Source organism: Hibiscus syriacus, unplaced genomic scaffold (genome assembly GCF_006381635.1).
Source record: "Hibiscus syriacus cultivar Baekdansim isolate YM2019G1 unplaced genomic scaffold, ASM638163v2 tig00110597_pilon, whole genome shotgun sequence".
Classification (NCBI taxonomy): domain Eukaryota; kingdom Viridiplantae; phylum Streptophyta; class Magnoliopsida; order Malvales; family Malvaceae; genus Hibiscus; species Hibiscus syriacus.
The window spans coordinates 4513476-4799701 of NW_024062795.1; the positions used below are offsets into that span (position 1 = coordinate 4513476).

At 34.3% G+C, this 286226-nt stretch overlaps 27 protein-coding genes, 1 long non-coding RNA gene, 1 other non-coding gene and 10 pseudogenes across 41 annotated transcripts; 21 read left to right on the top strand and 18 right to left on the bottom strand.

Annotated features, from left to right (window-relative positions):
• Nucleotides 1–2951: 2951 nt before the first annotated feature.
• Nucleotides 2952–4067, top strand: LOC120133899 (expansin-like A2). Its single transcript, XM_039150396.1, has 3 exons — nucleotides 2952–3089; nucleotides 3252–3361; nucleotides 3442–4067. Exons 1-3 carry the CDS (start codon nucleotides 2972–2974, stop codon nucleotides 3991–3993), a joined length of 780 nt encoding a protein of 259 aa, XP_039006327.1. The 5' UTR covers nucleotides 2952–2971; the 3' UTR covers nucleotides 3994–4067.
• Nucleotides 4068–8742: 4675 nt separating this feature from the next.
• LOC120134100 (cytokinin riboside 5'-monophosphate phosphoribohydrolase LOG5-like) lies at nucleotides 8743–10156 on the top strand. Its single transcript, XM_039150578.1, has 7 exons — nucleotides 8743–8892; nucleotides 8996–9093; nucleotides 9174–9204; nucleotides 9303–9402; nucleotides 9503–9573; nucleotides 9670–9813; nucleotides 10016–10156. The coding sequence occupies exons 1-7, from the start codon at nucleotides 8773–8775 to the stop codon at nucleotides 10133–10135; spliced, it is 684 nt and encodes a 227-aa protein (XP_039006509.1). The 5' UTR covers nucleotides 8743–8772; the 3' UTR covers nucleotides 10136–10156.
• An 8503-nt stretch (nucleotides 10157–18659) lies between these two features.
• On the bottom strand, nucleotides 18660–19801 carry LOC120134752 (annotated as a pseudogene).
• Nucleotides 19802–28238: 8437 nt separating this feature from the next.
• Nucleotides 28239–29120, bottom strand: LOC120134239. The gene has a single exon (XM_039150709.1). The coding sequence runs from the start codon at nucleotides 29118–29120 to the stop codon at nucleotides 28239–28241; it is 882 nt and encodes a 293-aa protein (XP_039006640.1).
• A 2694-nt stretch (nucleotides 29121–31814) lies between these two features.
• LOC120134241 lies at nucleotides 31815–32213 on the bottom strand. The gene has a single exon (XM_039150710.1). The coding sequence runs from the start codon at nucleotides 32211–32213 to the stop codon at nucleotides 31815–31817; it is 399 nt and encodes a 132-aa protein (XP_039006641.1).
• A 1531-nt stretch (nucleotides 32214–33744) lies between these two features.
• LOC120134242 lies at nucleotides 33745–34764 on the bottom strand. Its single transcript, XM_039150711.1, has one exon. It carries the CDS (start codon nucleotides 34762–34764, stop codon nucleotides 33745–33747), a length of 1020 nt encoding a protein of 339 aa, XP_039006642.1.
• Nucleotides 34765–36399: 1635 nt separating this feature from the next.
• LOC120134701 (serine/threonine-protein kinase BSK1-like) lies at nucleotides 36400–40883 on the bottom strand. Of its 2 annotated transcripts, none has more exons than XM_039151141.1 (9): nucleotides 40306–40883; nucleotides 40096–40231; nucleotides 39549–39682; nucleotides 39332–39437; nucleotides 38659–38744; nucleotides 38165–38353; nucleotides 37459–37623; nucleotides 37256–37369; nucleotides 36400–36806 (listed from the first exon to the last, which is right to left on the bottom strand). In XM_039151141.1, exons 1-9 carry the CDS (start codon nucleotides 40633–40635, stop codon nucleotides 36552–36554), a joined length of 1515 nt encoding a protein of 504 aa, XP_039007072.1. In that variant the 5' UTR covers nucleotides 40636–40883; the 3' UTR covers nucleotides 36400–36551. The 2 variants fall into 2 exon arrangements, with proteins under 2 accessions (XP_039007072.1, XP_039007073.1); XM_039151142.1 differs by lacking the exon at nucleotides 36400–36806 and adding an exon at nucleotides 36844–36930 and having other exon boundaries at nucleotides 40306–40880.
• Nucleotides 40884–46292: 5409 nt separating this feature from the next.
• Nucleotides 46293–63613, bottom strand: LOC120134561 (annotated as a pseudogene).
• LOC120134562 lies at nucleotides 63595–64501 on the bottom strand. The gene has a single exon (XM_039151001.1). The coding sequence runs from the start codon at nucleotides 64199–64201 to the stop codon at nucleotides 63620–63622; it is 582 nt and encodes a 193-aa protein (XP_039006932.1). The 5' UTR covers nucleotides 64202–64501; the 3' UTR covers nucleotides 63595–63619.
• A 4602-nt stretch (nucleotides 64502–69103) lies between these two features.
• LOC120134337 (protein ROOT HAIR SPECIFIC 17-like) lies at nucleotides 69104–72496 on the bottom strand. The gene is made up of 12 exons (XM_039150770.1): nucleotides 72193–72496; nucleotides 71854–71910; nucleotides 71679–71769; nucleotides 71475–71551; nucleotides 71129–71217; nucleotides 70816–70999; nucleotides 70403–70584; nucleotides 70202–70304; nucleotides 69787–70118; nucleotides 69476–69700; nucleotides 69234–69442; nucleotides 69104–69200 (listed from the first exon to the last, which is right to left on the bottom strand). Exons 1-11 carry the CDS (start codon nucleotides 72454–72456, stop codon nucleotides 69253–69255), a joined length of 1794 nt encoding a protein of 597 aa, XP_039006701.1. The 5' UTR covers nucleotides 72457–72496; the 3' UTR covers nucleotides 69104–69200; nucleotides 69234–69252.
• A 2316-nt stretch (nucleotides 72497–74812) lies between these two features.
• LOC120133968 lies at nucleotides 74813–80663 on the top strand (annotated as a pseudogene).
• A 4344-nt stretch (nucleotides 80664–85007) lies between these two features.
• LOC120134333 (protein LAZ1-like) lies at nucleotides 85008–89321 on the top strand. 2 transcript variants are annotated; one of them, XM_039150767.1, is made up of 8 exons: nucleotides 85008–85326; nucleotides 85421–85477; nucleotides 86210–86318; nucleotides 87165–87349; nucleotides 87445–87533; nucleotides 87846–88107; nucleotides 88302–88553; nucleotides 88662–89321. In XM_039150767.1, the coding sequence occupies exons 1-8, from the start codon at nucleotides 85189–85191 to the stop codon at nucleotides 89010–89012; spliced, it is 1443 nt and encodes a 480-aa protein (XP_039006698.1). In that variant the 5' UTR covers nucleotides 85008–85188; the 3' UTR covers nucleotides 89013–89321. The 2 variants fall into 2 exon arrangements, with proteins under 2 accessions (XP_039006698.1, XP_039006699.1); XM_039150768.1 differs by lacking the exon at nucleotides 88662–89321 and having other exon boundaries at nucleotides 88297–88503.
• A 938-nt stretch (nucleotides 89322–90259) lies between these two features.
• LOC120134622 lies at nucleotides 90260–92799 on the top strand (annotated as a pseudogene).
• Nucleotides 92800–93758: 959 nt separating this feature from the next.
• LOC120134243 lies at nucleotides 93759–95237 on the bottom strand. Its single transcript, XM_039150712.1, has 3 exons — nucleotides 94840–95237; nucleotides 94698–94796; nucleotides 93759–94317 (listed from the first exon to the last, which is right to left on the bottom strand). The coding sequence occupies exons 1-3, from the start codon at nucleotides 95235–95237 to the stop codon at nucleotides 93759–93761; spliced, it is 1056 nt and encodes a 351-aa protein (XP_039006643.1).
• Nucleotides 95238–95852: 615 nt separating this feature from the next.
• LOC120134244 lies at nucleotides 95853–96959 on the bottom strand (annotated as a pseudogene).
• Nucleotides 96960–111898: 14939 nt separating this feature from the next.
• Nucleotides 111899–114743, top strand: LOC120133897 (U-box domain-containing protein 15-like). The gene is made up of 4 exons (XM_039150393.1): nucleotides 111899–112266; nucleotides 112372–112488; nucleotides 112974–113396; nucleotides 113534–114743. The coding sequence occupies exons 1-4, from the start codon at nucleotides 111967–111969 to the stop codon at nucleotides 114587–114589; spliced, it is 1896 nt and encodes a 631-aa protein (XP_039006324.1). The 5' UTR covers nucleotides 111899–111966; the 3' UTR covers nucleotides 114590–114743.
• A 955-nt stretch (nucleotides 114744–115698) lies between these two features.
• On the top strand, nucleotides 115699–120462 carry LOC120134574 (ubiquitin domain-containing protein DSK2a-like). 2 transcript variants are annotated; one of them, XM_039151015.1, is made up of 8 exons: nucleotides 115699–116084; nucleotides 117281–118039; nucleotides 118836–119038; nucleotides 119120–119233; nucleotides 119454–119512; nucleotides 119750–119778; nucleotides 119953–120042; nucleotides 120139–120462. In XM_039151015.1, exons 1-8 carry the CDS (start codon nucleotides 115844–115846, stop codon nucleotides 120285–120287), a joined length of 1644 nt encoding a protein of 547 aa, XP_039006946.1. In that variant the 5' UTR covers nucleotides 115699–115843; the 3' UTR covers nucleotides 120288–120462. The 2 variants fall into 2 exon arrangements, with proteins under 2 accessions (XP_039006946.1, XP_039006947.1); XM_039151016.1 differs by lacking the exon at nucleotides 119953–120042.
• Nucleotides 120463–123279: 2817 nt separating this feature from the next.
• LOC120134197 lies at nucleotides 123280–124232 on the top strand. Its single transcript, XM_039150677.1, has 3 exons — nucleotides 123280–123620; nucleotides 123750–123833; nucleotides 124120–124232. The coding sequence occupies exons 1-3, from the start codon at nucleotides 123296–123298 to the stop codon at nucleotides 124215–124217; spliced, it is 507 nt and encodes a 168-aa protein (XP_039006608.1). The 5' UTR covers nucleotides 123280–123295; the 3' UTR covers nucleotides 124218–124232.
• Nucleotides 124233–125301: 1069 nt separating this feature from the next.
• On the top strand, nucleotides 125302–126407 carry LOC120134214 (zinc finger protein ZAT3-like). Its single transcript, XM_039150689.1, has one exon. It carries the CDS (start codon nucleotides 125481–125483, stop codon nucleotides 126405–126407), a length of 927 nt encoding a protein of 308 aa, XP_039006620.1. The 5' UTR covers nucleotides 125302–125480.
• Nucleotides 126408–140214: 13807 nt separating this feature from the next.
• Nucleotides 140215–144762, top strand: LOC120134606 (protein NLP2-like). Of its 2 annotated transcripts, none has more exons than XM_039151044.1 (5): nucleotides 140215–140356; nucleotides 140776–141810; nucleotides 142093–142140; nucleotides 142235–143252; nucleotides 143666–144762. In XM_039151044.1, exons 2-5 carry the CDS (start codon nucleotides 140929–140931, stop codon nucleotides 144553–144555), a joined length of 2838 nt encoding a protein of 945 aa, XP_039006975.1. In that variant the 5' UTR covers nucleotides 140215–140356; nucleotides 140776–140928; the 3' UTR covers nucleotides 144556–144762. The 2 variants fall into 2 exon arrangements, with proteins under 2 accessions (XP_039006975.1, XP_039006974.1); XM_039151043.1 differs by having other exon boundaries at nucleotides 140219–140356; nucleotides 140724–141810.
• A 387-nt stretch (nucleotides 144763–145149) lies between these two features.
• LOC120134605 (NPC intracellular cholesterol transporter 1-like) lies at nucleotides 145150–165697 on the bottom strand. Of its 2 annotated transcripts, none has more exons than XM_039151041.1 (39): nucleotides 165462–165697; nucleotides 164939–165015; nucleotides 164547–164646; nucleotides 164225–164332; nucleotides 163827–163943; nucleotides 163479–163629; nucleotides 162441–162688; nucleotides 162085–162273; nucleotides 161614–161690; nucleotides 161383–161500; nucleotides 160839–160922; nucleotides 159860–159955; nucleotides 159615–159716; nucleotides 159402–159470; nucleotides 158777–158872; nucleotides 158016–158123; nucleotides 157308–157421; nucleotides 157086–157169; nucleotides 156373–156501; nucleotides 155588–155786; nucleotides 155347–155490; nucleotides 154770–154813; nucleotides 154574–154657; nucleotides 154426–154494; nucleotides 154258–154334; nucleotides 150610–150679; nucleotides 150224–150373; nucleotides 149933–149998; nucleotides 149605–149749; nucleotides 149437–149501; nucleotides 149261–149326; nucleotides 148676–148769; nucleotides 148229–148265; nucleotides 148049–148106; nucleotides 147765–147875; nucleotides 146929–146996; nucleotides 146459–146525; nucleotides 146288–146356; nucleotides 145150–145409 (listed from the first exon to the last, which is right to left on the bottom strand). In XM_039151041.1, the coding sequence occupies exons 1-39, from the start codon at nucleotides 165501–165503 to the stop codon at nucleotides 145365–145367; spliced, it is 3837 nt and encodes a 1278-aa protein (XP_039006972.1). In that variant the 5' UTR covers nucleotides 165504–165697; the 3' UTR covers nucleotides 145150–145364. The 2 variants fall into 2 exon arrangements, with proteins under 2 accessions (XP_039006972.1, XP_039006973.1); XM_039151042.1 differs by having other exon boundaries at nucleotides 146929–146992; nucleotides 147761–147875.
• A 3065-nt stretch (nucleotides 165698–168762) lies between these two features.
• LOC120134607 (cysteine--tRNA ligase 2, cytoplasmic-like) lies at nucleotides 168763–173518 on the bottom strand. Of its 3 annotated transcripts, none has more exons than XM_039151046.1 (10): nucleotides 173462–173518; nucleotides 173093–173324; nucleotides 172931–172994; nucleotides 172335–172496; nucleotides 171406–171576; nucleotides 170406–170687; nucleotides 170180–170305; nucleotides 169506–169724; nucleotides 169274–169390; nucleotides 168763–169185 (listed from the first exon to the last, which is right to left on the bottom strand). In XM_039151046.1, the coding sequence occupies exons 2-10, from the start codon at nucleotides 173320–173322 to the stop codon at nucleotides 168958–168960; spliced, it is 1599 nt and encodes a 532-aa protein (XP_039006977.1). In that variant the 5' UTR covers nucleotides 173323–173324; nucleotides 173462–173518; the 3' UTR covers nucleotides 168763–168957. The 3 variants fall into 3 exon arrangements, with proteins under 3 accessions (XP_039006977.1, XP_039006978.1, XP_039006976.1); XM_039151047.1 differs by having other exon boundaries at nucleotides 173093–173328; nucleotides 173462–173514; XM_039151045.1 differs by lacking the exon at nucleotides 173462–173518 and having other exon boundaries at nucleotides 173093–173387.
• Nucleotides 173519–175472: 1954 nt separating this feature from the next.
• LOC120134608 (actin-100-like) lies at nucleotides 175473–178166 on the top strand. The gene is made up of 5 exons (XM_039151048.1): nucleotides 175473–175531; nucleotides 176303–176370; nucleotides 176620–177013; nucleotides 177215–177828; nucleotides 177945–178166. The coding sequence occupies exons 2-5, from the start codon at nucleotides 176314–176316 to the stop codon at nucleotides 178008–178010; spliced, it is 1131 nt and encodes a 376-aa protein (XP_039006979.1). The 5' UTR covers nucleotides 175473–175531; nucleotides 176303–176313; the 3' UTR covers nucleotides 178011–178166.
• A 9031-nt stretch (nucleotides 178167–187197) lies between these two features.
• LOC120134609 (G-box-binding factor 4-like) lies at nucleotides 187198–196744 on the bottom strand. Of its 3 annotated transcripts, XM_039151050.1 has the most exons (6): nucleotides 195989–196740; nucleotides 195766–195837; nucleotides 195238–195267; nucleotides 194909–195013; nucleotides 190527–190530; nucleotides 187198–187213 (listed from the first exon to the last, which is right to left on the bottom strand). In XM_039151050.1, exons 1-4 carry the CDS (start codon nucleotides 196652–196654, stop codon nucleotides 194930–194932), a joined length of 852 nt encoding a protein of 283 aa, XP_039006981.1. In that variant the 5' UTR covers nucleotides 196655–196740; the 3' UTR covers nucleotides 187198–187213; nucleotides 190527–190530; nucleotides 194909–194929. The 3 variants fall into 3 exon arrangements, with proteins under 3 accessions (XP_039006981.1, XP_039006980.1, XP_039006982.1); XM_039151049.1 differs by lacking the exons at nucleotides 187198–187213; nucleotides 190527–190530 and having other exon boundaries at nucleotides 194622–195013; XM_039151051.1 differs by lacking the exons at nucleotides 187198–187213; nucleotides 190527–190530; nucleotides 195238–195267 and having other exon boundaries at nucleotides 194622–195013; nucleotides 195989–196744.
• On the top strand, nucleotides 190580–191763 carry LOC120134245 (WAT1-related protein At1g68170-like). Its single transcript, XM_039150713.1, has 2 exons — nucleotides 190580–190725; nucleotides 191526–191763. Exons 1-2 carry the CDS (start codon nucleotides 190580–190582, stop codon nucleotides 191761–191763), a joined length of 384 nt encoding a protein of 127 aa, XP_039006644.1.
• Nucleotides 196745–201800: 5056 nt separating the features above from the next.
• On the top strand, nucleotides 201801–202253 carry LOC120134246. The gene has a single exon (XM_039150714.1). It carries the CDS (start codon nucleotides 201801–201803, stop codon nucleotides 202251–202253), a length of 453 nt encoding a protein of 150 aa, XP_039006645.1.
• Nucleotides 202254–204399: 2146 nt separating this feature from the next.
• Nucleotides 204400–204473, top strand: TRNAV-AAC. Its single transcript has one exon. It is a non-coding gene; the product is annotated as a tRNA-Val (tRNA).
• Nucleotides 204474–209432: 4959 nt separating this feature from the next.
• Nucleotides 209433–213305, bottom strand: LOC120133854. 2 transcript variants are annotated; one of them, XM_039150357.1, is made up of 6 exons: nucleotides 213032–213061; nucleotides 212378–212440; nucleotides 211593–212289; nucleotides 211411–211503; nucleotides 210304–211077; nucleotides 209433–210184 (listed from the first exon to the last, which is right to left on the bottom strand). In XM_039150357.1, exons 3-5 carry the CDS (start codon nucleotides 212166–212168, stop codon nucleotides 210541–210543), a joined length of 1206 nt encoding a protein of 401 aa, XP_039006288.1. In that variant the 5' UTR covers nucleotides 212169–212289; nucleotides 212378–212440; nucleotides 213032–213061; the 3' UTR covers nucleotides 209433–210184; nucleotides 210304–210540. The 2 variants fall into 2 exon arrangements, with proteins under 2 accessions (XP_039006288.1, XP_039006287.1); XM_039150356.1 differs by having other exon boundaries at nucleotides 209865–210184; nucleotides 211593–212275; nucleotides 213032–213305.
• A 2917-nt stretch (nucleotides 213306–216222) lies between these two features.
• Nucleotides 216223–218564, top strand: LOC120134027. Its single transcript, XR_005517144.1, has 2 exons — nucleotides 216223–216512; nucleotides 217838–218564. It is a non-coding gene; the product is annotated as an uncharacterized LOC120134027 (long non-coding RNA).
• A 3754-nt stretch (nucleotides 218565–222318) lies between these two features.
• LOC120134247 lies at nucleotides 222319–233661 on the top strand (annotated as a pseudogene).
• A 1274-nt stretch (nucleotides 233662–234935) lies between these two features.
• On the bottom strand, nucleotides 234936–237230 carry LOC120134016. Of its 2 annotated transcripts, none has more exons than XM_039150494.1 (2): nucleotides 237078–237230; nucleotides 234936–236183 (listed from the first exon to the last, which is right to left on the bottom strand). In XM_039150494.1, the coding sequence occupies exon 2, from the start codon at nucleotides 236174–236176 to the stop codon at nucleotides 235115–235117; it is 1062 nt and encodes a 353-aa protein (XP_039006425.1). In that variant the 5' UTR covers nucleotides 236177–236183; nucleotides 237078–237230; the 3' UTR covers nucleotides 234936–235114. The 2 variants fall into 2 exon arrangements, with proteins under 2 accessions (XP_039006425.1, XP_039006426.1); XM_039150495.1 differs by having other exon boundaries at nucleotides 237063–237230.
• Nucleotides 237231–238538: 1308 nt separating this feature from the next.
• LOC120134673 (mRNA turnover protein 4 homolog) lies at nucleotides 238539–240376 on the top strand. The gene is made up of 8 exons (XM_039151115.1): nucleotides 238539–238667; nucleotides 238767–238932; nucleotides 239014–239104; nucleotides 239221–239279; nucleotides 239427–239487; nucleotides 239586–239676; nucleotides 239770–239846; nucleotides 240009–240376. The coding sequence occupies exons 1-8, from the start codon at nucleotides 238640–238642 to the stop codon at nucleotides 240123–240125; spliced, it is 690 nt and encodes a 229-aa protein (XP_039007046.1). The 5' UTR covers nucleotides 238539–238639; the 3' UTR covers nucleotides 240126–240376.
• A 513-nt stretch (nucleotides 240377–240889) lies between these two features.
• Nucleotides 240890–243422, bottom strand: LOC120134248 (annotated as a pseudogene).
• A 1512-nt stretch (nucleotides 243423–244934) lies between these two features.
• LOC120134748 (transmembrane protein 87A-like) lies at nucleotides 244935–251436 on the bottom strand. The gene is made up of 5 exons (XM_039151185.1): nucleotides 251131–251436; nucleotides 246207–247143; nucleotides 245950–246045; nucleotides 245617–245753; nucleotides 244935–245389 (listed from the first exon to the last, which is right to left on the bottom strand). Exons 1-5 carry the CDS (start codon nucleotides 251325–251327, stop codon nucleotides 245221–245223), a joined length of 1536 nt encoding a protein of 511 aa, XP_039007116.1. The 5' UTR covers nucleotides 251328–251436; the 3' UTR covers nucleotides 244935–245220.
• Nucleotides 251437–253750: 2314 nt separating this feature from the next.
• Nucleotides 253751–255239, top strand: LOC120134249 (annotated as a pseudogene).
• Nucleotides 255240–257677: 2438 nt separating this feature from the next.
• Nucleotides 257678–259558, bottom strand: LOC120134076 (peroxidase 43-like). The gene is made up of 4 exons (XM_039150552.1): nucleotides 259163–259558; nucleotides 258887–259069; nucleotides 258622–258784; nucleotides 257678–258215 (listed from the first exon to the last, which is right to left on the bottom strand). Exons 1-4 carry the CDS (start codon nucleotides 259367–259369, stop codon nucleotides 257794–257796), a joined length of 975 nt encoding a protein of 324 aa, XP_039006483.1. The 5' UTR covers nucleotides 259370–259558; the 3' UTR covers nucleotides 257678–257793.
• Nucleotides 259559–276020: 16462 nt separating this feature from the next.
• On the top strand, nucleotides 276021–280426 carry LOC120134710 (protein SUPPRESSOR OF GENE SILENCING 3-like). Of its 2 annotated transcripts, none has more exons than XM_039151152.1 (6): nucleotides 276021–276070; nucleotides 276845–277813; nucleotides 277977–278271; nucleotides 278949–279193; nucleotides 279565–279659; nucleotides 279914–280426. In XM_039151152.1, exons 2-6 carry the CDS (start codon nucleotides 276908–276910, stop codon nucleotides 280176–280178), a joined length of 1806 nt encoding a protein of 601 aa, XP_039007083.1. In that variant the 5' UTR covers nucleotides 276021–276070; nucleotides 276845–276907; the 3' UTR covers nucleotides 280179–280426. The 2 variants fall into 2 exon arrangements, with proteins under 2 accessions (XP_039007083.1, XP_039007082.1); XM_039151151.1 differs by having other exon boundaries at nucleotides 279505–279659; nucleotides 279914–280423.
• A 391-nt stretch (nucleotides 280427–280817) lies between these two features.
• On the top strand, nucleotides 280818–281921 carry LOC120134711 (annotated as a pseudogene).
• A 2183-nt stretch (nucleotides 281922–284104) lies between these two features.
• LOC120134251 lies at nucleotides 284105–284593 on the top strand (annotated as a pseudogene).
• The last annotated feature ends 1633 nt before the right edge of the window (nucleotides 284594–286226 follow it).

The following is a 286226-nucleotide window of genomic DNA, read 5'->3' on the forward strand; positions in this document are numbered from 1 at the left end:
CAATTCAGTCTCTATGCTTCACCACCCAATTGACCTCTTTTTTTCCTCGTCTGTTTATGTTATGCATATTACCTAGATTCGTAGGTGCTCCAGAAATATATAGTGTACAACAAAACTGATAAAGCACACGATCAATCAGATGTTACTCAACAATAACATAACATATAAAAGGCACAGCTGACATCCATACATCTAATGGCCTACTCAAGTGAGGTGAGATGCAAACCTTTATTTCATCGCTCTCATACGGTATCCATTGAAACTAAAACATAAATATATATTTCTTATCAAAATAATATTCTAATTTTATAAAGCAAATTAAATAAAATTATTCAAATTTAAAGACGTACCTCTGACCCAATTTTTGATCAATAACTAAACGGATATTTTCTAGTTCACTAGGGATATCTCTATGGTTATTTCTTGTTACCAACCACCTATTTAATATAAACATTATTTCATTATTTACTTAAAAATATTTAAATCAAAATTTAGTATTGAAATTACCTTAATAATAGCAGAATACATATGGTTCACGCACGATCGGGCATAAGAAAATCATGCGGAACCACGCCCATGATTGGAGAAGAAGAAGACAACCATCGATAACAATTTTACTATAATTTGTTGCACAGTACATTTCTCTAAAGAGAAATTCCAAAACTACAAAGCCCCAACTGTACGTGTCTGCTTCATCAAAATCAATGAGGTGACGTAACCACATACAATGAACTTGATTGCAAGATTTGTCGGGCATTAATATTCCTCCAATTTTTCATAGTATATATGCCCAAGCACATGTCTTTGCTTCATCCTTAGAAGCATTTTCATTTAAATATTCAAAATTGGCTTTTAGCCATGATAACGATATTCGACCACCATTGAACTCTGTCGGAGAAGCTCCAAGATATTCCATGCATAATGAATGTCAATCACCATCGGCCAGACCACACATAACATTTCCATCAACCGGGAGCCCCAAATACATTGACACATCCTTTAGGGTAATGATGCACTCTCCGCATGGAAGATTGAATATGTGTGTCTCCGTCTCCACCTCTCAATCAATGCAGAAATTAGGGTGGTTTCGAGTTTGCAACCTCCAATTATTTTCACATTATAACCAAATCCGGCAACAGACAGATACTGTCAAATAAGTCATGTGTTGCCATCTTCGTGTTTCGAATAAATAGTTCCAATATACGACCATTTTTCTAATTAATCCATTTAATGAATTCAAATTTAAAATAATATAAAATAAATTTTAATTGATAAATTATTAAACATTTACATAAATATGAATAAAATATTATCATATTGGTAAAATGTCTTGAGATTTGGTTAGCATCCAATCGCAACAACATCTCGCTTTCCATTATAACTGTAGAAAAAAATCAATTATCACAAATAATTAATAAAATTATAATTATATAAAAATAATATAATATAATATAATAAAATATTATCATTAATAAAAATTTAAATATATTCTAATAATTTAAAATATAATATAATATACTAATTAATAAAATATAATATTTTTTAATAAACATATTTAATAAAATATTAAATTATTTACAATACAATACTTAATAAAAAAAAGGGCTTAAAATACATTTTATAATAAAATATATTAATTAATAAAAAATTTTATTACCAACTAATAAAAGAGAATTAGTTCAAATAAGATATATATATTTGAATTATATTAGAGAGAAGGAAGAGATTTTGGAGTGAGGATGAAGGGGATGATAAAGGTTTATATAGGGGGAGGGGAGGGGAAGGGAGAGTGTTTGGGTGGGGGAATTTCGAGCAGGTGCGTTGGGCGGGAAAGAAAGGCACGCCCCCAGAAACGCGTCTTATGGCGTGAGATTTCCCCCCGCGAAGATATGTCCCCTGCAACGCGCCTTTGACACCGTCTCGCCAGCTCAACAAAATCCCTGGAAGGCGTTCTCCCTAAAACGCGCCTTTCCCACCGTGGCGCCCAGTCAGCAAAAACCCTGCGAAAGCGCCCCCGAAACACACTTTCACTCTATCATGTCAGAAAGGATGTTATTAAGAAATAATGAGAAACATGAGTTAGATTGGGCATATTTGAATTTTAGGGTGTTTTTTTTAGTAAAATTGCCTTAATCATCATCCCTATTAAAAAATAATTTAACAATTTTTAAAATATTAACAGTTAAATTTGATGTAAAATTAAATTAAAATTAATATGAATAAAAGATATAGCATTATATATTAAATTTAACATTATGGTTAAAAATAATCATTGCACAACTAAAGCAAGGTCTCTTTCGGCCATAGGCCACACCATAGCTATTCAAGTTTTGGAAATATGCTTTGCTTAGAATCTGTTCTTATCCTTCCACTAATTAACACGCAATCATCATCATCATCATGTTTTAATTTTCTGTAAAAAAACAATCTTATGCCAGTTAAGCCACTATTACAGTGTTAAACAAAATGTGTATGATTTAATTAGTACAAAATTATTGAGGTTAACTTTTATTATAAATGTCATAGTTGACCATCTTCTTCAAATTTATTTTATATTTTTATTTATCTATATTATATTGAAATTGATTTTATTTATTTTCATCTAATCAAGACAAAATCTAAAAAAATGCAAAGACATGTGGGAAATGGGAAACTGAGATGAACCTTCTCCTAAAAGTGCGAAAACTTTGCATCCTAAACCCTACTTTCACTTGCAAATTCATCAGTCCCACTGTAAAAGAACACCCAAAATGAAAAGCTACTCTGTTTAGAAACAAAAAAAGTCTTATTGTTCTCATTTCTTACATGCACAGCTGTTGGGTCGGTGACAGTTTTCTTTACCTTTTGTTTTTGTCTCTCCGCGTTTGAGCAGCTTGCCTGTCTCTTTCCTATACTGTGTGGTACCACACTATAAATAAATTGATGATCAAACGCTTTGCTTGTCACTTACATTTCTCTCAACTCCACACAAATGGCTATCTTTCTTAGCTTCTTCTTTCTTCTCCTTTCTTCTGCTTCTGCTTCTGCTTGTGATAGCTGCCTGCATCAGTCCAAGGCTACTCACATCTCCAAAGCCTCTGCTCTTTCAGGTTCAGCTGCAATGTTATTGTTTTCTTCCCCCCCCCCCTACCAATTTGATTAATAGCCGGAGTTGTTTTCTTGCTTTAAAAATGAAATTGACAAAGACCCAGAATATATTTATGTGAGAAATTTAGTGGATGACCTTTGTTTTTTGGGTTTGGTATTTGCAGCTGGTGCTTGTGGATATGGTTCCTTGGCATTAGGCTTAAGTGGAGGACACCTTGCAGCTGGTGTTCCCCCTCTTTACAAAGATGGAGCGGGTTGCGGTGCTTGCTTTCAGGTTGGTATAATTTATATATACAACAGTTTAGTTTCCATTTTTGCAACATTTGAGTTTTATTTTCAAAGTGCTTTTGGCAGATAAGGTGCAAGAATCCAACTCTGTGCAGCAGTGCGGGGACTAGGGTCACACTAACCGATCTGAATCACAATAACAAAACGGACTTTGTTCTTAGCAGCAGAGCTTTCATGGCTATGGCAAACAAGGGCATGGGCCGAAACATTTTGAAACTTGGGATTGTGGACGTGGAATATAAAAGGATACCTTGTGAATACAAAAACCAGAACTTAGCAGTTAGAGTAGAAGAATCAAGCAAAAAGCCAAATTACTTGGCGATTAAATTGCTGTACCAGGGTGGTCAGACGGAAGTAGTAGCCATGGACGTGGCTCAGGTGGGGTCTTCGAACTGGAATTTCATGAGCAGGAAGCATGGGGCAGTGTGGGAAACAAGCAGAGTCCCGAATGGTGCACTGCAATTCAGATTCGTAGTGACGGCTGGGTTCGATGGCAAGTGGATTTGGGCAAAATCTGTGCTCCCCGCTGACTGGAAAACTGGGGTTGTTTATGATTCTGGACTTCAAATCACTGACATTGCAAAAGAAGGTTGCTCTACTTGTGATGAAACCCAATGAAGATGACACCTTAATTGCCGATTATACATATTTTGATTTTGTTCTTTTCAACGTACAAGTGAATTTGAATGGTTTAGAAGATTCAAGAAGATGAATAGATTATGAGGCAATATTTGTTTAATTTTTTCAATTGATTGATAACGTACATATTTATAGATATGATTATTCAAATTTAAAATATTTAAAAAGCATATTATAGCTTACTTTGTATGTTGTATTCACCTTATAATCATTACTAAATTAGGTATAATTATTACTTTGTACTTTGGTTATAATTATTATTATAGCTTTCATATTAATTAATATTTGGATTAATTATGTTTTAATCCCTCTTTTTATGCTGAAATTTTAGTTTGATTCTTTATTTTATTTTAATATAATTTATTCTTCTTCTTGTTAGAAAAACAATCTTCAATAATATATAAATTTATTATTAATTGATCATGAGTGATTGAAATTTTGTATAGTCATATTTACATGACCGAGTATAATTACAAATAATAGGCTCGTTACTTTAACAACCACTAAATGATGTTCTTTATTTGAATTTACTGATAATATTATAAAAATAGATAAATCAAATTATGTGAAATTAAATTATGAGATCAAATATCAACTTTAAACCTAATAAAGAGTTTAAAATCGTATTTCTTAGTAGTATGTAGTAATTATAAAATAATATTTCTTTGATTATTTTTAAATCGTGACGATACATACTTTGTAGACGTAAATGCTTGAATCTAAAATTTTAAAAAACACAACACTCACTTTGACTACTAAGACCACTGAATAAGTTCTCTAAAATCATAATTAAAAATTGTTAATTTAATACATTTTTCATGTGACGTCAAAAAAACATGTATGGGCCTAAAAGTTGTTTTTGAGTGCAAAATCTTATATTGGGTCAAAATTTAGAAATGAGGCCCATTCTAACTTATTGGGAAGCCCAAACGGGAGGTCTTAAATAATGTGTATTTCACTATGATATTCCAAACAACTAAGAGCAACAGCACCTGTAAGAGAAATGGAGAATAATTTGTATAGAACTTTTAAATTGAATCATTATCTATTATGTATTTAATAATTAATGTAAATGCTGTTTAAAACTTTAACATTGGGAGGGTATATTGCAGTTTAAGTCCATAAGCTTTCAAACTAAGCTGACAATTAATAGAGAGAATAAATAATGGGACACTGTCAAGAATGACTAATCAACGATACAGTCAGAGTCAAATGCTTTTAGAAATCAAAAAATATATTTTCTTTAAAGAAAATTATTATGTATAAATTAACATAGGGTTGGTCAACTGTTTGTGAATCATTTATATAAAATTCGTTTATTAAGTTAAATAAATGAGTATAAATAAAATTTTTATGTTCATTTAATAAACGAACGAGCACAAACATACGCATGTTCAATCTATTTATATTCATGAATATGCTCATTTTAAGTTTGTTTATCGACTCATTTACAGGCTCGTTTATGCTTCTCCTTTTCCTTTTAGCTTTTTATATTTAAAATATTAGTAAAGATAAAGTCTAAATTGAACATAAGATAAAATTTAAAGTTCAAACTGTTAAGTCTAAAAAATTTAAAGACTAGTGTCATACTTTCATCATTTTTATGTGGCTTGTAAATAAAGAAGTAAGAAAAGAGTGTTGGTTACTAATGTTAAACGAACGTATTTGTTAATATTAAATGAATATGTTCTTAAACGTTAAACGAACATGTTTACGAATATTAAATAAATATGCTCGTAAAACGCTAAATGAACAAATACAAACAATTTTAAAAATAAATAAATAAATTCGAACATGATAATAAAAATTTAAACTATCACAAATCATGAATACTTTCAAAAATAAATAATCGAACATGAATACGACTTTGTTTGCTCAAATTTGGTTTATTTATGCCCTTAAAGAAAATTAAAAATATAATGAAAAAAATTATAATATAAAAAAGTAATTATATGTTTGAATATGACGTTATTTTTAAATTTTTAAATTTATTAATTATTTAATTATATGGTTAATATATATTATAATTAAAATTTTATTTTAGTAATAAAAATTAAAGTATTGAAATCAAATTATTTTGAAATATGAAGATTTTAAATTTAATATTAAATAATTTATACAATATATTTAAAAAATTAAATATTATATTTTTATTTTAGCTTTCTCAAAACATTACAAAAAGAAATTAGATAAAAACATATTTTGTTTCTTGGGATAAAATATAAAAAAATAGAATATTTATTTTGTTAAAAGAAAACTCCATGCATAAACTTTAAATATTTAATTATTAACAAAAAATATTCTAGAGTATACTTAAAAAAACATTGTTTGAAAATATATAATTTGAATTTATTTTTAAAATATATACACATTTAAAAATAAAAATAATTTTTTACTTTTTTAAAAATGACAATATAAATAGGATATTATCTATAAAATGTATATAAATTTTATTTGAATTAGAATGAAACAAATATTATAATAAAATTACAATATAAAAATAATCAATTGATTTAAGTCTTTTACACTAAGTAATTCTGTTGCGCGACAACTTAATTTACAGTAATTTTCAATATAAAATATTATTTTGTTCAACTTAAATCACTTGAGAATTATAACTTACAAATTTGTAGAAGTTTCGGTTACAAATAAATAGTTACATTACGAGAGTTTAAAACTTATAATCTAAAAATTGTATAAATTTATAATAATTTCAATTGTAATTGAAAATATTATATAAATGTAAAATTTTTAGATTTAACATAAAATATTATTCTATTCAATCTAAAAAAATTAATCTGTCTAATTTAAAAAAAAATTAAATTATTGATATTTTTTTTATCATAACTGATTTTTATCATAATTTAACTTTATTTTAACGACTTATATTTTAGTATTTCGCCTCACACCTTAAGCTTTCAAACCACTTTGCATAGCGTTTATTTAGCAAGTGAGAATTGACAGAGGGAATAAATACAAAACCCAGAAACAGAGCATTTAAAATCAACAACCCAAAAGAGTAAATTATAGATATGATATATGCAAAATAGAGACGGCGCAGAACAATCATTGCAATGCCTTTCTTTTCTTCCATAACTGTTTCTGCATTTATAGCTTTCACTGTACAATGGTCAATCCTCTCCTATTTTTATTTCTCCTACTTCAACTTACGCTTTCGTTGCCCCTACATATAATAATATATACTTATAGAAGCAAGTGGAGTTGATCCCCACGATGACACGTGGCTAAAAACAACCCTTAGTTAAGGTTGCAAAAAGTGTCGGACAGCATTAAATAGGAACGTGCTAGATGAGAAAGCAAATTGCTAATGGCCTACATATGCAGGTGCAGGAAGCCTCCTAGACTCTTAGCCTCATTCATCACATATTTCTCCATCAACCTCCATTGGTGAATTCCCCCCCCCACTTGTGTATCAACCATCAACCCTTAGGCAATGCCGTGTGAGTTTCTTCTACCTGCAAGTATTTGAGGCATCTACCCCATCATCTTCTGGGGTTCTTTCAGTTTTACCAATTGCCATGTTCCCAAAGACATGCATGTCTGGTGCAAAACCAGATGGAATGGAACATTTGAACATTTTTAACTCTTTTTTCATGGGTTTATCTTTGTCCCTTTGTTAAGTGTGAATGGTGAAGCTGAGTCGGGAGAAAGGGTGACCAATACTGTGTTGTGGAGTCAAATCCTTTGATTTGTCATACTGATGGTCATTTAAAACCGAAGTGGTAGAAAACTTCATTAACTTGAACTCTTATAAAATAGTATATACCCAAAAGATGTTAAGTGAGACTGAGCATGTCCTTCCATTTCAATTTTCACATTGATCAACGTAGTAAATCATTATGATAATTAAGGAATGATGTAACCTTTACCACCCCAATTTAATGAAGTGAGAGTGTTTATGCTTTACTCTCTGTTGGTGTTTTGAAATCTTTTTATGTTTGAGGACTTCATTTTTGAGTAAGAAGAATTTGTGGACTGTTTATATAACCTTTTTTTATTCTGGAAGGGTGTTTACTTCCAAGATAGAGCAATGGCATTTGCTTTTTGCTTTCGTGTGTAGAGAAAAAAAATTAAATGATGGTTGCAGCGTTGCAGCGCAGAACCGATTTGGCTCTTCTTTGGGAATGAAAATGAAAACCCATAGATGCTGCAGATACAATAAACCTTTTTTCTCTCTGGTGAATAATTTATGATAAAGATGAACTTATCTGAAAACATCATCAGAAACCAATCATCAAACATGTCGATGGCAAATTACGATTATCAATGGCAAATGATATATAGTTTAAGCTCACAACTAATTTACTCAATATTCAACTGGATAAGGATTTTGTTACAGTATTAGAAGAAATTCACTACACGTTTCTGGCATCAAGTTCACAAACGTGGAGTTGATAATGGACAAATTTTCTGTGGTTATTACATGTACATTCACTGCTTCCTATCTGCATCCTGTTAATAGCCCTTTTGTCTTCATCAATATCTATTATCATCATCATTTTTGTAACAGTTTAAGTTGACATCTTAAGTAAAAGTGACCAGCCCTTTTTTAATCTTCGTTGAAAATAAAATATTTATAGAAAAAAAGCAATTTTTACGAGAGTCTATAAATATAAATGGGGGCCTGTTTCGTTTCATATTGCCCAGAGGTAGAAGCAAAGGAGCGTGCTTGCCCCCACACATCTCTCTCTTTCCCTCAGTGCAAACAAGGGAACTTGATCACCAGAATCTCTGGGAATGGAAACGGAAGGGAAAGTTGTGAGATCAAGATTCAAGAGGGTGTGTGTTTTCTGTGGAAGCAGTACTGGCAAGAGGAAATGTTACAGAGATGCCGCTGTTGAATTAGCCCAAGAATTGGTACGTACGTTCAAACATCTACTGCAAAACACTCTCGAACATTAACCTTTCTTTTTTGTGTTAGTTTAAGGGTTTTCTTTTACATTTTTGTTGTTTTTGAAAGGTGGCAAGAAGATTAGACCTTGTTTATGGTGGAGGGAGTATTGGGTTGATGGGTTTGGTTTCACAAGCTGTTCATCATGCCGGAGGGAATGTTCTTGGGTACACTCATCAATCTATGTACTCATTTTTCTGGTTTTTGTGTGTGTTCCATTTATTGACTTATATTGGCTGTTTAACAGGATCATTCCTGTAACTCTAATGAGCAAAGAGGTGCAAATCAAATTCTTTTTTCCTTTTCATATTTCACATTTTTCTAGCCGCTCTAGCTTTTGAATTATGTGTTGAGAATGTTGCATTTGGAGCCACAGATAACTGGTGAAACGGTTGGGGAAGTGAGACCAGTAGCCAACATGCACCAAAGAAAGGCAGAAATGGCCCGCCACTCTGATTGTTTTATTGCCCTACCAGGTCCCATGCATCTCTCTCTTTAAATATATAATATCCATTCCAACACCTACATCATCCCGCATGGAGTGCTCACTTTTGCTTCTCTTTGTTGTTGTTTCAGGTGGATATGGAACCTTGGAGGAGTTACTGGAAGTGATAACATGGGCACAGCTGGGTATCCATGACAAGCCTGTATGCAAATTTTTTGCTTACAATCTTTTGTTTCCATTGATGATTTCTGGTTTCCTTTCTTTTGAAACCCCAACTTTTGTTTCCAAAAATACGCAGGTGGGGTTGCTTAATGTCGATGGATATTATAATTACCTACTGACTTTCATCGACAAAGCCGTGGATGATGGCTTTATCAGGCCATGCCAACGCCACATCATTGTCTCTGCACCAAATGCAAAAGAACTGGTCCAGAAGCTCGAGGTGGGTTATTTATTGCCTACAACTGGTATTCTCTTCAATTGTTATACTTTTGTCATCAAACGTTTGTTTGCTAACAAAATGAGGCTCATATATGGAATACTGTCTGGTTGTTTAGATAAAAAGGAATCTCTCAGATTACTTTCTTGGGTCCTTTTTTCACTTGTTTGCCTGTAAATGGTAGCTCTGGTTTTGTTTTGATTAGGAGTACGTGCCTGTGCATGATGGAACCATAGCCAAGGCAAGTTGGGAGGTTGAGCAGCAGCAAGTGCCGCAACAGGTGGGGTTCAATGCCACTAGTTTGCAGACTCAGATCGCTCTATAGATGACAGACATGAAGGAAATTGAAGAAGAAGAATAAAGTAGGGGGAAAAGGTGTTTTAGGCTCTTAGATTTTTAACTAAGATTTTTGGGTCAAATACCAACCACACCATAATGATATTGGTAAGGTTTGAATGGACAAGATAAAAGAGAGAATAGTGACCAAAAGGGTGTATTTTTGTGGAATGTTAATTGCTAAGCTCATTACGTTGAGTATTTAGGCTAGTATATTGGCATCTAGAATCGTGTACAAATATCATAGCAAGAACAAGCTGCAAAATCCAAAAAACCAGCAGCTTTTTATTGTATGTATCATGTATGTCAATGCACAAAGAGCATGCATTAACTTAGCTGAATGCCCGATTGTTCCAGAACTAATCTTTTTGTTCTGGCAGTTTCTTTTAAGCTACTGGTATGATGAATCATTTATACATTTGCATCATTTTATAAACATTAAAAAGCTGGGGAACTCTGGTTTTAGCCTAGTTGGGGACTTACCCTTTGCTTGAAGCCTCTAGGTTCAGAAGTTTCAGAAGTACATTACTGCTACAATATCAAGCTCATTTGCAAGTACTACAGGAAAATTTTAACTATAGCATAACATTGAAGACTGTATCTTGTCCACAATATTAGGGGAAAAACCTAACTTCTCTCAATAGTATATGTCAAATTGACTTCCCTTTTACCTACACAATAAGTAAAATTTCACAAATCCTGCCTCTGGGGTATAAGAAAAGTTCCATAGCCTTTGGCTTGGATGGGACATTTAGCGGAAAGGTTCATATGTTTTTGTTTCAGATGTGATGGTTTCTATATAATTCCATCAAGCAATATACGGTTGATTTCGCATGAAAACTTCTGGTCAAGCCTAACAAAATAACCTAACTTCGTCCTCGTATCAATTTTGGCTGCCATTGGTTTTTCTTCTCTAATTAACCAGTAAATAATACCAGGAAGTTGTTAAAGTGTAAGGCTCATTTTAGTTAGATTCTTACAAAGTTGTTAAAGCTGCGTGATGAGGTTCGACGTTTGTTCTATCCTAGTGCTAATTGTGTTGAGATTAAAGGAAGTTGGATTTGAAAGAATATTCGCGATGGAAAGGAAAAGGTTAGTCGGCACTGCCTTATTTGGTTCCGGCTCATATTCCTAAGTTTTTCTTATATTCATGGATGTTTATTCTCGATAGATTGCCTATCAAGGATAGGCTTGTTCGGTTTGATATTATTACTGATGATGTCTGTGGCTTGTGTGGCATTGGAGTGGAATTTCAGAACCATCTCTTTTCGGAATATTCCTATACGAGGAAGGTTTGGGGTGCTATTTTGCACTCGTGTGGTTTGAGATATGAGTTGTTTTGCTAGGAGGATTCGCTTCGTTGGGTGATAACAAATCTAAATGGTAAGTCTCTTTTGGTGCATATTCTTAAATTGATTTGGACTGGTTTTGTGTATTTCATTTGGGAAGAGCGTAATCATAGGCAATTTAAAGGGTTGCCTCGATCGACTGATACGATTGTCAATAGAATTAAGGAGGCTTTTAGGATTAAGTTGTATAGATGTTGCATGAACGATTAGATGATATAAATGAGTAATTGTGAATCGAATGGGGTTGATCTAGCTGTTTTGTATTATTAATTGTAGCAACTTGTCTACTCTCTTTTTTAGATTAATATAATTTTACTTATTCAAAAAAAAATACCATAAAGCTAACTTATTGATAATGAATTGGACACTGATATAACTTCTAAAGTAGACAATATTTATTTAAATTATCGAATTTATTATAACTTGAATCGAACAAATGTTGTACTGATAATGTGGTTTTGGGGGTGGCAATGAGACTCTTGTCTGGTCCAAATAGAGTGATTGGTGCCTCGAAGAAGCCTGTTTCATCGGGATCAGGTTCTGGGGCAACGCGACAGCAACAGTTGGGGACCGATTTTAGTGGTGGCCATGGCCGTGGCCGCCTTTAAAATTTTGTCAAAAGTAGACCATGTGATAGCTGTTGTTCATCAACTCCAAGGTAAAGGGGGTTAGTTGTTGCTGCAACCAACGCAAAATCTGAGACAACGGAAGCAAAATTTTATGACAGTGACGAATTTTTAAAAATTGTAAAGATACATGCATAAAATTTTAGAAGATAAAAATAAATTATAAATATAAAATATAAAAAAGATAAAAAATATTTAAAATATATAATTATTTAAAATTGGCAAAGAATGAATGTTCCTCTCTGTTCCACCTTAATTTATGCCTTGCTTAGGGCACCACGCTCCTTGTTCCATACAAAATTAAAACCGTTAGTACTTTTGAATGTCTGAAAATTGCAAAATCCTTGTTTTGTTATATATATTTGGTTTATGTACTAAGGACCATGCTCCTAAGTTAATTTTATTATGGTACAAATAATTTCTTGGACAAGATCAAACGATTGATTGTTACTATTTTTGTCAAAAAAAAATACAAAGACCCAATGATTGAACATAAAAAAGATGGAAGTCCCAGTCAGAAAGCTATAAGGTTTGGTGGGCTGCCTAAACCAAAAGAGATGATGCTCAAATAGTTTGGGGAGCAAATAATAATATTTTAGATGTCAGATTGACTGAAGAATATAGAGCCCATTGCCATGGCTAACGTGAAAGACAATCCTTTCACCGACATGCAGAACCCCCTACGCCTATGATTATACACCGAACCCAACCCACTACTAATACCTTACCTTACCTTACCTTACCTTCTATTGTGTTCCTTTTTTTACTTTTCTATATTCAAACAGTTTATTTAAAGGGTATGTATTATCAATTGGTTAAAAAAATTGTTATTTCTAGAAATTTCAGATTCAAACATCATAGATTGATAATGTATTTAAGCGTTTATTGTCAAATGACTGAAAATCTTTAAAACATATACCATCACTTACAAACACCTTGATTAATAATGTTGACGAAAACGGGTAAAGAAAACGAAAGAACACGAGAATTTTACGAGGTTCGGCAATGTGCTTACGTCCTCGGTGCCTAGGCGGCGCTAGAAGTTTTATTCAATGATATTTTAGGTCTAGGTTACATCTCTATTTATAATAGAAAACCCTGGTACATAATTACAAAATCAACCCTGTACCGTACCGCGGGGGCTGCGCCCCCACACCCCCAACCCACATAATTCGTAACCCCACAACGAGACTTTTTATGAGCCATACATAACAAATCTCCACCTTGGCGAATATCCTGCCCCTTGGAAACTTCAATGTGGGTTGGGTTACCTTGCTTCTTTAACAACTCGAAACATTCAACAAGTCCAAACAATGCTTGAACTTGTCTGTCGTAACTGGCTTGGTGAACATATCAGCGGCATTCTCATCAGTATGTACCTTCTGAAACAAAACCTCTCCAGATGCAACCAACTCTCTGATCTTGTGGAACCTTACATCAATATGTTTAGTTCTAGCACGATACACCTGATTCTTAGCCAAGTGAATAGCACTTTGATTATCACAAAGCAACTGAACTCCACCTTGTTGAACACCCAACTCCTTCACTAAACCAGTAAGCCATAAAGCTTCTTTTGCAGCTTCAGCCGCTGCCATGTATTCAGCTTCAGTTGTAGATAGTGCCACGACAGATTGAACAGTAGACTTCCAGCAAATAGGCCCTCCACCAAGAGTAAACACATACCCTGTCGTAGATCTTCTATTATCCAAGTCACCTGCATAATCTGAATCCACATATCCTACAACCAAAGGATTATCCCGCTGACTCCCAAAAACAATTCCATGTCCCACAGTACCCTTTAAGTACCGAAAGATCCACTTGACTGCATCCCAATGTTGCTTACCAGGTTTAGACATGTACTTACAAACTTGACTAACAGCATGAGCTAAATCAGGACGAGTACATACCATCGCATACATCAAGCAGCCAACATTAGAATACGGAACCTTTGCCATATTTTCAGCTTCCTTATCTGTCTTAGGGCACTGTTCTGATGAGAGCTTAAAGTGATTCGCCAATGGAGTGCTAACTGGTTTCGCGCTGCTCATCGCAAACCTTTCTAGCATTTTCTCAACATAACCCCGTTGAGATAGCCGCAGTTTCCTTGAGTCTCTGTCCCTGCAATTTCCATTCCAAGAATTTTCTTTGCAGCACCTAAATCTTTCATATCAAATTCCTGACTCAATAAAGTTTTCAAACCGATAACATCATCCATGTTCTTCGCAGCAATCAACATATCATCAACATACAGTAATAGAAAAATAAAAGAACCATCATCAAGGCTCTTAACATAGACACAACAATCATACTCACATCGGTTGTAGCCAATCTTGATCATATAGGAGTCAAACCGTTTATACCATTGTCTCGGAGACTGTTTAACCCGTACAAAGATTTCTTCAATCTGCAAACTAAATGCTCGTTTCCAGGTTGAGTGAAACCTTCAGGTTGCCGCATGTAGATCTGCTCCTCTAAATCACCATGCAAAAAGCAGTTTTAACATCCATCTGCTCTAAATGCAAATCCCAACTAGCCACCAATGCAAGTACTGCTCGGATTGAAGTGTGCCTGACCACAGGAGAAAAGATTTCATCATAATCAACTCCTTTCTGCTGTGAAAAACCCTTCGCTACCAAACGAGCCTTGAACTTCTCCCCCTCTTTTTCTGTTACTGCTGGTTTCTTCTTATACACCCATTTGCAACCAATCGGCTTCTTACCCTCAGGAAGGGGAACTAACTCCCATGTGCGATTGTGATTCAAAGACTCCATCTCCTCAACCATGGCTGCCATCCACTTGTCGTTTTCCTGACTAGTAACGGCATCATGAAAAGTAACTGGATCATCACTGCTAACAGTAAGTGCAAAAGATACCAAGTCTTCAAAACCCAATCTGTTCGGAGGCTTTATATTCGTCCGTCTCACCCTGTCTCTGGCGAGACTATAATCCTGCAAATCATCCGTAGTGGAACCACCAGAAGTCGGTTGAGAAGTTTCTGGTTTCTCAACTGGAAACTGCTCGAAATCTACCACTGTCGTGTCTGCTTCTGCTGCAACATAGACTGTTCATCAAAAACGACATCTCTACTAATCACAACTTTCTTCGCAACTGGATCCCAGAACTTGAATCCTTTGACACCTTTCTTGTAACCCAGAAAATGCACTCCTTCGATTTTGCATCAAGTTTGGATCTCTCATCAGCAGGTACATGCACATAAGCAGGACAACCAAAAATCCGTAAGTTATCAAAACTAACATCATGACCAGTCCATACCTCTTCTGCAACTTTCCCAGCCAGCGATGCCCTTGGCGATCTGTTGATAAGGTAACACGCCATGTTAACAGCCTCAGCCCAGAAGTGTTGGGAAGCCCCGCATCAACCGCAAACATCTGGCTCTTTCATTCAACGACCTGTTCATTCGTTCCGCAACACCATTCTGTTGTGGTGTCTTGCGCACTGTAAAATGCCTCTGAATCCCATGCTCCTTACAGAATTGTAGGAACTGTGAATCTGTGTACTCCGTACCATTATCAGACCGCAAACACTTGATTTTTGTCCTGTTTGGTTTTCTACCTCAGCTTTCCACAGCTTGAACTTCTCAAAAACTTCAGATTTCTGTTTCAAAAAATACACCCAAACTTTCCGTGAAAAATCATCAATAAAAGTAACATAGTACCTAGATCCACCCAAAGACGATGTCGTGGAAGGCCTCCATACATCAGAATGCACATAATCAAGAATCCCTTGAGTTGTGTGCTTCGCAGTCTTGAAACGGACTTTAGTCTGTTTACCAAGAACACAATACTTGCAAAAATCGAGCTTACAGCTTTTGACACCATGCAACAAGTTTCTCTTGTGTAATTCTGCCATACCACGTTCACTAAGATGAGCAAGGCGCATATGCCACAATTTTGTCGTATCATCACATGACTCAACAGAGTGAACTCCACCTGCAACGGTACTCCCTAACAATCTGTAGATATTCCCTGCAGTCATCTTGCCTTTCATCACAGTCAATGCTCCTTTAACAATCCGAATGGTTTCCCTATCCTCGTCAGCCTTAGGGATAAAACCATTCTTGTGCAAAGTGCCCAAAGAAATCAAATTCTTCTTCAAGTCTGGGATATGTCGAACACCACTCAACGTCCGAACGGAGCCATCGTGCATCTTAATTCTGACATCACCAATACCAACAATATTGCAACATCGATCATCACCCAAATAAACCGAACCAGAATTAACCGGCCTGTATGTCGAAAACCATTCCCTATTTGGCGTAATGTGATAAGAACATCCAGAATCAAGAATCCAAGCATCCGTCAATTGTGTCGTTGAAATAGAAAGCATATCACCCTCACTGCAATCAGAAGTATCATCCTCGACCACGTTCACAGACTTGGATGAGCCATCACGCTTCTCATCGGTCTGCTTTTTCAACTTCGGACAGTCTCGCTTCATATGTCCCGCCTCCTTGCACTTGTAACAGTGAATCGTCTTCTTATCCCTGGATTTGGATCTGGAATTCCGCTTCCCGGACCCTGCCTTCTCTGGCTTCCGTCCACGATCTCGATTACCCTTGACATATAAGCTATCGGCTTGAGAGCTTTCCCCTGCATTCTGCTTCCGCTAGTTGTGAGCCAACAAGGCTGCAGTAATCTCCTCAACGTTGATAGTCTCTTTCCCATATGTAAGAGTAGTCACCATGTGTTCGTAAGAGGAAGGCAACGAACACAACAGAATCATCGCTCTGTCTTCATCCTCAATTTTCACATCAAGCCGAGCCAGATCAGAAACGATTTGATTGAAGACATTCACGTGTTGCGCCAAATCGTGATCGTCCTGCATCTTCAGCCCATACAGCCGCTGCTTCAGATACAGTTTTGTCGTTAAGGATTTGGACATAAACTGACTTTCCAACTTCCTCCAAATTTCGTCTGGAGACGATAGATGCATGACGTGATACATGACCTCGTCCGCCAAGCATAATCGTATGGTTCCTGCCGCTCGCTGCTGCAATTCTTCCCAATCTTCCTCATCCATCGACGCCGGCTTTGTAGGTCGCAAAGCCTTCAAGATCCCTTGCTGCGCCAATAGATCCTTCACCCTCGTTTGCCATAATCCGAAGTTACCCTGACCATCGAATTTCGCGACTTCGAATTTTGCTCCTGACATCTGATACCAATTGTTGACGAAAACGGGTAAAGAAAACGAAAGAACACGAGAATTTTACGAGGTTCGGCAATGTGCTTACGTCCTCAGTGCCTAGGCGGCGCTAGAAGTTTTATTCAATGATATTTTAGGTCTAGGTTACATCTCTATTTATAATAGAAAACTCTGGTACATAATTACAAAATCAACCCTGTACCGTACCGCGGGAGCTGCGCCCCCACACCCCCAACCCACATAATTCGTAACCCCACAACGAGACTTTTTATGAGCCATACATAACAAATAAAAAATGAATTCAATATAACACCTTTGAAATATGAATCTTTGCTATGGAAGAGATGGAAGAGTTATGTGGGTAAAGGAAATAAAGAAAAATAAGTTTTTACCTTTATTTCTTTTATTCCGATGACAAATCAAATCAATGAAATTCAGCCTTATTACCTAATGGTCTAATTACTCATTTGGTCCCTCCACATTTACTCTCCGCTTTAAAATTTCCTTTTTATGGCCATTTGGGCCCAATTCACATTCAATTAGGCTTGAAGCCCAACAATTATAATCACATATTCACATCGGTTCATAGACCTCTCGGAGCAACTCACTCGAAAGTTCAAAATGTTACAATGCAATCACTTAACGATGATCAATGAATGGAAGGCAACAACGAAATCATTAAAGGGAACAATGAATCTAGTATCATATGAGAATGAGGTCATCAACGGTCGATAATAATGAACGATGGTGAATGTGTAAGAGAAATGTGATGAACGGCTAGGGCTTAAGGACTAACCAAAAAAAGCAAAGAAAGGAAATATATTGAACTAGTATTTTAGTGATTGGATTATAATTACATGACGGAAATGATCAAAATCATCTGTTTATAACTAAAAAATTGATTATTAGACGCAACTAGCTACTGGACTTCAACAGCTAGCCCAACAGACTTCTAATAGCCTATAACAAAAATTCAACAGAATTACATCATCTAACATATATAGTGGGATTGTAGGTGAACGATAAAATTATTAACATTTTTCGTTCACAGTCGTAGCTGTAGGGACCAAGATTTTTGTACGATAATAGGCACTTTAATTTCAATTTACCATGTCAAATGTTATTTTAATTTACGGAATTTCAAATGTCATTAAGTACGTGAGAAACCATTCTCTTTTACTATTCTTTCAAAGACCAAATAAAGGAACAGCGCCATAGCAAGCCAACAAAAGTTGGATCAGTTCACTGTTTAAAATACACTAAGAAGATCAAACATGTAAGTTTATTTTTTAGATTCCAATGGGAACTCGAATTTCACGTCGATGAAGCCCGAATCATCCCCACCGGTGTAGCTTGCACGTTTATTGATTTCACTAGTTTGAGACAAAAGCTACATCGAGTCCACGACCACGCCATTCCCGAAAGGCCTTTGGTTGTAGCAGTCGAGATTGTTGCCATAGCTAACTCCGAGTACGTCACAGTACCTTTTATAGAAACCGATCCGGTCCTCCACTTGTGCATTCCGACCCCTACCGCATTCAAGCCCTCCATTGATAATATTCGTGATCACACCGTACCCTGGAACCCGACCTGCTGCCTGATCGCTACCGGAGGGTGACCACGCTCCCACGATCACATTGTGGCAAGAAGGCTTCGGCGGTTGTGCGGTCATCCAAAACCAAAACGCTGATTTAAAGGAAATTGTAGCATCAGTTGCTAGTAGGTCAGGGTTTTTTAACAAGTCCACCCGTATGGCCCTACCACACTGCCCATAGTTGTAGTTCCTGAAACACAGAAGTTGATCAGTCATTACAACAATGTGTCAATGTCAACATATCACCATAAATATATAGAGAAGAAACGAACCAAGAAAGTTGCATGGGACCTCGGCCAAAATATTGTCTACCAGAGGCACAAGGGTAGGTTGGATTCGGTTGGCAGTAACTTGAAGGTGGGTTCTGTTCCCTATTGTAGCAGTATCCCCATGAATAGGGACCATCCGGTGCAGTCGGCCACCAACCTGTAACATCGATAAATCGATTTAAACTCATCGAAAGTACGATCAACGTCGAGTAATCAACTTTCGAGATGGGACTAATTACCAGTAGTTTCATGGGAAGTTTGGGCCAAGAAAGCAGCTATTTCCCTCTTGCGAGTATCTTGGTTACCGTTTGAGGCGAAGGCAGGGTAAGATCTAGCGGCAGAAATGAAAGCATCGTAGGTATAGAAGTTACGGGCAGGACAGGCCCCATCGTTTCTATGCAAAAGCATGCGATTGAACAAATCTCTAGATATAAGACTGGTTAGTCCACCGGGAGGGTTTGGGCCAACTTTGCACTGACTTTGGCAGCCATCTTTGCAGTAGGAATCGGTGTTGCCGCACCAACCGAATTGGCTACAACATAGGCCACCGGGGCAAAGAGCACCACCTGCTTGCCTCCCGCACTGCTCGACCGAACCTATGACTACGTAGGACTAGAACAAAAGGCAAACACAGAAGGCATGGAGAAACCTCATTCTGAATTTGGTTTTGTGGATGTGGGATGAAGCAGGTTTGGTTGGAAGGATGTACATATATAGTGGGAGTAGTGGGAGTGAGGTGACGATGGATTATTATACTTGACTTTTCAAATTGCAATGTCAGATTTAGTTTCTCATCTTATCTTTGCCAACTAAAAGTTGGAAATTAAGAATAGGCAAGAGGGCGGCTAATGAATCATGTTAACTTCTTGCACATAAATTCTTACATGGGGACATTAATTAATACCGTCGCTTGGCTTTCTGTGCGTGACAAACCAACAATGGTTTTCTACATTGATTCTTTTCTAAAAAGAATTGGAAAGATAAAATGAAAATTATAGGTTGAGACTCAAATTTTAAAATATATTATATTTTTCAAATTTTAAATAAATCAATATTGATTCAATTTTCTTTAATTTAGTTAAATTATTATTTATTATTTATTAAATTAATATCATAAAATAATCGAATTATAAAAAATTAAAAAAAATATATTTTTTTATCATTTTATAGGTAAATATTTATTGAATACATTTTTATATGTCATGTTTACCCTACATAAGACATCGAATTAACTAGCTTCATAGGTGATAGGTGTTAGTGTTAGGGCGTATTTCCCGCGTACCAACAAAGCTCAGTCCTGAAGATATTTTGGCAATGTTGCCAACCATGCATGCACCTAGAGTCACGGGCTACTTTTGGCCGCAAGATCAGGATCGACCAGGGGTGGGCAAATATAATCTCTTACTTAAATTTTCATATATTTTAAAAAAATTATATATATTTTTATTATAGATTTATTTTTTTCATTCTAAAATTTTATAAATTTATCTCATACTTAAAATTTTTATATTTTTTTCTAATATAAAATTCTATATTCGTCCACACATAAGTTATAATGTATTTTCTTTAACGTCTTAAATTATTCGTATCTAATTTTATTATTATCGAGTTTAAAACACTGAAAAATAAATAAATCAATCTGTGTTAAATTCATAGCCAATAGATTCTAAAATTAGGCCATTACAGTGCTGCCTTGCACTTAACAAATATCATCGTCACCTTGTAAATAAATCAACCAATACTCTACCAAATATTTTATTCCAAATTTAGCAAACGAACAGAACACCTTGCACTTAATTTATATTTAATATGTATGACGCGACATTAATTATATTAAAATATAATTTCTTTTTAAATCGATGGAATGGTATCAGTAAATAAATGTTGTTTTTATTTGATATCTTAGATTTGAACAATTCAATATGTAGTATGTATTGTTAATAACTAAAAAAAAATATTAACATATCTAATATTTTTACATGATTAACATATCCAATTTTATAATAACCTCGTACTATTAAAATATGATTTTTTTAAATTATTATATATATGTATAATATAATAAGAAGACTAACTTAATTTTTTAAAATCGAATCGATTCGATCGAATACTCACCTCTAATTGTCTTTATATTTATTATTGGAAGATTGCTTTATAAATAAGAAGACTTTTCCCTTTTTTTTATTTTATACTTTTGATTAGTTTGAGGTAAGTATAAGATAACACATGTTCAAAGATGACTCTCAACCATTTAATATTGAATGCTTGTATTCTTAACATTCATGGTACTCGAACATAAAACTTAAAAAAAAAACAACAACAATTTCTTTATCACCTATATCACTTTATTCTATAAAATTTCTTGTAAATTATTACACATAGGATAATTCATAATTAAACAAGTATAGTATGATTAGCAACTTCAATCTGATTCGTTAGATTGGATCATTTCAAAATTGTTAAAGCAAACATTGTACAATATGGAAGGAGAATGAAATTTCTTCAAGTTAATTTATCTTTTATAAATGACTCCCTTCGTCCCAATTTTTTTAGTCCTATATTAACTAAATATATAATTTTAAAAGATAATTTTTTTTTATGTTTTAAGTTATACAAAATAAGGGAAATGATAGTTATCTCTAAAAAATAATTAATAGATTTAATATATTTATTTTAATAGCTATAAAAGAATAAGACAAATAAGAATAAAAAAAATATAAGTATTATTTTCTAATAACACAGGAAGTGATTCTTATTTTACGATTTATGAATCAGAGTTTCTTATTTATTTTATTTAATACAATCAATAATATAAATTATTGTTATTCATAATTAAATTATACTATGATTTATTTATTATATCATGTTAGTCTAACTAATATTTATGTCATATTAAATATGATATTAATTATACATTTATAATTTTTTATTAATACGTTTATAAATTAGATATACATAATTTTGTGATATATATATATATATATTGTAATATTCGAAACAATTGATTTATTAGGTAGAATATGATATTGTTATGTTTAGTCTTTCCTACTAGTTTTCTTATATTAGTAAATCGTTTCTTTTTTTTTCTTTGTTAATCAACGGTAACGCTAATTTTAATGTTGGTTGTCGACTGCTAATATTTTTTATTATCCTTTTATTTTATCAGATAATATCTTTATTTTTTTCCAATAAGTCTATCGGTATGACACGTTTTCATCTGCCTTATGGTACATTTTTTTTTTACCTTTTGACACGTTTTGTAACATCCCAAAAGTCGGGTCAATGACCAAAATAGAATTTTTGGTAATTTAGTGACCAATCTCATAAAAGATTGAAAGTTTAGGGATTTAAATGAAAAGTATTTATGTTGGATTTAATAACAAAGTTTGAAAGTAATAAGGGTATTATGGTCATTTTCCAGGAAATATTTTTATTTCCCTTTATAAAAGGTAATAAGCACGTGGGAAGGAGATAATTTCTCTAGAGCATTCTTCAGTCTTCTTCTTCCTCCTCTCTACCGTGAAGCCTGGTATAAGGTAAGTGGGTCTTCAGTTGGTTAATTCTTTCGTTTTAAAGCTTGTTTTGATTCTTGGGATATTAAGAAAGATTAAGAAAAGCTTTAGGTGGCTTAAAACTCAAAGATTAACAAGTTATGATAAATTAAGAAAAATGAGTTTTTAAGTGAATTTTTGAAATGTAATGAGTTAATAGATTTTGAAGTTGAATTTGACTTGTCAAGGGTTGAATTAAGAGATGTGAAGTGATAGAATGAATTTTAAAACATGTTGAAAATTTGGTATGATTCTTGAAGTTAATCAAGAGGAGAGGATATTAAGGTTAAAGACAAGATAAATGAATAAAAATGAATTTAAGCATGTATATATAAGTTAGGATTATAAAAGAGGATGAACCATGAAGTTTTGAAGATGAAAGAGTGAATTATTGTGCCTAAAGAGTAATTTCTGGGCAAGGTGTATCGGTACACATTCAAAGTGTACCGATGCACTCTTTAAAGAAGAAACATCAAATGCCAGTAATGTATCAATGCACTATGAGTGTGCACCGATGCACCAAGACAAATTTTGAAGGTGCATCGATGCAGTAAGGGGTGCATCATTGCATCAATAGTTCGAAGCTATTTTGGGTACCAATGCACCTATAGTGCATCGATACACTGCTGAAGGAAAAAAGTGAATATTAGTTTATTAAGTTCGTTTAAGTTGTTAGTATCAGATTACAAGGTGTAGGTATCTGATAATTGACTTAAAATGTATAATTATGTAGATTCAGAGCCTAATCAAGTTCCGGAATCATTGACAAGTAAGATCGATCAAGGGGAAAGATAAGAGATTGGAATTGACTAGCGAGGCCAGGTGAGTGCATAATAGTGACATGTATTGTTTAATGAAAATAGGACTTGCGATGAGTCTATTTCCTAGAATAATATGCATGAAGTCATGAATAAGATTATGTGGTTGTTATTATTATATGTGTTATATGTGATTATATATTTTACATTAATTGTATGTATGCATAACTAAAGATATTGATGTTCTTTGTATATGCTATAGGATTTGTGTAAAACACTAAAATGTAATAATGGAAGAACATGAAATAAATTATATGATAGAGATAAAGAATGACATGAACGAGTGAGCATAAGATAATCAAGTATAAGTCATATTATATGTACATGTGATTATACGAGAAAGGTTAGAAGACTCTATGAGGATAGTATAAATTCGAGGGCATATGCATAAATAAGGATACATAAGTTATATAGGGAAGATTTATATAGTTAAAGGAAACTATGGTTTATGAATTATAAAGTGAAGAGCTACAAAGCTTTATGAAAGAGTATATGTATGAAGTAATGGGAAATTAAACTAATTAAATAGATTAAATTAGTATATATAGATGAATTATGTAAGTGAAAGGGGAAATGAGATAAGATAAGTAGAAATTATTTATAGGATAGAATGAGACTATTTGAACATGTATTATAAACTTTATAAAGGATGACTTAGGTTAAATCATTATATGATATAAATATAGGGCATTATTTTGTAAATTACATTAAAGAGACATGTTTACACGATTACAAGATATGATACAGGACATTAGATATATGAAAGAGAAAGTATATGTGATATGAGAAAGTAAAACAAGTTAAATGATATTGAATCAGGTGAATATAAGAGATTAAAGCATAAATTATACGAAAAGATATAAGTCATAGGATATGACATGTTTATAGGAACACAGGAGAAGTGTTATATACTATGTGATACATGAATACGAAATGATATGAGAATTTACATGAACTACGTGATTAAATGTATATGTGAATGAAGCTACGAGTTTATATGAATATGTGATATGTTTACATGAATATGAAAAAGGATATAAAAGATAATGCCTATGATATGTGTCATGAGAGCTAGGGATATAGTTGACATGCCAAGAGCTAGGGATATAGTTGGCATGCCAAGAGTCGAGAGTCTACGCGGTCCTTCGGGACATATATGTATCCTTTGGAACATCTATGAGGTCTTTTGAGACACATATTTGGTCCTTGGAATATGTAAATGGATCTAAAGGAATTTTCTACGTGGTCCTTAGGGACATCTTATATGGCACTTTGGTGCATTTCTACGCGGCACTTAGGTGCAATTCTACGTGGCACTTCGATGCATTTATACGAGCTGTGGTGACAGCATTAGTGCACAACCTCTATAGACTCACATATCTATAGTTCTCACATGTGTACATGGGCTAATAAAGAAGAAGATATAAAAGAACCTTGTATGATATTATGTGTTTTGTTTGTAATCTTTATGGTGAAATGATATATGTGATATGATGGTGATGTGTATATAGCTTGGTTAAGACGAATAGGTACAAGAACATATGACTAAAAGATAAAAAAGAAAATAAGACTATTAAAGAGATAATGAGAAATTTATTACATACGCTTTATATGTTTTGTGTTAGGAAATATGTTACCAGTATTATATGATGATATGAGTATTTCTTTGTGAAACAATATATATATATATATATATGTTTGGATGCATTTTATGGTTTATCATGATTATATGAAATGTGCATAATAGGAATTAGTTATGATATGCTATAGTCGGTTTGTTTATGTCTCACTAAGTCATAGACTTAGCGTGTGATTGTTTCACACGTAGGTTACAGAAGCGAAGAAGAGCAAAACATGTCAGCATCTCCCTTACAAAATTTCATATCAGAAAATAGATGATTTAAATGTGTTTGGTTATTTTGAATATTGTTGGCATGCACTAATTGATTGAGTTAAATATGTCCTGATCGATTTTGGTTACTGTGGTAAATTTATGTAAATAAACCGCTTTTACTTTAATGAAAGTTTTAAATTTTCTTTGAATTTTGTCAAGAGTCAAAGTTTGAAAAGTCAATGTGACACCTTAGACTCGTATTTGGGTCGGGCACGGGTCTGAGGGTGTTACACGTTTTTCGGTTATTTGGTCGTTGTTTTCACTTAATTTTTTCTAAGGGTTGATTTGAAATCACTACGACTGATTAAGATGGCGCTTATATGTTATATTGTTGATCTTATATGCTTTGTACCATCATATTGGATTTGAATACCCGTTATGTGTTCGTTGATAGCTTTTTACGTCCCCGAGTCTAATTTGCAGTTCGTTTGTGATCTTTTAGTAACTTCAACCCCTTTTGTAGTTCGCTTGTCAATGCGATCAGATCTGTTTGTAACTATCTTTGTTCGACTTTTCTTAGTTAAATTTTAACATTTCCTTGTACGATCCTTATGTGACCTTAAGTTGTTAGTTTTGTTTAAATGATTATAAGAAATTGCTCTAATTATGCACTTAATTTACGATTATGATCGTAAATCTTTATTGTAATTTAAGATATTTTATATTTTAAATAAAATTAATGGTTTATTTAAAAGAAAAAATATATTCGAAACAATTGAACACTATCCTTGACTTGATAGTATTTGTTCAGCTTTCGGTTTTGTTTTATAAAAAACACATATTATAGATTTGCACTTTAAATTTAGGGTAAGTACATAAATGACCCTTGATTATAGAGTGTTGTTTTGTTGAGTTTTCTGACTATTAAAAGTTATAAAATAATCATATGGTTATAGGGCATTGTTTTGTTATATCCCCATATTATCAAAATTTATAAAATGGTCATCCGACTATTCATATGTTCCAAACTTTTCCTTTTTTGTTAAAAAATTGGCAGTCGTCTGAGCTAAACGTTAATCTGGTGACTGTGATATGATAAAATATGGTTTGAGAACCATTTGAGTTGTATTTTGTGGATCTAATTGAGCTAGTGTTTGAAATATTATGTCGTCGAGCTAGTGTTTGAAAGCAACGTTAGTAACAATAGACATAATTAAAATATGATTTATTATATCCAATCAACATGTCAACGTCCATCTCATACGGCCACCAATTCTATTAACGGAAAATGATGAATTTGGAACATAGTAGGGTGATCATTTTATAACTTTTAATAATTGGAGAATTCAACAAAGCAACACCCTATAGTTCAGATACCATTTTGTAAATTTAATATAATATGACCAAGACTTTTATATGATAATATGTCTAGAGAAGGGCACGAGACTCGTACTTGACTAGTTTTAATCTGATTCAACTTTGCCATGTTAGGTTTTTCTTTTAAAAAAATTGAGTTCGGGTCGAGTTAGACTCAAGTTTAGGAGGGAAAAATACTCGACTTGACCTGAGAAAATAATATAATTATACATTATATATTTAGAGATAAGTACAATAATACTTCTCTATTTATATACTTTTTCAATTAGATCCATATTTTATCAAATAAAATTAATATATATATACTCAAGTTTAGGAGGGAAAAATACTCAACTTGAGTTGAGAAAATAATATAGTTATACATTATATATTTAGAGATAAATACAATAACACTTCTCTATTTATATACTTTTTCAATTAGATCCATATTTTATCAAATAAAATTAATATATATATATATATATGTGTGTGTATGTCGGATCGGGTGCAATTTTAATCCCAAAAGGTGAGTTGGGTTTCGAGTTGAGTGAAATCACTCTAAATCCGATTTGAGTCAAGTTTCATGTGCAAATGGTCTTTTTTTTATCGGGTCGGGTCGGCCGAAAATCCAACCCATACAGATCCCTAAATTTGCCCTTTAATTTGAATTTACGGTGTCAAATTTTTCTTTCTCATCTTATTTTTACCAGCTAACATGAAAAAAAAAAGGATTCGCATATGGGGTGCCGGCTGTTGAATCGTCTTAACTTCTTGCATATGAATTATTTATATGGTGCCAAGTCTACATTGAAAAATACCGTCTCCTTGCATGTGGATTATATTATATGAGATCGATAAAATGGTGAGGGTAGACGAGCCGCCTTCACTCATTTTTTCTCTTCATATCAATGCAATAAAGGATTACCAGTGCCAACTCTGCAATTACCATTAGTAAAGGAAAACCTGCTACAACTTTAACAACCCCAAGTGGTAACTGACTGGACACAGCTAAGTAGCCCATCTGTCGCCAAAATCCTAAACTTCTGCTGCCTAAATCACTAATCAATTCTTAATGTAGACGTTGATACTGTTTATAAGCTGATTAGCCTAAGAGGATTACCAACGTTTTCAAAGCTTCATTTGATCTCTTGTACAATGTTAAGCTGAAGTGACTACCATGTGATTGTCCAAAATAATCAATTTTTTTCAATATCTTCATCGGGACAACAGGAATCCTGACAGGAAAGATAATCATAAAAACAAATGACTAAATATCTCCCATGATACCAAATCTAATAATGATTCTCTATAATTCAACTTGTATGTAACTTATGATGGGTAACATTTCGTAAAACTAACTGTAAAGCATGTTACAGTGAGAATGTTGGAAGTAATTTTGCTTTACTTAGGTTGCATTGCAATCATTCTGTAGAGATAAGATAAGAGATCAGATTTTGAGGAAAGAAGGCTGTATAATTTTTATTTTAACAATTGTATACGTGTAAGTTATTTACAATTACATTGCCAAAATTTCAACAGTTGAGGATGTTGAGAACAGTGACTCTAGCTTTGATCAAACACCTGAAGAAGCTTTCAAGACCTTCCTCAACATCTGGGATGCACGTCTCTGAGTTTCGGAGCTCATTTTGCAGATTCTCGATATGCTTCGTGTTTCCAGATTTAACGAAGGAGCGCAATGCAGCTTCAGCATTTGCAATTTCATTTGTTTTTTGTTCTTCTTCCTCACACATTACTCTTTTCTTGTGAATTAACTTTGAAACTATTGACCACCGGCTTGATTTCAATTCAGCCTCTGGTCCTGATATAAAGGACAACAAGGATTCAAGGACGCTGATGGTTACTGCTTCTACTTGTTTTAAGGTGCTAATAACGGCTACGGTTTCACCATCTTTTCTGAAGGAAGAGGAGGTAAGTTTATTCTCCACATGCTTCAAGTTCTTTAAGGCCTTGCAGATTGCCTTTCTTGCTGCCTTCCTGGAGGTGAAGTATTTCCTAACCTCATTTCCAAGGCATTGGGTTCCTTGTCTTCGGCGCAAAATCGATTGAAGTTCTTGTGTCCCTTCCTTTGTTAGAAGCAAGGCATCGTTAGCGGTTCCGCATACATCCAGAAGCAAGAGAGATCCATCCAAAAGTTCATCAACCAATTTCCTTTGCTGCTCTTGAGCTAAAGCTTGTTGAGTGTGGGGCAATTGAAGCAACATATCGACAGAGTCATACAAATCCTGAAGACAATTCAGTTTATCTGCTATTGATGAGGATGTAGAGGCAGTTTGAGATTCCCTCAATCGGTTCAGATTTTCATCGATTTGTGAAGCGATGGGGTGTTGCCTTGAAGGCAAGCTGTTTGAGCGAGCATGGAAAGAAGGCTGGACATTCAAAGGAGAGGCAGCCATTTTCTTTGTTTTAGAGAAGAAAGAAGGCCTTGAAATTGCGTGTTTCAACTCAGTCTAGCTATTTGCTTCCAGTTATCATCCGCTGGATATATATCACAGGTTGAGAGGAGACATGCGGAATCTCATTCTATTAAAAAAAAACAAGTACATGTAACTTGGACTTGATTTGGATCTACACGATTATCGTGAAAAAAAATCATGTTTTGTCTCCTCTCCACCATCGAACCAACTCATTACCCTTCAGCAAATAAAACCAAAATTATTGTACAGGCAATGACCATTTCCTACTTTTTCAATCATTGTTCCTCTTGTATTCTTCCTCTATAATAATGAATAATTGCATTCAACTTGTATGCAGTTTATCGTATTACTTTTGAATTATTTTGCCAAAAGGGAGACAAGATAGGCATACTTGACTTGTATACTACAGTTTTAGCAGGAAAGCATGTGTTTGCTGCAAAATTTTATTTTTTAATGATGGGAAGAAGATAGCACAATTTTTGAAGCTTCAGTTGTCCCCTAACTAAAATACAGCTAAAACAATTTTCTATAATGCAACTCGTGTATGATCCGAATCAACCATGTGAATGACAATTGATTTTCTGTTAGTGTTTAATAAATTGTTCTGGATTGAGACAATAGGAATCTTGACATTGAAGATGATAATTCAGGGATCCGTGTCTAGTCAAGGGTTCGTTCTGGAGACTTATTTTCTCCTTTTTCTTTTAGTTTTAACTAGGTCCGCTATGTCCTTATCTTGTTGAAAGCCATCAATCAATTTTCTATAATGAATATTATATCAGTTCATAGAGACAAAAGGAATCTCAAACACTTCTTATCAGCAATCCAAGATGACTGCTTGAGCCTCCCTTGAGTGGCTAACCATAGAATCAGTCTCATTCATAACAGTGCTTTGTTTATTATCATTATGCTTCAAACTCTTTAGGGCCTTCAAGATTTCCTTTTAAGATGCCTTCTTACAGGTCAAGTATTTTCTAACCTCATTAGCAAAGCTGTTTGTAGCACCTCTCTTTCTGCGAAGACGGATTGAATTTCTAGTGTGCATTCCTTTACTTGGAGTAGGGCATCTTTGGCAGTGATGCACACATCCAAAGGCCTAAGCATAGACATTTTCCCTCTGGTGTTCTTGGGATATGATTTGTCAAGTGAGGGGCAGTTGAAGCAATTTCTCAGTGCACTCATGTAAATCTTGAAGTCTACCGAGTTTTTGGTTAAATGACAATGGTATAGATGCCGACTGAGATGATACCAATCTACTCAACTGCTCATCAACCTCTGAAGTAAGAGGGTGTGATCTTGAGGGATTAGAATGAGTGTGTTAACCGGTTTGGATGCTTGAAGGAACGGAAGCCATTATCTCTCCTGAAAAGAGACTTAGAACTTATGATCTTGATTCAATCTGGAAATCACCTTCTTTCCATCATCCTACCCAACATATATATTCCGTGAATGACAAGACACGAAAAATTTCACCCTTTCAAATTGCAATGTCTCCCTCCTAACCAGTTCTACAACTCATAACATGATTCTTTTAATATGTAATCTCGTGATATATCTTGATTCCAGAAATAAGACTATACTCTATAATGAGCTATCCACGAGTGGTTTAAATATTGCTTCCACACACAGTGGGTAGTTTTATCATGTGCAGCCTCAAATATTTAGAGAAAAGGGACCTGCACCTGAAACTAATTTATGTAATTATTATTTAATCAATTTTCATTAGCATGTACATGAACATGTGTATGAAATTAAAAAGGTTGAATTTATCAAGTTCATGAATGATATCCTGAATTTCTTGTCGTGCAGGAAGCAGGCAAGATCCGCAAGCTCAACTTCAACACATCTTGCCAACTTATAGAAGAATGGATGGAGTTTAAAGATCAATTCAGAGGATTATTAAGCTGTAAGCACAATGTAGAGAGAGTCATCAGAATTTTCGTTAAACGCATGTGAAATTTAAATGTCAGCCTGTTATCTGCATAGTGCATGCTTCCATGTGAATGACATTAAAGTTTTGTAAAGTGATGATTTCTTAGTCTTTAGTCTTGAGACAAAAGGAATCCTAAATGCTTCAAACTTCATTACTTGTTTTCAGAATTGTAGGAAGTTAGAGTTGTGTGACCCAAATTCTTTTTTATCGGGCCCGAGATGGTTAGGAAGAAACTGTAACAGCTATGCTAAACAGACTATGACATAAGAATCTTTTATTTGCTTAAAGCGTGTGAGATTTCTATCTACCAATGATTGTCAAAGTCATCAAATAGTTAGAACGTGACAAAGTGCTTCAATATCTTCAACGGGACAACAAGAATATAGACAACCTAAATGGCTGAAGTTGCATTTGTAACCATTCTGGAAAGATAAGATAAAAGAGAAAATTTGTTGAAAGAAGAAAGTATAATTTTTTTACAATTTTATACATGTAAGCTATATTTTTGTACATTTACAATGCCAAGATTTCAACAGTTGAGGATGTTGAGAACAGTGACTCTAGCTTTGATCAAACGCCTGAAGAAGCTTTCAAGACCTTCCTCTAGATCTTGGATGCACATCTCTGAGTTTTGGAGCTCATTTTGCACATTCTCGACATGCATCGTGTTTCCAGATTTAACGAAGGAGTGCAGTGCAGCTTCAGCATTTGCAATTTCATTTGTTTTTTGTTCTTCTTCCTCACACGTAACTCTTTTCTGCCTTCTGGTGCATTAACTTTGAAACTATTGACCACCGGCTTGATATCAATTCAGCCTCTGGTCCTGAAATAAAGGACAACAAGGATTCTAGGACGCTGACGGTTACTGTTTCTACTTGTTTTAAGGTGCTAATCACGGCTCCGGTCTCACCATCTTTGCTGAAGGAAGAGGAGGTAAGTTTATTCTCCATATGCTTCAAGTTCTTTAAGGCCTTGAAGATTGCCTTTCTCGCTGCCTTCCTGGAGGTGAAGTATTTTCTAACCTCATTTGCAATGCATTCGGTTCCTCGTCTTCGGCGCAAAATCGATTGAAGTTCTTGTGTGCCTTCCTTTGTTAGCAGCAAGGCATCTTTAGCAGTTCCGCATACATCCAGGAGCATGAGAGATCCATCCAATAGTTGTTCAACCAATTTCCTTTGCTACTCTTGAGCTAGATCTTGTTGAGTGAGAGGCAACTGAAGAAACATATCGACAGAGTCATACAAATCCTGAAGACAATTCAGTTTATCTGCTATTGATGAGGATGTAGAGGCAGTTTGAGATTCCCTCAATCGGTTCAGATTTTCATCGATTTGTGAAGCGATGGGGTGTTGCCTTGAAGGCAAGCTGTTTGAGCGAGCATGGAAAGAAGGCTGGGCATTCAAAGGAGAGGCAGCCATTTTCTTTGTTTTAGAGAAGAAATAAGGCCTTGAAATTGTGTGTTTCAACTCAGTCTAGCTATTTTCTGTTTTCCCATTATCATCTGCTGAATATATATCGGTGGTTGACGGGAGACATGAGGAATCTTATCCTATTTAAATATAAATTAAATGTAACATGAATTTGATTTGGATCTACACAATTTTCAAGCAAAATGTTCATTTTTTGTCTCCTCTCGACCGTCAAAACAACTCATTATCCTTTAACAAATACAAAAAACTCATCTTAAATAACATGATATACTAATACAATAATAATATACTAATGCACACGATGGTGCTAAGAAATACAGCAAAAACAATTTTTTAGTAGAACAAAAGCATGCATGATTCTATAGAAAAGTTTAAATTAAACATGTGAATAATGTTTATTTTTTCTGTCAGTTTCAAATGAATAATGCAACCCCGTTTCACCCTCATCAGTTTTCTACGAATACTTTATTGAAGTTCATGCAAAAGTCTTTCGGCCTTCATGGTGGTTAGGCCTTAGAGATCCATCGAACAACTCGCTAACCTATTTCTTGCCCTGGCCTTAACATGATTATAAGGCACGAGTGGGGTTGACTTAGTACCTTGAAAGCCAGCTAGCCTGTCTCCCAAAATGAAGTAAGGTCGCCGTGCCCCTCGCGTGAATATCTTGGCCGAGATATGTTTCAACTTTCAGACGTGTGGCTATGCTTTCATTTCTGTTCAATCATATTTAGGTTTATTTTCTTGTTAAATGTGATTTTTTCATATACTTACTAGATTGCCTTGGTGAGTTTTTTTGGGTGTAAGAAACAAATTAATGTACACGTAGTGGAAGAAAAACGGTAAGGTTGAAGATTTCCATGAAACATGAGTAATCTCCATCTTCAACTCTCATAGAGTCCTCAAACAGTCCTGGTTTGGATTTTAACATTTCAAGGTTGATGATTTCAAAGAAATTGTATCTGTGAGATTATTACACAATTTTTTTTATATTGTTCAGGCCAAAAAGAAACAAGGTACCAGGCTTGTTGCCCCACTCATGCCATCAATACATTACTATACAGGGCAGAGAATAAACAACAAATGTATATGATAAAAAAAGATGTAGATTTGTTCATCAAAATTGTATCCATTTATGATCAGATCATGTATACATGTATTTTTTAACTATATAAGATGATGTACAGAAAAATTGTGAACTTATTCTTTTCCTCTGATGGTATCTGATATCATTTTCTTCAGTCTAATGGCTAAGGATGTTGAGAACAGAAACTCTAGTTTTGATCAAGAGCCTCAGCAAACACTCCACTGCATCTTCAAGACCTTGGATGCTTGACTCCAATTTCTGCAATTCAAGTTGTGCATCGTCAATGCTCATTTTACCAGATTTCCTGGTCTTGTTACCAATGAGAGCGCACAAAACTGCATCCAATTTCTCGAATTCGTTGGTATACATTGCTTCTCCCTCGCATGTTACATGTTTGGAGCTCATCAACTTGGACACCAAAGACCAATTGGTAGATTTTGATTCCATCTTTGTCCCACAGATATAAGAAAAGAGAGATTCAAACACCGTGAAGGTTACTCCTCCTAACTCTCTCAGCATGCTAAAAGTGGCTTCACCGTCGTTTTCTAACTGAGCAAAGCTAAATTTACAAGCTTTCAGAGACTTGTTTATCAACTTCTTTGCTTTCTTCCTTGAAGCCAAATATTGCTTAGCTTCATTTGTGAAACCAGCTTCATCGCCTCTTCTTCTTCTCAAAATCGACTGAAGTTGTTTAGTATCTTCCTTGGCCTGCAATAAAGCACCCTTGGCCTCACCGCACACATCCAAGAGCTTGAGAGACCCATTCAACAACTTGTTAACCTGTTCATCATTGCATCGTTGGGCTAATGATTTTTGTGTGATGGGAAGTTGAAGCAAATTATCAACCAACTTATACAGGTCTGTAAGGCAACTTAGATTTCGGGCCATTGACAGAGATGATGAAGACGCGGATTTGTTGGACTTTAGCCTACACAGATGCTCATTTATTTGAGCAACAAGTGGATGAGGCCTAGAAGGCAAACTGTTTGAACGAGCATGAAAATTGGATTTTTGGTTCAAAGGTGAAGAAGCCATCTTTTTTGTCTTAGAGCAGAAGGCTAAAGTCTTATATGTACAATTCGATAAACTCAATGCACCTTCCCCTTCAACCCTCTGGCTCTGATCATATATTTTGGCAATAGGGGAGACAAAAGGAATCTCATCTGCAACCTCCATGACTCCTAACGTAATCCTCATCCGAATCTCGATAGTTTCGCTGCATGTTTGCTCAATGTCCCCCACCCCACCCCAAAAAATCTGTAAGAAATTTATTTATATAAACATTTGTTTTACAGAAATGAAGCATTAATTATTGTGCACGACTGGCACTGTGCCCCTTGCCTCTTTCCATGTGGAACTGAACATATGTTGTACAAGATTCCAGTGATGTTTGTACTGATCTTTCAATAAATTGTTAATTGAAGAAGATAACTACGGGTACATACAGGATTGCAGGCGAGAAAAAGCGACCATATTGCATGTACGTCGGTAGGCGAGACAGGACTGCAATGCCGGTCGTGCAAATCTGAAATCTGAAAATAAACAACGAAGAAACCTCACCGATTAATTGACACATTATTAAAGAAATTTTGGAAGCAAATGCTTCTTAGCAGTTAGCATGGACACAGAAGCTCAGGAATGCCACTACAACAGGACTCGGAATCTGAAAAAAAAAATTTGGGTAACCTATACCGTTTATCATTTAACTATCTTCTCAATTTAGTTATCAAACTTTTAAATTATTCCTGTTGTAATCACTTTAATTATTTTAATATTATTTTTATTATGAAATTATTTATTTTACTAATATTTAATGTCAAATATGCTTTAAATAATAAAATTCTTTCCTACCCAAATCATAAACCATAATTCAGACCAATTTAAATCCCTAATTCACCCAATCATACCCATTAAAACACTAAAATCAAACTCAAAACTCTAAATAACAAAACCCTCTCAATCTCACCGACCTCGCTCTCACCGGCCTCACCCACTCATCAATGGCCCACAATCACCCACTCGTTCGCCTGATGACTTCTTGTTCTCTAAACCTCGTATGCTCAAATCCCCGTGACAAGTCAAAGGAGAGTCAACGACGACAGAGAGTTCATAACCAACGGGTTAGGAGGTGACAACGACACATATGACAATGACCATCGACCTTGGTGACTTGGTGTGACGGTCTTTGATGAGTCGTTTGGCCATATGGGGGCTTAGCAAGGGAAGAAGTGGTTTGGGGTTGAGGTCGTCAATGGTGAAACTGGATGTAGGGTTGTAATTTGCGGTTGGTCAATGCTGCGATTTGTAGCTGAGGTCATCGCTGAGCCATCGTTTATCGGCGTGAGGGCGAGTTGAGAGTTGTAATTTGAGGTTTAGGATTTGAGTCTAGGATGTGTACGATTTTAAGGTTTAGATAGATGTATGATTTAGGGTTTTATTTATTTTTATTATTATCCTGCATGGTAAAAATATTAATAAAATACGCTACATAATATAAAAATATTAATAAATTCAATAAGAACGATTAAAACATAAGGAATACAGAAATTGAACGATTAAATTGAAAATTTGGAGTTGGTCACCGGACACTATTTGATGACGCTATTAGTATCCTTCTTTTTCAGAAAGAAACATAAAATGCAAATTTATTTAAGGTGATCACCCGGCAAAAGATAATTGCTTTTATAAGAGACAGAATTGCTTCAGAAACTCTATTGTTTTGTGTTACATTACATATGGCTGAAATGGTGGAGCCTCCTTATTAAGCATGTCATATAATTTGCTAGCATGAAGGGCAGGTACACACCACCATAAATGGGGAAAAAAAGATGCACATCCTTTGCTATTTCATACAATTTCAATTTGAAATCCAATTTCGTACTCGGATTTTTACACAAACCTTCGGCAGCCTCAACATGAAAATGGTACAGAAATGTAGAATCAAACAACACTATATTTTGTTCTCACGATCCCTTCACGACTCGTTGCTTCTTTTCTTCAAGTCCGGTAGCCTCGTTCAACATGTCTGCGGCGTCTTTATGCATGTCTAGTTTGGCAAGAGCAACTGATTGCATATAGAAGGCAGTCGGCCACTCTGGATTCACAATCTGTGCCTGCATTGCATCTGCAAGGGCAGCGTCCGGTTGGTCGCTAAATAGATAGCATAGGCTGCGTCGAGCAAAAACAGTTGGGGAAACCATGGTTCCGACATCTATGAACTGCACACAAAGAAAAGGTATCCATAAGGCTTCCATCCCAACTCAAGAAGGTTTAGTACTGGATTTGGTTTAACATTTGTCTCATTAGAGCAGGAGTAATTTTTTCAGATGCTGAAGATTCAACCTGAAAAATATAACCTCAAATTCATATTAAAGTTCATTCTGGTCAAGAATAGCTGCTCGATACTATCATAACCGAATCACGGAAAACAAAAATTTTAAATTTTCAACAAATATATCCGGAGGAGAAAGTTTGCAGTATGAACACTACAAGATAAGAAAGGGATAGATTACAAGCAAATCAACAAACAAAAGATTCCATTTATACAATCCCATTGCCCTAGAGCTATTGAATGGTCAAGTCAATAAATAAGCAAGATGACAATCATGGACAAACTCTCAACCAAAGAACATATAGTTCTTGACGAGTTAAAGTTTCGACATTATACCTGGGAATAACAGTCAATGGCGGTTTTAAAATCTTTATCACGGAATGCATAGTCTCCACGCTTCCTAGCCTCAAGCATATCTCTCATCTGCTGAGTCCACTCTTGGAAAGATAACTAAAGCAATCCATCCACAATTGTATGAACTTCTTAGCATGAGAGTAAAAGAAAATGGATTTAAAGGATTCACTCAAATGAGTCATCACCTCATTCGTCCCTTCATCATCCTTGTAGTGATTCATCACCAATATCTGATGGATGGCTGTAAGGTCAAGTCGTGAACAGGCCTCACCCATTGCAGAAAGTGGACGCTGTGGGGTTGGTGGAGCTTCCTCGTATTTTGATATTCCAAGCATAACATAAGATGGAACCTGATAGCCAAGGGATACAATAATCAGAATCTAAAACGAAAAGCATGCTCCTATAGTCTTCAAAAGCCAAGCCACAAGGTGAGAACTTTAGGTGATTATGTTTTTTGTAATGGTGTTTATCCTCGTTTGAGGGTATTTCGTGTTTTCATATGTAATGAGGCGTTTTATTCAATGAAATATGAGGTACTCTTTTCTTCCTTCCTATGTTCGTTAACATACTTCTTAGTATGTGGACGAATACGAAGGGAGTTTTTAATGAGACCTCCAACTTCTATAAAAAAAAAAAGCCAAGCCACAAGGTCATTAATTCCACATCATTTTTTAGCTTGAGGATGGATCGAGGTAACAATAAGCATGTAAATAAGTACAGATACAGAAGAACTTTAAGTATCTTGGACAACTCCAATACAACTCTCAACATTTTCAACTCTTCACTATAAGGCAATAGATGCAGCCTCCAGGTTCAAAATCTTTGGCTCACCGATGAAGAAAGAATGAACTCTTACGGAATTGAATAGATAAAAGCAGCAATGTTCCTTACATCAGGTTTGGTTTGCAATGGAGCAAGTGTGGCAACAAGATTCTTCACGCTAGGCCGTTCCCTGGGCTCATATTGCAAACACTGAGAGGCAAGTTCAACAACCACGGTCGCCTCCTCTGTAGAAAATTTTCCCTCTAAATGTGAATCCATGAGGACCATGATGTTTTTACCCCGTATCATATCAAGGGCCTGCAAACATGCACAGCAGCAAGTAAAACCAAAGTTTTTGTAACCTTTGAGGTTAATGCTGTCTCACATTAGAACAGGTAAAGATATAATCATATAAGCAGCAGTTTAATCAGGAAAAAAAGTGAATACACCACAGCTGTTAACCTCTTGAACTCGTGATTTGTATAGCTAATTTCCATTTACAAGTATTTCAAGGAACCATGACAGACTCCATGATGCAGAGAGTTTGAAATTGAAAAAAGAAAAATACACATAATATGTTTCGATCCTACTACCAAAAACATAAGCCCCTTAAATCCACTTACATGACTAGGAGGGATGTGCTTCCCACTAAGCAGATCAAGAAGAACAGTGCCAAAACTGTAAATAACGCTTTCTGGGGTGACTCTCCCTACAAGAAGCATAATTTTGACAAAATTCAATAATGAGAATCATGCAATTTGGAAAGAGAAAACAGTTTTCATGCAGCTCAGCACAATGCAATGACAGATAAACAGCTTATCTTATATCCAGAAATGATTTTATACTTGCATAGTTACAGCCAGAACAACTCAACTTATCAAAGAAAACACTGAAAGACAACTAATTACCCATTAACACTGGAATCCATTTTCAAAAAGCCTACCTCGAGTTCCCCTTTGCATGCTATAAAGAAACAAAGATCTCTAGAAGTTGCAACAGTAACTGTCGAAACTACAAGAAGTCTGCTAATGTTGCAATCCTAACATCATTCATAAAGCTTATTCAGACTTTGCTGAAGAAAATCGGATTGAAACACAAAGAAAAGTCTTTTATTGGGAACACAAGAAGTGAAGCAAACAAATTGTGCAGAGCAACGTTAGTAAGGATCAAAGCAAATTTCAGATATGAATAACAAGGTAAATCCATTTAAATTTGGACTGGCAGAAGAACAATGAACAAGTATTTCATGACAGTAAAACCAACTGGCAGAAATAAATCAAACAGCAAAAAGATTACCATTTCTTAGATACTCAGGAGGCGTGTATGCAAGATTAGTGCTATAACTTTTCCCATCCCTGCTATTTTTCATCAGGCCGAAACATGAAAGACGTGGATCACCATCCTACAAATCCATTAAAAAGACATCAACTACTGCTCTAATTGGTAGTTAATGCCAGAATAGAGGGAAAAAACATATACATAATAAGAAGAGTTATATTCAAGAGACCAATACCTCATCAAAAAGAACCCTATAAGCATTTAAATCATGGTATAATGGATGGCCCTCACTACTACAATAATCTAAAGCTTCAGCAATGCAGGTAGCTACTCTTAAGCGCATCGCCCACTCGATGGTTTGATTTTCCCCTGTATAATGTGAACAAAGACCCAAATTTAGGCTGTGATAAACAGAAATGTCCAGATATATTATCAACCTAAAAGCATTTAGCAAACAAAACTGTATATCAAACTTACTAAGTAAATCATCCTGTAATATATTATATATGATTCAATAAGGATTACAGGAACTCAATAAATTAGCAAAAAAAAATTAAAACAAAAAATTCATGGATAAACTGTTTATGGCATGAGCAATGAATCAAGAATAACTGGAAGGGGGGAAAAGGCTAAGCTCGAGTTATATAAGACATTGTTCTTGGAAACAATTAGCAAGAACTAAAAATCAAGCCTGATTAAAAGATGAGCAAGAAATCAAAAAAATTGAACAAGAACAAATGAAAAAAGGATACTTGAAGTTAAAAGGGAATGGAGAAACTGACAATGGAACAAATGCTTAGCAAGTGTGTCATTAATCATGTACTCAGCAACAAGCAGCCTTTCATCACCATCACAGCAATACCCTATCAAATTTGCCAACCTCCTGTGTCTCAACTTCCCTACTCCACATGCTTCATCCTAAAACAAATCCACAAAACCCACATCAAATAATCCCACCAAATATCCAAAAACAGAAAAGACAATAATAATACCACAAACTGTTTAGAATCAGGCCAAGCCGTCTTAGTAAACTTCTTAACAGCGATCCATTTCCTGTTCTGCAAACGACCTTTATAAACAAGGTTAGGAGCTTTTTCCCCACTTTCAGAAACTATGTTATCTGAACTGAAATTATTGGTGGCTGCTTTAAGGTCAGCCAAGGAGAACTCAGTGAAAGAAGGGACTCCATTAGCAACATCTGGGTCGTCGGCTCCAGCACCTGGACCTGCTTGGTTATGATTCCGGGGCTCCTGTTGCTGTTTCCGACTCTGGTCTTTCTCTGGGTGGGTTTCTGTTTGAAAAGATGATTCACAACAGCCCATAATTCACTTCTGATTGAACCTTTCCTCTTCTTTTTGCTTTTCAGCACAGAATCATAAGATAAAAAGAAAAGGGGTTTTGGTTTTGACAAAATTAATAATGGGTTTAGGACTTTGAACGGATCTGGGTTTTGTTTTCGTCGTTTTGAGTTTGTTTATGTTACAGGTTTCTTCTTGTCTTTGCCTGGAACGATGCTCTCCGAGCAAGCTTTTCCTGGGTTCAACTTGTAGATGTAAATAAACTAAAGTAGTTGATCATAGCCAACTTTAAGGCTGATACTTATAGTAGGAATCAATTTTCTGGGAAATTTCTCCTTTATTTTCCTGTTAAACATTCATCATTTACATATGCCAATCCTTCTTTGGTGGTGGAGATTTGTCTTATTTATTACTTGATAAAATTACCAAATCTGAACTATTTTATATCCTTTTTACGCATTAGACTTAGCTCTTTATGTTCAGGGTACTTCTCTTACATGTTTATTTATTGATCGATCGATCAGATCTTACAGGTTTTGTTAAAAAATAAATGTAACTCCCAATGGGCACACGTTCACTGATTAGTAAATAAGAGTACGATAAGTAATAAGGGTATTTTATCTAAATATATTATTTAAAAATTAATTATAAAATATAATTTTATCTCTAATTATTTATTATGATTAGGTTTCATTCTCTTCATGTTTCCTCTCTTTAATTTTAGTCGGGTCTTATGTTTCTGTCTATATGCTGAGATTATTATGCAGGGTTTTATTAATAAGGATTACTTCCCATTATATGACGCGCATATGAAGATTGTATATGAAGACTGTTCAAATATTTATTTACTTATTTATTTATACATGCATTGCATTTTTTTTTCCTGACTGCCGGAGGTCTTCCACGGAAGCTGCTCTTAACCATGCGTTGGGGGCAGCCTACTACTCTACCTCCCTCTTACCCCATTGCATATGGGAATAGGGTTTTGTTGTTGTTGTTGTTGTTGTTTAATCAAAAATTAAAAAACAATATAATTAAGGGTAAAGTATAGTAATGGTCACTGAACATTTCTGAAGCTTGCATTTAGGTCCCCCAACTTTTAAAACTTGCAATACAATCCCCCAACATTTATTCCATTTACAATATGGTCTACCAACTTAAATCACGGTTAGAAAATTAGGGTAAATTATATAAACGGTCATTGAACTTTTCAGGCACTTGAATTTAGGTCCCCAACTTTTAAAACTTGCAAAACAGTCCCCTAATAATTTTATTTTCTTATTAAATATAGATGTATAGAAAATATAAATGATTCAATTTATATTTAAATGTATGAATCATTTATATTTTTGATATATTTTATTTTTCTTGTATAAACTAGTATTTAAAATATGTTTATATTTTAATCAAAATATTTCAATATACGAATAAAAATATATTTATATAAATGTATATTTATATTTAGATGTATAAATAAAAAAATATATTCATATATTAATGTATGAATCATTTATATTTTTTGAATATTTTATTTTTAATAAGAAATTAAAATTATTAATTATATTAGAAATACTCAACTTAAGATTATATATATAATCATGAATTATAAATATGAAAAATATAATTATTAAATTTAGTTTAAAAATATATAAATCTTAAATTTATTCTTTTAAAATATTGTATCAACTAATATTTAAAAAATATATTAAATCTATCAAACAATTTATCAAATATAATATTTTTATTGTAAAAAAATATAATATTTTCCCATCATTTATTGCTTTCAAATTTTTTGCCGAAGTTCAAATCTCATTATTTCCATTTTCCATTATATTCTTTTTTTTCTGGCATTGGTCATACTATTAGTATATGTATTATTGTATATCTCTTAACACAAACGATGGTGTTAGCTTAGTGGCTCCACCCTGTATCTTTCATTTGCGTGACTCAAGTTTGAGTTTGCCCAAGACCCAAATTTTACTTCTTTGTAACTTAATTTTCTTCTAATTAGGTGGTGACATGTGTCACCAATAACATATATCATGATCATGTGTTAACACATGTCAGATCCTGGTTAAATGATTAATTTATTAAATTTTATTTAATTTAGGACCAAATTGATAGCATATATAAATAATTAGGTAGTGACATGTGTCACCAATGACACGTGTCATGATCATGTGCTAACACATGTCATATCCTAATTAAATGATTAATTTATTAAATTCTATTTAATTTAGGACCAAATTGATTATATAAATAATAAAGACTGAATGTATAATAATGTCAATTCCTTTTAACTGCCACTTCATCATTTGTATCAATTGGTAACGACTAGTGGCTTAGTTGAAACAGTTAAATAATCATGTTGTATGATTGATAAATTTAAAAGATCGATGACAAAAGTAAAAAGGGCTAGATAGTTAAGTTGTCAACCTAGTAGTTTACACTTTTATTTATACGTCAAAATAACATTTTATAAATTTAAAATTCGAATTATTTTCAACCTTTTCTATATCCTAACTACTTTTTTTAATTAAAAAATTTATTCAACAGATAAGAATTATACTATTATATTTATATAAAAAATACGTATCACATGAAATAAGATGAAATTAAATAATAATAAATCTGACATAATTAAATTTAATTGAATTATTTTGGAATTTAGGGTTTAGAATGAAATTGAATTATTTTGGAAATTGGGGTTTAGAATGAAATTGATGACTGTTTTGCAAGTTTTAAAAGTTGGGGACCTAAATTCAAGTGCCTGAAAAGTTCAATGACCGTTTATATAATTTACCCTAATTTTCTAACAGTGATTTAAGTTGGGGGACCATATTGCAAACGGAATAAATGTTGGGGGACTGTATTGCAAGTTTTAAAAGTTGAGGGACCTAAATGCAAGCTTCAGAAATATTCAGTGACCATTACTATACTTTACCCTATAATTAAACGCGTTTTCACATACCTGGACTCTCATTTATGTATTTTATTTTTAGGGTAAATTCAGTATTTAGTTACTCACTTATTTTTACGGTTTTGTTTTGATCACTCAACTAGTTTTTTTAAATCATATATAACGTTACGTTTTGATTGTGTTTTGATTATCGATCGTTAAAAAATAAACAGAACTACTGATGTTATATTACTTTATAATAACACATCAATATCACTATTATTTTTTTAATGGCCGGTGATAAAAACTTAACTAAAATATAACATTATATATGATTTAAAAAAATAATTGGATGATTGAAACAAAATTGTGAGACTAGATAGATGACTAAATATATAATTTACCCTTATTTTTATCTTACTTTTATGAGTTGTGTACCAAACAAAAATACTAAATTTATGAAAGAATGTATACTATTTTTCTTTTTCCTCCCTCTAATTTCCTTTTGAATCATTTGTTACCCTCCTTCACTATATCCCTCAAGTAAGATTAGAGATTCAAATCTTAATGTTTGTGAATGTAGTAAATTGAATTGGGATGATCGTTATTTTCTCTGTAATACCCGATCTGAATTAATCAATTAATAAATCAGATAATAATAATTATACCATAATAAATAACTAAAATTCAAAATCTAATGCATGGAAAAGGTTTTGGCAAATGATAAATCATATGAAATGAGTGTATCCAAAAATTCCATCTTATCGATGTATCTCTTTTGTTAGCAAAATTTTTCAATAATTCTAATAAGAAAAAAATATTAAAGCAAAAGGGCTGGAAGATTTCATTGAACCAAAAAGAAACTCCAACAAGTAAACATATATTGAGGTTTATTAGGTACCAACAAATTAGTCCTCTTTTTACAGCTAAACTTGACCCATCAATATTTCAATAGAAGAAAATCTTTTAAAAATAAGCATATAAAAACTTGGGTAAACTATATGTTTAATACCCAACTATCACTTTTATTCTATTTTGGTCACTCAACTATTTTTTTCAAAATCATACCTAACTTTATGTTTTGGTCACCTACTGTTAAAAAATTAACAGAATTACTGACGTTGTAATTTTCATTTTTTTCAATGATGATATAGTCTTATCTTATGATAACACGTTAGCATCACCATTAATTTTTTTAACACAGGTGACCAAAATGAAACCAAAACTAAACATTAAGTATGATTTTGAAAAAAATGTTGGGTGACTAAACTAGAACAAAAGTGATAGTTGGAGCACTAAATGTGTAGTTTGCCATAAAAACGCATGGTGAAAGCATATATTCCTCTAATTAGTTTGTTTGCCACCAAATGATGTTTTGCCCCTGCCACTGCACTGTCACTGTCACTGCCAGCCAGTGCATAGTCGTGAGACTGACAATTTCTTTAAGCAAGGGAAAGAAAAGATCAGGCAACAAAAGGCAGCTTATTTGTAATACAAAACTCAATTATAAAACCAAAATTGCCAAAGTAAAGGGCTTTTTTACAGAATAAATAATACTAATTAAGGTGTCAAAGTTATAGTATTTAAGTATACATACCTCAAGAAAGGGACCAAACCTTAAGTGTTCAAACATGATGGGTCCAGATTTAGTATTTTACTATAACATAAAAGGTTCTCAGAATAAAATAATAATAAAGTATAATCAATGGCTTTACTATGGACATTTAGGAAATATATAAATAAAAGAGGGTGTTAATGGTAGTTGGTTGGCAGCTTCATTTTCTTAAGGTTGAGAATGATATAGTTTTCACATAATGATAAAAAATACTTGTAATATTTGATTAAATAGTTATTTTTATTTTTATTTTTTAGAGTATTTTGGTTCTTAACGTTTCAAAATTTCTATGGTTGAAAATCGTTAGTCAACAAATGAGTAATGCTCCAAAATATGAATTTTTTGTTATAAAATAGAATTTTAGGGGCCAAAATGACTCAGAAAGAAAGAAAATGACAAAAATAACTATTTAATCAAATGCATAGCTTTATGGCCTTAAAATAAAACGTTAGAACTAAAATATTTTAAAAAAATATGAATCAAAATGATTATTTAATCAAATGTTAGTAACGTTATTTTTTTACATTATACCTATATTTTTTAATGATTCATATCTTCAAATGCTAGATTTATGAAAATGATGGTTAGTTCTTTTATAAACATAAAGATTCTGTCTGGCATTCATATCCACCACTAAATAGTTGTATGTGAAAAGTTATGATTTGATTGGAAATTTGGAATTTGAAGTTAGAAAGGGTTGGATTAATAGGTTATTTCATTTTCTTTCTGGGTTTGGAGTCTTGTTGGCAGTAATCATGCAGTAACAGTTGTTGAGACATATTTCAGCTGTACTCACAGTGCTGTCTTCTGTCAAGTTGGGGACAATTATTATTAAAACAAGACATGGCCTCATCAGATGAACCTGGCCATATAATTCAATCCCCAGATATTCATGAATGAATGATAAACTGATAATATAATTTATATGTTCGCTGCAAAATTTTATTTGGTTCTTCATAACAACATTACTTGGTTGATGTTGCCTTCAATCTGCAGTTTGAAACGCTCAAAACTGTTGTCTGTACAAAGGTTAATGTAATTTAATTCAAGATGTTACAGAGAGAATTGCATTGTAGTACAACATATGGTTTGTGGGTATTCCTGTGACTTGTATCACATCTGAAACGCTCACAATTGAAGCTTTGGCTACATTTGTTGCTTTTGTTCGCAGAAGCATACCCCATTTCCTTCAATGAAAGAGGTGGTGCACGATGCCGAATACTATGAATTGCAGTTTTTCGAGTGAGGCACCGCCAATAGGTTTTCATTTCTGCAATACCACGCCACAGAAGAGCAACCAGCCAAGTTTTGCGCTACAGGTTCCATCTAACCACCACTTAAGCTTCATTTATCACACAGCGAGACTGCAGTTGTAGCCGCAAATTCATTTTCTAACCCTATGAAACTCTCTCGTGCCCGTGAGCATTCCTTTCTTCAACACGTTGCAAAAGCCCCTGGTAGGCTTCGGAGGACTCGAAACTGAACCTTTCCATTGCCTCGAAAATGCGTTGCAAGCTACCCTGCAAACTAATGTTGCTAGTTTCACTCTGATACACCACATTTCCGGCTACTGAAAGACCATTACCATCTCCAGAGACCATAACAATTTTTTTATCCAATGCTTGGATCTCTTTCTGCAACTTTTGATCCTTTCTATCCAAGCTCCTAGCCTTTCTCTCTAAATCCTTATTGGCCATCATTCTCCAATGCATTTCTGACTTATCTTGTTCCCAAATCTGGAGCATACTCATCGCAAAAATCCGAATGGAGTCGACCACCTCCCTTTCAGATATTCTACCTATTGATTGTGACCACTGATTACATATCACAAATATGGGGGGTGCACCTACCCTGCTAGGTGAGAAGGGAGCTACTCCATCATCCCTCACTTCAGGTTCATAGTAAAGACATTTGAGAAGCCAATTATTCAAAGCCCGGACATAACCTTTTTGGGCACCGATCCAACTAGTGAATCTTACGGTCCAACTAATAAGTTCATGCTCGAGTTGCAAAGTGGCCTTAAGATGATCATCACTGAGTTTTTTTCCAGATTCAATAGAACCTAAACTCTTGGCTTCTCTAAGCACTTGACACTGACTACGGTGGCATTCAAGCATGCATCTCCACATTCTGTTTAAGCTGGAAAAATAAATTACAAGAAAACAACGTAAAGGCACAAAAAAGATCATTGCAAATTGTAAATACATATTGGTTTGTGGAGTGATGAAAAATTGAAAATTCAGTACAACCAAGGTAATGATAACAATGAAAAACGAAAAAAAAGGGAGTCAAATTAGCAAAAGCAAATTTGACATCAATATCTACAGAAACTTGCTTCACTTCTCCGGAATCATAACCGAAACTTAATAAAATGTCCTTAAACAACAATTAATTGGTAGAAGACGAATATGATTATTAAGTTTTCCCAGTTTACATCTGTGAACACGAACACGATCTCATAGAAGTGCATTTGAACATGTAAATTGCTAAAGTTTTGCATACCTATCTATATGATAATGATATATAGTGATGGAAGGAGCATTTTGAAATACTGCGATGAAAAGTCGCTTCAAACTCACTCAGTCAGTACTATATTGCATCTTTAATAGAGCATAATAAGGCACAGGCTCTTCACAAATTCTATCTAGAGTTCAATGGATATAATCTCAAGCACAATACGGGAAACTCAAATAATAATCTTCTGACACGATAACTACACATTTTAGACCAAACCACCAATTAGTATCTGCCAATGTTTCAAGATTCCACTAAAAGAAGGGGGAGAAGGAAAATAAAATAAAAATACTAATTAAAGATATCAAATGGCAAGGCCAAAAGTAAGATACAATTATGTCAGTTAAGAAAAAAACACTCATTTAAGTTAAAGAGTAAAGAGCAATGCACATAGGGAATACAGAATGAGATGGAAAAAATAAAAGAGTTAAAGAAGAAGAAATAATACCCTTCAATCAGATCATAGAGCAGTGGCCATAGCTCCTCATCCTTGATCTTATTAATTGTCGCAGATATCTTGTCAACAACTTGAATTGTTATTCTTATCTTTGTGGATAGGCTCCTAATTGTATGCCGGGTTGAATCAACTTTGTTAGCTTCAGCACCCCTTTCATCTAGCCGCTTCAACTTACGGCATTTCCTGTCATGAGCCACCCGCATCATTTCCTCAGCCTGCATTGCATCAAAAACTTATCGTTAAGGAGAATCAGGTTATGGAACAACTAAAAAAGAGGCATAAAACTGCTCTTCATCCCGGGAATAACCAAGTCACAGTGAGCATAAAGTATTCCTAAAACGGGTGCAGAGGCAATATAAGTTGAAACATAAACCACAGGATGTTATCCATCATAAAGCACAAAAGTTAACATCATGAATCGTTACAAAGTTAATATCTCGGAGCAGTAACTTTCAGAATATAAATCTAATTAAACTAAAACATCAGCAGGTATTTGACAGTGAGGTATTAACTGAATTGAAAAATCTTAGAGCAGAATTGTGGAAGCTTCACAAGATTCAGGAGCAGATCTGGTTTCAGTATTCGAGAACTAATTGGATTGCTGATGGGGACCGTAATACTAAATACTTCTACACTTGTGCTACGATTAGGAATAAAAGGAATGCTCTACTTGCTTTAAACTTCAAAGGGGAAACAGTTGAAGACCCAACTGCAATTAAGGCCATAGTTAAAGAGTATTTTTTTAAGATCTATAATGAACGAACTACTTTAGAAATTGATGATTTGAATCTGGATTTTCCCAGAATTTTTTTGGAGCAGAAGCAGTTCTTAGAACAGGAGTTTTCTGAGGAGGAAGTGTGGGATGTGGTGAACTCTTGTGGCAGCAACAAAGCTCCGGGTCCTGATGGCTTTAATCTGGGATTTTTCAAGAGGTTTTGGCAGGCCCTCAAGGTAGATATTATGAAATTCTTTCATAATTTTTACTTGGGGAAGGAATGGGAACATGGAGTAAATCACACATTCATCACTCTTATTCCTAAGATCTCAAACAGTGATGGTCTGGACGATTTTAGACCTATAAGCCTTGTTGGTGGATTGTATAAGATACTCTCTAAATGTCTGTCAAGAAGACTTAGGAGCTGCATTTCGGATTTGATCAGTCCAAGTCAATTCGCTTTTATCCCCGGTCGGCAAATCCTGGACTGTTCTCTTATAGCAAATGAAGGGATTGACTATTGGAGGAAGAATGGTTTAAAAGGGTGTGTTTTTAAGGCTGATTTCAAGAAGGCATATGATACTCTTGACTGGCCTATTTTGTTCAGAATAATGAAGGAAATGGGCTTTGGTTCTAGATGGATAGGTTGGATTTCGAAATGTGTCACTTCAGCAACTGTTTCAGTTTTGGTGAACGGAGTTCCTACTGAGGAAATTCCTATGGCGAGGGGTCTTCGGCAGGGCTGTTCCTTGTCTCCATTGTTGTTCAATATAGTTGGGGAACACTTGAATCTATTAATAGTGAAGGCTGTTTCAGGAGGGCTTTTTTCGGGATTGGTCATTAGAAAAGAGGAGAGGAATTTTAATTTAACTCATTTGCAATTTGCTGATGACCTTATTATGTTCTGTGGGGCGTCGAAAAAACAGATCTTGAATGTAAAGAGGGTTCTTCGGGTGTTTGAGATTATCTCTGGTCTCCAGCTGAATTTAAAGAAGTGTAAATTATTTGGGGTGAACTTAAAGGAAGAGGAAATTAAGGATTGGGCAGCTATGATTGGATGTTCAGTGGGCTCTTTTCCCTCAGAATATTTGGGACTCCCTCTAGGTCCACATAGGAACTTCAACATTCTATGGGATCCAGTGGTTCAAAGCTTTAATAAGAGGTTAGCGGGCTGGAAAGGCTCCTCTCTGTCACTGGCAGGCAGGCTAGTTCTAATTAAATCAGTTCTATGCTCACTCCCTATATACTTTTTGTCAATGTTCAAGGTTCCAGCTTCAGTTTACAAGACTCTAAATTCTATCATGTCAAATTTTTTATGGGGTGGTGGTGATGGGAAAAAGAAGATACATTGGGTAAGCTGGTCCGATGTTTGTAAACCAAAAATTGAAGGAGGCTTGGGGGTTCCTAATTTAAAGGTGGTGAATAGGGCACTTTTGGAAAAGTGGGCTTGGAGGTTTGCTATTGAGAGGGAGGCGGTTTGGAGGGAAATGCTCTGTATCAAATATAAATTGGATCCTTCCTTGATGCAGTTTGACAGTAAAGTCTCTCCTAAACTTTCTTGGATGTGGAGAGATATGGTGAGAAATCATTATCAAGCTGATTCGTTGGGCTGTAGTATCAGAGGTAATTATAGCTTTAAAATTGGCAATGGGAGGAACATTCGGTTTTGGCAAGACAATTGGACAATGGATCATCCTTTGATGGTATTGTTCCCTAGAATATTTTCTATTGCAGTGAATAAAGCAGGAAGATTATCTCAGTTTGGGGAGTTCAGTTCAGGGGGTTGGATTTGGAACGTTCAGTTGAGGAGAGAGTTGAATGACTGGGAATTTGAGCAATGGGCAAATTTGATGGTTGTTATCTCTGATTTTTCTATTTCTGCTGATGCCGCTGATGGATTGTATTGGAAGGGGAATGGGGAAGGGGTTTTCACTGTGAAATCATGTGTCAATCTATCTTATTCGGGTTCTCCCGATTCAGAGGAAGCTAAATTTTGGAAGTCTAATGTTTGGAGGGGTCTGTTGCCTCCAAGAGTAGAGACTTTTCTTTGGCAAGTTATCTTAAAGAAGTTGGCGGTCAAGACAGCTCTGGTTAAGAGAGGTGTTCAGGGCATAAATGATACTTTGTGTTCTTTCTGTAATATTGAAGAAGAGTCTTCATCGCATTTATTTTTTTCCTGTTCGGTTGTTTGGCCAATTTGGATGAAATTCTTGGGCTATTGGAATTTTCAGTCGGTTTTTCATGCAGATGCTAAAAGATTCCTATTGGCTTGGAATGACTTGAAGACCAACTCTCTTATCTGGCCATTTATACCTGGAGCTGTTCTATGGACAATTTGGAAGACCAGGAATTTTATAGTGTTTGAAGGAGGGAAGCTTGATCGAGCAGAGATTTTCTTTCTAGCTAGGTGCAGGCTTGCTTCATGGTTTCTAGCTAAGGAAACTCATATTACTATTTCCAAGGATGATATTATTGCTGACCCGTCCATAGTGGATTCCTACTCGTCCCATTCTAATCGGGTTTCAACCGTGTTTCCTTGGTCCCCTCCTCCAAAAGGTTTTATTAAACTTAATGTGGATGCGGCTACCTCGAGTGATTGGAAGAGGAGTGGCTTAGGTGGTATTTTGAAAGACATGTTTGGTTCGATTCTTGGCTCCTTTAAAGAGCCTGCTGGTCCGGGGCCCCCAACTTTAATGGAATTGAAGGCTATCCTAAAGGGTTTAGATTTTTTTGAATCTATTCGTCATAGGTTTAAAGATAGATTGATTATTGAGAGTGATAGTCAGGTGGCAGTTGGCTGGATTAAGGATGTGGTCTCTTGTCCTGTTGTTTATGTTCAAATAGTTAAAGACATTATTCAAAAGCTTAGTGTTTTTGAAGGTTTTATTAGTTGGGTTAGTAGGACAGCCAATATAGAGGCGGATGTCCTAGCTAAGGCGGGTATTGGTTGAATATGCCCTGTTAAGGGCTGTTTCTTTCTGGTTTTGTATCTCTTGAGGGAGATTGGTTTGTATTACTTTGTTATATTTGAGTTTTATGAATCCTAGGGCACTCCTTTCCTCCTTGTGTGGATTAAGGAACTATTGTTAAGTTCCGTTAATCACTAAGGGGGTTTTATTGAGGCCTTTTATTCCTATCAAAAAAAAAAACATCAGCATGTATATAATTTACAGATGATCAAACTGAAATAAAAAGTAATCAAATGTAAAACCAACAATAATATCCATGAATCAAGTAGTTCACACATCATTTTGAGATAATCACGAATCTGATATTCAAAAGAGTAGATGGGTAACGTAAAAGGCAGGGAATGGGGAAGAAACAGATACCAAGTTCAACAGCAGTAATAAAACATCAAGGCACAGTATACCTTTACTTCATTGTAGAGTTTTTCCCCCCAAATATACAACTTTTGCAAGGTAGAGGAAAGGTTTTTCTGTTTCCTGGCTAATTCTTCATTTAGTTCTAGAAAGGCCGGATCAGTATTGTCAGCCGAAGATGAAGACTCATCAGTATTAGAAGTAGATGCATGAGATGATACTAATGATACTGAAGGAGTAACTACATACAACATCTTGGAAACTGTTGCATGAAAATTCCAAAAACCCACAGTTAATATTACTATCAGAGAAAATCTAATCATGCTGCAAACCAAAAACCCATATTTATAGCTGTAGACACTAATTTCCGTCCACATTTTTTATTTTATACATATATACACATATATATTATATAGTTTGCAAATTGTTTTTGAAAATACATATATAATATATAGTTTAAAACATTTTTTGAAAATATGTATATTATATAGTTTTTTGAAAATTATATAATATATAGTTTTTGAAAACGTTTTTAAAATATATATAATATATACTTTTGAAAACGTTATGAAAACATTTATATAATATATAATTTTTAAAAAACCATTTTGAAAATATATTTTTTGAAAATTATATAATATATAGTTTTTGAAAACGTTTTAAAATATATATAATATATACTTTTGAAAACGTTATGAAAACATTTATATAATATATAATTTTTAAAAACCATTTTGAAAATATATATAATATATAGTTTTTTTAAAAACATTTTAAAAATTTATATATTATATGTTTTTGAAAACGTTTATATATATATTATTATTATTTATTTTTACTTTTAATTTATTTATTTCTCATTTATTTTTGTGCAGGGTCCAGATTCAAGAATCAAGTCCAAGTTTGGGCCTGAACTAGCCCAGTAAGAGATCAGGGTTCCCAGTTTTCAGTCACCAAGCAGTCAGGGAGCCAAACGGTCAACAGTGCCAACGGCCGGCCGAGATCCCCGGGACTGACCCATCCCGGGATGACCGGCCATAACAACCACGATCCCGAGATCGTCGGGACTCACAACGGCCAGTGGGGGTTATAAAAACCCACGGGCGACGGGGATCACAGGAACGACATCAACAATAGAACAGAACACACAGTAAACAAATCGAGCCACACAACAAGAGATAGAACCAACGAAAGAGAAACCCATCTCAACAGATCAGAAAAAAACAACAATCAACCATTACCAAGCCACCACAGACCCACAAACGGCCAATAGTAAACCAGAGAGTCATTATCACAAGAAAGTAAATCACGAAACAACAAAGCCAGAAGCCAAACACAGTACAAAAAAACCCAAAAGGCGGAGACTTTCGAATCCTAAGGTAAAAATAACAAAGGCCAAAACTTTGTTGCGTGGAAGGATACCGAAAGCCACCCGGAGCGTCGTCGGAGAAGCGAGCGGTCACCGGAGATGGTAAAAAGCCGAAAGTTTTTTTTTTTAGATCTACGTTTACTGGGGCTTGTTTCGGGGATTTAGAGGTCGGTTCTGGGTTCGCGGTTTTGAGAGGAACGTGTGAGGTGCATTTTATCTTTTCCGGCAGCCAGAGGCGGCGGCCGGAGCGGCGGTTGACCATCGGCGGTGGCGGCCGAACCTTGGCCGGGTTAGAGAGAGTTGAGAGAACAGATGGTTCTCTCTTTGGTTAGAGAATGAAGGAAATGAAATGAAATTAAGCTGGGTGGTATATATATATATAAGGGACCATTATGCAAATAGAAGATTCTTTAATTCTTTCCGCCGTCCCCCAAGGTTTGAAGCGCAATTCGTTTCAGTCACCGTATGCAATTTGGCCACTGAATTTTCAATTGACTCAATTCGGTCCCCATTTATATGTTACATTTTTTGCAATTTGACCCCTGAATTCTTATTTTATTTTATTACCATCATGTTTTTTAATTATCATTATCTATTTTCACTTCGTATCGTTTCCATTTTATTACCTTTAAAATAATTTTTTTTCATTTATTTAATTTTTCTTCATTTTTTTTATTTTTTTTATTTGTTTTTCTATCTAATATTCTTTTGTCTTTTTCAGTAATAATCTCAATCGATCAAAGGTGAGCAATTCGAATCGAGTTTTTAATTTCAATTTAAATTTTCTAATTTTTGCATTTAACGACAACCTAAAAATTAATTGGTACCGAAAGGGCGGTTCAAGGGTGCTAATCCTTCCTTGACCGTAACCGACTCCCGAACCCGACAAATTTCTGGAAAAGCGCAGATCAGGTAAGATGGTGTCCGACCCACCTAAATTCGTTTTAACATGGTCGGTGGCGACTCCAATTCATTTAATACACGTCGAAGCCCAATTCCAGGGCTCAACCGAAAGACGGCTCCGACAGCTTGGCGACTCCGCTGGGGACAGGTAAGTGAGTCAGGCCGAAATTAATTTTCGGTTGTCTTTTTATGCGAAAATGGTAAATTTAAATTTAAATTTATTTATTCGATTCCAGTTATTTACCTTTGATTATTTTGTTTCAAATAAATAGATGTACTGATGTTTTTTAATGATTTCAGATTTTTTTCAAAATTGTCATCTCTAAGCTCTAAACCCGAGCTCCGAACCCTTTTAAGTGGGGGTGAAAGCGACGCATTCGTGTGAATTTATTCACCGCATATGCCTAGCAAGTAGCCTTCGGGATTCATATACCTTATGTCTTCGTGTGAATTTATTCACCGTGCGGGCATTAGGGAATGTGTCCCCTCGAGTTTAACTTAGTCCACACAAGCCTGTGATGGGTTTAGGACTAAGGGTCTGGTAAGCCCAAGGGGGCACCGGCAAGGAGAACTCGAGTACCGTTTTTAGAACCTAAACCGGGAGAGTACAGGGAAGTAGAGCCCACCCCAAAACCTCATTCCAAACCCTAGGATGCTTTGTTTCCTGCTTTATTTTATGTTCAAAGCATGCGAACTAGACAAATATGCGGTTAGGATTTGTTTAAAATTAGCATACGGAATAGAAATCATGTCCGGGTAGGAATTAAAGCATGTGGGGTAGATATCATGTGGGGTAGTATTTTTCATTTTTATTATTGTTTTGATTTACCTCACTAACCCTTTTATTTTTTGTTCTCTTTTATTTTGTGTTCATCGTTTGCATCATTTAAAACGATGTGTTGATCCACCAAAAATGTGTTTGTTAAACATGAATAATATGCATTAATGGACAAATGGGTTATAATACAAAGAGATAAAAAAACTCAGAAGTCCAACCGTGGTCAGAGAATACTCAAAAGCAAAGTTGCAGGGGCAATACGAGGAAAAGGTCACTGACCCGGTCGCTCCTTTCGAAAACTACAAGAACAAGATGGTGAAACACTAGCTGAGTTGGATGCCATTACGGACGAATTCAATAAGCAAGCTTCGGATAGTTTCTCTCGATGGAGGGCTCTAATGACACTTTCGTTAGAAACAAGCTCGGTAGAAAGTGAAAGTCGGAGATGCAGTCCTTCGAGATCTTTTTTGGGGCAAGCATCTCATTATTTGCACATTTTAGCCAAAGGAGCCGGAATGGTTCAACAGGATATTCAACTAGTGAAAAAGACGAATCAACTTGTCAGAAGCTGTACATGATTTGTACCATCAAAAAGAGTTTTTTGTCTCTTCAGACGTAACACTTTTGTCACCAATAAGGGTTATTCAGAATAACAGGCACATTTTTTGGATCAATGCCTCGGACATTTCATGCATCATATATTTAGACGTTTTGCATTTCTTATTTTCTTTGCATTTTGTTATTTTCTTTGCATTCACATTAACTAACATATACATGTCTCATCAAAAGGGAGTAAATACTGGATACACCGTCTCAAGCATTGGACACACCCCATCCGCATAACACTCGTTTGAAGAAGAAGAGGATGGAAGCCAGAATTACACAAATCGAGGAGAATATGTTAAAACTACAGAAGGAGCTAGAAGACAAGATAAACCAGAACAGTCGAAATACTCTGGAAACAATCACAAAGAACCAAGAGTCCTTGGTTGATCAGATCGTTGCCAAGTTAGTTGGCTTACAACAGACCAGTGCGCCTGGGGCAGGTTCATCGGAAGGGGTAACTATACAACCTACCCCACAGGTGGTTATCTCACCTGAAATCTTACCAGAACTTCGAGGGGACTCATCTGCTGCAAAAGCAAAGCCCTCGTCCTCTGTATTCAACCCTAAGAACAATCCGGGTTATTACCATATACCGGATTTGGACGAAGAGGAAAAAGCGAGGAAGATGGAGGAAAAAATCAAACAATTGGAGGACCAAATGAATATAGTCAAAGGAGACCGTGACTACCATGAAATCGATGCAGCGGAACTTAGTCTAGTCCCGGACTTGGTTCTTCCCCCGAAATTTAAGTCCCCGGAGTTCGAGAAGTTTGACGGGAATAGTTGCCCATCCGCTCACATCACTATGTTCTGCCGAAAGATGACAGGATATGGAGGAAACGACCAACTTCTGATCCACTGCTTTCAGGATAATCTGTCGGGCTCAGCCATTCGGTGGTACAACCAGCTAAGCCGATCAAATATCAAGACCTGGAAGGACCTGGCCAAGTCATTTCTGGAACAATACAAGCATAACAATGACATAAGGCCAGATCGAGTTATGCTACAAAACATGGAAAAGAAGCATAACGAGAGTTTCAGGCAGTACGCACAAAAATGGAGGGACTTGGCTGTGCAAGTTCATCCACCGTTAGATGAAAAGGAAACCCGGAAACTTTTCGTACAGACTCTGAAGGCTCCATACTTCGGGCATCTGGTGGCGATCACATCAGGAAGCTTTTCAGACTTGGTTATGGCCGGAGAAATGATTGAGTCAGCCATAAAGCAAGGCAAGATTAAGGATGGGGAAGCCAGTAAGAAGCCTCCTATGAGGGAGAGGGATTGAGAGGTTAATAACATCAAACACTCCAGCAAAGGTGTTACAATCTCCAGCCCAAAATCAACTGCAGCTGTACCGTTAGGTACTTCTAAACAAGATTCCAGAAGGGAAAGGGAACATTTCGACCCAATTCCCATGACCTACAAAGAGCTTTACCAACAACTTCTTGACACCCATGTGGTGTCACCATATCCAGTAGAACCCATGAAGCCCCCATACCCCAAGTGGTATGATGAGAATGCGTATTGTGAATATCACGGCGGAGTCCCAGGGCACACAATTGAGAACTGTTACGCATTCAAGAGGGTGGTACAAAAGATGCGTAACCAGAACTGGATCGACTTCAACAACTTGGGGGCATCCAAGTGAGGAATATCATTTCATCATTTGAGGCATTCTGTTTGACTTTGTTTTTCTTCCATTTTTTTTTCTCAAGTTTTTGTAAAAACATTTTAAGCAAATTTATGTTACTTTAAAGCAATGGATCATATTTGTAAATTTGCAATTCTTTGCATATCATTTGAATTAAGAAACTCTGTAAACGGTTCAAAGTTACGAATCTTTGAGGAAGTAACATGATTTAAAACAAGGACTTTGACCTTATCCAGAATATACCCTCAAACACCATACCCCGTTCTTGGAATTAACCAATTTTCCTTTCATAAGGTACGGACAACATGGGGCATCATTTGCATATGACAATTACTATGTTTTTATTTAAGACGTTCAATGACGATGATGATCTTTACAAATGAAAAAGTCGAGTAGGTGAATCCAGTTTAGGTCAGTTGCTTGAAAATTAAACTCTAAAGATGAGATTCCTTGACTTTCAAAAACACCTAGGCTATAACAGGTTCTTCTTGACAATCTTAGGAAATTAAATCCGTAAAAACTGAGCTATTCCGCTAAGGCAATTGGTTATAGAGGAAACTTGAAAGCCCTGGCCTTATGAGTAGATTACGTTCAAACCATGACATTGCTCGGACACTTGGCAATTCGGTGTTTGCTCCACTGCTCTTGTCAGGCTGAAGACTCTGTGATGAGATGAACCCTTCAGTTAACTTGATAAGAGTGATTATAATGATAAGTTGTCCCTCTAAAGCAATTGGTTAAACGCCCCGGCTTTATGGATTCAGCTAGCCAGATAACGGTAAATTAAATCGAATTTCTCTAAGAATGAAGTTTCAGTAAAATAGACTAAGGGAGTTAAGGAACACCTGTTATAGTTAACTACACACGAGCACTCAAGAATCTCATTTTTAGACCGATATTTTTTGCACTGCCTTTGTTGGAAGAACCTACAAAGCTTGAACAAATGAAAGATTTCAGAGGACTGAGATAAAAGGTCTAGTAATTGATCATGCTAGCTGCGTCATTTTGTCCGCACCCAATTAAAGTGCCAAAGTATGTTGCGATATTTAAAAAATGACATTTTTTACCAAAAAACCTTAGAAAGGAGGCCAACTTAAAGCCGACTCGTCCCTTTGAACATTTGTCAAAGATTTGTAACTCTGAAAGCATTAAAAGAGCTCTTGATTCCTATGATATTTTTTTGAACTCACATTTACAATTTGATTCAATTGCGAACAATACTTTACAACATTTTTATCATTTATCTCTCCTGAAACAAGAAAAAGGAGAAAAACGTTTTCAAACAGAACAATCTCAGATACGAAATGTATGTAAAGCCCAAGCTCGAGAAGCAAATGGGGCACGATCGATTCCATGGACCAGATTGGCAGGCAAAGCACGAGACTCCGTCCAAGAAATAACACATAATTTATTCATGTTGCATGCATCTTAGACATACTTAGGTGCATCACATTTATCATTTTAGCATACATAATTTTGCAGCTTTCAGAGGCAAGCTTCGACTTCAGGATGAAGGTTACTCGACTTGCAAGCACCTTTAAAGAATGATGGTGTAACTCAGCAGTAAGAAGCTACACCTCAACCGACTTTACATAACTACAGATCTCAGAACCAATTTCAGATGGGTTCGAGAACTAGTTCAGATCAAATCTAGTTCGGTTCAAACCCACCAGGAGCAACATGTTTTCAGTTAACACTTTCAAGCCAGATTTCGATTCCACGACGGAAGATATCCGGCTGTCAGAATTTATCAGTAGGTTTTCCCAGACCAGCTTAGGGGAACCACCGGAAGAATCATGACCGTTTTCGACCCGTAAAGGGAAGCCATTTTTAAACAAATTATTTGCAGCTTAGCTCAAGGCCAGAAGGGCTACCTGCCACCAAGACCTTTGAGTTCGACTACGCTCAGCTCCTAGGCACATCATTTATAGAATAGCTTAAGTCGAGAAGGGCTATCTGCCAAAGACCCTTAAGTTCGATTACACTCAGCTTCAAGGGCATAACATTTACAGCGTAACTCAAGGCTAGAAGGGTTATCTGTTAGCAAAGACCTTTGAGTTCGACTACGCTCAGCTCCTAGGCACATCATTTGCAGAATAGCTTAAGTCGAGAAGGGCTATCTGCCAAAGACCCTTAAGTTCGATTACACTCAGCTTTAAGGGCATAACATTTACAACATAACTCAAGGCTAGAAGGGTTATCTGTTAGCAAAGACCTTTGAGTTCGACTACGCTCAGCTCCAAGGCACATCATTTGCAGTATAGCTTAAGTCGAGAAGGGCTATCTGCCAAAGACCCCCAAGTTCGATTACACTCAGCTTCGGGGGCACATCATTTGCAGCATAACTTAAGTCGAGAAGGGTTATCTACCAACAAAAGACCTTCGAGTTCGACTACGCTCAGCTCCAAGGCATATCATTTGCAATACAACTTAAGTCTAGAAGGGTTATCTGCCAACAAAAGACCTTCGAGTTCGACTACGCTCAGCTCCAAGGCATATCATTTGCAATACAACTTAAGTCTAGAAGGGTTGTCTGCCAACAAAAGACCTTTGAGTTCGACTACGCTCAGCTCAACGGCATATCATTTACAGCATAACTCAAGGCTAGAAGGGTTATCTGTGACCAAAAGACCTTCGAGTTCGACTCCGCTCAGCTCCAAGGCACATCATTTGCAGCATAGCTTAAGTTGAGAAGGGCTATCTGCTAAAGACCTTCGAGTTCGATTATATTCAACTTAGAGGCAAATCAGGCTTACAGAATAGCTCAATGCAAGAAGGGCTATCTGTCAATAAAACTGTCGAGTTCGATTCTAATCAGCTCGATAACACCTCAATCACACTACTGTCCGGCTGTAATCGAGATTTTCAAGTCCAGAAGAAGACCTGGGTTAACTGTGCCTCAGTGATAAAAAATCGTTTTCCAGCAACATAGCTTAAGTCGAGAAAAGCTATTTGTCAACAAAGACTTTTCGATCAGCTCGAGGGCTTGTCAAACCAGATGGTGAAGTCAAAGAAATATTTTCCAGCCGAATTTTTAACCAAGGTCCTTAAACTGAGGAAAAGACCGAGGTTGACTACAATTGGGCAACAAGAAGTCGCATTCCGATTCAATTCCATATCATTTCAAGATTGACTTGACTTCACGACGGAGGGATCATCCGCAGCTCAATCCGACAGGGGGTTTTTCTTCAACCCCACTGAACGAAAATTTGTGTCTTTTTATCTTTGTCCTATTTTTCGTTCCACGAAAAAGGACAAAGAGGGGCAGCTGTAGACACTAATTTCCGTCCACATTTTTTATTTTATACATATATACACATATATATTATATAGTTTGCAAATTGTTTTTGAAAATACATATATAATATATAGTTTAAAACATTTTTTGAAAATATGTATATTATATAGTTTTTTGAAAATTATATAATATATAGTTTTTGAAAACGTTTTTAAAATATATATAATATATACTTTTGAAAACGTTATGAAAACATTTATATAATATATAATTTTTAAAAAACCATTTTGAAAATATATTTTTTGAAAATTATATAATATATAGTTTTTGAAAACGTTTTAAAATATATATAATATATACTTTTGAAAACGTTATGAAAACATTTATATAATATATAATTTTTAAAAACCATTTTGAAAATATATATAATATATAGTTTTTTTAAAAACATTTTAAAAATTTATATATTATATGTTTTTGAAAACGTTTATATATATATTATTATTATTTATTTTTACTTTTAATTTATTTATTTCTCATTTATTTTTGTGCAAGGTCCAGATTCAAGAATCCAGTCCAAGTTTGGGCCTGAACTAGCCCAGCAAGAGATCAGGGTTCCCAGTTTTCAGTCACCAAGCAGTCAGGGAGCCAAACGGTCAACAGTGCCAACGGCCGGCCGAGATCCCCGGGACTGACCCATCCCGGGATGACCGGCCACAACAACCACGATCCCGAGATCGTCGGGACTCACAACGGCCAGTGGGGGTTATAAAAACCCACGGGCGACGGGGATCACAGGAACGACATCAACAGTAGAACAGAACACACAGTAAACAAATCGAGCCACACAACAAGAGACAGAACCAACGAAAGAGAAACCCATCTCAACAGATCAGAAAAAAACAACAATCAACCATTACCAAGCCACCACAGACCCACAAACGGCCAATAGTAAACCAGAGAGTCATTATCACAAGAAAGTAAATCACGAAACAACAAAGCCAGAAGCCAAACACAGTACAAAAAAACCCAAAAGGCAGAGACTTTCGAATCCTAAGGTAAAAATAACAAAGCCAAAACTTTGTTGCGTGGAAGGATACCGAAAGCCACCCGGAGCGTCGTCGGAAAGCGAGCGGTCACCGGAGAGGGTAAAAAGTCGAAAGTTTTTTTTTTTTTAGATCTACGTTTACTGGGGCTTGTTTCGGGGATTTAGAGGTCGGTTCTGGGTTCGCGGTTTTGAGAGGAACATGTGAGGTGCATTTTATCTTTTCCGGCAGCCAGAGGCGGCGGCCGGAGCGGCGGTTGACCATCGGCGGTGGCGGCCGAACCTTGGCCGGGTTAGAGAGAGTTGAGAGAACAGATGGTTCTCTCTTTGGTTAGAGAATGAAGGAAATGAAATGAAATTAAGCTGGGTGGTATATATATATATAAGGGACCATTATGCAAATAGAAGATTCTTTAATTCTTTCCGCCGTCCCCCAAGGTTTGAAGCGCAATTCGTTTCAGTCACCGTATGCAATTTGGCCATTGAATTTTCAATTGACTCAATTCGGTCCCCATTTATATGTTACATTTTTTGCAATTTGACCCTTGAATTCTTATTTTATTTTATTACCATCATGTTTTTTAATTATCATTATCTATTTTCACTTCGTATCGTTTCCATTTTATTACCTTTAAAATAATTTTTTTTTCATTTATTTAATTTTTCTTCATTTTTTTTTATTTTTATTTATTTGTTTTTCTATCTAATAATCTTTTGTCTTTTTCAGTAATAATCTCAATCGATCAAAGGTGAGCAATTCGAATCGAGTTTTTAATTTCAATTTAAATTTTCTAATTTTCGCATTTAACGACAACCTAAAAATTAATTGGTACCGAAAGGGCGGTTCAAGGGTGCTAATCCTTCCTTGACCGTAACCGACTCCCGAACCCGACAAATTTCTGGAAAAGCGCAGATCAGGTAAGATGGTGTCCGACCCACCTAAATTCGTTTTAACATGGTCGGTGACGACTCCAATTCATTTAATACACGTCGAAGCCCAATTCCAGGGCTCAACCGAAAGACGGCTCCGACAATAGCAAAAATCAAAACTTTCCAATCAACAAATGAACATATGATGTATATTACAGATGAAAGCAATAACACAATATAAATTAGCTGACCCACCTGTGCTCTACCAACTGAGCTGGACGGGCATTTCAAAAGCAATAACACAATAATCCTGTAAATGTAAAGAAAATCATTACCTTGTTTACGCTGATAAGGAACTGTTCCGACCTCGAGCAACTCAGCAATTTCACTCCCTGACTCAGAAGCTCTAACAAACTGAACCTGTATCTCTTTAACCACCTCAAAACATTCCTTGGAGGGCCTTTTGAACCCTTACCAAGGTCCTCAGTGCACTCATCACTTACAACTTTCTTATCCACCGCATGAACCTCATATTCCACCCTATCACTTTCTACCCCAACACTCGGCCTGGTCTGATAAAGCGAAGCCTCTGCTTCACTACCAACAACTTTACATGCTTCATCTTCAACTGGGGACTTGGAATACCCTTCTTCTCTATCAACAAATTTCTGATCTCCATGCACTTCTTTAATCACTTCATGTTGATAATTCTCATCTTCCAAATCAGGGATCCCTTCCGCTTCCCTTACCTCCCTCAAATCCCCACTCGGCGTGTACGGACGATAGTAGTTTTCATAATTCCCAAAAGGGTTCAAGAAATCCCAAGCTGAAGTTCTCGGAGGTGAAGGTGGAGGCTGCGGCGGTTTCTCTGTCGGCGACGGTTCCAGTGAAGACTCATAACCAGGCCCCGAATAAGAAGAATAGTTACTAAAACTAAAAGCACTGGAATTTTGGTAACCCGGATAAGTATATGAACTAGAACTAGGATTGTTGTTATTATTACTTAAGTAAGAGTTAGGATAAGAAGATTAAGATTCACCCATATAAAATATCTCTGGATTCCCAGGCCTTTGTGCATAAACGATAGACGGCGTTGGCTGCTTCTTCATGAAATTCATATGCATAAACCCACCAGGGAAAGACCCAGTTTCAAAAGCACCATAATTGGGATAATTTGGTTGCAAATACTCAATATGACCCCCACCATCGTTGTGCAAAGGAGAATAATGACCCGAATGGTGCAAAGACCCGCCAGAGTCATCTGAATCAGAATGGAAGTGAAGATGAGACCCGGAATTCGAATGCGAATGGTGATGAGAAACAGCATCTTTCTTGGGTGGATTCGACCCGACTTGAACTGGATCCACCGCTTTACTTTTAAGCTTATTAGGAGATGGAGGAGAAGGAGGCAAAGCCGCCGAAGAAGTTCTGAAATCATGGTCGATCAAATTGTTCAAAGACTGCCCAAATAACTTCAAAGAAACCGTATAAGCAACGTGTGCTTCAGCTAAAGCAAAACGTTGCTTAATCGCTTCTTCTAAAAAACTACACCTTTCCCGACAAAGAGCAACTGCCGGAAGATCATCTAACTTCGAACTAGAACATCCCATATCTCCCCAAAAACCAAAAAAGAAAAAAGGAAAAAGACCCAGCAAAGTATAGTAACTGCTTTACATGAAAGTAACGAACTAACGGGATAACAGTGATTGTTTCTCAGGAAAATTTTTGGGTAGGAGAAAGGAAGGAAGAGAAAGATGGAATCTTTGCCAGCAGGGAGTATCTCGTCAGGTTATAGCAGAATGAAAAAAAAAAGTAGGAAAGAAGAGAGAGAAAACAGTGGTTCCTACTTCATTTCTGTGTTCGTCGGTGTATATTGCTGGAGCGTATTAGAGTGGAATCCAGTCGAATCAAACAAATTCTTGTACCATTTCCTTCTCTCTTTTTTCAAAACTTGTGTACTATTTTCACTTTCTAAAACTATACTACTGAGAACCAACACATTTGATTTCTTTCATTTAAAAAAAATAACACATTTGATTTCTTTGAGAGTAAACTATTGGGTTCCATTTAAAAATATATATTTTAATTATTTACGTTATTAATGTATTATATTTTAGATTTAAATATTTAATTTTTTAATCAATATATGCATCTAACATATATTTTGATTAAAATGATGTATTTTAATTTTTTAGGCATGTAATTAGATTATTTTGGGAGTTTATGTTTAACTTTATTATTTGTTAGATTTATTTTTCATTTTAAGTCTATATTTTATCAAATTTATTCATATGTTTATTTCTTTTATAATTTAGTCTCTCAAATTTATATGTTTTCTTTCTTTCTTCAAATTTTCATTCATTTAAATCTATTTTTTTTATTAAATTTGACTCATACGTTCCTCTATCAATATAAAATACCTATGTAAAATATATATGTAACTTTGATTATTTTTTTATAATAATTTTTTAATTTAGTCCTTTAATATTATATTTTATTTAATTTGATCCTATGATTGTAATTCTTTATAGTTTTTTCTTTCCATCAATTCTAACTCTTTTATGCTCTATCCATTTGTTCTATTTATAAAATTTTAAAAAAATATTAATAATATATCAAATAATTTTATAAATAGGTATATCTTTGGAGACTTAAATTCTTATTATTATTGTTACAAAAATAAATGTAGCCAACGACATTGCTTTTAACGTGTAGAGAAATGTAGTCAGCAGCTTCAATTATAGGTGGCATTGCCATTGGTAGAACCCCACATTAAACAACAAACAATGGACCACACACTGCCTCCAAAACTAACCTCCTTTCATCAACTTGAAGAAAGGGAAATGTTAACCAACAAACTCAGTAAGCTATTATATACATATAATATATATCATATAGTTCCTTACCTATCCAATAATCATACCCTAATATTTTATTTTAATTTTTTAACCCTTTATTTTAATTTTACTGATAATATATATACATATAATTTTGTCCATGGAAATGAAGCAAAATTCTATAGATGGATAATAGAAAAGGCGATCAATTCTTTTAAAAAATTTAAATTATCATATATTTTAAATATTTTTTATATTTAAGAACTCGTCTATAGACTATAATAAACCACCAAGAGATGTTACAGCTTTGGTGCTACAAAAGGCTACTAAAAATCAGCAATCAAATCGTTCACTGCTTCATGTTTTATCAGGAAAAATTTATCTACTCCATACATTAACGATTCATCCCAAATTAAAAACTTTTAATTATAGGAACGTTTAGTTCCTAAAGTATTATTATTTCCCATTTTGGTATCTAAACTTTCACTTGTTTCAAAAATCATATCTAATCTTTACTTTTTATTTCATTTTGGTACATTGTCTTTAAAAACTTAGCGAAACTGTTACAACATAGCACTTTTTATGTGTAAATTATATCATTAATCGCTCAACTATCTTCTCACTCCTATTTTGGTAATTGAAGTTTAAGTTTTTCTAATTTAATTACTTAACTTTCAAATTACTCATAATTTAATCACTCTAACTTTCAAATTTTATTTTTTTTGTTTAAATTATATATAATAAAATAATAAAAATTCATGTCACAAAAAATATTAATAAAATAAATATGAGTGATTAAAACATGTGCAATTTAAAACTTGAGTAGTTAATTGAAAATTTTTAAACTTTAGTGATCAAAATAGGAGTGAGAATATAATTGAGCGATGAATGATGTAATTTACCCATAAAAACGTCACATACAACATTCCCGTTAAATTGTTAATAGTGGGTATCAAAATAAAACATAAACGAAATATTAGATATAATTTTGAAATAAATGAAAATTTAAAAATGATAGTTTAAGCACTAAATGTATAGTTTACCTTTAATTATATTACTTTTTTTTAAAAGAAAAAGGAAATATATTTTCTTTGATATATGTATTATATAAAGAACTAAGAAATGGGTGCAATGTATAATTTGAAGTTTAGAATAAAAAAGTGAAAGCAAAAAGGGAGAGCATGGTTGAAAGTGAGGGAATCAAAAGGAGAATATGAATATGCACATTGTCCCACCCACCAAATTGCCTCAAAAGCATTCAACACCTTTTGTTTATTTTACTTTGTACATTCCCTTCATAAAAACACACCCATACCCTTTTCTTTCCATATATTAAGGGTGTCTAGAGTTCACTTCGTTTATTAACTGTCCTTTCATATTCAATTCAATCAATCAACTTGGGTTATAATTTAACATCGGCAGTGGTGGTTCACATCGTCATATTGTTATTGGATTAATGATCAAAAGATATAATTAAAATAAAATTTAATAATTTAACTAAAGTAATTACAAGTTTAATAGTATAAATAATATAACACTTAAAATTTATTAATATTTGACGAAGTATGCTAATAGGAAGAGTACCCTAAACAATTGCTCAGAGGTCTCGTTTTATCTCTCTATCCTTATTTTTATAATCATACTTTTTATCTTTAAAATTGAGATTTCTAATATTTTTTAAATCTCATTTTTTATTTATATAATTGAGGTCTTTAATTTTTTTCAATCATGTTTTCTTACTTTTATAATTGAGACTCCTAATTTTTTTAATCTCAACTTTTTACCTTTATAATTAAGACCCTTAATTTTTTTAATTCTCCTTTCTACATTTATAATTGAGACCTCTAATTTTTAAAATTTCATAAAATTATCAACAACCCCTATTTTTTAAAATATTTTTCAAGTGTACTATAACAAATAATCTAAATCCTAAAATAATTTTCAACTATCGATTTTTTTCAAAATATTTTTACTGCATGTATTATTTCTCTAGTTTTTCTTGAGCCCCTCATGAAAACAGTTGCCACTGCAAATTATTCCCATAGATTGCACATTTCAATATTAATTTTCTATTATAACAGTAATAATTTTATAGTTATAATAATAATAGTAGTGATAACAATAATAATGATAATTTTGACGTGGCTTATCCTTTTAGGGGTATTTGGTTCAAGGATTGTGAAATTCTCATGGGATGAGAATCTCATATTCTCATGTTTGTTTGGCCGAGAATCTCATTCCCGGTAATGTTTTATTACCAATAGTAGATTTTTTTGAGTATATTACCGGGAATGTCATTATCTCCTTTCCCTTAGGTATTGTAACATTACCGGCGTTTTGGATTAAAATGCCCTTAAATTTTTATTTTTATTTTCAAAAATATCCTTCTTCTGTCATTGAATAATAAAAATTCTACGAAGGTTAAATTACAAATTTATCCTTAAATTATTTTAGATTTATAAAAAAATTCTATAATTAAAATTTTATATGAAGTTCAATGGTTAAAAAAAATTTTACCCTTTCATTAAACCTTTTTTATATTTTTAATTTTGTAAAAAAAAGTATATAAATATTATGAATTTAATTTTTAAAGAAAATATATAAATATTTTACAATTTGTAATATTATACAAATATATAATAAGGACAATTTGGTCAAATATACATTCCAATAATTTTTTATTCCTTTAACCAAACACGGTAATTTTACATTCCTGTTAAACCAACCAAACACAAAATACAACATTCTCAGTAATCATATTCCATGGTAATTTTTTATTCTCCCTGATAATTTTTTATTCTCAGTGATAATCTTATATTCAGTGGTAATCTTATAAGTGAATTTGGTAGGATCAGAGGAAAATCTGCAAATGTGCAGTTGGGGCCCAAACCAATGCTTCAAATGAGATGCCGATTGAAGATAAATAGAGCATTGATGGTGTTTGGAATGACCCACTTCTGGCCACCATTCCAATCATTACTCCCTACTTTATTAACCCCCATAGCTAAGAAATAAGAGTTTTCTCTATCAAGTATCATTACATGGAAAGCAAAATCTAGGCATGAAATCAACAAGGTTTGATGGGTTTATTAATTACATTGAATAACTATCAAGTTTTCTTTATCAATACATTATTGAATCTATTACATTTAATTAAGAATAAATTGATATGTTTTTATATAATTATTGATATCTAAATTATTGATCGATTGATCTGAATAAAATATTATAAATATTCATTATAAAATGTTTTTTTCAACTTAATTTGTTCTATTTATAAAATTAGAATTGAAATTTCTGATCTATTTAAAAGAATCTTAATGTCTCATCATGTTAGATGAACTGATAGTTTAATATGTTAAAATTATATTATTAGTTTACATTTTTAGTATGAACACTAATATTACATGTACACATCAGCATAAAATAATTTGAAAAGGAATGAAAATCTATTTTTAAAAAGATATATATGACCGTATTATATAAATCGATACATAAATTTGATGGTTTTTTTAAATTGATAATTGAATTAAAAATATTTTCTATATTAATTTCTATTTTTAAAAAAAAATCTTAAACTGATCGGTGTGGTATTTTTCAATTAATTAGATCATTACAAGTAACACTTAATGTTTAGCAGAAAATTATGTACCTAACGTTTACAAAAACTGGATGTCCCAACTTCAATATTTGTCATTCCCAAGCCATTTCCTTTTATGTACAGACTGCTTTACGATCCCTTCATGTTAGATTAGAATAGTAGAAAACAATTCCAATGTATGATTGTAGAAGGAACCAAAAGAATTTAAAGAAAACCCAACCTGTCAGCCTTCATTTTGGTCTGAAAAGAAGGCTTCCACTTCAGGCTGTCCATGTTTTATTAACACACTACTATACGCATTAGGCAACTCCTTGAATAAACCACCGGTATCTAAATAATTGATGTCGGTCCAATCGTGATCCTCTTCAGCAGACTGTTCTTGTTCATAACTCACTTCAACACCATCCTTCCTCCCTTTACTATTTTCATAGTCTTTAGGAGTTTGATCTTGACTAGATTTAAGACTCTTGGCCTCACATATGCAGCTATCTGGATTTTCATGAAACTCGCCCCTACCAGGTTTCACCTCTTTTGGTTCCCCCATGAAGCCGATCTGATAAGTTCGAACCTTGGAGGCAAACTCGTCCCATGTCATATTATTTCGGTCCAAGAACAGTTTATACAGTTTCTTGGCGTTTGGTCGAATTGTTGATCTGTGCCCAAAGTATCTCCTGCAATAGACAAATGTTGGTCGAATGTGCTATCGATGTGGTTTACGAACAAGAACAAGCTAAACCCATGTAAAGGAGCTACATACCTTCGACCGGCTAAAATTCTTGCCATGTTTCCATTATTGTTTGTGACGAAAACATCACTTTCATCGCAGACAATATAATCGAGTGCGGCCAGACGACCTGAAAAGGCCGAAAATGGTGCCAACTCCTCCTTGGTGGCTATAGTCTCTTTTGAATGGAAATTAGGGAAGAGTGCTTTCAGAGGGGCTAATGTCTCTTCACCTCCATATACTTCACCTGATGCCACATAAATGTGAACGTCACTGCCAAAACCCAATGCTCTTAGCATTAGACCAATTTCCTCTGGAGTCAGCGGGCATCTTCCATGCCTTCTCACCTTTTCAGGATTACGCACCTGCATTTCATACCAAAATAAACATGTTCAAAAGTTCTTTTCAGTCTTAAGGTGTGTGTATTCAACAATTTGCTTGGTCTTACATGTAAAGTTTCCCATCTCTTCCGGATTGCTCCGAGTTCCCCCCTTTCTTTTTCTCCTCCCCCGTAATAACATCCAGAAAATGCGAGCATATCAGGTTCGAACCTATGGCAAATGGTATGTAAAGTCCTTGTAGCAGCCAAATTTCTTTCAAGTGCTCTAATACCTAAAGACAATATGATTAGCAACAGAGTGCGCTTTACCTCAAGTGCAAGGCAATAAAATGCTTGGCTTTCATCCTCATCCTTTCAATCAAGAGTTTACCCATTTCAAGAATGGGATCTGTGAATCTTAGAGCATGGTAGTTCACCCTGCATCTGAGCTTTTGTAAATCAGTTTCCAACCTATTTGAAAGCCTATAATCAAACTTTGTAAGCTCAACTACCTGCAACAGAAAAAAATAGTTAAAAATAAGTTTTGAAAACATGCTTGTGTTAAGCCCAAGAAAACCATCAAGAGATAGATCATTACAACTAGTTTAAAATATGGAAAGATGATGTCTTAAAACAATATGTAAGTGTAACATGAATACTTCAGGACGTAAAATTAAAACAATTACCATGATACACAAAAGGGTTTTATTTTGTTCTGTTTTCAGCAAAAATATATAGCTTACATGTCTGTTATTTAGAACAGGTAGAACAAGAGTCTGGTAGCATTTTAAATTGCACTTCCTCGGAACACGCATACTACGAGGAACCCAAGCTTTACCTACATTTCTTGGTAATTCTTTGATCATCTCAACATCTCTCTCGAGAGATGAAATGAACAAGTCGACATTGAATATTTCAGCAAAATCACTGCATCAAACACCCCCATCACAAATAAATGTATGTAAATAACATTAATCTCTCAAAAAAAAGTATGTAAATAACATGAAGTATAAACTGTCCCATGCATTTTGGATTAAAAATGAATATAAAATAGACCTGGTATCTTTCCAGTAAGAATGTTGATCCAGCTTGGGTATGATCAGAGTTGCATTCAAAATATATGCTACAACAACAGAGTCTATTATCTGTTGCCATAAAAAACCACAATAGTATTATCAGCACCAAAAATATTCATTTATGATTTTTGCAACTTTTCTACGCTCGCTCTCTTGTTCAAACATGTATTGACACATGTATCGGGCATGATTATTTTATGGAGAAAAGGTCCGGGAAACATAGATAACCATTAACACACGAAAAATCTAACATTAGTTCTCAATTCAAATAACAAAATATGCAGCGCAGCAGCTGCTCTGTAAAATGTCTGTTTCAGAAAACTTACCCCAGTTCTCTGTTGATTTAGCCCGCCACTGGTAGCGATCATCAAGTATCGGTTGGGATGTGTTTTCATATCAGCAGCTGAAACAAAGACAACGTAGCTAACCATCAAATTGGTAGCGTAAGTAAGCCGAAAAATACATACAAACAAATTTTTAAAAAGTATTATTGAACTGTAAAATATAGATTCAAATTTGGAATACTTTACATTGAAAACTCTTAGATGCGTTACTGCATCCATAGTAGAACTTTGATTGACTCGAACTCCATAAATCACGACCTAAATTTCCTCCACTTGCCTTAACAACAGAATATCAATTAATCATAACAGGTTTATAAGATACAAAAAAGTTATCAATTAAAAGAGAGGGAAAAAATCGTACCGGAACTTTAAACACCTTATCCAAATTGGACTCCTCAACCTGTGTTTTCCTCACCGCCTAAATAAAATACAAAACGAATCATAATATAATATAATATAATATAATATAATATAATATAATATAATATAATATAAATATAATATAATATAATATAATATAATATAATATATAATATAATAATATAATATAATAATATAATATAATAATATAATATAATATAATATAATATAATATATAATATAATAATATAATATAACATAATATCTTTTTCAAACTTTAAGACATCAAACACATGGGAAACAACAGTAACAGAAACGGAAAACGAGAAATGCAACGTACGGAGAAGCGGTGCGAAAGGAAGTTATTGGTGGCGGTGGGAGGAGGAGTGAGAACGGAGAAGGCGAAGAGTAAGAGGAGTAGACAACCGGAGACGGCGGAGATGAAGGAGAAGACACGATGGCGCTTGCGACATAGAATGACGATAAGTCCGATGAACAAGTCATTGGAGCCTTGAAGAAGGTGGTTGTTACGTTCCTTCTTCCTTTTCTTCATTTTCACGGAAAATATAAGCTGCTTCAGATTCTTCAGCTTCGGCATCAGCATCTGAGCAATAGTTTCCTGTAACTTTTTTCAACTACAGCTTTCCTTTATATAATTAATTTCCTGAGAATTTCATGAAATCATAAAAATCTTTGTGGACCTCGAAGAATGTACCGTAGGAGTGTCTGCGCATAAAATACCTGCAAATCTTTGTCGCTCACTGATTCCACGTGTCTCTAACAATTTCTGTTTCTGCAATCTGACGCCAATGCCACCATGAAGCGCGTGCATGAATTTCATTACTGAAAGCGAAGCCAGGTCATCTTCCCCACAGACTGATTGACGACTATTGCAAACATGTTCTTTTACGCGTGCGGTCTGTAAACATTTATTTATTTATCCGAAACGAGGTCGTTTTGAGCATATTTGATTAAATATTAAAACATTAAATACATTTCAAAAATCAACGGAATCAAATAATAACATTTATTTTTATCACTAAAATTATTTGATTAGTTTGAGTCAAACTTTAATGTAAAGGGGATTTAAATGAGAAATTGTCAAAAGAGTTTATCCATTTTTCATAATTAATTTTTGCAATAGTCTTTAGTATACACAATAAGAAGTTATATAACCTCAAATTCTTTCTCATGTCATATTTAATAATTCAAATTATAATTATTTAAATTTAAATATTAAAATAATATTAATAATAAAACTGAAGAGTATAATTATGTGTATAATTACATCAATTCTCAATTTTTAAAATTAAATAATATTATATTTAATTCAACGACACCCACAAATATGACGATTATCTAAATACATCACAATCGTGTAATCGTATTTAAATTTATTAGAATATTGAGTAAAATGAGAAATTTGAGTAGAGAAATAATCTCAAATGGCTCGAAAAAATATATGAAGCTGAGACTTTACGGCTATATAAAGAACTTAAGACCTCGGTTTCAAGATGTATCAAGTCAAATGTTTATTTGACTTTTAATTTTCCCTTTATTCTATTATATTAAAGTGTTTGGATGTGTTCCTTCACGCAGAGCTAAGGACTCTGCTACTAGTTTTACAAGTAGCTTGGACACACGGATTTGAACTCCTTCAGGTCTATTCGGATTGCTTGGAAGCCACTAACCTTGTTCAAAATGCTGAGGTCACCCCAAGCTCATTGCCGTTGGTTCGTTCGATCCAACATTTGAGAGATCGTTGCTGGGTTACTGCTATCGCTTGGACCCCTCGTGAAAGCAACATGCTAGCCAATGGTTTAGCAGAACCACCGCACCCTCCGTCTTTCACCACTCGTCTTTTTGGCTCGCCTCCTCCTGAGCTTATTTCTATTGTTCATAGAGATGCTTTTGGTCCTCTTATTGTAGGGTGGTGACTATCTAACTCCCATTGCTGTTGTCTCTTATCCAAAAAAAATAAAATAAGTGATTGGATGTGTAGTTAAGTATTTTTCTCCGGTGTACTTGAGGTATCGAGATTGTGAAAATAATTTATATATTATAATATTTTTCACATAATAATTTCTTTGGTTGTTTTTAACAATAGTCGTGCCTTTTATTTATGAAATTATTATTTATTTAAATGAATTAACAATTATTTATTTTTTTACAAACAATTATTTACTTAAATGAGGGGTATACAACTAAATAAAATTTGAATTGTCAAATATTTATAAAAAGAAACATTATCTAGCAGAACTCTTCCTCTGAGCATAGGCTATAATTTTTGTACTTAAAACTTATAATTCATAACCACATAATAAATTGAATTTTGCGGTCCAACTACTACCAATTTGAAAGAGCTCAAGTGCACTGGATTCATCTTATCATTTAAGAATTTCATTACAAGTCCATTGACCCAGATGCTGCCAATACTCTTACAAGAAATATTTGTGTACTAACGGGAAAGATCAGAATTATATCATTTTTTTGTTTTTTATGATCTAACATAATTTATTTTAAATTTTATTCTTTTAATTAATCATTGATATTTAGCCTATTAACCAATTAATCTAAATCGAATTTTTTAAAAAGTCTATTACGGAATCACTCTTCTAATATAATTTACTCTATTTGCAAACACCATACTAAAATTTTAATTTTATTTAAAAAAATATAATGTTTTATATCAGTAAATCAATCAACCGATGTGAAAATGTAATCTGAAACTTTTTATTAAGACTCAACTGATGGTCATTTGGAACTTCAAATTGTTGTTGACTGATTAATCAAAGTAAACCCCAAGTTGCAAATTGTATAAATGAGGTTAGGCCCTACAAGATGCTAATATAGAATTGCAAAGAACGCGTTGACTGGGTAATGGCATAAATACTAAATACAACAATGGCGACTAGTTACATCCTTGTCTGAAATCCATTTATTTGTACTAATTCTAACATAGAAAAATCTCCTCACTCAACCCAATTTCCCCTCATCTTCTTCTTCTCTGATCATCCGGTTTTTTAATCTGCGTGAGGAAAAAGAAACATGGATTTCTCTAGCCTGTTTATTACAATTTCTGTGTTGTTGTTAGCTTTCTCAATGGACCACTCCATAGCTCAACCCTTCAGATGCAACTCCCCAAATTCATGCCGTGCCCTTGTCGGGTAAACCACCGTCAACAACACCAACCTCGGCGCCATTTAAAGGCTTTTCAACGTGACGAGCTTACCGAGCCTCCTTGGAGCCAACAACTTGCCTCCCTCCACTCCTGGCAGCTTCTCTGTACCCGCACAACGAGTCATCAGGGTCCCCATCAATTGCGTTTGTTACACCGGACCGGAACCTCCACCGGCGGTCCGACCTACACGGTTCAACCGGGCGACGGACTTTTCCACATAGCGGCCGAAGTTTTCTCGAGGTTGGTTCTGTTCCGGGAAATCGCTGTCGCCAACAATATTTTGGACCCCAATTTGATAGAAGTCGGGCAGAGACCATGGTATTAAATTGCGGCCTCAATGCAGTGTTTTATCGTATCGTAATTATTTTGAAGGTCATCGACGTAATATTAACGTGATAAAATATTTTAGAAGTATTGTGATTTTTTATAAGAAATCACGTTTGTGACAGCCGCAACACGTTACGTAATGTCCGTAGCATCAGTAACCACGACACGGCAACCGCTATTTTATATTATGACAGAGACTGCAAATCCCGTTGCCTTGTAGTTGCGACGACGTCGACGGGCAGAGAGTGGTGCATTACGATCACGTGGTGAAGCCGAACAGTACTTTGGCGGAATTGTTCGGGAATTCGGTGCCGATGAGCAGACTTTGGGTCGGATTAATGAAATCACCGCCCAGAACGAGTTAAGAGCCGAGCAACCCATTGATGTTCCTCTCAGATGTATGGCAATCTCATTTTACACATTCAATAATCGATAGTGAGAACAGCACACGGTCTTGTCAAAATCATCGGTGGTGTCCAGTTGTAAATGTTTATATTTCTCGTTTGGGTAAAGTATAGTAATGGTCACTGAACATTTCTGAAGTTTGCATTTAGGTCCCTCAACTTTTAAAACTTGCAATACAGTCCCCCAACATTTATTCTGTTTGCAATATGGTCCCTCAACTTAAACCACTATTAGAAAATTAGGGTAACGGTCATTGAACTTTTTGGGCACTTGAATTTAGGTCTCCCAACTTTTAAAACTTGTAAAATATTCCTCAATTTCATTCTAAACCCCAATTTCCAAAGTAATTCAATTTCATTCTAAACCCTAAATTCCAAAATAATTCAATTAAATTTTAAACCCTAAATTCTAAAATACTTCAATTTAAGGTTTAGAATATAATTGAATTATTTTGGAATTTAGGGTTTAGAATGAAATTAAGGTGTTTTGAAATTTTGAACATGAATTTACTATTTGACAACATTTATTTCAATATAAATTTGAGGTTTGTTTAACTATTTATATCAATTTTGAATAACAATATGCATTGATTAAACATCCCGAATAGCAAAATGGAAGCACTCTATTCGGTATTTCAACTTCCCATAAACTCTGCTCATTTCTTCAACTTTTGACTATATGAAATTCGGAACACTCATTTGGAGCATTATGATTTAAGTACCACTATGTTCTTGCATGCTATTTTTTTTATCAGATTTGAGTACCTAACCCTTCAGTGCTTTACAGTGCGATCATTTATGATTCACCTGAATTTGCTCATACAGTGATCATTTATGATTTAGTAGAATCAATGGTTTAGAAGGAAATTGAATTACTTTAGAAATTGGGGTTTATAATGAAATTAAGGATTGTTTTACAAGTTTTAAAAGTTGGGAGACCTAAATTCAAGTGTCTGAAAAGTTTAATGATCGATTATATAATTTACCCTAATTTTCTAACAGTGGTTTAAGTTGGGGGACCATATTGCAAACGGAATAAATGTTAGGGGACTGTATTGCAAGTTTTAAAAGTTGAGAGACCTAAATGAAAGCTTCAGAAATGTTCAGTGACCATTACTATACTTTACCCTTCTCGTTTAGATAGGGTGAGCTTATTATGGAGTTTGAGTTAAATAATTTTAAGTTAGTGAATTTGATGAGTATAATTTTATTATTTAAATTTTATTGGGTTATGTTTGTGAATTTCAAGCTTAAATTTAGTGTTCGAGTTAATATTTAGATTTAATTTGAAATATTTATAATATTAGCTTATTTTAGTTTAAATGATTTTTTATAATCATAAATGATACACATATATTTTTTTTTATAATTTTTCATATGAAATTCACATAAAGTTGATGGACTCAACTAGAATTTAAAAAATAATCTATTAATTATTAAAAAATTATATTATTCAAGTTTTATGTTATAGCTCAAATTTTATTTGAATTTCTTTTGATTCAAATCAAATTTATAAAATTACAAATCTAATGAAATTATATTAAGTTGAGTAAAAAATCGATTTTTACGAATCAATTTTGCTTATCCCTACATATAGTTGTTTCTGTTTGTGTAACATCCCAAATTACGGGTTAATGATTAAATTATAAAATTTCAGAATTTGTTGATTAATGTAGAATAGTTGAATAGTTCAATGATTTATTTGGGGATATTTCCTGAAAGTTGTTAGTAATTATCCAAGTAATTAAAGGGCAAAATAGTTATTTGACAAGAAAGATATTTTTCCCCCTTTATATGAATAATTCACGTGGGGGGCGGAGAGAGTTATCTAAAACTCTTTATTCTTCTTCTCCCTTCTTCTTCCTCCTCCCGTGGAAGCTAGGCAAAGATGAGTTTTCTATTTTATTGATTATTTGTTGATTTAAAGGTTGAGTTTTGATCATTCGATGATAACTAAGCTTAAGGAAAGCTTAAGTTATCTTAAAATCAAAAGATAAAGGAGTTAGAGAAGATTAAAGATTTGGGGTTCTTGAGGGAAATCTTGAAATAAAGTTGATAAGTTGAATTTGAAGTTAAATTTGACTTGTCATCAATTTAATTAAGAGATATGAAGTGATAGAATTGAATTTAAAGTATATTGAAAATTTGGTATGATTATTGATTTTTATATGGAGTATAGGATTTTGAGGTTTGAGATGTGATAAAAGAGTAGAAATTGGTTTAAGTATGCATATGTGAGTTAGGAATATGAAAGAGAATAAAACATGAAGAATTGAAGTTGAAATAGTGAATTTTCGTGCATGAACAATAATTTCTGGGTAAAATTTACAGATTATGCAGAGGGTACCGATACCCTATGGGGGGAATCGATACCCCCTAAAGGAAAAAATGAATATGTGTCTATTAAATTCGTTTAGGCTATTAGTATCAAATTACAAGGTGTAGATATCTGACAATTACCTTAAAATGTATGGTTATGTAGACATTAAACGTGAGTTCCAGAACAATTGAAGAGTTAGGATCAAATTAAAGCAAGCAAGGCTAAGGTAAGTGCATTTTAGTTTATAGGATTATAAGGAATTGGACTTGTGATAAGTCTATTTCCAATAGTTATAGTGTATGGAGTATTGATTATAAGGATGTAAATGACATGAAATGTATGAATACTTTATTGTATGAACTGATATGTGCTATGTAATTTATGTGATATGCAATATGTGAAAATAAAATATGAACTATAGGAAATGATTATACGAGTTATGTGAAAAAGATTATTCAAAGTATATGTGATATATATATATATATATATATGAACATATGTGGACAAGATATAATATGCGTACATGAATAAATGAGAAATGATATAACCATATGAAATGATCTACATGATTATATGTAATACGTGATTACATGCACTTGTGATATATGTTAAATGATATGAGATAGATGTTTACACATACATGTGGTATGTGACAGAAGAAAAGAAATATGTGATCATAAGAGCAATGATATGAACTGTGATAAATGATAATGCCCATGTTATGTGATATGAGAGCTAGTGATATAGTTGGCATGCCAAGAGTCGAAGGTTATACAGTGGTCCTTCGGGACATAGTGGTCCTTCGGGACATATATATAGTGGTCCTTCAGGAAAAATTTCATATGCCACTCAGTAGGAATTATACGAGTTGTGGTGACATTATAAGTGCACAACCTCAATGTACTCGAATACCTTAAGTTCTCAGTAAATGTACATGTGCTTATAAAAGATATCAAAAGTATACAGGGTATTTAAAGAGAATAAATAAATCAATTAATATGATACTATGTGTGCTCTGTGGTGAACTGATACATGTGTTCCATGATATGTATAAAAATGTTCAGTATATGCTTATATGATAGAAAGAAATTAGTGATAGTAATATAAGTATTGATAAGCATGTTAATGGATTATAAAGATTACAGGATGCTATGTGTGTTACATGATGTACAGAAATAAGAATGTGAATTATAATATATGTTGTTGTGTGTGTATTGTTTAATTAAGAATGACTAAGAGATATAAATGATAATTGAATGAGATAAGGATGGTATATATGCATGTATGTATTCTGTTATAAGAAACGTTATATGATTTTATTATATATTTTATATGCCTCACTAAGTCAACGACTTAGCGTGTGATTGTTTCACGCGTAGGTTTTGAAAAGAGGAAGATTGATAAAAGTTATGCAAGATAGGTCAGTTCCTCCTTTCCAAAGATCATATCAGAAAAGAATTAAATAGTATGTATTTTGTAATAATGATAGTGGTTGACATGTAATAAAGATTTGTATTATGATATGTTTTTATGGGTTCGAAAAATCATATGATTGAGTTTTGTAATGTTTTAAATGTGTATTTGTACATGGGAATTTTATACGAATGAAAGCTTAGTATTTTATTAATTTTATATACATGTTTTACCGAGGTAATGTAGCAGGGTAGCGATTCCCTAGAGCAGGGGAATCGATACCCCTTAAGCAATCTGAATTTTTTTAGAATTCGATACTGCTCACGGTACTGTTCATACCATATTTTACTGTTCATACCATATTTTACTATTCATAAAAACTTATTTTTTTAAAAATTGGATTTAACGAATATAATTCAACAATATATGATCATATTTTATTAATATAAGTTCAAATGTTCTGTTATTTTATACGAATATTGTTTAAAAAGTCAATATGACATCTCATACTCGTATTCGGGTCGGGTAAGAGTTGAGGTGCTACAGTTTGCGTTATTAGAGAGGCAGGAAAGTGATTGCTTGACATATACTATTACTAACAAATTATTTTTTTAACTCTGATTTGTTTTATCCTACCTAGAGAATCCAATTTTTAATTTTCACTATTACTAATTTCTTTTTTTTACAGCTTGTAATTCGTCAATAAGATCCGACTCATTGGACTCTACGTGCTGCTAATGGCACCTACCTTTTAACTGCAAATGGTTGCGTAAAATGCACCTGTGATGCTGCTAACAACTGGACGTAAGTATATCTCTAAACTTCCTTTTAAATCTGGCTTTTTCCGTTGGCTAATTTCTTCAACATCTGATGATGGTTTGGTCAGATTGCACTGTGAACCTTCCCAGACTAATAGACCATCCATGTGGGAAAGATGTCCATCCATGCAATGTGAAGGTCCCCAAGGAATGTCCCTCGGCAACGTCACCACTTCCAGTTGAGATCGATCGACATGTGCGTACGCCGATTATAACAACACGACTGTCTTCACTACCCTAGTTCGGGACTCGACTTGTCCCAGCAACGATGTCTCGAGAATCGGTTTAAATTGGGAGTTTCTATTCATATTGGTCTTGCTTTGTTTCCATCAAGTAGTGTAAATGCTACGCCTGTAACGATGTTAGTTCGGTTTGCCGAGAAGCTATAGAAGAATAAGGAAGAGAAAGTGAAATGCTTTTTACTTTGTGTGATCTGTGTATGGTTTATTGAATAAACTTGAGGCCTTTTGTGGAGCCAAGAATTCAGGTAACAAATTTATAAATGAATTCTGAAATTAGACCCAAGGTTGAACAAGAAATCCAATGTACTCTTTCTTATTAGTAAAATAGACCGTCGTAAGATAAGGCGTTTAGTATTGATAGAACAATTTAATAAATAACAAAGAATATAAACGAATAATCGTGTCATGATCAACAACTGTTCTAGAAACGAATTCGTCTCGACTTGTATAATTTATACAACGAATGAACGACTCTTAAAGATTAGCTCGATCTCCCCTAAAAATTTATACACTCAAAAATCCAACAAGTGATTTCAATGATTAAATATAGTGTTATTCTCCTTTAAGTTATGAGTTTGAGCAACTATGTCTATAAAATGTACGTATGTCGTTAATGGTTAAAAAAAATATTAAATAGATATTATATTATAATTATACAAAATTATTTGAAAATTATAATTAAACAAGTGATTCGAATTTGAATTCTAAAAAAAGCAATTTGATTAGATCAAATTGGAATATGTCGGGTCAAGATGAAATATTCATTACCATATCGAATGTAGTCAATTATCTAATTTTAAAATAGTAAAAAAATATTAAATATTTAATTAAAAAAACTAAAGGATACCAAAATTTAGTTTAAATTTAAGGGTAAAGTATAGTAATGGTCACTGAACATTTCTGAAGCTTGCATTTAGGTCCCCCAACTTTTAAAACTTGCAATACAGTCCCCCAACATTTATTCCGTTTGCAATATGGTCCCCCAACTTAAATCACTGTTAGAAAATTAGGGTAAATTATATAAACGGTCATTGAACTTTTCAGGCACTTGAATTTAGGTCCCCAACTTTTAAAACTTGCAAAACAATCATCAATTTCATTCTAAACCCCAATTTCCAAAATAATTCAATTTCATTTTAAACCCTAAATTCCAAAATAATTCAATTAAATTTAATTATGTCAGATTTATTATTATTTAATTTCATCTTATTTCATGTGATACGTATTTTTTATATAAATATAATAGTATAATTCTTATCTGTTGAAGAAATTTTTTAATTAAAAAAAGTAGTTAGGATATAAAAAAATGTTGAAAATAATTCGAATTTTAAATTTATAAAATGTTATTTTGACGTATAAATAAAAGTGTAAACTACTAGGTTGACAACTTAACTATCTAGCCCTTTTTACTTTTGTCATCGATCTTTTAAATTTATCAATCATACAACATGATTATTTAACTGTTTCAACTAAGCCACTAGTCGTTACCAATTGATACAAATGATGAAGTGGCAGTTAAAAGGAATTGACATTATTATAATTTCAGCCTTTATTATTTATATAATCAATTTGGTCTTAAATTAAATAGAATTTAATAAATTAATCATTTAATTAGGATCTGACATGTGTTAGCACATGATCATGTCATGACACGTGTCATTGGTGACACATGTCACTACCTAATTATTTATATATGCTATCAATTTGGTCCTAAATTAAATAAAATTTAATAAATTAATCATTTAACCAGGATCTGACATGTGTTAACACATGATCATGATATATGTTATTGGTGACACATGTCACCACCTAATTAGAAGAAAATTAAGTTACAAAGAAGTAAAATTTGGGTCTTGGGCAAACTCAAATTTGAGTCACGCAAATGAAAGATACATGGTGGAGCCACTAAGCTAACACCATCGTTTGTGTTAAGAGATATACAATAATACATATACTAATAGTATGACCAATGCCAGAAAAAAAAGAATGTAATGGAAAATGGAAATAATGAGATTTGAACTTCGGCAAAAAATTTGAAAGCAATAAATGATGGGAAAATATTATATTTTTTTACAATAAAAATATTATATTTGATAAATTGTTTGATAGATTTAATATACTTTTTAAATATTAGTTGATACAATATTTTAAAAGAATAAATTTAAGATTTATATATTTTTAAACTAAATTTAATAATTATATTTTTCATATTTATAATTCATGATTATATATAATCTTAAGTTGAGTATTTCTAATATAATAATTTTAATTTCTTATTAAAAATAAAATATTCAAAAAATATAAATGATTCATACATTAATATATGAATATATTTTTATTTATACATCTAAATATAAATATACATTTATATAAATATTTTTTATTCGTATATTGAAATATTTTGATTAAAATATAAACATATTTTAAATACTAGTTTATACAAGAAAAATAAAATATCAAAATATAAATGATTCATACATTTAAATATAAATTGAATCATTTATATTTTCTATACATCTATATTTAATAAGAAAATAAAATTATTAGGGGACTGTTTTGCAAGTTTTAAAAGTTGGGGACCTAAATTCAAGTGCCTAAAAAGTTCAATGACCGTTTATATAATTTACCCTAATTTTCTAACCGTGATTTAAGTTGGGGGACCATATTGCAAACGGAATAAATGTTGGGGGATTGTATTGCAAGTTTTAAAAGTTGGGGGACCTAAATGCAAGCTTCAGAAATGTTCAGTGACCATTACTATACTTTACCCTAAATTTAAACTAACATATCTAAAAATGTCATTATACAAACTAACTCGTTTGGATAAAAAAATTGAATACATATCCTAATTTAACTAACTAGTTAACATGAAGACCAACAACACAACCTATGACTATATAAGAAATTTGTAAATAAAATAATTAAATAATCAACATTTTTAAATTAAATTATACTTTAAATTATGAACAATTAATACAAACACACTTTTATCTATTAAAATAGATATAATATAGTTTATATATAATATTTTATCAACTATATATATCAAATGTTAAATTTAGCTTAATGGTTAAGCATATGTTCAAATTCTCACCATGACCCAAGTTTGATTTTTATTGCTGCCTTTTTAATTTATTTTTCAATTTTTCTTAGTAATAGTTTATATAAAATATGTTGTTAAGTATATATATAAAGTGTTGAGTTTCGTACAACAATTCATCTAACGGTCGATGACTTAATTAATAATTTGATTGAAAAAATTATAATTTAATAGTTAAAATAGAATTAACCTTATAGTTTAGTGACCATTCAAATAATTTATTCAAACTTTAAGGGTTAAAATGATATCTTTGAAATTTTAAGGTCAAAATTATCATTAGGACAAAATCTTGAATACTCCAAAATGGGCATTAACGTAATGTAACTAGTGTTTTGAAAATCGGATCGGTCGGTTGGTTCAACCGGGAATATTTGTCTAGTCCGGTTCAATCTACACCGGTTGAACCGCTATTAGTGAACCGGCCAGAACCGTTGAACCGTTCGAATCAGATCGGTTGAAAACCGGAAAAAACCGCCAATTTTTTTTATATAAAAAAATTAAACCAAACGACGTTGTTTGTTAAACGAGCCAAGTCGAACTCGAGTATTGCTGAGCTCGACTCGAACTTGAAAAATTTAAAAGTAAGTTCAACTCGACTCAAACTCACGAGCTAAAAATTATCAAGTTCAACTCAAACTCGAAATATAATATTGAAACTTGAACTCAAAAAGGTTTGAACTCAAAAAAAAATTAGAAGTTCGATTGAAGTCTAAAATTCGAGCTTGATTGAAGTGAAAGAATAGTTTACTCAATGCTCACCAAAAGACTACATGATTTTGAATGCCAAATTACCTATATTATTTATAGAAGTTAGTTGTGATGCTCTTCTATGTTTCTTAGCTATGTGAGATTATTTTGTTCTCATATTTTTACTCTTTAGACTTTTGGGATGCTCTTATATGTTTTTTAGTCATGTGAGATTGTTTTTTTTTTAATTTAAACCAAACAATATCATTTTGTTATGCTTTTTTTAGTCTCAAATTTATTTTTTAATTATAGTTATATAATTATATTTATTATTTAATATGTTTTATCTTAAATATTATGTTGTATTTAATTTGAATTATTATGTTTTACTTGATTTTATGGTTTGTAACTTATATATGTTATGACTTGCTTTAAATATGACTTGTGATATAAAAAATTATTTTTTATTAAATATTTTTTTATTTTTATTTAATTTTTTAAATAATTATGACGTCGTTCGGTTCGACCGGTTGAACCAGTGAATCGGTAGCATGACTGATTCGCTAACCGATCCGGTTCTGAAAACCATGAATGTAACTGATAACGGTTAGAACGGCAGGTTCAGCGTCCGTGCAACAGCTTCATCTCTCATGCCGATTCTCGACTCCCCATTTTCAATCGATCAAAGCTGTTTCTCGGGCTTTCAAATTTCCGTTTCATTTAAATTAAAACCCTCTTTATTTGAATTAAAATGAAAGCGATCATCGTCCTTTGATTTCCAACATTCTTTTTAAATGAATTATGCTGCTGATTGGCTTCAAATTGAGAGAAAGTGTAGTAGCTGATGAACATTACAGATTATCTGTTGGGCTATTCGCCTCCTATTTGGGCGACTTTGATTGCCGGAATTTTTGTAGTCGTAACACTTTCGCTTTCAATGTATCTTATTTTTGAGCACCTTTCTTCGTACAAGAATCCTGAGGTATTTTTTTAATAGAAAATTTCAGTTTTTTTTTCTCCTTATTTTGATTTTGCATTTTTTAAAAAAAAAAATCTTTGTTTTCTTGAATTGGCAGGAGCAAAAGTTCTTGATCGGCGTTGTTCTTATGGTTCCTTGCTATTCTGTAGAATCGGTGAGTTTTTTTATCGGATTTATTTGTCTTAGTTGAATGGAAGCATTTTAATATTATACATAGATGTTTTATGCAATTCAGATCGTGAAAGTCTTAGTGTTCTGCATTAAACTCTATATTGTTTCCTGAAAATCAGAGTTTTTGATAATGTAAGGCTAAAATCATCAGCATACAGAAATTAAAATTTAAAAAATGCTTGAAATTGTTGTCTATTATTGCTGTGAAAGTTGGTCTGGTGGTAATAACGGAATGCACGTTTAAGTGAATTCAGCGGTTAAATGTTTTATGATCAATTCTGGAAATTTAAAGATGCTCGCAGTTGAACATTTCTGTAGTTTGGCTCCTGACATAAAAAATGTCATGCTTGACATTTTGGAATTTTTAAGTATAATTTGGGTGCTTGAGATTGCTGAATATACCTTAAGACATGTATGTAAAACCATTGGTATAAATCTTCAAAAGTGTGATCTGATATTGCTAACATGCTTAATAGAAGTTAATGTGCATTGAATGTGGTTGTTGGTTGAATACTTATTAATTTTGTGTGTTCATAAGAAACTGAACTATGTTCAGCTTAGGTTACTATTTTAAGTTTATTGTGCTTATTAGTCTTTGAAATTTTGAGTTTAAAGTGTAGTTCCAGCATAGTACTTCAACATGTCAATTTTGCACCATGCATATGGTGTAATTATATGTTATATTCAGTCTTGCTAACCTGGATTATTTTAACAGTTTGTATCATTGGTGCATCCATCAATTAGTGTTGATTGTTCAATACTACGTGATTGCTATGAATCATTTGCGATGTATTGTTTTGGAAGATACCTTATTGGTTGCTTGGGTATGTAATCTCGAAAGCCTTGAACTTCAAACAAAGATTTTATTTCTTATTTCTGGATCATCCATGCATGATATTTCATTTATATTACAGCATTGTCTTTGTTATATGCTTTGCCCATACACTTGAATCTCAATTTTGGAAACCCTATTATTTTCAATGTCTTTGAACAGACAACTTTGCTCTTTCATTTCAACATTTGTTAGTTTTGCTCAAGCAAGGTCCAGGATGTGATTTGCAGCCCTTACCTTTAGCATCAATGACCAGCTCAAGGCTCAACACTACGTTCTACATGGTGGCCAAAGGCTGTTTCAGTTACTAGCCAATGGCTTGTTTTAGTTTAAAGTTATTTGGTGCTAAGAATGAGCATTGAGCTATTGGTGACAATGTTTGAAGTAAATTACCTTGAGATGCACAGAGAGAAAATGGTATTGTAAATATTTCATCGAATAGGTTTGAAAGAAGAACAAATAGTTCTATACTTCTGTTGAACTGGTTTATACATGCTAGCATTTTTTTTCCTTTTCCCCTTCATGAATTTGGCATTATGGGTCTCATGGTTCTAATAAACTTCTGTTAAAATATTCATAAGGTAAAGCTTTTGCAAGATATATGCATTTCTGGTTTATGGATTCTCCCAAGCTTCATCTTACAGAAGATATGTCAAAGTGCAGTACTGGTTTTGTGCTTTGACAACACAAGCTATTTGTTAAATATTTCATTTCCCCTTTTTCTTCTCCCTCATAATTTATGTTGGGCTTCATTTTTCAGCGTTTTTTTTTAATTGTGGCTGATGTTGAGAAAACTTGTTTCAATTATTGAAATCTTTCATTCAATTTCTTCTCTAAGGTGGGGAAGAGAGGACAATTGATTTCATGAGAAGACTAGGACGTGCAAGTTCTAAAGCTCCACTATTGGGACACAGTTATGAGAAAGGAACTATTAAGCACCCTTTTCCTATGAAATATTTCCTAAGCCCCTGGAAACTTGGTCGATGGTTTTACCAAGTTGTCAAGTTCGGCATTGTTCAATATGTAAGTTCTCTTTAGCTTGAAGAAAATGAAATATTACGTTTGCTTTTGACCTCATTTGTTTCCTTTTTTAATATAATTGTATGGTTTCTTGACAGATGATAATTAAGATATTGACTGCTCTCTTAGCAGTAATTCTTGAAGCTTTTGGTGTATACTGTGAAGGAGAATTCAGTTGGGGATGTGGGTAAGATAATCTTGAATGTTGCTGGTGATATTGAGGATTTTGTGTGAGTTATCAGTAGAAATACCATTTTTCTGTGTAGAAAAAAGTACTTTTGAAAGATTGTGATTCAAATTGATGCCTCTTTTGGTTCTTCACCAAAACCCTGAACTTATAATGTTGTCTCAATTGTGAACCCAAGCTTTTATTTAGAACATTCTTGCATTTAGTTCCTGCGTTTAAAGTGGTGAACATTCTCAGTGGAACAGAAATTTTGTCAATGGTCCCTCTTAAGAAACTTCTCATTATCTTGGCAATTTTTCCCCGCTTGTGCAGATATCCTTATATGGCAGTGGTTCTCAATTTCAGTCAAACATGGGCCTTTTACTGTTTACTTCAATTCTATACTGTCACAAAGGATGAACTGGCACCCATAAAACCATTGGCCAAGTTTATGACTTTTAAATCAATTGTGTTTTTGACTTGGTGGCAAGGTGTGGCAATTGCCCTTTTTTATGCTCTTGGTCTGTTCAAACATCCGGTTGCCGAAGGCTTGCATCTGAAGTCGAGTGTCCAAGACTTCATCATTTGTATAGAGGTGGATGTCTTCAAACACCAATGTATCTTTTCTAGTTAAAATTACTATTTACTATACATGATGCATCTACGTAATAAATACTCCAATGATTTACCAGTGCATGTAAGCTGAAACAACACCCTTGTAGAATTTTTGACTGACTAATCTTTTTGTAATACGAAAACTTGACATATGATGGTATTCCTCCTGCGCAGATGGGCATTGCTTCTGTTGTTCACCTGTATGTTTTCCCTTCCAAACCGTATGAGCTAATGGGAGATCGCATTCCTGGAGGTGTTTCAGTCCTTGGAGACTATGCATCCGTTGATTGCCCTATAGATCCTGATGAGGTCAGAGAAAGTGAACGGCCTACAAAGCTACGCCTACCGCAGCCTGACATAGAGGCTCGAAGTGGAATGACCATCAAAGAATGTGTGAAGGACGTATTTATTGGTGGTGGTGAATATGTAAATCTTCTGTGTATACTAACAATGCCAATTTTTTATTCCACATTGTACATTGAGATAAGTGAATATTATATCACTACTGCTGAAACTGCTGTTTTTGTTGTGCAGATTGTAAATGATGTAAAATTTACAGTAAATCAAGCTGTTGAGCCAGTTGAGAAGGGGATTACCAAGTTCAATGAGAAACTGCATAAGATCTCTCAGAACATAAAGAGGGACGACAAAGACCGGAAAAAGACAAAGGATGATAGTTGCGTTGCCACATCTGAACCGAGGGTAATTCGTGGTATAGATGACCCCCTCTTAAATGGGAGCGTTAGCGATAGCGCGCTCGCAAAGGGGAAGAAACGATGTAGAAAATCGGGAAGCTCTACTGGTGTAGAAAGTGGAGATAGCACCTGCTATCAATGCTATGGTGGATATCTCATTAGGGGCCGTAGATGGGTCACAAAGGAGTAAAAGCCTAGATGAATTGTCGCGGCTATATGAACCACGACTCGCCGACATGATTGCTTTGAGTCATCTCCTGCTTTTAGTTTCTGCCCTGCTTGCTTGGTTGACATGCCTAACAGCATTCATTATTTCTGCCAAATGCGGTTGAAGATTCTTCTTTTTCCTTTCTTTCAATTTTCCCGAATTTGTTGCATGATTCAGACATCTTTGCTCTATTTTTTAGAGAGAGATTCCGTCTAGGCAAGTGTTTTCTGGTCGAATCAAGCTCGACTCATGTCTGGAAATCATTGCCCAGAAACAAGTTATGAACAGATGAACAGCATTCTTGCTTTGAATATATGCAAGACATTTGAAATTATTTCCCATACTCATTTTTCGTGTAACTTGAAATACATGGATGATGGATCTTTCTTTCTTTTTCAGCCATAACTCATATCTCTTATCTGTTTACAACGTATATTTGAAGTTAGGATACGCTGATTGCTGAGTGTCAATATATGCAAAATAAACTAATCTATAGTGTCAGTATATGTAATTTGGAACATGTGTTTTTTTTTTCCTGGCAAATAAATATGAATATTTTAGTTTTTATTTTTTTTTCATTATCAAATAATAATTGTTTTTTATAATCATCGATATAATAATTTATTAATTGATAAATCTCGATCGAGTATTATAAAATATCATTACAAACGATTTTATTAATCTATTTTTTTTCCGAAAATTTAAATAAGTATCTCATCCTCTAGTATAATTGTTAATTGATAATGAATTCATCCCTTAATTGTATTGATTTGAATTATTATTTAATAAATATTAGTATTAATTTTTTTTTAATTTTAATCTTTTAAATAAAAAATATTTTTTAATAAAATTTACTTGAGTCTATTTCAATTTAAATAAAATTTGATATTTAAATAAATATATTTAAAAATAGTTTAGAAAAAAAACTCACCTATTCGATTCAACAATCATTGTTAATACCATTAACATTTTTTTCTCAATAGTTAATTACTATCGTGTATGTTTTTTGAATTTATAATGAATTGTTTATGAAATTAGTATGATTGCATGAATAAATTGATGACAGATTTAGATAAACATATTAGTGATTAGAATTTTTAAATTGAAGAGGTTAAGAATTTAAAATTCTTGATTATAGAATAAGAATCTCAGCCTTTTTTAATGACTAACCACGTAGTTGTACCTTTTTATTTTAATTCTTTGATAGATGGAATTCATATTCACTCCTCAAATCTCAAGCAGAGCTCTCCCAGAGGGAATCAACAATCTAAAGCGATAAATTTGAATCCCTACATACAAATTACAAAGAGCTCAGTTTTCCAGTCTCCTATGGCTCTCAATCTTCGCCAGAAACAAACAGGTACGTTTCTCTTAGATCTCTCTTCTTCCGTTTCCCCTAAATTACCGAAAGCACATTTCATATCTCTTTGTAGATCTCGATATAAGTGCAAATGCAATGAACTTTCATGTATCTTATTTTTGAGCTTTGGCCTGTTAATATTTTTTAAATTTTGATATTTTATTTGGATCCAAATCCATAAATTCTTGCGTTAACCAACCATTTGTTTTTGTTGAACTCTTTTAAAAAAAAAAACTTTTTGGATCTAGTTTTATCTGGGGTTTCCTTTACTGTGCTGTTGAATTTGATCGTATTGGGTATTTTGCTCTTTATTTTTTATTTTTTTCCATTTGGTTGCTTTTACAGAATGTATAATCCGAATGCTGAATCTGAACCAACCTGTGAATCCCACTGGAACTGCTAATGAAGAGGTTTACAAGATCTTGATTTATGACAAATTTTGTCAAAATATACTGTCCCCCTTGATCCATGTCAAGGATCTACGGAAACACGGCGTTACCCTATACTTTCTTATTGACAAGGATCGAAAACCTGTTAATGATGTACCCGCTGTCTACTTTGTTCAGCCTAACCAATCTAATATCCAGAGAATTGTAGCCGATGCTTCACGTTCTCTCTATGATAACTTTTATCTTAATTTCTCTTTATCTATACCAAGGCCACTTTTGGAGAATCTTGCTTCTGGGACTTTGAATTCGGATTCAATCCAGAAGATTTCAAAGGTTCATGATCAGTATTTGGAGTTTGTGACGTTGGAGGATAATTTGTTCTCATTGTCCCAGAAGTCTACTTATCTGCAACTGAATGATCCATCCGCTGGGGATAAGGAGATCGAAGATATTATTGAGAGGATATTGTTAGTGGATTATTTTGTGTTTTGGCTACGCTTGCAGTGGTGCCTATAATAAGATGCTCACATGGTGGACCAGCAGAGATGGTTGCTTCAGCATTGGATCAGAAGTTGAGGGATCATTTGTTGTCAAAGAACAATTTGTTTTCTGAAGGTGGGAGCTTTGCAAGCTCATTTCAGCGTCCAATTTTGTGTATCTTTGATAGGAATTTCGAGTTGTCAGCTGCGATACAACATGATTTTAGGTACCGCCCACTTGTACATGATATTCTTGGATTGAAGCTTAATAGGTTGAGTGTGCCAGGAGAGAAAGGTGGCATGAAATCGTACGAGTTGGATAGCTCAGACCCATTTTGGACGGCAAATGGCTCGTTGGAGTTCCCTGAAGTCGCTGTTGAGATTGAGTCTCAATTGAACACATATAAGAAAGATGTCGATGAGGTGAATAGGACTGGTGGGAATGCAGGAGCTGACTTTGATGGGACAGACTTGATCGGGAACACAAAGCATTTAATGAATGCAGTGAACTCCCTGCCTGAACTGACAGAACGGAAGCAGGTTATTGATAAACACACAAACATTGCAACAGTGCTCTTAGGTCAAATAAAGGAGAGATCTCTTGATGCTTATGTAAAGAAGGAGAATGATATGATGGACAGAGGAGGCATTGACCGAAATGAGTTGCTGGCTGTACTTAAGGGAAAAGGTACCAAGATGGATAAGTTGCGTTTTGCTATAACATATATTATCTCTTCTGAAACCATTAATCCAGCAGAAGCAGAAGCAGTGGAAGCAGCACTAATAGAATCTGAGGTTGATACTAGTGCATTTCAGTATGTGAAGAAGATCAAGTCATTGAATGTTTCGTTGTCATCAGCAAATTCTGCTAGTAGAAATAACATTGTTGATTGGGCTGAGAAGCTCTATGGCCAATCAATCAGTGCTGTCACAGCAGGTGTGAAGAACCTATTATCTAGTGATAGGCAGCTCGCTTTGACCAGGGCTGTGGATGCATTGATGGAGGGGAAGCCAAACCCTGAAATTGATTCTTACCTTGTGTTTGATCCCCCTGCCCCTAAATCAAGCTCTGGCTCTAGTAGCAGCCACCTGAAAGGACCCTTTAAAGAAGCTATTGTTTTCATGATTGGTGGTGGAAATTATGTGGAGTATGGCAGCTTGCAAGACCTTGCCAAGCATCAGCAACCTGTCAAGAATGTTATATATGGAACAACAGAAATTTTAACAGGAATGGAGTTTGTTGAGCAACTCTCACAGTTGGGGCATAAGATGGGATTGAGCAATCCTGTTGCTACTTCTTCAGCAACCCATTAATGCAGCTTTGATATAATTTGCAGAGCCTGCTATTCGCTGGTCAAATGCATAAAGGAGGCTGCAGCATCTAAAACGAAGATACCATACACTATTATCAAGTAAATGCATATGTGAAGGTGAATATCTGTTGGGCCATGCACTTTTTTCTTGATAGCTTGCTGATTTTGATTGAGATTTGAACCTTCGGCTATTTAGAAGAACTTATATAAATATTTCTTTTCCAGTAAGTTTCTGATGTTGGGATGGTTGTTTATCTTTCTTATTTCTTTCCCCTTCTTAGTTATACACATCATATTCATTGTAGTTTTTTTTTATAGAAATTGGATAGGCCTCGTTAAAAACCCCCTTCTTAACCTCCATGTTACAACAATAACATGTAAGACATAGGAAGGAGGAAAAGAGTGCCTAAAAATTCATTAATACCATAATAATACATAGCCATCCTAAGAAGTTCTGTTACAACATAAAACTTAAAAACCAAACACAGAACATAAATAACCAACTCAAAAGTTGTGCAACCAATTCAATACTCTAATAATCATCCTATTCCTTCTTTAGCTAGTTTATCCGCTTCACAATTAGCATCTCTCAAAATATGCCTAACAATTACCCCTCTACTCTCCACTAAGGCAGCAATGTCTTTCACCAAAGACTGGAACATAGGAGTACATACACCCGGATTTTTAATCCATTTCAGTGCATTAAGGGAATCTGATTCCAGGATGACCCTTGAAAATGAAACCAAAGCTTTCTCCTCAATATACATCAGCCCTCTTTTTATAGCCAATAGCTCTGCAAGAATAGGAGGTCCTCCCCCAATCCTTTTAGAAAACGAACCCTGTTGCAACCCTTGAGCATCCCTTAACAATCCACCAATGCCTCCTTTATCCCACTCCTTAGACATCGCACCATCAACATTTAATTTAACGAAACCTAAGGGAGGAGCAGTCCAACACGAGGAAGAAATAGAATCCTTCTTCCTTCTTACCCCCAAATCAGCTAATTTAATATCTCCCACAAGAGAATCAAAATTAATCTGCACATCATTGAATCTCGCGACAAACCATGATGCAATTCTAAAACGAACAAGGAAGAACAATAACGGGCCATCCACCATTCCTTTCCCAAAAATAATATCATTTCTACACTTCCAAGCCGTCCAAAGCACCGCCCTAGGGATGAACTTTCAAATGGTGGATTTCGGGATTAAATCATTCCAAACGATTATGAAATCCAACAAAGTCTGAGGTGGCACAAAAGATACATTCCAAGATGACAAGAATTTATACCACAGGCCTCTAACGACCTCACAATGTACAAATAGGTGAGAAACCGACTCCACACACTTTCCACACAAAGGACATAACGAGTCTTCAATCCCTGTAACTCCTCGCTTTATCAATTCCTCTCTAACTGCCACTCTCTGATGAGCAGCCTGCCAAACAAAAGTTTCGACCCGAGGAGGAGCAACCCCTGTCCATACAATGCTGTCCCAAGTACCATCATCTTCCTCATTACCAGCCCAATCAAAATAGCACTTCACACAAGATTTAGCTGAAAAACAGCCCTCCCCATTCCCTGTCCAGACCCAGCAGTCTTCTTGCAAAGATGATAAAGAGGTAGAATTCAACAAGGACATAAGCTGCATCCACTGTTCCACCTCCCAGTTCACCAAATTCCTCCTTAATTTAATGTCCCAGCAACACCCAGATGAAGAATTTTCCATGAACTCTGCAACTTTGCCCCTTTATTCATTGATAGAGCAAAGATCCTTGGGAACCTAACTTTTAAAGGAAACGAACCCAACCAAGAATCATGCCAAAATTGCACTGTCTCTCCATTCCCCATCTTCAAACACAAATTCTTCCTTACACAGTCCCCAAAATCATCATTAGAAAAGAAATTATTAATTATTCCTTTCCAAATCCAAGATGCTCGATTAGACAAAGAATTCATAATTAAGCATGTATTAAAGTCTAGATTTATACACGCAACACAACTTTTTTTCCACCACGAATTCTTCTCTGTTGCAAATTTCCATACCCATTTACCCAAAAGAACTCTATTTAGAAGAGCCAAATTCGGAATTCCCAAACCCCCCAACCTCTTCGGCTTGAATACTAACTTCCAATTCAGCCAATGAATATTCCTCTTATCTGCCGAACCACCCCAAAGGAAGGCAGCCATTATGGAATTCAATCTCTTAACCACACCAATTGGAATTCTAAAAAGGGAGAAAATAAGTCGGAAGAGAACACAAAACTGACTTCACCAAAACTGCCCTACCAGCTAGAGATAAGGAATTAGCCTTCCAACCAGCCAATTTAGAATAAAATCTCTGGACAATTGGCTCCCACAATACTGCAGAATTTCTCTTAGATCCCAACGGTAATCCTAAATATTCTGCTGGAAAAAATCCCACTGTGCAGCCAATTTCCACTGCCCAGCCTGCTAACTCATCCGTATCCACATTAATACCAAAGATTTTACTCTTAGATAAATTCAATTGCAAACCTGTCATCAATTCAAAAATTAACAACACCCTTCTGACATTCTTCAAGTCTCGAACAGTGGCCTTGCTAAAGATAATGAGGTCATCCGCAAATTGCAAATGTGATAGCATAAACAACCTCTCTTGATTTCCTAACTCAAAGCCCGAAAACATGACTCGTTTGTGTAATTTCTTTCCTGTTTGTGTTGGTGTGTGCATACACATGCTCACGGTTACAGTAATAAATTTAACTATCGGAATGAATCACTGTGATGGTATATCTTCATGTGGCTAATGTCTGCCCTTACTGGTTCCAGTTTCCTGTATGTTGTTATTCTTCATCAGAATTCTCCCTCAGAATGTTCATCCATTTCTTGCTAGGATCCCTGCAATTATGCTCATGCAGTTCAATCTCAAAAGCAGCAATTCGAATGAGTTGTCTAAAATGCAGACGAGATGATCTATCTGATGTATGTCATATGACGACACGGTTTATATTATAACATTAGCTCCGGATTTGCGATCACTGAGAAAATTCAATTTCCCATATGATTAGTATCTTACACATGGAAGGAATCACGGAATATCATAATTTCCTTTAACGTTTGAAAGAGTAACAAGCATGATTTCAATGGATCGGTCTCCAATATAGAGGACCAAAATAACAAACACAAATCATGAACATAAAAAAGAACTCCCCCCCCCCCCCCCCCACACACTCCACTAGCAGTGTGTCAGAGATTTAGGAGAAACAGTGCCGGCTGCAACTGAAACTTAGTCTTTGCTGGTTCAGATTTCAACCATCTAACAGTCGTGTCGAAGATCTATGAGAAACCGTGCCGGTTCAGTTTTTGCTGCATAGCCAAACTTGTATGAACTATACTTTCTATGCACTGCCTTGAGTTTTCCTGATCCAGCCTTCTGGTGGTAAGTAACCATCATCTTTGAACATTCACTGTTGACAAAACATCATAACAAACATGAGCATCCTTCATAATAGAACTCGGAATGCCTAGCAATCCAAATATCATAAGAACTTACAGCAGCTGTTCTTCTGTGTATTTAGTATGCCATTCACTGGTCTTGGTCCAGGTCTTGAGCCGCCAAAGACTGCACTGAGCTGTGTAAATTGCTGCTGCAGCTAGTAGAGATGGCTGAAACTTGAGCATTTCGTATTCAACCATGCACAACTCAATGAGGAAGAACGAGAGATATTTGAGCCGGTATGACACGGGGTAATATCTTTATCGGGTTTTTTTTTCTTCTTTTTTTTTCCTTTTTGGCAACTTACAAAAGCTTATAGTGATACATTCATTAATGAAATCATTTTATTAACCTGTTTCTCGGATTGTGCTGCCTTGAAAAATCTCCTCATAAAAACATACATATTGAATTGTAAAGTGTTCATTAATTTCTCCTAGAATCACGGAAACAGCTATTAGTCTAGACAAAAATACAAGGAAAACACAGGATGCATGAACTGAGAACCGATGTAGGAATTTACCATATCTAGAACATCCTTCCTCGTATAAAGCTTTGTCCGAAATCAGAACAAAGTCCTCCACTATTGGGATAGAAACCTCCTCATATTTGCATGCTAACAACATAGCTGTCATGCCAACCAATTGAAGCTTCTTTCGGATCACGGTGCAACGCTCTATGAGATTGATTGTGAGGAACAATGTCTCTTCCTTGAGTTCACATTTATAGTGAACCCGTTGAATATGATATTGTTACTGATCTGCAGGCTTCAACTTTTAAATGCTTTTAACCTTTTAATTTTGCATGTATATTCTCGATAGCTCCACCCCGATTAAGGTTATGCCATACCTAAATAAGCCAGTCAATGAGGATGGCCCTCATCTTCTCATTGATGTCGAATTGTCTATCCATGTAATTGATGTGAAATTATTCGAGTCATGTTCTTATAAATCAAGTTGTCCAAAGACACTTCATTAGCATGAAAAGCACAAAAATAAGAACAAATCAACAAGCTTTAAGCAATAAATAGCTTGTAAGTACACATAGAAAGATACTTGGCTTTAATCCAAGCTCTTCCAAAAATATTAACTATCAAGCTTTCAAAGCTTTATTCCACCACCTTTGCTTTTCATTGAGAGATTTCACCTTCAATCTCACTTTTGGAAGCTTCAAACACAACATTGATAACAATAGCTACTAAATTTCATAAACAAAATTTTAAATTTATTATTATTTTTTAAACAATTCAGAGTGATAATAAGGTAGCAAACTAATATTTAAAAAAAAATATTGATAATAAACACGTCCTATAAATAACAATTGAGATGACTTGAAATTCCATTATGATATAAAACCCCTAACTTTTCTTGATACTTGACCTATACTCTTGATCACCAAACTAACTCTAGGTTAAAGAAATGATTAAGGGGGAATTTGAATTAAGAAAAAAATCATTATAAAAGGAAATAACTTTTTCAGGAATCACATATCTTCGTTTGGTTTAGGAGCATTCCCTCCCAAGGGTTAAAAGCGATATATACCGTAGCTTTTTTGGCTTGAATCCCATTGTTTTCTTAGGTATTAGACAATTCCCTTCCTTTAAAACTACTATAAAAAAATGACCATTCCTTTTGTGCATAATTACATTGGTATAAATCTATTTTATTTCTTTTATTTTTTATTATAGTTCTAAATTTTTCAATACTTATTATAAAAAAATAATATGATGCATATGATAAAAAGTAAAAAAAATCTATTTTATTTTAAGTATTTATTATGTATGTGCTTGATTCAAGTTTTATTTTCTATATGTATTTATTGTATTTATTTTTAGGATTAATTTTCATAAAAATATTTTCTTTATTATATTCTTATGTTTTCTATTAGTTTTGTCAAATAATTTGAGATGATATTTTGTTGTACAAGTCATACATGTAGCATGAATAAAATAAAATAAATAGCACTTAATACATACTTACATCGATGTATGTACATCTCCCAATATCTTGCTACATAAAAGTAGACATATAATTATAATGGTGTAAGTATGTTTATGTATTTAAAAAAATAATATATATATATATATATATTAAGTTATTTGTGTACAAATCGTATTAAAAATATATAAATAGAAAATAAAAATATATTTTTTAATGAATTTCATATAAATATTTTTACTTTAATATTGAAAATCCATCTCGTTAAAAAAGAATGGGTAAATCACGCGTTTAGTATCTAAACTATCAGTTTTAGTATGATTTAGTACCTAAACTTTTGATTTTTTAAAAACTATACCTAAAGTTTATTTTTTATTTCATTTTAGTACCTCACCGTTAAAAGCTTAACGACACTATATTTTTATGAGTAAATTACATCACTCATCACTCAACTATCTTCTCACTTCTATTTTGGTAGCAAACTTTAAAAAAATTCAATTTAACTACTCAACTTTAAATTGCTCCTATTTTAATCACTCTAATTTATTTTATTAATAACTTTTGTGACATGATGTTTTTTTTTGTATTTATTAATATATAATTAAAAGAAAACTAAATTTGAAAGTTAGAGTGATTAAATTATGAGTAATTTGAAAGTTAAATTAAATTAAAATAAATCAAACTTTTGTAAGCAAAATAGGAGTGAGAAGATAGTTGAATGATAATGATGCAATAAACCCATAAAAAAGGTGCCACGTACAAATCACCCATTAGGTTTTTAATGGTGATGTACTAAAACGAAACAAAAACTAAACATTAAGTATGATTTTGAAAAAAAATTAAAAGTTTAAGTATTAAAATAAATCAAAACTGATAGTTTAAGTAGTTAAGGCGTAATTTACCCAAAAAGAAAATATATCCCATTGATAATTTGGTAAAACATACATTTTTACTATATTATATTATTTCAACCAAACACTTTAAGCTTATATTCATGCTAAACAAATCGAATAAAGTAACACAATATTTCCAATAATATATTAGGTAATGTAATAATTTAGTAATTTTATTTCTAAAGACAATTTTAAATTACGTGAACTAACGAACGGGGAATTTCAAAATTTCAATTTCAATTATCACGGACTGATCTATAGACGTTGAGGAGGGTGAAGTTAAATTGATACATTGAATATCCATTGTACAATATATATGTTTTGAACGTATTGGAAGAGCAGTGAGGATGAAGCAAGGAGGCAACTTGAGCTGGCATGCACCATATTTGAGCAGCCCCAAACATTTGGTTTTAATGGCGGCCCCATCCCAACGGAAATTGTGGGGGAGAAAGACGACTTCGGTTCCCGCGCCCACCGCCATCCCTTTCCCTGGGACTGACGAGTCTTACAAGTTACAACATGAATGTCGCGACGACCGAGACGATTCCGATCCCAGTCAATCATCATCGTCCTAATCAAAACATTGTACTACATACCAAAATCCGACCGAGTCTTTGTATGCACGCGTTGTAGCTCGGGATACCCACGTTCCTTGTTCTTTTTAGGATTAATCACTCATTTCCTCTTAAAAATTATAATATATTTTTAAAAATTTTAATTTTCTTATTATCGATATATTTAAAAAAAACAAAAAAAAACAAAGCTGAGAGAGCATGTAGTTTATAATCCCATAAATTGTCCTCACAACTCGACTTACAAGACAATCGTAATATCAATGGATTTGTGAAAACCATACAATCAGTTAATTTGTATTTATTTTTAAAATTAACAATTAAATTTCATATTTGTTATTAGTAATAACATTACTTATTTAAATGTAAAAAGATAATTCGGTAGGCCTTGCGGTATGATGCACCGAAATTGAGATAAAACAATACGAGATTTTAATCCCACTTTTTATGGTTCTTATGTAATTTTATTTTTCGTTTGCTTCAATAATTAATGCCCTTAATCAATACAATGCAAATAAAAGGCATCGGCCGGCGCAGTAACTGAAAGTAAATCAATTATATTGATTGTGGTCCACGATATTTTTTGTTTTTCTTTTCCTTTTTATAATATATCTTTGATATTTTTTAAATTCTTATAATAAATTAAACACATTTCCTTTATCTTTTGGTACGTATTCGATTGTTTAATCGATTTTTTTTATCTTTTTTTTAGAGTTGAATTTAATATGTGTCACGATTGATTGATATGACGCTTATTTGTTATCATACTGATCTTTCCTGCTTTGGACTCTAAATTGAATTTGAATATGTGATTCGTTGATTGTTTTTTAACATTACTTGACTCTGATTTATGGTTTGTAGGCGGTCTTTCAATAGTTCAATTCATTTTTATGGTTCATTTATTGACGCGGTTAAATTTATTTGTATCTATATTTTGTTCAAAATTTTTATTAGGTTTTTAATATTTCATTGTATGCTCCTTATGTCATCTTAAGTAGCTAGTTTCTGTGTGATTATCAAAAAATATATTAATTATGTGTTTAGTTTACGATTATGCTTGTAAATTTTTATTGTAATTATAAATTTTTTTTAATAAAATTAGTAGTTTCAATAAAGAAAGACAAAAAAAAACTATTGTGTTATTTCTTCACGTATTTTTAAATAATTTAAATTGATTATAAGATAATAATTGTTAAAAATATTATTCAATTATTAATAACATACATGTATCTTATAAATATAATTATTTGAACATAAAATTTAGAGAATAACTTATATTTTATTACTAAATTCGTTTAATGAATTCTAACAAATAAAATATTTAATAAATTCTTTCGCTGATAATAATTTAGCACAACGCCATAATAATTTTTTAAAAAATTGTCCCCACATTACATGAATAGTTTCATCCAACAATCTTTATATTCCATTTCAAAGGATTTCTTTCGCTGATAGGTTTTAACATTGAATTTTAAAAGATTGTTATTAAATAAAATTAACTTTTTAATAATTATTAAGATAATTTTTTAAAAATGAAAATCATTATATATAAAGTGAAATTTTAAAATATTTGAAATGTCACTTATTAAAATTTTCAAATTTTAGAGAATATAAAATTCCCCTGACTCATTATTTTTATGTAAAGATCGACGTAAGATTTTATATTAAATAATATAAATGTAGAAATTTATATTAAAAATTTAGATGATGTAGTTTTGTAGTAAAGACACGCATATCAATAAAAATTTAAAAATACTTGTTTTATTGAGTTGTACTTTATTTTTTAAAAATTTTAATCCTTAAACTTTAAAATATTATCCGAGTTATTGTTAGAGATGTTTTAAGCCAGCCATCAGAATGAATCACTTCATTTCTCGTTAAATAAATAAAAACATTATAAATATTTTATTATTTTTTATCTCTCATAATTTCATAAGTCCAAAAAAACAGTGACCGACTTATAAATAAATAATTAAATGTTTATGTATACGAGTCTCTTTCTATTGTCGAAAACGTTTAAAAGAAAAGTAAATATTTTTAAGAGTTAATCTTATAGGTTTACACGCTTTAAATAAGAGAGTTACGGTGAAAATTTATTGAAAAATTCAAATAATGGAGTAAACATTCACTATTAATATAAAATATTATTGTCCAAGAATTAAGATAATTCGAATTCCATATTGAACTAAAATATTTACAAGCTATTGAAGGGTCTGATCGGTCCGTATAATTTTTTTTTGCCCACGTTGTACGAACCAAAACTAAAGCTAATTTCTCAGTCAATTAGTGATATTTTTAAATAGTTAAAGTGATTATAAAATAATATATATTTAAAATTATTGATAAAGCACACATCCTATAAGAATAACGGTTAAAATATAAATTTTCTGAAAAATAACATTTTATTTTACATATAAAATCACTCAATTAAAGACAAGAATTGAAACAATAATAGACACTTTCAACAAAAAAAATACAATAAAATTCAAACTTTAAGATTTAAGAAATTTAAGAAAAATAAAAGATAAAAAAAACTGTCAAAACACTTAGCTTTTATTAAAAAAAAGTCATCTTGATTAATCAATATTATCTTAATACTATTTTAGTAAATAATATTAGAAAATTATTAATCATATAAAAAACCCTCAATAAACACTTATACCGTGAGAGCCTATAAAGAGGATATAAATAGCTTATCTCCACCGTTTTCTTTTTAATAAATCTGAGCTTAATATATATGATAATGTCTGTTTAAAATTTTTTAATACTTTGATAACAAACACTTATATATCTACATACACAATATTTAAATCTGAAATTTAAAGAATAATAATTAATTCTTTAATCACTAAAATAATTTAATTCGTGTTACCGTTTTCTTTTTAAAATATTGTTATTCTTGCTAAAATATTTCCAGCACCCTCAGATATTCTCACCAATCTCATTAAAGTTCTTCAAAAAAATTCAATACGATTGTGTGAATTTGTTTTCGAAACTTTATTTTTGTGTGTATAATAAAATGAATTTTGATAACCAATGGTTCTAAAGATGTTTTTAAGATTATTATATTATTAGAATACACAATTAAATAATACTTATTAGTATAAGTGATATTGATTTTTTTAGACTGAAAAAATAATTTTATCATTTTAATCGGATAAACTTACTATTATTGTTTCTCAATTTTAATTTTTCATTATTAATTTAATGAATTATATTAATATGATCTTTTTACCAATAAAGACCAAATAGGGATGAACAAAATTTGACTCAAAAATAATTTATTTGGTTATGTTTAATTAATTTTAAAAAAAAAATTGAGTCGAGTTATAAATAGAGCTTGACTAACTCAAAATTTTTAGTAATTAATAGATTAATTTTCAAGTTTAAATCAAATCCCTCAGCTCTATATAATATATGTATATTACATATAAAAATATGTAGAAATATATATGTATATTGTATATGGTTAGAAAAAATATTTAAATTAAAACTAAATATACCATAATATCATAAATATTTAATATAAATCTAAACATAAATTATAACAATTGAATTTGACTTAAATTCTATAAACTCGATTTAACTAATATTTTAAATAAAATTTAAATTATAAAATAAAGAGAAAATAACTTCAACGACCGAAAATACCTTATAATATACGATTTTAACCAACTTTTTTTAGATTTGCGAAAATGACCAACAAATTCGTAACGCGATCTCGAATTCGCAACACGAACTCCAATTTCGCAACGCGAATCTATAATTCGCAACACAGAAGTCAAATTCACAAAGCGCGTTTATTTTCGCAACGCGAATTTTATTTTCGAATTTGAAACACAATATTAATTTCGCAACACAAATGTAAACAATATAATCACAAATCATAACCTAAAACCCTAAATCACAACTCAATCTCATCTCCATCTCTCACTTTGTACGGCAACATCCGTCCCCATCTCCGGCGAAATCCGTCTATCTCCATCTCTCAGAGACACCCTCACAACCATTCACGGTCAGAAATAGAAAATCAACCACCGAGGGTTAGTTTTTTTAATTTTTTTTATTTTAAAAATTTTGTATTATTATTAGATTCTTCATATTTAAATTGATGATAAATTTACTGGTAATTTCAATAATAGATTAACCATTTCCTTAGATTGCTTAGTAAATTCATTCGGTTGCTGTCAATACTGTTAAACTGTTTAGTCTTTAACCATGTGAAGTTAGTATTTGTCTTTGTTTTGTCTTTTGGTTGAAGTAATGCAATTCATTCAAGTTTCAATTTGCAGAAGACTATTTGAAACTTAAATTCGCAACACGAAAATGAAAATCGCAACGAGATTTTAGTTTCGCGTTGCGATTTTCATTTTCGCGTTGTAATTTTAAGTTTCAGAAACTATTCTTCTTCTGCAAATTGAAACTTGAATGAATTGGATTACTTCAACTAAAAAACAAAGACAAATACTAACTTCACAGTCTTGCGAATTTAAGTTTCAAGAATAAACTACTACTCTTTATGTTGTCCTTGAAGCTACACTAAACCTATATGTTATCTTTTTAAATGTTTATATAAGTGCTTACTTCTGGAATGTTATCTGATGTATTTTGTGAACTATGATAGAATAATGACTTGAGTGAATACCGTGCAAGTTTGAAACATATTTGGCTTTGTTTTCACTGTTTAATATCATGTTTGTTTATAGTATATAATTTGTAGTTTTTGGTATATCTAACTTAATATGTTTATTGTTTTTGTAGAAATTTTTTTCGGCTTCATTGACCTTAAGGAATAAATTAAGCCTAGCCACTACAATTGCGTCGACGCTTACACATGTACAAAGAAAATTGTTTAAGGATACTTGCTTCGGGCCATGGCTGAAATTACAATATCCGGGTGGAGATGCTATGTTGACCCATTTGTTTCTTCAGACTATGACTAACGATCTACCCGAGAGGATACAACGTGGTGACGAAGAGATATGGTTTCATTTTCCTCCGGTGTATACTTGTTTTGGTCGGGAGGAGTTTTGCTTAATCACTGGTCTACGCTTCGGACACGATGATGTAGGTCGGTACACTAGTCATATCGCCCGCCCATCATGGTTATCTCGGGATTTTCCTGAGTTGGCAAAGACGAAGCCGAGTTTACACATCGACATTTTGAAAATATTATTTGTTAAATATGGTTTTACTCGGATGGATGCCCTCGATGTTGTCCGAGTATGCCTTTTATTACTTTTGCATGCCCTTTTTTTAGGCAAAGAGGGCATATAACCTATTTCAGAGGACCTAATATTATTGGTAGAGGACCTAAATGCATGTAACGTGTTTCTGTGGGGTTTATATCTATGGAAAGCTACCTGGAAAAAATTGTCGTCTGCCTTTGAGGACCGAAAAAGTTTGTGTGGACATGGTTCCAAATACACTTTGGTATGCTTTATTTGAGCCTTTAAGGTAAGAATTTTCTATATAATGTTTCCAAAATTATAATTAATTATTTAACAATTACTAATGTTTGTGTATTATATTGTTTGTAGATTTGGATATTTGAGGCTTTTCCCAGCATGCAGACATATGCAATCAAAAATTCAAATGATATTCCTATGGCTATTTACTGGAGGAGGATCCGGCTGTTGGATTGGGAAGAGTTACTACCATATACGACGATGAATGATGTAAGTTAACACAAATACTACCATATATAAACAAGTTATTACTAGTAGACATTTAACTTTGTTTGAGCTTTTATATTGTTAGGAGGCCAACTATCCATTACAGAGGCTGACACCCATAGAGGCTGAGTTTGCCACTGATTGGTGGTAAGCTAGTAAGCGTTTTTTTGATGGAACGGATGATGAACACCCCTCACTTCGAGAGCCATCACCTGATTGAGCCGATTCTACAGCTCGACACCCAGAGCCATCACCTCCACAACGAGAGCCATCACCTATTCCATCACATCATCGAGCCTCTTCTCCACCATCACCTCATGATAGGGGATCGGAAAAGATGCCACAACATTTATGTCCCTGTTCTCCACCTCCACGGGATGAGTTAGGGGAGTTACATGATGAGGTCAATGCTTTGCGTGAGGAGGTCGGTACTTTACGTGAAGTCAATGGTGCATGGCGTGATGAGGTACGGTCTTTACGTGGTGAAGTAGAGTTTTACGCGAAGACAATGGTGCATTACGTGGTGAGGTATCTACTTTACGTGATGAGGTAGCCGCTCTATGTGAGATTGTTGTATCGTTGCAGAATGAGGTTCATACTCTACGCAATAAGGTAGGTTTGTTTAATATTATACTAAAAATGCAAATAACCTTTTTTCGGCATTATTTATTTGTTTATATACTGATTTATGTATTAATTTATTTTTAGTGGCCCAATAAGGTAGATGCTTTACGTCGGGTTTTTCTTGCACGACGGGGTTCACGTATCAGACGTCGTGCACGTGCCATTACGTCTCCGTTCACCGCAATAGTGCCAAGACTCCGTAAGAAGAAGCTCGATTCACCTGTCATCGTTCAAGAGGCGTCTCCTATCGTTCAAGAGGCCCCTATCATCCTTCAAGATGCCCCTCCCACCGTTCAAGAGGCCCATGTCATCGTTCAAGAGGTCCCTCCCACCGTTCAAGAGGCCCCTGTCATCGTTCAAGAGGTCCCTCCCACCATTCAAGAGCCCGATTCACATGGCATAATATGTCGACATATTGATAAACCCCCTCACGTGCCCGACATGATGGATAAGAGTTGGCTTTCGTATGAGTTACCGATCAGTACCATTCGGTATCTGAAGTGGAGAAGAGAACACTACCGGATACAATTATGGATAATACCCTTTGAGCTAAGACCGCAGTTGATTTTTATCTACATGAGCTGAGCCAGGGGTGTTACGCTGACATATGCAAACTCGACGATGATATGCATTTGTTTCTTGATCAGTCTTGGTGTTATTAGGGGTTGAAGACAATGGCTATTTCGAATGGGGGGTAAGTCTTATATTGTATTTTGATTAATTTTTTTAATTTATGAAATTCACTAATATATGTATTTTTTTTATAAAACAACATATTGATGCATGGGTGTCACCGTCTTTTGATAATAAGGAAATTGAAGAAAATAAAAAATACGCGAAGGACTATTATGCCGACGTCTTTTCACGTAGCTCACTTGAAGGATTAGAGAGACACTTCATATGTGTTGGGTAATGGAAAAGTTAAACTTTATCCTGCGTGGTGGGAGATCGATAAGGTTAGTATATATTTTTGAATATTTTAAAGGTGTTCATAAATAAAAATTTACTGTGCGCAATTGAATTATTATTTATGATTGCATGTGTTTATCCCTGTTTTGGAACGTCATCATTGGCTTCTCGTCGAGCTTCAGCTTCCATCCCTGAAGACAATAGTATATGACAACATGTTGAATTACATATAATTATCTGATTTGAGAGATATTATTTGTAAGGGATGGAGCGCTCATTTGGCTAAATACTTGGATGCGATTGATTATTGGACTAATTCTGGAAACAAGAAGCCAAAAAAGTTCAAAGTTACAATGATCAGAGACGAAACCGCGCCACAACAAACGGATGGAGCCAGAGGGGATTGTGGTCTTCTTGTATGCATGTGCTTGGAACGTTTGACGACAGGAAGTAAACAATTTCTACCTCCCAAAGATAGAGATAGAGGTGCAGTAGGGTTGTGGTTTCAGTATTTTATGGCTCGAGCGATATATGCAAGATGTTGCCTACCTGCATCATCGTGCTGAAAGTATGCATAAACAATTGGTAAGTTTGAGCAAGTGTTGTTAACATATATACTCTTTGTTGGTTTGAAAATGTTTGGTTAAGTACTTAGAATTCAGTAATTTGTTTTTTGTTGGTTTTAGATGTGTAGAAAGTGTTGTTTGAGCAAATATTTGGTTTCTGCAGGTTAATCCTGAAGTGAGCTGCGTGAAATTGATGTATTTGTGCATAAACAACTGTCTGGGGTACACTTTTTTTGCTTGTTTAATTTATTTGTAAAAGTTGATTTGTTTAATTGATGAGGAAATAATAATTATTTTTTGCTTGTTTAATTGATTTGTAAAAGTTGCTTTATAAAAGTTGATTTGTTTAATTGATGTGTAAATAATTCTTAATTTTTGCTTGTTTAATTGATTTGTAAAAGTTGATTTGTTGTTTTAAATTCCAATATGCATTATGTTAAAGGCAAAAAAGACATGTTGAAGATACACTTTCGCAACGCGAAAGTCAAATTCGCGTTGCGATGGTTGTGAAAGTCAAATTCGCGTTTCGAATTTGACTTTCACAACAATCGCAACACGAATTTGAATTTCGCAATAATCGCAACAAAAAATCGCAACGTGAATTTGACTTCCGCGTTGCGAATTCAAGGAAAACACATTAAAAACGATAACAGACAATAATCAGATAAGTGATAACAACTGAACAAATCATAACAATGTTTAAACTCAAGTTACTAATGAATGTCTAACTGAAAAGTATGCATTCACACATAAAATATACATAATACAAAGTTTGCATTTAAAAATCACCTAAGTTAATAAGTCCCAAAATGTGAAGCCGGTTGTGATTGGGATTTTGATTTTGATTTTGATTGCGATTTTGATTTCCTTTTGCTTGGCACCATATGAGCTTTGGATTTTGATGAGGATCCATATTTTGGTAGAGGAAAAGATGAATGTGATGGCACTTGTGATCCACAAGTCAACCTTGTATGATCACTTTCCTTGCACCGACTACATGTCAATATCCTCTTCTCTTCACCCTTAGACGGTATACGATAGTGATTTTTTGATCGGCCAGGTAGCCTGTTGTCTATAACTGGTGGCAAAACTGTTTGTAAATCATCTGGTATGTCCCACTCAGAAGGATGTAGAATAGGGTAGACAATCTCAGCATAAGTCTGTCGATATACTTCTGTAGTGTAGCAATCCATAACGTTATCGCTTGAATCATCTTGGTTTATAACATGGCCACACGGATAACCAGATGTTTGTCATTTCATACAACTACACATATTTGCATTTAGATCGACAAGCCCATTTAAGTTATTATCCAATACTTCAAACAAAGTGTTTGAACATGGTTCAACTCTCCATGACGTTGACTTCACAACACGTTTCGTTATCTTTTTTTCAGTCCATGGTGTAACACGACGTTCCAATATTCCTGTAAATTTAAATAAATAACACTTAGTAAAATATATGATAAGTTACGAATTTAAAGAAATAATACATGCATGGTTTCTTTTCTTGTAGTACCACTATTGAATAGAGGCTCGAAAAAACTCCATTAACATAGTAATGGGTAATTTCCGGGAATGACGACTTAGAGCGTTGATTGATTTTGCACTATTAGACATCTTGAAACCATATATTACTCCAAGTTGATGTACTCTTGACCATCTTTCAAACCCGATATCTTCTAGTATTTGAGCACATTGAGGCAAAACACGTCTTAAATAATTTATATGCTTATTAAAATTCACTTCCCGATAAGCTTTTACAGCCTTTCAGTATGTCCATCTGTGATTTTTTATACCAGCAGACCTTGATTTTAGATTTCTGTACAAATGAACACCACAAAGTCCATGAAAAGCATCTGGAAAACACCTTCTAACAGCGTTGTCAATTGAGTTTGCTCTATCGGATATGATTGTCAGATTGCTAATAGGACCTATGCAATCCCTAAGATGCCCTATAAACCATGTCCATGAATCAGAGGTTTCAGATTTGCCAACCCCATAAGCTATTGGCAGTATCCCATTGTTAGCATCCATGACTAATGCTAATAAGTTTACTCCAAGGTATCGACCTTTCAAATGTGCTCCGTCAACTATAATAACTGGGCGCATGCAAGTAATAAACGAACGAATCTACAAAATAATATACACAAGACATAATCATTTAAATGTGAAATGCATGTAACTAACAAAAATGAGTCAACAAAATTATATTGATTTACTAACCGCATCACCAATGGCGATAAACAGTGACTCAAACCATCCATCTCTATCTGTTTTGATATGAGTTACCGACCCAGGATTTTTCAGCTTTAAATTGTGACAATAAGCCGGCAGTTGGGCAAACGATGCTTCTGGAGACCCCCTCAACAATTCCAAGGCATAACATTTACCTCTCCAAGCTTGAGAATATGAGATACTAATCTTGAACCGAGCATTTATGTCAGTCATAATTTCATGTCCCCGATATACCATGCCATTCAAAAATATTAACTCATCCAGAAAACTACCCAACACCTTTTTGTTTGCCTGTCTATGGTGAGGAAAAACTTGGGTTCTTGAACATGTATGTTTATCAATAAAAGTCCTAACTTGAAACATTTCACAATCTTTTATCCTATTTGTAATCATACGCCACGTACAGCTTTTGTCAATCATACACTTTATTTCGAAACGATCTTTGCTTGATTTGTTAACTTTTAGTTGATAGCCATCTTCCACAAATTTCGTATACAAAGCTATCTTCAAGTCTTCATTTGTATCAAAACAATCATCTTTTTTATACGAATAACTTTTGTATAACAATCAACTGTTATCTTTACCAACTCTTCTTTCGGTATCTGAAGTAATTCTGACATGTTCCAGTTATACTCCCGTGACATTTTCTTCTTTTTCTTTTCTTCGGGTACTTCTTCTTCTTTTTCTTCTTCAGTGTTATATGAATTACATAATGAATGTTCAATATGTTCATTCATAGTCGTAACTTCCTTCTTATTATTATCAACAACATCTTCCTCGGCAGTGGCTGTTTCATCATCAAAATTCAGGTATTGACCAATATCAAAATCATTACACGCAGGGTCTGTTTCTTCTTTTGAAACATCATTAAAATCCGAGTATTGACCAAGATCAAAGTCTGAGTATTGACCAAGATCAAATTTTGAATACTAACTAGTACTCACAATTTTTTCTATTGGCTCATAGTCGTCTAACTGGTCAATACGAAAACCGAAATTTGGTGTTGAAAGTTGATTGGGATTTGGATTAGGAAAAGGTTGTGGGTTTTGAGATTGTGTTTGATATTGTATTTGGTATTGGAAATGTGGTGAAACAAAATTTTCTTGGTGATGAAATTGTGGTGAAACCATTAAATTTTGAGGTTGATAACAACATTGTACATTGTGAGTACCATAAACTGGGGTTGAAGAACTTAGTTAATTACTATCTGCTACTGACCCAATTTCACTACTTCTAGGTTCAACAACATACAATGTAACATCATCTTCTTGCGAAACACTAATATAAGCAATGAATCGTTCAACATCTTCATTGTCGGTTAACAAATAAACTTTACATTTTCTCTGATAAGATAGCCTAAATCCACTTAGAGGCTCTAAATTCAATTTCTTTGCAACATGTAACATTAGAGTTTCATAAGTTAATTTTTTTAATGACAGTTTTAGTTGAAGATTCATGGGTAAAAACATATATTGTAAAACACCATGAACATTCTCCCATGACCCTCCAAAACATAAATCTATCCAAACATGATCAACATTAGATGATTTCATTTTACAAATTATTAATTAATTTACTAAACAAATGAGCTATAAACTACATATCATCACTAACTTAGAAAAAAACATACCTTTATTAAGTTGATAGTTGATAATTTGGGAGAGAAATCATTAAAAAATTATATAAATAAAATTATGTAAAAAAAAAATTAGAGATGGAAAAGGATGTCGTTGTATATAGGAACAGATGTCGCCGAAAAGAGTGATAGATGGAGATGGAATGAGTTGCGATTTAGGGATTTATGTTATGAGTTGTTGTTGCTGCGTAGTTATATACCCAAAACATTTGTGTTGCGAAACTAAAACCTGTTGCGAAATTAAAATTCGTGTTGCGAATTAAGAAATCGAGTTACAAATTTGAAATTCAGTGTTGCGAACGTTTCGAATTTGGAAAATCGCAATGTGATTTACATATTCGCGTTGCGAATTTGGAAACTGAGTTGCGAAATTGGAGTTCGCGTTACGAATTTGTTGGTCATTTTCGTAAATAAAAAAAAATGATTAAAATCGTATATTATAAGACATTTTCGATCACTGGAGTTATTTTTTCTAAAATAAAACTCACTCGTATAATTACATTTTTTTTTATTTAACTTTGTCGAATACTCGCTGTAGTGGGTCACATTGCGAAAGAAAGAGTGCACGTGAATACGCGTCACATTGTCAAAAAACCGCGTGAACCACATTACTGTTTCAAATTTCACTTTTCTTCTTTTCTCCGGTTTTCCAATTTTAGTGAACCGGAAATTCCGCGAACTAACCGTTACTAATCACTCTCGTCAATAAAACCGCCAAATAAAAATACATTAATCATCATCATGTTCACTGAAACATCACAAATTCTTCTTTATTACCAACTGACACAATTCCATTTCTTTATCTACCAAAAGCTCACAAGTTTTCTTTTCTTTTCATACTACCCTTCAAAGATTTAAGCTTGTTGGTCTGCAATGGAGAGACAGATTACGATGGATTCGAGTTCATCCGATGTTGGTGATAACAGTGACGTGGCTAGTGAATTGATCAAGGTGATAGAGACCGTTGGATTTTATTCGGGATTCAGGGTAACTCAAAGGAAGGAGTGCTTGAATTTGGTGAGGAGATTGAAGCTTTTGGTGCCACTTCTGGAGGAGATAAGGGAGCTTATCGGATCGGTTTCGGGTTTGGATTCTCTGCTTAATTTGAAGAAAGCACTGCTCGGAGCAAAGAAGTTGTTGAAGAATTGTAGCTATGGAAGCAAGATATATTTGGTAACAATCGATCGTTTCCTTTCTTGTTTGGCTTTTTTGTGTGTTTTTGTTGTATTCGACACTGATTCAACGAGATATTGCATTTCTTCTGTTTGTTGAAATTAGGCAATGGAAAGTGAGGCGATGATGTGTAGATTTCATGCCATTTATGATAAACTGAGTCAGGCGCTTGATGGCATCCCTTATGATCAACTCGGAGTTTCAATTGAAGTGAAAGAACAAGTAATGTTTCATTTATCGTATTTTAGCTTAATCCACTTTCTGTTTTAATTAATATTATTCAGATTCGAGTGTTTAAATTTTTCATATATTTGAAATTTTTTTGAATATCGTATTTTCATATTCATGTGTCGAAACGGAATTTGAACTACGTAAGAAATCGATAGCTTGAGCACACATTTCCACATTGTTAATCAATATATAGGATGAATCATTGCCTGGCTATGAAGTTCTTAATTCTTGTTCTTGTCATGACTTACCGGCCTACTAGGTACTCTAATTTCTCTACGCCGTACAGCATCGTGTCCACAATTCGGTGCTCACAGGGGATGGTATCGAATCGTTGGCACGACACGGAACAGCATGGGGGAAATAAGAGTATCTGGCCGGCCGGTTGTGCTTGTGACAGTTCTTATTGCATCTGGCGTTCTTAAACAGGTCATGGTTTCTTAGTTCATTGGTTGAGTTATGCTTTTGATTGAATTCAGGTTGAACTAATGCGGATGCAACTTAAAAGAGCAAAGAGGAGGACAGATACACAAGATATGGAGTTAGCTATGGATCTGATGGTGGTTTTCTCTAAGGAAGATGAACGGAATGCAGACAGTGCGATACTCGAAAGGCTAGCACACAAGCTCGAATTGCATACCATTATAGAGTTAAAAGCTGAAAAAACAGCTATAGGGAAACTGGTCAAACAGAGAGGTGGACATAATGAAACCATGCAGCAAATTGTGGATCTTCTGGCAAAGTTGAAGCAAATAGCAGGGATCGACGAAACCGTTTCGCTTGACGGTCCTGTTTCGACAAGAACTCTCCAAACACGTCAGTCTCCTTTAATACCTCACGAGTTTCTCTGCCCAATTTCATTGGAAATCATGACAGATCCTGTTATTGTAGCAACCGGACAGGTAATCACACATTGCTGTATTAACTGAGTTGTTGCATTTAAACCTGTCACTACAGTACACGAGGTATGCAGTACATTTACTTCCATGTTTCAAGCAAACTGAGGTAGTTTTTTTCTTTCTGGTTTTTTTTTTTGAAGACTTATGAAAGAGACAGCATTCGGAAGTGGTTAAATTCGAACCATCGAACATGTCCGAAGACTGGACAAACTTTAGAACACTTGTCTCTAGCACCGAATTTCGCACTCCGCAACATTATTCTGCAATGGTGTGAGAAGAACAACTTTGAACTGCCCAAGAAAGATAGCTATGCATCTTCAGTTAATTATTCTGTAGAAATCATGGAAGAGATCTCTTCATTGGTTCAAAATCTATCTTCAAGTCGGCCAAATGTACGCAAAGAAGCCATCGTCAAGATCCGTATGCTCTCGAAAGAGAGCCCGGAAAACCGAATTTTCATCGCCAACAATGGCGGAATCCCACGTGTAGTTCAGCTATTATCCTATCCAGATTCCAATATTCAAGAACACACCGTCACTGCCCTCTTGAACTTGTCAATTGACGAGACAAACAAAAGGCTTATAGCCAAAGAAGGATCGATCCCCGCCATTATTGAGATCCTTCAAAACGGAACCGATGAAGGTAGAGAGAACGCTGCAGCCACCTTGTTTAGCTTATCGATGCTCGATGAGAACAAAGTTCTTGTAGGAAACTTCAACGGGATCCCACCATTGGTGGATCTCTTGCAAAACGGGTCATTGAGGGGTAAAAAGGATGCTGCCACTGCACTTTTTAACTTGTCTTTGAACCAAGCCAACAAGTCCAGAGCCATCAAAGCAGGCATAATACCACCATTACTCCATTTACTCGATGAAAAAAACCTTGGTATGATCGACGAAGCACTCTCGATCTTGCTACTTCTTGTATCGCATCCCGAGGGCCGGAACGAAATTGGTCGATTATCATTCATCGAAACTCTGGTGGAAATCATTAGAAATGGGACTCCTAAGAACAAGGAATGCGCAGTCTCGGTTCTTCTAGAGTTGGGGTTGAACAATTCATCCATTACTTTAGCTGCACTCCAGTTTGGTGTTTATGAGGCCCTGAGAGAAATCTCCACTTCTGGAACAAGCAGAGCTCAAAGAAAAGCTAATTCCTTGTTACAACATATGAGCAGGTGTGAACATATTCCATGAACTTCCTTAAATGGTTCCAATTTTTCTAATTTATTTTCCTTTTGTTTCAGTCTGCCATTGTAAAATTTGCATCTTCACAACGTATTAGAGATTGTGAATTTTGTGTCAGTTAAGTTATTCAATCATTTGTTTATTAAAATAAATATATTTATGAATAGCAAATAATATGTTCCAGATATTATGGTAAGAATCGAATCAATTGAGGCGAGGATGAAATATATATATTTTTACTTTGAAATGAAGAAATGGGAGATTTGCAATACAAGAAAAGTATTCCCCCCCCCCCCCAAAAAAAAAGAAAGAAGTAGAAATCTAATGTTCGGACATAAAATATAATTATAAAGAACATGCTACTAGACGTGTTGGTGAATAAAATGTAATGAGATTTACTGGTTTTATCTATCGGGGAGGGGAAGAGAAATTTTACACGGATATTGAACTCATAATCTAGAAACTAGAATGGAGAAGAAGTGTCAACAAAAAAATTTTAACCATCGACTATAAAGATGGTTAACCGTGCCATTCTGATTACACTTATTTAATTATTTTCAAACGCATGCAATAATAATAAGGTTAAATTCTTTGATTATGATTTCATTATTTTTAATCTTTATATTTTTTTAAAATTTAAAAATCTGCTGCTAATTTGAAATATAATTACAAATTAGTTAAATTAAATTATTTCATTAATTTTTATATTATAGGTTAGTTTTAGATTGAGTTTGTGTTCTTAGTTTGATAATTTTAGCTCAAATAAATAAATTATATTGTTTATGTATTATTTGTGTCAGGATTAAAATTTTTAATTTTAAAAAATTAAATAGATTAAATTTGATCAAATTAGAGTATATGGACTAAACCCACACCTTATGCATAGTATAAGTGCTAACCATATAATTTGACTTAAATTTGAAAGGTAAAATTCTGATTTTGGTCCCTCTTGGTTGTCAACTTTAAGATTGTAGTCCTATTATTTAGTCTGATGTAAACCCAAACAAAACTTTGTAATGACTGGAAACCCATTTTTCTTTAAAACTAAACATCCTTTTCTTTTTCGTTTTGTGTCCCCAGTTCTTTATAAAATCTCCCAAATTCTTTAATATTTCTATTATTTTTCAGATTTACTTTAATCCCCTAAACAGAAAGGAAATAAATACAAAATTATTTAAAAGGAAAGGGAAAGGGATTTATTTTCTCGTATTTATCCAATTTTATAGGGTTACGTTTTTTTGATCGATCTGAGAGAGGGAGGATATGGTTAAGGAAGGCGATTCGAGTGAGTCACGAGTCGGTACCAATGAAGGAGAAGGTGAGGGAGTGATGGTTAACATCCGCTGCTCGAATGGTACAAAATTTACGGTGAGGACCAGTCTCAATTCAACTGTTGGAGTTTTCAAATCTGTTTTGGCTCTGAATTGCGATGTCCCAGCTGATCAGCAACGTTTGATTTATAAAGGGCGAATCTTGAAGGATGATCAAACCCTTCAAAGTTATGGTAAGTTTTAATCGCCTTCAGCTTTTTTATAATTTCATTTTAAGTTGGTTTTCAATTTTTGGGTATTTCCATTTTGGTAGAAATATAAGAAATAACCGAAAATGGTGAAACTTTTGAAACGAATTACTAAATTGTAAGCTTTGAAAGTATCAGCAGACTGCTTAATTTACCAAATGAGGTTTTTACTCTGATAATATGGTGATTTTGGTGGTTTGACTTTTATTTTGTTGTATTTTAGATGGTTTAGATGACCATATATTTTGGTGTTTGAAGATTGTGTGACATGATCACATGTGCTTTCTGTTAGATGGCTATATCCATGTAGTTTGAAGAAAGAGGATTTGTAAGCCTAATCAATTAGTACTACCCTTGATTTGCGAGTCAATGAAAACTGATGTTTTTTTATTTGGTTAATGAGTTATGCTGATTTTACTTCCTAGCTGGTGGAGGTTGGAAAGGTATGAAGTAATTTAACATCTGACCTAAGGCACTTTTTAATGACGGATGGAGATTGTGATGTCATGTGCTTGCTATGCCCTTTGTTCTTTTACCTAAGCAATCTGCATCAAATGTAATTTGTACTAACTGTCCACCTCTTCACGTTCACCATTTTGTCTTAATATTTAATAATCTAAATGGTGGTTCAGTAAACATACGTTCATGTACGATGTATATCTATGTGCATGTTTTTCGCTATATATATATGTGGGATGCTGTATCGAATATTTCCTTTCTTTATACAAAACATTTACATGAGATCTGAAAACAAAAGTGACTAGTATAACTGTATTTGATAACTTTATAATCTAAATGGTGGTTCAGTAAACATACGTTCATGTACGATGTATATCTATGTGCATGTTTTTCGGTATATATATATGTGGGATGCTGTATCGAATATTTCCTTTCTTTATACAAAACATTTACATGAGATCTGAAAACAAAAGTGACTAGTATAACTGTATTTGATAACTTTATAATGCATCATAATATGTTTCGTAGTTCACTAATCACTATCATGATGCGTTAATGCACAAAATTTATAAACAAATGTGTATGTAACGATTATTTTTATTAGACAAATCTATTTCATATGAGGGTTAGAAGTGACTTTGTAATTTATACACCCAGATTTAGATTTTGCTCAAATACTTAATGACTGCTCAACCATTTCACTGTCTTCGCCCTTATTGAAGGTCTGCAAGCTGATCATACTGTGCACATGGTTCGTGGTTTGGCCCCATCTTCATCCATATCTCCTCCTGCGGCTACCACAGATGTTGGAACTCCTAATACTACACCAGGGGTCACACGAGGTGTTGGTTCTAATGAGGGTGCTGGTGTGGGAGTACCCTCATTCCCTGGACTTAATGCACTTGGTGGAAATGGAGGTTTTGGTTTGTTTGGATCTGGACTTCCCGAATTTGAGCAAGTACAGCAACAACTAACTCAAAATCCGAACATGATGAGCGAACTAATGAATGCACCTGCTGTTCAAAGTTTGATGAATAACCCAGAGTTAATGCGTAGTTTGATTGCAAGCAATCCCCAAATGCGTGAGATCATTGATCAGAATCCGGAGCTTGGGCATATACTTAATGATCCTAGCATTCTTCGACAGACATTCGAAGCTGCAAGGAACCCTGAACTCATGCGTGAAATGATGCGAAACACTGACAGGGCTATGAGTAATATTGAATCCTCTCCTGAGGGGTTTAACGTGCTCAGGCGTATGTATGAAAATGTTCAGGAACCATTTATGAATGCTACGGCTGGAAACGACGGAAATAATCCAAGTTCAAACCCATTTGCAGCTTTATTGGGCAATCTAGGTGATTCTCAAGCTAGGGCCACTACTAACAGCACTTCTGCACATGGTTCTGAAACGATTCGGGAACAAACTAACCCAAACACAAATCCTCTTCCTAATCCTTGGGGCAACACTGTTGGTGGTGGTAAGTTTCAGCCTTCTGTACGTCATTAAAGCATATTTCTGTCGAGCCATACTCTGTTTTCCAATGTGCACTTTTTTATTATATGCGCATGCAATTCCTTTTTTAGAGAAGAAAGGCAGAGTAGAATCCAAAATGCTACTGCTTGTCCAAAAAAATAAAAATAAAAAATTCAGAGAATCATGATGCTGAGGCCCTGAGGGTCGAAGTAAGTCTGGTTATGTGGATTTGATCAATGTTTGAAATGAAACATCATACCAAGTTTATTCAGTTGTAGGGTGAATGACTTACTGAGAGTCATCTAAGCATGGTTTGCTTCCCATGTTTGATTTCATGGTTATGATTTTTTGTCTTTTCTCTTGAATTTTGCAATCTGAATGACAAATTCTTTCTTATTCGGGAAGTGTTGTACAGTAAGCTAAAGTGATGTGCCGTATAATCTTTTACCACAGTTGATGCATGGAATCAATATGTTCGGCTGACCTAGAATATAGAAATTGTTTAAAGTGAAATGCTGTACTAAGGTTGTTTGGTTGCATGGAGTAACATGTCCACGTTTGCATGATTTTGAATTACTTTTATCTTTTTTTTATTTGGTTGAAGTTTTCCCATATAAATGGGATTCTTTTATATTTAGGAAAAGAAAAAAAAACTGTTGTAAGTTAAAGCTGAATTTTTTATCAGGTTGGTTGAAGTAGAATATCTAAACCTTTTGTTGTCATTAAATGCAATTTACTACTGTTGCATATGTGTGTTAAATTCTGTGATTTTTTGGAAACATTGTGTTACAAATTGTCAGGGGGGACCCAGACCAATGCTACTGCAAGGTCAAATCCTGCTGGCGATGCTAGGGCACCAGGTCTTGGTGGTCTTGGACTTCCGGTTATGCCGCCCATGTTAAATGGAATGCCTGACGCTTCTCAGTTGACTCAGTTGTTGCAAAACCCAGCTGTATCACAAATGATGCAGAACATAGCATCTAATCCCCAATATATGAATCAGGTACCGAGAAGAATCACTTCAGTCAAGAGATTTTCATTTTGTTTTTATCATTTTTGTTAAGAATCTGCTTTTACTTTTTAGATTATGAATTTGAACCCACAACTACGTGGAATGTTTGATTTGAATCCTCAATTAAGAGAAATGATGCAAAACCCGGAAGTACTTCGTCAGATGTTTTCCCCTGAGACAATGCAGGTATATTATATGCTGTCTGCATCTCTGAGTTCTCTCCTAATAAATGCCTAAATGCTTTCATGACTTTATGGTTTTGGATCTTTCTTTTTCTATAAGGTCACCTACCTGATGGTCTTCTAGGCATGTTAAGTCTGCCCTGCTGGATAGTATCAGATTATTGGATTTATTTTCAAGTACTGTTTTGACATTAAATGTACTTGTTTTCTTTTATTCCTTGCAGCAAATGCTAGCTCTACAGCAATCACTTCTGTCCCCGCTCAATCGACAGCAGTCAACACAGTAAGTCATAGTACCTCTGTCTATTCCAACAGTAACAAAAACGTCAATGGCCTTTTCAACTCTTGCGTTTTGAGGTTGTCCTTGGTACAATACATGCTGCTTTTAGAAACATCAGAATTCTTAATAGAGTCAAATTCTCTGTGCTTTTAAAATGGTAATGTGGTCCTAAGATGATTATATTTAATTTGTTGTTATGATTCATGGTTTAATGTTTACAACTTCTTGACTTTCTTGCAGGGATTCGGCACAGACTGGTGCAACTACAGGTATAGAATAAAAACAAGTCCAAACTGTATTTATAAATTCTCTCAACAAGGGGCACGAAGAGTACTTGAACTGTCCTTGGCTCTCTATAGTTTGCTTTGCCGCTTTCGTTTACCAGTGCTTCTTTCATTTCATCTTTATGCTTTACACTTTATTTTGTTTAACCTCATTTTCAGGTGCTCCAGGTACTGCTGGTCTGGAGTCATTGATGAATTTGTTTGGTGGTCTAGGTGCTGGTGGTCCGAGTGTTCCCAACCAACCTGATGGTTAGCATTCTTATATGTTTCTGCATTTTTATGAATCAGATTCGATACACTTTGGGGTCACCACTCACCACTAACTTTATCTTCTTTCGTTGCCAGTTCCACCAGAAGAACTGTATGCTACACAATTATCACAACTCCAAGAAATGGGTTTCTATGATACAGTAGAGAATATCAGAGCACTACGTGCTACCGCTGGAAATGTCCATGCTGCGGTTGAGAGGCTTCTGGGGAATCCCGGGCCGTAATTGCTCAATATAATGCTCTTAAATTTGAACAAGAACTCTCATGTAAGACGTGTAAGATTAGTTGATTTAGCCTGCTGCCTTGGCAAAACCTCAGATTATACCGATTCATTTTCGGGCATGTTTACGTAGTTTAATGAGCTAGTAAACACGATGATATACCCTGAGAACTTGATATTGGCCTCTATGCATTCTTGGATCTTGCCTATGTCCATAAGCCTTGGATTAATCTTTTTTATCACCTAATTTTTAAGAACTTGATGCTTGTAGCATTTTTAATTTATGTTCTCTGTTGTTTTCTTATTCTGTAGAATCTTACAGTAAATTTTACTCAAAAATCGAGTATGAAGTCGAACTGCGACTAGGCTATTCCAGCATTCGATTTTTGTTCAGCAGCCTGAAGACAAGGAAGAAGTTGGGTTATGAATCAATTAATCCAACTTGGCCCATGGATGTTTTCTTTGGTTAATCCCCAATTTGGCCACTACTGTTGAATCGTATTATTTAGTGTAAACTGCAAAATAATAGTCACTGTATTTTAAAGCATTTGCATTTTGGTTACTGAACTTCTAATACTTGCAATACAATCATTGGTTTTTCAATTCATCGTCATTATAATTATTATCGTTAAGGAATTTTGACGTGACATATTAAAGTTATCTTCTTCCATCAAAATTCCTAAGCTTCTCAACTAGGCAATTGTCAATCTCCTTTTTTTCAATGTTTTTCTAATCTTCGTTATCTCTTAATACAACACTTAGGGGCTGTTTGTTTACTTCAGAATGATTAAGCGTTGAATGATTCAAATGTTGAATGATTCAGAGGCTCTGAATGGTTTGGCTCTGAATGTGACATGCTGTTTGATAACTGACTCTGAATGATTCAGAATGTACTTCTATGCTGAATCATTCAGCACTGTTTTGCTGAATCAGACAGCACTTAATCATTCAGAGGTACGAAACAAACGCGTTGAATGCTGAACGTTTCAGCATTCAGCGCTGAATAATTCCATTAAGAGGCAAACAAACAGCCCCTTCCTATATTAAAATTTTCAATATCTACCAAACATCATCAAGAGAAGAAAGAATCAATCTGAATCTCATCTTAATCTTTAAGAATGGTGGTTGTTGATTTCAAGTTTGAGAAACTTAAGATTTTAGTGGGGGGAAATGACTTTGTTGTGTCAAGTCACTATTTCTTAACGATAGTCGACAGTAGTGATTGTAACGAAAGCGAATTAAAAGTTTAATGATTTTATTGTAAGTTTTGAAAGTTTGATAATCAAAATACAAGCATCCTAAACGTTAGGTAACTATTTTGTAATTTACCTTATTATTTATTTGGATTAGCAACAGTGGTAAACTTACGAGTTTCATCCGTGTACGGTGTGCCATTTTCAATTTGAAGATTTCTTAATTTGAATTACATCTCAGTGCCTCATAATTTGGACTGTCTTTTTTTTCTCCTTAAAATTTCACATTATCTGACCAATGTAATTTTTTAACAAAATATGAGACCCCCGATTTTTAGTAGTTATATAAATTCTGGTTATATCTGAACTTTATTCAAGTTGAACTCCTAATCAACTAATGGAATTTGTTAATGTTATTAACTTGGACTTAAACATAACATTAATAATAATGAGAGGATTGAATTATATTAAATTAAAATATAGAGACTGAATCCTGAATAACGAACAAGGATAAAACCATAATTTGACCTATTGACAATTGTTAGAAAGGTTTGGGGAATTTCAATAAATGCTCCAAAGATCAGGGGTGCCACGCAGAAAATTACGAAGACCCGTTAATGAAACTTGAAAAATAATTAAAAAAGCACAAGGACTAATCAGTAAATTGAACTACTTGGTTAGAGAGGCAAAGTTCCTTGCTTTTGAAACCTATCTTCTTTGTCTCTCTTATTTTCCATCTTTCTCCGCGTTTTCAATGACCTAAGGTAAATGTCTTATCCAATTTTTTTTTTTAATTCTTAATCTTCTTCACATCTCTCATTTATAGCAGTTCAATCTCCTTAATACCTGCCTTCTCGCTTTCATTCGTTTAGTAATTTTGTGTAGTTGTTTAGAATATGATCAACTTAAATAAATATTTCGATTTTTGTTCAAATTTCTGCATTTTGATTCAATGGGTAATATTCTCTCAATGCATTTTACAGAGTCCAAGTTGGAAATTTTGATTAATGCGTTAGATGGAACACCCAAGTCTCTGGGTCTTTTAAAATTTTGCAATCTGTAATGTGTTTTTTGTTGATATAGTTCAAAGGAAATTGAAAGAATGCTGTTGTTAGTGTGCATGCGTTTTTCTTCATATTTGATCCTTTGTTTTGGTCTGTTAGTTTCTGCTTTTGGTTTATGTAATCTACAATTCTGTCATTTATTTGTGAAAAAATTCTTTGTTAAATTGTCATTGTAATGCGAGGTTTGTTTCCTATTTCTATGAAAAGAAAGTTAAACCTAAATCGATGCAGAATTTAATGAATTTCAATTTTTAATTTGGTTTCAAGTTGTAGCCCCAGTACTGATACTTTGATCGATCGATCTGTTTAGTCATTAGTTTTAATTTGGATTCTTTTGTTATAACCACGGTCCTCTTACCAGAATCAAACATTATCAGATGGTTCAGCAAATGATAGACTCTAAATTCAGTGAATTCGGACTCGTGAATCCAGTGAATAACTCACCCGCTTGTGATAAGCAATGTCCAGTTGGTGCAAAGAAGACACCGTTGAGAGATCTCCAGAACGAAAATAGGGTTGTACCCGACTCCACGGGAAGCTCCCCATTTTCTAAAGATAGAGGAATTTGTATTGATCCTATCAAGGTCTCTGGAACTAAGAGAGCATCTCCTGAATGTCCTCTGAGCCCCTCACAATGCCAATCTCCGAGCAATACTGCTGCAAATGGACCCCTTGTCTATGTCCGGAGAAAATGTGAAACCGAATTAGCCAAAAGCAGTGCTTTTGATTGTACCGGCACAAGTAATTTCCAACAGATGAGGCAAGTTACACAACCGGAGGAAATTTACCTACTAAAATCCAAAATAAAGGAGTCGAAAGTTTCTTGTTCTCCAGCATTTGCACCACTTCCGATGGCATCCTTAACAAGTTCATCTGCCAAACCTTCAGTACCATTACCTCTTGGTAAATCTGCTACAAAATTAACACCCTTAGACTCCAATCAACTTCCAGTTGTTGCCACTACCCCTTTGTTCGATTGTCCGAAAGGAATTAGTGAACTTCATTGGGAAGAGCGATATTATCACTTGCAGATGCTACTGAAAAAGTTGGACCAATCCAATCTAGAGGATTATACCCAGAGTATGTCCATGTGATGAATCAATCTTTACCATATTCTACTCTTTCGGTTATAAAATTCTTACTATACTGTATGTCAAAAAAAAAATCTTATAATACTGATTTACAATCTATTCATTTTTTTCTTGTCAGTGCTTCGATGTTTTTCTGCAGTCAAACTCAGCAGACATGCTGTTGAGCTGGAAAAAAGATCAATTCAGCTCTCACTGGAGGAAGGTAATTCATCTCTGTGTGCGCTTCTTCTTCTTCTTTTCCAGCATTTAACATTATGCCTAAATTTATTCGGTTTTTACGAGTTCATTGTATGCCGTATTTCTAACATACCACCCTTTGCAACTGGGAAATGGTATGGTGTCTACAATCTTCGTTAGCTGTCATGATTTAGTATTTACGGGCTTGAATTCCTATGGTGCCATCCATTTCCTTTATTTGATCTTTCAGCATCTTTGACTATATTTATACATCATGGATCTGATATAATCTAATCTTTCCTTGTCCCCAGCGAAGGAGTTGCAGCGTGTCTCCATTTTAAACGCCCTCGGGAAAACTACGAAAATGGCTCCAGCACCCATCACTCAAACAGATCAGTCATGCAAATGAAAGGGGATCAAACTACAAGGTAGTAAGTGTGGTGAAAAGTTGTAGCCTATCTATAGAGTGAATGCACCAACTCAGTTCATCTTCTGTGTATTTTTCTTAGTAAAAGCTGTGGGAAATTATCAAATTATTGTGGTGAAATGATCCTCTTTATCTACTATTAAGCCTAATGCTTCCTGTTAAATTTCCATTGTTTTCTTTTTAACTTTTGGGATTAACTATATAGGGTTTGGCTAAATACAAATTGAAGATATATTTTTCGGAAATAATTTTCCCCAAAACAAAAGAAAGAAAGATTATTAGTATGAGACACACGTGAAGGGGTGTAAATGAATCGGGTTTGAATGATCAAAGTTGTGTTTATGTACGTTCATATTCGGTTTTTGTTCGTTTAAATTTTTTAATATTATATCCGTGACCGTTTATTTATTTTTAAAAGTATTTGTATTCGGTTTGTTTAGTGTTTGTGAACATGTTAGTTTAATGTCCGTAAACATGTTTAATATTTGTGAACATGTTCTTCAAAATGGTGAAATTATGCCACTAAAGCTCCTTAGGCTTCATATAATCCTTAAGCTCCTTGGGCTTCTTAGTTTAAACTTCAAAATTCTTAACGTGTTTAATTTAGTCTCTATTCTTATCAATATTTAAAATGTAATAAAATAAAAGAAAAAAGAGAACCGAGTAAATGAGTTTATAAATGAATTGATAAACGAGTTTGTAAACGAGTTTGTTCATGAACATAAACAAATCGAACATACATTTGTTTGTGTTCGTTCATTTATTAAATGAACATATTTTTTTATTTATACTCATTTATTTAGTTTAACAAACTAACATAAATAAACATTACACAATCAGTTTATCAATTATTCTATTCATTTACACCCCTCTACACGTGGCAAACGTGTGAGCATCATTTATTTTTGTAAACAAACATTTTATTTTAAATAAAATAAGATTTTAATTTTTAAAAATATATATACTTTTAATCCCCTCTATAAATAAAAAAAAAAACTTTTTATCCATGAACAAAGTCAGGCTCAACCGTGTGCAGCAAGGCACGTTTTAAACTTGGTGAAAAGCACTGAAGCATAATCCAAACGTAACCACCCCATGTTTCCGACATCCAACTGAAAAAAACCGCCCACTTCATAACTTCCCTGTCCCATAACGCAAGTAACTGCCAACACTTCTACATAAACAGGACATCAACCATTTTTACAAATTTTCCCTCTTTCAACTCTCCATTGATGTCTTCTGAAAATGAACGAAATCACCGAATCTGATCCCGGATTTCGATTCCTTTCTTCTGTTACTCAACATAACATCCCGGACTTGCCTTCTTTGCCCAGCAATGTTGTGAGTTACGAACCGAAGCCCCGGAAGAAACGCTCCAAATTGATAAAGATTGGTGTTGGTGGATTCCCGACTAGTTCTAGCACCGTTTCCAGGCCTAAATATGCCAAAAAACCTGACCCTTCTGCACCAAAGATTACACCACCTTGTAGTGAATGTGGGAAGAAGTTTTGGTCATGGAAAGCACTTTTTGGACACATGAGATGTCACCCTGAGCGACAGTGGCGTGGAATTAACCCCCCTCCGAATCATTGCCGTCCTGTCAAACCGACAAATAGTACGGAGGCCTTGATGACGGAGGACGAACACGAAGTTGCAGCATCCTTATTGATGCTGGCTAATAGTGCCCCCGCCAGTGAGAGCAAATGCGGTACAAGTTATAAACCCGGGGTTCAAGAAACCGAAATTTTCCCCATAAACTTCCAGTTCGAATGCTCGAGTTGCAAGAGGGTTTTCGGGTCACGTCAAGCACTGGGAGGGCACAGGGCTAGCCACAAGAACGTCAAGGGTTGTTTCGCGATAACAAGAAGTGACGGCTACGATGACGACGACATGGCTAAAGAAAATGTGGAAGACAATAGTAGGTTGATGATAGTTTGGGGTCACAAATGCAGCGTTTGCTTGAGGGTGTTCTCTAGCGGTCAAGCCTTGGGTGGGCATAAGAGGTGCCATTGGGAGAAAGGGGACGATGAGACATCACTGAACCAAGGGCTCAACCTTTTGGCAGCAAAGCAAGATTGTGGCTTGGACCTGAATTTGCCCGCTCCTGTTGAAAATGATTCATCTCCTTCATATTCTTCGACCTTAGCTTTGGATTTAAGGTTAAGTCTGTAAGGATTAAGCATCTTTGGTAAAGTTTTATGTGACTTGTAACCTAGTATTAGAATTATTCTCTATACTGATATATATATTCATTAGTTTCTGCAACAAAAAAAAACCTTGTATTGCCTGTGCTCGGAAATTTATATGAATTCAAAGCACATAATTGATAATCTGCAACCTGAAGGAAGAACAAATTTGTTTCTTCAAACACAAGTTATTAATCAAACCAGTAACAGGAACATCAATTTTCTTAATGAAATCTCTACCAAATACACATATAATTTCTGGGTTTCTTTTTATCTATCTTTTTTAGAATTAACAATGGAGATTTCGTCACTGATCCACCTGCCCTCTGGGAAATGATAAAATCTGTTGAGTGGAAGTCAATGATTCCAGATTTGTTAATAAATTCTGAATCTAATATTAAAATCTTCCAGGTATCTTTCATTGATCCAAGCAGTAAATAACAATTATTAGAAAGTGTCAGCATGAATGCATTGCATTATCTGGAACAATACAGTCCGTCCCTGTAAACTTCACAGCCCAACATTTTTTTAATAGGGTTGACTTTTTATTAATGGGCCAATGCGTCACGTAATCACCAACTCTCGTATCTATTCTAAACTCAAACTCTCCCTGTGCTCAATAATACACTATAATATGCATGATTAAGGTATATTAAAAGTTTATATATTATATTTAAATGTTTATTTTTACTATAAAATAACATTTTAGTCTTCATATTACAAGTGAACGTGTGTCATGTATTAACTAAAAATAGAAGCATCAACTTAGATCATTTTTATTTACATGCTTTTAAAATGTACATTGAATAAGTTACTCTTATTTTTTCAAGAGGGATCAATTTACTCAATTTTAAAACTGACAAAGACCGAAAGAGTGTTTAAACCAAGAATATTTAAATCAACTATCTATAATTTTAAACTTTTGAACCAAAATATTTATTTACTTTCCATGTATACAATGACTAAAATAAATATTTTTAGGAACAATTTCTACTTAAAAGAAGGAAGAAAGGAAATTTTGCTTGTATTGGACTTACAATTTAGGCGAGAGAAAATATGTCAACTGAGAGCTTTTAACCATTTATTCTATAGATTATTTACTAAAATAAATCTTTTTATATTAGAGGAAGTAGAAGTTTAAAATGTTTTTGTTTATAATGAAATAATTAAACAAAATTTTAAATATAATATATGAACTTTTAATGCTCTTTAATCTAACATGGATTCTTCTAGGAAAGTAAGTTCAAATATATAATTTTTAAATCAAAATCAATTTGATTCAATTTAATTAATTTAACTGATTGAATCAACTAAGGTTAATTTAATGGATTAAAGTATAGGATATAATTTATTAATCGTAGCAACCGAGATCTCTCTTATGAGTACGTAAGCAGAATCCCATTAATTAACATGCCGATTGGTGATTTTAAATTGATTTTTGAAATCTTTACACCACATGTGTAACCCCCTAGACCCGGCCTATGCGTTTCGACTAAGTCTAGTGGATCACATTATGATTATTAAAGACATTTTCCGAAATCGTTATTCTATCAATATAAAATCACATTATAAATAACATGAAATTATAAACAAATTATACTATCAAAATCCAACTCGTAAATATAGTACCAATAAATAATAATTTAATTTAAAACATGTCTTCAAATTCAAAATCACAATAAACCGATCAGTACTAGCAAAAGAGTCATCATTATAAAATCCGATATTTAAAATAAGGTCCATGTCACCAAAATAAAGTCAACTTGCAAGATAAAAACATTACAATCTGATTTACTTCAAGAGATATGTTGATCCTCCAAGTGCTCGAACCGAGGTATCTAACCAACAGTATCTGAAAGGGGGAAAACATTTTCAAAAGGTGAGCTAGGCTCAGTGTGTCCCAACATTTCCATAAAATGTCAATAGGTACAAATCATAGTCCAGTAATCTCACAAATTCGTAAAAGAGTTTAACTTTTGAAAATCATAGTTTAAACTCTTTTCTGGTACACCATCAGTAGTTCTCAAAATTATTTTCCATATAGCTTACTTTATGCACATAGCAAAAAGAAAGCCGACTTAAGGATAAGCTCTGAAGCTTGTATCCTTAAGCCCAAGTCAATAAGTCCATATAGCTTACCCAAAGCACACAGCAAAGGAAAGCCGACCTAATGAAACATCTTGGGGCCCTCAAGAGTCACATTAGGCCCATTTAGCTTGATCAGAGCTATTCCATCGTAATTCAATTCCAAAATTCAATTGCACCGTGACATAAATTCCATAAATCCAAAAACATGGTAATCATATACCATTTCAAAACAAAAATTAGATAGCAGCCATATTCCATAAATTGTCACATTAAATTGGTGCATCCATAAAACAATAACCAATGAATTCAGTATACCATATATTAAAACCAATAAAATAGTTCAGTAATAAGTAGGGAACATACCTCGACAATAGGTTCAAATAGCAAATCTACTGATTGCTAGTTTCACCACGCTCTGCTACAGTTTTCGAACGCGTGAATAATGGCACACGTGGTTTAACTGATCTAGAAGAGCTGGGTCGAGTTGTCGAACGATCCGGAGAGTCTCTTGTACCTTCAAACAATAATAATCTATCAGTCCCAAATCCTATTTAATTGTTCAAAACTAGACTTCTTAAGTATATAAGCATTTTTCGGGTTTGACTATCAATTTGGGGTATTTCGAGTCTGAATTTGGCCAAACGAATTGCGGAATCGGAATCAGGACGTCGAAAAACATAAAGTATGACAGCGGAAACGGATTTGGCACGTCGAAAACTATCAGGATAGTTATACTCGGAAAAGATTAACGGTCGTTTAATGCTCGGTCAAAGCCATTTTAAGTTTTGGTCAAAGAAAGTCAATGGTCAACAGTTAACGGTCAACGGTCAACGGTCCGATCGGGTCGGGTCAACGGTTGGGTCGGGTCGGTCGGGTCAGACCGGTCAAACCGGTTCGAACCGGTTGAAACCGGTCAAACCGGTCAGAACCGGTTGAAAACCGATTAAACCGGTTTCCAGCAGCCACTCGCCCTGCGGCGGCGCGTGTGGCGCGTGAGGCATCCTCTGGGGCCCTAAAAATCCCGAAAAAATTTCTTAAAATTATTTTGAGCGATTTCGAGATACTTACAATGATCGGTTCAAATTTTTGAACGGCGGAGAGCTCGATTTCAAATCGGCTGAATCTTTGACTGCACCACCTCCTCACGCGCCGCCGTCTACGGCGGACAAGGTTGACACCGGTGAACTCGGAACGGCACAAGGAACACGATGGTGCGGGAGGTGTCGTAAACGGAGCAACGATCAGCGGTGAATTTAAGATTTTCTCGGCGATAGAGCTAACAAAACCGTCGCTACTTTGACTGAAAATTCCCGACGTTTGGCCTCGCTTCAATTAATTTGAAGGGTTTGTTCCTCGCTCGATGATGAACACAACGGTGGTTTCAAAACAACGATCGGAATTCGGACGGCGTCGGAATCGAGTTTGGAAGTTGTGTGCGTGAGGAAGGATTTGTGAAATTGATTTCTGTTTTTCAAAACAGAAATCACGCATATAACAATTGCCTGCCGACACTCCAAGGTTAAATTCAGGGCTTGGTCCCTGAATTTTCTTTAACTTTAAAACAAGCTCCAAGTTTTAAAATCTTTCAATTCAGTCCCAAATTTTCGCCAAATTTTCACAATTAAACCCTCTAATTTCAATTAAATATTATTTTGAAAATCGGGTTGTTACAATTCTCCCCCTCTACAAGAAATTTCGTCCTCGAAATTTACCTTATGAGAATAGTTGAGGAAACTGAGCCTCCATTGACTCCAATGTCTCCCAAGTAGCTTCTGAGGGGCCTCGATTACTCCACTGAACTTTGACCATTGGAATTCGCCTATTCCGAAGAACTCGTTCATCTCTCTCTAAGATCTGAATGGGCTCCTCTTCATATGACAAATCAGGTCTCAGCTCTACTTCTTCAACCTGAATAATGTGACCTGGATCTGGACGGTATCTCCTCAACATTGATACATGAAAGACATCATGAATACGACTTAGCTCAGAAGGTAACTCAAGCTGATATACAACAGGTCCTACCCTCTTCAAGATACGAAATGGTCCAATAAATCTTGGACTCAATTTACCCTTACGCCCGAATCTCAATACTTTCTTCCAGGGTGAAACTTTCAAAAAGACCCGATCTCCCACTTCAAACTGTATATCCTTCCTTCTTTGATCTGCATAAGATTTCTGCCTATCAAATGCCTCTTTCAGACGGTCACGGATTAATCTGACTGTGTCCTCCGTCTCTCGCACTAACTCAGGTCCCAACGTTTTCCTATCACGCAACTCAGTCCAATAGATCGGAGTGCGACATTTACGCCCATAGAGCGCTTCATAGGGTGTCATACGAATGCTGGTCTGATAACTGTTATTGTAAGCAAATTCAGCCAACGGCAAAAAGTTCTCCCAACTACCATGAAAATCGATTACGCAACCCCGCAACATATCCTCCAGAATCTGAATTACTCTCTCAGATTGACCATCAGTTTGTGGATGAAATGATGTACTATAATCCAATCTTATTCCCAAAGCCGTATGTAACGCCTTCCAAAATCTCGAAGTAAATCTCGGATCTCGATCATAAATAATAGATAATGGAACACCATGCAGTTTGACAATCTCTGAAATATACAATCTTGCCAGCTTATCCAAAGTATAATTTACTCGCACAGGAATGAAGTGAGCTGACTTTGTAAGTCTGTCAACAATCACCCAAACTGAATCTTTTTTCGAAGGAGTCATAGGCAAGCCAGTAACAAAATCCATAGTAATACGCTCCCATTTCCATTCAGGAATCTTGATAGGCTGTAACAAACCTGATGGATGTTGATGTTCTGCCTTAACTTGCTGACAAGTCAAACACCTAGCCACAAAGTCAGATATGTCTTTCTTCATACCAATCCAATAATACCTCTCTCTCAAATTCCGGTACTTCTTATCTCCTCCGGGGTGCATAGCTTATGGACTACTATGAGCCTCAGTAAGGATAGTCTGCCTCAACTCAGCATCATCAGGCACACAATATCTACCTTTAAAGCATAAAACTTTATCCTGATCAATTGCGTAATCTGAGTTTGTCCCCTGCTCTACTTGCTCAAAGATGGAAAGCAAGGAGCTATCAAGGGGCTGCTTAGCTTTGATCTCATCAACCAAGGTCGGCTTAACTTGCAATTCTGCTAACAAAGTGCCATCGTCATATAAATTCATCTTGGCCATTAAAGACCTCAACTCCGATACCGTCTTTCGACTCAAAGCATCTGCTACAATGTTAGCTTTATCAGGGTGGTAATCTATCACGCAATCATAATCCTTTAGAAGCTCTAACCAGCGACGCTGTCTCAAATTAAGTTCCTTCTAGATCAGAAGATACTTTAAGCTCTTATGATCTGTGAAAATGTAACACTTCTCTCCATAAAGATAGTGTCTCCAAATCTTCAAGGCAAAAATTACTGCTGCCAACTCTAAATCGTGAGTAGGATAGTTACTCTCATGCGGCCGCAGCTGACGGGATGCATAAGCCACCACCTTACTTTCCCACATTAAAACACAACCAAGTCCTGAATGTGAAGCATCACTATACACTGTAAAATCCTTCCCGGACTCTGGTTGAATCAACACCGGTGCTTGAGTCAAAACCGCCTTTAATTTCTCAAAGCTCTCCTGTTGTGCCTCGCCTCAGTCAAACAGCACATTCTTCCTTAACAACTTTGTCAAAGGAGAAGCAATGATCGAGAAGCCCTCAACAAAACGTCGATAATAACCAGCCAAGCCCAAGAAACTGCGGATTTCAGATACGTTCTTAGGTCGTTTCCAATTCATAATAGCCTCTATCTTGCTGGGATCATCCTGAACACCTCGCGCAGAAATAATATGCCCCAGAAATGACACTTCTTGAAGCCAAAACTCACACTTGCTTAGTTTGGCATATAAACGATGCTCTCTCAAAGTCCGCAGAACGATCTTCAAATGCTCGTCATGTTCTGCCTCAGTACGAGAATAGATCAGAATATCGTCAATGAAGACCACCACAAATTGATCCAAATATGGTCGGAACACCCGATTCATCAAATCCATGAAAGCTGCAGGAGCGTTCGTCAAACCAAAAGGCATCACTAAAATTCATAATGACCATATCTAGTGCGAATGGCCGTTTTTGCAACATCAGATCCTTTAACTTTCAATTGATAATACCCCGAACGAAGATCAATCTTAGAGAATACAGTAGCTCCTCGCAATTGATCAAATAAGTCATCAATCCTGGGTAATGGGTATTTATTCTTGACCGTCATCTTGTTCAATTTCCGATAGTCAATACATAATCTTAGCGACCCATCCTTCTTTTTCACGAATAGAACTGGAGCTCCCCATGGTGAAGTACTATGTCGGATAAATCCTCGATCGAATAATTCTTGCAATTGGACTTTCAACTCCTTAAGTTCCTTTGGAGCCATACGATAAGGTGCCATAGAAATAGGTGAAGATCCTGGATAAGTCTCAATCTCGAACTCTACCTCTCTATCAGGAGGTAACCCAGGCAACTCCTCCGGAAAAACATCAGGAAACTCGCTAACTGTACGAATCTCCTCGATCGTGGACAATGCACCTTTGGTGTTCAAAATACAAGCAATGAAGGTCTCATATCCCTTCCGGATCATATGATCAATTTCCATCGCTGAAACTATATTGGAGAGATAACCACGTCGTTCACCAATTAACACAACAGTCCGACCATCTGAAGTCTTTAGAGTAGCCCGCTTGTATTCGCAATCCAACTTTACCTTGTGTTTATTCAACCAATCCATTCCAAGAATTAGATCGAGCTCCCCTAAAGGAAGTTCCATAAGATCAGCGAGAAAAATTTCTCCCTGAACCTCGAGAGGACAACGCCGAAATACTTTATTCACTAATACCGCTTGTCCTACTGGACTTGTAACTGTAACAGTATTTTCAGTGTTCTCGATCAGAATCTGAAGGTTTCGAGATACTGAGCTCGATACATAGGAGTGAGTGGAGCCATTGTCCAATAATGCAAAGTATGGGGTAGAATAAATAGTAAATGTACCTGCAATAACCTCAGGCTCATCTCTGTCATCACGATGTCTAGTTGCATAAACTAAAGCTGGTTGTCTAGCCTCAGAAGCTGTTGGCCCTCTATTTTGCTGAGGTCGGGCTCTACTGTCTGTCCTGGACGCTGATCATCGAGTCTTTCCTTGACTACGATCTCTAATTGGGGTCTGTACTGTAGTATACGAACGCACAGGAGTTTGGGTAGTGGTCTGCTCAAACGAAACTAACTGAGGACAATCCCTCCGATAATGACCACTAGATCCACACTGATAGCAAAGACCCATCTTCTTACGACACTCTCCTGAGTGTTGTTTACCACAATACTCACAAAGGGGCCCATTATAATACGACGAGGAACCGCCTCGACTGACAGCTAAAGGTGAGGATGCTGCAGGACTGAAACATGTATTGCTTCTCTGAGGGGCTGAAGTACAAGTCCTCTTCCCGGACTGTGCTGATGACTCCATCGGGCCTGAAAATTTCTTAGATCGATCTTGATCAACACGCTCTCTACCAGAAACTAAAACCTCCACCTCTTCCGCATCTTTGGCTCTGCCCACCAGCACATCAAATATCTCATCCTGATGGGTTACAACTTGCCTATGCAGCTCGTATCTGAGTCCAAGGGTAAATTTACGACATCGATCTCTCTCCGTAAGTACCATACTGAATCCATACTTCAGCAACTTCAGGAACTCGATCTCATATTCAGAAACAATCATGTCTCCCTGAACCAGGTCTTGAAACTGTTGTCGTCTCTGAGCTAAGTAGCGCTCTCCCAGAAAACGGCTCCGAAAACGATCCTTAAAGAAATTCCAGGTCAAACGATCGGTAGGAACACTACTGGTCACTGACTCCCACCAAGTGTAGGCATTGTCATCTAACATCGCCACAGCACCCTGATATCTCTTAGTTGAGTCCAAACCCAACTGATCCATGCGTCTCTCTGTATCCTGGAGCCAATCATCAGCTTCAGTAAGAGCTCCACCTATCTGTCCCCCAAAAGTTCTAACTCCATTGGCAATCAAAGTCTGCGAAATAGGAACCTCAGATACAACACCAGTAGCTCTGACTGCTCCCTGTATTAACTGCAGAAATTGTCTACCAAAATTCTCATCCAAAGAAACTCCGGTAGACTCTGACTCAATATCGGTCGCTCTTATTATCGGTGTAGTCATGCCAATACCAGCGGCAGGAGGCAGATCCGTTGGGGTTGTAGGAGCATGATCACCTATCGGAGGTGGGGGATCTACCCGTATCTCATCGATCGGATCTGCGAATCTAGCCACTCGACCTCATCCACGGCTAGTTCGACGACCACGTCTAGCACTCATTTTGATGGATCTCAAGTTTACTACAGAAGATAAAACTTAGGGTTAGATAAGCACTTGGAGTCTCAAACATAGTTAAAATCTTAATAACTTTGTGACATGGCCTTAGTAACTCATTTTGTAAAATATTTCAAAACCGTATTTTCAATGTGGACTCATATACAGTCCGAGGGTTAAAAACCAAAAGCTCTGATACCAATAAATGTAATCCCCTAGACTCGGCCTATGCGTTTCGACTAAGTCTAGTGGATCACATTATGATTATTAAAGACATTTTCCGAAATCGTTATTCTATCAATATAAAATCACATTATAAATAACATGAAATTATAAACAAATTATACTATCAAAATCCAACTCGTAAATATAGTACCAATAAATAATAATTTAATTTAAAACATGTCTTCAAATTCAAAATCACAATAAACCGAGCAGTACTAGCAAAAGAGTCATCATTATAAAATCCGATATTTAAAATAAGGTCCATGTCACCAAAATAAAGTCAACTTGCAAGATAAAAACATTACAATCTGATTTACTTCAAGATATATGTTGATCCTCCAAGTGCTCGAACCGAGGTATCTAACCAACAGTATCTGAAAGGGGGAAAACATTTTCAAAAGGTGAGCTAGGCTCAGTGTGTCCCAACATTTCCATAAAATGTCAATAGGTACAAATCATAGTCCATTAATCTCACAAATTCGTAAAAGAGTTTAACTTTTGAAAATCATAGTTTAAACTCTTTTCTGGTACACCATCAGTAGTTCTCAAAATTATTTTCCATATAGCTTACTTTATGCACATAGCAAAAAGAAAGCCGACTTAAGGATAGGCTCTGAAGCTTGTATCCTTAAGCCCAAGTCAATAAGTCCATATAGCTTACCCAAAGCACACAGCAAAGGAAAGCTGACCTAATGAAACATCTTGGGGCCCTCAAGAGTCACATTAGGCCCATTTAGCTTGATCAGAGCTATTCCATCGTAATTCAATTCCAAAATTCAATTGCACCGTGACATAAATTCCATAAATCCAAAAACATGGTAATCATATATCATTTCAAAACAAAAATTAGATAGCAGCCATATTCCATAAATTGTCACATTAAATTGGTGCATCCATAAAACAATAACCAATGAATTCGGTGTACCATATATTAAAACCAATAAAACAGTTCAGTAATAAGTAGGGAACACACCTCGACAATAGGTTCAAATAATAAATCTACTGATTGCTGGTTTCACCACGCTCTGCTACAGTTTTCGAACGCGTGAATAATGGCACACGTGGTTTAACTGATCTAGAAGAGCTGGGTCGAGTTGTCGAACGATCCGGAGATTCTCTTGTACCTTCAAACAATAATAATATATCAGTCCCAAATCCTATTTAATTGTTCAAAACTAGACTTATTAAGTATATAAGCATTTTTTGGGTTTGACTATCAATTTGGGGTATTTCGAGTCTGAATTTGGCCAAACGAATTGCGGAATCGGAATCAGGACGTCGAAAAACATAAAGTATAACTTTTCGAAAATTCAGAGTCTTGGTCAAAGTCAAAGTCAACTACTTTGACCATCGATTTGGATTCCTTCGGGTTCGAATTTGACAAAACGGACAGCGGAAATGGATTTGGCACGTCGAAAACTATCAGGATAGGTATACTCGGAAAAGATTAACGGTCGTTTAATGCTCGGTCAAAGCCATTTTAAGTTTTGGTCAAAGAAAGACAACGATTAACGGTCAACGGTCAACGGTCGAGTCGGGTCGGGTCGGGTCAACGGTCGGGTCGGGTCAACGGTCGGGTCGGGTCAACGGTCAGGTCGGGTCAGATCGGTCAAACCGGTTCAGACCGGTCAAACCGGTTGAAACCGGTTTCCAGCAGCCACTTGCCACGCGGCGGCGCATGTGGCGCGTGAGGCATCCTCCGGGGCCCTAAAAATCCCGGAAAAATTTCTTAAAATTATTTTGAGCGATTTCGAGATACTTACAACGATCGGTTCAAATTTTTGAACGGCGGAGAGCTCGATTTCAAATCGGCCGAATCTTTGACTGCACCACCTCCTCACGCGCCGCCGTCTACGGCGGACAAGGTTGACACCGGTGAACTCGGAACGGCACAAGGAACACGATGGTGCGGGAGGTGTCGTAAACGGAGCAACGATCAGCGGTGAATTTAAGATTTTCTCGGCGATAGAGCTAACAAAACCGTCGCTACTTTGACTGAAAATGCCCGACGTTTGGCCGCGTTTTGCTTCAATTAATTTGAAGGGTTTGTTCCTCGCTCGATGATGAACACAACGGTGGTTTCAAAACAACGATCGGAATTCGGACGGCGTCAGAATCGAGTTTGGAAGTTGTGTGCGTGAGGAAGGATTTGTGAAATTGATTTCTGTTTTTCAAAACAGAAATCACGCATATAACAATTGCCTGTCGACACTCTAAGGTTAAATTCAGAGTTTGGTCCCTAAATTTTCTTTAACTTTAAAACAAGCTCCAAGTTTTAAAATCTTTCAATTCAGTCCCAAATTTTCGCCAAATTTTCACAATTAAACCCTCCAATTTCAATTAAATATTATTTTGAAAATCGGGTTGTTACAACATGCGCTGATATAAAAGTATGGGTCAACAACCCGAAAGCAATTTCTGGTTACTCCATGCACTACAAATTATAATTTATACATTTATCCATAAATATTTGGATCCAAAATTAACAAATTTTCCATTATTTCCTTTTTTCTAAAAAATATTTAAAAAAATATTAGTGAGAGAAGTAGAGATGGTAATAAGTTAGATGGGTTTATCCCAATGTGATCTGACTCGAGAAATATAAACTCTCTATTCGTATTCGAAATGATTTGAATTTAAGGAAATTCCATCTGACTTGAATTTTAAGGTAAAATTCGTATTTGATCAAACCCGATTCGACTCAAATATATAAAAGAAAATATTATTTGTATTTTACAAAATAGAGGCTTAATTGAAAACAAATGTAAATAGGGAAATATTATTGTATTATACTTAAATATATAAAAGAAAATTATATTTTTATCTCAGGCCGGACCATATAAGAGATTTTTCATCTTAAAACGGAACTGAACCTAACTTAATCCGATCTTACTCTTTACAAAATTTGACCCCACTCACATCATTTTCTTTTAAAACAATACTATAAAATCGAATTAGGTCTAAACTTATTGGATTCAGATCAAATTACTATAATATAGAGAAGAGGTTAAAATGGTTAAGGACAGCAACAAGTCCATTATGGCCTTAGGGTTTACTTTTAAATAATTATATATTTTATTGATTGTACTAACCTTAAAATTTTATTTATGTTTATATATATATATATATTTATATAATTTTTATATTATTAATATATGTGTTTAATTTTAAAGATATTTCTGGATGTATAACTGATTGAAGAGTATGGAAGCATGATGGAGTCGTGAATGAATAAATTTAATTGGGAGATTTGAGATGTTTTATTTTTAAGGTAAAAATTGAGTGTGTTTCCTGTAAAGCAAACAAGGGCTTGGCTGCCTGTGTTTGAGGAACCCTTGTTTTCTGCTAAATCATCATCTTCTTAATTGCTGCTCTTAATTAAATTATATATGCTTAAGACATTAATTAGTCATAATTATAATTAAATAATGAATTATACTAATATGTGGGTAATAGAGTGTATGCGGCGACTCGAGAGGCAGATTAGAGGGAGAGGAGAGGTCGTGGCTATGTCGACGGCTTCCCGGGATCCTGAGAGCCACTTTTGCCGCGTTTGAAATGAACCTTCCTCCGCATAAATAAAATAACCTGACCCCTTTCAATATTCCGTGTTTAAGAAAATGATTATATTTGTATCCTTAAAAAATCTCTAAGAAAATTATGTGTATTTTATGTAAATTATTTAATAGATGATTATTAGTGAATACATTAAATTTGAATTTTGAATATATTTTAACATAATAATTTTTATAGCGACAACTATAAGAATATATAATGTAACTTAAAAGCTCCTTTGATGGACAAGTAATAAACAGTATTAAGACCCTAAAAAATAATTCTCTAATCACTTGCTTCTTATTTTTTTTACAAACAAATATTAATATTGGCCGTCGACGGTATATATTTCTTGTTTTTCCTTTTATTTTTTTGTTCATTTATTTTTCATGTTTTTTTTAATTTTCAATAATTTCGTCTCTATGATACACTTTCATATATTTTTATGACAAATTTTTCCTTTTTTTATATGTTTTCAGTCGTTTTATCACTTTCTTGTTTAATTTTCTTAGGATTGAATTTGACGACGATTCGATTGATCAATATGACGCTTATTTATTATTCAATTGATCTTCCTTGCTTTAGACCCTGAAATTAGATTTGTTATACAACGTTCGGTGATAGTTTTCTCATGATACTTGACTCTGATTTGCAATTGTCAATGGGTTTTCAATAGTTTGATCCACTGTTACAGTTCGTTTGTTGATGCAATCAGATTTGTTTCTATCTATCTTTTGTTCAAAAAATTTTGGATGAATTTTTAATAAATTCATTGTAGGATCCTTATATGTTAATGTCTATGGGGATATGACCTAATTATATGTTTGTTGTAATATTCAATATTTTTTTATCTTTTTTTAATGAAATTAATAGCTTTTATTTGTATAAAAAATCTAATGTAATTTAAATTCATTTATGACATATATAGATACAATACGAATATTCAAACACCAAACTTAATTACACATGCAGCTGTTCGAGAATGATGAGTCAAATGAATGAATGAATGAACACCAAAAACAGGTTTAGGTCAAGAATCTGTTTCACGTAACCTTGGTTTTAACAAAAATTAAAACCATAACCTTTTGGATTAAACAGTACAAAACCAATATTGAAAATATATAACACAGGGAATCTCAGCAGGCTAAAGAACAACCAACATAACCCCAAAATTTAAAAGAAATAAAAAACAGAAAACCATGTAAAATGTTTGGCTTCAGCCTCATCAGACTGATGTCTAAGAAACAAACTCCAGAGAAAAACGACAAAAAACCCAGATTTTTTTTTATGTTTTTCCATCCCATCTTTGTTTTGTGTTTTGTTCTGTTACCTTTACAACACTTGCTCTCTAAGGCGTGTTAGATAAATGAGAAAATTTTAAACGTGGGGTCTTAAAGTTTTCTACATAGTGAAGATCCTACACGCGCATGGCTTGAGAGTGTTGTTTAAAAGAACCACCACCTAAAGATACCAGAAAAAACTGATTACTTTGACGCAACTTGCGCTTGTATTGTTCTATATTATCGCCTTTTGTAAGAAAGGAAAGCAAAAGGAAGTTTCATTGAACAGGGACACATGTTTGTTCTAGATTTTGATTTTGCTTCACTCAAAGTCCTGTTACAGTACACAGACAAAGAGACCCAAAGTACCAATCTGGGTTTTTTCCTCATAGATTCTTACTAAAGTGAGTCTCTTTCTTTTCATTTTTCACCTTTTTAAATTAACAGCTTAGTTTGGAATTTGTATGCAAACACGGGGGTTTCTTTGTGGTGTTTCAAATGTGTATGTTTGAGGGGAAATTTAGAGTTATTGAAACTACAAATTCAAAGCATGATGATTTTGATTATTTGTATATGAAAGCTGATGCTTGACAAGTGGGGATCAATTGTTTATAGTCAACTGAAATTTTGAATAATTTAAAAGTTGGAAATACAATTGAGGATTATATATTTGTGTGTGTGTGTATAGATATAGTATTTTCAGTTTTTGATTAACTGTGGATGAAAAACTATGGAGGGTTTCTTCCTTCTGAAATGCATTTCTGATTGCAGCTCATGAATCCAACCAAACTTTTTGCTGAAGATGTTTCTGCACCTCGGACAGATTGGGATTTTCGATACAAGCGAAAGGAACCTTTCCTGGAAATTCCTCTTTTTGTTTTTCATCTTTACTCTGCTTTTGTGTTTCGGGTCATGATCGTGTTTACGATTTGAATCTAATATACATATAGGCTGCACTAGAAACGAATTTGTTGGCATGGAAGGCGACGGGGATGCTGGTCCCGGCGGGTATACACTGAATTCAACGTACCTGGATGCTGCCATGGATTTGGATTTTATGGATGAACTCTTGTTTGAAGGATGCTGGTTAGAGACTAACGACGGTTTCAGCTATATGCAGCCTGGTCCTTCGACTTCTAATGGTCTTGATGAGTGTGATACAGTTCCTTTTAGTGCAAACTCGCATCAAATGCATCCCGGAGAGACGGAAACTCCGGTTTCTCCCCGTTGTTATAGGACAATAGAGGACCTTTCTGGAAGTCATTCACCGAACGGGACGGCTGATGGAAATGCTTCATCATTGTCGCAACCTGGAAGTTTTATAGTTCAAGGCACTGAGTTAGGCAGTAGATGGTGGATAGGGCCAAGCACAGAATCCGGTTCTTCTTCGTCTGTGAAAGAGAGGCTAATGCAGGCTATTGCATATTTGAAGGAATCTACAAAAGATGGGGATGTCCTTATTCAAATCTGGGTGCCAATAAAAAGAGAAGGCAAACATGTTCTTACAACCGAAGGCCAACCATATTCTCTTAATACGAATTGCAAGAGTCTCGAAATCTTTAGAGATGTCTCCAAATCCTATAACTTCCCAGCCGAGGAGGATTCGAAGGAATCAGTCGGGTTGCCTGGCCGTGTGTTTTTGGGGAAGTTGCCTGAGTGGACTCCCGATGTTCGTTTCTTCAAAAGAGATGAATATCCCCGTATTAGTTATGCTCAGATGTACAATGTTGGGGGATCTCTTGCTCTTCCTGTTTTCGAACGAGCCACGGGAACTTGCTTGGGTGTTGTCGAGCTCGTCACGACTACTCAAAAGATCAATTACCGCCCCGAGCATGAGCATGTCTGCAAAGCTCTTGAGGTCAAACTGTTGTTTTCTTTTTCATGTTCTTGAAGCTCTCCTGTAGTTTAATGCACCAACTGTCCCTTGTTTGTGTCATTTTTCTTCACTTCAATAATTATAACTTTGTTTTATGCCTTTTTAGAATGACTTCCCATTTTAGAAAAGAAAATTAAAATAAATTCAAGGAAAAAATCCTTCAGAAGTGCCAATCGCCAGGAATCTGTTTATAATACTATTCATTCTCTATGGTTGCTTGTTCTTTGTTCATATTCGGCTCTAAATAAATCGATCTTTTTGCAGGCTGTCGATCTACGGAGCTCTCCGTACTTCACTCCTCCCAATGTTGAGGTAAACAAATGGTATCTTAAACTTATATAGTTTCCAGTGATTTGGAATTTTATTATTTGTTTCCGAGACTGAAGGAAGTTGTCTATATTCTCAGGCTTGCAACGAGTTGTACCAAGCTGCATTACCCGAGATAGCCGAGGTTCTAAGATCTGTCTGCAAGACATATAAACTTCCTATGGCTCTGACATGGGCTCCATGTCTCAGTCAAGGTAAAAACGGATGCCGACACTCTGACGAGAACTTTTATCATTGCGTCTCCACTGTGGATGCTGCTTGCTTCGTTGCTGATACAGATTTTTCGGATTTCCTTGAGGCGTGCTCGGAGCACCACCTGTTCAGAGGCCAAGGTGTAGTTGGCAGAGCATTCACGACGAACAAACAATGTTTTGTCACTGATATAACGGTCTTCAGTAAGACAAATTATCCTCTCTCTCACCATGCTAGGATGTTCGGGTTACGCGGTGCTGTTGCTATACCGTTACAAAGCTTTTTTACTCGATCGGTTGAATTTGTTTTGGAGTTATTCTTGCCAAAAGATTGCGATGACAGTGAAGCACAAAAACAGATGCTGAACTCGTTGTCCGGTTTTATGCAGCAGGCTTGCCAGAGTTTGCATGTAGTTGTGGACAAGGAGCTCGGGGAAGAAGTGATACTTCCAGTTAAAGAAGTCGCTGTGTTAGACAGGAGATCAGATAAAGAAATTATTCAATTTAAGGTTTCTTCTCTGAAAGAGAACTCTCCGGAAGAGTCATCATGGATTGCTCACATGATGGAGGCCCAACAGAAGGGTAAAGGCGTTTCTGTCTCGTGGGAATATCAAAAGGAAGAACCGAAAGAAGAGTTCAAGGTGACAACCCATTGCGAAGACACTCAACTAAAGTTGCACAATAAGGAGATACTTCCGGATTTCCAGCAGTTTCATCAAAACGCTGAAACCAAAGCTAGCGTTGAGGGAGGTGGTGGCGACTCCGCTTCTACCGGTGGTCGTTACATTTCAGCTGGTAAAAGAGCCGGCGAGAAGAGACGAACCAAGATGGAGAAGACAATCAGCCTGGAGGTTCTTCGGCAGTACTTTGCTGGGAGTCTTAAAGATGCTGCTAAGAGTTTTGGTGGTAGGAAAATATTTCATTAGAAATAGGAGCCACACATTGTTACTTAATGATCAAAGTAACCATAGTTATATAAGTAATTTTACCTCGTAAATATCACTATTTAAGCATAAGCATAGCAGCAGCAATGTATCTCTTGAAGATAGAGATTTATTTAGCCTAGTATATATTGATAAAGGTGTTATATAAGTTCAAACACTGAAGTTCTTTACTGAATTACTGAAAAGTTAGTTTCGAATGTGTCCTTCGAACAATGGCAGGCGTATTGCCTTTATGATGTTATCGGACTGGTTTGTTCCTTTGCATTCTTACTGCGACGTTTCTGTCACCATTCAAATGCCTTTGTCATCCATGCATTAGCAGTTTGTTCCATTTGTCTCAATGAAAGTTGCTTAACAGAGTTCATTCTATTGCAGTGTGTCCTACTACTTTGAAAAGGATATGCAGGCAACATGGGATCACTCGATGGCCTTCTCGGAAAATTAAGGAGGTAGGCCACTCTTTGAAAAAACTACAACTCGTGATTGATTCGGTCCAGGGTGCTGAGGGTGCCATTCAAATTGGATCATTCTATTCGAGCTTCCCTGAACTTAGCTCGCCAAATCTTTCTGGCAATGGCCCTTCTTCGTCATTGAAGATTGGTAACTGTTCAAAGCCATCTGAACCTCTACTTGAGAACTGCATGTTCAGCCAAGGAGCTGCTGCTCCGAAGTCTCCACCTTCCTCGTGTAGCCACAGCTCTGGTTCAACTACCTGTCTCTCCACGGGAGCAAAACAGCATAATACGAGTACCGATGCCTTATGTAATGCAGATGGGTTGATGGTGGAAGACCCTGGTGGACTAATGAAGAGAGCTCATAGTCATGTCGAATTGCACTCGTTAAATCAAGAGGAGCCTAAGCTGCTTGCAAGATCCCAAAGCCATATAACATTCAGCGAACTTCAGACCTTCGAGACTCTGCCACTCTTGCCGAAAAGCAGTGGCCAGAACTTACGAGCCAGGGGTGCCTTTAGAGTAAAAGCAGTGTTTGGAGATATTAAGATACGGTTCAGCTTGCAACCGAGTTGGGGTTTCAGAGAACTGCAACAAGAGATTGCGAAGCGATTTAGCATCGAAGATGTCAGCGGAATGGACCTCAAGTACCTGGATGATGACAGCGAGTGTGTTCTTTTGACATGTGATGCTGACCTTGAGGAGTGTATAGACATACACAAACCATCTCAAAGCCACACCATTAAAATCTCCCTTCACCAAACTTCTCATCCGAATCTCGGAAGTTCATTCGGTTGCACTGCACCATTATAATAACGCCAAGGTCGTCATCAATTCCCTTCAAGCTTCCGGTGTAGGTAATCCGATGGTCGTGGTAATTTATTTAGGATTTATCTCTTATATCATTTGAAACAATCAGTTATGCAATCCCATTAGTTAATAGACGGAATCAGGGTACATGAATTTTATAGACTCTGCAATAAGAACATGTAAATTAGGTTGAAGCCAATAACGTTGACCAAGGATTGTGTTTGTTATGTTCATCGTATGTACTGTTATGCCTCGTTGAATTAGTTTATTACACTTCCTCATTATACAAGAAGTTTGAGTATGCCTCAATGCACGACTTTCGTACATACGACATCGCTTATCATAGGTTAATCGTACTTGCTTTCGAGAGGGGGAAGTGAGATTAGGGTTGGAAAAAAAACCCCGAGAATCTAAAAAAACAATCCGAATTATATAGTATTCGAGTAATTTATAAAATTTAAAAACGGTTATAAGAACCAAATTCTGTAACTAACTTATAATTAGTTTTAATTACTTGGTAGTGTAAAAACACTACGATACTAGAAGATGATGTGGCGAAGTTTTAAATAATCCATATCACCCTCATTCATCAAGATATCACAACACAAAAGCCATGCCCTACTAATTAAGGTAGCCGGAATAAATACACAACTTCTACATATTACAGGGACCGATTACATAATTTAACCAACACGTTGTATGTGAATCGTTGGGGTTAAGGATGATAAACGTTCAAGGACTTTGAAAACCAAGTTTTTGCAGAAATGACGGGAATTCTCTGTAGTCAATTCCAAGGTTATCAATTATATTTCTTAAGCAATATTTCTTGCGGGAGGACCCATCAAACTCAGCACCACCTGCAAATCAAATGAGCATTAGATGTACAAATATACATCACTGACCATTTATATACAATTATTTACTAATAAATACGGTGCGTGTCTAAAGCATAAGCAGATAAACAGTTGAATGCAACACATTAACGGTGTTTAGTAATGATTCTTATAAAGTTTTCGTTTTCATGCATACCAAAGTGCATTTATGTCTATAACTTTATGTTAAATATTTGGAAGATAAATCTTAACATATAGTCTATAGGACCTCTATACAACCGGTTGATGAATAAATATAACATTAAAACAGAATACTTTATGTATACCATAATGTTGATGAATAGATATAAGACAGTATTCTATTTTAGAATATAAGATTAAAAGAAAGACTGCAATTGGTTGTAACCCAAAAACTTAGTGAATAGGATTATATTTTATGTTGAAACCGAAAATATTACGTTTTCCATAGCAAATCATGTAAACTGCATAACTATTCTGGTTGCAATTTACTGTGGGTAACATTTTAAGTTAAAACTCGCTACAATTTAACATTCTCGGTTGTAATCGAAATTATTATTAATTGTGTAATCTTTTAAAATAGACAATGTAACATTTTAGATCAAAACCCGCCGCACAACAGAACTACCGGAATTCTACAGTTTACTTTTGGCACAATTATCTTCTGTGGCCGCATTTTAGAGATGTGCTATTTGATTTGATACTATTTACTATCGTTTTCTACCAACTTTTGGATGGGGAAAAACAAATAAATAGAAGGAAACAACTCACAACTGTCAAAACAAAACACAGCCTTGGCATAAAAACCAGTTAGAAACAAGTGGATTGACACAGACAGCAAAGATAATGGAGTCAAAGAGTTACAAGGGTACCGTTAAACTTACTGGTAAAAACACAAGCCCGTGCAAGAAACCGACAAGAACCAATGCTAAGTACATCTGAAAGTAATATACCTGCAGGAAAAACAAAAAAAGAGAGGAAGAAAGCTGGTGTATATATATTCTATCAATCAGGAAGAAGAGATAATTGAAAGATAAAAGGGAATGGTTAGAGACCACAAAAAGCTCTGATCTTGAGAAGAAAAGCACAACTACTCCTACAAGCTTCGTGAGGGTGATTCCACTGGTAAAAGAAGTGAAAATGGACACGATCAGTAACTCTTTTTCAGCAACTGAACACCAGCTAACTAATGGTTTTTACCGAGCGTCATAATAGGCGCACAGAAGAAGAGATAATCTCTTCAATAAACAATTAACTGGTGTATGGGTGGGGGAATTCTGTTTTTAATAAAATAAGATAATCCCCCCCCCTTCCGATCTTCAATCCCCACACTTTCCCCAAACCCCAAAGATAAATTGAGATTGTTCCTCAGATGTTCATAAGAGATAAATTTCAATAAAACAGCTCCAAAAAGGACAGTTAAATTGATAAAAAAATTATTTAGATTGTATACAATGTTTATCTAGTCTTCCAATAGCTATCATTGATACCACACCAAAATTGGGACAATGGAAGAACAGTAAACCTGAATACAGATGCTCCAATGGTACTAAGAGCCTCCTTCATTCTTTGATCTCTATTCCCATTACATACCTGTTTAAGGGAAATATAGAATTATGAAATTAATAATTTTAAAAGATAACAAGTCAACGTGCAATTCCTTCGTTAATATAATTTTAAAAGATAACACGTCGATGTGCAATTCCTTGGTTAATATAATATTTTCCTTACTGCAGCAGAGCATTTTCCAGAAGAACTAGAGTTCAATTGGAGGTTAAATTTGTCGCAATTAGGCAATATACAAGTTTCTTTCTTCTTTGAACTACAAATAAATCTACAGAAACCTTACATTGTGTTTGGATAAACAATTATAAAGGGAAAGTAAAAGAAAAGATAGGAAGATCAAGGAAAGGACAAAATACGTGTGTATTTTGTTTGGATAATTAAAATTAGTAAGGGAAAGGATTCGTTATAATGACTTTTTTCAATTATACCCTTTCTATAAAATTACTTAAAAAATAATTAAGGGGATAAAAAAGGTATCTCACATATTAAAAAAAATCAAATTTCTTACCTAGATTTCCCCCAAATTGGGGTAAATAAAACTTGAGTGTCTTGTGGGAAAGAAAGGGGACACTCAACTCCCTTTACTTTTCCTTTCTTTTAATAATTTATCCAAACAAGAGAGAGGTTCTTGTTTTTTTTTTTTAACTTTACTTTCCCTTCCGTTATTCCAATCCAAACATAGGGTTAAGTAGAAAAAATAAAAAATTTCCCACAGCCATATATGATACAAGTAACCCAGTTCCATTACCTACTCATCTCAGACTAAACTAAACTGAGTAAAGATTGAATACTGACCAAGAACGCATTTGCTATATGGACACAGAATTCAACGGCAATCCCTATCGACATGATAAGGTTCACGACTGAGATTGCATTGAGCTGAATACCCAGAATTGCCATTACACCCTGCAAAATTAGAGAGAGAATAACTTCCTTTCTTTTAGGCGAAAATATAATTAAGAAAAAGGACATGGCAAAAGTTACAGAAACTTTATTACATTTTTAATAAATAAAAAGTGGAGAAATAAAAAGGCTGAAAAGCACACACACTATTTTAAATGTCAAGGCAGAAGATATACCATGAGATCTACAACAATCATCACCAATACCAGTACAATGATGGCGGAAATCCACAAACTGCATTTACCAAACCAAAGAGGAACATACTAAAGTTGACATAATTCCAAAACAAAAGGGCAAAAAGAGATTAAGCACGCAGATAAAAAGTCTACAAAAAGGACCACAGAAAGAATTTGAACCTGGATGTGATAACCAGACAGACAATAAAAATAGCACCTGTAATTTAAGAAAACGTACTCGATGAACTTTTACATAGAGATTCATTTAATAAGGTATGCATGCCAATAAATACAGCTACTTCAGGAAACATGGTAAAAAATAAAGAAGGCACAAAGAAAAGGTAAACATAGCAGCCAATGCTAAAGAACAAAGCATCTCATAAAATGAGAGGAAAATTCAAATCTCTTGAGAGAATAATGATGAGAAAGATGATAGAAACTCCATATGTTAAAACATTTTCTACAATGCCAATACTTCTATAAACCGTCTCTGAATAGGTGAAAATGATTTTTACAAAAGAGAGCACAAAATATAGATGACACTAGAGAGAGCAGAAAACCAGTTGTTTGAAATACAACCTGCTTGAAGGATGCAAAATAATCAATATGGCATGCTGGAAAACCCACCTAGTGCAATAGCAATATTCGTCAAAGCAATCCTCCAAATATCAAGGTATTGCTCAAAGAAAATGTAGAAGACCGAATAGGGAAAGATTTGCATCTGCACCAGAGTAATGTCAGTAATGTCAGCAAAGAAGCAAACAGGAATTAGGAAAAATATTGTTTCAGAAAACAAGAAGTAATGGCGAAAATGTCAAACACAAAACCAGAAGCATGAGGAAGATATTTTTCAAAAAAGAACTGCGATCATATCAATAAACTAGTGGTTCTTTTTTCTAGAAGGTCTTGTTTCCTTGTACACATTCCCCTTAAAGCCCATTAACCAGGTTATTGCATTTCAATACAATATCAAATCTGAAGACAAAATATACAATCAAGTTTGGTATTAACATGAAGAATATTGTCATGGCAATATTCATGGCTTCATAACAAAGAACATAAAATGGGCTGAAACAATAAAAGAAGTGTTTTTGCCATCAGCATTTCCATGATTATCCCCTTAAATGAAAAAGTAAACTTACAAGCAACCACTTGATACAAGAGAACTTTAAAGCTTATCTAAGATCAATGGAGAACATAGCTAATCGAAACCTTTAGTGAATCAGAAACTCTTGAGCTGAACTCCCTTGCAGCTCGCAATGCATTAACATAGTCACCCTGAGGAAAATGATGAGATCAAGTGAAGTGGTGTGATTAACTAAAGTCGTACAAGGAAATAATCAAAAATCATATTGAGATCAATTAGTCAACTAAAGACATCGGCTTACTTGTCTGTTAACCGGTGTGTGATAAGTACGAAATTCTGATGCTTTTATAACACCATTTTCGTAACCTGTAAAGATGTATACAGGAAAGTAAGAAACGCCTTTTATTATCCCGTAAGAGCACCAGAAAACGATGTTTAATATACATAGGAAAATTTCCAATCTACAAACCATTCAAATCCACACTGCTAGTGTAAGCCCCATGACCACCTTTAGCACAATCAGCGGATGGCAGTGCATTAAGGAACCAAGGAAGCTTCTCTCTAAATTGCTCTGTAGATGGGCGATCATTAACCAGATCCGCGTGGCGGAAGCACTGGAACCAACAAAAAGGATTTTAGTGCTCGCAATATTTTTGGTTTGGTACTTGGAATAGACCTCCAACCTTAACCACTCAAATGCATATGTAATGGACCCTTTCTGAAAAACATTTATAATTTATATGCTACACGTAACCCCAAAAAAGACACACAAGGAGGAGAGAGAACAGGGACAAAACCGTTGTACAGTCTTTGCAGACTCCACCTAAGCCACAAGAACCTCCATCGGGTGAACAACAAGGTGGCTGGAAAGAGTAATATCTTGTTTAGCAATCCAGTTATAATCATCTAAAAGGCTCAAAAAGGTGGAGAAAAATAAACGTCATGTCATATAAGCATGTTATTATCGTTTCAGATCTCATCATAAGAGGGAATAAAATGAAATGTTAAGCTTGTGTTAAAAACTTTATATTAATACAAGATCCATTTGGTTAACATAAAAAGAAACTAGTAACATATGAAGTACTAACTTGATCATCTGGAGGACAGTAAGAGCCATTTGTAAACTTCCGACAACAACCAAATGCCTCTGGTGATAACCATACAAGAAAATCATCAAGCCATGAAGCAGCTGGCTTTGCAATGAAGCTTGATTCAGGAACTAATGATGCCCTTGATATCTAGCCAAAATGATAAATTGTAATGTTTTAGATAGGGAGTCAGAGAGAGACAGATAAAAATAATGCTTCAACCAACTCCAAGAAAGCCTCTTTCAACTTTCACACACTGTAATTAAGCAAGTTTCAAGCAAAGCAACATACAGCACAATGCTACATGCATAGAAAAGAACATATATCCCAGATTGTATTGATGTTAGCATTATATCTTATAATTAAAACTACTAGAAATTCATTACCTCATTCAAGAGAGAGTTAGAATCACACTGGTTGATGGAGCATAACTTATTTGTATCTCTTGATTCCAAGCTGAGCGGAAAAGCTCGTTAGATCAAACAGCCTTAAGGATTGAGAATAAAACCAATGATATAGAGGCATTAACAAAAATGAGATGAGAAGAATTTTCACATGTTTTCTTTTGATAAAAAGCTTTAGAACATTGTAATTAAGCTGGGATATAGGTAATTGACAGTCAACTCTACTCCAACTCCGTGAACATATTACCCATTAAATACTAAATTACCAATACCTTCCGGCTCGACATCACTCATTTTCATTGCAAATAAATTTTACTGTAATTCTTCTAAAAGTAATGCAAAATATAAAATAATTAATAATTTTTTTTTTGATAGGACAATTAATAAAATTTATATTACAACTATAAACTGTAATCAACTAAAAATTGCAATCCCATGAAAGAAACCATTCTGTTATCCATCCAAAGGTAAGGATAACGAAAATCTTTTTTTTTTTTTGATAGGAATGAAAGGCCTTCACCAAAATCCCCTACTTGATTAAGGGAGTTTAGAAGTAAACTCCTTAATCAGCAGAGGGAGGAGAAGAGAGCCTTAGAAATTTTATTAAAATAAAACAGTAACATAAGATACAACCACTACTTCTACAAACAACACATAAAACTTAAAGACTTCTAGGCCAGAACCCCACTAAACAAAACGCAGCAGCTAAAACAGCAACAACAGTCAACCAATTCCCTCCTTAGCTAATTTATCTGCCTCACAATTACAGCACCTAGGAATCCATCTAACAACAACCTGTCTAGCAGAAACAGAAAACACGATGTCCTTAACAAAATTAGCCAGAAAAACAGGAGAAGAAATGCCATCATTAATCCATTCCACTGCTGTCTTCGAATCACTTTCAATGATAAGCCTACCCTTCGACGCCCAACTTTAAGAAATAAAGAAATCAATGCCTCTTTTAATTGCCTTTAATTCTGCTAGAATAGGAGTAGCTGGACCGACTTTCTCTGAAAAAGACGCAAGCGTAACCCGATTCCAGTCCCTTAGAATACCCCCAATACCCGCCAACCTCCGCACACTACTAACAGCCCCATCCACATTCATCTTAAAAAAGTCTACTGGAGGAGGAATCCAGCTCAACACAGTGTTATTCCCAGTCTTATGAGCAGTAAGATTGTCCGCCAGGGTAGGATCTCCAATAAGAGAATCCACTTGCAATGTGATTAGGGGAAACTTAGCCAGGAACCACTTTGCTAATCTGAAACGCACAGTAAAAAACAAAGAAATTATGTCCAACTTTCCCTTATCAAAGATGATCTCGTTTCTAATCTTCCAAATAGACCAAAAAACTACCCCTGGGATAAACTGCCAAATCACAGAATTAGGCCTCAATACCTCCCACGAACTAAGCAGACTGGGAGGGTTAGAAGGAAGCGCTAACCGTACACCCCAGAACCCTATGAGTTTAGTCCACAGAACCCAAGAAACCGGACATGAAATAAAAAGATGTTGAACAGATTCTTCCTCTAAGTTACATAACGGGCAAAGAAAATTATCGCCTATATTGACCCCCCTTCTCAACAATTCAACTCTGACAGCAACTTTTTGATGAGACAGTTGCCACAAGAAAGTCTCCACTCTAGGTGGAACAAACCCCAACCAAACACATTTATTCCACTGAAAAGAATCATCATGAAAAGAAGATAGAGCTTGCCTACAAGCTTTAACCGAAAACAGCCCATCGTCCGAACCATCCCACAGCATACAATCGTCCATAGTCTCGATAAGTTTAATGTCTTTCAACCTATCCAGAAGCTCAACCAACTGCATTGCCTCCCAATCACAAAGATTCCTCCTAGTCGTAACATTCCAAACCCATCCACTCAATTCAAAGCTCCCAAAATCAGCAACGTGACCCAATTTATTGGATGAGAGGACAAAAATTCTCGGAAACAGCAGTTTCAAAGGGACCTCACCAAGCCACGAATCGTTCCAAAAGGAAATGGATTTACCATTACCTATTTGAAGCTTTGCATGAGACCTAAGACAACCTCCAAAGGATAACGAAAATCTGAAGTTTCATAATTTTTTGCAGCAAACTACAACCCCGTAAGGGATAAAGAACTGATCCTGTAATACAGAATTACTCTTCCTTCAACTTAGCTTTTCTCACCCAAAGGATCAAAACTCGATCAATCATGTCTAAATTGTTCATGGCTTAGGGTATGCAGTCCAGTCAATGGCTGACCATATATTTAAAGCCATGGTTCAAGGCTCCTGAAAGACAGTAGCAACAAGGACCTAGAAAACCCACCTGTTTTCCTTAGAGCTTATAGAGAGAGACTGATTTTTTTGAGGAAGAGAAACATTCAACCTCATGCATCAAATTCTGACTCCAACATCACCCATTTTTAGAATTTTCTGACTATGGAGGAACTCGAATGATTTTCCCGATGAGAATGCTTTCCTCCTCACTAAAGGATACTAAAATCAAAGTTGAGTTTAATGAGACAGTATTTTTTTTATAGGAATAGGAGGCCTCATTAAAAACCTCCCTCTTAGTTGGCTCTTGTGAAAGAGGCACAAGAGCCAACTAGTGGAAGGACGAAAAGAGTGCCTCATCTTATTGATAAACCATAATTACATAAGATACATCTTACATAATAAACATCCCTAGATAAAATACAGAACAATACAACAATAAAACTCAACACCTCAACCAATCCCCTCCTTAGCTAGCTTGTCTACTTCCCAATTACAACTCCTAGGAATCCAATTAATAATAATACCCATAGCATATACAAAGGCCCCAATTTCCTCAACCAAAGAACTAAAAAACGTTGGGGCAGAAAAAGGCATCAAGATCCAATCCACTGCTTTTTTACAATCACTCTCAAGGATTAGTCTTCCCTCAACTGCTTTAATGAGACAGTATCACAAAGCCAGAAAGAAAACTCAGACCCGATAATCAGACAGTTGAGGTCCTAGAAATATAAGCCTAATCCTCATAGAAATGTATCCATTTCAATGCCCCATACACGATTATGGAGTTGACCAAAATCTGACAAAACCCCCCACTAAACAGTAGCAAGAATGGAACTAGCATACATTTTATCTACTGTTCGTTCTTCACAAATGAAATTCCTAGTTAAGATCATCTTCCACACCTAGAAGCAGATTCTTATGTATTTATGTTACTTGTTAGGATCAAAACTCAAATATTTCGCCTCAAGCAATCACAGTTTCTTCAACATGAAGAAGTCAAACTGTCTTTCTATCATATCTCAAGTTAGAACTCCATGTGAAAGAGGAGAGAGAATTATCGCAAAATCTCATGAAAGTCTATTTTCATGCATAGAAATGTTCATCTAAAGTACACTAATTTTTTCTAAAGTACACTAGTCTTTCTATCATGTCTGAGATATCCGAGCAAGGTTAAATCATGTATCCCGGTATCATGCACACCATTTTAGGCAATGACATTTTTCACTTCTAATTCACACCAATATCACATGATGACAATTACTAGTTTGAAAACAACATACGCTACTTACGGAAGAATTTGGTGGAGGGGAAAGTAAGTATCAAACTGAGAAAAGAAGAATGACATAATATTCAAATTGATACCTGTAATTGTAATCCTTAACAACAAAATACAATGGCGGTCCGATTCTGAGATATTCTGAGATATTGGTGAAATATCCCTAACACAATACAAATTGGACTGTGAGATTGACAAGGAAAAAAAATGAAACTCCAGAATGAAAAGGAAATATCAAAATAGATGGCTTAAACCTGAAGATACGAGTCCCGAGGAAGAACAATTTGTTGCTCCAAACCAGGCTCAACCCTTGTGGAAAGGGCCTAAAACACAAGTAGAAAACTATCCATATAATGAAATATCAATTGGGAAAATAGTTGACACAAAATGCAGGCAACTTACTATGCTTGCCAAAGAAAAAGCAACAAAGATGGCAATTACTACCACTTTGACAGCCCAAAGTCCAAGAAAGGGTGCATGTATTTCCTACATTATCAAAAGTTTTTGAAAGTCAACATGAAAACAGATAATAGGCCATATAGCATTTGATATGAACATTCATTAAGAAATTCAGTACTAGTAACTTTGAATATCTTACTTGCATATATCTTGACAAAAGTTCAGGTCCTCTGGAGTCCAAGGCTGAATTTATCAAAATGGTTGATCAGTATGAATGCTGAGTTACAGAGTAGAAGAATGTTCACGTTAAAATTTTGAGTGTGCTTGGTTGAGTGGGAAAGCGAAAGGAAAGGTAAGAGGGGAATGGAAAACCGGAAAGAAAATAAATTTTGAATCTGCTTGGTAGGAAGGAAAAGTAAGAAAGGAAATAGGAAAGTTGACCTTTTTCTATCCTAATGCACAAAAATAAATCATTACAATTGGAATGATAAGATGAGAGAAAATGAGAAAAAATGAAGTGTGCATTTTAAAGATTATGCATTCTTTTTTCAAAAATCTTCATTTTCTATCCTATCATTTTTCTACTCTATCAAGCAACGGATGGATGGATTTTTTTCCCTTTCCTTCCAAGCACAACAATTGAAAGAAAATTTATATTTTCTTTCATCTTCAACGTTTCATCCTTTTAATTTTCTTTCCAACCTCTCAAGCAAAGCCTTAGAGCTGTACTAGACATTCAAAGCAAACAATACATGATAAATTCATAAAAAGATAACCTTCACCAGGCTCTTCAGTAGATGACGGAATTTTTATGCATGGAAAACAGTCAATCCTGTTATCCTCGGCTCTCAGACAGTCGAAAACTATCAGTGAAACAAAAGCAGTAACTTGTAGGAGGAAGTCCAGCAAAACAGCCACAGCTAACAAAAGAAAAACAATGGAGGCATAGATATTAATGTCAAACCAGGAGTTGATAATTTGTTACAAGATAGTGGATGTAGGAACAGATCATTTCACCTGCAAACAGGGAAAAGACACGGCAAGCTGGCATAGGAGTGAAACCTCCAACAGCAAATGCAAGAATCTCAGACAAACTAGCTAGTGTTATGGATGGACCAACTTCAACCATTGCATTACTGATTCGCTCCTCTAAAGGTAACTCCAATGGTTGCCGTTTTACGGCATGAACCAGTATACACATGTTATCCACTCCAACCTGATTAAAATAAATCGCACAGGAAATGAAAGAGAACTATAACAAAGAACTAAGGAAACCAAAAACACAGTAATCACTGTCAAACTCTAAATGAGGAAGAAAAAAAATAAAGTTTCTAAATAAAAAATCATATAGAATGTCTAAATGGATGTATAGTTTCACATTTAAAGAAAATACGCTGCAAAATAGAGACCAAAATATATATTTTTTTTTTGATAGAATAGAGACCAAAATATAAAAATGAGGGATATACATATATATATGAAAAAGAATGTATTTTTAGTAACACACTCTTAAAAGTTTTTGTTTTCTAAAGTGCATTAGAATGGGAACATGTCTGCCCCACAAATCGGGAACAGAGTCATCATAAGAACACAAGTTTCAGTTTCAGGATAAACGAACAGAGTCATCATAATAATGTTTTAAATTAGTAAAGCCCAAATGTGAGAAACTCAGCACCTGTAATGTCTGTAAAGGATTTTTCAACAAGGGAGAGGGGGAATAGGGGTGAACTCAGGACTAATTATAATCTTGGATGCAGATTCTATCACATAAAAAAGTAAAGAAAATCTGATTGAAAACTTACAGCCAAAACCAAAAAAGGTATCACTTCCATTATGATCAATGTTGACTTAACCCCAAAAGCACTGAACAACCCAACAGATCCAAGAACGGAGAGCATGACAAGAACAACTCCTGAGAGACCAAGCAAGACCTGCAAAACAGTAGGAGAATGGTGAGTTACAGAAATTTAATATTCCAAATACAAGAAAATTTATTTAATTTCAACAGAAAATAGCATATGACAAGAATTTATGTTACATGGACACGACATAGACAAGTAATATACAAATGTTCGCATTACCAAATTTCTGTCTTTGTTGATGCATGTACCCATGATAACATGAGCAAATGCATCTAGGAATACCACAGCACTGGACACCAGAAAGTTAAACACACATATGTGCTTTTCTGTATATATGATAGCCCATTGGGTTTGAACTACACAATATTCTGGCTTTCTACAATAGGCAGGGAACAATGGAACCCTGCCTTTTATTTGTATCTGAAAACCTAACATGCAAAAGTGAAGATATAGATCATGAAATTGAATATATTGGATAGAGCACATTTGTAAAAGCAACAAAGTGTATTTAAATCAATTCAAACATTGAGATCATCATGAAAAGAAATGGATATGTAAGTAGCAGTAGATGCGAGAGGTGTTAATAAACCGAATGTATATCGGGGTACTTCACATTAAAAATATAAAAAATAGTTAAAAACTTAAGAATATACCTTGGATGAGATATAGACAGTAGACAAACGAGGTGCATCACCCAATGTGATAGATATGTAAGCAAACATTACAAGATAGCTTACCTGAAATGAAACTAGATTAGGAGAAAAGCGAAGAGGAAACAAACAAATAATTGTCAAGTATAAAAAGAGAGAGTTAGAAATAACTGGAATCATTTGGAAAAGTTGACTGCTGAGAAAAGAATAAAGCTAGTAACTTGCCACAATTGTTATAATATCTGCAGTGCTCTCTCTTTTCAGTTCTTCCTCAATTGAGCTTTCAGATGAAAAGGAAAGAGACAGATTTCTAGACTGAACTAAAGGTAGCAGCTCTTCCTGTAATGTCCATATAACCATCCAAGAGTAAGTAAGACAATATCTTTTTCAGTGTACCATTATAGCAGTTCCTCCTAATAATCAAGACAATACAATATCCACAGACGAGAATATAAGAAACTAGGGTTGCGCAACGCTACTGAAAATCAAACCAAAATGTGGTATTTTGACAGTTTATGATACATAAGTTTAAAAACCGTGATTACCTGAATCGAATTGAATTCTATTCTATTCTATTTGTAATTTATTTTTTATTTTTTTATAATGTAAAGATAAATATTTTATGTTTCAAATAGTGAAAATAACTATAAGTTACTATATAAGAATCATTAATTGTTTTTATTTACTTGAAAAAATATATTTTAGAAATGTTTATGGAAAAAGATTTTGAAAATTTATCAAAGAATGTAAAAAAAACTGAAACAAAGCTATTATCTGAAAATAAAGTTAGAAAATCAAGACCCAAAATTAATATGAAAAAAATCGAGAACCAAACCGAGCCAAACCAATTAAAATGGATGGTTCAAAAAATCCAAGAAACCCGACCGAACCAAACCGATCTCACCCCTCTAAGAAACAAATGTGCACTTGTACCTTCACTAACTGAATAAAAGCTTTTTCCCAAGCCACTGCCTTCCCATTCCCGTTGCCTGCTTCATCAATTGCATTATTAACTGGGTAGGTTACAACAAATGCAGAAGCCTGAAATTGAAATGAAATAGTATTAAAAATTATATATATACTCAGTATGGCTGTAAATGAACAGAGCATTTGACAAACTACTCATGAACAGTTTTCGTATGTTGTTTGTTTGTTAAGCTAAATAAAAGAGTTAAACAAAAAATTTACATTCGTTTATTAAACAAACACGTTTGAGCAGAGGTTTTTTTTGGTTCGTTTATGTCCATAAACTAGCTTGTTTATAAGCTCGTTTACTTAAATTTGATATTTTTCATATAAAAGATACTTTAAAATATCTATATTTGTTTTATTTATAATATAATCATCAATATTTATATTTGATTATTTTATATCTAAAATATAAGAATTATGTTCATTTATGATTTGTTTGTTTATTATTGACAAATAGATTTTTATTTGATTGCAAACATGTTTAGTTTACATGTTCGTGAACATTAAATGAACACTTTCACGAACATTAAACAAACGAACATGAACACACATAATTTTTAAATAAGCAAACATGAACACGATTCTAAAATTATTAACGAACCTGAACCGAAAACGAACAAGCTTAAAAATAAACAAACAAACATGAACATATGTCCATTTGTTCAAGATTGATTCATTTAGATCCCTAATACTCGGAACGCTAAGACAGGATAAAATATTACCTCAGAATAATTGATCCCAGAAAATCCCCCTAACGCAGTGCTAGGATCAAGTGGAGCCTCAAATGCGCTCAGACATGTCTCTGAAGAAGTGTAATGCTGAAAGAGGGGGGAAATGAGATAAAATTGAAGACATTTTAGGCATCCCGGTGAGAATCATCATAAATATAATGCCAACTATAACAAGCATCAGCTTTCCTAACTTCAAAGAAAATTAACTCTGCTAAAATGTAACAGATATTTCACAGGTAAAAGTGGCTGGTTATGGTGGGCCTCAAATGCTTCTGTTTTTCCATGAGCAAGTCCTATCTATGAGCAAAATGAAAAGCCCACACATCATGACATGAACTTTGTCTTTTTAAACAAAGCAATCAATGCCTATTCCTGCCCTTACATTAAGGCAAGAGCCTTACGCCAATTGACATCATAATAACAAAAGCAACATAGAGTTAACTTAAACAATGAAATAAAAGGGAAATGAGAAGGATGGATTCAATTGGAATAGAATGCCAACAGGGAAACATCTGATTTCTTCCATGATATCCTCTTATCCAGATTAAAAAAATCAAGTATAATTATGCACATGCAGACCTAAAAATACATATACATGGAGCCCAAAAATAATTACCTGAAAACAGTACTCAGCATGTGTAACTCCTCCATAGTTTTCAAAGTTTTCCCGATCCATCTTGAAGTACTAGCGAAAGAGGCCAAGTAACAAAAACAAAGATGATTATGTTCTAGTAAAAGGAAAAGGTAACTCAAATTCTATTTGCTTAATTTCGAAAGGCATTATAGATATCCTGAACCAGGATCCTCAAAAATACAAATGCAAGAAAACCTGTAAAATACTCTGAGTAGCACAATCTTGGCCAAGTGGCTTCAAGCAAATATCAGTAAGAGACACATTCAAACCAGAATAAATTGCACGAAGTCCATCAACCTGTCCAAGATCAGCAGGAACAGATAAATAAGATGAAGCAAACAGAAAATACATGTGAAGACATAGTTCAAGTAAGATATACTTCAAGCAATATCTCACTTATATCAATGACTCAGAAAAGTAGCAATGAGTGTGTACTGTACCTTCTCTTGAATTTCAAAAAGCAATTGGATGTTATCGTCTGACACTATACTGGGGGACTTCCCTTGTGTTTTATCAGGCAAAGTTGCTAAAATAAGCTGAAAACAATCAAGTTTAAAAAAAAATCATTGCTTTCATATAAACTTAGGTGACGTCTCAATTCCTTTAAACTGAGATAAACAGACAAAGAAATAGACAGAGAGACATGGATAGAGTATTAGAGAATTAGTGTTCAAGAAAATATATATATTTATTCTCAAACTTCAACTTTTTGGCACAGAGAATTCAATCAAGTCAAAAGCTTGGGGGAAAAAGTATATTTAGATAAACACAAAACAGTTGAGATATGAAATTAAACCTTGATGCTCCGACATACCAAATCCTTTCCTTAATGGTGTTCAATCAACAAGTAATTAGATACACAGCATCGACCACACAGCTTATGTAATTTCTGGATGACAAAAATCCCCAAAATATGCATTAATTTTTGTATAAGTTTGGCTTTCTAGGTTCCTCCACTGAGATATCCTTTGTCTATTTGACATTTAACTAGGCATATTATGGCATCTTATAGAAAAACGCACTGAGATGATGCTTAAGCTTAATCCTCACTGCTTTTGTCACCTATGATACTCAACTTTCTAGGTTCCACTGCTCAGATATTCATTTTCAATTTGTCATTTACTGAGGCATATTAAGGCATCTTATAGCCAAACACACTAAGATGCCAACTAAACTTAATTATATTTAGGATTGTCAACCTGTAATCCTCAAAACTTTTGCCACCTTAATTCCAAATCCTATCTTTCTAAAATAATATTAAGATAAAGTCCAAAAAGGAACAGGTAGCTTAGGGAAGGCAAGAAATGGTTTCTCTTATCTTGTATACAGAATCAAAAGACAAGCATTTATTCTTTTCATTATTTCAGGAAGGACGGGGATTGAATACGGAGAAACAATTATATCATAAATGAAATTAACCTGTTCAATTCTGTAGAAAGGTGCCAGGTGACTGTCAAAAAACTGTTTCTCTTCTGCTGCCCTACTTCCATGGCCTACCCACAACTATATGATAACACATGTCAAGACTTTATAGTATGCAGAAGATTAATGGTATAAAGAAAACAGGAAGTATGATGACACACAAATACATGTCCTCACAGTTTATCCAAGGAGCAGTCAATACCAAAAAAATACTTCAAACACCTTTTCGTCCAAACATTTAGGAATGGGAAATATATATGGCAAAACAATTTTCCTTTCCCTTGTTTTAGAATCTATATAAGAAATTGAGCAGACAGATGAAAAAGGTCTAATATGGGCTTAAAACAGGAAGGAAATAGAAGTGCAATGAATTAAGAAAATAGCTAATTACTAATAAGAAACTTTTTCTAGTAAACTGAACCTCACACCTGCCCCAACTGATGAACTAGAGGAAGAGAAAGAAAGGTGCAAGAATAAGGGTAGAACTAACACATTGATGGTAACTCACAATAGTTTCTAGCATAAAGATGAAACATGATACCTTCTCTGGCCTTGTCTCCACTTCAATACGAATGAGACCAAAACATAGCACAATAACAACTGCCAGTGATGAAAACAATACAAGAGTAGGATTTCTAGCAACCCATATTCCATAACTCCTGGGCATAGCATAACCAAACATTTAGAACATGCTAGACATTTAATCATCTAGATACATATGTGCGCATGTGTGTATTTGTGTGTAATAAAATCTAACTATGTACATGTTCACCTGTAAAACCTCGACATATATCCTTGAATAATAGAAAGTTGCGCCTCATTTTTCAGTTGTGAAGCCACCCCACGTCCCTGAAATCAGGACAAACATGCACATAAACATCTAAAGCTCAAAGACCACCTAGTTCTTTTCTAGGAGGAAATATAGCAAGCTGAATAAATATCATATGAAGATATTAAAATAAAGAGGAAGATGTTCATGGGAAAGAAGGAATAAAAGAAATATTTAGAACATAACTAACAGATTGCTATTTTTATCAATTAAAATATTGTAGAAAAAAAAGAATACCAATTGCAACAGCAGTAGCAGAAACTGTTGGAACTGTTAAGTTTTTTTTTTAAATCAAAGTTACTTCTTAGGTACGAAAAAGGTAAATGTCCATTAATGCAATTATCAAACTCGCCATACCATGAGAATGTCCAAGTCAACAATGTACTAATAAGAGAAGTAATAATCATCACTTACCTCCAAAGCAAGATTCTCATCATATTGCATGTTAGACAAATTTGCTTCATCTTCATCTATTGACTTCAGTAATGGTTCCCTGTCGGATTCAAGTATTCCTTCTCGTTGCCGATGAAACAATGCCCATCCAAAAAGTCCCAAAACCAATATGATATATGCTATAGCTAATGCAAAGTCTATACATCTTACCTGCAAGTGACACTAAATATCACTATATACACCAAACATATATCAAAAAGAATTTCACAAATGAAAATTAACCGATTCAGCCATGACAACTAAGTGTTATGCAGTGTTTAAACTAAAACTAAAGCAAATGTTGTCAACTTTAACAAAAGAAAAGTCATCAATTAGACCTTAACAGGCCCAATAGTTATTGAGCAGTGATCTTTTTTCGGTGGTGAAGGAGGTTCAGAATTGGAGCATTGAGGTGATGAAGGGCAATCACCACAAGAGCAGCCAAGAGTGGTGTCACCACATGAATAAGTAGAAACGTTCATCAGCCTCATTCCAGATAAGTCAGGAACAGTAGACTTGAAATCAATAGCATAAGGTGAACCAGGAAATCCAGGAGGAGCTTTCTGACCAATAAATTCAAACCACTCTGAAAAGAATCGAAATATCAATAATATGCTATTGGAAAACAACAGAAAGTCACAAGTAGGCAAGTGAAAAAATATTCTACGAAGGATTTGGCTGGACCCCACATAATACTGACCAAAGTATCTTCAGTTATGATTTTAGTTAGTTTCATAAGCAAGATGAGAACACATTGCTTCCCAGCAGCCAAATGCTTTTGATGTGACAAGAACCATGACTTTTAAGGGTATAAGTAGGCAGCTAAAAGAATATAAGTCAACCTCTATTGACTCAGAAATACAAGTTGTTCAATGTTTTCACAATACAAATTTAGCATTGCTTCCCAGGAGGAGCTTTCTAACCAATAAATTTCAGGAACTTTAGAGCATGGGGAAAGACTAGATATTCCAACTCTATTTGCATCCATAGGTTCAGTACAGCCTGAAAACTGACATAACTGCAAAAAATGAATGAGACCAACCTATAATTTATTTTCTTTCACCACAAATTTAGCAGAAAAAATAAACAAAAAGTCCCAAGAGGAAATCCAAGCTTTTTCACAAGGCATTTCCTCCAAGCAATGAAGAAATAATACCATTTTATTATAAACTTCCTCTGTACTGCTTAATTCACTCAACATCCAAACCACTTCCGTTTCTATGCCAATTTTGTTGATTCAAAAAATATAAAAATGCTTAAATCAAAATTTAAGAAAATATATATGTTATACTCAGCTAAAAAAGATACCAGATAATATCTGGCAAACTGTTTTCACAATATAAAATTTTTCAGCCATGCACAAAACTTAAATTAACCTTTAAAGTTTGTTGCCCCAGCTCCTATGAATTCAATGGCTCTTGTATTCATGGTCCCAAACTTTACCTCCTTGCAGGAGTCATAAAGCCCTTCTCCAAAAGCATCAGATACAAAAAAGTCGATGCCATCCACTGTTAAGTTGCCATTAACCTGAGAAATTAATAATACAATGTGAATCAGTTAAACAAGATTGAACATAGAAATTGGAACCCATCCTAAATGTTTTATTAAATCCAACCACTTGATGGAAATCATTAGCTTTGAAGCATGAGAGAAACATTGAAAACAGGAAGTACGTTAAACCAAAAGCAAGGTATGGGTACTGCTCATCATAAGCCTGTCCTAACCTCTGAAACAGAAGTCACATTGATGAATAGACTTTGATTAGGAGAGCATGAAAGCTCGCAGAAGAGATTTAAGAAGTTCCTCAAGCACGCTGGACAACCAACAAGGAAAGGAATGGCCTGACAAATAGCATACATTTAGAACTAGTGTGAGAAAAGCAGCACTAATGGATACAAATACAACAGATAAGCTACTAGCACCAAAAAACAAACTTGAGCCTTTTCCAGAGACATCATCATACTGTTAGAAGTGATAGCTTATCAGCTCACTATTTGTGGTGAAAGAGTACTTGTGAGTTCAAAATATGTACAATAGTAACGGTGGTACAAATTTGATTTTCAGCTTGAAATCTTGAATAAGCACACACATATTGTAAAAATAATAAAGCCAGAGGTTTTACCTGCTGAACTTGTGCCCGCAATGTGTCAAATTGATCCTCTGTGCAACAAACATTACCGCTTATTGATGGACACAAGCTTTGAATTTTGGCAGAAAATAGATCATCAGGCTGATAAGGCACAAAAATAAACATAAAAGTATACATATAGTGTCAGAAGAACAGCTTTGAATTTGGGCATAAAACAGCTCATCAAGGTGATAAAGCATGAAATAAAGATATAACAAACAAACATTAAGTAGCAGAAGTTTATACAAGAAGGGCAAATCAATCAGAGAAAATAAAGCAATAAAAATGTAAAATGGACAAGCATGAGGTAGCTCACCTTCACAGATGGCGAACCATAAGGGCAATTTAGAACTTTCCCATCACTTCGTTGTCCACATATATCATACATTGCACAATATTCTTTAGAATGCCTCTCCCTGACCAACAGATCAGGAGTTTTTCAATTCAAACAAAAGAAAATGAGACAGATAATACTGCAACCTTGTGGCAAGTAAGGTGTTAAAGTGGCCATAAGATAAGCTCTTAGTAATTGCAGGACCTTGATAATATTATTGAGGATAGGCTCAATGAACTAAACATGCAGTCCACAAAAACTACAAAAATGTGATCTAAAAAGCTGAGAATTCTACACAACACACATTAGTACATATATTAATAAGACGGGAAATATTTAACACTGGTTATGCTCTGGGACTGAAAAAGTCTTACCCCAATGTGGGATAGGAAACTGAACGGCCACAAGAATCAGTCTTTCTCGCGCACAGTCCAGGTATCAATAAAATTACCTAGAAAAAAAAAAGCAACAATTTAATTAACACGAAGTCAGTAGGACATCAACGGCTTCTAACTCAATTCTAAGGTACTAATTTTTTTGCAAAATCTGATGTTCAAAGTCAAACGCAAGTCGATAAAGTTTCAGCTCCGTTTGAAAGAGCCATCTTTTTTTCCGCCTCAAATCAAACGATAAGCAGATTACGGATGACTAAATAACCGAACAAACACCATAAACAGCGCAATACCCAAATGAAAAATCTCAAGTAGAAGCTCTGCAAAGCCCCAATTCAACAACGTTATAGTAAAGAAAACTATGCACTTAGAAAAACCAAGTGATCCATGATCACGATATCATAAACCCCCTCCCCACCCCCACCCAAAAAAAAAACTTAAATTCAATCAAAAAATGTTCAGGAAACAGATGCTCACGAAATAGGATCAAAGAGCGGAGTCTTACCTGTAGAAGAGAAAAAACAGCGAGAAAACTGGGAAACTTCATCCTTCAGTCGAGAAGAACGAACAGTCGAGTGGGTGTTGAGTTGGGATTTAGTTGAAGAAATTTTTCGAGGAAATATAGCAAATGTTTTCCGCAATGACGTCAATAGGACGAAAGTGAGGTTGGAAATTGCAATTAAAAGAAGAAAAATGACTGTATACAATCGTTATTAATACACTTAATTAACACAGGACAAATTAAATAATGTAGAAAATTGTCAAATTTTCATTTTTCCCCCCATGAAAATGCTATTTCCACTCTGCGCTACCGGCAAAAAAAGAAGGTAGGAAAAGAGAATTTTAATCGTGGGAACTTCTTATCATCAGCCACGTTAGCCTACGTATGTCTTAACTCTTAAGTAACCACACAATTAAAACTTTTATATCCCTCACAACAATCTTTTTAAGGATATTTTGTTTAGGTAAACTACAATTTTCATCACTAAATGTTGATCTTACTCTTATTTTAGTTATTAAACTTTATAAATTTTTAATTTGATCACTAAATTTTTTAATTACTTCTTTCCTCTGCTTTAAAATACTTAACAGAGTTATGATTAAGTATCTATCTTTTAAAAATCATGAAATGGATCAAAAATATTATTCATTTAAAAAAATTGATTTTTGATTGCTTTTGATTTTGGGACGATGGATTATATTTTATCAAAATCTCAATGATAGAGAAGTAGAGAAGGATGAGACGATTTATATATTTAGATTTTAAGTTGAAAGGATGGTGAAATTTATAGATAAGAGTAATATGAATTTTGTAAGTTTTGGTTTAGTGTTAAATTTTACTAATTTTAAATTGAATGATACGAGATGATCATATGATTCATGAGTTTGTTGATATCTTGAATGGTTAGAAAATATATCAAAGAATGGTAATTATAGCACAAATCAAATGACCTCAGTAGTTAAGGGATTGTTGTTATCTTTTGAGGTCTTAGGTTCAAGCAACGCGTATGCAAGTATGTATGAACATTTATTATCAAACGATTGAGAATCTTTTATTCCTCTTCTATCCTTTCTGACTTTTATAAAAATGGTCGATCTTATAAAACGTACATAGACTACGTTTTTTTTAGATTTAGTCAATTTATTATAATTTTATCATTTTCTAATCCATTTATTTTCTAAAAGTGTATTATCAGTCCTGAGGGTAATTTTTTTCTATTAATTCCTTCAAATATTTTAATTTAAACTTATTTTTAAAACATAAGATAACACAACATATACATATGGACATTTTTGTTGGAGAAGTTATTTTACACATTTAAAAAGTAAATATTAAATGTATAATATTTTCCTAATAAGTATGAACCGAGTGATCTTGGTGGTAAAAGAATTATAGTTATTTCTCGAGGTCTTAGGTTCGAGCATCATGAATTCCAGAGGTATAAGTGTTCAATGTCGAATGGTTGAAAGTTTTTTTAAAACATATAATACCTTATACTTACTCCAAATTAATAAAAACAAATTGAACCATAGAAAATATTGCAATGCATATGCCTCACTAGCACATATTTAAACTATAAAATATATCTATTATTAGACCTTCTAAACAATTTGAACTATAAAATTAGCTAAAAATATGATCTTTTGTAAAATCTATTCTTGATGCTTAAAATATTAAATTGATTATTTATACAATCTCAAGATAAAAATACCTTATAAAATTAAAATTACTTTATTTTATAATAAATTATCAAATCACATATATTTTTTTAAACAAGGACAACTGAATTTTATTAATAAAAACAATATAATGAATCATAATTATAACACACCCAATTGTAAAGAGGAAAATAATAACAATAGTCACACAAAAATTTTATACAAAAACAAAAATATTAAACTCAAAGATAAAAAAAACAAAACTTTAATTTGAGAATGACGTCAAACATCAAAACAACCCAGTAATTTTCATAAAAACTCTTTATATATGTCGAACGAGACGTTTTACGAATGATAAAAGAGTGGTGAGTGAACCAAACTATCTCTCAGGTTGTTACGCTATACGTGACCACTAACAAACTAATTAGAAAACAAATGTCAAAGTCCTTATGTAAGCACCAAGACAATCATAAAGGTTCTTGAAAAACGTACTAAAAGTCATAAAGAACACGTCACAAGAGAATATAAAATATGTGTCATAATAGCAAAGAAAAAATATCACAAGGATATAGATTATTATTCAAAATTGTAAAAAAATAACTTAAAAAAAGAAAACAAAAGACATAATATAAAAAAATAAGAGAATTAATAATCATCGATGATCGATAACTACAATTAAAATTAATATCGCCGTCAGTTAAATAAATATAAAAAAGAAAGAAGATAAATAAAAATATAAAAAGAAAATCTAAATTAAAGAGGAAAAAAAAGCATATTTAGTGGTGGTATACAACTACTAGAAGCAAAGGGGATATTGAAAAAAGGCCAAAGGGTCGTTACAAAAAAAAAAACATATGGAACGAGAGATCTTCGACACAACCTCTCTCTAAAGAAAGATAATCTAAGGTTAAAGAAATATATTATAAAAATATTAATATTTTTTTTCGGAAATGTTAATATAGGAAATACGCTACTGAAAATGTTATCTTTTTCTATCGAAAATGTTATCTTTTTCTATCGAAAATGTTAATATGAAGCGCTATCTAAAATGTCTTATTTTACTGGAAATATTAATATAGGTAGCGAAATTAATATTTTCGATAAAAAATAACATTTTAAATAACACTTTATCAAAAATATTAAAAAAATATTAATATTTTCGGTATCACTTTTTCTTAACCTTATATTAGATTGCCATTAAGAAGAACTACCCAGGTTATATCAGGAAGAAGCTATGCAAGTTTCACCAAATTAAATGTTTTTGTTAAAAAAAAACGTATTATAATTATCTGCAAAGTTACAGTTTTATAAAACAAAAAATCAGTAAAACTCCAAATATATCCAAAACACAAAAATCAATATAAGTAATACCTATATTGATCCAGCTCATCTTCGATATCTATAATACCATCATACTCCTAAAATTTTTAAATTTAAATATTTTTTATTAAAAATTTAATTTCGTACTATTAAAATTTTATAATTTCACACTTAAATTTTTAATATAATATAAGTTTTTAAACCCTAAACCTTTAACATAAAAATTTATGCTCATACTGATAACACCAGAGCATAACCATTACAGGAATCAATAAAGGTTGCGCCAGAGTCAGAGTAATACAAGTTAAACAAGCTCTTTTCGATATTCTGTTAATGTATATTATCCCAGCAAAGAAAAGCAAAAATCTGGCTCACTGTCTATGGAGCCAAAGGGCCAAATAAGAAACAAAAGTACTCCATGTGGCATCACATCTTTATTAGGTTACATTGGGGAAGACCAGCATTTTATAAATTATGCATTCTTATGCAGTTTTGGGCTCCAGAGGAGCCTGGTCTCCTGATCACACTACCTCCGGTTCTTGTTGAACAGGAACGCAAGGTCTCCAAATTGTTTCCGTTCCCACATCCATGAGTGCAATGCCCTTTGCTTGTAAATCAGCTCTCATCTGATCACTTTTCAAGAAGTCCTTGTTTCTTCTCACTTCGGCTCTTTCATTAATTACACGAATCACGTCATCTTCCACCAACCCAGCTCTCGTTAATGCTTTCTCCTTTAATTGCATCAAAACCTGTTTGCCAGAAAATCCGTCTTTAGTGTTTAAACTTTTACAGAAGGTGTGAATCAGTAACATCAGGCAACAAAGCCAAGCCCGTTACCTCGTTATAAGAGTAAGGTGGCTGCAATCCAAGGACATCCAAAACTTTTGTAACTTCTTTCTTGACCTCTACAAGGGATTGAATTACCAATAACCTTTGTTGCTTTTGCTGCTTCTTCTGTAAAATTACAAGGGAATATAACGTATCTGCCTAGGCATAAACTTATACATGCACAAACATTTTATATATATGTAAGAGAGAGTAATTAGCACGCATGAAGATACACAAATACCTTTAGCATGGTCAACAAATTGTTTACCAACTTCAATGCTTCTAAAAAGGCTCCAGTCAATATAAGTGAAGTGCTCAAGTCATCTGACATTTTCGTCTGGAACTCATTTTGGAGCTTGCTAATGCACTCCTTGGCGTCCGGAGTAGTCCGAGCTGGTTTGCCATCGTTGGGGATTTCTTCTTTTAGTTGTGATAGAGAATCTTGACAATCTTGCAAAGTCTGCACAACAAAGCGGGTAAAGATACTTGTCACAAGGACTTTAATCTTAAATTAACAGGTACATTGGCCTATGTCAGTGAACTAAAAGAACTTGGTCTCTCGGGTCAACTCAGAAAAATAATTATGTATCATCACACCAAAAGTCAGTCAGTCTTCTGAGTAATTTTTAACCTGAAGGACAGGCAATTCTGCAGGTAGTGCGAATTTAATCAATTATAGAAGAAATCTTAAGTGGTAAAACGAAAGAGAGGAGAGGTGGGGGGGAATATCAAAGAAAGCTGAAACTCCGATAAATTGAAAGAGGCACACTCATGCATCCATGACAACTCACATGTATACAAGTAGACAAGTCAGACAAACAAATATTAAGCCTAAAATGCCAAACCACTCTCTCCTGAGTCATCTGAACTCTGACCAGCATATGCCTAGCAAGGAAAAATAGCTAAGTGCAATACCTGGTATATGTAAAAAATAGCTTCCGATGCACCTTCCAACTGAACCATGGAGTAATTGAGAGGAGAACGATAGTGTGCATTAATCAAGAAGTATCGCAAAGCCAGTGGGTGATATCTCTCAGTAATCTAAAAGAAAATACAAATTAACAAACAAAAGAAGCTCGGATGAGAATACTTCTGTGATTGTCACTAAGGTTATCAAAAACATAATAAGCCCAAACTTTACCTGGCGAATTGTGAAAAAGTTCCCTAATGATTTTGACATCTTCTCATTGTTATTAGTAACATGCCCATTGTGCATCCAGTAACTTACATCACTCTCTTCACATGCAGCACAACTCTGAGCAATTTCATTTTCATGGTGAGGGAAAATCAAATCAAGCCCACCACCATGAATGTCAAATTTGAAGCTTAAATAATGTGCACTCATTGCACTGCATTCTATGTGCCACCCAGGTCGTCCAGGTCCCCATGGGCTGTCCCAAGATGGTTCACCAGGCTTCGCGGCCTGAAACAATTATTGAACATGAAATTTTGGAAATGTAGCAACATTAGAAATGGTAGATGACTGATGCAAAATAGAAAGGATGAAGAAGTTTTGATGTTATATGTTTATTCAACTTTAGGTTCAACAAACTACTATTGCTTTTTGGTAATTAGGGTTTGTCATTCTTGTACACTGTCACCTAGACATGAGATGAATGTCAGATAAGGGGATGCATCCGAATGTGTTCAACACGGATGTCGAACAGGAGTAATTTAAAGAAAATGAAATGTTCAGGAAAGATAGCTTGTACTTTATATCCAGATGCCTATTTAAAGTCACATTCATAGGGTTTAAACTGATTTTTTTTCAGTCAACAATTAGACATTAGGAAGCATGGGTAATATCAGGGGCAATCGTTTTATAGCCTGACCAGATTCAGCACAGTGCTGGCAACTTTGGGAGGGCAATTTCTAGAATTAAGATGAGAAGTCATGAGCATGAATGCAATACAAATACCTCCACCTTACATAAATTTAATAATAACCGAACCAAATTGAAGGGACATCAAGTAGCTCAATTTTTTATTTCAAAACAAACTCAAGCAAATAAATTAAAGCTCCTCCATGATCAAGCAAACCTCAAGCCTTGAGATTTTAAAAGGAAAGAATCTCCAGCCTACAGGATAGGCTCAGCCTGATTACATTCCTAAACTTACTAGTAAGTTATGTAGGTTTCAAACCTTCCATAGTGCAAAATCAGAAGGATTGCGCTTCCTTGAGTCAACAGCAACACGTTCACCTGCTCTGTTGTTTTCCAGCTTCTGTCCAGATAACTTGCCATAATTTGGGAACTTATCAACAGCAAAAAACACATCCCCATCAACCACATATCCGAAGTCTTTGTTTATAATCTGCAAGATGAAAATATAGGGAAAGTTATTGGAGAAATTAAAGAACAGCGAAGGAAGCATTACCTTCACAGATAGCAAGAGGCAAAAATAAAAAGGATATTAGACATATTTAGCCAATGCACAACAGAAAAAGTTTAAAGGAAACATTGAGAAAAAGTCAAATGTCTGTATTATTGCAATATATTTAAAAAGAGTTGGGAGTTGGTTCTAACTCTCATAATAATTATAATAGAGCACTTCTCCATGGAACATATGTAATGAACTTAATGTCCAGCAGTTCAACAACTCTTAACAATTAAGATGGCAACTTCAGCTCAACATGAATAGTCACAAAAAGTTGAAAACTGCTTTTCCACTTTATCACAGTAGATATTAAAAGGAAAACATCTAAAATCCCTTCAAAGAATAGAGCATTGATCCTTGCATACACTTCCTTTGCGGCATCATTGATAATCATTGCATAGATGCAGCGAAAATACAATTTACAAGCACACAATAAATGATAATAACTATCAAATATAACCATTTAAATTCATTACACTTTTGGCAACCCAAATATATACATATACATACCATGCATACATACATAAAAACATAAAGTGTTATCAAGGGTGTCTACAAATACAAACCTATTTATGCAAGGAAAATACCCCAGAAGTAGCAATAGAGATGCAACAGTGCAATGTGGCTAAATGGAGAGAAGAATCATGGTATCTATATGTCTAGGAAATAAAGCTGGCGTATTCAGAGAAGAAAACCTGAGTTATCATATCTTTGATTTGCTCAATGTGACCAGAAACGCGTGGCTCGTGTGTTGGAGAAAGACACTGCAAATCACTCATATCAACATTATATTCTTTACAGAATCGGTCACTCAAACTTATCGGATCTTCCCCAGTCTCATTTGCTCGACGAATTATCTGCAAAAGTCCAATCAGTGGCGCTCATGACATGAGGAAGAGAGAATAGTTATTGAGATATGTTAGATGTACTATTAGTTAGAAAGCAAAGGGGGGGAAACATTTGCTACAAGAGGAACACATTACCTCTATAGCATCTACACTCAACAGGAAAATCAAGTTTAAAACAGATTAATGTATCAAATAAAAGTGCATGAGCTCTTGTAGGACCAACTGTTGACATATTTTATAACTAAATTGTTTAATAAATTTAAAAGGAGAAAACAACTGAGTTGAGGTTTCATATCCTCCATATTAGCAAATGAATCATATAAAGTTAAATGCATTGGATTAAAAGGATAAGTATCATATCAACATCAAGAGACAAATACGGCATTGCTCTCAACTAAAACACCGAAATGGAACCAAGGAGACGATCATATTGAAATTCAAACCTTATCATCAACATCAGTAAAATTTCTGACATAAGTGACCTCATAACCCAAGTGTTGAAGGTACCTGTATAATTTCAATCCAGAATTTAGTCGGCAAACAATTTATTCTTCTAAGGAAAACGGGGGAAAACATAGGCGATTTCTCCAAAACAAATTATACACCTGTAAAGTACATCAAAGGAAACAGCTGCACGAGCATGTCCGAGGTGACTGAAATCATAGGCAGTGACACCACAGACATACATGCGAACTTTACCAGGGATTTTGGGCTTGAAATCCTCTTTTTGCTGAGTCATGGTATTGTAAACAACAAAGTGTGCCTCTTGGGTGTCCATCTTTGCCGATGTTTTAGAGGCTTTATTCTGGTTTGTTTCTTGCTTTGAAGGATCCATGCCTTGCTTAAAGGGGAAAAAAATAAAAACTAACATTAAACAGAATTATTGCTATCGTTACAAAAAAATAACCCAAAATCTCTTTCGTGAATCAATTTGAATCAATCGTCAAAGTAAATTTAGGGTTTCGATAATTCACCTGAATGTGCAGAGATCCCCTTTTCGCTACTGGCTTTTACTAGTTCTGTCTGTTTTTGCGCCGCTTTTCTTTCGTTGTTATGATCGTGTTCTCTTTTATCATTTTTCATTTTGGGCCTCGGTTTATTTTTGGTTTGTTTTGAGGTGCTGGGCCGGCCCTTTTCTGTATGATTTTGATAGGAGTGCAAAAAAATTTATTACCAGATTGACTCAAATTAATATTTTATCTAAATTTATAATATTATAAATAAAATTTTAAGATAAAATATGCAAATAATCTTGTTATCATATGATCATTCATATGTTATAAAATAATTACTTGATTATTCATATATTCTAAACTCATCATTTTTGTTAAATAATTGACGGACATCTGAGCTTAATGTTAACTGGAATATGATAAAAATTTGACATCAGAACTGTTTGAGTTGTATTTTATGGATTTAGTATTTGTTTATATTATACCGTCGAGTCAATGCTTGAAATATTTTGACATAGAGCAAGTGTTGTAAACATCATTACAATATAATTTTATCACATCTCAATTAGTATGTTAATGTCCGACTTAAACAACCATCAATATTTTAACAGAAATTGACGAGTTTAGAATATATTAATAGTCAAGTGTTCATTATATAATTTTTAATAGTCAGTGAACTCAATAAAACAGTGTCTACAATTTGTATTTTTTATCCAAAATTTTATGAATTTAATTATGATATAGATTTAAATTTTTAGTATTTTTTAATTCTAAAATAATATTAATGATATATTATTATAATTTAACTTTAAAGAAAGTTAAAGAGTTTTTTAGTTCGATACAATTTTTTTATGAAACATACTTTCAAAATGTCAAAAAGAAGTGAAATAAAGATTTTGAAGTCCAATGATCATCTATGGCGATCTAAAATGATGGACGATGATGATGAATAGTGATCGATAACAAAAGATTTTGATCGAAATTAGAGATTATAATGATGTTTATTTAGAGTTCAAGACTCAATTCGGTATTTCACATAAAATTTAAAGAATAAATTAATATTTTATTTAAAATTTAAAGATTAAATTAAATACTAATTTCTTTTGTTAATATTATATCATCAAATTAACGATATTTATTATTCTAATAACTAAAATATTTAAATAACATAAAAAGTTAAAACATTATATTTTAAATCAGTGATCATAAATGAAGAAAAACAAAAGAAAAATTACAATCTTGATAGTTTCCGCTGTATTAAAATAAAATAAAAAGGGAGACGTGTTGGCAAAGCGTAGCGGCGTGGGGCCGTTGCCAACCAATGTTGAAGCAGAAATTGGTAGACAACTAGACATAATAGGAACGGGGGGCATGCACCACTCCGACTCATCGCCAACCCTAGCTTTTAGGGATCAACAAGACTCAACTTGAATTTGTTAAAATCGAATTAATTTAAATTAAAATAAAATTATAAAATAAAATTTTAAATAACTTAAATAAATAATTAATGAATTAAATTTTAAATTCGAATAGAGTCTGTTGACACACTATATGTACAGCGGCATGGGGCCGTTGCCAACAAATGTTGAATAAAAAATGAGTAGACAACTAGACAGGACCGGAACGGGGCATGCACCACTCCTACCCACCGCCTACCCTAGCTTTCAGCCGTCCTTCTGACGTGGCATCGACCCTGATTAGTCACAACAGTCGTTTTAGTCTAAGGAAAGTCCACGTCGTCATCATCATCTCACCAGAATCTAAAGAGTGTCCACGTTGATTTTTAGACAGCTAATGTAAACGCTTTTGTTTTGGATTCCTTTTTTTTCTCTCTCCCTCCAAGATATTCCTTTTTCTTTTCCTTTTCCACACGAAGAAATCCTTTTTTCCTTTTTTATTATTTTGTTATTTTATTCCTCATCAGCCAAACAGAGGTAAACTGAATTTGAGTTGAATTTAATTTGCATTTCATTCTCATTTCTGCTCATACATAAAGTCTGCATCTTCCATTTCGTTGCCTCTTCACTCTTCTGTTTCAGCCTCTGTAAAAGGAATTGTCATTTTCTCCCCCTTTTTTTTTGCTTAAACAAGGTATTGCTTTTTATTTTTTTTTCTTTTTAAATGTTCTTCTTTTTTGCTTTGATCTATTGAGTGTCAAATAGCCGGCCTTATTTGTAGCTAACTATTGCGTGCCTGCCATGTTTTGTTCTTCCCGATGCACTATTGAGTGTCAAATAGCCGGCCTTATTTCTGTTTTATGATTTGGATCTGCCTGAAGTTTTGGCTTAATTAACCTATTTTCTGGTATCGGCTTGGTTTTCCTGTTACGGTTAAATGCTAGCGGAATCTGAAATTTATTTTGATTTGCTCATGCATCACGTTGATATCTATTTCTGATTCATCTAGATCTTGGTGAAGTATGGAGTGATGTTTGCTTGAGAACTCCAGATTCCGTAGAATTTGGTGTATACTCCTGTGTTATATGTTTTGAATTCTTTTGTAGTTTCGATTTTATGCTTTCTTTAAATGATTGATATTATCGGAAATTGAGTTCTAGAATGGCTGGTTCGAATATTGTTCTCTTTGTGTTTAGGAATTTACTTGCTATGAAGTGTAAAACTTGTGAACAATTGGAGATGATACAGAATATAAACCACACTAATTAACTATTCGTATTTGGAATGATACAATTAACAATGCAACAAACTACTTTGATCTAGTTTTAGTAGTGGGTCGATCTTAAGAATTGTCAAATCAGAAATGCAAACAAGTTAATAATTATCTTCCTTTGAGAATGGAAAAAAGGTTTCCAAATAAATAAAGAAATTCATTTTTTTACAACAATCCCTTTTCCTAATGCAGGATAATAAGAGATGGCGGATGAGGATATTCAACCTCTTGTCTGTGACAATGGAACTGGAATGGTCAAGGTTAGTAAGTTATATTTCTTATGTTTATACGTTTGGTTTATTTTCTTAGCATGGATTCTATAGACATTTCATTCCAAGTTTTTTTATCTTGAAAATTTTAATAATGAAAGTTTGTGAATAATTCTATTTTCATTATGTATTGGCTTGGTTTTACTATTGATGCAATAGACTTTTGGATTTTCTTGTGTTTTATCAATTATTTGTTCTAATATGTAACTGTTGATGCTTGCTTTTTTCTTCTATTTGCAGGCTGGATTTGCTGGTGATGATGCCCCTAGAGCAGTCTTCCCTAGTATTGTTGGTCGCCCACGACACACAGGTGTCATGGTCGGGATGGGTCAAAAGGATGCTTATGTTGGTGATGAAGCCCAGTCAAAGAGAGGTATCCTTACTTTAAAATACCCTATTGAACATGGCATTGTCAGCAATTGGGACGACATGGAGAAGATTTGGCACCATACTTTCTACAATGAGCTTCGTGTTGCCCCTGAAGAGCATCCAGTACTCCTTACAGAAGCACCACTCAACCCTAAGGCTAATAGGGAGAAGATGACCCAGATTATGTTTGAAACATTCAATGTTCCTGCTATGTATGTTGCTATTCAGGCAGTTCTTTCACTTTACGCCAGTGGTCGTACCACAGGTATGTATTTATGGCTTGGAAACTAGTTTTGATTGTATTCCAGAGTTTGTGATTGAAATAACTTTAGCTTTACAATCACTAGGCATTACTCTATTTATTCTATTTGTTATACAATATTGGAAACTGGAAACTAACATGGAGATTTTGTTTTGTTTGTTTCCTCTCGTTTATTGTTAACTCTGTTCTCTTATATTTGAATAGGTATTGTCTTGGATTCTGGCGATGGTGTGAGCCACACAGTGCCAATTTATGAAGGCTATGCTCTGCCCCATGCTATTCTCCGTTTAGACCTTGCTGGACGTGATCTTACAGATTCCTTGATGAAGATCTTAACCGAGAGAGGGTACACTTTTACAACAACTGCAGAACGGGAAATTGTTCGTGATATGAAAGAAAAACTTGCTTATGTTGCTCTTGATTATGAGCAAGAGTTGGAGACTGCCAAAAGCAGCTCTGCTATTGAAAAGAGTTATGAATTGCCTGATGGGCAAGTGATCACAATTGGAGCAGAGAGGTTCCGTTGCCCCGAAGTACTCTTCCAGCCATCTCTGATTGGAATGGAAGCTGCCGGAATCCATGAAACTACTTACAACTCCATCATGAAGTGCGATGTTGATATCAGGAAGGATCTGTATGGAAACATTGTGCTTAGTGGTGGATCAACCATGTTTCCCGGCATTGCTGATAGGATGAGCAAGGAAATCACTGCCCTTGCCCCTAGCAGCATGAAGATCAAGGTGGTTGCACCTCCCGAGAGAAAATACAGTGTCTGGATTGGAGGATCCATTTTAGCATCTCTTAGCACCTTCCAGCAGGTAAATTCCGAGCCTATTTGCACTTCTAATTTTCCAAGTATAGCTTATTTGAGGAGCTTCATTGGGGATGAATGTTATCGACTTTCATTGCTTACCGTCTACATTTTTTGCCACAGATGTGGATTTCCAAAGGTGAATATGATGAATCTGGCCCGGCTATCGTTCACAGGAAGTGCTTCTGATTTGAACGTATTCTAAGCCTTTATTTTCAGACGTTTCCGTGTGAGTTCAGTTTGTGTTCTATTTCCTAAGGCTTTGGTTTTTTTTGTCAATGGAGGAAAGATTCTGGTACATATAGTTAATGCTTTTGAGTGCTCTCTCCCTCTCTCACGTTAGGTTTCAGAATTTAGATACCAAATTTACTTTTGGCATCGAGTGGCTTGTATTGTTTTCGAATTTGATAGTTGTTTTGGTCTTGTTATTATTTTAGTAGGCCAAGAACTTTTAATCATTAAGAGAAAATCTAATATAAATAAAAACTGTTATTTTAAAAAATTATTAAATTTAAAGATTAAAAATTGTTTTTTTTCTCTTAATGAAAAGTAGGGGTGTATTCGATGGGTAGTTCTGTTGTGCGACGGTTAAAAAACGGAGTGACCGGTTAAACAAGTGATTGGTTAAAATTTAGACTGGTTATGTTATATCATTTAACTGGAAATATTATCAAGTAAAATAATAAATTAGATAGCGTTTATATAATGTAATAGGTAGCGTTTATATAATAAAATAGGTTAATTACTGAAAATATTATCAAGCATGATAACATATTAGGTAGCGTTTATATAATGTAATAGGTAGCGCTTATATAATAAAATAGGTTAATTACTGGAAATATTATTAAACACAATAACATATTAGGTAGCGTTTATATAATGTAATAGATAGCGCTTATATTGATATATTCTATCATAAAATCAGTATATTTATACCGGTAATATTGCAAATTTATCTATTATATTATAATTATCGGTTTTAATGTTTTTGGGATCGAAACAATTTTAAATATATCGACACTTTATGAGTGCACCTCGTTGGACATTCATTCTGGAAAAAAATATCGACACAAACTTAAAACGTGTCGATACATTATGTAGATATATTTTCTTATAAAATTGGTATATTTCTACCGAGTACATTGTAAATTTACCTAATACATTGTAATTATCGGTTTCGATTTTATGGGATCGATACTTTTAATAAATGTATCGACATTTTATGTGTGCACCTCGTTAGACATTCATTATGGAAAAAAGTATCGACACAAACTTAAAATGTGTCGATACATTATGTAGACCTATTTTCTCATAAAACTAATAGATTTCTACCGAGTACATTGTAAATTTACCTATTACATTGTAATTATCGGTTTCGATGCTTTTGGGATCGATACTTTTAATAAATGTATCGACACTTTATGCGTGCACCTCGTTTGACATTCATTCTAGACAAAATGTATCGACACTTTTTAAATTTGTGTCGATACATTATGTAGACCTATTCTCTCATAAAATCGGTATATTTATACTAGTTACATTGTAAATTTATCTATTATATTATAATTATCGGTTTCGATGTAACATATGTGTCGATATTTTTAGAAAATGTATCGACACATATATTTAACTATTCTCTCAATATAATATAATTAATGATATATTATTTTTATTATAATAAATAATAAATATAATTTATAATAATTTTATTTTAATAAAATATAATAATCATAATTTTTTATTTATAAAATTATAGATATAATATTTTAATAATAATATTGACATAAATAATATTAAATCAATTATTCTAATATTTTAAAAATATTATTATTATATTGTTAATAAATAATATTATTTTATTGTATTTGATGTTTATAATTATATTGTAATTATGATTATTTTTCATCACTTCATTATGATTTTTTAAAATTATATTGTAATTATATATTTTTTTATTTTATTATTTGAAAGTTAATATCGAAATAGAAATACCGTGTCATTTTTTTCATTAGTTATATTGTGGCAACTTACAAACTAAAAAATTAAAATTAATTGGTATAATTTGTGTTTACTAATTTTATCATTAAAAAGTTTATTTTTACATGTTTTGTTATTGTTGGGCATAACAAAACCGGTAAACATTATTATTTCTACCTAAAACATCAATGTTTTTTAATATTTTCGGTAAAATGCCCAACAATAACAAAACCGGTAAAAAAATAACAAAACCGATAGCGTTTTACCTGTTTTGTTAAAATAATGATGTTTTCGGTAATTTTTACCTGTTTTGTTATTGTTGTATATCGGTTACATTGTAAATTTACCTATTACATTATAATTATAGCATATGTATCGATACTTTTAGAAAATGTATCGACACATATGTTTAACTATTATCTCATTATAATATAATTAATTATATATTATTCTTATTATAAAAAATAAAAAATATAATTTATAATAATTTTATTTTAATAAAATATAATAATCATAATTTTTTATTTATAAAATTATAGATATAATATTTTAATAATAATATTTACATAAATAATATTAAATAAATTATTCTAATATTTTAAAAATAATAATATTATTTTGTTAATAAATAATAGTATTTTATTGTATTTGATGTTTATAGGCGCTATTACTGTTTTTCTTTTAAATTCCAAAAGTGTCGATACTTATTTAAATAGAATCGATACTTTCAACATATCCGGTAGGTAGTTTAATGTAATATGTATCGTCTATTTTTTTATCGTTTACATTATTATACTTGATAATGTTTATAGTAAATAACTGGTTATGTTATCATTGGTAATATTTTAGGCGTTTACCTAATATATTGTAATAACAAATTAAATAATTAACATATTTTATTATATAAGCGATACATATTACGTTATATAAGCGCTACCTAATATGTTATTGTGCTTAATAATGTTTCCAGTAATTAACCTAATTTATTATATAAGCGCTGCCTATTACATTATATAAGCGGTACTTAATATGTTATTGTGTTTAATAATATTTATAGTAATTAACATATTTTATTATATAAGCGCTACCTATTACATTATATAAGCGTCACCTATTACATTATATAAGCAGTACCTAATATGTTATTGTGTTTGATAATGTTTCTAGTAATTAACCTATTTTATTATATAAGCGCTACCTATTACATTATATAAGCGCTACCTATTACATCATATTTTTACTTGTTATATTGTAAAGTATCGATCCTTTTTATAAAAAGGATCTATACTTTCAACATATCAGGTAACATTATGATAAAACCGGTAAAATTTACCAGATATGTTGAAAGTATAGATATTTTTTTTAAATGTATCTATACTTTGTTGAAAGTTATGTATTTATGTTTCAAAATTTTTTAATAGTGGTTCATTTTACTTGTTATATTGTAAAGTATCGATCTTTTTTATAAAAAAGATCTATACTTTCAACATATTAGGTAACATTATGATAAAACCGGTAAAATTTACCTGATATGTTGAAAGTATAGATACTTTTTATAAAAATGTATCGATACTTTGTTGAAAGTTATGTAATTTATGTTTCAAAATTTTTTAATAGTGGTTCACGTTTTCCACCTATAATATTAATTTAATAATTTTATTTACACAAAAAATTATTTGATTGTTTTGATATTTTATAAAATATTATCTAGAATTTAAATTTAACAATTTTAACCAAAAATAATAATAAATATGTAATATCTATATTTATTATTTTTAATTTAATAATAATATATACCGTAACATAAAAATAAATCGTTAGACGTGTATAATTACTAAATTAATATATTAAAATTCACTAAAAAAACCTTAAATTAATATTTTTCACAGTGAAATAAGTATGAACACTTATATATATGTATCGATACTTACCGATAATCAAAGTTTACCGGTTACTAAATTTTTTAATAGTTTTTCATGTTTTCTACCTAAAATATTATTAGTCTGTCAATATAATAGGTAGCGCTAAACCATTAAATATCTTTTAATATATCCGATAATACCGTATATTAACCATATATTAGTCGTCTTTCATGAGACAATCCTGTATTGGATTCGATTTTTAAACTAGAGATGATCCAAACTGTACTTTGTAGATTCGGTTTTTTAATAAAAAGATTATCCGAACTGTACTTTGTAGTTTTCCAAAATTTAAAACTGGAACGAACTGTACTTAATAGTTTTCCAAAAATTGAAATTAAAACTGAATGAATAAAAATCATAGTTTTCCAAAAATTAAAAACTAAAATCGAAGGACATAAAAATTATTTTATGGTTTTCGATTTGATTTAGATTATTGATTTGGTTTTGTGTTTTTTAATATTTCACTATTTTTCAAATTCATCAATTCAAACAGTAAACGTGAAGTTTAAATCAGGTGAAAACACAAAAATTTAAATTCATAAAAATATTATAAGTAGTGGATGAGTAATGGAATAACAGACATTATATAATGGTAGGCAGCAGCCTAAATAGTTATCATGAAAAATGGCAGTGTGAAGTAAAATCATATTAATAATAGTAGATCGCAGTAGTAATTTAACGAGTAATAATCAATTACGGTAATAACGTGCTGTTTTTTTATTGTTTTGTTATTTTAATTTTTTTATTAAAAAAATCAGTTCGTTAAAAAAATCAGATTGTTTTTAAAAAGTTTAGTATCATGATATTTATAATGATTACATTGATATATGTTATATCCGTAATTACGATAATTGTAATGTGATTGCAACTGCAGTTTAATTTCCCTAGTATAAGACTATATAAAAGCAAAAGGTTCAAACCTAACTCAAAATCTGGATTAATATCAATTCATAAGTTAATAAATTATAAATTTTATAATAATAATAAATCATTTAAATTAAATCAAATTGTTATAAAAATATGAACTCAGGTCCAAATAAAATTATTCTCGTACTTACAACCAATCTTTTTATAAAAAAATTAAAAAATTTAATCGTTGAAAATTTCAACGGACTTAATTTTAATCAACTTACTTTAGTGGTTAAAGGAATTATTGTTGTTCTTAGAGGTCATAGATTCAAGCACCAATAATTACAAAGATGATCAGAGAATTTATTATTAAATAATTAAAAATATTTAAAATAAATATTAATTTATAATCAACCTAACTCAATAAAATAAAATGAAACGCTGAGTGTCCGAGCGGTCCCTATCCCAACAAATAATTTTTCCTAGGCTCTCAAGCTACCATTTTTCTCAACGTCATATTTGTATGATTTTGTCGTTATTGCTGCATTTAGTATAAATATATTATATAACAGCAACATTCAGATTTACCAAAAGAAAGCACCTACATACACTGAATTTTCATTTCAAGGTCTCGCATCTTCCATTTCACTCACATTTCTACTTTCTGGGTTTTTTATATATAAAAAAAAGCTTGCTTTTAACTGTCTTTTTTTTCTTTGTACTTTGGGTTCAGTCTTCAGAACAGAAACAATATGGGACAGATTATTAAGATGCTGCATGAATTAAAGCCTGTGTTGTTGATGGTGTTGGTTCAAGTAGTATATGCTGGGTGTGTTGTGTTGTACTTTGTGGTGTGACAACACCAGTGCAGTAGCTATGGCAACAAACCTCATACTGCATGCAAAGAGCAAGCACATCGAGCTAGACCTACATTTTGTGCGTGAAAAGGTGACAGCTCGTGAACTTCAAATCAACTATGTGCCCACTAATAGTCAAGTAGCAGACATTTTAACTAACCCTCTTCCCTTGGTCAAATTTGATTTGTTTAGAAGTAAACTATGTGTTTTTATGTTGAAAGAAGTATGTAAGAAGCAGGGTGAATGTTAAACCATAATCGGTTAAGCCTGTTAAACCATATACTGTTAGGCTGGTAGTCGGTTGTAGGACTGTTATGGTTCCTCTTGCTCTTTGCATGCAGTATGGGGTTTGTTGCCATAGCTACTGCACTGGTGTTGTCACACCACACCTTGGGCTCTTCGGGCAGTGGAACATTCATCTCATTCAACACAGCCTTAATCCATACGACTTCAGAGGTGGCATCGGCAAGGCTTCTATATTCGGCTTCTGCAGTGGACCTGGATACTACACGTTGCTTTTTCGAGCTCCAAGCCAGTAGATGATTCCCATTGTAGACACAATATCCAGAGATCGACCTCCTGTCATCAGTATCTCCTCCCCAATCCGAGTCCGAAAAGGCATTGAGTGCCACCATCGTTTGTGCTTGAGTTGCAAACCAGAGGCCAGTGTTCCTCAGTGGGCTCTTGCAGGAACTGTGTTGCTTTATTGATTGCAAAAGAAATGTCCGACCTTGTATGACATACATACTGCAGTGCCCATACAACACTTCTATACTACTGAGGTTTGCTTAGCACTTCCCCATCGTTTTTACTAAATTTCATTGTTGTAGCCATGGGAGTAGAGGCTGAGTTTACATTTAACATTTGATTCTTTTGTAGCAGTTCGGTGACAAACTTCTTCTGGCTGAGGAACAAGCCATTGTCTGACCGATGTACTTCGATACCAAGGAAGTACTTAAGCTGCCCAAGATCCTTCAAGGAGAATTTCTCATGTAGTGCGTGAACAATTCGATTGATTTCAAGTTGAGAACTTCCAGTAATGAGGATATCATCCATATATACCACCATGTATACAACTTCACAATCCACTTGTCTAATAAACAGTGATGAATATGCTCTCGAGGGCTTGAACTTTAAGCTAAGTAAGAATTTTATTAGCTTGAGAAACCATTTTCTTGGAGCTTATCTCAAGCCATGCAATGCCTTCTTCAGTTTGCATACTAAAATAGTTCCATCACTAGACTGCTCCTCAAAACCAGGAACCTGTTGCATATATACATCCTCGATTAGATCCCCTTTAAGAAAGGCATTATTTACATCCACTTGCCTAATTTGCCAGTGGCATGAAACAGCTAGTGATAACAATATGTTGATTGTGAAGAAACGAACCACAGGATTGAAAGTGTCCATAAAATCATAGCCAGGTATTTGGGAATACCCCTTGGCAACCAGTCTAGCCTTCAGTTTTTCTATGGAGCCATCAACATTCTTCTTCACCTTGAGGAGCCATTTGCAGCCAATGGCTTTCCTACCAGCTGGTAACTCCACAATGTCCCACGTGTCATTGCTAAGTAGTGCATTGTATTCAGCCATAACAGTTGTCCTCCAGTCATCATCTCGGATGGTATCTCGAATATCACCAGGTACTTCCTTACATTGAGGTGAATAGATTTTCGGTTTAAAAATCCTATGCTTACTTCGAGTTGTCATAGCATGAGTGTTAGTCATTCTAACAACTGGAATGTTTTCTTGATTCTGAGTTTGCTCACTAGAGACAGCTTGTTCATGCTGAGAAGATGCAACTTGATCATGTTGAGAAGAAGCATAGGCAGCAGACTCAAGAGCAAGAGAGCCCGATTTGTTGTTTACTGATTATTCTTCAGTGTGTACATGCAGTCCATCACCTGCAGTTGCATAATGATCTGTACTGCTAGTTTCAACTGTTTCATTAGTACCAAGTCCAACATTAATACTCGAGCCTGGGGCAGTCCTGGCAGTTCTGGCTTGCTCGTGTGGACTGAGAACAACTGGAATGACCCTCGATCGAACTGCTTCATTAGTACTTCTTTTGCAGGTTGTTGCCTTGTGTGCAAAGGGAAATATATTTTCATTGAACACCACACTCCTGGAAACATAAATTCTGCCATGATCATCCATGCATTGATAACCCTGATGCATAGGAGAGTACCCTAGGAAGACACAAGCCTTGGATCGAAAGTTTAACTTGTGAGTATTGAACATCCTGAGATTAGGAAAGCACTGACATCCAAAATTTTTGAAAAATCTATAATCATGGGGCTTATTATATAGCTTCTGATAAGGAGACACATTACCAAGGTTCTTGGAGGGTATCCTGTTGATGAGATACACAACACTAAGAACTGCATGAGACCAGAAAGTTAGGGGCATTGAAGCTTCTACTAGCAGAGTCAAGGCAGTTTCAACTATGTGCCTATGTTTTCTTTCCACCACCCCATTTTGTTGTGAGGTATGTGGGCATGATTTCTTGAGTTTAACACCTAGTTTGCATGAGACAACTTCTAGAAATCGAAACTCTCCTCCATTGTCTGTTTGTAAAGCATGAATTGTAGTTTTGAACTGATTAGAAACCAAGGCTGAAAACACTTCAAAAGACACAGCAACTTCACTTTTATTTCTTATCAAATAGACCCAACTGTTTCTTGAGTACAAATCTACAAAACTCAAAAAATATTTGAAACCACTAGAAATAATAGGGGCAGGACCCCATACATCAACTTCAACTAACTCAAAAGGCTGCTTATACACAGTTTGTGACATATGAAAAGGTTGAGTTTTGCTTTTTCCCATCTAACAGGCTGCACAAACCTTACTTTTGTCTACACTGAGTCTCTTATTGAGGGTTGTCATTACCACCTCAGGTGCTGGATGACCGAGCCTCTTGTGCCATAACAAGTACTCATTATTATTGCTAACAATAGTGTTATTGAGTGTTGATGCTCCTTGCATAGTCTGACAATCAAAACTTTACAATCCTCCATCAAGTTTTCCTTGTATCAGCACGACTCCTGTGCATTCATCCTTAACATAACAAGCATTTTTGTGAAATTCAAAGAAAACGAAATTGTTTTGTGTGAATTTCGAAACTGATAAGAGATTCTTGTTAATATTTGGGACATGCAGTATTTGATCAAATAAGAGATCCTTAGAGACAATTTTTAAAGCATTCCTACCAATGTGAAGGATTGGAATAGAAGAACCATCACCTAGATGAACCTTACCACTGTAGTGTATGCTTGCTTGCTCGAGAATGTGGAGGTGGTGCCAGTCACATGGTGTGTGGCTCCTGAATCAGGAAACCATTTAGCATGATTCAAAGGACCATTAGCCATTAACACATTGACCTGCACATTATCACTTGGTTCAACAGCAGATGTGTCTTCACTTCCATCACTACCACTTACAAAGGGACTGTAATGGAAGTCAGGTGTATGTCAAAAACATGAACATGTATTTGCCTGCATGTCGTTAGATAAGGGGTTTTGTTGAGTGGTTACTCCTTTGAAATTTTGATCAAACCTATGCCAGCACCTGTCAACTAGATGGCCTAGCTTCCCACGCAATTGACATTGCTACTTAGGTCTTCCTTTATATTTGTTGCTCGTGGTGCTGTTGGGTTTAGAAGTCGCGCAACTCTTGTACTGTTGTGTATCAGAAACCTGATTGGTGTTGTAACGTGTGAAATTAACACCTATTGGGAACCTTGATGAGTCATCAAGACGAGATTCAACATCAATAAGAACAGAAACTACATTATCAAGGGAAAATGAATCTCTGCTTGCAGTGATCGCAGCCACCGTTGGCTCATATTCGACTGGAAATCCATTAAGAATGGTGGCAATGTGATCGATGTCTGAGATAGGGTTACCATACGTGGCCAAGAGATCGCATATTTCTTTGATGGCCATGGTGTAATCTCTCATAAACTGAGAGCCTTTCTTCATCGATCTAAGATGACAATGCAGAGCCATTATCTTTGTGGTAGATAGTTCGGAATACAACCTGGTGATGGCATCCCAAACTGCAGCAGTGGATTCGACACCAACCAATTGAGGCAGAATGTTGGTGCTAACAGTGGAAAGAAGCCAAGAGGCCAAAGATCTGTCTTGCTTGACATACCGAAGGTAAGCTGGATTATCAATCTGTTCTCCAACCTCGTTGAGTATCAGCTTTGCTGGAACCACCATGGATTCTTCAATAAAGCTTTCAAGACCGAGCCCTCTGACTGTGAGAATCACTTGTTGCTTCCAAAGAAGGTAGTTCGAGTCGGTTAAGCATACATTGATTATTTTATTAGCGAAGGTATGCGAGCTGGCTTCTGTCAGCTGTTCATCCTCGGCCATCATTGTAATGCCTTGAACCATGACTGTTCTTTGAAGACAAACAAGAACCAGAAAGCACGAGCGAAGAAAGAATGGCACACAACGGAGCTTTTTCAAGATCTAATGGCGAATGATACCATGTTAACCATGGCATGAAACTTAAGAAAATGAACAAGAGAGAAATGCAGAAAACGTGGTATTGCATTCATGTGTCTTTTACAAAGATGAGCAACTATTTAAAGTTGTGAATGAGTTGTTGCATGATCGGTTGTAACAGTATTACAATCGACTACCATCCTAATCGTATATGGTTTAACATGCTTAACTGAATATGGTTTAACATGCATGATAAAGAAACATTAATCAAATTATGTTATTTTCTTATCATGATTCTTTGTTTGTAAACATTGTTCTTAAGTTATCAGAAACAACTAGAAACGACTAAGGTTCTGGGTTCTTTAGATACATGGATGGACGGAAGGGGACCGGTGGGAAGAGTCGTTCTCTAGATATTTCAAATTAGCATATTATATATATATATATATATTCAATTGACAATATATTTTCTTCCTTTAGAATTTTATAAGTTTACTCATTCCTAAAGTTTTAAAAGTATGTCCCTAGAATAAAATCCTACGTCATCCATGTTTAGATATATTCCCACTTTGAACCATGCAGGAATCTTCTATCCAAATTTTAATTCAGTTAAAATTCACAAAATGTGGATCTGGTTTCAAATATATATTTTAATTAATGAAGTTATATATATTATTTGTATAATATAACAAGTTGACATCTATTAACCTTGTTTTCCGCCATTTTTTTTGGGTAGAAAGAGGCCAAAAATGACATGGACTATTCTTCTTCAAGCATTTCTTTGTGCGTTATTTGGGTAAGCAAAAAGGGGAAAAAAGGCTTAATTAGCTAAAAATTCAACGCTGCATTTGATTTAATAATGTATTTTATCCTATTTTAATGATCTTAAATCTTAAATAAAATTAGTTCTATATTTAATAAATGAAAATAAATTTAATATTCGAATCAAATTATGTCATATGTCACCATTTGATTGGAGACTTAAATTAATTTAATTGATTTTAATTTAATATATTTATTTTCTACCAATCTGAGGATGACACGCGTCACCCTTTGAAAGAAAATAAATAACATATAAATGAGAGTACTGGGATTCAAACCAAAGTGGCATAGGTGAGCAACCATACTATAAACCAACAAGCCAAGCCTACTTCTTAGTCTTAAAATGACAATATGTTGTATATATTTAATATCATTATGTATTAATAATTAACTTGATTTTATAATAATTTATGTTTTTTAATAAAACAATTTATGTATTTTAACTTTAAAAAATATATTTTATTTTTATTTTAACTTATTAAATATATTTTATTATCAAATTAAATTAAAAAATATATTTTATTCTTATTTTAGTATAAAATATTTTTTTATTCTTGTCTAACTTAAAAAATATATTTTATCTCATCTTAACTTTTAAAAATATAATTTTATTATCATTTTAAATTTTAAAAATGTATTGTATTCTTACTTTAAATTATTAAATATGTTTTATTTATATATTAACATAAAAGTATTTTAATCTTATTTTAGCTTAAACAATATACTTTATTCTTGTCTTAACTTAAAATGTATATTTTATTCTTATTTTAACTTTAAAATTTATATTTTATTTTAATCTTCATTTAAAAATATTTAACATATATTTAATAAGTTAAGTGAAGAATAAAATATATTTAACAAGTTTATGTAATAATAATATATATATTTGGAATATATTTAAATTAAGACAAAATAAAATATATTTTTAAAATTTAAGATAAGAACAAAATATATTTTTCAGTTAAAAATAAAAATAAAATATATTTTAAAGTTAAGATAATAATAAAATAAATACTTTTAAATTAAAATTAATAATAAAATAATTAAAAAATAAGTTTAGAATAAAATATATTTAATAAATCAAGATAAATTATATTTTTAAAGTTGGGAATATAAAATATTATGAAATTAAGTTAGTTATTTATACAGTATGATATAAAATATATATAACATATTGTCAATTTAAACCCAGTATTAGTTTTGGTTATGTGGTTCAGCCCTTACTTTCTCTCCCAAACGACCTTGGATCAATCTCATTGCTAGCAATTTGCATGATTTGTTTTCTATCAACCATAGCGTGACATGTGTCACTGATTAGTGAAAAATAAATATATTAATTTAAAACAAATTAATTTAATTTAACACTAACACGTGGCAATATTTGATTCGATGATTAAATTTATTTAACAGTGACATAAATTGATAGAATGTGTAAATATTACGGACTAAATATATAATTATACCAATTTTATTAACAACACATCACCACCTATATTAAAAATTAACGGCCGATAACTTGATTGAAACATTAAATGATTGGGTGGTCTGATTGATTAAATTGAAACGTTGGTGGTCAAAACTATTTTTGACCATAGTTTGGTGATCCCCGTGTAGTTTACCCTTATATTTATATACTATATAACAACTACACAGATTTACCAAAAAGACAACAACTACATATAGAACGTGAATTTTCATTTGCTTATAAATTTCAAGGTCTCTCATCTTCCATTTCATTCACACACACTAGCATACTTTCTGGGATTCGTATACAAAAGAAAAAGCATGATTTGTCCACTTGGGTTTTCGGTCTTCAAAAACAAAATACGAGACAGAATATTAAGACATTGCAAGAATTAAAGCCTATGCTGTTGATGGTGTTGGTTCAAGTAATATTTGGTGTGATGAATGCACTTTACAAATTGGCAGCAAACGATGGGATGAGCTTGCGAATCATCGTGTCTTATAGATTCATATTTGCCACTGCTGTTATGATTCCTCTTGCTCTCGTTGCTGAAAGGTTTGCTCTCTCTCTTTCATTTTTTAATGTTCACTTTTTTTTTTTGCCTTCTAAGCATTATTAGATTATCAAATAACATTGGTTTCACTCCATGCATGGATAAAGAGCAGTGAGGAACATTAATCAAATTCTGTTGTTTTTTACCATGATTCTTTGTTTTATAGACATTGTTCTAAGGTTATCAGAAACAACTAGTAAAGACTAAGGTTGTGGGTTCTTGAGCAAGGTTCCCACTTTGTATAAACCATAGGGGAATCTTCTGTCCAAAATTTATTTCACTCAAAATTCATAAAACGTGGATCTGATTTCAAATATATTTTAATTAATTAAGTTATATAATATAACATATTGACAACTACTAACCTTGTTTTCCGATATTTTTGTTGGGTGGGAAGAGGCAAAAAATAACATGGACTATTCTTCTTCAAACATTTCTTTGTGCGTTGTTCGGGTAAGCAAAAAAGGCTTAAGTAGCTAAAGATTCAACGCTGCATTTGATTATAGGTGAAATGGACTATTCAATACAAATAGGATCATTTTATTATAAGTTATTATTCTATCTAGAAAAGTTGTTGTAAGTGAATAGTGTTTCATCTCTTGAGATATTTATTTTCACTTTGCAGGGGGTCACTAACTCAAAATTTGTACATAGAAAGTCTGGCCTTAACATCTGCAACCTTTGTTTGTGCCATGACAAATCTCATCCCAGCCATAACCTTCATTATAGCCATCATTATGTATGTATGTATGTTTCTTTTTTACTAAAAATTTGGTGGGTTCAATACCAAAGTTTATGACAGACTAGAAAAGCTTGCATTGAGGACAACGGCAGGGAAGGCAAAGGTTTTGGGAACTGTAGTTGGAATAGGCGGGGCAATGGTACTCACGTTATACAAAGGACTCCCAATCAATATAACAACCCATATTAACCTTCGTCCTAATGGCTCTAACTCCTCAGATGCTACTCATCATCTATTGGGTGCTTTGTTGGCCTTTGTCTGCTGCATTTGTTATGCTCTTTGGATGAAAATTAGCTGACCCTTATTCCCATATGTAATGAGGTAAGGGAGAGGTAGGATAGAAGGCTGCCCCCAACGTCAGGTTGAGAGCAGTTTCTGTAGGAGACCTCCAAATTATGAAATGCCCTCCATGAGACTCGATCCCACGACCCCAAGATTAAGAGCCTTGTGCTCTACCAACTGAGCTGGATGAGAATCGTAGAAGCAGTTATTTTTGCATTGTGTGTGGGAAAAGAGAGTCGGTGGAAATTAGGGTAGAATATTAGGCTGCTCACTGTTGTGCACTCAGTATGTTAACTAGTGTAATCTGTTGAGCCCAGATCTTTAGTTGTGTTTTAAGGGTTTAGAGTGGAATAATAAAGAGTTTTTTCATTGGTGCAGGGAGTTTTAGGAACGTTTAGTTTGTTGTCTTGGTGTGCACGGATTAAATGCATCCGAATTATGGGCCTCAGTCGTGCTACGTACGCGTAAAGTATTGTGAAAAAAAATGAAATGATCTTATCTTTTAAAATATCTTTGATATAGCACAATTCAAATAGGATATTTATCATTTTTAAGTATATCGTTTATAAAATAAATTCATTGTTAATACATGAGATAATAATGTTCCTATCATTGAATTAGTTTAAAAAGAAGGACTAGAGAATTAATAATATTATATTGTTTGTTCCGTAGGAAGAGGCCAAAAATAACATGGACTATTCTTCTTCAAGCATTTCTTTGTGCGTTGTTCGGGTAAGCAAAAAAGGCTTAAGTAGCTAAAGATTCAACGCTGCATTTGATAATAGATGAAATGGACTATTCAATACAAATAGAGTTATTAATATTATGTTGTTTGGTTGAATAAAATCACATGAAAAAATTGATAAAAACGTCAATCTTAGGAACCAAATTACACACAACATAGGAGGGGGTTTGACTAGTTTTTTTCCCGTTTGATTCAACATTAGATATTTAATAATTTAATTTTAAACATATTTTCTTAAAAAATTCCTATAATTTTTGCACCCACGTCCACTCTAATTTCATCCTTGGTCAATTCGTTAATCAAGTTATAAAAATTTAGTAATAGTTAATTTGTTTCAAAATGTTAAATCTAATAAAATAGATAGTATAGTTGATTGTACGCATGATGACAAAATAGATAGCCAGTCCATTCTAATCTAATACTCGTCTCGTCTTAGTATGGCCCCTTATTTCTCGAAGGAAAACTCTACCTTGGAAGGTAAGTGGATAAATGTTGTGATGATGAGACATTGATAATATAAATATATTTTTTAAAAGAAATTTGAATAAATTTATTTAATTGGATTTAAAAAGAATTGAGTTAAGCTAATAAAATAAGATTTACTAATTTAATTAAGCGTAAAGTACACTTACGATTATGGGCCATTGCTTTGTTGAGTCACTAATTATTAAAAGTTACAAATGATCCTCTGACTATATAGCTTTACTTTGTTGAGTCTCCAACTATTAAAAATTACAAAATTATCTTTTGACTATAAGGCATTATTTTGTTAAGTCTTCCGACTATTAAAAGTTACAAAATGATCATACGACTATAGGACGTTACTTTGTTGAGTCCCGACTATTAAAAGTTACAAAATAATCCTCCGATTATAGGAAGTTACTTTGTTGAGTCCCCCAATTATTAAAAGTTACGAAATGATCACTCGACTATTCATATGTTTTAAACTCGTCATTTTTCGTTAAAAAAATTAATGACAGTCTAAGTTGGATGTTAACGTGTTGACTAAGATATGATAAAATCTGATCCCAGAATCTCAAACAACTATACACCTCAAACGATTTTGGGATTAGATTTTATCATATCTCAGTCAACATGTTAACATCCAACTCAGATGAATGTCAATTTTTTTAATGGAAAATGACGGATTTGAAACTTATAAATAGTCGGGTGGCCATTTTGTAACTTTCAATAGTCAAGGGACTCAACAAACAATGCATATAATTGGGAATCATTTTGTAACTTTTCATAGTTATGGACTCAACAAAATAATGTTCTATAGTCGATGGATCATTTGTGTACTTTATCCTTTAATAAAAAAATCACTTGATTCTATGAAACACTTAATCATGTAATGGACGGGAGGAGCTTGATTGATTGTAATATCAGAAAGGAATCCACCCTTCGCCTTGTTTTAAGACCGTTGCGGATCGCAGATTTTTTTGAAGATCTTGACCGAATAAACAAACCCCTTGAAGATGGTAAGTTGGGTTGCAATTGGCAATGCCAAGGCAAAAATTCAGTACAAGGGATCCCCCATATCAACGATTGCGGGCAGATAATTGGAAGCTGGGAGGACGTTAGCTGTTTTGAATATTCCGCAGAGACCTTGTTCTTCGTCACTGATTATTCCAACGAAACCAGTTTTTCTTTCTTATGCCATTAGGGAAGTGCTTGTTTTCAATGTCCATTTTCTGGGTCTCGTCTCTCGTAAATTTTGGTGACATGTTCTTTTATCATGTATTTGGTTCTTCTGTGTTAATGATTGTTTTATCATTTAAAAAAGAAAAAATCATTTTGCAATGCAAAATTAACAATTATTGGAATCAATTGTCGGTGATGATTGATGTAAATGTAAACAAAAGAAGGTAATGGAGAAGTCAAATCTAAGATTGTCTAGTTTTTATCAAATACCAAATCTATCTATACAAGTACAAGAAGAAACAGACTATCTTGGCTTGTCTGCCCTTCTTCTCTCATCCATTCTCTCTTACAAATTTAGCCCAAACACTAATGACAAGAAGTTCAGCTTTTATCATGAAAGAAACAAAAAAAGGCGCAAGCCAAATATTCTTGTGAATTTTACAACCAGAATTTGTATAGATTGCTTCACAATCACAGGATTCATCTTCCGACAGAATTACAGTAAAAACGATACTTTACACTAAATGAAATTCTTTTTAATTTACAAAAACATTTTACATTATCTAACCAAATACCCACATGTATGTAATAAATTAAAGCACCAGACGTCCATCTTCAACTGCAATGGGATCCTACGCAGAAGTCCCAAAGCTTGCACAAACTTCTACTTTCCGATTTCATGTTCCTTCTCATATACAACTCGCTTCAATTGGTTCTAGCAGTTCATTTTTATCTATGATAAAAAAAATGTCGAGCCAAAAAAAGGGGGGGGGGGTCAGGAGCTGGCTGACATTTACCATTGCAATGAATGAACTCGCCGAAGCACTTTTCGCGGTGGTTTTCGTTTCTCCTCAACAGGGATTAGGTTCTCCATCAGCTGTATTCAACATAAGCAACAAGCGAGCATCATAATTTGAACCAAGTCTTTCATCATATAAAACCCGATAAACTAGTCAGATTAATATGCTGTATGCAATGAAAGAATTTAATTTTGAACTGATGCCAATCTCTTCTTAAAATATATGGAAGAGTGTGAACCTTCATCCAAAGATAAATTTATACATTTGAAGCACATGGTAATGGAATTAAAAAAAGGCATACCTGCTTAAACCTCTCTTTGTTCAGCTCAGCCTGCAAAAGTCAGCCAGAGAAATCAACACGAAAACATTCATTTAATGCATAATGACGATCCATACAATTTTTCAACATGAATGGATCTTCTAGTAACTACTAGATTAAGGAGGAAAGGGAGTGAAAATCTCAAATGTTTCACCTCGTGTAATGATTGACTATACTATGCTTTATACATCATTGCAATAACTCTACATGTATGCTCAATCTTAAAAAAAATCATATATATAGTGAGGATCATATTCCCATACACGTGAGTCGGAAGAGGGTATTAGAATGAGATTTCTAAAGAAAAATGAAAAATCCGGGTACAATAACTACATGGTATTCATTAATCACAGTTCCAACAAACTATTCTGCACACTCTGATTGCATCAACTTACTAGCATAATTCAGAAAACATTTGAAATTTAATCAAACAATTAACTTAGAAGCAGCTGAAAATTCTTTAACACTATAGTTTAAGATCATATATTATATATACAGGGGCAGACGTACCTCGTCTCTGAGCAACCGGGTTTTCTCTTCTTCCAATTGTGTCACCAGGGATTCCAATTCAACCGTATAAGCCTAAGCATCAACAAGTAAAACAACACCAAGGGGAAAAAACAACTTTCAACATCCAGTCTAATTGCAGAATACAGGTTTCGAAGTTGGAAGAAAAGCAATTAAAATCTGATTTTCTAAGAAACCAAACAGAGTTTACAAAGGAGAGCCTGACCTGTTTGCGTTCTCTGGACCTAGCAGCAGATTCTCTGTTTTTTATCATCCTCCTCTGTTTCTGCATCGTCGCTTTATCCAAAGGCGGGGCCACCACGGCGCGTCGTTTTCCTCTAGCGCCTCCACAAGCTATCGCTACCAACCTCTGATGATCTACGCCGCCGTTGTTCCCAAACGCCGAAAACTGATTCCCGCCACCGTTGATAACGCCCTGGTCAACAGCATATACCCCTGCACCAACTCCCACCTGATTACCAACTCCTCTGACATCCTCTTCTCTGACCGCCCCAGCTTTCGTTAAAAAATCCTCCAAAGTCATCCCTTCCGGTGGACGATCCCCCTGTCTCTGATCCTCGCCACCGACCACGATCTGCTTCCAGACATCATCGACGGACTTGTTAGCGAGCGAGAAATCACCTTCTCCGGTTATGGAAACGCCGGCGAACTGCGGGTGCTCGTCGGGATTAGACGGCGGTGGCGATGAGCAGATGTTTTTTAAGAAATCGTCCATGTTCATGGAACCAAGAGGGTTCTGAGATTGGTTCGTATTATTCTGTTGGTTCTGAAGATCTGCCAAGAGAGTGGAGAGCGAAGAACATAGAGACGACTGACGTGGCAGGTCGTTATTCGTCTGTGACGTCGTCGGTATCACCTTAGAGGACGCCATGACAGCCCCTAGATTTTTCACAGCTTTTCCCCCGATTCCTTTGCTCAAAGTGTATCAATCTTGTTTTCGTTTTTCCCAATTGAAAAGAGAATTGGATGACAAAGTAGAAGAGCGCAGCAGTTTAAATAGAGTAAGGAAGAAGGGAGGAACCTGCTAGATGGCCGTGACTCTATATGACCAATCTGTAAAATGTATGTAAGGCTACGTTTGTTTTTTCCGCCCCTACCTTCCTTAGTTTATTTTTAAGTAATTATTTTTTATAATTTAAATATTTAATAATTTCTTCAATTTTGACTTAACGAATCATATATTTAATTAAAATTCATATATTATTTGAATATTTATTTCTGCAGAAAGAATGAAATAATTGAAATCACATAGTCCTTTTCATGTGTAACGTCCTTAACCCATACGTTGCAATTTGGCCGTGATTGGAGAAAAGGGAAGCTTAAGCCCTAAGAAATCCATTTGAAATTGAATGGTCAACTAGAACTCTTGCATGCATCAAGACAGTTTTTGTTTGTTGTTTAGCGCTTTTTTTCTTTACAGTGGAAAGAGAGTGAAGAAGACGCGCCATTGTGGAGGGAGAGCGAGCGTGTACTAGAAATAGCTTTGACTGTATCTGCCGTCCCCAGACGATACGGTTTCGCTTTCAAACAACCGAATCCAATCGAACCGTCTACAAGCTTAGGTTAGGACTCACTTTCTTCGAGCCGCCTTCTGCTATTGATGCTTAAGCTTTCTAACAATCTAAGTGCAATGCTATTGAAAAAGGTAAAAATCAATAATTAAATTAAATTATAAAAACAAAAAATAGAAATAAATAATTATATATGACAATTAAAATCCACACGATTTGTTGAGTTGTTGTCTGTTTACTTTGAATTTTATGTTTTTTCTATGTTTCATAATAAATTATTCGATTTTTAGTTTCATCTTTTTAATTGAATGGATCAAATTATTGATTTAATAATAATTATGATGCTATTAAATAAATAAATAAAATTAAATTTTTTCACATTTACTATATGAATAAAATAAAAGATTTTATATAAAAGTTTTCTTTTAAAAAAATCATTAAACGATAATCGTATATAAAGTAAGAAAAATTATATATATTATCTCTATTAAAAACGAGTTCAACTCATAGATAAATGGTTTACAGATATCCTATAATTATTTAAATAAATAAATAAATCAAAATAAACAATAGTTGAACGATAACTATTAATGATATTTGGTCAAAAGGAGTCGTGAAGTTGGAGCTTGAGAAAGATCATTTCGCTGAGAAATGAGATTAGGGTTTTGTTTGACGAACTAAGGGTAGTAAATACGAGAAACGTGTGGTTAGAAATCTGGAGAAAAGGTGATAGTGTCATGGCACAAACTGATTTGATTTCCTATGCACATTCCAAAACTTATTGTGTACTTGGCTTGGAGTTCGTAATAAGCTTTTCACTAAGGACTGGCTTATTAAGATGAGAATAGTTGTGGATGCCACGTGTTTTGTGTGGCGACGCGGAGGAAACTAAGAACCATCTTTTCTTCGAATGTCCTTTCTCGGTTGGGATTTAGAGGCATGCTTTGGATTTATATGGTTTGGATCGAGTGGTGCTTACTTGGGAGCAAGAATTGGAAAGGGTTTGCACCTAGAAAGACTAGTTGTTTCTTCTTCTCTTGCTCAAATTATCATGGAATGCTTGTATTTACTACATTTGGAAGGAGATAAATAAGAGGATTTTTGGTAGGATTGCTAGTGAGGTGCTTGATGTTTCAAATGCTACAAAGGAAACTGTTAGATGTAACCTCTATAGAAGCAAATTTGACAGTGTTGATAGTGTAAATTCTAGGCTCTATATAGATAGAGGCTTGCTTCACTTAGGACTGTTTGGTTCAAGTCATATAAGATTACCGAGGGAATGAAATCCACATTCTCCCGTTTGGTTGGACGGTAATCTCGTTCTCAGTAATGTTTTATTACCAACAGTGGATTTTTTTAGGTATATTATCGGGAATGTCATTACCCCATTCCCTTAGGTATTGTTGGATTACAGTCGTTTTGGACTAAAATGCCATTAATTTTTTTTCTCAAAAACATCATTCTTTTGTCATTGAATAATAAAAATTCTACGAATGTTAAATTACAAATTTATCCTTAAACTATTTTAGATTTACAAAAAATGTCTATAATTAAAATTTTATATGAAGTTCAGGGGTTAAAATAAAATTTTACCCTTTCATTAAACCTTTTTATATTTTCAATTTTGAAAAAAAATTATATAAATTTTATGAATTTAAATTTTTTAAAGAAAATATATAAATATCTTATAGTAATATTATAGTAGAATTCAACTTGTTAAAAAACAAATGTATAATAACGACAATTTGGTCAAATATGCATTCCAATAATTTTTTATTCCTTTAACCAAACACGGTAATCTTACATTCCTGCTAAACCAACCAAACACAAAATACAACATTCACAGTAATCCTATTCTCTGGTAATCTTTTATTCTCAGTGGTAATCTTACATTCCGTGAACCAAACACACCCTTGTGAGATACTCAAATTCTTTGTAACAACTTAATGTTGTTGTTCTTTGAATATAATACATGCATTACATCCGAAAAAAAGGATTACTAATAATTTTATAAAGATAGCACTTAATTTGTGTAATATTAAAAAAACTCAAAATTCACAAGATAATACTTAATTTGTGTAATATTAAAACTTACAATGACATAAATTGTTATTAGACCAAAAATCTTGGGAACACGGGATTATTATTCTTTAGTTCAGGCTCTACTTGATTAAATATTTAATAAATTATGCTATTTTTAATTTAAATATTTATTTTTACATGAATCAAAATAATACTAGACAAATTATATCGAATATAGAAATTTTAACATAGATCGGACCATTTTGAGCCCTCACTAAGCTCCGCCCTTGGTCAATCCTATCAATTCTCCTGTTACTAAGTTTGATCCATATAATCCTCCTATTAATGTTTAGAATCTCATCTAGACCTCTAACAAGGCCATTGAATTGCCTACCATTCCCCTTTCTCAAATAGAGTAAACAAAATCATTCTCAATTATCTTATGAATAAAAGAAAGTAAGAATTTATTATGAAGGCGTAAAGTGGTCCATTCCAACTCTCATCTTAACTTAGAGTTCTCCTAGACAAGTTGCACACGTCCATAATGACATCTCAAATATTCTTAGAGGAACGACATTAAAAACAAAGATGATTTCTAGTTTTTAGAGCATTACCACAAAGCCAACACTGTCCATCCACAATAGGACTCATTTGCAACAATCGACCTTTAATGAGAAGTCTACCGAGTACAGTCATCCATCAAATGATAGCATATTTTGCCGTACGAAGAGGGAACCGCAAAGTCCCGTGCCACATGAATTTAGCTCCTTCAGGTAAAATCGATGACCAAATATACTCGACTTTAGCAGTTCAAAAGTCATATGCAGAGTCAAATAAAGATTGCCTCTCTAACCTACCCAAGGTCTAGTATTTTTCTCAAGTTTCAGCTGACATTAACCTTGCTATTCACTCGTCAAAAATCATCCCTTTTGAAAACATAAACTTTAATCCAAGCAACTCAGACATATATGTCATCTATCAAAAATATTTCAGAGTAACAGCAAGATACAGGCTTTATTTCAACATTGGATATCTTTTACTCTAAGACCATCCTCTGACTTAGAGAGCAAATTTGCTTCCAGTTAACACGTGCACCTGCGGTAGTAGAGTTCTTTCCCTTCCAAAAGAAGAAAAAAGAAAACTTTGCACAAAGTTAATTAATCCTCCTAATAACTGCTTGTAGGAATACAAGTTACCTGCACTAATAATTAGTTATGCTAAACATGATGGCCTTTATAAATTTGGAGCCTGCTAACGAAGTTTAATTTTTTGCCAAAAATACACAATTATAATAATGTTAATTTAGAATTTATTCAATAAACAGAAAATTCATTGGCCACCACCCCAGACTAATGATCTCTTTCATCAAATCCGACCGACAACTAAAAACATTAAAATAATATATGAAACCAAAAAGTTTGTCGTCTTTTTTCGAGATAAAACGTTTGTTATTGTCCAATGTCCATTAAGGACAAAAAGTTTCATAACAAGGTGGCGTGTTAATTTTTTCCTATTTGAGAAATTTAAATATTAAATATTAAAAATAAAGTGTGAATTTAAATAAGAAAAAAACGTAAGTAAATCCAGAGTTTCACTTGGTTGAGTTCAATTAAACCATTCATTGAACAGAGAGAGAGAAGCTTTCCTTCAAAGACCCATGAGAAGACGTTCAAAGATCAAACAACTCGTGACTCCCACAAAAATTCCGCCGCTTTGGTCCATTTTTCTATATACATCAAGTGAAACATTGATGAAATACCGAGTTTGCTTTTACTTTTTATCATGTATATATATTTTATTTTTTATTATACAATCAATATGTTTGTTGTTATCGTATAATGAATTCGAACATAAAAACATCGTGTTAATAGGATAGATGGAAATACCAACAATCAATTGATTTAGTGGAACGAGACACTAGATTTCTTAAGTAAGGTTAGATGTTTGAATCCTGACGTTTGTGTATAGAGTAAATTGGGTTGGGAGGGTCACCTTCGCCTTTGTAGTACTTGATTTGGATTAGTTTATTAATGTTAGCATAATGAGTTAGTGAGCATCAATGATCATGCTCTAACATTGCTCGAGCTCCAGTGCATGTTGCATGGTTGCTGCATGGTGTTAGTAAAATAACTAATAGGTTCTAGAAGGCTGTTAGCAGCAGTTAAGGTTGTTAATGATTAGTTACAAAATATGTTAGGACTATAATAACTATGGGAGCTGTATATAAACAGAGGGATTGTAAACCATGAGTTGTATTCATTCTCTATTCAATATACAAGTATTTTGTGTTTCTTCGCTAGATATTTAACATGGTATCATTCGCAAACAGTCCTGATTTTGTTTTTCTTCCGCTGCATGGAGTTATTGCGAACGGAAATGCAGAGGAGAAGATCTCGAAGATTGCCACCGCCAATGGCATCTCCTGCGCCAGAGGAAACCTAGTCTCCTCCCAAATCAACCATTTTCAACAAAAGGAAGAGGAATATGGCTAATGCCTCACATTCCAATTCAGCTTCCGCTTTCTTCAATCTTCAGTCCTCACCGCCTAACAACAAAACTCTAACCACCATTTCCAATCTTAAGGAATTCACATCTTCTCAGTTGGAGGATATGAAGCGGAACTTCATCTATTGCTCTCACTCTGAGATTCTCAAGGATCTCGACGCCTCTCACTCTCGCCTCCACAAGCGCTTCAAGATCCTGACACAAGCATGCCAACAAGTAATGGAGGAAGCTGAAAAAGAATACAAGAAGATATCGGAAAAGATTGATAGCAACCATAAAGTAATGAAAGCCTCATATGCAGAATTCATGGCAGATGCTCAAGCCACTGCATCTCGTGTTTGTAAAACTTCCATTTCTGAACTTTCAAAGTCATTTGAGAAAGAAATTGATGATCTCCGCAACCGATTTGGAACGCCATCCGCTTATAATTGATTCTGAAACCGGAAGAAACTTCCTCTGGATCTTCTTTTTTGGTCTTGTATAATTGGAAGGGCAATGGAATTTTCCTGATGGGTAAATGGTGTAGCGTAGTATTGATTTTTTTCTTCTTTTTCGTGATATCTAGCTGTTACTATTCTGAAACATGTGGGCTTTATTAGTTCAAACAAGGGAAAAATGGATTCGTGTAGCTTAACTATTGATTAGGGAAAAAAAGTCTGTCAATGATCCTTGTATAAGAGGATGAAGAAGAAAGAAATGAAGGTGAGTAAGAAGAACGAAAGAAAGCATCGGCACTTTCGATTCAAGTGAACGAAAGGAAACATCGGCACTTTCGATTCAAGAAGAACGAAAGGAAGCATCGGCACTTTCGATTCAAGTGAACGAAAGGAAGCATCAACACTTTCGATTCAAGTGTTCATCTTTTCATCAAGAAGGTTGAATGTTAGAAATGAGTTGTAATTAGTTTTTAGAGCTTGTTGTAATAGTGTGTTCAAGGTCAGAAGAACATAAGAAGAAGAAGTAGAGGAAATGTTAGCATAATGAGTTAGTGAGCATCAATGATCATGCTCTAACATTGCTCGAGCTCCAGTGCATGCTGCATGGTGTTAGTAAAATAACTAATAGGTTCTAGAAGGCTGTTAGCAACAGTTAAGGCTGTTAGCAACAGTTACTATGGGAGCTGTATATAAACAACAGAGGGGTTGTAAACCATGAGTTGTATTCATTCTCTATTCAATATTCTAGTATTATGTTTCTTCACTAGATACTTAATAATTAATAACGATTCTGAGATCAAATTTATTATATCTCAGTAGCTTATTAACATTGAGCTTAAACAAACGTCAAATTTTTAACAAAAAATGACATATTTGGACATATGAATAGTTGAATTATTATTTTGTAACTTTTAATAGTCGAATGATCCTAAACCCTAAAACAATAACAGCTAAGGCCCCTTACCACTCAATTTTGCAATCAAAGCCTTAAATGATGCACAATGACCAGCAACCATCCACAGGTCGGTTTCAATATAAAGACATGGCTCGGTAGATGCTCAAGCAACTTTCTGGACTGGACCATCAGATCTGAAACCTTGACGGCGAGCTCTGCGACCACGTCCTCCACCTGCAATCAGTGATTTTACCCAAAATTGTTAATGTAATTATAATCAGACATTTTCCGAATCAACTTTCAAAGATGAGACAAATTACTTAAGATTTTGTCGATTGATAATATAAGTGACATTCCATACTGCATGAGACCAGCACTTGAGTGGCATGATGCTTGAACTAGGACACAAAAGGTTGTTTCTGTAATCTGCCAATGTTTCCTTTCGACCGCACCGTTCTGCTGGGACGTGTGTGGACAAGTGACTCGATGTTTAATGCCTAACTCACTCGACCTCAAGCGATTGTTTCGTTGAAATTTACAGAAGATATGATTCGGTTTTGCCTCATACTTGTCAATATACAGCCTCAAGCCATGCATTCTATACTCTTATAAGATGGTAGTAATTTCGTTAAATATCCTCCAAATTTACTCTTTGGGATTCCCTTAGTGATCTTAACTAGCCTCGAAAGAATCTCTTGCAAACGTAGATTCCTCCAAACAAAGAAATTACGTGCTCAGCTTTGAAATTCACAGCAGCATAGCAAGGACATTTGGTTCCTCCTGTATAAATAGAAGACCGATTTCTTTCCCTCAGCAATCACTTACCACTGGAACATATGGAGTACGCAAATACGATTCCAACCGAGAAACTCTTCAGAATAGCAAGAAAGTGGCAGAAGATGGCAGCCATCGGAAGATAGAGAATTAGTCCAGTAAAGATGGCAGCTGCATATCATTCTAATCAATCATCAACTGCTGATAAAGGCTGATTTGTAACATACACAATTGACGAGAGACATCCTCTGCGGCTTTTCTCGGCCGCAACCGCTGTTTCCTTGAGCTCTTCAAGATGTCTGAAGAGTTCGGACTACCGAGTGATAGGACTATAATGTTACCATGTGATTTAGTTATCGTGAATTACATTGTCTCCCTTGTGAAAAGTGGATCGGATAGGGTTTAGAGAGGAAAGTATTCAATTCCATTACTATCTATTATTATTCTAATTATATAACACGATTGGCCATTCGGTGTTGTGGTGTAGATGGTTATCACGTCAGTCTAACACACTGAAAGTCTCCGGTTCAAGTCCGGGCGACGCCACTATTACGTTACTTTTACTATTTTAATGTTTTCTTGATGCCAACACACTTTTTTTTTCTTATGATGTTGGGATTCATTCCATCAGTGACAGTAGAAACTAGAAACTTAGGAACATAGGGCAAAATCAAATTTCTGCTCTGAATCCATAGCAAAACATCGTCCATATAATATATATTGTGAATCCCGTGAAATCGGTACAGTCTTCCTTTTTTGGACATAGTCTTCCTATTTCAAGGCATCTATATTATGTTAAATAAGTGCAGAGAAAGATCCAGAAAATGAAACAAAATAAGATCCAGCAGCACAGGAAAGCATTAACTGGTCTTAATCTAGTATATGAAATTGGACATTTGTTCAGGATTCAGAGGAACTTTTTAGAGAACGGGAACAATATAATTAGTCCAGAGATTGAACCATGCAATCTGAACTAGCAACGTGACCTACAAGGAGGGTAGCTAGGCACAAACAAAATCCACATTGGACCTCTTCACCATCTGAGCACCATTTTCACCTTTGGGGAGTCTAAAAGAGTTCTCTCTCACAAGTCCTTGGCCCTCGCAAGATCTTATAACTATGATACCGTGTCCTTATTCATACCAACTTGTGTAACTTTAACGTTATCGGTTTCGGTTTATTGGTCACATGATTTTTCTCATGTGTGCAAAAAGTAAGATGGTGCTCGCATTTATATACCAGAACAGTAAGAGATTCATATCTCTTCACTAAAACAGTATAATGATGCTTCCTTATAAAATGATTCTGACCAAAAGATGTTTCATTTTCAGTTATTGTTCGTCTCTGTTCAGCTCTTTGCCTCTTTCAATGTCAGGAAGTTGACTTCCTTCTACTTCATGATATACCCAAAATATCAATTTCTGTTCTAAAATAAAACCCTGATCAGCAGCAGCTCTTTCAATGTCATGACATTATCTTGCATCAATTATTACATATTTAGAAGTTATTATAATTTAATCTCTGATAATGATAATGATAATGATAATGTTAAGCACAAAGATAGGCAATATAGAATCCATGGCTGAGGAGGCTCCATTCTGGTCCTTGACCAGCGATGTCTAATGCAAAAGCTATAGCAGTTGATGTTGATGAACAATCGGTGGCTCAAAAAGGTTATTTTTTTCATCTACACCACAGATAAGAAATGCCATCTCGCGCCCCTCAGCAATAACATATTTGTTGAACTCGTAAAGCTTTCTGATGAAGAGTTTGGTATATCAAGTTGTGGTCCTATGGTGTTGCCGTGCGATTCGACGACCTTGTTTGAATACATAGTCTTTGTGGTTCAAGAAGGGTTGGATAGACACCTGGAGAAACCTCTGCTTAGTTCCATTTCTCCTAGACGCTACTCTGTTTGCACATCTTTCAATCAAGGACAGACACGCCAACAGTCGCTTGTTCCTGGACACTGAACAACGTACTGTTGAAAAATGTAAATGACTGAAACTACCGTATAGTATAACACATTCAAACTCCATGTGGCAATAGAAAAAAACTAAAAGGAAAATCAATTCACGATCTATCTCTTTCCTACCATCACATGGTTTTGCATCCCTCAGGTCTTCATTGAGAACAACATGGAAGAGATTGTCCCCATGGATAAAGTGACAGGAAGGTCATGAAATTGATTGGATTTGAGCAGAGACAAGGTACAGTTGGAAATTTGTTTGAGGGAGGGTTTCTTATTACTATTTAAAAGTAATTAATCTTATACAAACAAGATCCTAAAAATGTAAGTTGAAATCTGTGATGAACTAATCATGAGTCAAATTGCAAGAGTGGACCATATTATTGTTAAACCACTTGGCAGACAGATAAAGGTGTCTGCATGCACTTCTTTGCTCCACGCAAAAGCAGGCAAGCCCCCTTGCAGATTAGCCCTCATATCTGCCATCACATGGCTTTGTTTCCTATGAATGAATAGTTGAAATCTGATTATTCATTAAAGGGAATGTCTGTCTTTGACCTTGTGATTATATATTCATCACAATTCAATTGCCTCATGTCAAGCACAACAGCTGCATTTAGCAATTGAAGACCTCAAAATCCCTCTCTTTTTTTCTTTCATCCGAGTCTTTTCTACTAAACTAAGTAAAGCAAGACGATCAGTGCCAAGAAGCTTATCAAGTTAGCAAGAAAATGGCCGAAAACTGGCTTCAATCAGGAGAAAAGTAATCACATTACCAAGAACCACCATGGATGCGGAAACAAACAGTTGCGATACATCATCGTCGGTCGAAAAGGGTCACTTTGTTGTACACAGTGTGGATCAGTAGCGCTTTGTGCTTCCTTTGGAATATCTAAAGTACAGAATTGTGATGGGGCTATTCAACTTGGCAGAAGAAGAGTTTGGACTACCAGGCAATGTGGTTCACATCTTGCCTTGCAACGCAAGCTTTATGGAATATGTAATTGCTCTCATAAAAAGGAAACCAAGCAAAGAAGTGGAGAAAGCATTGATCCTTTCTGTAGCCACTGGTCGTTGTTCATCGTCATATCTTTATCAGCAAGAAATGATCCTTTCTGGAACATCACAACTGTTGTTTCTCATGCTTAGTCTCTCTTGAACCTACACAGGCAACTTACTTCATATCTGCAATATTACAACAACAATTTCATAACTAATTAAAAAGACAGATACTTATTTCAATGAAAGCATGCAGATAAAAAGTCGCTTGTTTGTTGATTTTAAGCAAATTGGCTTTGAAATAACTCCGTGTGCCAAGGGAAAAAACTAATAGGACCACACAATTTAAAGTAATTAATCATATGTGAAGTGGATCCTAAACGAAATCTGTTATCAAATCATGAGTCAATGTTATTGCAACAGTGGACCGTGTTGTTGTTAAACCACTTGGCAGATAGGTGGAGATGTGTCTGCATGCAGTTGTATGCGCTCCACCTTGATGGGTTAACCATTCACTTGAAACAGGTAGGTCTCCTTTCAGATTAACCCTCGTATCTGCCATTACAAGGCTTTGTTTCCAATGAATACCTGAATTCTAATCATTCAATAAGCGTACTGTCTCTATCCTTGTGATTATATATATTCATGGAAGTTGCATTGCCAATAATTTCAATAACAATTTTATCAGCAACGATCTCATCTACACGGCGTTGCAAGTTGCAACGGTGGTTGCACGCAAATTGACACCCTGATTTTCTGATTTCGACTTGCGTCTCTAGAATCATCTAATCTGTTTAAAATTTTTAAATTAGGAGTTTTTTATTTGATGTAACTCATTTTATAAAAGTTTAATTAGGAGTAAATTATTTAAATTATATCTTTTATTGATTTTATATTTTACAAGTATTTTTAGTTTAAGTATCTACTGATTCAAAGTTATTATTAGAGGTGTCTGGTCATTATCAAGCTTAAAAGAATTTGTTATCCAATCAACGTTTGACATATAACATGTTTCTTAATTTCTTTTAATTTTATTTATTAAAAGATAAATTAAAATTATTTTAAAAAATCTTAAACCAATTTTCAAAATCTCTAAGCTCAAATCCCTAAAACCATTCGTTACTAATGAATTAGACACCATCAATCGATAATGAGGTTTAACAACGAATAAATGAACGAGTGTTTGACAACAACAGTGGCAAATGACGACAAAAATGGACTTTAAGATTAATAATTTAGGTATGAGAAATTTAGGAATGTATAATTTGTGGAAATTTAAAAGATTGAGATGATAACAGGGGATTACCAACAATGATAGTCCAATGAAGGGTGGGTGAGTGTTCAATAACAATGGTGACGGCCGACAACAGTAATGAACTTCCGGATGAAAGATTTTTAGAAAATATAATAAAACTAAAAATTCTAGAGATTTTTAAAATTTTAAAATTTAGGATATTTTAATTAAAAAAAGTTAATATTAATAAATAAATAATATCACCAGTCAAGTAATCACTGGTTGACAGAAATACCTTAAAATAATAACAATACTAAACTTTATACCCCTAAAATCAACAAAAGATCTTTTAAGTAATCGATATACTTCAATTTATATTTGTGTAAATAAGTATTTTATTCAACATTAATATAAATAATGTTTTTCCTTAACTTAATATTAAGAAAATATCTAAAAGAAGAATTTACATCTATATAAATAATTTAATAATAAAATGAAACAATCTAATCTTTAATTCAGTTCGAGTTCTTTCGGGTAGAAAATTCACATTCAAGCTTATAAACAGGTTCGCATTTGAGTCTGGACAAAAGAAGCATCTACCCAGGGCCCAAATTTAAAGGTTCATATATAATTAGAAAAAATTAATATACTTATTTAGTCATTCATCTTTTATTCCATTTTTATTTTGATCATTCAATTATTATCAAATTATTCCATTTTTATTTTGATCAATCTTTTGAAAATCAAACGTTTTGATTGTCAGTCTAAAATAAATTAACGACAATGTTAATGCAGTATTTTTAAATTATTTATTTAATTCCCATGTAAATATTCTTTTATTAGTTTTTACAATATGAAGATGACTGAAATCGAACCCTAAATTTTTTTGAAAGAAGGCAAACCCTAACCCTCTTAGATCAGCTTGCTTTGCGTGAATAATTAGATATTCAATAAAATTTCTTGATGTTTTCTATTTGAATTTAATGTATTTATTATACAACTTTTTAAACATATGAAAAATATAATTTATAAGTAAATTATTTTTAAAATTCTTACTATTCAATTTTATTTACAATAATTTTATTGGAGGCCTAATTTCTATATTCACCCATGGGTCACCAAAATCTTAAAAACGAACCTGCTTATAAATCCAAGCCGTTTTGCAGATTTTTTTTATAGGAATGGAAGGCCTCGTTAAAAACCCATTCTTGATTTTGATAATAAGCTCCTTAATCAGCGAAAGGTAGAAAAGAGTGCCTTGTATTTTATTAATAATGAAAAATTACATAAGATACAACCAATACACCAATAACAGTACATAAAACTTAAAAACACCCCCTGCCATTAAAGTCTTCACTGTAGACCAGAAAACCACAGTTGAATCCTAACAATCAACCTATCCCACTCTTAGCTAGATTGTCTGCCTCCCCATTTTACAGATTCAATACCCTTTGATCTGATAATTCAAATCAATGACTACAGCTTGAATACTATAAAATAGAATTTCCTCTATTTTCAATTTCAAACGATAATATAAATAATCCATAAGCTATTTGTTGAATTATGTCCCCATCAGCCACAAGTTAAAACCCAAAGACAAGTGAACTTATGTACCCCGCAGCAAAATCTTACACATTGCAGGCATCATAACTTAAACCTACTCCTACTCTCTCTGTCTCAACCTTGTTCTTGTATCTTAGAAAATCCTATGTTAAAAAACCGGGTAGAACTCATCAATGTGTGCAGGATTGAGTCAGTTGTAACTTATTCCGATACACTAAGACGAACGGCGACACGCACACTGTATCCTATCCTTTCTTTTAAAAAACAAATTGCTTGTATTTTCATCGTAATATTCATAAAAAGAAGGGTAAAATACGCAATGCATTCAAATTTTACCAAGTCGGTTAGAACTTTGAAGAGTCAAAGCTTCTCCGCTGGAATCCATTGGGCTCAATCCAGATGATGCAACACCATGAGTCCCATTATGAGAGTTTAACGGGCTAATGACTGCATTCGTCTGAGAATTTTTGCAGATGGTTTCAATTTCGAGTACTGCAGGAAAAAATTGTAAAAAAACTGTTAGGAGATGCAACACGAGATTTCACCATGAGTAAACAAAGAATAGCAGAATCTAATTGCATAAGAAAGCTTGATTTTGGAGAAGTAGCTACCTGCTCAAGAAAGGAATTAATCTCCTCTTCTGTAAGACCATCATCATCTCCAGCATTCTCTTCCCAACCAAGGGAACGTAAAAATGCAGCCTCTTCCTCATCAGGATGAAGGAAAACATCAGGCCTAGAATGCCCATCTCCATTGCTAGAACAGTGATGAGGCTCGGTATAAGCATTTCCATTCAGGGATATTTCACTCCTACTGTCAGTTGGCAAGTCAGCATTTGAGATTTCTGGTTATAGAACACCTGCATCCATTAGAGTAACAGAAGAGCTGGACTCTTCGGTGCCAAGTTCATCAGGCTTCTCGGAGACAGGTTGTGACATAGCAGGGCTGGGATCAAGGACAGAAGAAGCAGATTTAGTGGTAGATTTCTTCTTTAGAAGGTTGAAGAAGTCATTCCTACTCTGGGCTTGCGCAGTTGCTCTCTTCTCTGCCGTTAACCACAATTGAGTCTGATTACACTCAGCAGTGGCAGACCAGGGGCTGTTGCCTGAACTCCTAAAGGGAGCAGATGCAGCAGCTGAACAAGTGACGCTTCGTGGACTATTCACAAGTTTGTTGCTTCCATTAGTAGGACTCAAGTTATCCTTTTTGTTCACCAAGGAGACACCATTTGATTCTCGTGATGGTTTGAATATGGAAAGCCTGTTCTCATTAGAAACTTTTATACTGTCAGATCTTGAAGTTCCGCCATGTGTGGAGTTAAAAGAGACTGAAGGATGCAGCTTCTGTCCAACTTTAGGTTTCGATTTCTCTGAAGGACTGACCACCTATTAGACAACAGGAAGTGAATACTCTCACACACATAAAAGTAAAATAAGGAACCTTAAAAATCTTATCATAAGTATAAATTCAATAAGCAAAAGAAAAGAAGAAAAAAAGAAAATTAGAATAAGATTTCTAACACGGTATAAAATATAAACCAAATATCTCCATTTCCCCCCTTATTCCCTTTGCAGTCACTTCATCTCTATTCAGTAAAAAGTTAATTTACAATACCTTGACCAAACCCATGCCACCTCTGCTGCCACCAGCATATAACCCAATGTGTACTTATAATTAGAAAACATACACACAACAAAAGCTTAACAATAATAGCTCACCGAACTTTTAGGCGTTGATATTGTCACCAAGGGAATTAGTTGCCTTGACTGTTTGATAGCCAGCTCCTCAAGCCTTTGAGTTTCAACGTTTAACTAGAAGAAGGAACACATCAGATCTTATTTTTCAGCACTAATATAGTTTTTAATGAATAAACTAAGTACAGAAGAATTGTTCAAGTTACCATGGGAGGTGTACGAGCACGAGAAGGCCCCTGAGCCACTGCTTCAGCCATATTAAGACTCATCGTTGAAATTGGAGTTGAGCCTGAAGAAGCATTTTTTGAAGAAACTGCCACACCTCTGCCACTGCTTCCCACACCCACAGAAATGTTTGCAAGAGCTGATGTCCTGCCATAACTGCCAGTGCCAGGTGGGGTCCCCAAGGGAAAGCTCTGCCCAGGAATACTCAAACCAGGAGATGAAACACTTCCTATTTCAGACCCAAGTTGTCTTTCTTCAGCACCAAGTGAAGGAAAATCATGTTCGAACGCAGATTTATTACTCAAGTCAGGAGATGAAATGCTTCCTATTTCAGACCCCACTGGTTTTTCTTCAGCACCAAGAGATGGAAAATCACGTTCAAATGCAGATTTATCATGGACAGCTGTGCTAATTTTACCATTACCACTGTCATGATGGCTTTTTCTGTTGCAACTAGATTCATTTGTCGCTTTCCTTGGCCATGTGTCACTGCGCTTGCGAGCTATCATAGACTGTGAACGCCGTAAGACACCCTTCTCAGATATGCTTGGCAGCATTTTATCAAGAGAATCAGAATTGTTTCGGTTCCTATGGTCGCTGAGAACGGCATTCTTCCGATCATGATAACCATTAGTAAAATTTTCCCAATCCCTTTCCCGGTTACCTTCAGCAAAATTGCTATAAGCCAGTGAGTCAGAAGACCCTTTTCTACTATAACTCCTCCTAGAATAGACATAAGAGGCCCTATCCAAAACAGATGCCCTACCTATATCACCATCACTGTCAACAGACAACTTATTTCTGGCATGCTTCAAAGCAGAATGATTGTCTATAGGGGAAAAATCAAAGATTAGAATATATAAATTTGTTTTCGATTTTGCTTGAAAAGAACGACAAGCAGATAAATATCAAATTTTGCTAACTGTCAAGAGTGCTATCAGAAACTAGGCAAACAAGTTGCAGGCAACTACAGAGAAAAAATCAACTTCTAGAGACACACCTCTAAATACAAAATAAAGAAGAAACTCTAAAATAATTACAATAATGTTCTCTTTTTCAAGCAAAATGAAGATGTGCATTTCGAAATATAAGGCAATTAAGTAGAAGTTGATTTTTCTCTTTTTCAAGCAAAATGAAGTTGCAGGCAGCTACATAGAAAAAAAAAACTTCCAGAGACATACCTCTACAAGTAAAATAAAGAAACTTAAAAATTTTACAATACTGTTCTCTTTTCAAGTAAAATGAAGATGCACGTTTTGAAAAATGAGGTATGTACTATAAATCTAACATTTTGAGTGCTATAGGCATCCTTGAAGTACTATCATCAAATCTCTCCTAAAGATATCAACCAACAGAGATTTATTAAAACCATAAATGCAAGAAAGAAATAATACACCCTGAAGATATAAACTAAAATTACCTGAATGTGAAGACGATGATGTAAATTGGTGAATTGAATTGCCACTACCAGTAAGACTTCCCCCGCTCTTCAACCATTGTGGTATCAATGAAGGCTCAGTTCTTTCCATAACTCTTGCAAAACATTATCATAAAGAGAAAAAAAAATCCAAATTCTGTTTCTCTATTTCCAGGTCAAACTTCTCAATTCCCAAAAATTTTATGTTTCCTTAAATCCAGTTTCACCCATCAAATACCTTAACGTGAACCTCAAAGTTTCTAACTATTAGAACCAAATTTTTGCAATTTCAGAATTCTTTTCTTTACACTGTAACTAAGTTTGTACTTCGTGTCCCTCCCATACAATATACACTTTCAAGATTATCAAACCAGCCAATCAAGTAAAAAATTTAAAGAAATTATAATCATGGCATTGCTGAGTAATAAAATATACTTGAAGATTTTCCAAAAATTCTTCTAAAAAATGGTAACTCTCTAAACAAGAACTTCTACAATTCAAATGACCCGGTTATTTTCCCCCCTTTATATTCCTATTCCAATTTCAATATATGGTATGCTTCTAGAGTTCTTCAAAACCAGACAAAAACAAACTATGAAGACCAAGACCTCCACATACCTATGATGAACAAGAAAGCACAAAACGAGACTGCTCTGAATGAAGAACCTAGACCTAATATGGTAAATGACCAGAAAATTTGAACCCAAAAATAGTCCTACCCATCAAATACCTTAACGTGAACCCTCTAAAAAAACCCGGGTTCTACTTTTTCTACTATGAACAGTTCAGTAACAGAGTGAAAGGAAAAGAAAATTCTCAGATTATCATAAAGATCATCAGTCGCTAACCATCTAAATCAGATTAAAAAAAGTAAGAGGATATTAATCGTACGGATCTCGAGGCTTCGTCGTCCCTCAATTCTCTCGCGGTTCGCTATTCAGTGAATCAAATTCCAAACTATCAGAAAGCCAGGAGGAAAAATAAGGAAGGAAAAGCGTTAGTCAAATGAACAGCTTAGTTCGCTAAACGGCCGTAGTATTTTCTGATGTGAACTTGCTGAGAGGAAGATGAGAAAATAGTTTCTAGAACTGAACCGATGCAGATGAAATAGAGAAGAAGGGTGCAACATTTTTTTTCGTAATGTAAAAAATGGGTGACAAAATAAAACTTAACTTTAACTTTAAGTGTGTACAGTATTTTTTTTAAATAGGTGTTTAATAATTTTTACGTTATACTTTTTTATGTTTATATTTTTGAAGTTATATTTTTAGGTGTTGAATTATAATAGACATTAAATTTTGGTCATTCGCGACGTATGTCGAATTTATAGATTTTTAAAAATTTATATTTTAAAACACACTTTAAAATTTTGTTTAAAAAAACTCATTTTTTCTAGAATTATAAAAGAATCCTTAAAAACTTAATTTTAATCCCTTTAACACCTCCAGTTGATCGAAATTCCAATAATGTGAGACCGATCAAACAACCAACGGTCAAAATCCTTGCTCCAATCTCTAATTGTGGCACAAATAACTCCTTTAGTGAATTACGAAATCTTTTTTTTACACGGTCAGTGAATGTTCGGCTAGTCGTGAAAATTAAGGGTTTCAATCGTTGAGTGTTTGGTCGGTCGACCGATTGATGATGTTGGTGGCGGTAGGCAGTGTTAAGGGATTGAAATTATGGTTTTCAGGATTTTGGGGTTTTTTAAAAATAAATTTTAAGATTAAGTTTTTTTAAAATAAAATTTTAAATGCATAACCCGTGTCACTTAACAGTCGAATTTAAAGACTATTACAGTCCTGATACCTAAAAATATAACGTTAAAAATATTAAATACCTAAAAATATAATAAATAAAACTTTAGACACCTATTTTTAAAAAAATTACTTTAGATACTTAAAGTTAACTTTAGTATACTTTAAACATTTAAAGTTAACTTTACTATACTTTAAGCATTTATTTTTGTATTAAGTCATTGAATAATAATATAAAAATGATAAATGCAATTTCTATGTACTTTCAAGTATAAAACTACACTTAAAAAAAATATTATTTTGATTTGATTTATATTTTTAAATAATTCAAACATTCCAGAGGAAATTGTTATAAGGTGTTCCTTTCCCCTTATCTATTCGTCCTTTGTGTGAAGAGGTTGGGTCACGACATCCATTATGTCATGGATGTCGACTTTTGGGAACCGATGAGTCTCACTCGTCATGGTCTCCCTCTCTCGTTTAGTTTTCGCTAATGAGTTTTTGCAGGGCCAATTCTAATCAGGAAACCTTCTCAGAGTCACCCTTGATGAATTCAGCAGGTTTTCAGGTCACAAAGTGAACTCGAATAAAACTCGGGGTTTCTTCTATGTTGTTGAAGAAGAGCGAGCCGATAATCTTTGTTCCTCACTTGATTTTCAACATTTAACGGACTTCGAGAATTATCTGGGCATGCCTCTTTTTCATAAAAAAGTCATCAAAAGTACCTTTCAATCCATTATTGACGAAGTACTGCATACACTAAGTAGATGGGTTGCAACGAATCTCTCTTTTGGCTAGATCGACTCTCCTCATGATCACAAATAGAACAAATAGCGAGTCGGCTTATTTGGGGTGACATATAACGCCCCTTAAAACTTCGCTTGTCAATTGGGGTTATTATTGCCAAGGACCCGTTTGGATCAAAGATTTTAGGATTCATATTTTTTTTTCCTGATTAAGGATACTCATATTTGATTGGGTATTCTTTCTCAAGTGAGGATAATATTTATTTCCCAAGTATGTTTATTCCGAGAATGTTATTCTCACACACCCGTTGAATATTCTTTTATTCTCGTGTGCTAAGGGCTAAAATACCCTTATTTTTTAGTTTGTCTCTGTGATATCTTCTTCTTCCCGTGATAGCTTGCCTCCCTAAGAGAAAAATTTATCGTTCTCATGGTAAGATTTATTCTCCTCTCCCTTTCTTTACAATATTTTACTTGTTTAATTTTTCTAGAAAAATTATTGTAGTCGATTTAAGTTAACCTCGAGCGATAGTTTATTATAGTTGTTGTTTTGCTGGATCCATTCTGTCATTTTTTCATAATCTTGTGCAGTATTTGAGCTTTAATGGAAGATTGAATAGTCATAAAGAGGGGTTGTAAACTGTAAAGTAAAAGCAAGGATATTTGATAGGGTCCAGTTATATTCATAGTTGAATTAATTAGACTCTTAAACCGGTTATCTTCTCCCCCTTCTATTTTTCCATCACCTTCCCCAGAAAACCGTCAAAACTCCACCGACCCATGCCCTCCTCTCCATTGGCTCGCCGACGAGCTCTCGGTCTGTAACCCAGACCGTCAATGGCTCCCACCACTTCACAATCAAGGGCTATTCCTTAGGCAAATGCATGGGTGGATCGATCTCTTATCGATTTCTTATCGTTCTTAGTCTTAATCGATATTTGTATTTTTTTAACGGGAAACTTTACAGTTATACCGGCACAGGTAAGTTCGTCTTCTCTTCTGTAAGTCACATTTATATATATATTTTAAATATTTTCTGAGAATCATTCAAAACAATAGTCGTTGAACCCTGATCTCTGCATTTTTCGTTATTCTTTTTTTCCACATCAATTAGGGTGGATCGATCTGTTGTTCTTTCTGGCATTAATGCTAATTTGTTAATTTAAATGCCTGTTGATCGGTTCGTCAATGTTAGAAGGGATCCTGTTTTTTCTTCATCAAATGCTATGCTGTTAATCGGTATTTGTATTTTTGAATGTGTACGCGCTTCATGAGCTAGATCCGCTGCTTCTTGTTACATTTTTACTCTTTGATCAAGTTTGAATTGGTTGTATCTTGGTGATTCGTGTTAGTTTGACTCAGCGGTTATCTACTGTATGAGTTTTAACTAGCAAGATCGGAAATTTATGTTCTGTGCGTAAGAATCTCATGTATTAAATCGAAAGTGAAACTTAGGGATGGGAGGAACTATATATGGTTCTTTTGGGCTTAGTTCATAAATAATTTTGTCATTATTTATTTGCTTTATGCTAAAAAGAGTAATTTCTCATGTGTTCGATAGTGTTGCACATTTATTATAAACTGTTCTGTTCTTGCTGAAGCCTTTTCATTATGATGTGTGGGATCTAAGTGAAAAGTTGTGCATGGGTAGTGATTACCTTAAGCCAGTTATACTTTTAATACTGAAAGCTTTCTACTGAGAAGGAGATAGGTTAATCAAGAATAAGACAAAAGAAAACATATGCCCATGGTAGAAGTTCAGTCTGTTTTGTACAAAATAAATGCAAGTGATTGAATTTCATTATCAACATATTTGTTATGTATTTTTAAAGCTTCTGTAATGATATACATTCTACCTTTTTAATATGCTGCAACCTGCCATGTTGGAATTTGATTACCAAATAACTTAAGGTGGTTTATACTCTAATTTTATAGATAGCAATTTTGTTGCTTGCTTCTGCAAGTGTGAGCTATGCTTTACATGCATGGTATATTAATTTGTGAATAAGGTTGATATCTTAGTTACTACTTGCTATTTAAAAATTCAAATTATTAATTAAGCAATTAAAATCTGTTGATCTAAATGAAAGAATTGTTAATTAGTTGACTTGGCATTCATATGACTTAAAGGCCATGTCTTGTTGGCACTGCATGATCACATGTCAAACGGTGGCAAGAGCTATTGCCATCTAAAGATGATCCCTTGAATTTAACATTGTATTTTTTAATCAGAGAAATCATTAAATGACGATAGAATCAATAGAAAGATGATATTTCAAGGCTTTTATTTGACCTCAATTGTGAAGGATATTTCTGGTGCTGGAATTCTGTTTACACCTGTGCACAAATGCTTCAAAAGCACGAGGCCAGTTGGGGGATATTTTGCCGAGTCAGTCACTGATCTTGGAGAACTGCAGGCATTTGTCCGTATTTTTGGCTGTTATGGAGTTGATAGACTAGATAGGATGATGAAAGAGCACACTGCTGCCCTGTTGAATTGCATAGACACATAATTACGGTCAAACCGTGAATTGTTAGAAGCAGTTGCCAGCAGCATTCATTTTGGTGACAGAATAGAAAGGGAGGCTTGTTTGAAGCAAATTATGGATTTGGACACAATAATCGGTTTTTGCATTGAGGCAGGACAGGCCTTGGCTTTTGATAAACTTTTAGCTGAAGTTTCTGGTGCTGTGCTCAAAGTAGGTGCACCTCTAATTTATTCATTGCTTGCCGGAGTAGTTAAGCATATACCTGAAGAAATACCCGAGAAGAGGGAAATAAGAAGAATGAGGGGGTCGCAAACAGTGTTGCTCTTGCTGGTGATCATGACTCTGAGTGGGTTAGATCTATTTTGGAAGAAGTTGGAGGTGCTAATGATGGGTCCTGGAGCTTGTTGCCTTATTTATTTGCCACTTTCATGACATCAAATATCTGGAACACAACCGGATTCAACGTTGACACGGGGGGTTTCAATAACAATATCCATTGTTTGGCAAGGTGAGTGTCCTTTCTGATTTTCTTATAATTTAAAAAGTAGGAAAAAAACTTTTGGTCGCCATGAGTTCTGGAGACCGAAGCATGTTATATTACAAACTGAATGCCTTGTAGCTAATATGTCCTAAATCAAAAAAAATTATCAGGGAATTTATTTGATTTGTTTATTTGTATGGTGACATTGTTGATTATAAAAGAATATGCCAAACTACCATAACTACTGAAATGCAAAACTTCAATTCATGCGCCAGGCTTTGGAACTATTCTTAAGTATAATATTTTACGGAATTCTCTTCCCGAATGATTGTTACAAATAGAACAAATTCCAAACATTGATTTCCATTATATGTTTTATGCTTCAATGTTCAGCCGATCCATTTGGTTTCTATCATATGAGACATATTCAATAAAAATATTTGTAAGAATCCTTTATTGGGATGATTAAATCACATAAGATAAAGTCAGCTGTGATTAGAAAGCACTGTTAGCAGAGTGCGAACCAATTTTGAAGCAAGGGGCAACTTGATTTTTACACCAACTTTGAGATTTGTAATGGATGGTGAAATGCCTCATTATCTGCTTGCAAAGGATTTGATTTTGCAGGAAAGATCGTAATATAAATTCATGAGATAAATAATAATTATAAAGTATCCAGAATTAAGTATAAATATAAAAGATAAATAAATAAATTATTGTACATAGAAGATATAATAAGTATTATATCTTAGATAACAAAAATAATTTACAACTTTTTATTATTATGAATATCTATGATAAATTATTGTATGGAAGAATGTAAACCTTGTCGATTGAAAAACACAAGAAACCTTCCAGTGAATGCGTCACGTATGAACCGAATCTAATTTTCACAATGTAAATATTTAGTTAAATGTTGATGTAAAATTTTAATATATTTTTACATAAATTATGTAAAATTTAATATTAATTAAAATTAAAATAATACATGATATATTTAAATACTCAAGTAATATATTATCAACAGATAAAATTTTTATATAAATAATTTTTATTTAAATATTTAGAATTTCACTTGTTAAAAAAATATAAAACAAAAACAATTTGGTAAAATATACATTACATTAATCTTTTATTCCTTTAACCAAACATTGTAATCTTACATTCCTGCCAAACCAACCAAACACACAGTAATGTAATATTCCCAGTAATCCTATTCCCTGGTAATTTTTTATTTCCACTAGTAATCTTACATTCTGTGAACCAAACGCACTCTTAAAGTATGGTGCTCTGGGAATTCGGCCCCTAAGACCCCAAAATGAGGTTTTTCTCATTAAATCGGGGCATACATTTTCTTACGCGACCGGACTCTTTTTGGATGCGTATTGTTCAAGCTAAATACAAAATTACGGAAGTGCTGCCTCGACATATTGAAGCTAAGAATGGCTCTTTCGTTTGGAAATTCCTTTCTTGAGTTTGGACGTACATCCGTGATAATGTTTGTTGGTCAATAGGTGATGGGCGTGGTACTAATTTTTGGATATATTCTTGGATTCCAGGCATCAATCCTTTTGGCGATTCCGTTAGCTCAGATAATATTTTGAATCCTCAAGCTACCGTTCGCGATTTTGTGTCTAGTGAAGGCGAGTGGAATACTAACCTTTTGCGTCAAATCCTTGATGAAGACATTGTTCAACACATCATGGTAGTCCCCAGTCCGTGCGATCCTTTGGGTCATGATCAGCCAACTTGGCGTAGGGAGCAAAACGGGAAGTGCAGGTAAAGTCAGCCTTCATCTTTATTTGGTTGGCATGAGATTACGACGGCCCCCAATGCATTAGGCATTTTATTTGGTTAGTGCTAGACAAAAAACTGAAAACGAACGTTGAATTGGTGAAGTATGGACTTTCCTCTGACCATCACTGTCCGGTCTGTAGAACGGAAGAGGAATCAATCATTATGTGCTGCGTGATTGTCATTCAGCGCACTCTCTCTGGACTGAGCTTGTCCCTAGCCATTTACTGTCGATTTTCTTCTCTTCTTATACCTTTGATTGGCTTTAGTCTAACTTAACTATAAATGCAGGTCTGGACAGGAATGATTTCCAACGGAGACATATTTTCGGGGCCCTTATTTGGAAAATGTGGAAGCAACGAAACAATTTTGTTTTTAATGGTTAAATATTCTCGTCGATATCCATTATACAGGCATCTCGATCGTGGGATGTTCATTAGGGATATTCTTCTTAAAGTGCTATTCTTAAGGAAGATCAACAATAAGAAAACGATATGGAATCCGCCACAAGCTGAAACTTTCAAGCTCAACACGGATGGCGCTGTAAACACGAGGACAATGGAGGCTATCGGACTTTCAATTCTTAAGCGGTGATGACCCATGAAGTTGCGATTGTTAGGTGGATTCGAAGCTTTCTCAACGTACAATGGAACATTACAATTGAATGTATACGTCGAGAAGCCAGCAAACTCGTTGATGCTGTGGCTGTGCTTGGACATGGTAGAACGATGGGACTTTCTCTATTGCAGAATCCTCCAAACGAAATCTAAAGTATCCTCATGGCTATTCAAACTTCGGTAATACAGTGTTTTACCTCTGTAACAAGAAGAAAAAAGAGTTGAGTTACTCAACCATGTATAATATGTATATCACGTATGCAAAAAAATACGATAAAATATATATGTATTATATATGGTTGTAGAAAACCATTTAAATTATTATAAAATTCAGTTTAAATTGAAATTAAATAATATAATATTATAAATATTACAATTAAATTTCAATAGAAGGTCGAACAATTTGACTCAGCCCAAAAAAAATTTAAATGAAGTGTAAGTTGTAAAATAAAATTCGTCAACTTGAATAATTCAAAATTTTTTAACTTGATTCGACTCGATTGGATCGAACGCTCACTTTTACTTCCTTCTTATGTTCTTTTTCTTAATTCAAATGTTAGTACTTAAATTGTATCTTTTCCTTATACTATTAAAAAAGTTTGTTTTTCTTGAATTGTTTAAATCATATATTTTATTATAAAATAAAATTTAATAAAAAAAAATTCACACACGTTAGAAAATATTATGCAAACTTTATCATAGGTCACATTATTACTGAATCATGTTATCATTAATGTCATTAAAAAATTATTTTTAAAAATCCTATTTTCGTCGTTTTCCTTGTAATTCTTTTTTTCACATACAACGATATTAATTTTAGTGTTGATCGTCAATCATTTGTTTTTTTTATTTTTCTTCTATTTTATATTACATATTTGTTTTTTTTTAATTTTCAATAACTCTACCTTTATGATTCATTTTTGTTTGCCTTAATGACATGTTGTTGTATGCATTTATGACACATTTTTCTTTGTCGTTTAGCCTATTTTTATTTTTTCATTGATTTTCTTTCGTTTATTTTTAGGGTTAAATTGAATGATCAATATGACATTTATCTATTATTATGTTGATTTTTGTATTTTAAACTCTTGAATTAGACATGAATGCACGACTTACATTCGTAAATAATTTTAATTAACTAATTAAAGGGATAACAATGTTTAAACAAATATATTTGCACGTCTTTATTTTAACGTTGTTGCCATATTGATAAATGAAATGAAATTTTGATGTATTAAATTAAACATTAAAAAATAGAGATATCATATTAGAAGATTTTATAAAGTACAGGGTCCAGATCGGTAATTACCTCTCACACTGTATTAATTTTACGTTCAAATGGACAAATCTTTGAACATCATTTAGGCGGGTTTTTTTTATATACGCTTTTTCCCCCAAAATTTATTCCTATCTTCGAACCTTTTTCCAGTTTCACTCTTAATGGCCACTCCAACTGAATCCTCCATCCTCTCCGATCTACAAACCGCCGGCGATTCCAAAATCATCCACTCACTGGTCTCCGACTACCTCCGCCCAATCTCCGCTCTTGCGAATTCCAAAAAGAAGAAACCCGACGAAGCCGCCATCCGCTCCCTCGCCAAACAGTTTTTGTCCTTCATTTCCAAATCCTTCCCGATAATCTACAAGCGCATCTACATACAAAACCCTACTGAACAACAAAAAGCCTCTCTCAGTGATTTCTTCGAGACTTACCGGCTTTGCATAACCTGTCTTGAGTTCGTCTCTTCGCAGATAGCCGGCGGTGCGCACTTGGTTCAGATCCAGAGGTTGAAGCTCGTTTACTGTTTACATTCCTGGGGACGGTACGATGATGGAGAGAGCGAAGCACTCAGGGTTTTGGAGAGGCTTAGAGGGGAAGCTAAATCAAAAGGTGAAATCGTCCCGGGTATCGATGTTGCTGGCGGTGATTCGAAGTTCGGATCTATTGTGGTCGAAGCAGTAGCTTCTGTAGTGAAAAATGTGGCCATGGGACACAGTAAAGATTCTGGGAAATATGAAAGGGTTCTTGCTTTGGTGGAACAAGTGAGGCCTTGGTGCAGGTATTGAATTTATTGATTTACTCAAATACTTTCCCGAAATGATTTGCTTATTTATTTATTTATTTATTTTTCTGTGAGTCTTTATAGGGCATTAGACTCCGATGTTGTTGAGAAATCGCACAACGTGCTTGTTACTTTTCTGGGCAGATGCTGTCGGTTTTTGGTTGAGGAGATTAATCATTTTGGCCTCGAGTTGGTTCGACGGTTCTGCATTCAATGTTTGGCCGAGTATGCTAGGTCAATGATGAAGGATCAAGTTTATAAGGTATACGTTGTTACTTAATATTTAGCCAAGCATATATGTTTTTTTTTTTAAAACATTCTTCTAATTATTACATTTGCAGTTTACCCGCAGAATATGTTCCTCACTGTTCTCTCTAGAAAGAACCAATAGCTCAGTTCAAATTGCCTTAGTAACGTTTTTGTTAGCATCCACTTCCCGTGAATGCAAGGTAAGATTGTCTATATAACATTTTAGAATGATTGAGGAATATGTTCAATAAGTCATTTAGCTTCAATAATTTAGGATTTTTGTATGTGTGCAAGTTTTGACTATAAATTCATGTTGCAGCCAACAGTTCCCCAACACCAAATAGTAGTGTCACATGATAGTAACTTTATAAATATGTTTCTTGTTAGCAATGCTGATACCTGCATTCCTTCTGTACCCTTTTGAACCTTTCCAATTAAGCAGTTATGGTGCATTGTAAGCTGGAATTTATGTATCAGCTTTCGAATCCATTACTTGAAGACTTATGATGTTGTTTCTGATGGTGTCATTCTATTTTGTTTACATATCATTGTTCTTTTTATTTGGTTCAGTTAATAATTTGAGATCTTACCAAATATTCTTCCTAAACTGCTTCCGCACATCATTTTGCTTTGCTAGCTCAATTTTAACCTTTTTAGTTAGTTTTTTAAAATTATTTTTAATGGATATTTTCAACCATCTTAGGGCTTCATAGCTGATGTTTATTTCTTACATTGTGATTTATATATTAATGTATTTGTTGGCAGAGTGATCTAGATAATAATGCACTAGAGTTTGTTGAACTTGTTGATTATTGTGCCTATAAATGTCGAGCTGCTGGTACAACTTTCTGTAGCACTCTAGCGAAACATTTAAATGACATAGCAGGTGATTTTCGTGAGGTATGTTGCTTGACTGCGGCTTTTCTGCGGATTGAACTTGTATCTATTTTATTTATTTGGATAAGATGCCCCGAGTTAATTATATTAAATTTGGTAAAATTTCACAGGCTACAATCCCTGTTGATCTGATACTGAGGCTTTATGCAATTGGGCTAGATTTTGCTGAGCATAATGTTAAGCTGAAATATGATAATTGTGCCACTTCCAAAGGTGCAGAAGATGATTCAGCTGTTGATATTATGGTTCTTGAAAGGGATAAGCTGCACACTCTGTCTGCTTTACTTGGAAATTGCTGTAACATTGGCAAAAATGAGACTAGCATAGCATCTGACGTTGAATGTAAAATTTTTGTGGCCCGTGGAGAGAGAAAGGCTTATCTACTGATGTTATATAATACACTGAAATTCTTGTGTCAGCCGCTTGCTGAACTAGTAAATGCAGAGAAAAAACAGATACTTGCTGAAACCAAAGCTTCATCTGATTCTAGCAACCTTTGCATTATCCAGGATGCCTTTAATCAGTTCTGTGATAGTTTCTTCTCTCTTTTAAGGTAATCCCATTTCTGTCTTGGATGGACTTATTTGCTTTGTTGTAACCAAATGTGATTACAATGACAATTTGACTTTGTTGTCAAAGGAGTGCTAATTTTTTCCTTGTATCTAGGTGACTAAAGGGCATAATCTTTTGCCTTCTAAATATGACATTCTCTTTGCTTGTGTATGCTGATATTATAGTAATTATGCAACTTTAACGAATTACATACTTTTTGGGTCATTTTTAGAAGATTACAATATCAACTGTTGATGTATCATCGTGTTTACTTAATAGCTTTGAATTGGTACATGCCCAACTATGGATGATGTTATTTATAAAACATATTGCAAAATTTATGGGAAATCATTATGTACATAAATCAGTTATGAATATAATGGTTGTCTGAATTTTCTCACTTACCCTTGCAGCTGTACATCTGAAACAAAGGGAGAAGGATTTGATGATGATGAAGTGTTGGTACCCAGTATAATTGTGGCTGGTTTCATTGTTTCCATCCGTACAAAGCTTAATATCCCGGTCTGTTAAACTTATCTGTACAAAACTTTGTTAATTTATTGACTAATTTTGGATGAGACGATGTCTATTAAACTTTCACTGTTGCTGATTGGTTTTCCCTTTTATATTTCAGAAGAGTATGTGTTACATTACGCAAATAATTGGCAGCAGTTGGATTCAATCTCAAGGGCTAAAATACCTCTATATCTCTCTATATAATATTGGTGTTCTTATGTACAAAAGTAAGCAGATTGAAGAGGTACTTAATTCTTTGAAATTTTTGGATGTTAAGGTTATCGTATTATATAACTGTTCTTTCGCATGGTTGATGAATCCTATCAGTTTTTAATTTCTAAATGAACCTGATTCATTTCTGTGTGCTTGAAGCTATTTTCATGCATATTTATTTATGTAGGATCTGGCATCAGCGTGTTGATGTTCATGTTTGGAAGCAACCTTTTCAGTTCATTTGCTTTGCTATTAAGTTCCTTGTTCATATAAGTTATCAATCCAACCTTTGCAGGCATTGAAGGCTTTAAAACTTTCTCATAGAGCATCATGGACAAATATTCAGCTTCTCTGTGAAATGTATACTCAAAAGAAAAGTTTTGATGATCATTTGTCAGAAGATGCTATTAGAGGTTTGGTATCTGATGCATGTAGTAGAACTGCTTTTCTTTTGGAAGTTCTCCATGCATGTGGAAATCTTAAGGTGGAAAGAATTATTGTGGAGAGCCTTGAAAACTGGTCCACGCTTGAAAATTTGTTTAGACAGTTGTCAAGTCCTATGCCTTTGATAAGGCAATGGGTTAAGGTATAATCTTCAAATCTAGGTCTGTTTTCCTGCATATTTTTGTTATGATGACCAATTGTTCATTTGATTTCAGATACAGTGTAAACTTCATAAAAACATGGATTTAGAGGATAGCGCTCCAACTTTATGTTGTATGCTGTTGTCTTCTTCGGAAGTGTCAAAGAGGGCAATTGGCAAAATTTTAGAGCAGGTTCATATCTGAGATAATTTTATTGGAAAAATAGCCCTTCTAGATATTTTCTGTTCTGCTTGCTTATGACCAATGAATGATTTTTCCAATTGCAGGAGCTTCTTGCATATCAAGAAATGACTCATGGGTACCCAGATTTTTGTCATAGAATGCAAATGAAAGTTATCGATTTACTTATCCAAGATGATTATGCCATAGGAGATAATCCTTTACAGAGAGCAAGAATTTTAATTAGAAAGGGAAGATCACTAAGGGCTAATGGGATTGAAGCTTTGAAGGACTGTATTTGGTGCTTGTCTGAAGCTATATCTATTATGGTGAGGTGTTGAGGTCTGCATGGGATTGCGCCTTTATTTTTTTCCCTGTTGATATTAGTTGTAATTCTACTGCTGCTTTTTGGAGTTGTATCAAATCACAAACCTGAAGTATTTTTTAAACAGGAGAACTTTTATGGTGAAACACGTAATGCTGGAACTCCAGCCTGCCATCAATTAGCTGCTGCGTATGGTTTACTTGCACTATGCACTCAGGAAGCTGAACCAAACTCCGAGGTATTTTTGTATTAAAAGGTCTCCAGGTTTGACTAATTATTGCTTAGTCATTCTTTAGGCTTGACTATATGTTTTGGTCAATACTAGTGATAAATTTCAATATTACTTACTGTTCATACTTTGTTTTCACCAAAACAGCAAGTTTATCAGCGTATCTGTGTGGTCAAACATATTCATTCCTAATAGTTGTTTCCCGAGTGATGAGCTCAAAATGGTGTCCGGAAACACACTGCAACTGCTATATAATATACTTGATTTGCTATCAGTGAAGGTGCGCTTATTGATATGATTGGCTTTATCTTTTAGTCAGGAAAATCTAATTGCCTAGAGTTCTGAACATCTGTTAACTGTTTTACTTATGGTTGTTTCTTTCTTACCTTTTTATTTGCAGGGTTACACAAAATTACACAGCAACATATATAAACTGATAATGAGAATATACAAACTGAACAATGTAGATCTTGGGAAATGTGCAGCCAACCTCTGGGAGTGTAGGCGGCTTAGTCATGCACTCTTTGTTTCTCCGGTAAATGAGTCATTCATCACGAATTTATCTGAGCAGTGCGGAGAAAGTTCCAAAGCTGTTGATTTCTGGATACGATGTCTAAGTGGATCTGAACCAGGGCTTATTGGGTTCCAACAGAACATCACATGCTTCTTTAACAATTTCATCCAAGGCTTGAAAAATGATGAAATCAATTCACAATCAGCTGTCTCAGCTAACAATGTAAATCTGGTTGTTTCTGAAATCACTGCAAGTGTAAGTCATGTCAGATTTCAAGTAAATGCTACAATCTTTATTGACCATTTTATACCATTGACTGAATTGGTCAGTTATCTGTTTGCTGCTCTTATAGGATCCTGTGCGTAGTCATTCGCTCTTCCTTGCGGGGCATCTCTACTATGACTTGTGTGAAAAACACATCTCCAGTGGACGGTTATTTGGGGTTGATTTCAAATTTTTGCTTGATCTAACATTTTTTTTTAATTTTTATTTCTTTAAATTTCCTTATACTGTAACATTTTAATAAATCCAATATGACTAAGAGTCTTTGCCATGAAAATCTTATTCGTGTTGTTACTTATAATGTTCATGTCCGAGTGTTGCTTATTATGATTTTCTTTTCTAATTGCCATTTTTCTGCTAGGGTCTTTCATATGCAAAAAAAGCTTTTCGACTGCGGAGTCAAATTTTCAAAAGAAAATTTACATTCTCGATTGAGGAGCATGTTGAAAAAGGCAAGGAATCTGGTGACATTGGTGAATTGCCCAGAAAGCTGTAAATGGTCCAAAGAATCTTCAAGTGCACAGAATAGTTGCTAGTGAAATTTGGTCTTTTGACAGTAGTTCATCAAATCTGTGTTGCTGTTATCTTAGTCCGTGGAATGTGCTTCAATGTTATATTGAAAGCATTCTTCAAGTTAAATTTCTCTCTCTTACAATGTCTGATTTATTTCTCTCTAATGTTTTACACTTTTTAGGAATCTTTGTATTTTATTTGATCAACATACTATGTCCAGGTTGGATGTATTAATGAAATGGCTGGAAATGGGGTTGAGGCTGAATCTTTCCTAGTATGGGGAAAAAGTATCTCCTGTTCACAGAACTTACCACTATTTGAAGCCACTTTTTCTTCTATATTGGGTATGAAAGTCATTTGCACCTATTATTTTGTGTCTCATTGATAATTGTTCACTCTTACAATTGCAATGGTGATATGCTGAAAGTTTACTTTCTGATGAAATTAGGGAAATTATATCGAAAGAAACAACTCTGGAATTTTGCAGAGCAGGAACTGCAAAGTGCCAAAAGAATTCTGGTAGATAGCAGCAGCAATTATTCCTGCATAAGATGCAGATTGATGTTGGAAGGTAATCTTGACCAGCAATTTGGTGATTTATTCCATAATCTTTCAGACAGTGATGTCATAAATGACTCGAAAGAGAGACTATCTCATGCTGAAGTTTTGTATAAGTCAGCCCTTGAGAAATTAAATCATTCTCAGTGGAAAAATATCATTAGTGATGAAGAAAGTAAGGAGGATCTGGCGATCAGAACCGCTATAATAAGCAGTGAAGATGTTGCTGGCAATGCTGCTTCTAAACCAGACGCAACAGGTGCCAGAAAGGGTAGGAAAACTAAGAATGTATCCAAACCTGCGGTGAAGGAGCAACAAGCAATACCTGAACAAATTTCAAGAGTAACTCCCTCTAGATCTCAATCTTCTCAAAACCAAAGCATTAGCAGTACTGGTGAAGCGCAAGTTGGGCGTTCAAAACAGTCAAATGGCAATGTTGTGTCCAAAGTCTCTGACACTTATTGGGAAAAGGAATCACCACTCTTGGGTAAAGAAAGCTATATGGATGAATCAACAAGTGAAATTGCATGCATTTGTAAGCGAACCAAGTGTTGGCAGTGCCTTCCTGCTGAGACTATGAAATCTGGGTTACTGATATACTTCATAAATATCAAATGGGAGTATGCCCGCAGGAAACTTTTGGCGAGGATACTTACTGGTATAGGTATGGTTCTGTTTCCCTGATACTATTTGATTGTGCATTCGAAACACACATGCACACCAACATATAAAAACTATTAAGTTGGCCTATTAGTTGTCTTTTTCAATTTGAGATCATGTTACTAAATATAAATTATCTGATATTAAGCTTCAGATAGTGAAAGAGTAAAATATTTTATTCATTTGTAAGTCAAGTAAGCTGTAGTGAACATTCAACACTCTTATTGCAAAACTCACTGAATGATAGGATCATACTCCAGTCATCTGTCTCAAGACTTCCTTTTTGTAGGACAGACACTGTATTGTGTCCTTTTTGTTTTATATTGCAATCTGCTATTTACAATTTTTTAGTCTTTTAGTTGTTTTTCCAGGCCTTGATTGAGTGAGGAAAAGGGTATAGCAACTGTTAACGATTCTTGTAAATATTTCCAAAATTAATACATTAGGGGAAAATCTATCATGAGAGTACTAACTGTACTATTGGTATTTTAAAGCTTATGCTTGAAGAAAATGTTTCTTTCTTATCAATTAAATGCACTCTTTATTATAAATGGTGCTCAGTTCAGTTCTCATTGATTTATGTAAAAATCTACATTTACCTTATGCTTTCTTGCAATTTGGTTTTCATATTTTTAGGAAAATGCTTGGGATATCATGATCAGACACATGAGATACACAAAGTTGTTTGGCAAAGCATATCTGTCCTAGTCAGCAGAAATGCATTTACTCAGACTTGTTCCCCTGCTCGTGGATCTTTCTTGCTTGATTTGATTGGAAGGGAAATCATTGGAGATACTTTTGCCACTGAACGTGCAGCAATCCTATACAGTATAGGTTGGATGACTGTGAAGAGTTTCCATTCCAAAGGTACCAGGTATGTGTGCTTGTATGTCTGTCACCTGTATACAGGTTCAACTAATAGTTGTCCTCTGTTATGTTGCAGGATACGTATTTTAATCATTCTGCGTGTACATTTATATATGTTTTCAAATTTATATGTATCTAAATAAATGAGGACTCTGGTAAAATGGTAAATTACTACTATCAAGTTTATGAATTATGCCTTTTGTATTAAGTACTTGTTCCTTTGCCTCTTTTCATGGTTTGTGTTCTGAACAGGATTGTATGCTGTGATCTTTCCAAAGTTCAGTTATAAAAAATAGTACACTGGCTGAAGCTAGCATTTGTACTCAGCTGTGAGGTTCCTGTACTTTTCAAAAAGGTTGAATTTATTTTATTATTCTGATCTGTTCCTCATGCTTGCATAAGATTAATATAATCTTAGGTATAGTCTTATTTTAACTTCTCAGTTGTGGCTTGATGTAAAACCTGATTGTGGTATATCAGCACAAAGTAACTGGCCTTCTGTTTGAGACTAAATATTTTTTTCTGTGTTTAGTTGATTTTTATCAAGTATGGTACGCTTGAGGATAGCATGTTCACTATTTTGACTGTTAATTTAGGAGTAGTGCCAAGCCTGTTTGAAATTTGTTGTCTTCTTGTCACCTAATTAAATTACTTTTCCTAATTTTCTGATCTATGATAACATGTGACCAAATAACTGACTGACACATTAAACTACTTGAGACTGGTTGCTTCTTCTAAAGGTCTTCTTCATCCAAATTCAAATGAAATGTAAGTTATGTTCACTTAAGTCAATAATGAAGTTTCTCTTTAGAACTGTTGATTGACAGATTTCCTAACACCTACTGGACTACATGGCTATAATGAAGGAAAATATTATTCAATTAAGATAAATTTGATTGATTACCACTTGTGATGTTTATCTCAAGATACTTAATGTTTTGTCAGGAAGTTTCCTTATAATTTCCATTTATTATATTTGCAAGTTGCTCCCAATAAATTTGTCCTCTTAACTGCTTTACCTTTCAATTCTCTCTATTTCTTTTTCTCTAATGTCCTGGCAGCTAATTTTTTATTTATTAACACTCAGGTCTCCAGATTGCTTTCTGTAGTATATCTGCTTTCTGCCACTAATGAGCATTTTACTTTGCCATCTTGCAAAGCACTTTCTGAAAGTCATTGGGCTTCATATTTTTCATCAAGCTTCACTTGGAACACATCTTAACAATCAATTCTTTCCTAATACTTCTGGGAGATATATTGCTCAACACTTTCTAGATTCTGGGGTAAGCTTGCACACTTCATATTGTCTTTCCTTGGCGTCATTTTCAAGATGATAAAATATCATGACAAGTTATTTGCCATAGGCCTATAGCTATACTATCTTCAGTGAATTCTTTTCTCAACTGAAATGTTAGTGCTTCCAAAAATTGTCTTCAACCGTCAAGGTATTTGACATACATGGTATAGTTGAATTGCATGACAGTTACACTCCTTAATTTTACGTGGAAATTCCTTGCCCTCAAGAGTCATTCTGAATTTGGGTGCTCCTTCATCTTTAATTACGATAGTAGCAATATTAATTACACTCTGGCAAATTCTGTTTCTTTGGGACTAAGTGCTAATTTGTGGAGTCTTGCCAACTTTTTTTGATTTGCTCTTTTTATCAGAGTAGCAATATTAATTCTGATAGAAGCAATATTTATGTATTTGTGCATTTTTACTTTTCTTGATTATTGCTGTTGGCATTTTTTATCTCCTTCTGCAGATTAATATATTACAACGCCAGCTATTTCAATTTTTTAATTGAGTTGTTGGACTTTTATTTTCAGGACTTGCATGCAACTGGTTCATCTTGCCCACATACTGAGGCATCCATCTTGTTAAGGTTGCTGCTACAAGTGAAAATTTATGAAGATTTACTATCTTAGTTTATCCTTACCCCATCAACGCTAAATTTGTACATACGAAAAATAAATGTTATTCTTTCTTCTTTTTGTTCTGCTGCAGGCTTGCTCCTGTGTCAGTTCATGATCTTGAACAATTTGTGATGAACTTTTATATGGGCCTTCCTTCCACCGCCATCATCTGTATAAGTTTGCTTGGTCATGCTTATACCAGTTTAATGCAAGAATTGCTACTTTACCCTTCTTCAATTCATGCATGGATGCTGTTGTCACGGCTGAATTCCAAGAATCAACCTATTGTTTTGCTTTTGCCTCTGGATTCAGTTTTAAAAGGTATATTTTTTGGTAGAAATTTTTATAATTAAAAATTAACAATATATTAATGCGTATAACTACCTGGTGCTAAAAGAATCTGGAAAAAATATACAGATGTTTCATAAGATGCTGCTCCTAATGATGAGAATGCAAGAGCTTGCCAGGAATTTTTTCAGCGGATGAATTCAGGTAAAAAGTGGCATTGCCCTTGGGGTTCCACTGTGGTTGATAATGTAGCTCCAGCATTTAAAGTGATATTGGAAGAGAACTACGTGACATCTTCTGGCTGTCCTTTAGAAGATACAAAAAGTGCTAGGTCTTTGTGGTGGATGATAAGAAAGAAGGTTGATCACCAACTTGGTAAGCTATTGAGGTAGGGAATCTCTTTTGTCAGGTATTTGTTTAACCATTTTTGGCACAATTGTTATTGGGACTGGACCACCAGTGGCCATTTCCATTGGTGCTCATAAGACTTAATTCAATTGTTCTTCAACTCCTCTTCTTTTTGTTACTTATAGTAAACTACTCAAAGTTCATATGTAATTTTCTCCATTTCATGTTGGAATTGAGAACTGATGTATGAAATATATATGCATCGCCTGTGTTCCAGTAATTTGGAAGATTCATGGCTGGGCCCATGGAGGCACGTGCTTCTCGGGGACTGCTTGGAGTGTGAAAGCTTGAACACAGAGCATAAGAAGCTGGTGCGGAATCTGAAATCTAAATGCAAAATGGACATAAATGAGAGTTACCTCAAACTTGTTCTTGGAGCTGCTAAGTGTAATATTGAAGAAGCTTGTCTTTCAAAGCAGTGTTTGCAAAAAGGATGCTACTTTGGCATGCTTGAACATCACCCAGAAGAAAATTGCGGATCTAATGGCATTGATAATGTGTCTGCATTGGCTTCTCGACTAATACATGAAGCAGTGAATGAGCTTCATTGGGAGGACACAATCTCTAGGGAACCAATAATTTTGATTTTGGACTTGGATGTCCAGGTTGGTGCAATTGCTCTAGTTCTTTTTTTGTGTTATATTTTCATCTCAGGGCATATGAATATAGCATGAATTTTATCTTGCTTCAAGGAGATGGTTGTCCTCTAATAGAAATTTTTACACCTCATTTTTGCTTTTGCCAACATTTTTTTTTGGTTTGTTTGTTCCTTTCTTCTTTTGAAAGACCATCCTTTTTTAACTTTTATTGTAACAAACTGACCATATGAGGACTGTGTGTAGATGCTTCCCTGGGAAAGTATACCAATTCTAAGACAACAGGTAATCTTGGATGTATCCAAGGGATCTATCCAAGGGATGCGTCCAACTTGGTAAGATACAGTAACTGTGTAATTGTACAGATTATTTCATTATATTTTCTAATTTACACAAGAAAAAGAATGCAGTTTTTGCATATGATACCTAGAGTAGTTTAAGAAAATGGTAATTTCACGTTCATAGATGGTTGAAAATGACCCTTGTAAGTTATCTTTGAACGTTTAATAACATTCAATTTGGTTCAAAAAAATTTATAACATTTTACTCTCAAATGTTTTTGTTTCTTTAATTTCTCATGCTTCTAAATCTATTTTAACCAAATTTGAAACACATGTTCTGTAACTACTTTAGAATATATTTTTAGCTTCAATTCATCTTTTTAACTATAAATATCATTTTTGTAGTTTAATCCCTCAATTTTATATTTTACTCAATTTAATCTTCTAATTACAAGACTTTGTAAATCCTTTATTCTCATTAATTCATTAACTTCTTTATACTTCTATTTATATTATCCTCAAAATATTCTTTTAAAAAATAGCATTATAAATATATTATATAGTTTTAAACAATATTTTATTTATTAAACAACATTAGAATTCATACACATGTAAAAAAGATGGAAAATATGTGTTTTATATGAACCATTTAAATTAAAATCAATAACTATCAAAATATTATAAATAATTATATTTATATTTTAATAAAAACGTGAAGAAATATATTTGATTGAACTCAACTCTATTAAAAGATATTTAAATAATATTTAATGATAAATCGGTACTCATAAATTCAATGAACTCAAAATTTTTGTATTTGACTCAATCAAATACTCACCTTTAAAGGTCGAAAAATTTATATTTACATGTAACCTTTGTTTGCTGCTTGTAAGGTGTTAATTAATATCTGGTTGAATCAACTCAGAGACTAGTAAATAGTCAAATTTCCTGGCACACGTTGGAGCAAATTTAGTTGAAAGCAGCAACTTTCCAATTCATATATTGCCAAGTAATTTCTATTATACTTCTGCAGAGGCATCGTTTTGCTCACGGAATCAGACACTATTTTGAATTCTTGCAAAACTCATGTCAAAGCGAAAAATTCCTGACTCAAGGTTTCAGTGAAGAAACAATCACAAAATAAATGCGACAAGAAATTGAAAGGAATGGAATGGTGCCAATCATTTGACTCACTTCAGTGCCCCTAAACATTACGATCAGAGGGTTCAGTAGCATTTGAAAGTTTTGAAATATTCATTGTTTCCCTGCATCCCATCGTGTGAAACTAAGTCTATATATACATACGGGGTTAGAGGATAAACATATGTCGACAAAAGGAAAGCAATTACCAGTACATCCAAATGATAACACGCAACAAAAAGGAAAACAGGCATTTTCCAAGCCGTGATATACCCCTCCTAAAATGAATTGTGAGAATTAAATCAGTGCAAAATCAAAATCTATGGCGATACATAGCTTTTGATGTTTCCCATCCCTTTTAGCTACGCCTTTCATCCTACATTCTGCCTCCAAATGTTTTCCCTTCTCCTCCTCCTGCCTGAATGCCCTAAAAGAACTCGGCCATGTCGATGGAGTCGGCTAACCAAAGACATATTGCTCCCATCATTCTCATCATCTTCATTGGAATAACCCAGACCCCCAACAGGAGAGGTGACGCGAACACCAACAGCATTCTCATCCACTACATGTGTAGGTTGCCTTGTTTGTCTACCAAGGTCATTCCTTGATGACCCAAATGCATGCAACATAAGAAAGAGATTCAAAATATTACCATCTAAGCCATCCTCAAGATCTTCATCCCTTTCCATAGCATCTGCATAGGTACCATCCTCTCCATTTGTCTCAAAGCCATGATGATTTCTTTCTATTACATAATCACCGAATACCATTGCTCCAGGCATTGTTGCCCTTATTGTGCTGATCACATCCTCCTGCTCCTGCTCCCGTTCAAGCCTTCTCCATTTTTGCTCGAGGGTCGGATCCACTTCGCGTGGCTGAGCACATGGATGATCTGCTTTCATGTGTTTCCTAAGTTCCTTAAAAGACCCAACAAAGGTGCAGTCTTCCTGCATACAGCTTCTCTTTTTGGAATTTAAAAATTCCCTAGCAGGTTCCACCACAGTCCATCCTTTCACCTGACCCCTGCAAAGTGGACATGATAGTTCAGTTACTCCAAACTTCTCAACAGACCAACTGGAACCGGCTGCCAGAACTGAATCATCAACAGAACTAAGAAATGGTTCTTCATAATGAGATGAGACTTCTTTAGTGTGGAACTTCTTGTACTGGTCAAGGCAGTTTGAGTATCGGAAGCTAGTTCCACACATGTAGGGACGGCAGCCCTTGTCATGGGATGAACAAAGAAGAAGAACAGCATTGTGAGGGCACTCCATGCAAACAGAACATGTTGCACCTTCCCAATCTTTATTATCCAAAGCTTTGGAACATATTTCTGGGTGAGAATCTCTAGATATCCCTTGGCAACGAGAGTGCAACAAGTATGGGGTCATCCGGGATGCAATTCTACGCCGACCCTTGCTACCTTTTGCCATTTGCAAACTACAACTCAAATTAAAATTGCAAAATTAGAAAAATCTAGCAATGAATAATCTTAAGTCCAACACAAGATGGTAAAAACAGATCAATCACTTCTTGTGCTTCTGAAATTTTTAAAGCTAATGGTAATTATATCTAAACCAAAGTTTAATCATGTACACTTATCATGAACGACAAGTCTAATATCAGAAACAAATACATGTACTCCTTAGAGAGAAAGGGAGAGAGTAATGAGATGCTTGGGCTATTCAAGGTTTAGGGTTATCCTTGATTAAATCCATGACATACCTACTTACCTAGAGAGCAATCCATCAATGATATGCAATTTTAATTTAAAATAAAATATAATAACACCCAAAAATCAAGCTTAATACCAATAAAACAAACATTGTCATTAACATCCATAATTGGCATAGACCCAGCTAAAAGAACATCCATAGAAACGAAAACCCCGGACACAATGAACATCCATGTTCCACTATACAAGAGAATTAGGTCATCCTTGACAATAGTAATCGCAAAAGAACAATTCCAATCAATGAACAAGCCAAATATGACGTCAACATTCACAAATTAAAAAGGCGAATTCGAAAGAATCTCACATGTTTGAAAAATGAAAGTAGCAGAAATCTATATCAAGATAAGGGGTTAGATGGCGATACCAAAAACATCCAGAGTTCATAGAATTTAAGAATCCAAAGAACGTGGTTTTGCAATAGCTTCACATTAGTAGTACAGTTAATTAACTGATTAAACAAAAGGAAAAGAACGTGAAAAACTACTTTACACATAGGACTTCAAATTTTATCCACTTAAATTACGAACTTGGAAGCATTTAAAATTAAAATAATTTCACCAAAAAAAAAAGGAACGAAGATTCACCAGGAAAGGGCATACCGGGGAGAAGAGGATTGAATTGGGGGTAGAGAAATTTAGGGTTTTGTTAGGCCACGAAACCGAGGGATTGAAAAAAAGTTGTAAATAGTAAGAGCCAATGCCAAAAGCTTTGTAGCGAACAAATGACTAGACGAATTCGAAATTTAGAATATTCGGTTAATTGGGTATTTTCTTGTGGGAAGGCACTTCACGCGACGTGGAAATGGTAGTGCGATTCACGGCCTCGTCTAAACATAAATACGCGGTGGATTTGAGAACAACATAGCGTCTGAAAGGCACGCTCCACTGAAACTTTGCTAGATGAGTGATGATGACATTTTGAAGAGTCGGTCACTTACATATCTATACAACTAGAGATGGTCATACGGGAGATCCCATTTTTTATGGATTCAAATTTAATTCAAGTATTATATTTTTTTTATCTAATTCAATTTAAATTTAGAGAGATTTATTTAATTTAAAATTTGATTCGATTTTCAGAGTAAAATTCATGCTTGAATTGATATATTTATATATCAGTTAAAAATAAAAATATAATAAAAAATTATTATAATTATCTTTAAATATATATAATATAAATATTATCTTTGGTTAGATCAATAACTTTTCACCTTAGCCTAATCTAATTTCATCATTTAAAAAACGATGATATTTTTTCATGTTAAATCAATTAATTTAATATTATAAAATATTTAAAATAATAAAACACTTTTGTTTTTCATTCATCTCAATTTCTTCTCTTTGGTTATCTAAGAGGGTGATATTATAATCTTTGGTCAAACAGCTATCATCCATGTTTTATTACAACTCTTTCGTTGTTGTATTACATAATTATTCTATTGTATTAATTAGTATTTATTTAATCATTTTACTATTATATTCTAACATCGACTCTCACATTATTTCTGTTATATTAACCAGAATTTATAATAACTAAAAATAAGTCATTTCTAAGTTATGAGAAAGTTGAATTATCTATATGCTATTATTATTATTATGTACATTTTTATGTTAGTTTCGATAGTATTTATCATGTGTCACTGACAATGATATTTATTTGTATTTATAATTTTTCGAATTGTTTGATTATTTTATTAATCATTTCCTTATATGATTTTAAGGACCTATTTTACTTTTTAAAGGTTATTTTATACACCTTGATAATTTAAAAGAAATAAACAATTTATACAATTAATTTGATCTGATTTTATAAAATTTATTTAAATTTATCATATTTCTACCCTTTCAATTAAACTAGTAATTATTATTAATTAAATAATAATGATAAAATAATTTGTGTCCTATAGATATAGGTTTCGACATCAATTAAAAAATCCAAAGGATTTGGGCTGAGATGGTAAGATACTAAGATTCAATAACCCGAGCTCGTCCACCCGACCCAAATCTAACATCACAAGAAGAAGACGGCCGTTTTTAAATGCTCAAAACCCTAAAAATCTACGACCAAAGGAACATAGGGAAAGGGGTTTAGGAGTTGCATAAGCAGAGCAAATCAGTCATCTCTTGATTTCTTTTTCTTCAGGCAACTATAATCGTCGAAGATGCCAAAGTCTAAGCGTAACAAAATAGGTTTGCCTTCTTTTTTTAAAAAAAATCTTTCATCATTGAAAACATAATCTTTTTTTGTCATAATGTTTTGAAAGTGTTTGAATGTCATGGTCTTTTCAGTTTCACTATCAAAGACAAAGAAGAAGGGCAAGGAACATAAAGAATCGATTGTGAATTCCATAAGGGAAGCTGCGGAAAGTTACAATTCTATCTATGTTTTCTCTTTTGAAAACATGAGGAATCTTAAATTCAAGGAGTTTAGAGAGCAGCTCAAGTTCACCAGCAGGTAAAAATTTCGAATTCAATAGCCCATTTCCCCCTTTTGTTGTTGATCATTTTGTTTAAGTTTTTGTTGGTTTTACTTCAGATTTTTCCTTGGTTCGAATAAAGTTATGCAAGTTGCATTAGGCCGTTCTGCTTCTGATGAGATTAGACCTGGTCTTTACAAAGTCTCTAAGGTATATTCCAGTAACTTATATTTATGTGTGTGTGTGTATATATATATATATATTGCATTGTTGTTTTTTATATTTTTTGTTGCTTTTCTTTATTATAATTATCAATTGTTTTGAAGCTTCTGCGTGGGGATGCTGGGCTTTTTCTTACCAACATGCCAAGAGAAGAAGTTGAAAGGTAACCATGTTTTGCAGCTTGTATAAGGTTGTTACTGTTCGAATTGAGCTTCTCTTCTTATATATTGCATTGTTAAGGTTGGTACTGTTCGAATTGAGCTTCTCTTCTTTGTGTTCTATGGTTTCCTTATTTCCCATTGTTTTGCAGCTTGTTTAATAAATTTGAAGAAAATGACTTTGCAAGAACAGGAAGCATTGCAACCGAAAAGGTGGGGGGGGGGGCAGACGAGCTCTTAATATTCTTCATGGCATCTTTTATACTTGATTACTGACTTTTGGGTTTGCACTTGCTCTCTGCCATTTCCAGGTGGAACTTCCGGAAGGTCCTTTAGATCAGTTCACACATGAGATGGAACCCTTTCTGCGCAAGCAAGGCATGCCCGTTCGGTTGAACAAAGGTTGTTTATTCGTCTCTTATTTTTCTTCCCATCATACACGGATGTTATCTATTTCGATTGAATTTGCATACTAACTTGATCTTCGGTGTACAGGTGTTGTGGAACTTGTTTCAAACTTTGTTGTTTGTGAGGATGGAAAGCCTTTGTCACCCGAGTCTGCTCGGATACTGGTCTGTTCATTCTTCATACCTTCATCTTCCCAGTCATAACTTAATATTGTCAATGAAGGAAATATTTGATTAGTATTAGTCGGTCATTTGCTGTTAGTTGCAATCATTTGATGATGGTTTTGTCTACTGGTACTCAAAATTTTGGTGATGTTTTATTTGCAGCGCTTGTTGGGTATCAAAATGGCTACTTTCCGAATGAATTTGATATGCAGATGGAGTCCTGAGGACTTTGAACTTTACATGGAAGGACCAGAAGAATCTGACGTTGAATGCGCCTAGACCAATTTTTCCAGATTGAATACGATCGCATTAAAAGGGGTTTAATCATTCAAATTTCATGTCTTGGATGCCATCTTGGTTGTTATGGTAGACGTGCTATCACAAGGTAAAATGCAGCGGCATTGGTGTAGATTATTTCTTAGTTTTGTCTCAATCTCAGGTTATGATTTGACTGGTTTTAAACTGCAACTGTTGCACTAAATTTTGATATCTTTTAATATATTTTATTCGAAGTTCCTCTCTCTGTAAAATCTTCTGACCCTTCCACCCTCTTTTCTTCAAATCTTATCCATGTTATGGTTGATTTGGGATTGCAGCGTTTAATAAATACAAACATTGAAGTAAACATCCGGTTTCCAAGTATCCTTTGCAGATGGTATGCTAGTCATGTTACGGCCTGCAAGGATGTTGCTTTTACAAAGAGGAAGGGTTCCGGAATTTGTGGGGTATTCGAAATGTCGATGAAAGATCCCTCAGCAAACTTTTGCCAAAGCACAAGGCAATGGTGTGGTCATTTTCTTCCTCATGGAATGATAAGCAAATTAAGCTGATAAAACTACTAAAGCTGAAGAGGAACTGTATCGGTATCAAATCAGGGAAACAAAGAGTACTGATCAAACGTGGTCATGTGCATGAAATGCAAATTCACATGCATCTTTTAAAATGAAACCTTGATGGATTAACCTCTGCTCCAAAATGAAGTTTTTGCATCCCATTAAATTGTAAATGAACCACATGGCTTCATCAGCGATGAAAACACAAACTCAAAATGGTGTCAACTCGGCCTTTTCACCCTCCAAAAGCATTAGCTCCTCACGCCAACCTTCCAGTTTAGCCAACTTTTCCAGCTGTTCTGGCTTCATATCTTGCTGTGGTGTTTTCTGTTGTTGTGCTTCTGCTAGTCGAATCTACATATGAAAACCAATATTCAGGTTAAATAAAAAACATGAAAATTGAGTTTTAGTTATTGAAAACAGGTCGGATTTAGAACAAGTTCTCCCCTAAAAAGCATAAAAGCCCCATGCTGCATCCCATGTAACGGGAGGGACACAAATGCGAACAACTTGTAGTGTCCCAGTACAATTCCAGTACAGAAATAAATAAGTAATTGCATGCTAAAGTCACTGAAAGTCATCAAACATGTTTAGGAGCAATATAAAGTAGAAACTTGCATAAACAATGCATATATCAAAGAACCAGTTGTCAAACTAATCATTGTGTATAATTTCAGCAAACAAGCCTCTTCAGATCGGTGCAAACACCCATACATCGTTGCACAAAAACCAGAATCTTATTCAGAGCCTCTTCAAGGAGTGCAACTGATTCGAAAAGGAAAGGAAGAGCAGGAGTTCAGATTAATTCGAATATGGAGACCCATAGCAAGAGAACAAGGGGTTTTGCACCCAAAAGTAAATTGATAGCAGTGACGATCATTATACCCACAAGGAGCGAAAGGGAGTACAAACTATAATTGTCATTTGAAGAAACTTACGCAGGCATTACATAAATAAAGCAGCATGGACTAATTCTCATTTTATACTTCCTTTCAGAACTTTTTTCAGACTTCTGCACCATATGCACAAAGATCCTCTACGTAATGCATATGAGGTCAATTTAGTAAACAGAAAAGAAACATTTTATTAATTTGAAACAGTGGAAATATGATGCATATTTTTCTTCCTTTTCCCGTTCTCTTTATGTATTTTAAACCTCAAAAAGCAATTTCCAATTTGTTCTCCTCCCATCAGTCAATGTCATGAGTCTTCTGTCTCTTGAACTTAAGGGACGAATTACGTTGATATGACAAAGTAAACTTTTCTAACTTCAAGAGTTTGCTACGATGTACAATAATACTGGACAAATTCTTTTACATGTTAAGTGTAATAGGCCATACCTTCTTTTTAAGTGCTAGAATCTTTTTATTGGGATCTAGAACTGGTTGTCCATCATCTGAGGCCTCCACTTAGTTTGAGGGAGGAGAGATTGATACATGATTCGGGGAAAAAGCAAGATTAGTCATCTGAGATGTCAATGATGTAACAGACTCTGATCCATCATCTAAATCCTCCTTAGGTACATCCTCTCTTTCAATCTTGTCATCTGCCATGGCTTCTGAGTTCTTTCCCTTTTAGAGAGCAGCCTGCCATAAATAAATTGGTAAATGAAATGCTAAGTGTTAATGCACAGATATTCTTGCCTAATGTCTAGACTCACTAAACACAGCCCCTCCGCTATGGTGCACAAACTAAGCAAGAAAAGAAAATAACCATCTATTTGGAGGTTTGAAATGAGCCATGACTCGAGCATAGGTGAAAATGGCAAGGGATACAGAATTTTGTGATAAACATAATGCTAACATGCAAATCTAGGCCAATTGAAGTTTCACAGAAAGGAAAAGAACTGAAAATTTTCTCTTATGAGAGTTTAATGAACCAAGCAAGAAAATGCAATAAGCCAAAATTGCAAAAAACCATTAAATAGAGGTTCGCGAAAGATCACAGCAACAAGCTTCATACTTGTAGCCGTTTCTCCTTCTTTCGTTCATTTCTCTTTGCTGACTTAGTCTTCGGTTTTGCATCTGCAGGTGGATCATAACCTGGAGGCACTACTTGTGATGCTGCCATCTCCTTTTTCCACTGCATCATCAATTAACAAAGATTAATGTCATCAAATTCTATGAAAAATAAACATATAAAAACAAAAACTACAACAATTTGCAGGAGATATTTCCATGAAATAAAACTTTGAATCCAGTAACTCCAAAGAACAAAGTCTCGACCGAATTTTAGTTGAATGGCAGTCACATTGTTGATGGAATGTAGCAATGTATAATCTCATTTAATGACCCATTATAGAAAATTAAGTACTTTAACATGAAACTTTTAGCTCCAAAACTCAACATGGGCAAAAAATTCCCACATACACCAAGCATCAAACATCATGTATCTTCCATACATACATAAACACAAACAAGACATACACATCAAAACTTACAAAATTGACGCCATCACTTTTCTCTTCCTCAAATTCTAATCACTAAAACAAGTCAACAGAAGAAACTTAGACGCACGCGAATGCATACATTACATACATAAACTTTAAACATACCAGGGCACCTTTAGACTGGTAAATGGCGACTTCCTCTTGGGGAACATACCCGGCCCGAATACGAATGGGCTTGCGGAGAGTGCCGTCGGGTCTTCGAGTAGGCGCCAGAATTCTCTCTCCTTTTAGGATTTTGCTTAATTCCTCCATCTTCTGCAATTGCTCTTCACTTCCCCCGATATTGCTAGCCATTGACATAATATTATTGAAATTAAGCAATTTGGTTTCGCTCTGGTCTTTGGGCCTCTGATTACTGCTTCAGTTCCAGAAATCAATCAAAATGTATTCATTTCACAATCCTATCAATTCAAAAAGGTTAAAGAAATTAAAATTTGAAAGAAATGTTTTTTTTCTTCTAAAAAACTTGTTTTGTTTGTGGGTACTTAATTGAAGATGTTTTAAATTACATTTTGCTCCCCCAAAAGTCAAGTTGGACAACAATTAAATCTATAATTAAAAAACAACTCTTTTAAACCAACAATTAGTTGGTCTAGTGAGATGAAACACTAGATTCTTTAAGTACGTTTGAATGTTCAAACCTTGGTGTTTGTAAATAGAGCAAACTGGATTGCAAGAATTATCCTTGCCTCTATTAGTACTCAATCTAAATTAGCCGATCAATAGATTATATATTAATGATTAATTAAAAAAATATTTTTAGAGTTTTCATTTTTATTTATAATATTTAAATTTAAAACCCTCATAATAGTTTTAGTAATTAAAGAAAATTTTATTTTTTGTCCGAATTCCAGTAATATAACTTCTATATGCATGTGAGTTTAAATCTAAAGCTTTTAAAAAATATTTAAATTTAAAAATCTTATTTAAAAGATATTATTTTTATCATTCAATTTAATATATAATAATTGTTTTTTTAAAGAATATATAATAATTGATTCCTAGTAAGAGGAATATTTTGTACTAAAAAGGAGAAAAAGGTAAAATCGTTCAATGTTTTGTACTAAAAATAATTGGAATGTTCGATTTATATGGACAAACTGAATAATTGATGTTACACACACAGAGTAATACACTTTTTGAGGTGAATTGCTAATTAAAATCAACAGTTGGTGTAATTTAATAAGAAAAATAATAATAATTTAAATATTTTAGAGTAGTTGAAAACAATTTTACTAGAAAAAGAAACACTAGTTCAACAAAAGAACTCAATTTATCATCAAGTAATAAAATGTTTGAATTGGGTTGTTAGATAAATATATTTTGAGAATCACACCATAATTTAGTTTCCCCCCTTTTTTATAACAGAAAATTTTAAATATTACATCTTAGTAGGCCGAGAAGTTTTTTTTATATCGTTTGAGGATAGTCGATCTGAAATAGTATTTCAATAAATTGCGCTCGGACCACACCTCTACTTAAACAATCGAGTCGAGATTATACTTCGAAGAATTCATGCTACAAATTTCAAGCTCCAAAATCTCATCTCTCAAATAAAAATCGACACATAATTTTATCTAAATGGTGTGAAATGTGAAATTATAAAATTTCAGAGTGTGAAATTATATCATCAATAAAAAATATAAAAAATACTTGAATTATATGAGAATTTAAATTTTTTAAGAGTGCTATCATTGCTCACAAGCGTAATATAATGGCAAAAGAACACAACCTTTGAATTGCATTATAAGGTTACATGGAAGTTTTAATTATTAAAAGGTAAACCAAAAGACATAAATTCATTCGTGGAACCATCAGAAGCATATCAAAACCGTAAGGTTTCCCATCATAGAAATCGCATGCAAATTGTCTATTCCCCTATATCATGTAATCAAAATTAATATGGACAAATGATAAACAAATCTAATGTAAGCAAAGATCAACCTTCTGCAACAAGATTGGTTCCCTTTTGCAAGTTGATTCGAAGAATCGTTGCTCCGAGTTATATTTTATCCATAAACAGGCTCGGTCAAGGTGTTTTCAACACTGCAAAACAAGGATGATGACTAAAATCATGTTGGACTGGGATATTTTACTCCCTCTTATCCTCTTCCGTGTCCTCTTCGTGATCAGAGACACCGGCATTTCCATTATTCCTCTCTTGCTTGACTAAACTGAAATCCCCACCAGACTGCCCCCTTGTTAGAGATTGAGCTTCTTCATCATCGAATTCCTCCCCAACATCTCCCGAGTATGCATATCTGAGCAAAGTAGGCAGTAACGAGCATATTAGCATAATAACATGGAGAAAAAAAAAAAGATTCATCGTCTATTTGAATGAAACTTCTAAAAGTACCCTCCTTGAGCTCTCTCCAGCATGTCAAAACCTCAGGCGACATACGATTTAAGAAATTTTAAATTCAAAAAGAGAGGAAAATAACGGTTAAGGTCATCTAATTGACTCTGTAAAACTTAGAGTAATACGCACCTTTGGGAGCTCTGAGATGGAGCCCAAAGGTAGCAAATAACACAGAGTAGTGGAAATGAAAGAATGTCCCAGAAAGCTGTGATAATCCAAGCACTTTGCCACCTCTCGTTGAATGGATCTGTTGCTTTGAAGTATACCTGTACTGCCAAATTAATCAGATCCATGATCAATTGAACCCATTGGTATAATACCAAGAACTAAATACAGGTTTTAAGTACAATAAATGTTTTCGTCATATTGCTTCACTTGAAACACAAATATTTGTCATTTATCCGCGACAATATAACATGAAACATCAACCAAGAAAGAAACCAGAATCTAGACGAAATATACCTCAAAAGTTATCCATCCAACTGAAGCAATCACCGCCGCAGCTAGTGCATTTGAGAATTTCCTATAGAGGTCCAACTTTGCAGATATTCTTTTGACCTGGATGAAAAACTAATGTCAGTCATAGAAATTTGTACAGTATGAAAGAGCAAAGTGAGGGGAAATATATCATGATAATGAATGAGCACAGCTATTACGGTCAAGAAACTTAAGATCGCCAATCACTAAAGCATGATGAAAAAATGAAAAGAACAAAGTACCTGTAACTGCTCTAGTGTTTTTGAAAGAGATGTAAAAATCCACAATATCAAAAATGCATCCAGGAATGCAACAGGAAGGACTAGGAAGAGTCTTGCTCTTCCTGATATATCATTAATGTTCCCTACATACTCGGCAATGTCCAGCAATTCAGATGCCAAGAAATAAGTCGCTCCAATAAGAAGCACCTTTGATGTAAGGCCACCTAAAGTTGGACGTACAACACCATAGCCCATTGAAACAGAAAGTATGAGGAGTCGAGCAAGTGTTTTTCTTATTGCTCCAACGGTCACGACCCAACTTGTAAGTAAAACAGGCCTCATTCCTGAGCTGTTAAAATTAAAATAGTCAAGATACCACAATATCATTTCAAACAAACCCAGACCAATGACGGCAGTGATGCAGTGCTGAAGTAGCAGGATATCTTTCCAAAACCTCACATACTGCGAGAACCAAATGGCACTAAGCAACAAATAGGCAATCATCATGTAAACATAAAACTTCATCAATGGTGCCATTCTCCCTGGTAAATAACCATCAGGGTTCTTCCACACCGTCTTCCCACTCATTGTTGTTCCCTTGAGCTTCGGATCACATGCTATGAAAAACAAATTATACATCCCTGTTTTCATGATGGGAACCTCGGTTTTGTCCATACTTGTTGATAAATAGTTCCCACCAAAATGTATGTTCAAAACAATGGGCCAATTACTATCTGTTGCAGAAGGTATTCGAATGACTTCACCTTGCTTGCACCCTTCCAGCTTAGCAAGATCAGGGGTACAACATATAGATCTCTGTCCACCATAAGCTGAACCACCTATATTATTTCTATCAGCAGCCTCGAAAATCACTGCCTGTATCAACCCGTTGCTATGTTCCTTGTCAGAATGCCCGTCTGCAGCAGCCCAAGTCCTCCAGAATGTGATATTCTCAAATCTATGTATAAAATAAATACATTCAAGGCACAAAATTTTGGAAGTGAATGAACAACAAAAAATGGAGGTGGAAATGCTTAATTCAGCACCAAGAAACTGTTTTACTTATGAATAGACATAACTGTTTTAATCCATGGCCACATGAGATCTTGCAAAAACAGCATTAATTATATATTCTGACAAATGATAATGACATAGAAAACTCAGATCTCTGGTACCCTGAAACCGCTATCTCCCAGACAATTTTCAAATAGGTTCACACAAACTCAATGAACACTAATGATCCATTTCAATAAGACTAAAGATACCATCAACATATAATTAATTATAAAATTATTGAGTAAAATAAACAACTCATAAACTTCATAATTTATTTATTTAAAACCATTTATTTCTTAAAACATAACAACTGTATTAACCATGCTTTTATTACCTTGATTCCTAAGAAGGGCAATCCCGAGAAAATAGAGGATTATAGACCCATAAGTCTTGTGGGCAGCTTGTATAAAATTCTTTCGAAAGTTCTTTCAAAAAGACTCATTTCCTGTATTAAGGACATTATTAGTCCTTCACAGTTGGCTTTTATTCCGGGAAGGCAACTGTGGGACTGTGCATTTATAGCAAATGAAGGAATTGACTCTTGGAGGAAACAAGGTCTTAAAGGGGTTGTATTTAAAGTGGATTTTAGCAGAGCGTACGATACTGTAGAATGGCAGATTATTCAAAGGCTTATGAAAGAATTGGGTTTTGGTAAGAGGTGGTGTTCTTGGATTGCACAATGTATTTCCACAGCCTCAATTTCGGTCCTAGTGAATGGCTCTCCTACTGAGGAGTTTTCGATTGCTAAAGGCTTGAGACAAGGTTGTAGCCTTTCTCCTCTTCTGTTCAATATGGTTGGGGAACTACTTCATTTAATGTTGAATAAAGCAGTGGATTTGGGTCTTTTCCAAGGGTTCTCTTTCGGTAAAAACCAAAATTCTTTTTCTTTGTCTCATCTTCAGTTTGCAGATGATTTAATTATCTTCTGTCGAGCCTCTGTCACTCAAATCAAGAATGTTAGGAGAGTGTTGAGGATTTTCAGCGTTCTAACGGGGCTCCATCTTAATCTTAGTAAAAGTAAGCTCTTTGGGATTAATGTGGGGAGTGACATCCTTGATGAGTGGGCTAGGAACATTGGTTGTTCGGTCGGTTCTTTTCCTACTGATTATTTAGGTCTTCCATTAGGGGCGGTTAAGAATTCGGAGAAGCTTTGGGATCCAGTTTTTGCAAATGTTAATAGGAAACTGACAGGTTGGAAAGCCTCTTCTTTGTCCATGGCTGGTCGTTTGGCACTTATTAAGTCGGTTTTATCTTCTTTACCTATCTTTTTCCTATCAATTTTTAAGATGCCTTCTTCTATTTGTCTGAGGTTAAATTCCTTGTTGTCGAATTTCCTGTGGGGGGGAGGGGTCGACAAGAAGAAAATGCATTGGGTGAGTTGGGATAAGGTCTGTAGACCGTTGAGTGTAGGAGGTTTGGGAGTTACTGATTTAAGTCTTTTAAACCGAGCGTTGTTGGGTAAGTGGATTTGGAAATTTGCTAATGATACTAATTCTTTGTGGAAGCAGTTCTTATGTAGCAAACACAATGTGAGCTGCCATTCCATGGATATCAATAAGGTTTTCTCCCAAAAAGACTCTTGGATTTGGAGGGGAATCGTAAACAACTTTTTTAAGAATGATGACTTTGGAGGTTGTCTTAGGTCTCATGCAAAGCTTCAAATAGGTAATGGTAAATCCATTTCCTTTTGGAACGATTCGTGGCTTGGTGAGGTCCCTTTGAAACTGATGTTTCCGAGAATTTTTGTCCTCTCATCCAATAAATTAGGTCACGTTGCTGATTTTGGGAGCTTTGAATTGAGTGGATGGGTTTGGAATGTTACGACTAGGAGGAATCTTTGTGATTGGGAGGTAATGCAGTTGGTTGAGCTTCTGGATAGGTTGAAAGACATTAAACTTATCGAGACTATGGACGATTGTATGCTGTGGGATGGTTCGGACGATGGGCTGTTTTCGGTTAAAGCTTGTAGGCAAGCTCTATCTTCTTTTCATGATGATTCTTTTCAGTGGAATAAATGTGTTTGGTTGGGGTTTGTTCCACCTAGAGTGGAGACTTTCTTGTGGCAATTGTCTCATCAAAAAGTTGCTGTCAGAGCTGAATTGTTGAGAAGGGGGGTCAATATAGGCGATAATTTTCTTTGCCCGTTATGTAACTTAGAGGAAGAATCTGTTCAACATCTTTTTATTTCATGTCCGGTTTCTTGGGTTCTGTGGACTAAACTCATAGGGTTCTGGGGTGTACGGTTAGCGCTTCCTTCTAACCCTCCCAGTCTGCTTAGTTCGTGGGAGGTATTGAGGCCTAATTCTGTGATTTGGCAGTTTATCCCAGGGGTAGTTTTTTGGTCTATTTAGAAGATTAGAAACGAGATCATCTTTGATAAGGGAAAGTTGGACATAATTTCTTTGTTTTTTACTGTGCGTTTCAGATTAGCAAAGTGGTTCTAGGCTAAGTTTCCCCTAATCACATTGCAAGTGGATTCTCTTATTGGAGATCCTACCCTGGCGGACAATCTTACTGCTCATAAGACTGGGAATAACACTGTGTTGAGCTGGATTCCTCCTCCAGTAGACTTTTTTAAGATGAATGTGGATGGGGTTGTTAGTAGTGTGCGGAGGTTGGCGGGTATTGGGGGTATTCTAAGGGACTGGAATCGGGTTACGCTTGCGTCTTTTTCAGAGAAAGTCGGTCCAGCTACTCCTATTCTAGCAGAATTAAAGGCAATTAACAGAGGCATTGATTTCTTTCTTTCTTCAAGTTGGGCGTCGAAGGGTAGGCTTATCATTGAAAGTGATTCGAAGACAGCAGTGGAATGGATTAATGATGGCATTTCTTCTCCTGTTTTTCTGGCTAATTTTGTTAAGGACATCGTGTTTTCTGTTTCTGCTAGACAGGTTGTTGTTAGATGGATTCCTAGGTGCTGTAATTGTGAGGCAGATAAATTAGCTAAGGAGGGAATTGGTTGACTGTTGTTGCTGTTTTAGCTGCTGCGTTTTGTTTAGTGGGGATCTGGCCTAGAAGTCTTTAAGTTTTATGTGTTATTTGTAGAAGTAGTGGTTGTATCTTATGTTACTGTTTTATTTTAATAAAATTTCTAAGGCTCTCTTCTCCTCCCTCTGCTGATTAAGGAGTTTACTTCTAAACTCCCTTAATCAAGTAGGGGATTTTGGTGAAGGCCTTTCATTCCTATCAAAAAAAAATTCCTACTAAACATACCGGTGAGTACTACCCTTATCAACTACATTTCACACAAGTAACGATTTATGTCTACATTTCGTTCCTTATACCAGATCGATTTGCTTTCTGAGTAACATGGACTTGGATCTGCTCAAATAACCATTTTCACTCGAATATGCAATTAATAAATAGTATAAAAAACGATAACCACATTTCTTGATTTTTCAGAATTAAATCTTTCATAGATCATCATAGATACACTTTAAGGCTTGAGCATTAACTACTTGCTAAGAGATCTAGTCCGTATAAATAAAACAACACCATACTTCGCTTAAAACTCTAATAATTTTTTTTGATTCAAAAACGCTAATAAATTGAACTTAAAATAAAACAAACGATTCACACCTTTTAAATAAAGGAAATGTTACGTTAACATTACCAATGAAAGAGCGGACATCGGAAACATACTTAACAGAGGAAATGTTTCGTCAAAAAATAGTAAAAAATAACTGAAAATTGCATTTCTTATTTTTCAAAATTAAATCTTCTGTCGATCATCATAGGTACACCTAAACATTAACTAATTTTTAACAGATCTAATCCATATAAACAAAATAACGATATGTTCTTCACTTAAAACTTTAATACATTGTGTATAAAAATAAAACAAACGAAACACATTTTTTAAATAAAGGAAATGTTTAGTCAACAGTACCGAATGAAAGAGCGGCCATCGGAAACGGAGTTGTCGGAGGAAAGGGAGGCGGCAAGGCCTTCACTTCCGCCTGGAAGAAGATAAGCATTTCCAACTTCATTGAAGAGTTGATTTTTGTAAATGTGGATTGAAGCATTGATCGTTGTTAACGCGGTTGATAATAGAAGAAAGATGGATATTCGATATGCGAGATCCATGGCTAGGAAATTGGGGATTCCTGTTCCGCTCTAAACAGATGCGAGCGAGTAGATCTGCGAATTTGAGGGGAAAAGTAGAGTGAGTAAGATCGAAGCAATGGTTTAAGCAGTGGTTTAAGCAATGAAGCAAGCGTAGCGTCACTGTCGGTGAGAGAGAAAGTACTTTTACGCGCCCAGTACGCGCGGGTTCGTGGCTGTTGTCTAAAAGTTTGGGTAAACTATGTATTTAGTGAACCAACTATTCCTGCAGTTTTTTTTAGTCACTCAATTATATTTTTAAAATCATACCTAAATTTGTATTTTTATTCCGTTTTTATCACCGTCATTAAAGAACAAACAAATCTATCAAATGTTAACCACCAAATTTATAAAATGTATAAATAATAAGAACTAAATAATAATTATATTAATATTTTTAACTGTCATGTCACATTATCTATTAAATGTAACAACAAGATCAAGTGCTTGATTGGTAATAATTAAATAATTAGATGATCTGATTGATAAAATTAAACGATTCATGGAAATAAAAAAAGGAAAGAAATTAAGAGGTCATAGTTATAGTTTATCCTAAATATATATATGACGTGGCAGAACCCAGTTGGGAATTGACAGCATAACTGACATGAATGATTAAATGAACGAAATGCGCTCTCGTTTCTTCCCTCCTTTGTCCGTTTTATACGAATAAATCCTCACAGGATTAAACTTGTTGATTCGGCATTCTCTCCCTCTCTTCATCGGCATCAACAAACAAAGGAGCTTAGTACACTTCGGATTGTTGCAGTCCATAGCTCCAATCTTATGGTATAATTTCCCCTTTACTTACTACTGAAATCTTGTTCTTTATTCTTCTGTATTGTCATATTCATCTTCACACTTTTTTTGGGTTTGTATCTGTTTTTCTTTTTGAAACGTTTGAAGAAAGCTGGGGATAGTGGTGTTTGAAGAAAAGGTTTCTTTTAGGTTACTTTAAGTCTTTAAGTAACCCTCATTACGGAGAATTCGCTTACCGAGTTGTTTTTATTATTCAGTTGTTCATTTCTTGTGCTTCTTAGTTAGTTCAGGATTTGGTTGTGGCCTATGGGTGCCAGTGTCGGGAGCTATAATTTGCTAAAATGGTTTTTTTTTAATTCACATAATAATAGTTCGTGAAAATTTTCATTGTTTTGAAAATTAATTCTCAAAACTAATTTTGAGGAATGTTGTTTTTGTTATTAAATTGTTAAGCGTTTCTTATGCTTCTTAGTTGGATCAGGATTTAGATCTGGTTGCCAGTGTTGGGAGCTAGACTTCGCCAATATGAAATTCTAACTTGCATCACAGTTACTAAAATTTTTCATTGTTTCCAAAATTATTTTTCAAAAATAATTTGTGGTTTTTTACTCATTTTATTAATTTACTAGAAAAAGAGAATTGAAATAGTTTCAGATGGATTTTATGAAGCTGTCTAGCTCCCAACCAGCATTAGAAATTAGGAATTCCTTGTAGAGGAGGTGTTGATGGGATTGACTTCACACTTGATTATCTGTACTTTATTTTTTGGCACATAAATCCTTGCCCTGTTAACTTGGTGTTTTGATCTTATTTTACTAGCATTTATATTTTGCATGATAACTGATGACAATTGATGGGTGATCAAATAAATGTAAGGATTTGCACGATACTCATTCCATTCCTAGAGTGTCCCAAGGTTTTAAGGGCAGTTTTTTTCAACTCACAGAAGGGAAAAAATCATTTTCTGCGTTTAACCTTGGCTTTTTGAATAAGAAAAATTAATAGTAGTTGTCGTTGATGCCTAATAACTTCTTTCTTCGTTGGGCGGGTGTGCCTCTGTAGTTATTTCAAGAAAATGAATCAATCCCATTTGAAAATATAGGAGAGTAAGAGATTTTGGAACATATTAATTGTTTCCCTGGTCCAAATAATTGCAAATACGCAAATAATAAAACTTGGAGAATGCAATATATCTTGTCAATTTCATCACGCTTCATAACTGAAAACACTTTCTGTATGATAGATGAAAGGAGCTTCAACAGATAAGGGCTTCAGATTATACATAAGGATCTAGAAATGGGGACAAAGGAGTCATATTGGATTAATGGGTATTTTGGTAAATGGAGGTTCTTGATCCCTCCGAGATGATCACCATCCCACTGGAAAAGCCAAGCAATGGATTGGGAGTTCAAATTTATTATTTATTAATAGTTTTGGTACATCTTGGAGCACAAGTGCAATGGAGCCTGTGGAGCACCAATTGGAGAGTTGCTGGTCTGTTTAACATGAATTTTTTGGCCTATTATCTTTCTGATTTTGATAAATGGAAAGGACATTTAGGTGCCAACCGTAATTGCAAATTGTGATTCCTCAAAAAGGTTAAACTCAATTATTCTTTTTGTGTTCAGCAACTTTTGCATCAACAAATGGCTAGTCGTTCTTGTCGCACTATATATGTCGGTAACCTACCACTAGATGTCAAGGAGTGGGAGATTGAAGACATTTTCTATAAGGTTTGTGTCATCTAGTCCTTTTTTTTTTTTGTATATTACTAAATCAAAGAGAAGAAGCAAGAGTACCATATACCGATTCTGTTTGTTCTGATCAAATTGCTTTGTATTTTCTTGGTCACTTGTGTGGCATTTTAGTTGGAATTTCCTTCTGTTATCTTTTACATGATTCTTAAAGCTTCCGAAGCATGATACTAAAACATGTAAGAGTTATTTACGTGAAAATTATTCACTGCTTCATTTGTCTTCTTCAAGGGTAAACTTTTTTTCATATAAAGAAAAGCTGCAATTCTGTGTTAAGTGCTGCTTTATGCATGATTTTCACATTTTGGTATGGTTTCCCTTGATCAAACACCATAACCTACTCTGCGTGCTGATGCCTTTAGATTATTCTTACTGCAAAAAAAAAAAATCTTCTTGATCCATCTTCTTCAACTTAACTTGTGCAATTGAAGAACTTCAAATCCTTTTGTATGGCTGATTACCATATCCACTTGAAAGGTTCTAGTAGTAGTAGACTTTTTTCTTCTTTTTAGAACATGGGTCTTTGGAATCTTTTAATATGACCTTTGTGAACTAAAGCATGGACGGATTTTAAGCTTCTTTTTAGCACATTTTCTGACCTTGTTTTACTGCCTATTTCTAAGCTAGTCCTATTTGCAGTTTGAGGACCCTTTGGATGCTGAAAATGCAATTAAGGGTCGAGATGGCTATAATTTTGACGGGTGTCGTATCAGGGTAATTGCCTTTTAACTAGTATACTATTATTTAGCTATTTAAATGGATTCTTATCTTACCCTTGAAACAGGTTGAGCTTGCCCATGGTGGTAGAGGGCAATCTTCTCGAAGTGAATATGGCGGCGCCGGTGGCGGCAGAGCTGGTAGAGGACAATTTGGTGCTTCTCATCGGTCTGAGTTTTGAGGTTATACTTATATACATTTTTAAAGTTCATGTTTCTGTTTCAATCTTTATCTATTTCTACTGTCTGTTGTATTTTTCCCTTGTACCATATTGACATTCTTTTCATTCACTATTATTTAGTTGTTGTTCACGGACTGCATTCTTCTGCTTCTTGGAAAGATCTGAAGGTGAGATTATTCCCACTTCTTCTAAATTAAGGTTCTTCTCATATGGACCTGAAAAGTTGCACTATCGTGGATTCATTTTAGGATTACATGCGCATGGCTGGAGTGTATGCTTTGCTGAAGTTTATTTGGAAGGTGATGGTATGTGATCTGATTAGGTTCACTTACTATTTTCATGTTATACCCATCATATCTATCTGTTTTTGCATTTTATTTTATATGTTCAGAGTCCAAATTTGTTTAGCTATAGCTTTTCCTCTTGCACGAGCCATGGGTATAGTGGACTACACAAATTATGATGACATGAAATATGCGGTGTGTTTATTGGAACCTGCGGATTTGATTTGTTCGTGACATGTGTTTCTTAATTATTTTACTTACCTTGCGTTTGATTTCCTAGTTGCACAGATAAGGAAACTTGATGATTCTGAATTTCGAAATCCTTTTGCAAGGGCTTATGTCTGGGTAACCTCCTCTTTAGCGGATTTGCTAAGTTATGCGGTTTTGGGCTTTCTTTAAATTTTTTCTTTCCATAAGGTTTTGAATAGAGGAAATATGTAATGACTCATTTTTTTAAGTTACTTTTGTACAAGTGACTGTGCTCATGTTTAAAAGATTCACTTGAAAATATAATTCTTTTTTTTTTTGTGGTGTCTGGGGTTCCTGTCAGGACTGATGTAGGATTTTCTGCTAAGTGGTGCATAGACACTTATATTTGAAAATTAGAGTTGCTAAAGTACAAAATTTCATAGGGTGCAAAATTGGATTATTAGTAGAAAATACAAAGAAAATTTGACATTTTTAGGGATGCGACCTCATCCCCTCGTCCATCCCTGATTTCTGCTTCTGCTGGTATCATGAAGAAAATACCCTTCTTTATTGAGGCGGCGGGAATTTTATTTTTCATTTTAATTTCTCTTTAAAAAACATTTTATTGGAACTTGCAATTGTTATTTCACAGGTGAAATGCTACGAGGGCAGTCCTCGCAGGGGGGTCGAAGCAGGAGTAGAAGTCACAGTAGGAGTCCAAGAAGCAATCAACCTATAAATTTTATTGGCCTTTTGCGACCTAGAATCATCTGTTTTTTGTTCTCCTGTGTTTAGGTCTCCCCTCATACACAAAAATTGAGAGATTGACACCCAAAAAATCTCATTCTTTTGCGTACTCATAGTCACACCCTTAATTCCTGTGGCTATCTTCTTTATCATGGTTAGCCTGATTCTTTATCTTTATCCAGGTCTGTATCAAAATCAAGGTCACCTTCACCTGCCAGATTATCCAAGTATGTATATGTCTTGAAGTTTGCTATACTATCTTTTATTTTAAGTAGCAGTTTTCTCTCCCTTTGTGCTCATTTTTCTTCTTGTATCTTTCGCTTGCCCATACACAGATCAAGGTCAAGGTCCAACTAATGACAGGTAAGTTATTTCTATCAATAATTGCAATGGACAAATTTACAGTGAACATTTCAGCAGGCAAGAAGATCAATTGCTGAAATATGAGTTATGCATGAAGTAAAACGAGATTTTCGGTTTCTCAATCCCAGAAACTTAACATATGGTGAACTTTAGGCTCTCATTATATATGCAAAACAAACTATAGAGAGAGCTAGACTGCTAGAGCATTAGTTTGGGATTAATCGAGTTTTTATAGTTGGTATATACTTTTGCTAGCCATCACCAGCGAATTTTCCCGAAATTGAAATAAAACCAACCCATGTGTGCAGACTGGAAAAATACCGGCATGCCGCGATAAATTCTTTCAAGCAGTATTCATAGTCGGGTTTTATTGCTGTTACAGGAATGTCTGCAAGTGGCTAGCGTCTGCTGAGTTGCCTGCCGACTTTGTGAATGTTTTGGTGCCATATAGTAGTGAGGATTGTTCAGTATCTTTGTGGTGTAATCCTTTAGCTACCTGCTTATTCTGGTACATATACTGCTTTCACTTCGAGACTAATTTGTTGAGGGTTAAAATGTTCCTACTGCAACAATGATGTCATCAAACATTGACCCTTATTATTTAGAGCTAGCATCTGCTGAGTTACCTGCTGAGTGTTTGTAATGGGACTAATTTGTACCTTTTAACCTACTAGTTTTTACCTCGACATCGTTGCCTGTGGACTTTGTAAACCGGCTTGGTTATTTTTTTAATAGTTTGAGATAATTATAAGGTAGTATTTGTTTATAACTTTTTTAAGCAATTGAGACGTAACTTCTCGAATCCAATACTTTTGAGGAAAATGATATTCCCTTTTACTATTAAGGTCACTTGATTGGTTCAACCGTTTGACATTTTTTTAGATCATTTTGTCCCTCAATATTTCTTTTTGAGGCAAAAAGACCCTTTCATAAATGGAAATCATTAATCAACTAATGGTCAATGTTCTAAAATAACTTTTAGAATTTTTTTTTCTATTATGAAATATTGGAGGTTACAATATTTCAAAAGAAAGTAATAAAGATCAAAGTTATTATTTAGTCAAATGTTAAGGTTTTTTTTTGTCATAAAATAGAATGTTAGAGTTAAAAATACTCCAAAAAGAAATAAAGGTCAAATTAATTATATTGTCAAACATTATTTTTTTTAGCATTATACCTTTATATAACTATGTGAATTTTTATAATACTCATCTATTTTTCAAGATCGAGACCATACAATTAATAGATAAATTAACTGTAGAACACATTGGATATGAGGGAAAATGGCCACAATTAACAGATAAATTAACTGTAAAACACATTGGATATGAAGCAATATGGCCAAATCTACACATAAATTAATGCATTTTATTCTGAGGGAAATTAACCAATCTGTGGTGATATTTATGGTATCATATCAAACGAAGACAAACTATCTGCAGTATGATTTTGATTCAATTGAAAGCTGTACAAACACGCCTGATTTCTCCTGCAGATCCTGTTTTCACCCCAATCTGTCCCATCTTCACAATGGAGTCAACAAAATCTGCTTCAAAAGAGGATCCAAAAATTGGACTGAGGAATCCAAAATAGGAGTCAACCGCCATCCTGGTGGTGTCATCGTCGTATAGCCTGGCATCGGATTCCAGCACCGCAAAACCGTTCCGAACGTTGTCCAATATCTGTTTATCGAACGTTTGCTCGCTGCCTCGATCCATTGGCAGTCTCACATTAACGTCTCCATTCTGAGGGCAAATGGATTTCAGCTCCGGCAAAAAATCAGGGCTTATTGCAGGGTCTGATCCCACACCAGGTGAGAAATTGTAAAGCCTTTTGGTCATGAAAAAACAAGCAGTCGTCCCAATTGTATGTGCCGCTGCATGCATTTTCATTGGCAAAAGAAAAAAACAAAAATAGCATTAGATGCTCACAAGTGGAGGACCATCTATTATTAATTAGCACATTCACCCAAGTGTTAGAGCCTAGAGAAAGACTATTCTTCATGCATCTGTCCTGGAAAGGAAAAAACTTGACAACTCCAGCTTATCTGCCTATCATGGTCCGTAGTAAACAGTCACACATATATTTATATATGTATGTATGTGTGCAGGATGGATCCAGGGGTGTTGAAATGCGGTCGCATTCATGAAAATTTTAAATTCTTATGCAGTTCCTACTTATACGTGTATGAGTAAGTCATGATATATTAGTTGAGTTCCTACTGCAATAATGATGTCATCAAACATGCATGAGAGAGAGAGAGAGAGAATGGGGTAATTTACAGCTGAGAAGCACAAGGTCTGTCTCCGAGAGACCTTTCTGAAGAAACTTATCCTTGAGTAGCTGGATTGAGTCACTAACATCTGGCATGTTAGCCGCCAGAGAAACATCCGAAACCCTTCCATCTCTACGGCCTGTTGGGACATCATATGATGGTCCATTTGCCTACATGTCATTCATACATACATATAATAAGGATTAAACATAGAGTAACATGTATCAATGAAACCAAGTATATGCATGTATGTATATACATGCATTTCATACCAAAACTATAGCATCTCGAGCTGCTAAGGCCACTATATCAGCACAAGAAACAACTCCTGGACATATAGCTTCCAGCTGAGCTTTGGCTTGTTCTATAACTTCAAATCCCCCAACTCCCTGGTGACCAAAAGCATGTCTCTCAGCATTCGGACCATTTTCTATCAGAATCGAACCATCACAGCCCTGAAATATACATATCATATTAAACATTAGCTCCCACTGATCTCACCATTAATGGAGAATGAAAGACAATAGAGTGGAGAAGGGAAGAAAGACCTCAACAAAACAGTCATGAAAATGGAGCCTGAGCAAGACGGGAGGGATGTTGGAGCTAGATTGAGCAGCATTCCGAACAACGCTCGAGACAATGGACTCGGCATCTGGGCATGTGTTTGCATAAAACCCCACTGAAAGCTGGCCTTTAGAAACCCCAATGGAAAATGCAGATAACAGTAGCAGTTGAAATAAGAAAGCAAAGCCCATTGTTTAGTATGACAAGTACCTACAGTAATTATCAACAAAACAGTGTCTTCAAGGAGGAAGACGAACATATATGTGTGCGTGTGTGTATATATGTGAAAAAGAAAAAGGCTGAGAATTTAAGTAAGCGGCAAAGGGCTTAGCAGCTATAAAGCTGACAGCTTTCTTGGATAGAGAAGCCAATGTTTCAACTCTTAACCAAAATTTGCATGTGGTTTGTCATTTCTCTACTGGATTTATAGCACTCTTCTTCTTTTCTAAGATTATTTATGAAATTCTTTTTACTTTTATTGTGGGACAAAATGGAAATTTAAAAATATATATTTCATTTGAATGAATATCATAATGGATCATGGCACGTTCTTGAAAAAAAATGGTTGTTCCTTGTTCCAATATGTAATGGGGTAAGGGGAGGTAAGATAGTAGGTTGCCCCCAACACTAGGTTGAGAGCAACTTCCATGGGAGACCTCCAAATTATAAAATGACATGTTCTTGAAGAGTTCCCAATAATTAAGTGCAAGCAGATATCTCCACAACTACCTCTGAATAAATGCACTCTCGAATGAGGGCCCAATTCATTTTAAGCCCTTCTTCCTATGAGAGATAGCCAGAAGGGAATTTGGGAGAGATAATAGGATATAGGTAAAATTATGTCATCGGTCCTTGTACTCCAATAAGGTGTAAAATTTAATCTTTATATTTAAAATGTTAAATTTGTTTTATTCTTTTATTTTTTAAAAAAAATCCTAATTCAATAGTTGATAACGTTAATATTTTGTGTCAAATATTTCAATTAGTAGATTTGACTGGTTTGTCTCGATCTGACCCTGTAAGGTTTAATTTTTTTTTTGAAAATTATGAATCAGGTGAGGTCGAATCGATTTTTGAGTAAAAAATAATTGATTTGACTAGAGATAATAGTGCAATTATCTCTTATATATTTATGGATATTTACAATAATACTCATTTTTCTATATTCTTTTAATTAGATCCTTATTTTACATAATAAAAATGAGAATTATAATATATATATATATTATCTTTGTGTTGGGTCGAGTCCGGTATAGATTTTACTCTTAAAAAAGTGAGTCAGGTGAAGTTTTCACTAACTTGGATTGAATCAAATCACATTTAAAATAAAATGATACTTTACTTAAATCAAGTCGATTCAACCAGAAACTTGACCCATATTCATTCCTAATTAGTACACCCAAGGGAGAACGAAATGGTAGGTACTAGGTAATGGCCTTCCCCCAAAAATGAGAATATTCTCTTCTAATTACTTAAAATAATAAAATTTTATATTAGTGCAATAATCAAATTCTTCTTTATTTATAATACCAAAATTTAAATCCTTAGACTTACTTAACATGCTTAATACATCTTTAAATACGGATTTATATTAATGTTAAAATATTGCATTACAAATTTAAAATATTGTGTTGCTAAAAAAACATGCTGCGTAATGTTTATAAAATATATTATCTAATTTTATACCCATTAATTTGCATGCTTTAATTTTCCTTTTTATCTAAGAAAGCAAAGGGTCCACCAATTCTTTTCAAGCAAAAACTATATGATTGATCTCGTATCCATTTATTCATATTTTTAAGTATGTAACAAGGTTGGACTTCAACCTTCGAACACCAATGGCAGATTCAGAAATTTAAGAATGGGGATCCAAAATTTTAATTTTTTTTTCTTAAAAATAATGGATATGCAAAATTTTGTATTTTTTTTCTTTTTTACTTAACACATTAAGTTAAATTTAATCATTTTTCTAAAATAATGGGATTCACTTGACCCCTATTAGGGCTTAGTGCATCCGCCAATGCTTCGAACAAAGAATAAAATGAGTTATTTTTGCTGTATTTAAAAGATAATCTTGATTTAACACATATTTATAAATAATTGATAATTAGACGAATATCCTTCTATCCAGAGTTGAATATGATCAAAATGCTAAACGATAACAAAAAATTTCCAAAAAAAATATTTGTTTCTTTAACTCAATTCTTTTTTAGGCAAAATACATAAATAGTCTCCTGACTATAAAATATTATTTTATTAAGTTATTCGATTATTAAAACTTATAAAACGGTCTCCCGATAATATGATGTTGCTTTGTTGAGACCATCGGCTATTAAAAACTACAAAATGGTTACTCGATTATTTATATGTTTCAATCTCGTCTTTTCTGTTAAAAATTGACGGCCTTCTGAATTGGACATTAACATGTTGACTGAGATATGATAAAAACTGATTCCAGAACCATTTGAGTTGTATCTTTTGACGTTAACCTGTTTACATCTAGGTCAGACGGTTATCAATTTTTTAACGAAAAAAAGACGAGTTTGAAATATATAGATAATTGGGTGAACATTTTGTAACTTTTAATAGTCAATGGATTCAAGAAAGCTACATCCTATAGTCGATGGTCATTTTATAATTTTTAATAGTCGAGGGACTCAACAAAGTGACACTCCATAGTCGGAGATCATTTGTGTACTTTATCCTTTAGTTTAAGAGACATTAAATATTTTATCATTCGATTAAACATATATAAATAAAATTATAGTAACAGAAAATATGGATACATATCCCAATCCAAAGGGACCATATTGGCACATGCGAGAATAGAAAATAATTAGAGCAATGGCTCACATGAGCTGTAGAGATTATCAAACAATTAAAGCCTCTAAAGCGACATTTATCTTCTTTCAATAATTCACACAGATCATTAACCCCATATTGCACGCCATTGTCGACCTCCTTCTTCCTTTTCAATTACAACAAAAAAATGCAAGTTGGGATGAAAAATTCTTTAACTTGTCACTTCCATTCAACTCACTCACTTCATTCACATTTTGAAGTCATTCATCTGTTATAGTTTTAACTCCAACCGTTACATTTAATTTCACCTGATTTTATATTCTATTTTTCAATTAAATGAACCATATCAACTTAAATTATAATATATCAAGTGAACATGTTATAAGAATATGTATAAAAAAACTAGCCTCCTTTATACTTCAGTTATCAATCTTATCAGTCATGCAAAACTCATTATGCGATATCGGTGATTAAAGTAAGTATTATTTTTTCTAAAAGTTTTAGATTTGAGTAGTTGTGTTTGCAGGATGTATTTGCGTTGTTAATAAATAAGAAAGATCATGAACATATACTATCTTGTAATCACCCTAACTATTCAAAAAAAATTCAGTCTTGCACATATAAGTACCATAAAATTCAATAACTTTCGTAACATTTATTCTTTGAGGTCTCGGGTTCGAGCACCCTGAGTATTAGGGGTGTGAGCATTCAATGTCAAATGGTTCAAAGTAATCTTTAAACAAATATTACTTTGTACTTACCACATATTATTAAACAACTGATTGTATCAAATTAAATTATAATGTATCAGGTGAACATGTTATACGAATATGTAAAAAAGAATTAGCCTCTTTTATACTTTAGTAATCAATCGTACAGAATCTATTATGTGGTCTCAGTAATTAAATGTAGTATTATTCTCCCTAAAGGTCTTGGGTTTAAGCAGCTGTGTTCCAGGGTATGTGTACGTTATTAATGGTAAAGAAAAATCATGAATAGACACTATCATATAATCACTCTAAATTATTCAAAAAAAAAAATCAATCGTGCAAATATAAGTAACATCAAATTCAAGAATTTTCTTAACATTTATTCCTCGAGGTCCCAGGGTGGAGCACCATGAATGCTAGGAGAGTGAGCGTTCAATATCAAATAGTTGAGAGTTATCTTTGAACATATACTACCTTATACTTATTCCAGATTAATAAAAAAACCGATTGTATGAATCGAACAAATTAAATTTGGGGTTTTTGTTTACGGTTGTGGAGGACCTGTTGGAGCGTGACTCTGAGGAGAAACCTTAGTTTCCTGCTGATCTTGGTGATCTGGAGAAGAAACATGGAAATTGAGAAGAACGGTTCCAAGGCCAATTTCCATGGGAGGAGTTTGCAGCTTGTAGGTGTTAATATTATGAATCAGCACATCTTCTGCTTCAATACTACCATTGAATTCATTTCTTAGAACAGTATGAAGTTCCTTTTGAAGTTTCTGGATTGTTGTCAGACTGCTGTAAACAACTTTTGACCTCTTTCTTGTATGAATTCTCCACGAATTTCTCCAAATTTCAACTGCAAAATAGGTCGCTTAATCATCAAAATAAATAACACATCTACACCGATAAATATCGGGCGTAACGGTAAGTCACATCACACTCTTAAGGAAATAATTTAAATTTAAATCTAACCAATGATGTTATTGAAAAAGATAATCACGAATTTAAAATATAAATCTTAAAACAAACGTAGATAATACAACAATAAGTATATAAACACATGAATAAATGAGCAAAAGTACATTACAAGTTATTATACTATAACGTGATCAGTCCTTATACTTTTAAAATGAGTGTGAAGATTTATGTTTATTAAAAAAAATTATTAATGTTATGAGAAATACTAAATTAAATGATGTTTTGTTAATTTAGAAATGTCGTGACATTTTAAAATGTCATATCATATTTATAAGACGCATTATAATTTAATTAGAATTACTATATGTAATCTAATTTGATTTAGATCCTATTCATTGATTAAATACAACGGTTCTAGTTAAGTTACAATAAGTTGAGTGAATATGTCATATCACTTACATCATCAAATAAAAACACGACTAAACTAATAAATATAAGACGTAACAGTAAGTCATATCATATTCTCAATGAAAAAAATTACGTTCAAATCTTGAAAATGATGATATTAAGAGAGATAATCTCGAATTTTAAATATGATTAGTAAAACTAACATAAAATTATAACAATAAGAATGAAAACATGTAAAGAAAAGAGTAAAAGTTCTTTACAAATCACTATACTATAACGTAAAGTGCATTTCGGTCATTATACTTTTAAAATAAGCATAGAGATTCATGTATGTTAGAAAAATTGTTAATTTTATGAGAAAAGCTAAGTCAAATGAAGTTTAAATATGTCATAACATATCATAGTTCACATAATGTTTTGTAACATAACTAGAATTATTACATTTAGTTTCAATTTTCTTTACTAGAGTTATTACATTTTAGCTCCTTACCAGATTAAACTTAAGTTGAATTAGACTTTGGAATATAAAGAAAAGAAGTGTGACCTGGACAATCATCTAGAATCTCTTGTTTTACGGTGACAGGGTTGGGGTGGGGTGAAGTTGAGGACTCGGAACTTGCATAATATCCAGATGATGAATTGCTGGAATGAGTAACCTGTCTTCGTCTCTTCTTCGGAGCAATTTTGAAGACCTTGGGTGCATAGTTTTCCAGGGGTTTGCCTAATCTGTACCTTGAACCACATGCATTGCACAACACTGGTTTCTCAGGTGGTCCATTTCTCCATAGTGGTGTGCCTAGTTTAACCAAAAATAAATAAATAATTAAACCAATCCAAATTTATAGAATTTGTATATCTCAAAATTATAATTGTTCGTAAAATAAAATAACGTTCGTTTACGATAAGAGTTAGTTTGACCGATGGAATCCGACAAAATCTACTCTAAATTTTATTAAACTATAAATTATACCGAATCAATTTAAAATTAATTAACGTAATATAAACTCAAATAATTCAAACTAATAATAATTTATGAACAAGGGGAAAGCATTCAGCTTTTGGTTTACTGATTAATAAGAAATCAAAGTTTTAAACACAAAATCATGGGAGTGATTTAGGGTAGTGACAGTGACAGTATAATTAATTGCAACAACAAAAGCACATTATGTAACGAAAATAGAGGGAAAATAAATAAAAAAATTAAATTAAATTAAGGAAGAGGAAACTCACGGTCAATCCCACAGTGAAAACAAGGTCCTATTTTCCCCATTTTCGATAAATCTGTCTGAAAATTCTGTTCCAAATATATAATCCAATCTGTGAAATAAAGAAATATATCGAAAATTAAACACCAATTTGTAATTAAACAGTAAAATAATAATAAAAATGGTGGTAAGAGCTTTGGATTTGGAAGAGGAGACTTACTTGAGAATCAGCTAGCATCAACGCAAATCAAGATTTCTCATTTTTTTTTATCAAATATAAATATCTCTAATTTTTATACACTAACATTGGTCCGAAAATGATTGTGGAACCCATGTCAACGTATCCCACTGTGGGTTCCACTCACTGTGTCTGTAAATTGTAATGTGCAATTTCCCCTCTTTTTTACCTTTTTATGACAGAAAATAAACACACTTTACAAAAAAATAATTATTTTATTTTATTTATTAATTGCTTTGGATATTATACATACAATGCCACAAAACAGTCACATTTATGAGGCAGCCAAAATTGCCATATATACTTAATAAATCTATTTTATTTATAGATAATTGTTTGGTACATTGATGTAATTAAGAAGCTGTCAAATATTCTTAATATTAATTGAAATATAAAAATAAATGAGATATGATAAATTCTTAATTCCGTATGTGAGATTAAAAAATTATACCATTATATAAGTATACCAAATAATAAAGAACGAACGGAGTGACTTGAGAACAAGAAATTTATTTTAAGAATAATTTATATAAAAAGAAATAATTTATTGGAATCTAATTTTATGTTGTTCGTAATTTTAGAATTATGTGAGTGCAATTATAATTGTGTTCATGTAATTCATGTTTTGTGTGTTTGTGTATTTGTAGAGTTATTATAACAAACATTGGTGTATAATGTTATAATGGATATCTTAATGCGTAATGAACTTCTAAGTTGATATATTTGACAATGCCTGAAATGTGAAAAATATGATATACGATAAATATGAATTGTGAATATTGATTGATTAACAGAAGTTATAATTATTTTAGTTCATGATAGGGATATTATTGATGGCGATGAGGTGAATTGTGTGTTGTAAATAACGTGATCATGTGTCGTCTACGATCATAATGTGTGTTATAGGGATGGATTATAGATTTATGTGTCCGTCTAGATACTAAGTAACCGTTGGATTAAATTACTTCACATTATTCTAAAACGTAAATTTTGTTATGTGTTTCAATTGTACAATACACTACATTATCATTCTGTCTTCCTATACCATATTTTATTATGTTATGTCTTATATTCTATTACTTTGGGATGAATTTTGGCTTGCATATAGTATTTAAGATCATTAGTGAATCATGTGTAGATTATAAGTAATTAATTGGTGTGAAATTTGATATTGATGGAAGCATGTTTAGTAATGCCATGTATGTCAAAGTTGCATGTAATACTAAATGTTGGTTTGAAGCATGCTTTGGGATGAAATTTGACATGCACATAGTGTTTGATACTAGGAACTGGTCCAAAATGCTTAGGTGATGCGTTGACATGGTTTGAAGGCTTAAATAGAATTTTTTATTATTACTAAATTGAGAGATATTATGTTTTCAGATAAATACGCGATTCAAATTCACACAAAATAGGATCATATGAGCATCCTTAACTATTCTGTCAATTAATGGATCTCAGCTTAAATGCAAATTTACATAGAGATTTTTATAATTTTTTTGTAATTTCACTGAGGGATATTTGATACTATATGTTAATAAAATAATTTGAAATGGTAATATATTTGGATAGATTAAATTGAAATGAAAATATAATTTAAGGTGAATATAGAATGTAATTCAATATATTGAATTTTATTTAATATTAACATTTTAAAACTTATAGTTTAAATTCCTATGAAGTATAATTTAAGAATAATAAAATATTTTTAGTGTTTAAAAATTAAAGATAACAGTAAAATATTTTAAAGAGATGAAAAATTTATTTTATAAATAACAAAAAATTAATAATAGTTCATATGCATATATTTAAGTCAATTAAGAGTACGAATCAATTGACCTCAATAGTTAAGAGACTTATTCTCCCAAAAGGTCACGAGTTTGAGTCCCCAACGAGGATAAGAGTGTTCAGAGTTAAAATATTATATATCAAAAGGAAAAAAGTCAATTAAGAATTTATGATTACATAACCCTTTTTAATAATTATTATACTTTATCATAATATTATTAAATATCATGATTTGATTTTTTATTTAATAAAGAGATATTTACATTCTGAAGATAAATATTGGGTTTCAAGCCCATATAAAATGGGGCAATATAAAAATCTTCGGTCACTCTACTAATTAATGGATCTGAAAATAATGAATTAAAGTTGAGTAAACTACATATTTAGTATCTCAATTCACCTAACTATTTCTTTTAAAATAATATCTAACGTTATATTTTAGTCACCAACCATTAAAAAGAATAATAGAACTACTATCGTGTCATTTTTTATTATTTTTCAATGACGATGTAGTATTACCCTGTGATAACACTCCAACACCACTGTTATCAATAGAGGGTGGCAAAAATAAAATCAAAATGTAAGGTTAAGTATGATTTTGAAACAAAATATAATTGAGTGATCAAAACGAAACAAAAGTGATAGTTAGAGCATTAAACATGTAGCTTACCCTTTAAATTTTGATAGGTAAGAAAAACAATTTGCACGAGGGCAGGGCTGTGCTTTCACGACGTGGAGAGGATGGATGACTACTGCTTGGGCCTAACGTTATTCATACAGAAACTAATACCCTCGCGTTTGTTACATGCGCCCTTTCCTTTTTCCTTTTCAATTATATATATATATATGAAATAATGATGTCCTTTTCCATGAAGTTCAATATTGTACGGGTACCAATCAATCTTTGTTAAGTGAGGTTTGTATGCTTCAATTCATCATTTGATTTTCTCAATCAACATACCAAATCCATATTTTTTATAATTATAAAGTACAATCAAAATAATTTGTTTTAATCTTCTTTTTCTTTTTTTATTTAAAAAATAATTTTATCCTCGCATTAAATCTAATTAACAATATAATCTTTATTTTCTAATTATATTAATTTAGCATCAAACTCGTTCAATTGCATTAATATTGTCCTTTGATTGAAGAGAATTATCGTTCGTTAATATGGTATTAATATGCAATTTAAGCGTATTAATTTAACGACCAATAATTTTGATGTGACAATCTATGTATGAATGATGACATAATAAAAAAAAGTTTGATTAATTTTTTAATTGAAATTGAGAATATAATTAATTTTTATGAAAAGATTGATGGCTTCTTATAAGAAAAGTTTGACTATTAAAATTGTAACTGATAAGGTTAAAATATTGCATTTTTAAATTCAATCAGTTAAGATATATTTAATTAACTAGATAAGGTAATAATCTGATCTATTAAATAAAATTTAATCTATAAACGTTTAATTAATAGAATAGGTATAATAATAAAATTACTCTCAATGTTTATACAAATTGTCACTTTGTTCTATATATTTTTTAGTATTTTAGCCTCATACATTTATTTTGGAGCAAAATGCTTCACGGTTTGATGAAAATCTCTAATTGACTAACAATCAATGCTTCTTATTGACATGACAGGTCTATGTATGATGTCACATCATCAAAAAATATTTTTAAATATTTTTTTATAAATGTATATGTAATTAATTACAATTATAGTTTATTTTAAAAATATTTTTTGTTGGTGTGCCATCATACATGGACTTGTCACGTCCGCATGAAACATTAACGATTAGTCAACTAACGATTTTCATCCAATTAGGTGATATTTTGCTCCAAAATAAATTATTGGATGCTAAAATGCTCTATAAAAAAGGATAGGAGATAAATTAATCATGTGTGCAAATATTAGGGAGTAATTTTATCATTATGCCAATAAAATATTAAACCTTTTTATAATAATAAAGTAGGTGTCATATTAGGCGTTTTTCCCGATATATCACATTTTCCATTTATTTTTCCTTGTCAGGCACCTTTCAGACTATTTTTTCCAATCTAACACTCTTTGCAGTAAGGAGCGCCCCTTGCAGCGCGCTTTACGTTGATCTAGTGCCACGTGGGGTAAGTCGCCCCCTAGAGCGCGCCTTATGCTGTTGTGGGTTACACGTGTGTAAAACGCGGCCCCTGGGGCGCGCCTTATGCCATGCAGGTCAATAGCGTGAGTCAGGGGCCGCACCTTACATTTAATTCAATTATATATAGCGCGGGGCAGGTACTGCGCCTTGTATATTTATAGCTACTTTTCTCGGCTATAAATACCATTCTTCCCCGGTAAACTCCTCACATCTCCCCTCTCAACTTATAAATTAATACAACAATTCTGTCAACGAGTCAATAATTTCGGCAATCTTCTCATATTTGATTCAGAAGTTCGTGCGATTTTTCGTTATAAGGTAATTTTGTTATAATTTTTTTATTATACTTATTGTTTATTATGATTATTTGAAAAAATATTATAAGTTTATGTGTAAAAAATTTATTATGTTATATTTTCGTTCATATATTATTTATTTAATCATGTTTGTTTCAGTTGTTTTTTGCAGATATAATATTGTCGCACTTTTAAACTCAAAGAATGACGTGACTTTCAGCTATTGTTTATTATGATGGTGAAATTCGAGAAGATGAAACTGGCGTTGTTTTCGTATCAAATGAGCGTGTTAAAATATCATTCAAGAGAAACATAACTCTTGAGGAGCTGATAACGAAGATTTTGAGGAAGGTTCATGTTGGAAGTAGTAGAAGAATGTCGTCGTTGCAGTACGGATTTCCAACATCATCATTGCCATTAACTTATACAGCGTTCGAACTATCGAACAATGATGATGTTGAAGTGATGGTTAAATCTCAAAGTAATTATTCAGACGCCGATATTGAGATGTATGCAAATTTTGTTCAAGTGCGTGCTGCTTGGGTCAGTCATTAAGCTCCCACTATGGGCTAGCTGAACAAGTTGATCAAGTTGACAAACCGACGACAATAATGTGTAATGATTTTAATGCCATAATGGGGAAACATTCATCTGCAACTCCTTATGATATATACCGAGATGGGTCGACGAACAATCTGTATGGCAACATTGCGTGCTGTTCAAGGGGAATGCATTCATCTGTAAATCCCTTTGACCTTAATATGGAGATGCCATCGACGCAAAAATATGTGCACTATCCATTTGACACGATGGCTTCAAGCTCCATGGGGAGGCATTCGACTGCGAGCTTTTTCGATCTCAATGTCGATATGCCTTCCAGTTCAAGGGGAATGCATGCAAGTAATAGGTTCTTCGACCTAAATATGGAGAGCATGGAGGAACCATTATCTCCACCATAAGAACCGCTTTGTGAGTCTGGTGCGGATGGTGCTAGGACTGGAGTATTCATTCACCCAGAATCACCACAATTCAACTCGGATGATGATGATGTATATGAAGTTCCAGGAAATGTGGCACAAACTGACCCTCCTGCACATATGTATGAAGCTGATTATGGTGCAATGTACGGGCCAAAATTTGCGGATATGCCTAATCTCGGTGACTATGGATATTACTCATCACTAAATAATGGTGAGTTATCTTTAGGCATGAAGTTTTCAAACAAATAAGAAGCGACGATGGCTATTAAAAATTATAATATCCGTAATTCTGTTAAGTCCAGAGTCGACCGCTCCATGACCAAAAAATATGTATGTTACTGTGCCCAACGCGAAACAGATGCAATTGGATGGTTTGGGTATCGAAGAGGAAAAACAACAGATGAGAACTAACAGTATACAACGGTCCTCACACATGTTGTGCTGGAGGGGTCAACCAAGATTATCCCAACTTAGACTCTGAAGTGATATGCCAAGCCATCATGCTCATGGTAAAAGCAAGCTCTCATATAGATGTTGCAGTGTTGATTTCAACTATACAATCGCAGTATGGGTACACTGTCTCCTATTAAAATCTTGGTTGGCAAAACAAAATGTCATTATCAAACTTCATGGCGAATGTTATGCATCTTACAACGTACTTCCAGGTTGGTTTAGGCTGGTGCGAACGTTGAATCCTATGACAAACGTGGACTTCGAAACCTCCTATGCATACCATAATGATCGAGTTCTACGCGATCGATACCAATTCTACCGGGTTTTTTAGACTTACCCACAGTGCGTTAATGATGTCAAATACTGCAAGCTTGTGGTCCAGATCGACGAGACTTTATTGTATTGAAAATACAAGCAAGTTTTATTATTGACAGTTATCCAAGATGACAATTGCAACATTCTTCCAGTTGCTTTTGCTCTTGTCGAATGAGAAGATACAGATTCTTGGGCTTTTTTCCTCCGAAACTTATGTGCACATGTTATCACGATGGGAAAAATCTGTGTCATTTCAGATCGTAGAGCTGGGATCAAAGCAGCAATGGAGTTTTTGGGTCCAATGTGGCAACCACCCTTTGTTCAACATAGTTATTGTCTCTGACACATTGCTGCGAACTACCATGGAAGGTACAAAAAGAATGATGAGTGTCAATTAATTGTGAACATGAGTAAGTGAAACTGATGTAGTTTGTTATCTTTCGATCATTTTAATTTTACAAAGAAAATAAGTTAGAAAGTTATACATTTTTTGATCAGGTTACTAACTACTTTCTCGAACGTTTGAATCAATGCTTCAAGATTTGCGGGCGAAGAATGAGGAATGATACGATTACATCAACCTCATTGATAAAGAAATATGGATGAACGCATATGATGGTGGATATCGATATGGACACATGACAACCAACTTGACTAAGGTAATCAATTCAACCTTAAAGGGTGCACGTCACTTACCTGTAGCGGCTTTGGTAAAAACTATATATTTTTCGTTTGGGGGCTCTTTTTGCAAAGCTCGGAGGACAATCTCAAACCTGGATGCAAGGCGGTCATGTCTATCACCCTAGATTAGTTGCATATCTACAGAAAAAAATTACTACATCAAATGAAATGTCTATATCTGACTTCTCTAGAAGGCATGAAATGTTTCGTGTCACAGAGTTGATGCGACCTCTTCAAGGGATTGAAGTTGTGTCGTTAAGAGTAAATCTACATGACAGAGCGTGCGACTGCAGGTTTTTTCAAGCTCTGAAGTATCCATGCTCTCATGTGATAGAAGCTTGCTTGCATACGCGTCAAGACTATAACCATTTTGTGGATCCCGTATACCTACTATCTGAAGTTTATAAGGTATACGAAATTGAGTTCCCCCTATAGGCAATGATAAAGACCCTGATGAGGTTCAGGATTGGCTTCCGATTGTACCAAATCCAAGTTTATTGAGGGAGCGTGGTCGTCCAAAATCCAATTGAATTCATTGCGATATGGATATTCGAGAAAGATCTAGACAAGACCGAAGATGTGAGCATTGTAGAAACCCAGGACACACTAGAAAAACATGTCCACTTCTGTTGTCATCAAATAACAATTGATGATGACATGATGTAGTTGTTTATCAAATAATAATTCTTGTACTTTAATTTACATTTACTTAAAGTTAATGTTATTCGATAACCGCTGATGAATAGTAAAAAAATGATACAAGAAAACGAGATTGAATGTTGGCGTTATATGTGATTATAATAAAAGAGATAATAAGTGACAAACTGAAGAAAGTTTTAGAACACAATTATTAAATTTTATCAAACTAATAACAATTTGGTATTTAAACATAATTTTAAATACAACAAACTTACAAAAAGTATTAAATGGTAAATGATAACCAAATAACAATAACTGATATTAAATGGTAATAAACAAAATTAACCAAAATACATTAACAAAACTGTATAAGAAATTTAACAAAATAAATTAAAATAAATCCAACCACATTAATGAAAAAAGTAAGTATTAAATGATAAATAAAAAAATTACAATAAAAAATCCAATAAACAACTAAATACAAATATAATTACAAAAAATCTATTGATGTCTGCGACGCGAATGTGTTTCGCAAGACGGTGATTGTCGGTCTCGAGGAGGATTTCTTCGTATCACTAGTTGTGACTCCTCGCTGTCATCATCATCGTCGTCGTCATCCTGAACAACTACATTTTGTTGAGGAGGAGCTGATGACGATGAAACACCTCCATAGAATAAGGACCCTGGAGGTGTATGATTGACTATCCCACCGGCCTGTAAAAACTGGAAAACTCATAAAACCCAGACATTGCCGAGTGTGAAAACTATACATGAGGTGTCTGTGCTGCGGCCATAGGTAATGAGGCTGCACCCGCCAAATATCCAGCATATGAACCCCAAATAGGATCTACAAATATAGACCCATAATATCCTCCAGGAGGAGTCATAAAACTCTGTGACGGTGACGATGGTGACGGTAGGGTCATAAAACCATGTGATGGTGGCGGCGGCGGCGGTGGCATCGGGTAAAGGAACGACGATGACGACATCACATATGGCTGCAGAAGGTAAGTCACTATAGACGGTGGCTACTGTGAAGGTCCTGCTGGTACAGCTGAGGATGAATCAGAAGTACATGCTCTCCGTCCACGAGTCAGGGGACGATGGTGCTGTGTTGGTGAATGTCTTTGTCGACGTCGCTGAAAGGTCCACCCTCGTGCATCATCGGAAAGCAGAAACAGTTTCCTGTTACTGTTGAACCACTCATAATAATCGTCAGCAACCATGAAGAGGTTAGCAAAAATGGGCTCTCTACGGGGAAGGCGCCGATGTGGATCCTCCCACAGTACGACCCACTCGTGATGCCTCACCCGCCAATATGTATCGGTCTTGTCGCGTCTATATGTGCTATGCAACTCGTCCATAGTGTGAGGTGCTTCCGAAATTGGTTGAAAACAACCAAATTGCCGGAGCACGCGATCAGTGGAGTGCCACTCGACGATCGCATAACATATCAAAGGGACCATCTCCATCCAAACATCTAATGGTGCCCCTCAACTTAGGTGGAATCACCATCCTTACATCATCATTAGAATATGGCACCCATTCAAACTAAAACAAATATATATAATTTTTATCAAAATAATAATCTAATTATACAACTATAATCTAAAATCGATTTTTAAACATTAAAAGGCATACCTGTGTGCCAGCCTTCTGATCGATTAACACCCTCATTTTTTCTAAATCATCAGGTAGCTCCTGATGATTTTTCCTATCAGTAGACCACCTATTCAAGGAAAAAAAATTATTATACAATGTATAAAATGATTAATATATGAAATTAGTTTTATAATTATCTCAATAGTAGTGGAAATACGAATGAGTTCTTGACAACGGGACATAAAAAGGGCAATCGATACCACGCCCAAGACTGCAGCAGCATGAGACATCCGCCGATAGCATTTTTTCTATAGTCAATCGCACGACACGTCTCCCTATACAGGAAAGCCAAAACTGCCGAGCCCCAATTGAGTGATCAGGCCAGATGAAAGTCGCCAAGATGTCGCAACCACATACAGCGAACTTGGTTGCGCAATTTGTCCGACATCAGTAACCCTCCAATTAGCTGCAACATGCATGCCCGTGCATATATTTTAACTTCATCATCAGAGGCGTAATCGCTCAACTCCCGAAAATTGGCATCTAACCAATTTAACGGTATCCGACCACCATTAAAATTTTCCGGGACACGTCCTAGATAGTCCCGACACAAAGCAGTCCATGAACCGTGCGCCATCCCCGATATCACATCTCCATCCACCGGAAGCCCCAGGTGCATAGAATCATCCTCAAGTGTAATCGTGCACTCTCCGCACGGAAGATGGAATGTGTGGGTCTCCGGCCTCCATCGCTCTACTAAGGTGGCAATAAGGTTTGGTTCTATTTTACAGTGACCCTCATATCTACCTATGTGACCGAATCCAACCTCTACTAAATACGGCATGACACAGTCAGTTATCACTAACTTAAGGTTCCTAATAACAGGATCTAATATACAGTCTCTCTCCTAAAATATAAATAATTCCAAAAATTAATTTTTAAACTAATAATCATGCATTAAATAAATAAATAAATTATTACTAATAATTTAAATTAAATTAAAACGTTAAAATGTTATCGTATCAGTAAAATGTCGAGATATATGATTTCCATCCAAGCGAAGCAGACCGTTTTCCATTTTATATATGAAAAAAAAATTAATTAAATATAATATTACACAATTTAAATACTAAAATAAATAAAATACAAAATATTAAATATAATAAAATATACCTTAAACAGAGAATACAGTATTTGAGAGAGGTTGAGAGAAGTTGAGAGGATTTGATGTGATGAAAGTGATTGAGGATGGGGGTATTTATAGGGAGGGAGGGGGTGTAAACGGTCTGGGTAGGTATGTAATTAAACCTAAGGCACGTCGTAGGAGGCGCGTCTTTCTGACGCGTGTCAGATTTGCAGGTAAGGTGCGGCCCATGCCCTACGCCTTACCCCACGTGGCGCCAGATCAACGTAAAGCGCACTGCACGGAGCGCGTCTTACTGCAAAGGGTGTTAGATCGAAAAAAATATCTGAAAGGTGTCTGATAAGAAAAAATAAATGAAAAAAAAGTAATATATTAGGAAAAATGCCGTCATATTAGGTAAAATTAATTAATTTATGAACGAACCTCCATTCTCAACTATGCGCGTGCGCCACAAATCTCCTCCTTGGACACTTTGTATTTTAAATGCTCTTCCTCTTTCGCTTGTTTACACCACTACCTTTTTATCTGTGGGCATCTCCTTCTCTGTCGTGGCACTTCTGATTATCAGGTAAAAAGACCCCTTTTTTTTGTTCGTATAAAGTTTTTCTTTAAAAAAAAAGAATCATCTTTTTTATATTTTGGAATCTCTAGCCATGCATGACATTAGTGTTTTCTCCAGTTTCATCAAAATCTCTTTTAAAGTTTGTATTTTTGTTTTTGCTCTTAGATGTTTGATGTTAACTGTTTATGTTTCCTTCCATGTGAGTTTCAAGGACTGAGGAGAATTTAAAAAAACGTTATTTTACGTTATGTTTTTTTATTGGGGTGTCTTGTTCATCAATTGCCTTTGTGAATTTCACATTGTTATATTTCTTCAAGAAGGAAGGAGAAACATGGTTTGCAATGAAATCTTACACTTTGAAACGATTTATTGCTTTAGTTTGCCGTGGTTAATTTGTTGCTTGTCCTTGCTTATGATCAGCTACATAAAGATCTATTGAGTTTAAATTTCGATTTTACTGAAAGAGAGATTATTCAGTTTATGCTGTGAAATTGGCCTATTTGGATTTCACATTGGCTGTACTATTGTTTAAGTGTTTAATGCAATCCTTATCTTTTGACATGATGGGATAAAAGGAATAATTTTTCTGAAGAACTCTTGCATTCGGGTTATGTTGTTGATAAGCACGTAGTTGGTATTTACTTGTCCTTAAGTTTTCATCAAGTTGTTGTATGTGTGACATTTATTGTTGATCGAATGGTGCATTTAATTTCGGTTATGTGGTAGGCTTTTGAATTGTGTCTTAATATATGGAATTGACCAATGTTTTCATTCAATCAGTGATCCAGAACTAGGTTCCATAGAAAGAGAAGTTTCGGGGAAAAAGGCTTTTGAGAGATCTTAATGGCAGATGCTACTGATCCATGTCCTGACTTGCAGAGTGTGTATAAAGTTTCTAGTCGCCAAGCTAATCGACTGAGTCGGAATGTGGCAGACATGAAGCTTGCTTCTGCACAAGATGGTGATAAGGAGAATTTGTTGGAATCTGATAATACTCCCAACGCATGGGGACATCCGAATGTGAATCAGAAACTTATGATGCAAAGTAATCGTGGTTCAGAAAAGGCTGCTGACAAAGCCTGGCCAACTCAAAATGCTGTTTCTGGGAAACAACAAGGTGATAAAACGTGGGGAAATAGTAGTATAAAATTTCCATCTTCAGAGCATGGAAGGAGCGATCCTGATCAATCTGGTTCCGCTTTGACTAACAGCTCCCAGGATGGCCAAATTATACCAGACCATGAAACTGGTGATAATTTGGATTATGAAAATGGAGATGATGAATACGACAATGATGAAAATGGTGTTTTGTATGATAGTGATGATATCGATGATTATGTTTCTGATTTAGATGATGAGAAGAGCCATGAAGCGCGCAAGAAGAACAAGTGGTTCGCTTTGTTTTTTGAAAGCTTAGAGAAACTGACAGTTGAGGAGATTCTTTCACCAGTTCGGCGGTGGCACTGTCCAGCATGTCAAAGTGGGCCAGGAGCCATCAACTGGTATCGAGGCATGCAAGCCCTAATGGCTCATGCCATGACTAAAACAACACGAAGAGCTAAGATGCATCGTGTATTTGCTGAAGTTTTGGTTGAGGAGATGCGGAGGAGAGGAGCTTTTATTAAACCAGAAAATGATGCATTTGGCAAATGGGAAGGGCTGAATGATAGAGTTGCAGATCGTGAGATTGTTTGGCCTCCAATGGTTATCATTATGAATACACGATATGAACAGGATGAAAACGGCAAGGTAGTTTATGACCATCATCATTTGTTTTCGGTTTTTTTCCTCCAGTAAATTATATTGTAAAAATCCCCAAGAAAACGTTATGTAGCTTACTGTGCTTTTTCGGTAAAATTTCTCTTTTACTAGTATGCTCCTGATTTCTTTGTACTGACTATCATTTCATCAGTGGACTGGAATGGGAAATCAAGAGCTTCTCAATTACTTCAGCTCGTATGCAGCAGTAAAAGCAAGACACTCATACGGTCCACAAGGGCACCGGGGGATGAGTGTTTTGATCTTTAAGAGCTCAGCAGCAGGGTATCTAGAGGCCGCACGTCTGCATAAGCATTTTAAAGAGCAAGGGAGGGATAGGGATGCCTGGGATTGTTCACGGGCTCCATTCTGTCCAGGTGGGAAGCGCCAACTCTATGGCTACATTGCCATGAAAGAAGACTTGGATTTATTTAATCGACATTCTCAAGGTCTAATCACTCTCTTCTTACCCCCAAAATATCATGTCAATGTGTGTACATGTGTGCTTGCATGAGCTAGAAGCTAGATAAAGAAATGAAAATTAACTCCGATTTGTCATAGCAAGGCAATAAGGTAGTTTGAGAGAGCTACTTCACAGCGATTGATTATGATATAATACAAGGTTTCCTAAAATGAAAATGGCCAAAGAATATTTCATAAATTACTAAACTAAAACTTGGCTAGCATGGAACTATTATTTTGTTAGTTTGTTAATTGAAAGTTTTCAACTTTTAGTGTGATTGCAAACTTGGATGAGGTGATCTATAGTGCTTTCTCTTTTGGCTTCATTTTCATTCCAAATTTTTGATTTCTTTGATAACCACGGCTCACTTGAGCATGGAGGAAGGAGTCAATCTCAAAACAACTTTTAATCCAGCGCATGACAGTTTAATCGCATTTGGGAACTGGGATAAAGTGACAATGCCGTTAAACTTACAATTATTTTACTAAGAATAGTAGATAACCATGCATTTGAATGTGCTGAGTGGCTGATGTTTTGCTTCTATAGTTTGTAATAGAATTTAAACCTTACAAATGATTGATGACGGAAGGTGCATAATATCATCTGTTTAGGCAATGTAATTTCCTTTCACAGTCATGTTTGATAACCTACGCGATCAAGCAGGTAAGTCCGGGCTAAAATTTGAGATGAGATCATACCAAGAGATGGTTGAGAGCCAGATAAAGAAGATAAACAATGATAGTCAGCAGCTTATCCTACTTAAGAAGAAGGTTGCTCAAGAACAGCAGCACTCACAAGTCCTTGCAGAGTCTATAGGACAACTGGGCGAGAAGCTCCGACAGACAACAGAGGAATATAGTATTGCGAGGCAGCAAAGTAGATTGCAGCATGAGCAGAACAAAGAAGAGGTAACATTCTAAAATCTTTGTATTCCTTTACTTCTGTTGCCAATCATGGCCAACAAGTTAGGACATGAAGGATGCCCTGGAACCACCTTCTTCATATTTCACTACTTGGTAAAATGGTCATCATACTTGGTGGATTCTATTGGTATTGTCACTGCTTTTATAACTTGTAGGGAAGCTGAACTTAGGGTAACTTTAAGAAGTCAATTCATGACATGCCCGTTTTTGGCATTGATTCGTCTCCATATTTTACTCGGTATATTTAAATCAACATCGAATCTTCTAACTTGTTATCTCCATGCATTAATTTCCAGTTGGGAACCAAAGAGCAATATTTTAAGGAGAAAATAAATGTTATTTGCCAAGCCATACAGTTGAAGGAAGATAATTTTGAGAAGCTGCTGAGTGCAGCGAGGGAGAGAGTTAAGCAATCAAATGCAAATCCGAAAAATAATGAAAGTGAGCATAGGTAAGAGTTATGCTTCAAGATATCTTGTTTGAGATCTCATATATGGCCTATTGAGTTCATGCTAGAAGGTATTAACAGTTTTTGTTTTCTGCTGACCCGCTACATACTGCTGTGTCCATCTTAGACCATATTGGTACCATTTAGCTACCTTATCTGGCACTTTACTTCCGTTTTAAGTTTCAGTGTTTGATATCTGTGTCCAACACATAATTGAACCTTCAGTTTTTATAAATTAACAATTTTTAAACCTTCAGTGCTTCTGAGATAGAGGTAACAGCCCAAGAAAAATGGATGGAGGAATTCGAGTTAGAGAGGGAGAAGCTGATGAAAAGTCATCAGGACAGAAGGTTGGCAATCACACAGAGGTACTGGGAGGAGCTGATTGAGCTTGAGAAAGGGTTCGAAAAGGAATTGACCCTTCTCATGGAAAAGTACAACCCCGATTGCCCCGTGGAAGAGACTACCAACAGCCCTAAAGAACAAGACAAGAAGGGAACAACGGATATCAAAACAGAATAGACGACAAAGAATCTATTCGTTGAGGGAAAGAAGCGACATTATATTTTTCCTTCAAAGGTAAAGAATATACAGAGTTTTGTTACCAAAGATACTTCAGTTTTGGATATAGAGGGCTGGGAAAGGCATTTCCGGATGGTGATGAATACTGGAATAATGGAACTTGAATTGCTTTATCATTATTTAAAATACATTTATGAGGATTCTTTAACGTTTCAGCAGTTGCAATGTCAAATTTCATTTCATTTTTTCATCTGTTCATCTAAGTTTCAGGGTCATTAATGCCACCTTAATGCCATTAATTGGCTTTTTCACCCTCGCGAATTAAATTAATCAACCATACCATAAGGTAAAAGATTATATAATTTGCTTTATCACTTTTCCTTCTATTTTTCTACGTCATATGTTTCTATTAGCCACGTAAATTTCGGAAACTTAAATACCACAACAAGCTGTTCCATTAAAGTTCACCAATTTTCTTCGACTTCTTACTTATTAGCACCCTAAACCCATACTGTCTTTATCTTTATTGCTAATTCAAACCCAAATATAAGGGCCAACCACCCAATGCACCCAACAAACAACCCCATTATAAGGGCCAACATCCCTTGGCTAGGCTCCTCACTACCCTATTCCTTCTGAAAACCGTTGCACCCCTGTTACTTTTCCAACTTGTTGAGAAACAATGGTTCAGGGAAGATGCAGTGCAGTGGCAGCCACGGTGCTGCTCTGCTTGTTGTCACTCCACTTTGAGTCGGCTTGATCGGCAACTTTCACGGTCGGAGATAGCGGTGGCTGGACTTTCAACACCGTTGGTTGGACTAAAGGCAAGCGCTTTAGGGCCGGAGACACACCAGGTAAGTATTTAAACATGTTCATAACTTCATACGAGTTTTGTGTATGTTACTCGACTCGAACTTTATTTTTCTCCGAAAGATCTTGTTATTTTTTTCGTAGATGACATTAGAAATTTCTAAACCTCCATCAAATTAAACTCGTTAAAATTGTCAACTTTCTACCTATCAAGGTCTTTAGATAGGCCTCTCGTCCCACCAGAGCCTTTAACTAATATATATCCTCTTAATACAAGCTTGTAATCAATTACAGTATATAGACAAGACCTCTAACAGGTTCATCTTCTACATCAGAATAAAATTCAAAGTTTGATAACCAATCCACCAAATATTAGTTTATAAATGATCATGATAACTTTACTATTGATACATGCACTAAAAATCATTATAAATACTCAATATAGACCGATAAAGGGATGAGACCTTCACAACCTCTATATATCTTCTTCATCCTCCTTTACTTTAATCAATACAAAAACATCGGTCAACTGTCATTTTTTAACCGGTTGCGACTCTATCTAAATCAGAAGGGACAAATCATCAATGACAGATAAAAATTATTTGTTTTCATGAACATATTCGTATTTAACAGTCGTGTCTAACACAAAGTTATGCGATAATGTATTTTGTAATTGCAGTGTTCAATTACAACCCTTCGATCCACAATGCGGTAGCTGTGAACAGAGCCGGATATAGTTCATGCAAAGCACCAAAAGGTGCTAATGTATTCAGCTCAGGCAAGGATCAGATCAAGCTAAGAAAGGGCCAAAACTTCTTCATCTGCAGTTATGTTGGTCACTGTGAAGCTGGAATGAAAATAGCAGTCATTGCTGCCTAGTGCCATGACATAATAATCGGCTTGCATTAAGCATTAATGTGAGATTTGGTGTCAAATCTAGTGTTAGCTTTTGCTTTGTTTGAGTGATTACTTGTCGGTGGTCCCAAATAATAAAATCTATAATGATGATGGTTTAGGTGGAGATCTTGATGATTAATGCTTTAAGGGTTTTACTTTATCCTCCCTTTACAATTAAAATATAGTGTGTTTTACATATTGCTATTGAGACCTTGTATTTTCACAGCAACAAAAGTTATTTAAATGGTTTCATTTAAAATACTAAGAGTTTAAGCATTTCATGACAGCAATGTTATTTTAACATAAAATTATTATAATCAAGTAAAATTATTAATGATATTGTATCAATTAAAAAACATGTTTCAACCAGTAAATGTATACATTTATTTGAATAATTTTAAGAAAATTCTCACTCAAAATAAATAAAAAAAAAAGTGAAGAAAACAAATGAAAACGGTGGAAGGGAGAGTAAAATTATAGATAGGCAAGGTCGAGTTTCCGGTTAATCCGAAAAATATATACCATTTATCTGAAATTTGATCTGATTTGGGTTTAAAATGACTTATCCGACCTGCATCCAATCCTTTCTAAGAACTCTCCCTTTCACCGTTTTCATTTGTTTTCTTCACATTCTTTATTAAAACATATATTAAAAAATATTAATCGGCTAGCCTCCCTAATTACTCTCTAATCGGTTAGTCTAGCTTTACTCATTTGTTTATTTGTATTCTAATCTTCAATATTTTCTTCATTTTATCAATAGGACAAATTTTGTTTGTCTTTCTCAACGGAAGATTTGAATATTTTGCTTAAAAATAGGTATGAGATCCGAACTCGACAAGTTCAAACTCAATTCAAAAGGCTTAAGCATTTCGTGACAATAAAAGATTATTATAATCAAGTAGAATTACCAATGATATTGTGTCAATTAAAAAACATGTTTCAACCGTAAATGTACACACATTTATTTGAATAATTTTAAGAAAATTCTCACTCAAATTAAATAAAGAATGTGAGGAAAACAAATGAAAACGGTGAAAGGAAGAGTAAAATTAGAGATAAGCATGAGTTAGGTTGGATCGGATCGGATTTTCGTCCAACCCTATCCAACCCGAAAAATGTAGATTCTTCACCTGAAATCCGACCCGATTCGGATTTAGAGTGACTTCATCCGAACCGAATCTGACCCGTTTTTTGAGATAAAACCTGAATCTGATCTGTCCCGATCCGAAACAAATATATTTATAAAAAAATATTTTTTATTCAATAAAAACATGAATCTAATTGAAAAAAATATAAAGAGGATATTATTACACTTATCCTTAAATATATATAAAATATAATTATATTATTTTTCGGGTCAAGTATTTTCAGCCTAAGTTCGAATATGACCTGACCCGAACATATTCTCTAAAAAAACTCAACCACCCGAACTTATTTTTTTATTAAAAAAATTTGATTCAATAGAATCGGATCGGGTCAGAACTCGTTAGGTTCGAATCTCAGTCTATCTTTAAGCAAAATATCCTAGAGAAACAAAATTTGTCCCATTGATGAAATGAAGAACATAATGAAGATTAGAATACAAATAACAAATGAGTAAAGCTAGACTAACCGATTAGAGAGTAATTAGTAAGGCTAGCCGATTAATATTTTAATATATTTTTATTTTATTTTAAATATTTTGCTACTTTTATAAATTTTAATTAATTTTAAAGAGATTTTAATAAATAAATGATGATATCATTATTGACATATGACATAATTTTATATTATCACACTATAAAGAATCAATGTTATTAATAAAAAAATCAAAATAATAAATATAACTAAAACTTGAATGTTAACTTAAAAATAAAATATATATTTAAGCCCACTTAAAACTGCAAAAATATGAAGTATATTTTGTACGTGGGATGTAATCTTAAATTGATATAATTTGATTTATACCCTTAATGTAAGGAATTATTATAATTCATGCACGAGTCAATCAATCAATTTATTTATTTTCTTTTATGTTTTCCGTTTAACCTTATTAGCTAAAATAAATTTCCTTGATTATCATGTTAGTGTTTTACCAAAAGAAAAGTAGAATATTTGAATATGAAGAACAAATATTTATTTTCCATAAAAGAATATACCTCAAATTATCTTTTAATTATCTTGAACCTCCATAGAATGCATTATTTTCTTAAGTATTGTGCAGGAAGATTAATATAATGGCAAGTAGAGGTAGCTCAATCTTACTCCCAGCAATGGTGTTTTTCATTTCAGCTTCAACACGAGGCCATTCATTCGTATACGCTGCAGCATTATATCGTCGGAGGTGAAGAAGGATGGGATCCGGTTATCACCATGCAAGGTTGGGCTCAAGGAAAAGATTTCCATGCCGGCAATGTTCTAGGTACGTTATACGCGATTATGTTAATTAGAAATGTTCATGGATCGAAAAAGCGAAGCTGGTATAAGATGTTGATTTATTTTTGATTGCAGAATTCATATATGATCAGACATTTGATGTTGCAATAGTGGATAAAGAGGGACATGATACATGCACCGTGAGCGACAAATCCATACGGTTCTTTGACGGGGATGATAATATCACGCTTGCATTTGATCCTAATTATTTCATTTGCAGTTTCCCTGATATTTGCGCTATCGGCTTGCAGTTGGCCATCAACGCTACTGCACCACCACCGTCATTTTAATGGAGGATACATCAACATCTCCGATTCTCCTGCATCAAAAGACTCATTATGACTTTATGAATGACACACACTAAAGACTCGTTATAAAACCTCTTAAGTATAACTGAAAAAAGATTCATGATATCTCAATGAAATCACCTCATTCTTATTTTCTTTTATTCTACCTCGAAATGAGGACAAAATACTTCGGTTAATAATTACTGTATCATCATATATAATTTTCGACCCAAATTAGAAGAAATAAAACTCAAACGATCACTACACCCCATTTAATCCATCTACAAGTCTCATCAACAATTTCATTTTACATTAGAACAGATATGGAAGGGTGATTAAAACAGTACGCGTTCAGCAAAAATGGAACTCTGGGATTTAAGCCACTTTCCAATATATTCCTACTAGGAATCCAAAGCCTTTAAAGAAAGAAACTAAAAAAAGAAAGAAAAGAGAAATTGTAAGAGCCATTGACAGTGGAACACACATGTTCACAATAATCATGAAAGGTGCTATAAAAACGTGAAAGTTCTCATCTTTACACCATCATTACATTCGATGAAAAAGGTTGGGGAAAACAAAAAGGTCGAATTTGCCCTGCTTTAACTTTTCAAAGCTGTTACAGATGGTTGACTTATACATTATACTCATGCTATTAATCACTAAATTCTCCTTAAATATTTATATTTTACATCTGATTATAAACAAATGCTAAGCAAGAAAAAGAGAGATTACCTGAAGAGTTTCAGTATGTTTACACTTCTTTTAAAGTTGCAGCAAAAAAAAAAAAAAGATTGATCCTTGAAGGGTATTCCATTAACTGCTCTTAGGATTTCTCTGAGAGAAATTTACAGAGTCCGTTTGACATACTGGCCGCCTCCGGTATTTCAAAGTACATCAATGGAGGTGGACAGTATGCCAAATTGGCTCTGCAACAAGACCTCTGAGAAACCCCATAGATAATGATACCACCAAGAAGAAAAAAACCAGCAAAGAAAGACAAGTACTCGGCTGGAAACTTGAAGGGGTTTATATATATGTAGAAGTAAAAGGGTGCATGAGCGTGCTTTTTCCTGCAATTGTTTTACATATATGGTCAAATATTCAACTACCATTGTCTACTTTCATGGTTTTACCTTGGAAAAGAAGGATGCCCTAGGCTTTGACAACGAAAACTCACTGCAACCTTAACAAAGCTATATGTATATATATATATATATACATATAATGTTTATATTCAAGTATGGGATTTCATATACGTATCTTTTGGGGTTTCAAAATGCTTTTTTTTTCACTGGCTTCAAAAAATAAGGGCAAAGCATGGGTTTGTGAGCTGTTTCTGTCTTCCACTCAGCAGTACTGTTAATGGCTTTGTCAACTCATCTTGTGAATTCAAACTTGCAAATCTATGTCTTATGATTGTGTGTTCTTTTTGCAAATGATAAGTGTTTTTTTTTGTTGGAAAATGAAAGGTGTTTTTGAAGCTCAGTATTTGGATGATGGTTGAAAGCCACACTATCCCTTTCCTTTCCCGCTACTGTTCTGCGTTTTTCAATGCCATGCCGCACTGTTATAGCGCATGCTGAATGTACAAAGAAAACCGTGAAGTGTGTTTTGATTAGAAAATGAAAGTGATTTG

What these genes read in the sequence shown, in the direction of transcription:
- LOC120134607 (XM_039151045.1), bottom strand. Translation starts at nt 173,358, where the DNA reads ATGTTAGTTTTTATTTTTTTCCCCTTTAAGCAAGGCATGGATCCTTCA. An exon ending in ACTTTTTCACAATTCGCCAG is followed by an intron (nt 170,306 to 170,405) that starts GTAAAGTTTGGG and finishes ATTTTCTTTTAG; the next exon opens with ATTACTGAGAGATATCACCC. An exon ending in CTATTTTTTACATATACCAG is followed by an intron (nt 169,725 to 170,179) that starts GTATTGCACTTA and finishes TTTGTTGTGCAG; the next exon opens with ACTTTGCAAGATTGTCAAGA.
- LOC120134748 (XM_039151185.1), bottom strand. Translation starts at nt 251,327, where the DNA reads ATGGATCTCGCATATCGAATATCCATCTTTCTTCTATTATCAACCGCG. An exon ending in AAACACTAGAGCAGTTACAG is followed by an intron (nt 246,046 to 246,206) that starts GTACTTTGTTCT and finishes TTTTTCATCCAG; the next exon opens with GTCAAAAGAATATCTGCAAA. An exon ending in CCATCTCAGAGCTCCCAAAG is followed by an intron (nt 245,390 to 245,616) that starts GTGCGTATTACT and finishes TACTTTGCTCAG; the next exon opens with ATATGCATACTCGGGAGATG.
- LOC120134574 (XM_039151015.1), top strand. Translation starts at nt 115,844, where the DNA reads ATGGTTAAGGAAGGCGATTCGAGTGAGTCACGAGTCGGTACCAATGAA. An exon ending in TCAAACCCTTCAAAGTTATG is followed by an intron (nt 116,085 to 117,280) that starts GTAAGTTTTAAT and finishes CCCTTATTGAAG; the next exon opens with GTCTGCAAGCTGATCATACT. An exon ending in ATCCCCAATATATGAATCAG is followed by an intron (nt 119,039 to 119,119) that starts GTACCGAGAAGA and finishes TTTACTTTTTAG; the next exon opens with ATTATGAATTTGAACCCACA.
- LOC120134241 (XM_039150710.1), bottom strand. Translation starts at nt 32,213, where the DNA reads ATGCTCCTGGATGTATGCGGAACTGCTAAAGATGCCTTGCTGCTAACA.
- LOC120134243 (XM_039150712.1), bottom strand. Translation starts at nt 95,237, where the DNA reads ATGTTTTCGGGCTTTGAGTTAGGAAATCAAGAGAGGTTGTTTATGCTA. An exon ending in GGTAGGGCAGTTTTGGTGAA is followed by an intron (nt 94,797 to 94,839) that starts GTCAGTTTTGTG and finishes CTCCCTTTTTAG; the next exon opens with AATTCCAATTGGTGTGGTTA. An exon ending in ATTCATTGGCTGAATTGGAA is followed by an intron (nt 94,318 to 94,697) that starts GTTAGTATTCAA and finishes CAATGAATAAAG; the next exon opens with GGGCAAAGTTGCAGAGTTCA.
- LOC120134673 (XM_039151115.1), top strand. Translation starts at nt 238,640, where the DNA reads ATGCCAAAGTCTAAGCGTAACAAAATAG. An exon ending in GTCTTTACAAAGTCTCTAAG is followed by an intron (nt 239,105 to 239,220) that starts GTATATTCCAGT and finishes ATTGTTTTGAAG; the next exon opens with CTTCTGCGTGGGGATGCTGG. An exon ending in GAAGCATTGCAACCGAAAAG is followed by an intron (nt 239,488 to 239,585) that starts GTGGGGGGGGGG and finishes TGCCATTTCCAG; the next exon opens with GTGGAACTTCCGGAAGGTCC.
- LOC120134562 (XM_039151001.1), bottom strand. Translation starts at nt 64,201, where the DNA reads ATGGGATGTTCTAGTTCGAAGTTAGATGATCTTCCGGCAGTTGCTCTT.
- LOC120134242 (XM_039150711.1), bottom strand. Translation starts at nt 34,764, where the DNA reads ATGGAGGTTGCAGATGAGATTCCTTTTGTCTCCCCTATTGCCAAAATA.
- LOC120133854 (XM_039150356.1), bottom strand. Translation starts at nt 213,140, where the DNA reads ATGGAAAGAACTGAGCCTTCATTGATACCACAATGGTTGAAGAGCGGG. An exon ending in TGACAGTGATGGTGATATAG is followed by an intron (nt 212,276 to 212,377) that starts GTAGGGCATCTG and finishes ATTTTGCTGAAG; the next exon opens with GTAACCGGGAAAGGGATTGG. An exon ending in GTGCTCGTACACCTCCCATG is followed by an intron (nt 211,504 to 211,592) that starts GTAACTTGAACA and finishes TCCTTCTTCTAG; the next exon opens with TTAAACGTTGAAACTCAAAG.
- LOC120134337 (XM_039150770.1), bottom strand. Translation starts at nt 72,456, where the DNA reads ATGCTGATGCCGAAGCTGAAGAATCTGAAGCAGCTTATATTTTCCGTG. An exon ending in ATAAGGTGTTTAAAGTTCCG is followed by an intron (nt 71,770 to 71,853) that starts GTACGATTTTTT and finishes TCTGTTGTTAAG; the next exon opens with GCAAGTGGAGGAAATTTAGG. An exon ending in TTTATTGCCTTGCACTTGAG is followed by an intron (nt 70,305 to 70,402) that starts GTAAAGCGCACT and finishes CATTTGCCATAG; the next exon opens with GTTCGAACCTGATATGCTCG.
- LOC120134605 (XM_039151041.1), bottom strand. Translation starts at nt 165,503, where the DNA reads ATGAAGTTTCCCAGTTTTCTCGCTGTTTTTTCTCTTCTACAG. An exon ending in CTACTCAGAGTATTTTACAG is followed by an intron (nt 159,471 to 159,614) that starts GTTTTCTTGCAT and finishes CTCTTTCGCTAG; the next exon opens with TACTTCAAGATGGATCGGGA. An exon ending in CTGGGATCAATTATTCTGAG is followed by an intron (nt 158,124 to 158,776) that starts GTAATATTTTAT and finishes TTTCAATTTCAG; the next exon opens with GCTTCTGCATTTGTTGTAAC.
- LOC120134606 (XM_039151044.1), top strand. Translation starts at nt 140,929, where the DNA reads ATGGAAGGCGACGGGGATGCTGGTCCCGGCGGGTATACACTGAATTCA. An exon ending in TCACTCCTCCCAATGTTGAG is followed by an intron (nt 142,141 to 142,234) that starts GTAAACAAATGG and finishes CTATATTCTCAG; the next exon opens with GCTTGCAACGAGTTGTACCA. An exon ending in TGCTGCTAAGAGTTTTGGTG is followed by an intron (nt 143,253 to 143,665) that starts GTAGGAAAATAT and finishes ATTCTATTGCAG; the next exon opens with TGTGTCCTACTACTTTGAAA.
- LOC120134608 (XM_039151048.1), top strand. Translation starts at nt 176,314, where the DNA reads ATGGCGGATGAGGATATTCAACCTCTTGTCTGTGACAATGGAACTGGA. An exon ending in ATGGAACTGGAATGGTCAAG is followed by an intron (nt 176,371 to 176,619) that starts GTTAGTAAGTTA and finishes TTCTATTTGCAG; the next exon opens with GCTGGATTTGCTGGTGATGA. An exon ending in CGCCAGTGGTCGTACCACAG is followed by an intron (nt 177,014 to 177,214) that starts GTATGTATTTAT and finishes ATATTTGAATAG; the next exon opens with GTATTGTCTTGGATTCTGGC.
- LOC120134016 (XM_039150494.1), bottom strand. Translation starts at nt 236,176, where the DNA reads ATGGCAAAAGGTAGCAAGGGTCGGCGTAGAATTGCATCCCGGATGACC.
- LOC120134609 (XM_039151050.1), bottom strand. Translation starts at nt 196,654, where the DNA reads ATGGCGTCCTCTAAGGTGATACCGACGACGTCACAGACGAATAACGAC. An exon ending in CCCGGTTGCTCAGAGACGAG is followed by an intron (nt 195,268 to 195,765) that starts GTACGTCTGCCC and finishes TGACTTTTGCAG; the next exon opens with GCTGAGCTGAACAAAGAGAG. An exon ending in ACAAAGAGAGGTTTAAGCAG is followed by an intron (nt 195,014 to 195,237) that starts GTATGCCTTTTT and finishes TGTTGAATACAG; the next exon opens with CTGATGGAGAACCTAATCCC.
- LOC120134245 (XM_039150713.1), top strand. Translation starts at nt 190,580, where the DNA reads ATGGTGTTGGTTCAAGTAATATTTGGTGTGATGAATGCACTTTACAAA. An exon ending in CTTGCTCTCGTTGCTGAAAG is followed by an intron (nt 190,726 to 191,525) that starts GTTTGCTCTCTC and finishes AGTTTATGACAG; the next exon opens with ACTAGAAAAGCTTGCATTGA.
- LOC120134076 (XM_039150552.1), bottom strand. Translation starts at nt 259,369, where the DNA reads ATGGGCTTTGCTTTCTTATTTCAACTGCTACTGTTATCTGCATTTTCC. An exon ending in TTCATGACTGTTTTGTTGAG is followed by an intron (nt 259,070 to 259,162) that starts GTCTTTCTTCCC and finishes TGTATATTTCAG; the next exon opens with GGCTGTGATGGTTCGATTCT. An exon ending in CTCGAGATGCTATAGTTTTG is followed by an intron (nt 258,785 to 258,886) that starts GTATGAAATGCA and finishes AATGACATGTAG; the next exon opens with GCAAATGGACCATCATATGA.
- LOC120134246 (XM_039150714.1), top strand. Translation starts at nt 201,801, where the DNA reads ATGGCTAATGCCTCACATTCCAATTCAGCTTCCGCTTTCTTCAATCTT.
- LOC120134333 (XM_039150767.1), top strand. Translation starts at nt 85,189, where the DNA reads ATGAACATTACAGATTATCTGTTGGGCTATTCGCCTCCTATTTGGGCG. An exon ending in CTTCGTACAAGAATCCTGAG is followed by an intron (nt 85,327 to 85,420) that starts GTATTTTTTTAA and finishes TTGAATTGGCAG; the next exon opens with GAGCAAAAGTTCTTGATCGG. An exon ending in TTATTGGTGGTGGTGAATAT is followed by an intron (nt 88,554 to 88,661) that starts GTAAATCTTCTG and finishes TTTGTTGTGCAG; the next exon opens with ATTGTAAATGATGTAAAATT.
- LOC120133897 (XM_039150393.1), top strand. Translation starts at nt 111,967, where the DNA reads ATGGAGAGACAGATTACGATGGATTCGAGTTCATCCGATGTTGGTGAT. An exon ending in ATGGAAGCAAGATATATTTG is followed by an intron (nt 112,267 to 112,371) that starts GTAACAATCGAT and finishes TGTTGAAATTAG; the next exon opens with GCAATGGAAAGTGAGGCGAT. An exon ending in CAATTGAAGTGAAAGAACAA is followed by an intron (nt 112,489 to 112,973) that starts GTAATGTTTCAT and finishes GATTGAATTCAG; the next exon opens with GTTGAACTAATGCGGATGCA.
- LOC120134701 (XM_039151141.1), bottom strand. Translation starts at nt 40,635, where the DNA reads ATGGGCTGTTGTGAATCATCTTTTCAAACAGAAACCCACCCAGAGAAA. An exon ending in TGCTAAGCATTTGTTCCATT is followed by an intron (nt 39,683 to 40,095) that starts GTCAGTTTCTCC and finishes CACATTATACAG; the next exon opens with GGGAAAATCAAACCATCGAG. An exon ending in TCCTGAGTATCTAAGAAATG is followed by an intron (nt 38,745 to 39,331) that starts GTAATCTTTTTG and finishes TGCTTCTTGTAG; the next exon opens with GGAGAGTCACCCCAGAAAGC.
- LOC120134100 (XM_039150578.1), top strand. Translation starts at nt 8,773, where the DNA reads ATGGAAACGGAAGGGAAAGTTGTGAGATCAAGATTCAAGAGGGTGTGT. An exon ending in TTGTTTTATTGCCCTACCAG is followed by an intron (nt 9,403 to 9,502) that starts GTCCCATGCATC and finishes TTGTTGTTTCAG; the next exon opens with GTGGATATGGAACCTTGGAG. An exon ending in AACTGGTCCAGAAGCTCGAG is followed by an intron (nt 9,814 to 10,015) that starts GTGGGTTATTTA and finishes TGTTTTGATTAG; the next exon opens with GAGTACGTGCCTGTGCATGA.
- LOC120134214 (XM_039150689.1), top strand. Translation starts at nt 125,481, where the DNA reads ATGAACGAAATCACCGAATCTGATCCCGGATTTCGATTCCTTTCTTCT.
- LOC120134239 (XM_039150709.1), bottom strand. Translation starts at nt 29,120, where the DNA reads ATGGCTGCCTCTCCTTTGAATGTCCAGCCTTCTTTCCATGCTCGCTCA.
- LOC120134710 (XM_039151151.1), top strand. Translation starts at nt 276,908, where the DNA reads ATGGCAGATGCTACTGATCCATGTCCTGACTTGCAGAGTGTGTATAAA. An exon ending in AACAGGATGAAAACGGCAAG is followed by an intron (nt 277,814 to 277,976) that starts GTAGTTTATGAC and finishes TCATTTCATCAG; the next exon opens with TGGACTGGAATGGGAAATCA. An exon ending in AATAATGAAAGTGAGCATAG is followed by an intron (nt 279,660 to 279,913) that starts GTAAGAGTTATG and finishes TTAAACCTTCAG; the next exon opens with TGCTTCTGAGATAGAGGTAA.
- LOC120134197 (XM_039150677.1), top strand. Translation starts at nt 123,296, where the DNA reads ATGAGGCAAGTTACACAACCGGAGGAAATTTACCTACTAAAATCCAAA. An exon ending in TCTAGAGGATTATACCCAGA is followed by an intron (nt 123,621 to 123,749) that starts GTATGTCCATGT and finishes TTTTCTTGTCAG; the next exon opens with TGCTTCGATGTTTTTCTGCA. An exon ending in TCAGCTCTCACTGGAGGAAG is followed by an intron (nt 123,834 to 124,119) that starts GTAATTCATCTC and finishes CCTTGTCCCCAG; the next exon opens with CGAAGGAGTTGCAGCGTGTC.
- LOC120133899 (XM_039150396.1), top strand. Translation starts at nt 2,972, where the DNA reads ATGGCTATCTTTCTTAGCTTCTTCTTTCTTCTCCTTTCTTCTGCTTCT. An exon ending in CAAAGCCTCTGCTCTTTCAG is followed by an intron (nt 3,090 to 3,251) that starts GTTCAGCTGCAA and finishes TGGTATTTGCAG; the next exon opens with CTGGTGCTTGTGGATATGGT. An exon ending in GTTGCGGTGCTTGCTTTCAG is followed by an intron (nt 3,362 to 3,441) that starts GTTGGTATAATT and finishes TGCTTTTGGCAG; the next exon opens with ATAAGGTGCAAGAATCCAAC.